Source organism: Dasypus novemcinctus, chromosome 6 (assembly GCF_030445035.2).
Source record: "Dasypus novemcinctus isolate mDasNov1 chromosome 6, mDasNov1.1.hap2, whole genome shotgun sequence".
Taxonomy (NCBI): Eukaryota; Metazoa; Chordata; class Mammalia; order Cingulata; family Dasypodidae; genus Dasypus; species Dasypus novemcinctus.
This window is the reverse complement of record NC_080678.1, coordinates 18,064,620-18,323,269: the sequence shown is the minus strand read 5'-3', so window position 1 is coordinate 18,323,269 and position 258,650 is coordinate 18,064,620. Positions and strand designations below refer to the sequence as shown.

Genomic DNA, 258,650 nt, shown 5'->3' with positions numbered 1-258,650 from the left:
TTTAAGGGCAGTGGTTGAGAGTTGGCTCTGGAGACAAATAGGCTGGCTTCCAGTCCCAGCTTCCTCACTCACTGTGTGGCCTTAGGTTGGTTCTTAACCTCTTCGAGCCCCGGTTTCCACCTTAGTTAAATGACAATAATAAGAATATTAACTTTAAAGGAAGTAACACATTTAAACCATGAGGACAACTGGCCCAAGAGAGTCAACAACTGGGAGCATTGTCCCCACCCCTGTCCCGTCACAGGCCCTCAGTGACAAGGACGGAGGGTTCGGAAGTGGTCCAGGGGGTTGGTCCTTCTGCTCTCCAAGCTCCAGGTGGTATCTGGGCAGAGACCAGGGCAGGGCCACCAGACACCTCTCTAGTTTCTCCTCTCCCTGCCTTCCCTGTCCATCTCTTCAACCTCCCTGCTCAAGTCTGGAAGATCTTTTTCCCAGTGTTCCAGGCAGGGATTTGGTGGTTAGGAGTGTCTGGGAACAGAGACCCACTTAAAGAACCTCAGACAATGGGGTTCATTGTTAAGATCCAGGAAACACCAGACCAGGCCTCGGGAGAAGCAGCTGAAGGGAGCAAGGAGCCATGGGGGCCCCAGAGCTGCCAATGCATCCCAAATTTGCCCCTCCCCCAGTCTCCACCAATGATTAGGACACAACAATCAGGACTATGAGGCCCCCAGGGAAGCCCTGAGAGGGAGAATGGCTGGCACCTGCTCTTGGTAAACACTAAGGAGTGTGGAAATGGGGGCTGACATTTAATGCCCCTGGCAGCTGGTACCTAACCAGGGCAGTCACCCTGCGTGGCCCTCTGATATTATGTCTGTGGAAGAGTAATGGCTGGGGGACCCAGCCCAATTCCCAAACTAAGACACAAAACAGACGGGTGTATTTGTTTCTAAATAAAATGGAAGCAAAGTCAGTCCTGGTGGTGGGTGTTGGGCTAGATCAAGCAGAAGTTAAGACCAATTCCCAGAGCCTTACAAGGTTATGTGCTCAGCCTCACAAAACCCCTAATTGCCCATGTGCCTTCCTCCCCTTCTCAGCTGGTACAGAAAGGGTATAACAGAGTATCATGGTAGCCGTGCCTGAACAAACTTGTGGTAGAAAGGGCTAGTTCAGAAAGCAGACATGTGGAAACTCACAGCAGACAAGTGCCAGGAATGTCTGTTGATGTGGCTGTTTATGAGCTACCGATTGCTAGAACTGCTTAGCTCCAAATGACCACTGTGGTATGGGAATAAAGTGAAGAGACAAGTTAACTCTCAAGTCAGAAGGCTGTTGGGGCTGATTTCTTACATTATAGAAGACAAAAATGGCCTTCAGCCGGCTCACGGCTGTGGTAGGCAGAGTCCTAGAAGTTTGTAGAAGAGTCTTCAGAGATGGTGGCACCTGCACTGGTGACTGTGAAAACACAGCCTTAAAAGAACTTGGATGGAACGTGGGAGAGTGTGGGCTATGATGTGGATCATTGACTATGGGGTGCAGTGATGCTCAGAGATGTTCTTACCAGGTGCAATGGATGTGTCATGATGATGGGAGCAAGTGTTGCTGTGGGGGGAGTGGGGGGTGGGGGCGGTGGGGTTAAATGGGACCTCATATTTTTTTAATGTAATTTTAAAAAATAAATAAATAATTTTAAAAAAAACTTCTCAATATGCATCTCCTTTTTTTTTTTTTTAAGATTTATTTATTTAATTTCCCCCCCTCCCCTGGTTGTCTGTTCTTGGTGTCTATTTGCTGCATCTTGTTTCTTTGTCCGCTTCTGTTGTCGTCAGCGGCACGGGAAGTGTGGGCGGCGCCATTCCTGGGCAGGCTGCTCTTTCTTTTCACGCTGGGCGGCTTTCCTCACGGGTGCACTCCTTGTGCGTGGGGCTCCCCCACGCGGGGGACACCCTTGCGTGGCACGGCACTCCTTGCGCGCATCAGCACTGCGCATGGCCAGCTCCACACGGGTCAAGGAGGTCCAGGGTTTGAACCGCGGACCTCCCATATGGTAGACGGACGCCCTAACCACTGGGCCAAAGTCCGTTTCCCCATCTCCTTCTTTAATCCCTCCCTAGACATACAGCTTCTATATACTCACGACTTGGGTTTCTACAGGTCTGCCTTGGCCACTCTGCTTTCTCTTTATAGCTGAACCTTTCAGTTTCCTCTCCCACTGTTCACTGCTTCATACTCTACATACCTTTAAAAAAATTTTTAGCAAATGATTTATTGAGATATAATTCACATACCATAGAATTAATCAATTTAAAGCCTATGATCCAGCGTTTTTAGTATATTCACAGGGTTGTGCAGCTATCACCACAATCAATTTTAGAACACTTTCATCACCCCAAAAAGAAACCCCATACGTGTTAACGTCACTTCCCATTCCCTCCAACCCTCTCAACTCATTGCCACTACTTCTACTTTCAGTCTCTGCAGGTTTGCCTCTTCTGGACTGGCTTCTCTTACTTAGCATGTTTTCATGGTTCATCCTTGTTGTAACATGGATCAGTATTTCATTCCTTTTTATTGCTGAATAATGCTAAAAATATAGATATACTGTATTTTATTTATTCATCAATTGATGGTCACTGGGGTTGTTTCTATTTATTATTATGAATAATACTAAATCTGAACATTTGTGCACAAGTTTTTCTGTGGACATGTTTTCATTTCTGCTGGTTATATACCTAGAAGTGGAATTGCTGGATCATATGGAAAGTCTATGTTTAACATTTCAAGGAACTGCCACACTGTTTTCCAAAGCATCGTGCCATTTTACATTCCCACCAGTTATGGAGAGGGTTCCAATTTTTCCACGTCTCATTCTCAACATATCTTAGTTTAAATGTTTAAGAGCATGGATTTAACTGACAGCTCATCTCTTGGCAGCAGGGCTTAGCATAGTTCACTGGCTGGCTTCCAGATTGGCTGCCTTGGGTCAGGCGCTCACCCCTGCTCCAGTTAGCTAGGGCCAGAATGACGAAGCAAAGTAACATGGTACAAGGCATGGCTGCCAGAAGGGCAGATGGGGAGGAGAAGAGGTCTGAACAGCCCTGATTCCCTGAAGGCATGATCTCGGGGTCACGGTGCCCAAAGAAGACAGCTAGCCAAAGAAGAAAATGCAGTTGTTTTTCTTGGGGCAAATTAAGAGACCATGTAGCTAGTTTCCAGGTAACTTAGTTGCTATCCAAGGCAAATTAGGAGACCATGTAACTAATTTGATCTGCTTGAAACAACACCTTGTGGGGAGCTGGTGTAGCTCAGTGATTTGAGTGCCTGTTTCCCATGTTTGAGGTACTGTGTCCAATCCCTGGTACCTCCTTAAAAAAAAGAAAGAAACAACATATTGGGGTCCAGGTATGGACTGCCATGTACATAAGTCTCTACTTGTTCCAGTTGAATCCTGGAGCACCTACATGCCCATATTAGCAAGATTTTCAGTGTCTCCATCCCAAAGCCTCTCCCTTCCTTCCTGAATTGTCCAAGAACTGCAGGGCTTGCTCCCTCAGTCAGTGGGAGTCAATCCTGCTTCAGGAGCCAGGCAGAGAGAGAGAGAACAGGAAGGTCTGATTTGTTTACCAGCCAGTGCTTTTTTTTTTGGAGCTACCCACAGCCTTGCCATTGAAAGCTGGCGCTTCCTTGTTGGATGGACACTTGTGCCTTTTGCAGAGACACTACTGCTGGCCGGACCCCTAGAGTCACCACTTGAGGCCCCCATTTAGCCTCTGAGTTCACAGCTCTCTTGGATCACACTCATATTTTTCATCAGCGATACCCTGGGCTGGAACGAGAATGCCTTCTCCACGAAGACTTGAGGCCTGGGAGTGATGGCCATGGACATTTCCATTTCCCTGGATTGCAGGCTCTCACCTATTAGTGTGAGTAAGCAGCTTACTTAGCGTAATGAATATGGCTCTTGAGAGAGGTATTTTCTGCTAACAAAGGAGCCTGCAAATCTATAGTATTTGTCAAGTGGAAAAACCAGGAGGGTCCTTGAGAAGCTCTCCACCTTGACCTATGTTCCCTCCAAGAGGTGGTGCAAAGGAGGTGCTTGCTGATCCCCTAACAAGGCTTCTGTGAGCATCTTCACCTGAACAAGAGCTTTAACCAGCAGTTGTACGCAGTCACCTGATTTTTACCTGTGGATGTCCACTCTTAGCCACTGGGTATGTCCTCCCCTGAACCCCACTCGCCTCCCTACCACCTCCCTGCTGTCTCCCTCCCCCTCCACGCCTGGGCTCTAGGTCAGACTTCCATCTCTCAGAGTTTGCCTTGCAGCCTTTGGTGGTCTCATCAGTGATCCTTGATGTTCCCGTCTTAGACTCTCAGGAAAAAAAGGGCTGATATCTGGAGTTTTGGCCCCAAGGAGGCTCTTTGTTAGGCAAGATTATACCCTTCCTTCCTGGCACCCAGCTTTGCTCACCAACTGGATTATGGGAGGGACAGTCTGCATCAACCCTCAGAAAAGCTTTGTGTCTCTTTCTGCTTAGGCAGCAAGTGTCTGCTTGCCCTCCCTGTTCATAACTAAAAGAATCCCACAAAGACTGCCTGCACAAAGAACATTCTAAGGTGACTCTGTGTCCACTCTCTGATGTACAAACAGCTGGCATAATTTAAAATTTTCTCTCTTGGTGCCCCTTTATATTAAAATGTTTTTAAGGTAATTTTGACTAGTTATTGAGTCACAAAGTTCCTTCAGATATTAAAAAGACAAAAAGATCATTATCTCAAATAAGTATAGTTATTAAACCCTCAGGATTGAACAATATTAAAAATATGGAAACACTCCCATTTTGATTTTCTTTCATTATATTTCACCCTAATGATCAAGATACCAGAAAATATATAGTTTAAAAATAAAATAACATTCCACAATCATTTCATGAACAGGCTTATGAATAAAGTTCCATGTTAGAAGGAAGGAAGAAAGGGAGGGAGGGAGGAAGGAAGCACAGCAGATGGATCCCAAGAAAAATTATTGTTGACTTGTATTTGAAAACAAAAAAAAAATTTTTTTAAGTACAGGCTGAAATAGTAAATTTTGGATAAGTGTGACTTTTTTTTTTGGTCACCCATTGGAATGTGAAACTCAAAATCTGCCTTTAGAGTTAAGGCTTTATTGAAGCTATCTGTGGGCTTGAAACCTAAAGGGGAATTAAATTGTGATAGCAGATTAAGGCTGGTGGCAGCTGGCCTTGGGAGACTGGCTCTTAAATTAGGCCCTGAGGTCCTGAGAGCTTCATGCCAGCATCACCAGTAACGCGCTGTGTGTGTGAGCAAGCTGCCTCCCTCAGGACTCATGAAACTCTCCTTCAGCTCTGTGATTCTAAATAAAGAACTAAGCCCCATAAATTATTAAAATCTGAGGTAACCCGGAGGTGGGTGAGGATTGTGGTGAATAGTACAAATACAAGAATGTTCTTCTATGAACTGAAACAAATGTATCTCACTGTTACAAGGTGCTAAGAATATGGCGATGCATGGGAAAACACCGCGAATGTAACTTATGCGGAACCCACATGGCTCAGTGTTCTAGCAGAGGCTTCCCACATACAAGGTACCAGGTTCAATCTCTGGCCCCAGTACCTCAAAAAAATAAAAAAATAAAAATATAAGTTATGGGCTACAGTTAACAGCAATATTGAAAAACCCTTGCACCAATCTCAAGGAAGGTGGTGTATTAATAATAGGGGGTTATGGAAAAATATTCCAAATGTAGGCTATAGACCATAGTGGTAATAGTCTGATGATGTTCTCTCATAATCTATTACAAATGTTCCACACCAATGTAATGTATCGGTGGAGGGGGGTTGTATGGGAATTCTGCACATTGCGCATGATTTTTTTTTAAGTTCACAACTTCTCTCATTTAAAATACGTGTATTTTTCAAAAATCTGAGGCGAGGAATTTCACCTCGTTGACCAGTAGGGGGCGACTCATTTCTATGCTTTCTGTAAATCCTTTTCTGTTTCCTCTGGAAGTCAGTCCTGAGACTGTGGGTTTCATTTCCGAAGAATCACCTTTAGAATTACTTTTTATTATTCTTTACTTTTTTATAATACAAGTGATACACTAACAAAAACTATGGCCTTATTTAATGCAAGTCCAGATGTGGTCCTGGGCTATCAGTTATTTCTCTCAGCTGATTAGAACTCAGCCATGTGTTCACTGACTCTTTCATTCCATGGATGAATAAGACACCCCTATTAAAAAAAAATTTTTTTTGAGATTTGTGAATCATTAATCATCTAATCCACAATCTGACTGGAATTCCTTCTTAAAGGAGTTGACTGCATCCATCTGAGCTCTCAACCAACCACAGCTTATGTAGTTCCAGTAAACCAGGCTTTGGGGGAAAAGAAAAATTCTCTTAGTACTTTAATGCTAGGCTTATTCTTTCATAAGGAGAAGAGTCAATGTAATGTTCACAGCAAAAAAATAATTTCCTCAGATGAGACTGGATTATTTTACCCCATATGAGATGGGAAAAATTAATGAGACATGTTTGCTGCTTAAATAACTAGAGAGAAACCTCCACATTCCCACTGTTCCTGCTGGAGATGGGAATTCTCAGAAATCAGAGCACACTTCATCACTCCTCTTCTTGTGAGTAGAGCCATCCCTCTTCATGCAGAATGGGCAAGGTATGAGCAGAAAAGCAACTATTAACATCAGGGTAAAGGGAAGCGGATGTGGCTCAAGCAATTGAGCTCCCGCCTACCACATGGAAGGTCTGTGGTTTGGTTCCTGGTGCCTCCTAAAGAAGACAGCAAGCTGGCGTGATGGGCAGGTGCAGCAAGCTGACACAAGATGATGCAACACAGGCAGGCGTGGCAAGGTGACACAGAAGAAGCAACAAGAGACACAGGAGGAAGAACATAATGAGAGACACAACAAAGCAGGGAATGGAGGTGGCTTAAGTGATTAGGTGCCTCCCTTCCACATCAGAGGTCCTGGGTTCAGTTCCCAGGGCCTCCTAAAGAAACGAAGATGTACAGACACAGCCAAGGGCAAACAATGAGGAGGTAGGGAGAAATAAAATTATTTTTTTAAAAAATCAGGGTAAAATCTGAGGTTTTGCAAGAAACGAGAAAAGACAGCAGCAAGGGGTGGATCCAGTAATGGCTCACTGGCCAATCAACCCTCCTACAGAGAATAAGTAGAAAAGCTGAACAAAATATACAGGATATCTGTTTGAAGGCACTGACGAGCTACGGAGCCTGCGAGGATGTGCGCTATAGATCATAATCAACATCCTGGAGAAAAGGATTAGCAGAGAGGTTAGCTTTGAGGCAATTGCCCATTCTCAAAAGGCAGAGAAGGTTTCAAGAGTTTTATGCTAAGGGGCTAAAATGGAGTTCAGTGCCACCAAGGAGGAGGATCCCATGTAAATACATTAGGCTCTCAGCTGGGATTTTCAAAGGACTACACCCAATAAGCAGGGGTAAAAATAGAGCAACCTGCACAAAGGTTGAATAAGGCAGATTTTCTCAACCTCAGTCCTATTAACATTTCAGCAAGATAATTATCTGTATTGGGGGGGGGGGGAGGGAGAGCTGTCCTGCACATTATAGAATGTTTAGCAACATCCTAAGCCTCTACCCACTAGATACCAGTAGCATACACTCACCAGCTGTCACAACCAAAAATGTCTCCAGATATTGCCAGATGTCCCCTGGTAGGCAAAATCATCCCCTGTTAAAAACCACTGGAACTATCATATGATTCAGCAATCCTACTTCTACGTTGTTATTAGTCAGCCAAAGGGGTGCTGATGCAAAGTACCAGAAATCTGTTGGCTTTTATAAAGGGTTTTTATTTGGGGTAGATGCTTACAGTCACAAGGCCCTGAAGAGTCCACCTCGAGGTACCGTAAGAGGTACTTCCTCACCTGTCGGAGTCACGGACCCAAAGGGTATCGGGAATGAAAGACAAAGAGAGATTGGGATCAGGGGTTCTGAGAGCATTGATTTCTCAAGCTCATCAGAAAAGTTTATTAACATCAGGGGCTTCTTTATATACCCCAAGCAACCATGAGTACCAACAACTATTCTAGCTCACCATTCCTATAACTTCGTTAATGAAAACACAGTGCACAGTGGATAAGAGAGTAACTAAAGCCTAAGATGTTCTATTATATTATCGAAACAAGTATACTCATAAATCTTGTTGCCCAGATTACTTGAGATATCAAGTCTGGGTTCTGATGGAATGTTATGTTTCCCAGAGAGATTAGCCACCTGCACGTACATCTCCAGGGACGGCATGACCCAGTGGTCAGAAAGTAACTTGCTACCATGGAAACAGCATGCCTTTGTTTCCCACACTCACCCAGAGTCTGTTGCCACGTGTTGATGCAAAGATGGTGGGCAATGCCTGTGAGGGTTCAGTCTTCTTCCTTCTTCCAAGTATCCATGGTCCCAGCTTCTTGTAATCTCAGCCACAGCCTGGGACAAGTCTTGTCTCTCTCCTGGGGCTCGTTTCTCTCCGGGCTCAGCTGCTCAGCTCTCTCCACAAGGTCAGCTGTACACTGTCAGGCAAATAGCTCGTCTCTCTTCCCGGGGCCTCTGCAGTATTGAATGGAGTCTTCTCTCTTTCCTCACGTATCTCCTTCTCGGTGTGCTTGCTCCCCCAGCTCCAATATCAAAACTTCAACTCCAAAACTCAAAACTCTACTCTCTGCTTTCCTGTGTGGTTTTCTTTGTGAATCCTGCCCCCTTGGTGGGTGGGGACTCAACATCCTACCGAAGTGGCCCAATCAAAGCCCTAATCATAGTTTAATCAAGTAAAAGTGAAACCTCTGAATCCAGTACAATCTAATAGGCCCAGAGGAACAGACCAGTTTGCAAACATAATCCAATATCTATTTTTGGAATTCATAAATAATGCCAAACTGCTACATAAGTATATATCCCAAATAATTGAAAGCAGGCACTCAGACAGGTATTTGTATGACAATGCTCATAGCGGCATTATTCACAGGGGCTGGGGGGCGGAGGCAGCCCAAAGGCCCATCAGTAGACGGGTGGGTCCACAGAACGTGGTGTCTACATACAGAGGAACGCTGTTCAGCCCTGGAGAGGAGCGAGGTTCCGATGCACGCTGCTACCTGAATGAACCCTGGGGATAGCGTGCTGAGTGCAAAAGCCAGACACAGGGGCACAGAGCCTGTGTGAGTGCACTTGTATGAAGTAACAGGAGTATGCAAATTTATGGAGTCAGAAACAGTACAGGCTGCTGGGGTGGGGGACAAGGGAGAGGGGAGGTAATATATAATTGGTACGGGGCTTCTGTTTGGGATGATGGGAAAGTTCTGGTAATGGATGGTGATGAGGGTAACAGCATTGTAAGTGTGCCTAATCTCCCTGAATTATCTGTTTGGGAATGGTTGAGAAGGGAAAGCTCACGTTGTATTTTGTTTCCACAAAAGAGAGAGAGAGGGAGAGAGAGAGAAACCGAAGAGACAATAGCAACGAAATGCAAGGCATGAGCCTGGCCTGAATCTGGTAAGGAGGAGAAATGCCCTGAAGGACTTTCCTGGGACATATGAAAATATTGGCGTATAGACTGTAAGTCTTATATCAATGTTAAATTTCTTGAGCCTGATAACTGTATTTAAGGTGATTACATAAGTAAATATCCTTGATCTTAGGAAATGTATATTAAGTATATATTAAAAATGCAACTTACTATTAAATGTTTGGAAAATAGATAGATAAATGGATGGATAGAATGATATGGCAAATGTGGCAAAACACTGAAAGTTGAAACTGGGTGTCTGGGGGGTGCGTATGTTGGAGTTCTCTGTATGGGTTGTGAATTACTTCTGCAATCATCCTGCGTTTGAAGTTTTTAAAAAGTAAAAAGTTAATTAAAAAAGGAATATTCATTAAAAAAGAAGACAGAAATATGGGGTATATCATGCCTTAAATCTTAAGGTGAGGTATTTTGCCAAATTTGATTAGCAGTAGGGAACACTGAAATCCGTTGAGCAGGGGCAATGGCAGATTCCATCTAGAAATACATTATACGAGACTTTGTCATGTCCTTGGCTCCGGTCTTCACAGGGCTAAGTAGGCGGTCAGGCTGGAGTGGACAGCCACGAGAGTGTGGTTGCTGGGATGCATCTTGAGGCCTGAGCTTGCCGGCGATGGGTCCCTCGTTAGCATCCTGCCTTATGTTACCCCCACTGCCCCAGCAGGCCAGATGCCTGCGTCAGCAGCTGGCACTCTGCTTGGAGGGGAGCTCTGGACAATTTCTTGTTACACTTCAGATCCTTTCTTTCCAAATTCTTTTCCTTGGTCACTAGGGCTCTAATTTCAGTCTTTTCTTGGGGTGGGGTTAGGGGACAATAATCACTATAGAGACAATAACTTTTTTTTTTTTGAGGCTCAGGATGGAGCCCAGGACCTCGTATGTGGGAAACCAGTGCTCAACCACTGAGCCACATCATCTCCTCTGGGTTGTTTTTTTCATTTGTTTGCTTGTGTCCGCTTTTTGTTTGTTTGTTTGTTTTTAGGAGGCCCTGGGGCCTGAACCTGGGACCCCCCCGTGTGGGAAGCAGGTGCTCAACTGCCTGAGCCACATCTGTTCCCAACTTTTTTTTTTTTCTTTCCTTTTTTGACATGGAATCCCTATGGCTGGAATGGACTTTGGGGATATTTGGCCCAACCTTCTCATTTTCAGATGCGGACAGCAGTGTCCAGAGAGGTTAGGGGATTTCCCTCCAGGAAATGGCAGATCACAGGATAACTCTGGTCACCCTGTGGGCATCCAACACTGCTGCTGCCTGCCAGCTCCCCTCCCGCTACTAAAAAACCTCAGTTTTGCTTTGGAAACCCCTGATCCTCCGCTCTCCATCCACATGGACTCGGCTTGGGCTGAAATGTACCCCCCCCACCCCTCTCCCCGCCCCCGCCCCCGCCCCATCCCCACCCACCGTTTCTCAGACTTTGCCAATCAGAGCCCCAAATATCATTCCACGGCTTTTGCTGAAGTGCTGAGAATCTTTTTCTGAAGCTTCTCAGCTGGTAGAATGTAAGCCCAGCCCTTCCAAGAGCCACAATGTAGAGAGAGACTGTCCCAAAATGAAGACAACCAGAGGCAAATGAAACTGAGAGGTGAAGAGAGTGTGACCAACGTCTAATAATATGACTTGAACCCCTGGACCCAAATTTGCCTGACGGGTGTCTACTCCCAAACTTCTCAGGTATGCGAGCCAATGTTTTCTTATTTGTATGGTGTTGTGTTTCACTGGTAACTTTACGTGTCTGGACAAATACATTTCCTGGCTTACATTCCTTGGGCTTGTCGAGCAGGGTCCCCTTAGGCCTATGGCACAATTTTTCTTCCCATCCATCATTGCCTTCTGCTGTGGAGAGTCTCCAGGTAGGTGGCAGTGGCAACAAGACATGAGTAAGGCAGTTAGCCATGGAGCCAGCAACATGGGATGGAGGCTTGGATTCTAAAGACTTGGGCCTGAATTTCACCACAAAATTTAGTGGATTTCTGCAGTGACACCAAAGTTGATAAAAGCAGAAACAGCTTGTTCAAATGAAAAACTAGACAAGATATACATAATTCTTAATTTTTGCATCCTGTTTTTAAATATGTGTATGCATATGTAGTATGTGTGTATATATATATAATTTATGAATGCATGTGTGTGTTCTGATTTTTAAATAGTGTGCTGCCATTGCAGAAGATTGGGAAGAACAAAAAATATAAGGAAAACAAATCTTTCATAATGTTAACACTCAGGGATAATCATTTATAGCATTATGATATGTTTTCCTTTATTATTTTTGCTATGCACATATACTTTAAAAATTATCAGGGCATCTATTTTAATTTTAGGTATTGTTAAGTGAAAAAGCAAGCTGTGAAACAAAAAGTGAATGATACTTGTATATTTGTGTATATCATATGTCAGTACTTTAAGGTCTAGAAAATATATGTGAAATTAAAAATTGGGATTTTCTCTTGGAGTAAAATACAGAACACTCTTTGTCCTACATTTCTATATTTTTTAACTTTCTGGAGTAAGGATAGGTTTCTTTTGTCATCTGAATAAACAAAGATAAAAAGCAATTTTTTAGCATCAATTCCTCATTTCATGTTTTGTTTACTACTATTTATGTAGAAGAAAATTGCTATTTACTCTCCAATTAGTCTGTTAAAACTAGTGGTTATCATGTTTAAGTGAACTGTACCATAGAGCACAGATGTTGCATGATACAGCTAAAAACAGCCAGAACATAAGCAGCTCTAGCCTTGAACTCCTCCCTCCCCATCTCTGCTTCTCTCTGACCACCTCATGCATTCTCCCTTGTCTCCACTTCCTCATATAGCACCATCCCACAATGACCACTCCTGCTCGTCAACTTTTAGCTCAGCCCCCACTGGGAATGGACAGACGCCCAGGAGAGAGGCACTCTGATTGGCCCGGTAATTTCTCGAAGCGAGGTGACAGTCATAGGCCACTGGCTTCACACCTCAGATCATGGGTGCATGGGGCCATGTGTTCATGGCCAGGGCAGCCTCTCCTAGAAGCAGCGGTGGGAGGGAGGGAGGCCACAAGAAGCATCTTTGTATTCCTCCCATGCACTCCCCAGCCCAAGGCAATGTGGCTCATGTGCTCAGCAGCCTGGAAGCTTCTCTCCCTCACATCAAAAACAATTCCTTAGGAAGCGGACTTGGCTCAATGAATAGAGCATCCGCCTACCACGGGGGAGGTCCGCGGTTCAAACCCCGGGCCTCCTTGACCCATGTGGAGCTGGCCCATGCGCAGTGCTGATGCGTGCAAGGAGTGCCGTGCCACACAGGGGTGTCCCCCGCGTAGGAGAGCCCCACGCACAAGGAGTGTGCCCCATATGGAGAGTCGCCCAGCGCAAAAAAAGTGCAGTCTGCCCAGGAGTGGCGCTGCACACACGGAGAGCTGACACAGCAAGATGACGCAACAATAAGAGACACAGATTCCCGGTGCCACTGACAAGAATACAAGTGGACACAGAAGAACACACAGAGAATGGACAGAGAGCAGACAACTTGGGGGGGAGGGAAGGGAGGAAAAGGAGAGAGAAATAAAATAAAAAACAAATCTAAAAAAAGCCACAATTCCTTGTTGAATCCGATGGACGTGACTCAGTTCTTTCTGTATGTGGACGCTGAGTAGCTTTAAAACTGTTGACCCCTTTCCAGCTCCGCTTCTGGTCAAGTCCTTGGTTTTCCTCCTTCTTTTCTGGCTGCTTCTTTCCAGCCTGTTGTGTGGCTCCTTCCTCTGCCCCTCCTCTCAGTGCCGGCCTTCCTCTGGGCCTGGCTTTTCCTTTCTTCTCGCATAGTAATCCCGCTCGAGACCATCTTCCTTCCCCACATGCCCGCAGGTGCCTGCTCTATTACAAAGGGGTTCCAACTTGACGTAGCTGCCAGCGCCTCAGCAGCACTGATGGAACTACCCAGCTCCACCTGGGTGGCCCTAAGGCACCTCACACTTAGTGTGCATCAAGTGAACGCCTCCCTTCCCTCCTCAACCTTTTTCCTCCCTGATGTTTTCTACTTCAGCAGACGGCACCATCCACTTGCCCAACTGGGCAGCATGCTCAAATCTCTCTCCCTCACTCTCTGCATTCAACCAAACATAGAAGAATTGGTAATAATTCCTTAATATATCCAATAGCAGTGCTCTACGTTCTAAGTCTCCCTTAAATCTACCTTTCTCTCCTGTCACCACCGTTGCTCCTTGAGGCACCGAACCAGCCTCCTAACTGGGCTCCCCACCTTCAGGGTTATAACCCCCAACTCAGTCGGCCCACTGTGGCCAGAGTGTTCTCTTCCTTCCTTGTTCAAAACAAAGACGTAGCTCTAGTGCTTTCATATATGCGTAGAGACTCAAATGGCTGTTTTTTAAAATGGAGACAAGACTGCTTTAATAGCAAAACCTACTTTTGCTATTAAACTTTTTATTTTTTATTATTTATTGTGCAGAGGTTTGAACGCACATTAAAGGAAACAGAATATTACAATGTTTCCATGGTCCCACCCCTTGGCCCCAACAACTGCAGGCCTGCTCCATCTCTATCCCAATCTACTTCTCCCTATATAATATTTTAAGGCAAATTGATACATCTTATCATTCCATTCTGAAATATTTTTGTATGGATTTCTTAAAAAAATAATGATTAAAATATACTATTATCACACCTAAAAACAATTAATGATAACTCCTTAATATCATCAAATATCCAGGGGTCAGATTTCTTATCTCATAAATGTCATATATTTTTTAAAATTTAGAATCCAAATAAGATCCATACACTGTGATTGGTTGCTGTGTCTAAGTCTTTTAATCTGTAGTTTCTCCTTCTGTTTCTTTCAGCTTTTTCAGCTCTTTCTTTTCTTTGCAGTTTATTTACTGGAAGAAAAAATTGTCTGTCTTGTCAAGTTTCTCACAGTCTGGGTTTTGCTGATTGTATCCCTGTGATGTCACTTAATAAGATCCTCAGTCTTCTGTGTTTCCTATAAATTGGTAGTTTGACCTAGAGAATATATATTTTTTAATAATGTAACTTCCCCCCTCCTAGATGGTGCCCAACTGCTTGAGCCACATCTGCTCCCTGCTTATTTTTTGTTTTTCCTTACTGTCTACGTGTTGTTTTGCTTGTTGTCTTGCTCATTGTCTGCTCATTGCTTTTGCTCCTTGTCTGCTGATTTGCTAATTTCTTCTTAAGGAGGTACTGGGAACTGAATCCAGGACTTCCTATGTGGGAGGCAGGCACCCAACTGCTTGAACCATTGTTCAACCATTGTTCACTGTCTGCTCATTGTTTTTTTTCTTCTTGTTTTCTGCTCGTTTTTGCTCAATGTCAGCTCATTGTTTATTTGTCTTCTTTGGAGGGCATCAGGAACTGAATCCAGGATCTCCCATGTGGAAGGCAGGCATGCAACTGCTTGAACCACATCTGTTCCCTGCTCATTTTTTGTTTTTGCTTACTGTCTGCTCATTGTTTCGGTTGTTGTCTGCTCATTTTTGCTCGTTATCTGATTATTGTTTTTTTTCTTGTCTGCTCATTGTTTTTGCTTATCGTCTGCTCATTGTTTGTTTGTCTCCTTTAGGAGGCACTGGGAACTGAACTCAGGGCTTTCCATATGGGAGGTGGGTACCCAGCTGCCTGAGCCACATTCACTCTCGAGAATATCTATTTTATAAGGAGCATCATTGCAACAAGCACTTCATAAGACAAGCCTTAATGGTAGTTTTCTTTTAGCAGTTTAACTTTAGCAAGGAAGATCTACTATTTGACAAGCAGATCTTTCTAAAGTATAAACCTGATTTTGTCCTTCCCTACTTAAAACCCTTTAGCATTTCCTTTAGTCATGTGATCATTATCTGGACACTCAATTGGTCAAGGGGGGAGAATGTGACCAAGCAGGGCCAATCAGAGTCTTTGGCCAATTTTGTCAGCTGGAGCAGCTGGGAGTCTCTCTTGCTGTGAATATCTAAGGACTGACCCAAGGTGAGACTCAGTAGAACTCTTCCCCAAAGCCTCTTGTTTCCATGAGGGGTCTTCTGCTAGCACAGTAGTTACAACCCTGGCTGCACAACCAGAGAGATGTAAAAAAATATACAAGCGCATGAAAGAAGCCAGACACGAAATGCCATGTAATGTTTAATTCCATTTACATGAAAGGTCCAGAATAGGCAAATCCATAGACACAGAAAGGAGATTAGTGTTTGCTTAAGGCTGGGTGGGGGTGGGGGTGGGGAAATGGGAAATTACTATTGATGAATATGGGGTTTCTTTCTGAGGAGAAATAATTTGGAATTAGATAGTGGTGATAGTTGCACAACTTTATGAATATTCTAAAAACTACTGAATTGTATGCCTTAAAAAGGTGACTTGAATGGTATGTGATTATATCTCAATAAAAAGCAATACACATACCTAGCCTCACCCAATACGAGTTGTGGTAGTTTGAAATTGTTTATGAATCCCAGAAATAGATATTGGATTATGTTTGTGAACTGTTCTTTTCCTCTGGCCCTATTAGCTTATATTGAATGTAGAGGTTTCACTTTTAATTGATTAAATAATGATTAAGGCCTTGATTGGGCCATGTCAGTAGGACCCACACTTGGTGGGTGGGGACTCACTGAGAAATGGCACTGCAGAGAAGGGAGGTTGGAATTTTGAGCTGGATCCCTGGGAAGTAAACACACAGGAGAAGAACACAGAGGAATAGAGATGACTCTGTAGACAAAGCAGAGGCCCTGGGAAGAGAGATGAGCCTAATAGCCTATACCTGCAGCTGATCCCATAGAGAAACAAGCTCTGGAGGGAGAGATGAGCCTTATACCAGCCTATAGCTGAGATTGGACAGAGCTGGGACCACAGAGCTTTAAGAAGAAGAAGGAAGGCTGGACCCTTGTAGATATTGCCCACCATCTTGCTCCAGCACATGGCCAATGACTTTGGGTGAGAAATTACCTTTTATGGTACCTTGAGTTGAGCTCTTTAGGGCCTTGTGACTGCTACCCCAAATAAATACACTTTATAAAAGCCAACAGATTTATGGTATTTTGCATCAGTACCCCTTTGGCTGACTAATACACCAGTTAACTCAAAAATTGTGGGTGGGGTCCAGGTAGACATTTTTGGCAAATCTCTCCAGGTAATTCTATTGAAAAGCCAGACTTGAAATCCATTTTAGGAATAGATGCCTGCTCTCTCCTCCCCATTTGCTCTTCTCCATGAAGGAGGAAGAGGCAAGACTGTGGAGAGAGCTGTTAGCATACTTTAACTCTGCTCTCACTCTGTTTCTCCTCTCTCCCTTGCTTTTTCTATCTCTTCCCTCTCTCAGATCAGTTCAGTGGGGCAGGTATCAGAAAGCCCAGTTATGGCTATAGATCTAATCTTAGTCTATCTGTAATAGAGCTGATATTTGAGTTCCTCTGGTTCCTGAATTTAACTCTCATTTCCCCCCACGAGATGGGGGGAAGGGGCACAATTATTAACCAAAATCTGATCATTCATGCTTCCTATCCTCACGCCTGTCTTGTGGAGAGAAGTGTTTTCACAGTGTTAGAGGTCCTGGCTCTGGCTGACCCTAAGGCCATCCCTAAGCCAGCTCTGCTCAATTACACAAGCCAATACTTTTCCCCTCTTTGAGTGATAGACTTCAAGTTCAGTTTTGTTGCTTATACCTGTTTTGATTTGATCACTGCCAGTCCTTCAACTTTACCCTGCTTGCCCCTCCCATCTTCCCAGTCTGCTTTCAGCCCTTTCAGGATTACTCTCTATTCCTCAAATGTGCCATGCCCTCTCTTATTGCCAGGACTTTGTACTTCTTCCCTCTCCCTCCCTGTTGGTCCCTTCTCCAGCAGGCTCCTATTTATCCTTCAGGCCCCACTTGCTTCTTCTTTCTGCTCCTAGTGACTACATGTCTCTATTCACTGGAACAGATCTGGGCACATAGAAGAAGCTGCTCAGAGCCTATAAATGGGCACTAACTCAAGGAGAACACAGAAGAAGATACATGGGAATAGAGAGTGCTCCATAGACACAGCAGAGGAGAGAACTTGATCCTGGGGTCCTGGAGAGAGATGAGCCATTTCACCTGATAGCAGCTGAAGAGACCAGAACTTTGAGCAGTTAAGAAGGCCCAGAAAGAAACAAGCCCTCTAGCCTCCAACTGAGATCAGAAGAAGCTGGGCCCATGGAGCCTTAACAGGAAGAGGCAGGCTGAACCCTCACAGAGATTGGCAACCATCTTTCTCCAACACATGGCAATAGACTTTGGTGAGGAATTACCTCTAATGGTATCTTGTTTTGTTTTGTTTTGTTTTTGTTTTTTTGTTTTATCAACAGCACTGTGTTTCTTTTGGTTGCATCATCTTGTTGTGTCAGCTCTCCGTGTGTGTGACACCATTCTTGGGCAGGCTGCACTTTCTTTTGCAATGGGCGGCTCTCCTTATGGGGCGCACTCCTTGCGCGTGGGGCTCCCCTACGTGGGGGACACCCCTGTGTGGCACGGCACTCCTTGCATGCATCAGCACTGCATGTGGGCCAGCTCCACACAGGTCAAGGAGGCCCGGGGTTTGAACCACGGACCTCCCATGTGGTAGGCAGATGCCCTATCCATTGGGAAAGTCCGCTTCCCTCTAATGATATATTGAGTTGGACTCTTTAGGACCTTGTAACTGTAAGTTTCTACCCTAAATAAATACCCTTTATAAGAGCCAACAGATTTCTGATACTTTGCATCAGCACCTCTTTTGCTGACTAATACAGAACCCTAGCCTGGGTTAGGAGCTGCTCTCCTGTGCTGCCCCAACTCCTGTCCTTCAGTCCACACTGGCCATCTATTATGTAGCCAATCATCTTGCCCTATAGTAGCCTGTCTACTTTTTAGATACTTCATTAGACTCTAAGTTTCTTGAGGGTGGAGGCTGCATCTTGTTCACCCCTCTATCCTGAGCACAGCCTGGGATTGTGGGCCCCTACCAGCCCATCTGATATCTCCTGTGACTGAGAAAGAAGTGCCCCTTCTTCTGGGCAGATGAGCCCTGCTGCAGGGTGCTCAGCTAAGCGAGCACAGTTTGGGCTGGATTTCAGCTCCAGCTTGCCCCCTTGGCTGACACTCAGGCAGCACACCATCTAGAGCACAGGGGCTCTGCATCTGGTCATTCACAGTAAATATGAAATAATGGGTTGATCTAAATGAATGAAAGCTTTTCTTCCCTCTAAAAAAGTAGATTCCAGAAAAATGGGGCACAATGAGACAACACAGAAAACAGACATGAGGGCCCCACTGCAGAGAATTTGCGTTTTGCAAATTTGCATTTCTAATGGGTTCCCAGGTGATGCTGCTGCCTGCTGCTGGTCTAGGGCTTCACTCTGACAACCTTTGTAGGGACAGATAGTCAAGGCAAGGAAGACACACAGCACGTTGAGATGAATGAGAAAAAATTCCACACAGCAGAATAGGGACAAGGCTGGGGTCTCCCCAACTCACCCATCACAGCCCTTCCACTCTAGGATTTTGTACCCCCAGTTTATGAGAACGTGGTTCATCCAACCTGTAAAACTTGTGTGTGGGGGCAGAGGGAGCAGGAGAGGACTGGTTAAATACATTTTGGTTTATCCATCCAATGGAATACTACAAAACTCTGGGGGGGGGGGGGGATAATGAGGCAGCTCTATATAAAGGAACACGAAATAATTTCCCAAATAAGTTGTTAAGAAAACAGATCACTACTAAACAATATGTAAAGTGCTCCCACCTAGTGTGGGAAACAAAGGCATGCTGTTTCCATGGTAGCAAGTTACTTTCTGACCACTGGGTCATGCTGTCCCTGGAGATGTACGTGCAGGTGGCTAATCTCTCTGGGAAACATAACGTTCCAGCAGAACCCAGACTTGATATCTCAAGTAACCTGGGCAACAAGATTTATGAGTATCCTTGTTTCAGTAACATAATAGAACATCTTAGGCTTTAGTTACTCTCTTATCCACTGTGCACTGTGTTTTCATTAATGAAGTTATGGGAATAGTGAGCTAGAATATTTGCTGGTTCTCACGGTTGCTTGGGGTATATAAAGAAGCCCCTGATGTTAATAAACTTGTCTGATGAGCTTGAGAAATCAATGCTCTCAGAACCCCTGATCCCAATCTCTCTTTGTCTTTCATTCCCGATACCCTTCAGGTCCGTGACTCTGACATTTGGCACCCAACGTGGGGCCCGAAGTAGTGACTACAGCAGAGATTGTTCCACAACAGTATCGGGAACGTGGAACTGAAAACCTTCCTGAAAGGTTGAGGCGTCCATCAAAGGGTGACTCGAGTCTGACCACACACTGGTAAGAATTTTAATTAATCCTGTTTTCCGCTAGCATCAGGGTATGGGTAATCAACCAGGATAGCTGGAAGAATATTCACAGGTACTAAAAACTCTCTTAAATACTGTCGGAGTCTCAGTAAAAACTGCTAATTTACTTAAATTTTTCGCTCTAGTACAAAAACACTGTTATTGGTTTCAGCCACAAGGAAAAAATCTTTTAAATCTTAAACAGTGGAAACAAGTAATGAAGGCACCACGTAGAGCATACCAAAAAAGAAAAACTATACCCCTGTCGGTGTGGGCTTTAGGACAACAAACTGCAGCAGCCTTAGATCCTTTACAGTCTAAAGAAGGAGAGAAAGATTAAATTACTATATTTTCTAAGCCCATAAGTAAATTTGAAATGAAAGAAAGTAAATTGGAACAAGAACAGGAACTTGAGGCGAATGGGGAACCATCAGGTTTTTTCCCTCATCCTGATATTAACCGTTTCATCAATAAAAGCTCAGTGAAGTGTCCTAATGAAATATCTTCTGTGTATCCAGTACAACCCTCTGCACCTACTGAATTGCCTTCTGTTACTAAGACTAAATTAGAAATGTTTTCATATGTTGCCGATGCTTTGCCTTATGTTAAACAATTATTATCTGCTTTCCCCTTAACATTACATGCGATACCACCAGATACAAAGAATCTGCAAGGGGATGTTGAGTTTCATCCTGAGCCAATACCTTTTAAACTATTGAAAGATTTAAAACCGGCAAAGATACTAAACAAAGTCCTTGTTAGTGAAATCAGGCTTGTAAGAAAACTCTCTGTTAAAGTGTTAACTAAGATAGGGAAACTGTTCTGGCAGCAACTCTGCAAACCCCCTGCTGTCTACATGACAATGTAGCTGTGGGCTGGTGGGGGTTAATAGAGTTAAGCCATGTTTCCGTGCTAATTCTGATTGGGCTTATTTAACCAAGGTAATAAAATTAGTACAAAATTTTTATCAAGGTTTAAAAAGGAATTTTCAGTTTTAAATCAATACTCCTGAACTTCAAGTTTACTCCTGAACTTCAAGTCTCAGTATAGTCTTACAGAATAATAATCCAAAAATGTGTGTTAACGGTCTGTTTAAACTGCTAAATTAGAGTTTAACTACATTTATGCTGCTCAAGTTATCTTAACTGATTGCTGATAACTAATAAAAATGTTTCCAAGTACAAGCTTGCATGTTACAGGCAACATGGATTCCAGAAGAAATCTTAATAAGAACTTAAAAACAGCTATACCAAGAAAGTAAGAATTATGAGTTAATTGCAAACTGTATGTTTCTGTTAATGTGTTGTAATTGTTCTGTGTTTGTCTGTTCGTTCAATGTCAGTGTATAATTTGATACCTCCGGATGGTAATATAAATTAAAAAAAAAAAAAGCTCTATTCAAATGGCCAAAAATTAAATAAGTGCTTATATTAATACTTAAGTTTAAATGTTAATAAGATCTCTACAATGATAAAAATTGTAAGTCTTGATTAACAAAATTACTATAAGTCTTTTCATAAAACGTTGTTCTTGCCTAGATTGAAATGAATAGCTTATTTTTCTTCACAGGATAAAATGAAGGATGTAAAACTTAAATGAATATTAAAGATTAAAAGTTTGTGGAAATGCTGACTGAAATTTAATAAGTTTTTTCTAAAAAGTGTGTTTTCTCCTAAAGTAGGATGACTAATTTTCATAAACTCTTGGAACTTAAATGCATGTGGCAAGTTGTAGAAAGTATTGTGGTAACTTTAAGTAAAGAAATGTGTTCTGTGAAGGTAAAATTTGTCTTAAAATAATATAATTATAGTCTATATGGTTATAAATAATGATAAAAAGTCTTATGAAGCATTGTTTAAATTAAAGTGTTTAAGTGGCTAATTCCAAAAGGTCATTATTAAACAAACCTGAATTAATAATAATAATAAAAGGTAATTTTATAACAGGAAAGCTTGGCTGCAGCCAGCCTCCCTTGACAACTTGCTTCTAGGAAACTGTTTCTGATATTGCATGCTACTAAGTCTTTAAAATGAAGAAAAGTTTATTATTTTAACAAGCTTGTTTAGTGTTGATGGTATTATATGTTGTAAGAAGTTTGCCTGATAACTTAGTATGTGGGCTATATGGAATGTGTTTTTATTATTAAAGAAAGAGGAAATAATTTTGTCCTAAGATAAAATGATTAATTAATGGGAAAGAGTAGAGTGTGGACCAAAACCTAAATGAATACTAAAAATGTAGAAGGTTTGTAGAATAGAAATTTTTATGATTAAAGTTAAATAAAATTTGATGGGTCTATCTATAAAATTTTAAAAGGTTTAGTATCAAGTAGTATACTAATGCAAAGTTAAAATTTTGTTCTTTCTCAAAGCCTCTCAAATCGTTAATCTGTTTTGGTAAAAGTTTCCTGAATAATCAGTATACAAAGAAAGTCTGTTTTATCAAAATAGCTTCTTGTGCTTTAACTTCATCATTTCCTCGGTGTTCCAAGAAGGAAAAGTTTTATCTCTTTTAAAAGAACATAACGTTCAAACCTGCTTTCTCAAAACTAAATCCTGAAAAGTAGCCTTTTATTCCAAACTAATTACAAGAGATTTGTTATTTTACCTTGAAAGAAAAATTAAATAGTTAAGTTCATTTAATATAAGTTGAATAGAAGGTGTTTGAAAGTGTTATAAAATGAACAAGTTTTTTCTTTCCTTTAACCCTCTGTTAATTAAAGTTGTATGAGTAAAATGTTCCTATGAATGCTTAAGAGTGTATAAAGTTACCAATATTTCAGCATAATATTAAAGAGAAGTACAATGTGGTTAATTATGGTTTTAATTATTATAAAAGAGTATGTGTCACTGAAACAATCTCTTATCATAGATTAAAGTAACAACACTGTAGTATGCAGCAATCCCAAACACTGCTATTTTGTTTGGGAAGTCAATGTCCAGCTGTGTTGCTATCACTTTGTTTTGAAACTTGCTAAGAGTTTCTTTAGTGTCTTCTTAGACAAATCAAGCCAGCTGCATTCCTCTATCTGTAAAAAACCCAACAGTAAACTTTTGCAGTGCCTTTCAGGGCTACGTGCATAGCCCAGCCATCTTGTAGAGTATTTACTGATAGTAATAGTAATAAAAAAAAGTAGCATACGTTACTTCTCAAAAAGAACAGGTTTGGCCAACTCCTTATTCATCTGCTCAATGCACAGAGCTTCCAGCCATCATTAAGGTTTTACAAATGTTTTGAGAGCCCTTAAACATTGTCTCTGACTCTGAATATGTATGTCTTACTGTCAAGCATATCAAAACAGCTCATGTCTTTGCTACTGATGAGTTATCTCAACTTTTCGCTGACTTGCAACATCTTATTAGGTTAAAACAGCATCCTATTTACATTACTCATATACGCTCTCATACCTCTTTGCCTGGTCCTATGACAGCAAATAATGCAAGAGCTGATTTATTAGTAGGATGTTTGCAGGATGCCAATAAATATCATACATTAACTCATATTAATACTAAGGGACTTAGACATAAATTTCCTCAATTAACAAAACATCAAGCTCAAGAAATTATTTGTACCTGTCCCACCTGTGGACCCTTAACACAGTGCCTTTTCAGGCTGGAACTATTCCCAGAGGCCTGGCTCCTAATCAGCTGTGGCAGATGGATGTTACTCACATACCATCATTTGGTAAATTATAATATGTCCATGTTTGCATTAATACTTACTCTCATTTTTTGTGGGCTACTGCACAAAATGGTGAACGTTTTCATCATGTTCGCTCCCATTTATGGTCTGCTTTTGCTGTAATGGGATGCCCCTTGAAAATTAAAACTGATAATGGCCCTTCTTACACTAGTAAGTCTTTTACTTCTTTTTCTATGTATGCTGTTGAGCATATTACTGGTATTCCTTATAATCCTACAGGTCACGCCATAGTTGAACGCAGCCATCATACCCTAAAAACTATGCTTTTAAAACAAAAAGCAGGAGATGATAGTATTATAACACCAAAAGATCAATTGACAAAGCTTTATTTACTTTAAATTTTCTTAATGTTTATAATTCATTGACACCTGTGAAATGTCACTTTGGAAAATGTCGAACATCTACAGTGAACATTAGAAATAAAGACCAACCAATATTCTGGAAAGATATTTTAAGTAATGAATGGAAAAAGGGCAGGATTAAAGTATGGGGGGAGGCTATGCTCTTGCCATTTCAGAAAATGGAGAACAAATTTGGCTACCTGTGAAGAGAATTAAACCTTGGAATGAAGAGATGGGGTCTCCTGCAACTTCTGATGATGGTGATCGTAAGTAATGAGGAAGCTGCCGGTAATTACACTTATTGGGCCTATATACCTAACCCCCCATTACTTAGAGTGTTAACCTGGAAAGATCCATTCTTTCATATATATCTGAATAAGACCCATATATTCCCTGGACCAATTGATGATCGATTGCCAATTAAACCCTATGAGGAAGGACAAAGAATCTATAATCTCGTATTACCGTTTGATTATCGACCCTTATGCATTGGTAACCATCCTTCCTGTATGTATGTTAAAAATCAGGCCATAACTATCTTCAAAAATAATACTCAGTTTATTGTGACTTTGTTTCCCTCTTACTATTTAATCATGACCAAAATCCTTCTTATGATTGTCCACAAAAAGAAAGTAGGGATAAAGAAGGATGGCAAGAGTGCCATATGGGAAGAGGATCTGTCGTTTTTAATGATTCCTATGGAATAGTGTGGGAGAGTGCCCCAATGGGGAGTCCCTCTCCATATAATGACAGATTTATTTGGTATGGTCTAAATAGTAAAGGACAGCAAATTAGTAATATGCAATATCCATTTCATGAATCCTTAAATCATGATGAAAAAATAATCTTTACTAAAAATAATAGTGATTGGAAATATATAGGAAAATGGATACCTACTCCATGGCGTAATGTTATATCTATACATATTCAAAGGAACTTATGGAAAATTTTTCTAGAAATAGCTCCTACTATAGAATGGATTGGGAATAATAGTAAGTATGGTCAGCATTTGTATTTAAATTAAATTCATCATCTTCAAGCGTGTGTAAGAGATCCTTATGTGTTTGTGGTTGGAAAATTAACTGTAACCTGGAATGCTCTATTTTATAAAAGTGGGGCTTTGCATACTTATTTGTCTGAGAACATTTTACAGAATGGAGACTTCATTACAATGGCTCAAAGGTGGCAGGGAGTGTGGATTCCAGTGCGACTGAACCGAAGTTGGCAGTTGTCACCTGAGAGTCAACTGCTGTTCCATATGGCCCAAGAAATCCTGAAGCGCTCAAAGCGATTTGTGGGACTGATAATAGCTGGCATCTTAGGACTGATTGGTGTCATTGCAGCTACCGCTACAGCTACCGTGGCTTTGCATGAGACGGTGCAGACTCAACAATACGTGCATGAATGGCATAAGAATGCTAGTGACTTATGGCATAGTCAAGAATATATTGATGGAGAATTAAACAGTAGAGTTAATAATTTAGAATCAGCTGTTTTGCATATTGGAGATCAATTGTATAATTTAAACTTAAGGGGATTGAAATGTGATTGGAATGAAAGTAACTTTTGTATTACTCCACTTGCTTATAATAAGTCTATGTTTGATTGGGAAAAGATTAAAAATCATTTAATAGGTCATAAAGGTAATATGTCATTAGAAATAGAAGAATTACAAAAAAGAATATTAAAAATGTCTCATAATCAAATTGATGTAGCTGATGATAAAGATATCTTTATTTAATTTCTCATTTTAATAAGTTTAATCCAGTAGATTGGTGGAAGTCTCAACATTTTTTTTATCAACATTAGGAATAGGATTTTGTGTATTAATCTTGTTGCTCATTGTTGTTGCTTGCCTGGGATGAGAAGTATGCCAAAGACTGCACCATGTTGACACAATGGGACAAGCTAATAATTTGGTACTTGCTAAAACCCTGATATAATTCCCCATGGTCAGAGCACCTGGCTGGTAGTCAATGACGGGTAAGACTCTCAGAGGAGGGCAACCTAAGACAGGCACAGCCACCCTGACTAAAACAAAAAGGGGGAAATGTGGGAAACAAAGGCATGCTGTTTCCATGGTAGTAAGTTACTTTCTGACCACTGGGTCATGCTGTCCCTGGAGATGTATGTGCAGGTGGCTAATCTCTCTGGGAAAGATAACATTCTAGCAGAACCCAGACTTGATATCTCAAGTAACCTGGGCAACAAGATTTATGAGTACACTTGTTTCAATAACATAATAGAACATCTTAGGCTTTAGTTACTCTCTTATCCACTGTGCACTGTGTTTTCATTAATGAAGTTATGGGAATAGTGAGCTAGAATAGTTGTTGGTTCTCACGGTTGCTTGGGGTATATAAAGAAGCCCCTGATGTTAATAAATTTGTCTGATGAGCTTGAGAAATCAATGCTCTCAGAACTCCTGATCCCAATCTCTCTTTGTCTTTCATTCCCAATACCCTTCGGGTCCGTGACTCTGACAACCTAGGAAAAAGGAAAAGAATGTGTACACGTATGTGCTTGTATTTGCACAGAGTATCTCTGGAAAGATCCATAGAAACCATTAACAGTGGAAAGTCTGGAGAAACAACTGGAGAGCCAGGAAGGAGGAAGATCTAATTCTCAGTGTACAAACTTTTGTCCTATTTCAACTTTTTTTTTTGTCAAGTGCATAGATTACTTTCTCAAACCATAAGGAAAAGAATATATTGAGAAATGAAAACAAACTCTTTGGTTTCTCTTTCTCTTGCTTGCACATAAACACACACACCTGCAAAACATGTGAAATTAAAAGAAGTTTGGGTTTCAACCCACATGTGCTGGAGTAAAGGGTGAATTGAGAGCAGAGGTATAAGAAACATACATGGACCATAATGAAAATGCCAAGAGTAAGGAACTGAGTGCCAATTCTAGCCCGGATGTTAGCAGTGGGCAGCCTGTGGTATGTCTCTTGACTGTTCTTTCCTCATTCCAGGACTTCCTATGAGGCCGAATCAGAGTTTGCCAACCTGAGAGGGCCTGGCTTATTTGAGGAACAATTTAATTCACTGAGCCAAAGTAGTAAAGTCTTTTGTTTCTGGCAGTGCCCAGTGAGTGAGCATATAAATTCCATGAGCGTATACTGGCCAGCACAGCCATTGGTAGAGGAGGAAAAAGACAAGGGTGTTTTTATTTCTCTATTTCTTTTCATTTATGATGAGCATCAGCTGCAGGTATTCTAGCTTCCAAGAACTTGCTTTCTACTCTGCTTAATAGAACTAACAGACTGACTGTCCTTGAAATTTGTATCGATTCCAGCTGTCTGCCCAGCCAAACCTCCAGGCAAGAATTGTCCTTGGAGCACATTTCCCCCAGACACTGCAGGTAAGAGACACCCAGCTGGTCACTGGATACGATGTGGGGAAGGAAGACACTAAACGAAATGTTATTTTTATGTAGTTACCTCCAGTACTAAATAAATCCAGATCTGGCATAGGATTTCAGGTAAAGGAAAGCAATAACTGGTACATTATCTCATCTAATCCTCACATCAGCCCTCCAAGGCTGGCATGAATTCCTCCCCTTACCTCTGAGGCAGAGAGGTGCAGTCACTGGCGTGAGGTCACACAGCTGGTGAGAATGTGAATCCAGGGCTATCTGACCCTTAAGGGCTGGCTCCTTGCTCTAAGAAAAATAGGCTGCAGGGTGCCACGGTTGGCTCTCTGTTCACGTGGCCTGGAGCTAGTTCTGAGGTCTCTTCCCTGTGCTCCCTTCATCATGCCCTCACCTGGTGGAGAAGCTCCTACTTGCTACCCGTGCCACCTGGCCAGTCACCATATTGGCCAGGCCCAGCGGGAACAGGATCACACGGGTAAAATGGGTAAATGAGGAGAGTTTAGTAAAGGAAGTCTCTCTAGATCAAGGTGTGAGCAGGGCTAAGACAGACCAACATGGGCAGGTGAGGCAGCTGGGTTACCAATGGGGGCAGAACCATTGCCACCCTTTGGCCTAATCGGGCAAGTGCAGGGAGCAGTGTCCAGGGTCTGGACAGAAGCACTGTTCTGTATGGAAAGGCTACCAGCCAGGAGCTGAGGGGTCCTTGACAGATGGCATGGGTGTCTGTGGCCTGGCCAGGGAGCCCCAGGGAGCAGGGGGGACTGGGCAGGGTGGCGAGGACTAAGCCCACCTTCACTCCCCTCCTGCCTTCTGATCTTCTGCCAGTGACTCCCACTGGCCAAACCCAAATGGAGGCCAGGGGGCAAGAGACCCCACTGGTGCAGCACCTATAGTCAGCAAAGAGCTGGGTGGAAAAAGGGGAGATCCATCTAGTTGTGGTACTTAACCTTTTCCTCCTTCTATATAATGGAAATAAAAATAGTATCTTCCTTGGAGGATTCTTGGGAGGACTAAATGAAAGGGTGTTGAGAGAGGGGCAGTGGCTTCCCTTTAGGGGGCATTGCAGCTAGCCGGGAAACTGAGCCAAGGCCCAGAGGAACATAGACTGTGTGCTGGACAAGTGGCAAGAGCTTGGAACTCAGGGTTCCCGCAGAAAAGCCCTGGGAATGGAATGTGGCAGCATGGCTAGAGAGTTCAGACTTTATCTGATGGGAAACGGGTGACCGAGGGATTAGTCTGCACCCTGGAAACTGCAGAGCCCAGGTAGGGTGGACCCCTTCAACACTGCCTTATTCCTTCTTGAGCATCGCCACTAGTGGCATACCAAAGAGTTTTAAAGTGCCTTTTTTGGAATTGCCCTCAGCACCTGCAACACATTCTTTCAGCTATCCTTACAGAGGCAAGTCTTCGTCCTTTGGGAGTAGTTTTTAATTGTGAAAAAAGCCAGAAGTTATTTGAAACCCATTTGGTAGACAAGGTGGGTGATCAGAGGTAAAATCATGTTAGGTTAAAAGACTAAAGTGAATGGACACAGAGAGCAGACAGCAAGTGCAAACAATGGGGTGGAGTGGGTGATGGGAAATAAATAAAATAAATCTTAAAAACAAAACATTATGTTAAGTGAAAGAAACCACAGGAAGTGGATGTGGTTCACGCGACTGGGCTCCCATCTGCTATATGGCACATCTGGGGTTTGATTCCTGGGGCCTCCTGGTGAAGGCAAACTGGCCCACACAGAGCACTGACCCAGGCGACATGCTGGCCACGCAGGAGTGCTGACCCACATGGAGTGCTGGCCTACTTGGAGAGCTAGTGCAGCAAGATGATGCAACAAAAAGAGACAATAAGAGACGCAGCAGACCAGGGAGCTGAGGTGGCGCAAGAGTTTGAGTGCCTCTCTTCCACTCCAGAAGGTCTCAACATTGGTTCCCAGTGCAGCCTAAAGAGAAGACAAGCAGACACAGAAGAATACACAGTGCATGGACACAGAAAACAGACAGCGAGCACAAAAGCAACAAGGGGTGGTGGGGAGAAATAAATAAATCCTTAAAAAAGAAAAAAGAAAAACTGGACACAAAGTACTACATATGGTATGATTCCATTTATTTAAAAACTGTAAATATAAATAAATCTATAGAATAGAAATTGATTAGTGTTTATGTAGTGCTGGGGAAGGATAGAGGGGTTGAGAGGTAACTGTTAAGGGGTATGGAATTTTTCTTTTTGGAGTAATGAAAATGTTCTAAAATTGACTTATGTTGATGAATTTACAACTCTGTGAATATACTAAAAGTCATCGATTATAAACTTTGGATGGATAGTATGGTATGTGAAAATATCTCAATAAAACTTTTTTTTTTTAAAGTCTAAAGTGCTGGCAACCCAGTCTGAGGGTATTTACTTCACAGGCAGCATTCCAAACATGTCCTGAATGTGGTGGCTTCACAATACTCATTTAGGGCTCAGGATTAATCTAGGTTTGTTTCAAAAACAAACCAGCCTCGAAAAAATTCTCCCCTCAGAATTATCTAATAAAAGGACAAATCTGGAGGATGAGACTGGAGGAAGGACTTTATAAATACCAAATCAAAAAAAAGAAAAATAATCTCCAAGATCGGGTAGGAAATTTCCATCCAGACCTGCCAGTCTGGACCCCTCTTCCTCATTCAGTCCTGTGCAGCTTGGGAGTCCCTCCTGCTCCAGATACAGACTATAGAGCCACTCACAGCAGCAAGTTAGAACCCCATGCATATCCAGGCACAGAGACCCAAGTCCATAGAGACCCAGTGCACAACACAAGTCACTGAGTTATGCTGAATGCTGCATACAAAAAGGCTCCCCCCTCCATGGGGGAGGGAAGAGAGAGAGACTGCAGCAGAACTGTTGGCAAGAGATGTGTGCACTCAATCCAGTTCCTGTTGAATGGACCAACAAAATGCAAAACAGACTTCTCTGGATTAACCTACCTTTCTGGATTGACCCACCTGGCTCTGCAGGGTGGGATACCATAACAGGGAAGAAACCGGAGGCAGAAAAGCCTCACAGGAAAAGTAAAGGGGGAGGGGACTGAACTGCTGTAAGAGAACATGTCCTAGAACTGAAATGTGTAAGGAAAGAGGGCACTGAGTGAGGGAGAAAACTTGAGCAAATCATAGAACCTGGGGAGAATTTTCTGCACAAAAACAAACTGACCAGATCAAGAGTCCCAGAGAAGGAACAGAGGAAAGGAAGTTTTCTCCTGGAGGTGATACAATTTTACAAAAACTGCAATCTTAAAAGTTGTGCCACATATCCAAGACAAGAATTAGATGAAGAAGAGCTAAGAAAGTCTGTACTAAACATGGGCTACTCTAAAGGTCCAGAATAAGTTGGACCAAGAGTCAAAGAAGAACCTTAACACAAAGCTAATCAACAATAAAACCCTAGATAAGAGGGAGAAACTGACCTTCAGAAATAACTCATCAGGATAATCAAATGCCCAGATATCAAGAAAAAATTGCAACCCATACTAAGAAACAGGAAGATATGGTTCAGTCAAGGGAACAAATTAAAACTTCAGAGGAGGCACAGAATGTGGAACAACTAATCAAAGATTTTTAAAATATAGAAAGAAACATAACAAATTATGGGGATAATAGGCACAATAGTAGAGATTGAAAATAAGCTAGAGGCATAGAATTGAAATCATATAGTCAGAAGAACAAATGGAAAAAAGAATAGAAGAAATTGAGCAGTCTCTCAGAGATTTGAGTGACAGCATGAAGCACACAAACATATACCATATGGCTGTCTCGGAAGGACAAGAGAAAGGAAAAGGGGCAGAAAGACTATTTGAGGAAATAATGGCCCAAATTTTCCCAATTCTCATTTAAGACATAATAATACATGTCCAAGAAGCACAACAAATTCCAAACAGAATAAATCCTAAAAGACTTACTCCAAAGTATATACTAATCAGAATATCAGAATATCAAATGCCAAAGATAGAGAATTCTGAAAGCAGCAAGAGAAAAGTGATTTGTCACATATAAGGGATCCTCAGTAAGACTAAATGCCAATTTTTCAGAAGCCATGAGAGGTAAGAAGGCAATGGTAGTATATATTCAACATACTAAAAGAGAAAAACTGCCACCCAAAGATTCTTTACCTGGCAAATCTGGCCTATGAGGCCAACATCACCCTAATGCCAAAACCAGATAAAAATACCACAAGAAAGGAAAATTGCAGACCAATTTCTCTTATGAATATGGATATAAAAGTCCTCAATAAAATGCTTTCAAATTGAATCCAACAGCACATTAAAAGAATTATACACCATGATCAACTGGGTTTTATCCCAGGTATGCAGTTAATGTAACATACCACATTAAAAAATGAGGGGTAAAAAATCACATGATCATCTAAAATGCAGAACAAGCATCCCTTTCTGGATTAAAAAACCAAAAACTTAGAAAAATAGAAATAGAAGAAAACATCCTCAACTTGATGAAAGGCATATATGAAAAACCCACAGCTAATATCATACTCAATGGTGAAAGACTGAAAACATTCCCTCTAAGATCTAGAACACTACCAGGAGGCCCACTTTCAGTGCTGTTATTCAACATTGTGCTGGAAGTACTAGCCAGAAAAGTTAGGAAAGAAAAAGAAATAAAATGCATTCAAATTAGAAAGAAAGAAAGAAATAAAACTTACCCTATTTGCAGATGACATGATCCTACATATAAAAAGTCCTGATAAATCTGCAACAAAGCTACTAGAACCAATAAACGAATTCAGTAAAGTGGTGGGGTACATGCAAAAATCAGTAGTGTTTCTATATACTAGGAATGAGCAATCTGAGGAGGAAATCAAGAAAAAAATCCATTTACAATGTCAACTAAAAAAATCAGATATCTGGGAATAAATTTAACCAAGAATGTAAAGGACTTGTACACAGAAGACTACAAAACATTGCTAAAAGAGATCAAAGAAAACCTAAATAAGTGGAAGGACATTCTGTGCTCATAGATTGGAAGACTAAATATCATTAAGATGTCAATTCTACCCAAAATGATTTATAGATTCAATACAATCCCAATCAAAATTCCAACAGCCAAACAAACAAAAAAATTCCAATAGCCTACTTTGCAGAAATGGAAAAGCCAGGTATCAAATGTATTTGGAAGAGTAAGGGGCCCCAAGTAGCCAAAACATCTTGAAAAAGAAGAACGAAGTTGGAAGGCTTACACTTGCTTTTAGAGGTTATTACAAAGCTAGAGTGGTCAAAACAGCACAGTACTGACACAAGGATAGATATACAGACGAATGGAATCAAATTGAGAGTTTAGAAACAGACCCTACCATCTATAGCCAATTGATTGTTTAGGTCCTGCCAGGGATTAAACTAGGCACCTCATACATGGGAAGCAGGCACTCAAACCGCTGAGCTATACCCACTCCCCCAAATGATTTTTTTTTAGGTATCAGGGCAAGGGATTGAACCCAGAACCTTGTATGTGGGAAGCTGGTGCTCAGCCACTGAGCCACATTGGCTCCCTGAGTTGTTTTTTCATTTGTTTGCTTGTTGTTTGTTGTTTGTTTTGTTTTGTTTTTAGGAGGCACTGGGAACTGAACCCAGGACCTTCCATGTGAGAAGCAGGCACTCAACCACTTGAGCCACATCCACGATCCCCATCCCCAACTGTCTTTTGACAAGGCTGCCAAGTCTATTCAATGGGGAAAGAACAGTTTCTTCAACAAATAATGCTGGAAAAACTGGATACCCATATGCAGAAGAATGAAGGTGGACCCCTACCTAACAACGCATACAGAAATTAACACGAAAGGATGAAAGGCCTAAATACAATTCCCATAACTTCTAGAAGAAAACACAGTAGCATCTTCAGAACTTTGTGTTAGGCAATGGTTTCATAGACATTAAACAAAATGCATGACCAATAAAAGAAAAAGCTGGATAAATGTGTCTTCATCAAAATCAAAAACTTTTGAAGGTCAAAAGACTTCATAAAGACATCTTACAGAAGGGAAGAAAATATTTGGAAATCATATACCCGATATGGGTTTAATATCCAGAAAATATAAAGAAATTGGTGAATCTTGAAGACATCATCCTGAGTGAAATGAGCCAGACACATTTCATGATCTTCTTGATATGAAATAATTAGAAATAGCAAATGCACAGAGTTAGAATCTAAAATATACATTACCAGGAGCTGGGTTTGGGGTAGAGAATGAGGAGTTAATGCTTAATTTGTACAGAATTTCTCTTTAGGTTGGTTATAAAGTTTTGGAAATGGATGGTAAGGATGGTAGCATAATATTGTGGGTGTAATTAACAGCACAGAATTATATATGTGAATGTGGTTAAAGGGGGAAATTTTAGGTCATCTATACGTTACTAGAATAAAAATTCAAAGGAAAACCATAGGACTATACGACACAGTGAGCCCTAATATAAATGATAGACTATAGTTAATAGTACAGTGTTAATATTCTTTCATCAATTGTAACAAAAATACCACGCTAATGCAAAATGTCTAACAATAGGGGGCTATACAGGAACACTGTATTTTTACAGGATTTTTGCTTATTGCTCTCTTGGATTATTTCAATGACTTCCTAAAAGCCTACTGTTCCCAAAGTTATCTTTTTATAAAGCACAGATCTCATCGTATCAGTAGATCTTCTGTGAACTGACTCTTTGAATTTGCCAAGTTTTTTTTTTCCCTATGGTGTTTGATGTCTTCCCTTATTGATTTATAAGAGTTCATTGTAATTTAGAGATACTGGAGATATTCCTTGTTTGCTACCTACATTGCTAATATTTTCTCCCCAAACTGTCTTTTTGTTTGTCTGTTTGTTTTTACTTCATTTCCTTGTTTTCTTATTTAATTTCATTCCACACTATCTTTTCATTTTATCCATCATGTCATTGCTCACAGATACATTTTAATTTTTAAGTAGTCAATTCTGGGAACATTTTCCTTCTTGGCTTCTGGACTTTGCATCTTATCTAGAAAGCTATTTCTCAATTGAAGTTATAGAAGTATTCTTTCTGTCTATTTTATAGTATCTTATGTTTTGCATATTTAATCTATCTGAAATTTACTTCTGGTTTTGCATACACTGTAGATTTCTTTATCATTTTTCAAATAGTGAGTCAATTGTTCCAACATTTGTTGAATAAATCTTACCTCACCCTACATTTATTATTTTTTTATAAATTATATTATTTTGAAGATAAATACATCACAAAAAAAAGTTACACTAAAAAAATAAGAGGTTCCTGTATACTCTCCACCCCCCCACACTCACCCTACATTTAAATTTCCACCTCTATCAGAGTCTAAATTTTCTTATACTTGTAGCGTTTTTACTACACTCTACTGTTTCATTGTCCTATTTGTCATAAAGTGACTGTACCATATTGTTTAAATTAGTGTGGATAAGTTTTGATATCTGCAAGGGCAAATAATCACCTCTACATTAGTGTTCTTTTTTGAAAAAAGTCTTTGCAATTCTTAGGCATTTGTTTTTCAGCATAAATTTTAGAATCAATTTAAATTAAACAAAAATCTAACTGGGATTTTGATTTGAATTCTATTCATTATATAGATTTAATCAAGGGAGAACTGATATTTTTATAATTTAATGTCTTCTCTTCTAAGAGCATATGTCCCTTCTTTTTTTTTCAAGTCTTCTTTTGTGACCTTTAGCAAAGTTTTATCATTCTATTTAAATAAATCAAACACATTTCTCATTAAGGTAATTCCTAGGTATTTTACAGTTTTTCGTATAATTCATATTTTTCGTACATTTATAACTGGTCATTGTTGGCAGATTAAAAAAAAAGTATTGATTACATATATGTTTAGTTTGTATTGAGATGGCAATCTGAAATTTTAGTAGTTCTAACATACTTCCATTTATTTTCCTGGATCATATCATCTGCAGATACTGATAATTTTGTCTTATTCTTCCTGATTTGAATGCCTCTATTCTTTTTATTGTCCTATTGCTTTGCCTACAACTTTTAGGAAATTATTGGGTAATATCAGTGATAATAGACTTCCTTATCCTGGCAGACAGCTTTCTTCAAATTAATCAGTCCTGTCAAATCAACTCGTTCATGCCCGTCTCTCTAGATACTGTATTCTGTTGCTTTCCCTACAAGGTCGCTAAACTACAAACAAAATGTACTAGATACTTTTCTGGACATACCATCTTCTTTCCTGGCTCTGTGTCCTTCTACACCCCCTTCTTCACTCCAGGAATACCCTCCTTAACTTTCAAATATCTGGTAGCTTAAAGGGAGCCAAATGAAATTTTAGTTCCTCTTTAGAACCAAGCCAAAGGAAAGAAGATTCCTGTTCCTCCCCCCACTTGAGAGGGTATTGGAGGAATCACTCCCATCCTCCTCCTCTTCTTCAGTTGCTCTCTCCCAGGGGAGAAGTGGACGGTCTGATTGTACTACTCTCATCTGGTGGTGTCTCAAAGGCAAGATCCCAGGTTATATCCTTCCTTCGCTTCCTGACCTCAGATGTGGTGCTTCCACAGAGTTAGCACCCCTCTATTTGCAACTCAGTGGGTTCCTCCAGAAAGCCTTGACCTGCTGGGCAAGTTCACTGGAGAGGGAGGAGGATTAAAGCCATATTCAAATCCAGCTTTTACTGGAACTTTGCATTAGGGCTGGTTTTTGGTCTCCCATTTGGCTATGGACACTCGGGCATGCATTCTATTGAAATGAATCCTGGAACAGGGGTTGGTGAGTGTACCAGTTTGACATGGTTATGAATTCCAAAAATAGATATTGGATTATGTTTGTAATCTGGTCTATTACTGGATGTGACTGAGTTATGATTAGGGTTTTGACTGAGCCACGTTGTTATGGCATCGAGCCCCCACCCCTTGGTGGGTGGGGACTCACAGATAAAAGGCATGGCAAAGGACAGAGTTGGAGTTTTAGATGTGAGGGTTTTTTGATGGAGTTTTGATGTTGGAGTTTGATGCTAAAGTCTTAAGCTGGAGTCCTGGGAAGTAAGCAGAGGATACAGAAGCAAGCCCCAGAAAGAAAGGGACACTGAAGCCTGAACCCTGGCAGACATTGGCAGCCATCTTGCGCCAACGTGTGGAAATAGACTTTGGTGAGGGAAGTAACTTATGCTTGATGGCCTGGTATCTGTAAGCTCCTACCCGAAATAAATGCCTTTTATAAAAACCAACCAATTTCTGGTATTTTGCATCAGCACCCCTTTGGCTGACTAATACAGTGAGTGACTCCCAAAACTCTAAGGTGTTCTCATCAATTATTTTGCTGGATACGTCAGTGAACTGATTCTTTTGTCCCAGCCTTTGCCTCCTCTAATAACAGCTCCCCTTGCCTGAGTATCTTCCATGGGTCAGGCATTATTATATCATTGCATCCTCACAACAACCCTCTCAAATGAGTTTTATTATTTCCATTTTATAAAAGAGCAACGTCTACATAATGCTATTATATTAAATACCCTACAGGAAATCTCTGCTTTAAAAAAGTAGCAGCTCCCCATGCCTCACAAAATCTGGCCTGCGATCTCCCTGTCCGCCTCGTTTCCACAATGGCTGGCCCAGTCCTCAGCAGCTCAGAACCTGACGCGCCTTTGTCCTAGCTGCATAGAGCACTGATCTTGCTGAGCCATGCATTCTTTCTGCCTCGGTCCCTGCATTATTTCAACGACAAATATTTATTGAGTATCTACTGTGCACTAGATATGGAGTCAGATGCTGGGGATACAGTGGTGACCACTCTCCCTTTCCTCAGGGTACTTTCCCTTTCCTGGGAGTAAACAGATCTGAATAAGTACAGTAAGTGTGACAAAGAGAAATGAGGCAGAAGTGGGTGCATGTGACAGAGGGAAATATCCTGATTTGGGGGCTTTCTTGAAGAAGTTGATCAATTTGAGCAAAGGTCTCTGATGTTTACTCAGGAATGGGCTGGAACGCACTTCCTGCTGATTTTCTCTATGCCTTCCCCGCCCCCGCCCACCACCACCATTCAACATCTAGCGCAAGTGAAATCTCTGAAGTCTTTCCTTGATCTTTTAATTGAACTATAAAGTAAGTTGAGGTTAGGAAATGAAAAAAACTTTAAATCATTTCACCATAGGTGTAGAGACTGTTTGTTGTCCCCCAACATCATTGCTTTTCTTTCTTGGTAAGAAATTTTAGCTGGGCCCATGACCATCCAGAATAAAGACTGCATTTCCCAGCCTCTCTTGCAGCCTGACCTGACTGTAAGATATAAGTGGCATTGGTGGGTGCTATTTTCAAGATAAGGACCTAGCGGGAGGGGTGAGCTCCTTCTTCTCCCCTTCTCCATCCCAACGCTTGGTGGATGTGAGGACTGCAGATCTGTCTTGTACCATGAGGATGAGGACCACCTCGTAGGGATGATGGGAAGGCAGCTGAGAGATGCCTGGAGACCCATCTTACAAGTTCTAACACTGAAAAATAATGACTGTTCTGTCTTCTTAATGCCATTATTATTTTGTGCCTCTGGAACTGTACCCTAACCAATAGAGTCATTCTGCAGTGGATGTCTTGTGGGGCCTGCTAAGTACTGTGCTCAGGGGACGCCTGTCCCATAGCAGGGGGTAGGTGTGGCCAACCTCCCCACTGACCATATTATTAGATCTCATATCAGCTAAGCCAATAATATTCTCTTTTCAGGGGATTTAGAAGTGGAACTAAGAGATACCCAGGGTTAGGACTTGTCCCTTGAATGGTGGAAACTTATGAATTATGGGATAGTCACCTTCAGTTCATGTGAAAAGAGAAACGGAGTTAACTGGCCTATATATGGAGAAAATAAAACAGATGTTCAGAGAGAAGAAGAGATGCAAGTCTGAGAGAGAGCAGGCTGGTTCAACTGCTCTTGGTTCCAGGGTCATCAGAAGGCCTGGCTGCCTTTTTGCCTTTGGATTGAAGATAATACTTGTAACAAGTGCTTAGAATGGTCCAGAGACATTGCTCCAACGCTGTGCGTCCGTATCTGGTATATTGGTCAGGATAACAAACCTAGTTTCTGCAATGTCTCATTGGCTTAACCCAATGCACATTTTTTTCTTGCCTCACAAGAAGTCCTTTGTGATCAGGCAGCCTCCCTCTATCTAGGTCAACTGAAAAGGCGGCCTGCAGAGCTGCTGGAGCAGAGCAAGAGAGAGGAAGGAGGTACAGATGCTCTTGACTGCCTCAGCCCAGAAATGACAGATGTCACAGTCCATTGGCTAGATCTAGTCAGTGACCCCAGACGAACCACCAGGGAGACAGGGAAATATAGGGGGCTATATGGAATATTTGGTGAGCACTGGTTTTCATAAGACACTCATGTTATCAGATAAATTCCCACTTTTTGTTTAAGCTAGCTTGAGTTGCCTTTTGTTTCTTACAACCAAGTAATCCAAATCATACTCATTCTACATGAGTTTCAACATTTAGAAAGTAAAGGGAGTACAAAAATGGGATTCTATTACTGACTGAGAAAATTCTTGTTTTTCCTTTTCAAAATTAGAATTACAGAAGATGGCATTAAAAAAACCCTGAATCTAAAGACTGGTCGATCTTCTAATTTAACTTTCTGTAGAAAATGTTTCTATTTCCAGTCAGCATTTATTTGACAAAGTGCCTTGAGCATTTACAATGCACGAAGAACTGTGAGGACTTTGGGGACATAACACTGAATAAAATTTGTCCCATTCTAGTTAGTGGAAAACATTCTCTTTCCTCTTCTGATGATAATTGCTTGTTTGACATATGACCTAAAGGTTTTATTTTTAGATTGTCTTCATGAGGGAAATTTCTGAATATTCCATGAGTATACTTTTGAGTTGTATATTTTCACTTCCTTTTTCTTTCTCAGCACTTTTACTATTAGTAATATTGTATCAAAATTTCCCTTTTTTTCTCTTTTTGTTTTTCACTTTTTAGTAAAGTTTAATAATAAAGATGCCACATTTCACAAACTTTTATGAAATCTTCTGCCATCCATCCAGAAGAATAACTCCTCAAAACAGTATTTTCTTAGAGCCATTTTTTTAAATTAGAGAGGTTGTACACTTACAGAATGATTATGCAGAAAATAGAATTGCCCCATTTTTAACATTTTGCATTAGTATGTTACCTTTGTTAGCAATTGATGAGCAAATACAATTATAAATGTACTGTTAATGCCTCTAAAATTTTTTTAAACAAATCAATTTTTTTGGTACCTATTAATAAAGCATAATCATCTGAAGTGTAGAATGAGTGGTATTTGGTATAATCACATAGTTGTGCATTCATCCCTTTAATCATTATTAGAGCATTTTCATTATTTCAATAATAATAATAAACAAAAGTAGAAGGCAAACAAGAAAATTCTTCCCCTCTCAATCTCTCTGTGCTTCCCCTGCTGTACATAGCTGCTATTTTTGTCTATTCTTGCACACTTATTTACATATTTATTAAGCAGTTTTATTAAGATATATTCACATATCATACAATCTATCCAAAGTATCCATCTTTGTATACTTTTAGTATAATCACAATGTTGTGCATTCATCACCACAAAAAATTTTAGAACAATTTCATTACTCCATAAAGAAAAATTCCACACCTCTTAGCAGGCCTTCCCCAGTCCTATATAACCACTAATTTAATTTCATCTTTATATATTGATTTATATTTACATTTTATATAAATGGAATTGTACAATATATAGTACTTTGTATCTGGTTTCTTTCACTTAGCATAATGGGTTTTTTTTTTAGTCTAATATTAATGTCTTATAGTATTAACACACATTTGTTTATTTCAAAGAAAAATTATCTAACATAAGCTCTTTTACTCATATTCATAATTCAAAGGCAGTTTTACCATGCTGTAAGTCCCATGTTACATCTTTCAGCTTTCCTTTTAACAGTGTACATGACCTTAGACTTTCTCTTTAAACTACTTTTATACCCACATAATAATACTGCTAGTTATTAACATTATGTTGGGCTTTTACTTTTTCTTTTCATTTTCAAAGATTAACAGACATGCTTTTAGCCACTCTGTACAAGTTAACCCTGAACTTTCCATTATCTAACCTCATTCTATTTTCTGGTGACCCATGTTCAAGGTATTAACTCCATGAGATTACACAATATATTTAGTTTATAACAGCGCAGTCATACTGTATTTGTCCTTTTGTGTCTGGTTTGCTTCACCCAACATAATGTCTTCCAGTTCATCCATGTTGTCATATGCTTTACAACTTCATTTCTTCTTACCGCTACGTAATATTCCATTGTGTGAATGCACCATGGTTTGTTTATCCATTAGTTGATGGACACCTGGGTTGTTTGCAAATTTTAGCAATCATGAATAATGCCACTATGAACATCGGTGTGCAGATGTCTGTTTGTGTCACTGCTCTCAGTTCTTCTGGGTATATACCCTGTGGTGGTATTACAGGGTCATGTGGCAAATCTATATTCAACTTCTTTAGGAACTGCCACAGTGGTTGTACCATTCTACATTCTCACCAACAGTGAATAAGTGTTCCTATCTTTCCACATCCTCTCCAACACTTGTAATTCTCTGTCTTTTTAATAGTGGCCATTCTGATAGGTGTGAAATGATACCTCATTGTAGTTTTGATTGGCATTTCCCTAATCGCTAGTGATGTTGAACATTTTTTCATGTGTTTTTTTGCCATTTGTATTTCTTCTTTGGACAGATGTCTATTCAAGTCTGTTGCAGTTTGATATTTTTGATGAATTCCAAAAAGAAATATTGGATTATGTTTATAAACTAATTTTTTCCTCTGGGCATATTAGATTACATTGGATTCAGAAGGGCGTTGAGCCCCCACACTTGGTGGGTGGGGGCTCACAGATAAAAGGCATGGCCAAGGAAAGAGTTGGAGGGCTTTTAATGTTGGAGTTTTGATTTGGAGTTTGATGCTGAAGCTGGAGCCCCAGGGAGAGAGACAGAACCATTTGCCTGATAGTCTACAGCTGACCTTGTGGAGAAAACAGAGGAACTGAGCCCAGAGGAACCCAGGAAGCCTGAACTCTGGCAGACGTCAGGAGCTGTCTTGCTCTAACATGTGGAAATAGACTTTGGTGAGGGAAGTAGCTCATGCTTTATGGCCTGGTATCTGTAAGCTCCTACCCCAAATAAATAGCCTTTATAAAAAGAAACCAGTTTCTGTTATTTTTCATCAGCACCCTTTTGGCTGACTAATACAAAGTCTTTTGGTCATTTTTTAATTGGGTGATTTTTCTTTTTATTGTTGAGTTAAACCATCTCTTTATATATCAAGAATATTAAGCCTTTATCACATATGTGATTGCCAAATATCTTCTTCTACTGACTCAGTTGCCTTTTCACCCTTTTGACAAAATCTTTTGAGGTGCAATAGTGTTTAATTTTGAGGAGGTCCCATTTATCTATTCTTTTCCTTTGTTGCTTGTGCTTTGGGTGTAAGGTCCAAGAAAGCACCACCTACCACAAGGTCTTTAAGATGTTTCCCTACAACTTCTTCTAGTACTTTTATGGTCCTGGCTTTTATATTTAGATCTTTGATTGATTTTGAGTTGATTCTTGAATAAGGAGTGAGATAGGGGTCCTCTTTCATTCTTCTGGTTATAGATATCCAGTTCACCCAGTAACATTTGTTGAGAAAAATGTTTTTTTTAAACATGGTTTTAGTAAGTTTGTTGAAAATCAGTTGGATGGAGAGGTGAGGATTTATTTCTGGACTCTCAGTTCTATTCCACTGATGGATGTGTCTATCTTTATGCCAATGCCATACTGTTTTGTTTTTTTAAGATTTTTAAAAATGTATTTCTCCCTCCTTCCCCAACCCACCTCCTTGTTATTTGCTCTCTTGTGTACATTTTCTGTGTGTTCTTCTGTGTCCTCTTGCATTCTCAGCAGCACTGGGAATCTGTTTCTTTTTTTGTTGTGTCATCTTGCTGTGTCAGCTCTCTGTGTGTACAGCACCACTCCTGGACTGGCTGCGTTTTTCATACAGGGTGGCTCTCCTTGAGGGGCACATTCCTTGTGCATGGGGCTCCCCTACGTGGGGGACACCCCTGCATGGCATGGCACTCAGTGTGCACGGCAGCACTACACATGGGCCAACTCACCACATGGGCCAGGAGGCCCTGGGTTTGAACCCTGGACCTCCTATATGGTAGGCAGATGCTCTATCAGTTGAGCCACATCTGCTTCTACCATACTGTTTTGGCTGCTGTAGCTTTGTGATATATTTCAAGATCAGGCAGTGAGAGTCCTCCCACTTCACTCTTCTTTTTTAGAATGCTTTTAGCTACTCAGGTGTACTTTCATTTCCAAATTAATTTGGTAATTGCCTTTACTTTTTCTGTAAAGTAGGCTATTGGAGTTTTAATTGGTAGTGCATTGAATCTGTAAATCATTTTGGGTAGGATTGACATCTTCACAATATTTAGTCTTCCAATCCATGAACACAGAATGTCTTTCCATTTATTTAGGTCTTCATTGATTTCTTTTAGCTTTGTTTTATAGTTTTCTGCATATAGGTCCCATACTTCTTTGGTTAACTTGATTTCTAGATATTTGAGTTATTTTGTTGCTATGGTAAATGGAATATTCCCCCTGATTTCCTCCTCAGATTTTTCAATTTAGTGTACAGAAACATCACTGGTTTATGCGTGTTGATCTTGTATCAGGCCACTTCACTAAACTCTTTTATTAGGTCAAGTAGTTTTCTTGTAGACATTTCAGAATTTTCTAAATATAGGATCTCATTTGTGCATTTCTAGGAATTTGCCCATTTCATCTAGATTGCCTAGTTTTTTTGTCATATAGTTTCTCATAATATCCTTATATGATATTTTATTCTGTGAGATAACCCTTAACTTTGCCCCTTTCATTTCTGAATTTAGTTATTTGCATCTTCTCTCTTTTTTTCTTTGTTAGTCTAGCTTGGAGTTTGTCAATTTTATTAATCTCAAAGAAGCAGCTTTTGATTTTGTTGATTTTCTCTCTTTTTTTTTTTTTTTTGTTCTGTTTCATTTATTTCTGCTCTAATCTTTATATTTATTTCATTCTGCTTGCTTTGGGAATGGTTTGCTGTTCTTTTCTAGTTTCTCCAGTTGTATCTTTGATTTTAGCTCTGTCTTCTCTTTTAATATAGGAATGTACAGCTATAAATTTCCCTCTCAGTACTGCCTTTGCTGTATCCCATAAGTTTTGATAAGTTGCATCTTGTTTTCATTTGTCTCAATATATTTACTAATTTCACTTACAATTTCTTCTTTGTCCCACTGATTATTTAGGAGTGTGTTGTTTAGGCTCCACACATTTGCACATTTACCTCTTTCCCATCTATTATTCATTTCCTGTTTCATTCCATTATGATCTGAGGTGCTTTGTGTAATTTCAATTTTTTTTATATTTATCAAGACCCACCTTGTGCCCTAACATGTGGTCTATCTTGGAGAAAGATCCATGGGCACTTGAGAAGAATGTATAACCCACTGTGTTTGGGTGCAATGTTCTGTATATGACTATTAGGTCTAGCTTGTTTATCATAGTGTTCAAGTTCTCTGTTTCCTTGTTGCTCTTCTGTCTAGTTGTTCTATCTAATGATGTGAGTGGTGTGTTGAGGTCTCCAACAATTATTGTAGAGATATCTATTTCTCCCTTCAGTTTTGCCAGAGTTTGCCTCATGTATTTTGGGGCACCCTCATTAGGTGCATAGAAATTTATGACTGTTATTTCTTCCTGGTGGGTTATCTCTTTTAATAATATATAATGTCCTTCTGTATCTCCTATAACTTTTTTTGCATTTAAAGTCTGTTTTGTATGATAATAATGTAGTTACCCCTCCTCTTTTTTGGTTACCGTTTATGTAGAATATCTTTTTCCAACCTTTCACTTTCAGTTGATTTGTATCCCTGGTCCTAATGTAAGCAGCATATGAATGACTCATGTTTTTAAAATCCATTCTGCCAGCCTGTGTCTTTTGATTCGGGGAGTGTGGTAATCCATTCACATTCAATTATATTACTGTAAATGCCTTATTTACTTCCACCGTTTTATTCTTTGGTTTTCACATGTCATATCATATTTTCATCTGTCTTTTTACTCTTTTGGTTATCCTTTCTGCTATTCTTTCTTCTAGATTCTCCTCCAAACCTCTCACTCCTTTCAGGCTCTAAGGTTTCCTTTAATATTTCCTGAAAAGGTTTATCTTTTTACAAACTCTTAGTTTCTGTTTAAACTCTCCTTCATATTTGAAGGACAATTTTGCTGGATAAAGAATTCTTGGCTGGCAATTTTTCTCTTTCAGTATCCTAATTGCATAATACTACTGCCTTCTCACCTCCATGGTTTCTGATGATATCTACACTAAGTCTCACTGGGCGTCACTTGTTTGTAATGGTTTGCTTCTCCCTTGTTACTCTCAGAATTTTCTCTTTATCTTTGACTTTTGATGTTCTGAGTAATATGTGTCTTGGAATAGGCCTATTTGGATTTATTCTGATTGGGGTACACAGAACTTCTTGGACATATAATTTCATTTCTTTTGTGAGAGCTGGGAAATTTTCAGCTAATGTTTCCTCAAATACTCTTTCTGCCCTTTTTCCCTTCCCTTCACCTTCTGGAATTTCCATGACATGCATGTTATTGTATTTCATGTTACCATTCAAGTCCCTGAGCTCTTGCTCAAGTTTTTCCATTCTTTTCTGTTTTTTTCTCTCTTTAATTTCAGTTGTTCTGTCTTCTGTATCACTTATTCTTTCTTCTCTCATTTCAAGTCTGCCGTTAACATACCTTGAATGTTTTTATTTGTTTGTTTGTTTTTGTTTAGGTACTAGGGCCAGGGATTGAACCCAGGACCTCATATGTGGGAAGCCAGCACTCAACAACTGAGCCACATCGGCTCCCTGGAGTTGGCTCCTTCATTTGTTTGTTTGTAGTTTGTTTTGTGTTTTAAGGAGGCACTGGGGGCCAAACCTGGGACCTCCCATTTGGGAAAAAGGTGCTCAATCCTTTGAGCCGTATCTGGTCCCCTAATGTGTTTTTGATCCCACCTTTTGTATCTTTCATTCCCATGAGCTCTATTACATTTTAATTCAGGTTTTCAAATTCTTTTCTGTTCTCACAGTGTCTTCTTGATGTCCTTTATCTTTTTAGCCAATTGTCTTTCAACTCAATAATTTGATTTTGGAAATTTGCATACATCTCGTTGATTGGTTGTCTCAAGATCCTGTGTCTCTTTTGGAGTTTTGTGGTTTTTTTCTTTATTTTTTTAATGTTACACTCAAAAAATGGAGCTTTGATTTACTCCTTTCCTTGGGCCATTTCTTCCATTTTCTTAGTATGGCTTGTAATTTTTTTTTTGATGGTGAGTTTACTCTGATGCTCAATTTCTCTCTCTTTCATAGGGTTTTAGGTTTTAGGGTCTATGTGTCACTGTTGTTCCATGATTCCTGGTTCAATCTGTTCTGGGTCTTTAGGACTGTCCCTGTTATTTGCTCAAATCTGGGTCCTGGACTGAGTAATGGGTTGCAGACCTGCTTCCTAAGGCCCTGAGGAAGGAGGCTGTAAAGGATGGAAAAACCCTCTCTCATTTATTTTTAATTTCCTCATGTGCACTTCCTTGGTCTGCTAGCAGGGTGCACTTTGGCAGCCCTCTCACTTCATCTGGTATGTGTTTGCTGCATTTGGGGGGGGGGGCAGGGCAGAGCGAGGATCAATGTGATAGAGGATCCTTGCCTGGAGACTAAGAGTCTTGTCATTCAAACTTTCTCAGAGGCAGTTCTCCATCCTTTTCAGGCCCACCCCTCCCTTTTTCTGGGTAGGAAATAATTCTATCCCTTCTGCATCCTCAACAACTAGTCCCAGTCAGTAAAGAGGGAGAATGGGAGGGTCTGATCTCTTTAGTCCCTTGCAGGCTCCCAAGGCAAACAATGTGTAGCCCCATCCCACCTGAAGGCCCACGCTCATGGGACAGAAGAGACCAAATTTGTGGGTCAAACCTGAGTCAGCCTTAGGCTTTGTTCCTTTGTCTCCCCTTTCCTGGGGAGGTGGGGCTCTGGGGCCCCCTTTGTAGCCGCTGCTCCCTCTCCCCCTGAGGCCTGAGAATTGAAAAGTACCTATAGGGTGGGGGAGGATGCTGGCAGGTGCAGCTTTTAACCCACAGTTTTGCCATCGTGATTCTTTTCCTTTGCCCCTCTGTCTTCTGGGAATTGTTCTGCCTTCCCCTGGTGTCCTAAACCTAGGAGATTTTTTCCCCAGGACATTTCTGCCTGTCCTCTAGCTAGTTTTCTGGGAGAGAAGAGAGTCCCATGTTTTTCTAGTCCACCGTCTTCCCAGTATTCCCCACCTCAAAAATTGTAAGCACCAGAATACCATTTTTGAATCTGTATTTGATATCCACAGCCTAAGATTTGTCATTCTTGCATAGCATAATAGACCAACAAGCATAGCAGGGCTATGGAAATTTCTTATATGAATGTAAATTTAGGTACAAAGATGGAAGGAAGGTGTTGAAGTACATAAAACACCTGGGTTCTCATGCTGGGTCCTCCCGCAAATTAGCTATATCACTTTGGGCAAATCCTTTAAATTCTCTAAACCTTAGCTTATCATCTGTAAAATAATGCTGTTAAATTAGCTGGAAGTCTATTTTTTCTTTCAATTTCTATGCTTTTATGATTCTAGAGAGAACCATAAGGAAGAGAAAGTCCAACATCTGGGAACAGGTTAAAAATAGTTTGGAGAAAGAAAAAAAGAAAATTGGGAAAAAGGAAAATTCCAAGGACAAAGAAGTCAATAGAAAATAATTCAAAATAGCAGAAAGTGAAGGAGTAAAGTATAACAAGATAAAAAGGAGATTAAATGTTTTCTTGAAATTGCAGAGATAAATCCCATGAACTTTCATTTTCACACCTGAAGAGAAAGAAATCTGGTTATTTGTATTACTCTTTTATTAAGATGAAATCTTCAGGAGTTATTATGACTTTCTTCTCCAGGCTTTAGCATTTCTAACAACAAAAAGATAGTTGATATCTAGTAGGTACTTTGAGCTATAAATTTGTTATAAAAAGTGCATAGTGGTTAGGGGGTCCGTCTACCACATGGGAGGCCCGTGGTTCAAACGCCAGTCCTCCCTGACCTGTGTGGAGCTGGTCCATGCGCAGTGCTGATGAGCGCAAGGAGTGCCCTGCCACACAGGGGTGTCCCCCCCGTAGGACCACGCACAAGGAGTGTGCCCCCATAAAGAGAGCCACCTTGCGTGAAAGAAAGTGCAGCCTGCCCAGGAATGGTGCTGCACACACGGAGAGCTGACATAACAAGATGACACAACGAAAAGAAACACAGATTCCCCTGCCACTGACAACAACAGAAGCAGACAAAGAAGATGCAGCAAATAGACACAGAGAACAGACAACCGGGGTGAGGGGGGAGGGGGAGGAGGAAGGGGAGAGAAATAAATAAATAAAATGAATCTTAAAATAAAAAGCGCATAGTAGTTATGGTTTTAGATGGAAGGTGGAGAAAGAATATTGTAGGGCAAAATGAGACAATATGGAGTCGCTCAGGAATGAATCATTCAATTTTGTTGGTTTTCCTTCAGACTCAGAAAGAATGCTTACATTTCATGATTTCATCTAGTTGGGCAACAATGCACGGTACAGAACATTAGAATAATGCTGAGTTCACCACCTGACCTACATAACAATGGGTCCCTGTTGTAGGGTTTTGTGTGAGTGGCTTATTCTGATTCTGTTGGTCAGTCAGAAATTTGCGGAGGAGCCAGAGGAAACACTGCACAGATAGGAAGAGTACCTTCTAAACAATCTGCTCCTTGGTACGCGGGACAGAGGAAGCTTCTATTCTGGGCCTCTCCTACCCATCCTCTGCTCCTCTCACTCATCCAGTTCCCTCAGTTCCCTCACTCTTGGAGTCAGAATGGGGTGCAGTGGTCTTTACTTCATGCTTCCCCCTCACAGGGCCTGTGAACCTTGCTTGCCTCCCATTTTCTATGTCCCAAGGGGGAGCAATGATGGAAATGACTTTAAGTAGACAGGTGGTGCTGACCCACAGAGTCTCAAACTGAGTAGGAGCTCAAAAATGTTAATTACTCTTATTATATGGACATACTTCTCATTTCCTTCTAAAGAATGGTTGAGTTGTTTAGAACAGATCACCTCATATCAGAAGATAGGAAAAAGCCTGTTATCAGCTTTAGGGATGTGTATTAGTCAGCCAAAGGGGTGCTAATGCAAAATGCCAGAAATCTGTTGGCTTTTATAAAGAGTATTTATTTGGGATAGAAGTTTACAGTTACCAGGTCATAAAAGCATAAGTTATTTCACTCACCAAAGTAAGTTGCCACATGTTGGAGCACAATGGCTGCTGATGTCTGCAAGGGTTCAGGCAGGCTTCCTCTTTCTCTCAAGGCTCTGGGGTCTCAGCTTCTTTCAGTATCAGTTGTAGGCTGGGAAAAGTCTTGTCTCTCTCCCAGGGCTCATTTCTCTCCAGGTTCAGTTGCTCTGCTCTCTCCACAAAGCCAGCTGTAAACTCTCAGGTGAACCGCTTGTCTCTCTTCCTGGGGCCTCTGCCATGTCTAATGGCACCTTCTCTCTTTCCTCACGTATTTGCTTCTTTGAGTGCTTACTTCCCGGGCTCCTCTGCCATGTCGTTTTCTCTGTGAGTCCCCCGCTTGGTGGGCGGAGACTCAATGTCCTACTGACATGGCCCAATCAAAGCCTTAATCATAATTTAAGCAAGTAAAAGTGAAACCTCTGAATCCAATATAATCTAAAGGTATCACTAGCCCAGAGGAACAGACCAGTTTACAAACATAATCAGTATTTCTTTTTGGAATTCATCAATAATATCAAACTACCACAAGATAGGAGTGTAAAAAAGTTGTAATGGACAAGTCAAATCAGATTTTATAGATTCTGTTGGGACAATAAATTTCAAGTTGAATAATTATGATGCATAGAGATGGGAAGAACTCCTAAAGGGCTTATTCAGACAGAGATTCTGGGCTATTTCACTGGTAAATACAGTTCCCCCTCTTTTTCACCTAGAAAGTCATGGGCTTTGATGGTTTTGAATGTATTTACACTGAGGTAGGAATATCCTGCTCTTAAACTGACCAACTGACAACTTTTCTAACAATTCTTGTTTTAGTCTGTAGAACAGAACTAATCCCTGCGCTAGATAGCTTTGAGGTTTCTGATGGAAATTTTAATATACAAATTCATATGTAATTTCTATATTAAAATAATATATATTTAGATAGGAGAAATCTCCTGTTAATGAGTTGATAGGCTGCTAGAAAAAAGAGAGAAACTCATTCTCCTTTGCGGCTCTATCAGGAGGTAGGAGGAGAACTGAAGTACCACCTAAAAACTCGTGCTGCTTCCATGTCACCATCTGTAAATGCTGCTGATGTTTAGTTCCTGCTACCTCAGAATAAAAATGAGTATTTTGAGCTCTATGGAGGCTGCTATGGAAAATTAACTTTCACATCCTCAGAACTTGTTATTCACATCTTTTCCCTCAAGACCTCTTCTCCTTGGTACCTGACATAATTCTTATTCTGATGTCATTGGTGATTCCACACCTAAGCAAAGGTGTTATTTTCCATTCTACCAGGAACTCAGCTGTTTATTTCATTCCATTCACAGACTTGCAGCAGAGAGATTTGGGTTGAATATATTCCCTTATTTGTTAGGTTGTAAAGATGAGTGTAAATGGAGTGCATCTCTTGCGCTGCGGGTTGTTTTTTTTTGGTGTGAAATTGATGTAAATCCTGCTGACCTCATGCTTCTTTATACCTCCCACTACTATATGAGTCAGAAAGAATCTGGAACTGATCCTCGACTGAAGAGCTGAATTACCCCATCATTAATGATAAGCTTTCTGGTTTCATACTTTATAATTCCAAACAAGGTTCTATTTTCCATGCTGAAAATATTCCTTTGTCCTGGTGCTAGAGTTCATTTTATGAGCTTTATTTTCTGGTTTTGGCATTAACCTTTCTCTAAAGCATTATGAATACTTCTTTTTCCTCATGCCCTGAAGTAAAACACGGACAGCTATTGGGTTTTATTTTTCTATGCACACGACCCTTTGGCTCTCATTCTGTCTCTATAATTTAGGCTTTTTTGTTGACTGTTGTTCACTTTTTGTGTGTTTTAAGAGGAAGACACTTTAGCACATTAGAAGCTGGCTTTGATTGAGTTTTTTAATGATTAAAAAAAAACCCCATGATTATTCACAGTGAGCTTACTCATTTAGAAAGTTTTGATGCTATTTTTAGCATAGAGCAAGCCTGTTGTTTTAAATTAGGTTGATAACCATCTAGGTTGGTTTCTCAACTTTTTTTCCTCAATTTTTTTCAGTTAATAAAACAGTTTTAACATGTCTCTGAAATGATAATTGTTTAAATAGGTACTCTCATTTATCCAAGAACTTTACAGAGTATATCCATTGTGGGTCGACTCTTTCAAGTATCTGGTTTCCATGTGTCTAAATTATTTCATGTATTTTACATTGTGTTTTAAGAAAGGAGTCCACATTTTGTAGGATGATTGGATGGTCCCCAAGGACGGGTAGGGGGTGAGAGAGTAAGTGGGTTGATGGTGAAATCTTCGATTGGGTATTGGCCACATGTCCCTTCTCACCGTGAAGTTCAGTTTGTAGGGCAGTAGGAAGGGCAAAGAAGGACCAACAGCAGAGGTATCCATTTGGAGATCCCTTTGTTACAACTTTGAAAGCTCCACATATATTGTCATTTTCAGGTTGAATGGTAGATATAGGAGCCTTCTTAAAGGTAAGGACAGGGATAACCGAGTGTGTAATATTAAAACGTACGCAAGAAGGCTGGGGTGGGAGACAGCTGTGAATATACATACTTTGCTTGTTGTCATGCTCAGTTCCCCAATGGCTGATATCATACCTTTCCTTAAAAGTCAGTAAATTCATACTTTCTAGAAAAAGAAGGGAGCAAGGCAATTAATTTGTACAGGTTTCTCTTACTCTCTTATAGAACATTTGCTTTCTAAGTGACACAAGGAATTAGTGTATTAAAAAGGGCAGTAAAAAAACAAGCTATTCAAAGAAACCTGCAAATCTCTCTTGGCTGAGCAATCAGAACAAAGAGAAGCACAATGCTTGACAAGTGCTCATGGTTTCTGAGTGTTGTAGAGTAGCACAATCCAAACAAGAGAGCTTCAAACTTACTTTGAGGATTATAAGTCGTAAAGTGTCTAGCACAGACCCTGGGAAATAGTCCTCCCTTTTCCTTCAAATACATGGCATGTAAATGGAATCCATTGACTGAGGTCCCATGAGGGCATCTTTTGGGAGTATTCATTGTCTCACATAAACTAATACGTGCAGAGCTTTAGAAATGGAGGAAGTATCACAAACTATGAAGCGATTATTATACTTCCAGTGTGAAGAACCATCCATATTTTGAAATATCAGAGTATCTGCCTTGGAGTGTGTATTAGTCAGAGTTTTCTAGGGAAACAGAACCAACAGGAGATATCTGTAAATAGTATGAGATTTTATAAAAATTATCTTATGTGATTGTGGGAATGCACAAGCCCAAATTCTGCAGGCAGGCTACAAACCAGGGGCTCTGATGAAGATCCTTCATGAGTTCCCAGGAGACATTAACTGTCTGAAGTTGAGCTGGAAATTGTCTCTGAATGCTGAAATCACTTCCCCTTTTAAGGTATTCAACTGATTGGATAAAACATACTCATTGCTGAAGGCAAGGTCCTTGGTTGGTAAATGTAATCAACCATCTATACAATCTGTTTACTGATGATTTTTTTTTTCTTACTTTGGGAATTCCCATATACCCAACATCCTCCCCCCTTTCCCCTTTCCCCTATTAATAACATTTACATGTGGTCACTGATGATTAAATTCTATAAAATATCCTTGTATTACAATTAGCCCAGTTCTTGCTTAACCAAATAACTGGGCACCATTACTTGGCCGGGTTGACACATTAGCCTAACCATTACAGGGTGTAAAATCAGCTAACTTTTGAGACGTCTTTCTCTTTTTGAGAAGAATTATCATTTAGCAATGGGTACAGGAAGATGAATATTAGAGCTGCACTGTTTTTCTGAATCTTTCAAATGTAATCTTGAAGTATGAAGCACTGGCTTTAATATATAGAAGTATGCTGTCTTTTCTGCTAAAAGGGGTGGTGTGAGGATTAGTAAGGTATATATTTGCAACTGGTTGTAAATGAAATAGTATCTTTTCCAGGTAAGGAATTACCTGAGAGGCTGGTGTGTGAGGTGGGAATTGCACTGGATTAAGAAATCTGAGATTGGCTCCATGAGACCTGAGATTGACAATAATTTGCTGCCTGACCCTAGGCAAGTTGCTATGATTTGCTGACTCTTCATTAGACTGGATGATTGCTGGAGTTCTCCACCCTTCTGCTATTGAATGGGGAGGGAAGGGACATTGGCCCCCTAAAGTCAGAGGGCCCTGGCACCATAGGTCCTCTCTAGTAATAATACACAAGGGTGGGGGATATTGCCTCACCTCATCATTAGAAGTCAGTGTCGCCCATCTTTGCCAGACCAACTATGTATCTCATTCTGATAAGGGTTGTATTAGTTTCCTATAGCTGCTACGTCTCTATTATATAGTTAATATTTCCCCCTTACAACTAATAAGCAATCTTTGGGGAGATACTTTAAGTCTATGCAAATGATGTTCAAGAAACTTGACACCTTACACTTAGCACATTTTACTATGATGATTGCAAAAATGATGAGACAGGTTATTTGTTACTTCCAAGACACTCATGATTTTCTTAAGTCCAGCTTACAAAAATCTAGTACTCTTGGACAATTAAAGGACTGCAACAGATAAGTAAGTAAATAAATAAATAGTACAATAACTTTGTCCATTATTTATTAAGCCTACTGTGTGCCCAGTACTCTACTCTGCCAGGTGCTATAAAGGATATACAACCTCTGCCTGAGGATCCTAGATCTATAGATAGAATCACAGCTAAAGGAATGAAGCACTAAGAAGAAAGATATGAAGAAAGGTATGAAGCTTTAGAAGAGATACCAAATTCAGAGAAACTAATTTGGGTCAAATAATCTCAGAAAGAGCTTCTGAAAGAGGTGGTATTTGAGTTAGGCCTGGAAAGAGGGCTAGAACTGAAACCTGCTGAGATGTAAGAGAATGACCCAATCTAGATATAGGACACTCTCGAAAGGTAGAGGGAAATAGTAATTTCAAACCAGGGACAAGGCTGGGCACTACCAGAAATTCAAGTACATGGAGCACTAAGGGCCTGGACGAGATTAAAGCCAAAGAACAAAAGGGAGATATGGCCACACACACCCCAAGGAGTTCTCAAAGCCAGGCTACAAAGTTTACTCTTATATTCCTAGCAAGGGCCTTGGACAGAAGAATTACCAGAAGGTTGTAGGTCTGTGGTTGAAACTCCAATGGTGGGAATAATCTTTGGGTAAATATGGCAGGGAAGGGTCACTGGTACAGGGTGTTGGTGGGAGGATATGGGGAAAGGGTGCAACTAGGGCATACTTCTATGGAATATGAATGTTCATCTTGTCACAGGGTGTTATCTCAGTAGGTAGAGCCCCACACAATAAAAAGAAAATATTAAATTCCCATCCTGGGAAGTCCTACTATGTTCTTGGGGCAAGAATCTCTAGAGTACATAGGCAGTGCCTAATAAAAGAAAATAGACCAATATGTCAAGCCCTCAATATTAATGCATATAACTGTGAACCTTATTCTAGGAAAAGTGAGACTTAGTGTTACCATAGGTTCAAATAAAAGGGGGAAAAGAGCCATGTATAGGGAAATTATAAGTGAGTCTCTGTTATATTGAGGAACATATAACTTTCCAAGGTAAGGACCACTCAAAGGGTGCTAAATTCCTGAGATTGTCTACCCTGCCGATAGGGTCTGGACATCTGTAGAGCCCTCAGGAGCATTCCTGCTTGAGTCACTGTTTACTGTGGCAGTCAATGAGCACCTGCTAAGATACGCATAAGTGTAACCTCTGGAATGACCTCCCAACTCACTTTGAAATTGTTCAGTAATAAAAACTAATTTTTATTTAATATTTCTCTCTTTGGTCAAGGTGTTTTTCCAAATGCATTGCTAGTTGGTGCTCGGTAATATTCCCTCAGTGCCAGGGAGGCTCATCCCCAGGAATCATGTCCCACACGAGGGGGAAAGTAGTGAGTTTATATTCTGAGTTTGGCTTAGAGAGAGGCCATATTTGAGTAATAAGGAGGCTATCATAAGGCAGCTCTTAGGTAATAATATAATAATAAGCTAGATTTCAATATCACAAGAACAAGGTTCTTAAGTACAACCATCAGTATCAAGAGCCTGGTGTATTGGTCTGTCCACTTTCACTAGGCTCTGCTTCTATACTCTAGAGATTCTTGGCACTCTATTAGAGAATATAGCAGGACTTCCCAGGATGGGAATTCAATATTCTTTCAGTTATTGTGTGGCTCTAGTAATTGGATTTAGGGCTCACTGAGGTAAGCCCAGATAATTTCCCCATCTCAAGATCCTTAATTTAATTGCATCTGCAAAGATACTGTTCCCATATGACATTTATAGTTTCCAGGTTTTAGGACCTGATATTTTTGAGGACCATTATTCAATCTCCTACAAAGTTTGTACTGTACTTTTAATGTAAGGGCAGGTAAGCAGTTTAAAGCAGGCCAGTAATAGCACTGGAAGCTTTGACTTCATCTTATTTATTCATTTCTACAGCTGCTCAGGGAGATGGGCTGGAGGGAGGCTTCTCTGTTTAAGCCTTCAGAGAATGTTCTGATTAGACACTACCTGTTGCCTCAATTCTACCTCCCTGATTTTCGGTTGTTGATGTGCTCTCTTTTAAACCTCTCCCAGTCTGATGTTTCCCAAACCCTATCTTGGAAATTCCAATCATTTCTACATGGGAGACTTGCCCTCTACCTCCCTGTATACACTGTAATTGCTGCCACTTCAGCCTTCCTCAGTAAAGGATGTTCCCCTATTGGTTCTGGAGTTGGGCGTAGGGAGTGAACTTGGATTGGGGGGAGAACTGCGGCGCTTAATTCCTTCCAGGCAATGTCTTAGTAGGAATGGAATGGCTGTGGCCAGGTTCCTTCTGAATTATCCAAGGGCAACTACAACTTACTGTACTTAATATTATATTTCTCCCTAAAACAATCTAGTCTACTCTCACACAATGAAAACAGTTTCTTCCTATTAATAATACTTTTGAATCCACTCGCAGAAAATTTATAACCCTAGCATTATTGAATCAAAGGATTCTTCTCATGTCTATTTTCATTATGCGAGTTCCACATTAAATGGGATGAGCACTCTCTGAGTCTCTGGTGTGAATGGCACCATCCTTGAATGTACTATTTCTGATCTCTGAATTTATTCCTTGACTGGAGTGAATGTGTGTGTGTGTGTGTGTGTGTGTATGTTCAGTCAGTCACATAATTGTTAGTGGATTAGAGAATTGGAGGGACCAGAAAGTATATCTGAGTTTTTAAAAGGGGAGGGGCGAAAAATGAAACAAGATAATAATCAAAGAGGGAAGTTAGAGTGGACTTACTATATTCTACTATGGAATTTTGTGAATAGTAATGGAAGAAATTGTAGCATTGATGTGGAGAAAATGGCCATGGTAGCTGCTGAGGGTAGGGAGAGGGAAGAAGAAATATTATGTGGGGGCATTTTCAGGACTTAGAGTTGTCCTGGGTGGTACTGCAGGGACAGATGCTGGACATTGTATGTCTTGCCATGGCCCACTGGGTGTACTAGGACAGAGTGTAAACTACAATGTAAACCATTATCCATGTGGTGCAGCAGTGCTCCAAAATGTATTCACCAAATGCAATGAATGTCCCACAATGATGAAAGAGGTTGTTGATGTGGGAGGAGTGGGGTGAGAGGGCTGGGGGTATATGGGGACCTCTTATATTTTTTGAATATAACATTTTTAAAAATAAGGAGAGAAAAATATATACATACCATGCAAAAAAAAAAAAGAGAGAGAGAGAAGGACAAATCAGATATAGACAAAGAATAGGCACAAAAACTCTCCTAAGAATGGAGAAGCAAAGAAGATTCTTTTATACGAGTGCTGGGAGCAACGTTTTTGTGGCCTGAAGCTTTTAAAAAATGGAGGGTCCTCTTTAGGAATAAAAATACAAAATAATTATTATGGAATTAGGTACAGAGTTTTGGACAAAATTGAAAAGTCCTGAAGTTTAAGCTTCATTAAATTCAGGGCAAATCTGCCTCTGGCTGAGCATCAAGGCCAACATCCACTGTATAGTCATATGATTAATATTTTTCCTATTTCCCAATGACGTGATTTGAGCTGAAAATATTCAATTTAATATATGTAAATGTGCATACACCCACTATACAGATACACACACACATATTCACAGGAATATGTCAAGTAATGAATCTAAAATTTTAAGGGAAAACTTTCCACATAAAACAGTTGTAAATTTCCTTCTTCTAAAATAGCTTTTCTATAATGCTTTATAGTGGAGGATGCCCTTTCAAAAGATTTTGCTTCATTTAATACTGACAAGAACTTCATGAAGAAAATTTTCTATTTTACCTTCATTTTACATATAGGGAAACTGACCTTGAAGAGATGGGAGATTTGCTTAAGGACATATGGCTGGACAATAGGGGAAGTAGAACAGGACCCAGGGCTCAATACTTTCTAGAACTAACAGGGGACTAAACAAAATTGGGAAGCATGGCATGCTCAACATCATTATCTGTCGGGGAAACGCCAGTCAAAGGCACAATGAGACACCTATTAGAATGGGTGCTATTTAAAAAAAGGGGGGGAGGAGTGGATGCGGTGCAAGCAATTGGGCACCTGCCTCCCACACGGGAGGTTCTGGGTTCAGTTCCCAGTGCCTCCTAAAGAAGACAAGCAGGTGCCACAACCAGCAGATGCTGCAACTAGCAGATGCTGCAACCAGCAAACAATGCAAACCATCAGGGAGTGGATGTGACTCAAGCAGTTGGGCACTTGCCTCCCACATGGGAGGTCCCAAGTTTGGTTCCCAGTGCCCCCTAAAGAAGATGAGCAGACAGACAAGGGAGCCACCTCAGTGGGGGGGGGGGGGGCCAGGGGGGTAAATAAATAAATGACCTTGAGAAAATTCCCCATCCTTTAAAAAAAAGGGTGGGGAAATAACAAGTGTTAGAGATGATGCAGAGAAATTGAAATACTCATTCATTGCTGGTGGCAATGTAAAATGGTGCAGCTGCTTTGGAAGACAGTTTGGTGGTTCCTCAGACAACAAAGTATAGGACTACTATACGATCTGGCAACCCCACTACAAGGTATACACCCAAAAGAATTGAAAGCAGGGTCTTGAACAGATATTTGCACACCAATTATCATAGCAGCATTATTTACAATTTCCAAAAGATGGAAATAAAGTGTCTATCAGCTGATGAATGGACAAATGAAATGTGGTATGTATATGGAATATTATTCAGTCCTAAAAACGAATGAAGTCCTGATACATGTGACAGCATGGATGAATCTTGAAAACATCATGCTGAGTGAAATAAGAATGAAACAAATGGGCAAATATTGTATGATCACATTGATTTGAAACAATTAGAATAAGCAAACTCATAGAGTCAGAATCAAGAATATAAGTTACTAGAGGATGGGGTAGGGATAGGGAATAGGAAGTTAAAGCTTAAAATGTACAGGGTTCCTATTTGGAATGATGGACGTTTTTAGGTAATGGATAATGGTGGTGGTAGCACATAGTAGTGGACACAGTAGTGGACAATGAAATATATATATATGAATATGATTAAAAGGGGGAAATATTAGATTGTATATATGGTAACAGAACAAAATTTTTTTAAAAATCCATGAAACTATACAGCACAAACAGGGAACTCCATGTTAAACAACGTTCTTTAATTAATAGGACAATTATGAAAATTGCTATCATCAATTGTTCCACACTTAATGTCCCACACCAATGCAGGGTATTGGTGGTGTGGTGATATATGGGAATCCTGTATTTTATGCATGATTGTTTTGCAAACCTACAATTTCTCTAATAACAACAACAACAAAAAATAGGAAGCACTTCAGCATGTTAAGGCTGGGGGGTGGGGTGGGAATTCAAGAAAATTCATCTGAACTGTCTGCCTCTCACCACTGATCCTTCTTACCTGCCTCCCGCCACCCTCCTTGGATTTTTCAGCCCCAAGCCTTGCAGACAGAACAGTAAGTAATTTGCTCCAAATAGGCCAGGTCAGCAGAAAACAAGGGACTGGTGACACTTTGAGGATTTACTTCAGAGCTAGTGCTTGTCTATCTCTGCAGACTGACACCACCCTGGAAGCTTGCTCTCCATCTCTGCACTAGTGACATTCAAATTCCAATTATGAAATCACAGGGAAAGAAAAGCCCAGATACTAGCCTGCAGTCTTTGAATGTAAGGGCCCCAAAATAAAATTGTTTACAGGCCACATTTTTTCCCCATTCAAAATGAAAATAGTTTTATTGAATCCGGTGGGGAGGGGGTGAGACATGTTTATACCAAAGTGGTGGGATAGACCTTATTAATGTCTGACTGTTCCCAGCCTCTCTCCTTTTCCCCAAAACTAGAGAATTTTCTGGCTTAGTTTTGTGCTCTTCCTTTCTTTCTCCCACCCTCCAAATAGGGCCAGCCCTTGCCAGGGGAATAACAAGCTGTAAGTTGTTTGGTCAGATTTCACAACAAAGAGCTAAAAAAGAGAAAGGAGCTGGAGAGAGAAAACCTGGTGGAGTTTTGAGACAAGAGGCAGAAATGAGAGTAGCTATGGTATACGAGGACAATGGTCATAAGGAGAGAAATGAGGATTAAAAAAAAATACAAAGGGCATTGTAGTGTTTGAGGAATACACACAAAGGACTTGAGCTTTCTCAAATTATTTTTAAATGTTTGGAATGAATTTTTTTAAAACCTTAATGCTACCCTAGACTAACCTCTTGGGTTGTAGCTTTATAAGCATTATATCTAAAACTTAGAGTCCCTGCTTGATTAAATAAGAAAATGGCAATGAGAAATGACATAGTGCTTTGAGGCAACTTAAATGTTAGTGTCTTACTATATTTGAGAAGCAGAATCATGGGAATAGATCTCTAATCCTGAAATTAGATTGAGGTCCATATTTTGAAATGTATTGGCCAAATGTGACACTGGTTACTGGTTACCTATACTGGCCTAATTAAAAATGCCACCATGAAAATTTTGCAAATCACTATCCCACCTATGTACTTTGCTTCCCCAATCTGTGCAGTATCCCCAACCCCCTTTGCTCATCCAATCACTATATTTCCTTAGGTCTGTTGAAGAACTGCTTTAAAATTGAGGCAAAACAATGAAGCGGTATTAGAAAACCAAAATCCTCTATTCTCTTGCCATTGATTGCATCTCTTACTAAATAGCCGAAACATCATAGTATATTATTTTCTTTAACCAGAAGATACAATGGGTGCAAATTCAGTGGGCAGCCTTTCCAAATAAGTACCGAGTTTCTACAGCATTAATTTCCTCCCAGTGGTTTCTGGTACAGTGCAAAGCATGCTTTTGAAAAATCCCTAAGGTGATTATCTAATACAGAACATTTTTGACAATTGTTATTGATTTCTGACTGTACAGGCCCCACCAGGCCTTCAGCCTGAGAATTACGTTTGGCAGAAAGGAAGAACAAGCCACAGCTACTACTGCAGTTTCAAAAATGTGGTAAAGAAAAAAATCTTGTTCTTTATATTCCGTTTTTAAAGTACATGGTTTGGAAATGTGGTTTATATGCTTCATTTACTTTCTCTGACAGCATTTAAGGTATCAGGAAAGTTAATGGTGTCCTTGGGAGTAGCTGACATGGGAAAGTTTATGTTGTGTATATGTTTCCACAATTAGAAAAAAAAAGAGCAACTAAAGACTATGATAATTAAATGCAATAAGTAATCCTGAATGGGATCTAATAAAGGAGGAGAAAAGGCTCAAAAGGACAATATCAAACTGCTACAGTATCTTTGGGTCTAAGGTGTCTAAGGTTACATTATAGTTTTTTTTCTTCTTTATTTTCTTTTAAAAGTTACATTAAAAAAATATGAGGTCCCCATATAACCCCCATCCCACCGACCCCACACCTCCCACATCAACAACCTCTTCCATCATCATGGCACATCCACTGCACCTGGCGAATCCATTCTGGTGCACTGCGGCAGCACATGGACAGCGGTCCACATTGTAGTCCACACTCTCTCCCAGTCCACACAGTGGGCCACAGCAGGACACACAATGTCCAGCATCTGTCCCTGCAGCAACCCAGGACAACTCCAAATCGTGAAAATGCCCCCACACCATATCTCTTCTTCCGTGTCCCTAACATCAGCAACCAAAAAAAGATATTGGATTGTGTTTGTAAACTGGTCTGTTCCTCTGGACTTATTATATTGTACTGGATTCAAAAGTTTCACTTTACTTGAGTATATAATTGATGTGGGCTATGGGTGGAAGGCTCTTTGTCTCTTCAGAGATAACTTAAGCTGTTTGACTTGTGGGTGTGGAACGGTAAGAGGCTGCAGTCCTGCCCTTAGGGACAATGGCAACAGCTCCAGTCCCAGGAAACAGTTTAACAACGCAAGGGCTATAAACTTTAAGTATTTAGGGGAAATGCAAAAACCAAATATGCTAAAAGCTTATCTAGAATATCTGGAGTCCATGCTAAAAGATTACCTAAGATGTGGAAGATATAAATGCTAATTGAAGCCTATTGAGAACTGAAACAAAGGGACCATTTGGCCTTTCCTCTCTGTATAAAAGACGTTTGAAAATCTTGTTCAGGGCTCGGGATTCAAACAGAAAGCTCCCGAGTCCGGCTGGCTGTCAATAAACCATTTTTCCTTCTCAAAATCATTCCTGAGTCCTGGCCTCTCTATACTCAAATAATTGAACTTCTCTCAAATTCTACAACATAATGATTAAAGCTTTGACGAGGCCACATAAAACACACACACACACAAAATGGACTTTACTGAGACAAATGAAAACTGAAGTATAGAGTGTAAGCTTTGAATCAATGTTAAATTTCTTTTTCTTTTTTTTAAGATTTATTTTTATTTATTTCTCTCTCCTTCCTCCCCCCCCCCCCCCCCCCCGCCCACCCATTGCCTGCTCTCTGTGTCTATTTGCTGTGTGTTCTTCTGCACCTGCTTGCATTATCTGTCTCTTTTTTTGTTGTTGCATCGTCTTGCTGCATCACCTCTCCGTGTGTGTGGTGCCACTCCTGGGCAGGCTGCGCTTCTTTCACATGGGGCAGCTCTCCTTGCAGGGTGCACTCCTTGCGCATGGGGCACCCCTACACAGGGGCGCTGCTGCATGACATAGCACTCTTTGCGTGCAGCAGCCCTGCGCATGGGCCAGCTTACCCTATGGATCAGGAGGCCCTGGGGATCAAACCCTGGACCCTCCATATGGTAGACGGATGCTCTGTCATTTGAACCACATTCGCTTTCCTTTTTTTTTTCAATGTTAAATTTCTTGACCTTGATAATTGCATGTAAGGTCATTACCTAAGTGAATATTCTTGTTCTTAGGAAATATACATGGAAGCATTTTGTGTTCAAGGAGTATGATATATACAAACTACTCTCAAATGTTTAGAAGAGAGAGAAATGGCAAATGTGGCAAAATGTTAAAGTTGGTGGATCTGGGTATCTGGAAGGAAGGGTATGTTGGAATTCTTTGCATGGGTTTTGTATTATTTTTGCAACTTTCCTGTAAGCTTGGAGTTATTTCAAAATAAAAAATTTAAGACAAAAAAGCTATATCCTTGTACTCCTAACTTGCCAAGATAAAGGTTCTAGAGCCTTTAATCTAACTTTTTTCTTAAAGAGAAGGGAACTTTATAGATATACAGATATATACACAAACAAATGCATGCAAATATTAACTTTTTTTTTTCAAATTTAAAGCGCTAACAGCACATGGTTTTAAAAAATCAACCAGGAGTAGATGTGGCTCAAGCAGTTGGGCGTCCATCTCCCACATGGGAAGTCCTGGGTTCGATTTCCAGTGCCTCCTAAAGAAGACAAGCAAGACAGGGAGCTGACGTGACGGGCTGGTGCAGCAAGCTGACACAATGAGGAAACATAACAAGGAGACCCAACAAGAGATACAACAAGCAGGGAGCACATGTGGCTCAAGTGATTGGGTGCTTCCCTCCCACATGGGAAGTCTTGGGGTCAGTTCCTTGTGCCTTCTAAAAGAAGAGAGCAGACCCAGAGACCAGATAGTGAGCCTAAACAACAAAGGGGGTGGATATAAATAAATAAATAAATCTAAAAAAATAAACAAGCAAAAAATAAACCATATACAAGAGCACTAAGTGAAAAGGAAAAGTCTTTGCCCTACTTCCTGCATTCCTATTTCACCCCCCTAACCCCCACTTGGCTGTTCACACTCCATTTCTACTCCTTAGAGCTAACCACACTTTCTTGTCTTCTGTTCCAGAAATGTTTTGGGCTTATTAAAAAAAACAACAAAAAACTCTCTCCTCTCCCCACCTTTTAGCAACTCAAATAGGATACTATAAATTACTACTCTGCAACTTGGGCTTTTTCTGTTTAAGAGTATATCTTGGACATGTTTTCCAAATCAGCTACCTACATTTTTAAACTTTTTTTTTTTAAAGTAATGCATAACAGAAAGGAAGTGAGAGACAGCAGACTTTAGACAAATACGAAATTATCACTGTAAAAGAATTATCTTCCTTCTGCAAGGAAAGAAAAGAAAGAATAGATGAAAAAAACCTTTTTTTTTCCTTTCTCTCACACACACAAAAGTTATTATAGTTAGTTTAACAATAACCAGGGTTCTTGACAATTTTATCAGGCCATACAATTAAAAAGCCACTATTTATTTATTTTTAAGATTTATTTTTTATTTATTTCTCTCCCTGCCCCCCAGTTGTGTGCTCTCTGTTTCCATTTGCTGTGTGTTCTTCTGTGTCCACTTGTGTCAGCAGCATCTGGAATCTGTGTCTCTCTTTGTTGCGTCATCTTGCTGCTTTGGCTCTCCATGTATGCGGTGCCACTCCTGGGCAGGTTGCACTTTTTTCTTGCTGGGCTCTCCTTATGGGGTGCACTCCTTGCACATGGGGTTCCCTTACTCAGGTGACACCCCTGAGTGGCAACGCACTCCTTGCGCGCATCAGGACTGCACATGGGCCAGCTCATCACAGGGGTCAGGAGGCCCTGGGTTTGAACCATGGACCTCCCATATGGTAGGTGGATGCCCTATCCATTGGGTCAAATCTGCTTCCCAAAGCCATTACTTATTAATCCCCAAAGTATCGACATGTGAGAGAGATGGTCATCTACATTAAACAAAGTCATCTCAATCTTTAGAAATGACTCTAAAGATGGTCTCATCAGAGACTTTCCCCCTTTTCGTTCTGTAGAGCTTCTCGGATTAACAATTTCATTCATGTCAAAGTCCTTAAAAATGTCATTACAATTTCCAATTGTCCTTGATGAAGTTATGCCAGAAGATAGCACAAATTTATTAACAAATCTGTGAAAAATTGGCTAATTGATCATATGTACAAAAATGGCCTGAGTATCTTCAGCTCTTAACCCTAAATTAACCTGCCCTAATAGCTGACCTGAGAAATTAGTGACCTCCTAGCAGGCAGAATAGAAACACACATATACACTCATACACCCACATACATATATACATCTCAAAGCCAAATTCTTACACAGATATAAGACTGAGATAAGTTCTCATAAGATACAAGACTGGACAGAACGAAGACCGGAGATGATGCTAAAAGTTAAATTTTACCAGAGGATGCCAAAAAATCCCAGATAAAAATAATAATCCTGTCACTGAAGGGCCAAAGAGATAATCAGAACCCAGATAGAGTGCAAAATCCACACTATGTGGGAGAGGCCTCAAGAAGTGAGATTCAAAGGGCTCAGATGGTCACATTATTAAGGAGTCAAGAGTCCCAGCCAAACCTTGGTAGAACCTCCACAGAAAGTCAAGCTAGCCAATGTTTCACACACGGTGGACATTCTAAAATATGGCCACTTAAGCTGGTTGGGACATTTACCATCACTTTATATAGGTTTAATTATATGAACACATTTCCTCATATTCATTGATTTCAGGGCTGGATGAAAACTTAGTGAGCATTTCTTTTAAAAATAAAGAAGCAGGGGAGTGGATATGTTTCAAGCAGTTGAGAGCCCACCTCCCACATGGGAGGCCCTGGGTCCAGTTCCCAGTGCCTACTATAGAAAACAACCAACCAGCAAAACAATGAGCAAAATAATGAGCAAACAGATGAGGAAGCAACTCAGGGGAGCCATGTGGCTCAGTGGTTGAGTGCCAGCCTCCACATACAAGGTCCTGATTTCAATCTCTGGTCCTGGTACCTCAAAACAAAACAAAACAAAAAAGCAGACTAAGAAAGATTAAGTGATTTGATGGAGTTCCCACAGAGCTGGCTAGAACCTAACTCTCTAGTGAATGCACTTAATATAAAAGAGCATATATAATGTGTTTGTGGTCATCCATGCTTAAAAATAGAAGAGCATGACATGAACTTTCCAATAGAAGCTGGGTGACTCCAGGCCAGGACGGCCTTCAATTAGGTATCTGGGAGAGAGTGATGAAGGCTGGCAGGCAGCTCCAGGCCAAGAATGGATTAGCCAGCCAGGGAGTGGAGAAGCTCCTGGCAAGCAACCAGGGTCCAGGGTGCAGGAAATCCCCAGCAATAGCAAGGAAGACTGACATCTCACAGTGACAAAATATTTATTCCTTTCACTCATTCTGCCCAGTCAGGCCGAAAGCCGAGAATGTGTTCAGAGCCTGAGGGAAAGAGCGGTGTGTATTTGGGTCAAATAGGTCACAGGAGCATCTCCCCTCCAGGTTTTCTCTTTCCTAAGGTCTCTGCTTGTTAACTCGGCATTTACAGGCAACCAACGCCACACAATAGTATAATTGACTGTCTTCTGTTTTTTGTGCATCTGCTGGCAAGCAGGTTTAACTAATTAACTTCATTTAAAACAGCGGTTCTCAATCTTGACTGCACATTAGAATCATCTGGGGAGTTAGGGACAAAATACTGATGCCAGAGCCCCACCCCAGAGATTTTGGTTTAATTGGTCTGAGGTAAAACACTGGTATGTTTGAAAAACTCCTCAGGTGATTCTAATAGGTGGCCACAGTTGCGAATAATTGAATGAAAACATTTGGAAAAATTTCAATCAGCTAATCTCTGGTTGTAAAACAGTTACAAAAGCATTATTTTCTTCACATCGGCAATGTGATTCATTAAAAAATAATGAAATAATTCTCAGAACATACAGCCCATGTAGGAATTTCTCATCTATTCATTTTTTTGCTAAGGAAGCCAACATATGGCTTAATTCAACAATCTGAAACGAATGGTTTCACTGATCTTTTTTCTTAAATCACCTTGTCTCCATTAGCTTGCCTAAACTACATCACAAAGATTTGATATAGTAATCAAGCCTCTTGACCCTTGCGTTGAGTTGTCTGGGTAGTCCAGGAAGCACGGTATTAATCAGAGATTTCAAACATTTTTTCATCACGGGACTTTCTGTGCTACAGAAATTCAAAGGAGAAATCAGCGTGGGCTGGAATAATTAGTAATGTGGATCTCCTTCCTGCCTTTGGGCCCTCTCTCTTTTACCTGAAGGGAAGGTTAAAAATATTGCCTCCCTCCTTCCCTCCCTCCCTCTCTTCCTTCCCTCCTTGGCATTAGAGAAGGCAGTAAATAGGAATAAAAAGACTGATTTATAGTACTGAGACCAAGAGACCTTCCCAAGATCACAGGGCTACATAGACTGAGCTGGACCTGGAACCCTGAGGCCAAAATCACAAACCCGGTTCTATTCAAAATAGTGCCTGGCCTTTCAAGATAGAACTGGAAGATACTCTGGAGGGATTCCTCCTTCTACAAGAGGTTCTCCAACCACCTTATCTTTACCAAACCATATCCCTTCCTAGTCGCTGATTTATTGTCTTCTCAAATCCATCCTGCTTAATTTGGCGCACAATTCCTTCTGTACTTGCTCCCCGTTTTCCTATTTAGACCCCTGTGCTACTAATCCTTTCTTTAATTGTTACATGTTTCTCGTTTGTGTGCTTTTATTGAACACCTATTGTGAAGCGTCGCAAGGTTCTAATACTGGTTCTAATGCCAAAACAGAAGACGCCAGAGCTGGGCCGGTGGTGGACTCCCGCAACCAGCTCCTCGGGGCTCGGTCTGCAGGTAGCTCAGGCCCGCGGGCCAAGTGCTCCGCAGGGCCCGGGAGGACGTGTGGGGCTGGATTTAGGGACTCCTCCTGGCCTTCCTCACGGCTGGTGAAAGGAATGAATAACTCGCAGGCAGGGGCGGGGGAGGCCCGATAAATGAGTTTCTACACCAAAGGCGTCGCCTGCCGGGGAGTTGGGCCTGGCTCAGCCAAGCTACCAAGGCCTGGACGCGGGCCCGGCCCGTGAGAGGAGCGCGGAAGAAGAAGAAGGGGCTGGAGGAGCAGAGGGACGAGGAGGAAAAACCTGGGGGAAGGAGCCGGAAGGAAAAACCAGGGCGAAAAACCTAAGCGGCAGCTTTAGAGAAGCGGGGGGCGGAGCGAGGGGAGGAAGGAGGCGGGGCAGGAGCCAGGTAAGGGGAGGAGCCAGCGAAGGGGCGGGGCCGGGGTGGCGCCAGGAAAGGTCCCAGGGTGGGGGCGGAGCCAGGAAGGGGAGGAGCCAGCAGGAGGAGGGGAGGAGCCAGGAAGGGGTGGAGCCGAGGGAGGAGGCTTCTGGGGCCGCCGCCGCCGGCGCGCGTTCTCCTCGCTCGGGTCGGGCTGACTGGGTCCTCTCTCGGCCGCTGCTCCTCCGCGCTGTCCTGATCCGGCCGCTCCCTGAAGCTCCGGTTCTGGCGGCCCCGGCCAACGAGGACGCCCCGGGCGTCCCCCTCGGGCCGCTGCCTCCGGGGCCGGGGGAACGCGGGGACGCGAGCGCGCCCGGGCCGCCGCCTCCCTCGGCTCCCGGGGCCGGCATGGAGCTCTTCCAAGCCAAGGACCACTACATCCTGCAGCAGGGCGAGCGCGCGCTGTGGTGCAGCCGGCGGGACGGCGGCCTCCAGCTTCGACCCGGTGAGGCTGGGGGCGCGGGCCGGGGCCCGAGGGGGCGCGGCGGGGCCGCTCCGCGGGGAGGAGCCCGGCGGGCCGGCGGGCTGAGGGCGCGAGCTGTCACTATTTCCTGACGGGAGGGAGAGTGGCCTTTCCCTCACCGGGTCCCTCCCCCTCGGCGGGAGAAGAAAGGGCCGGCGACCCTCGTCGCTGCCGGGCGCACTTCCGCCTCCAGATCTTGGCGGCTTGATAGGAGGGCACACCCCGAAGCCAGCCGAGCGCCCGCCGCCCGAGGTCGGGGTCGGGCCCTCGCGGGCCGCTGCGTCGTGCCCACCGCGGCCCTTCGCGGCTGTCGGGCCGCCGGCCGGGCAGCCCGCTTCCCCCAGAAAGTTGGAGCGGGTGCTCTTGGTTGTGAAGGCCTCTTCCATTCGGGGTGACCGAGTAGGGACTTCTACATGCAGAGTGGAAGTTCTGGGTTCTAATTCTAGAGTCAGGCCAGAAGCGATTGCGCCTGTTCAGCCGAACGTTCTGCTGGAGAGTCGCTCTCTGACATCTCTGCCTGCGTGTCCCGTCCCTTATTATTAAAGGTGTGATTTCATTATGGCCACCCCACAGGCCCCCTGTTCAAAGCTCCTTAGCTTTGATTTTAATATTATAATTCAGCTGTATTATAATGTTAAAATTTTAATATTTTTGTGTAATCCGATATTATTCGATACAAAATGTGTTGTGGGCTGATGTTTGGATGTCAGGTTTGTTGTTATGAGATGCCTAAATCTACAACTGAGTTTGCCTTAGGAAAACTTGTTTACAGTCTTAAGACCACTCCCCTGCCCTCAGAGACCTGACAGTCCAGGGGGTTTCCTTTTTGAGGGGAATGGGTAGTAGCCCCCCTTTTTAGGTTGCCAATCCTTTCTCCAAATCACTTCAGAGATCTTTAGGAAAAGTGTGAGAATAAAGTTCTTTAAAGAAGTAGCCAGAGAATTTTAAATTCTTGTATGTAATATACACAAAAGAATTAAGTGGTGTTGAAAAATGTGAAAGGTCCGCATGAGCTTCTCATGTCACAGCAGTGACAATGAATAATTTCAAGGAATGGGCCCCTTAAGATATTATTCCCAATCCCCACAATAACCTTGCAGGGCAGGTGGTATTGCCCTCTTTTTTAGGTGAGGGAGAGGTGTGTGAAGTTATATGTACTTAGCCCAAGGTCAGTGGAGTTGGGACATGGATTTAGGGCAGTTTAACCACTCCCAGAACACTTTCTGGTAGGCCCATGCCTATCGACCTGCTGATGTGCCAGAGCAGTGAAGAACTTTTAAAAAATTATTATTTTTTAAGGCTCTGGCCTTAATTTGCTACATTCCATGATTTGGTTCCTGCACCCTTCTCTTCTCATTTTGCTATTACATTTTGTTTCCTCTAATTAGAATAGAGGAGAAATGACTGCACCCAGGTAAGGTTCTTAATGATCTTGAGACAGAAGTTATTGAAGATAGGATAATTTTGGCCAGTTTACTCCATCTTGTCTCATCTGTGTTTTTCCTCACTTGACTATTTGTCTGGTTTCTCCTCACCCTCCCTTATCAGAATTAGTTTGTAGCTTGAAGAAAAGTAGATTGAAAAATTGCCCAGGCAGTAAGAAAAGTCAACTCCTCAGATTCTAAGCACTTAGACTATTATAGCTTGATGGAATTTGTAATCATCTTCATCTCATCTGACCTATACACACTTTTCTGTACTTCAGTTTCCTCAATTATAAAATGAGGGTTGGGTTTTTTTTAGTCCTTTACATGTACATAATGAAAAAGTGTGTTTTAAAACGATCTATTTGCTAAGTGTTCAGTGTTTAGGGGACAAGAATTGATGTATTTTGTGAAAAACATTCAGGAAATCCTCAGATGGTCCGTCACCTGTGTATTTGGATAGTGAAATGAGGCATGTCCAGGTTTTTCTCTTAGCCTCTAAGATTGACAGACATGAACCAAGATGGTAGAATTACATGGTATTGGGGATGATCCCTGCAGTTCTTTGAGTAGAAGGGGTTTTAAGCAAATTACTTGTTGTTCTGTTTGGTTTGTTGTTTGTTTCTTGTACACAGGAGGGGCTCCAATCCTAATGGCTATTTGGGGGAGAAATTACTCCCCTCAAGTGAAGTAAGTCAACTCTTCTGGGATATGGGTTAGTGATTTACCTTTCAGTGACCCATACTTCTGAGTTAGAGAAACTCATGTAGAGCCATAGGCCCAAGCCTTTAAGGAATATTTATAGGAAACCTGGACCCAGATTTTCATTAAGCAATGTGGTTTGGATTACTGTTAGCCAAAGGCCATTATTGGAAAGCAAATTAAAAATTTTTTCCTGAATAAAATGGCTGTAGCTTTTGTAGTTCATTTTCTCAAGTAGATGTCACTTCCTTGGATGTATAGGCCTCATGCTGAAGTAGACCAATATCTAGAGGAGGGAAGAGGCCATTATGTTTCAGAAGTAATGTCCAGTTTTGATCTTTACATGTTCAAATATAAGCCAGTGAATAAAGAATCCCATGAAGGGAAACGGACTTTGGCCCAGTGGTTAGGGCGTCTGTCTACCATATGGGAGGTCCGCGGTTCAAACCCCGGGCCTCCTCGACCCGTGTGGAGCTGGCCATGCGCAGTGCTGATGCGCGCAAGGAGTGCTGTGCCACGCAAGGGTGTCCCCCGCGTGGGGGAGCCCCCACGCGGACGGAGTGCGCCCGTGAGGAAAGCCGCCCAGCGTGAAAAGAAAGTGCAGCCTGCCCAGGAATGGCGCCGCCCACACTTCCTGTGCCGCTGATGACAACAGAAGCGGACAAAGAAACAAAAGCAGACAAAGAAACAAGACGCAACAAATAGACACCAAGAACAGACAACCAGGGGAGGGGGGGAAATTAAATAAATAAATAAATCTTTAAAAAAAAAAAAAAAAAAAAAGAATCCCATGCACCTGACTGTACAACATAGTTTATCCTGTCCAGTGTTCAAGATCCATTCTCAATAATGGCTGTTTAATTATGGTGTTTAATCGAGTAAATGATTTTCATTTCAGATCTTTTTCTATATTTGGAATCATCTAATTATTGAACTTCTGTGATTTTATGGCTCATTTGCAATTGTTAGTGACAGCATTTAAAATCTTTCATTGTTTCTTATTGGCTTTTCAGCTGAATATAGATCACTGAATAAGTCCTTTTCTTTTCCAAAGGACAGTATTATAAGGCCAAAAAGAGCTTGCAGGAATTGTCGTTTTTACTCTGTGTGTGTGTGGCTGTTGAACAACCTGAAGCAGGGTTTTTTTTTCCCCTAGAAACTTCTGAAGAATCAATATTGATGATGCTGTTTAGGTTAAAATGATTGTTCCCTTAGCCTGAAAGGTTTGTTACTGTTAGTCCCTTTTTCCTGTCTAGATCATTTTGTAAGATACAGCTCAGGTGTATCTTACATTCCCACCTTTTATTCACCCTAGCCTTCATCCCTGGGACAGAATTATTGGCACCTTTATTGTGTTTCCAAGTACTTTATATGCTTATTATACACTTTGATGATAGCCTTTATTACATTGCATAATAATAATTTGCTTACTTCTTCCCCAGTGGACAGTGCATTCTCCAAGGGCAAGGATAGTACTTGTTATCTCTGGGCTTTTAGGAAACTTAAGACATAAAAGGCTTTTTTGATTGAGTTGAGCTGAATTAAATTTAAGTTCGAGTGTTCTCTCAGTAACAGCAATGCCCTAAAAATAGAATATTGTATTGTGTTTATTTTTTATTTTAGGCTTTGTTTTGAATATCTTTTAATTGGAGCAGAAAATCTCTGACAGCTTGGTAAGGAAATGTGAGGAATTGTATGTTATGAAACTAAAATTTATTTGGGGATTTTTGTCATCTGGCATTTACTTTGGAAAAAAAGATTTTGAAATTTACCTTTTTAAGTTTGCTAAAAATTCATGAATTTGGCATTTATAAGACAAAATATAGGATATTTTAATTTAAAAGTGAGTTCTTAAATATATTGTAAAAATCTTTCTAACCATTTTTATAGTTGAATAACCAAGTGTTTTTCCTAATACCTTTAGCCTTCCATTTCTTTAAAATTGCTTACTAATTTTATACTCTGAAGTACTTTTTACTCCATCTTTTATATTACTAACAGGTTAGCAGTTGGGTTGAACAGGTCTGTACGTGTATTTTTATGTATGTGTATGTTTATGCATGCCAGATAGAAAAGAATCATCTTTCCACACTCCCTCAACCCCTTTTTGGTTAAAAAACAAAACAAAACAAAATAACAGTATCTTTCTAAGGTAACTGGAAGCTTTTGTGCATAGTTTGTCCTACAAGGCAACTTAGTGATTAATAGTAGCTAATAATAATGGCTTTTGAGTACTTCTCTCCTCCAGACACTGTTCTAAGCACTTCTCATGTATTCTTTTGTCAGTCCTCACAATAACCTCAGGAGGAGGGTTCCATTATTCATTTTACAGGTAAGGAATCTGAGGCACAGAGAAAGAATTTGTCTAAGTTCACAGAGTAAGAGAGTCAGGCTTCTAACCCATTATGTTACTCCAAAACCAAATATTCCCTAATATTGACAAAAATGTTTTATAAATTTTTCTTACCTTCTTGACTACAAAGTTATAGAACTTGTATTTTTATGGGTAATATCTGAATACTTTCCTTGGTTATCATAATCATAACAGTGTAGGCTGTATAGAGAATAAAATAGCCTCTCAAATGTCAAAGCAGGTACATTGAGGGATGATCTATATAGAATGAAATTGCTGATAATGGGACTTCTAGTTTGTTTTTCGACCTTACACCTTCTCTGACTCTCTTTTGCAAAATTAGTTTATATAGTTACCAAGAACCTATTTATATAATAGATTGACTCGTTTCTCCAGCTACTGTCAGTTTATCAGATATCTCTTAAACTTTCAGAACATCTGCAGTTTGGGAAGGGAATAGATATAGGGTAGATCTTTGAGCAGAAACATTGATATATATTGGACAGAAATGATTTCTGCCAGTGATGAGCAACCTGAAGCCTTTCCCAGTCTAGCTTTGCAAGAGTCCTAGATCCAGTTTCATGGGCATCTTCTTAGAACCTCCAAAGCAGGAAGGAAATGAGGAGAAAATGCCTTTAGGGCAGCCACCTTCAAAGAGAGGAGTAACCACAGGAGACACATTGGCTTCTAGAATGTGTTTTGTGTTTGTGTTCTGGCTGGGCTATGGTCAGCAGAGGCCAAGACTTTCTAAAGGCTAACTTCAGAGGAGAGGCTATCTCAAAAGTCTTCTAGGCAGAGTATGTAGGTGCCAGAACTCAGGGTGTCCTGACATCTGGCTCTTTGGGAACCTGACCACATTGATGCTGCTTCAGGATACCCCACTTACATGGCTCCCCTTATCCCACTTACCCAACCTAATACAGCCAGAGCAAGGAGAGAGAGATGTAGATTCATCCCTGTATCTCTAGCAGCCTGCCCACAGTAAGAGGACCGTCAGTAAAAGGTGTATTGAATGATTTGAAATAATTCTAGTTCTTGGTGTACCCTATATGCCTTAAGTAACTCATTCTATCTCACTGGGTTTTGGTGTCCCTATGTATATAGCAGGGATGATAGTAATTCCTACCTTATAGTAGTCATTGAGAGGATTGAATGTGGAATATAAGAAAGAAAGACTGCCTCTTAGCACCCTAAAAATGCCTCCTAATTTCCCATTGTCATTTTATTCATAAAGAAAGTAATCTAATTTTGAAGAAAATCTAATTTTGAATAAATCTCTTCTCTCTTTGAATGAAAATAAATGGAATCCATAGACATTTTTTCTTTTAAAGATACTTAGATTATACAAATGGCACATGAAAATATTGGGGATTCTCACATGTCTTGCTCCCCACACCTCCCACATTTTCCCACATTAGCAACATCCTTCATTAGTGAGGTACAGTCATAGCTATTGATGAACACATTTTTAAGCATTGCTTCTAAGCATGAATTAAAGTTTACATTGTAGTGTACACTTGCTCCCACCCAGTTCTGTAGATTATGGCAAGATATATAATGGCCTGGATCTGCATAGACATTTTAATTTTTCCTAAACTGGCCTAAGGTAAAAGAGGTTGCTTGTTGCTGATTTTGGTGCTTGTGATTTATGATAGAATTGACAGATGTATTTACAGATAGATATTAAACTACTGGAAAATTTAGTTTGTGCAGATTTGGTGCAGTCTCAGAACCATAGTCTAACTTCCTTTTGGCATAGTTTAATAGGGATTTATATGTGTTAGATCTTTACAAGGTATATTGCTATCTCTCTATTTGTTAATTGTGCTATTCCTGTTTAAATATGTTTTAAAATATAACATTTTAAAGTCAGACATTGCAAATACAAGTTTAGGAAGTAAGCGTAATATTGTAGAGCCTCTTTACAAATATTCATTAGCTGATCTAACTCAATTCTTATATGTCCACTGACCACAATTAAGCTGAGAAGAACATTAGAATCAGAGTATATTTAAGTGCTCGCTTCGGGAGCACATATACTAAAATTGGAATGATACAGAGAAGATTAGCATGGCCCCTGTGCAAGGATGACACGCAGAGTATATTTAACAAAAAGGGAAAATAATACAGTTTTAACTGTTAATGACTATTGGCAACACATTAAGAAAAATGTATAAATAGTATTTTTTAAGTCAGGATAAACATCAAACATTTAGCATTGTAGTACTATCACAGCACATACTGGTAGTATCTTAATTAAATCCATGTTTTGTTAGGATGAATCATTTTGCAGTTGCTGAGAGACCCTTAAGGGAAGGCTTCCTTTCACAAAAAAGCATCCACTGAGGCTGCTTTCTTTGGTGAGGCTGTTGGAGTAAACTACAAGTTGATTTTTAGGTCACTATGCCTTCGTGTTCTTTAAGTTATTTCATTTTAATTTGAATTTCTTTCAGGTTTAACCATGCATTTCTTTAACTTGATAGTAGGATATTTAAAAGTATGTAGATATTCTTTATGAATCTCATTCTTTGAAACAGCTTTTCACTGTTACACTGAACTTCCATTTTTACTATATCTGCAATATCAATATGTACAATTTGAGATAATCATAACATCTAACGGAAATGTTAGGAAATTTAAACATGCAATAATGCTTGTCTTTTAGTAGTTTGCATGCATAATATTATTGATGTATGGCAGTATAATTATACATTGTTTTTATGCCAGATATAAACATTTTTCTCACTATTTCCAGCTAGCATCTCCTCTCCCCACTCTTTGCAGGCGACAGCTGTGGTTTGTAGATCAAAGAGCGAAACAGAGTAATAGTTTGCTCTTTTCCATTCTGAACAGCTGTGCTTCTGGACCTCCAGGATTCATCTCTAGTAGCTGTGTTTATTCCCCTTTGCACCTTTCATGTACTCCCTTTTCTCAAAGAAGCAGAACCCCCACCCCCCCTCCCCCCTCCCCTCCAATTGAATTGATTCTTTCAACAAACATTTATTGAAGACCTGTCTGCTAGGCATTGTGCCAAAGTTAAAAGATCAATAAACACTGTCCCTCCCCTAGTAGAGGTTGCAATTCAATGGGGGACACACACACATGATTCTAGATGCTGTGATAGAGCTATGAAGGGTTTGGTGGATGATTTGAACTGAGTCCTAAAGTTTGAGGTCTTGACTTTTTTCCCCAGGATTGTAAAAATCTATTTTTCCTTTCTAAAAACAAAGAAAATGGGAAGAAAGGTGCTTTTTGATTTGAATATATGATGTTTCTTTCAGATATAGTCTGTTATCTATCTATGAGAGTGGAAAAGTCTGGGAGACACTGGCTATATATGTACTAATAGGCTTTTTAGATGTTTCTTTTGTTTTACAAGAAATAACTCTTCATTATGATTCGAAGCCCCTCCCCCCTTCCCCCAAAAGACTGAGAGAATGAATAATGCTTAACTGCCAAACAGTTGGAATTGGCAAAAGTTTTTTCTTCCCACTATCTGATTCCTGTTTGATCTTGAAGCAGTTCTTCATTTGAGGCTTTTAAAATGAGGAAAGGAAAATACCAATTGTTAGGTCATCATCCATGCTTTGATTTAGTTCTCAGAATCATGTTTCTAAATATTAAAAGGGCAATTTGGGGGAAAGCAGGAGGTCATTATGATGCATTATGAATTTCTTATTTAAGAATTTATCTAATCCTCGTTTGAATTGGATGCATTTTCAGCTTTTTTAAAACAATTTTAATTTTTAAATTTTTTATTTTTTTTTCTTTTCAGCTTCTTAAGGTAATGAATGAATGTGAAAGTTTTAAGCCATGCTTTCATTTGTTTGTGAGCCATAATATAAGCTATACTTCATTTCATTTGTTCCTGAACCAAATTGTGTTTCTCCTATCCTGATATTAGGAATGTACTGGAAGTCCATGCATTTCATGATTATATACAATTTCCATTAGGACCTCACAGGTTGAAGTCCTAATACTTTTCATGAAAGTCTTTTATTTCTCTCTTTTTTTTTTCCTCTGTTCTTTGAATTGCATTGGGTCTTTCTTGAGATATGACAATTAAAACTTTATGTTCCAGATAGAAAATCAAGACAATTTCATATATTGTAGAATTTTAAAAAATGTTTCTAATATCCTTCGTGGTGATGATAAAAACTTTGTGGGCCTCTTGCTGCATTGTAAATTAGATCCCTATTTTAATAGAACTTTAGAAATTCTTAGACCCCTTTCCTAGAGATAACTAATAGATTTACAGTATCACTCAACTTTTAAGTATTTTGGGGATTATTTTTTGAAATGTTTCCTTATAATAGTTTGGTATAAGATGTCTTTTATGACAGCTCTCCATATCATGAGACCTTTATGTAGTTTTGGTGTTTTATTATATGATAGAGTTTATTACAAGATAAAGTTCTACACATTATAGGTACCATCTCTGAATCAGACTGATAGGATAAAAATAAGTTACTAATACATGTTCCACCCAGTGACCTATGATTTTAGACCAGAAATTCTCAACCTGGCTGTAAATTATACTCATCGGGGGAGATTAAAAAAATATATATCTGTGCCAAGGTCCCACTCTAATTGACTTAGCTTGGAGCCCAGGTATCAGTATTTTTTAAAGCTCCCAGATGATGATAATGAACAACCATGGTTGCGAAGCACTGAGTTTGATTTCACACTGGGAAATGGCCATCTGCTAGAACTTCTAAATTGGATTAGCTATTTAGCTTGTTGAATGTTGGAGAATAATTACCATTAGAAACTTCAAAGAACCATGTATCTAACTTTGTATTTAAAGGATGGCACCTGAATCAAATGATCTCTTATCCGTTTTTCCTGGTCTAGTTAAATTCTGAGAACTAAGGTATGGATGACCTAACAATTGAATTTTCATTTCCTCATTTGAGAACACTTCTCCTCATTGGTGTTGGTGATTGTCTTTTCAGGGCAATAATATCCTTTTTTTTAAGCAGGAAATGAAACTTGGATCTGATTATTTACGAATACCATGTCACCTTTTTTAAAAAAAATTTTAGATATAAGTGAAATTGTCTATGAACTCGAGCAATTATGCAGAACCCAGACTTGTTCTTGGACTGAAAATGCCTTCAGTCCAGGCTCTTGGAATGAATGACTCATGCTTTATGCAGACACACAATACTTAATCACTTGTTTTCCGTGTACCAGGAAGAGAAGGGTATATGAAAATAGAAATCATGTACTCCCAAATGGATCTGAAATAAGAGTGGAAATGTTGACATAATGGTCAAACAATTGAGTTTATGACAAAAACTTAGGTCTTTATTTTCGTTATTTCACTAATTACAATTTGGCATTATTTCTAAAATGCTCAACTTTTATAATTTATAAACAACTCTGTTCCTTAATAGATAATTTTGATAATCTTTATTTGATACTTTAAAATGTTTCTCTTTTGAATTTGTTTGCCATTGGAGTATGTCTTTTGTGGGGAGGGTTAGAAAACAATACATTTGTTGCAGCAATTCAGTTACACAGCTATTCTTTGTGGAAGGATGATATAAGCACCACTGACCATTTTTTCTTCCATCCCAATGCCTTCTGCCTTCAGAGTAGCTATTTAATATGGGTGACTGAGAGGGCCTACCACAAGTGTAGTGGCTGCATTTGCCCTGGCTAATAACCTCTATAGATGTCCTCTATACCAACAGACTCTGCTAGTGCTAACTTGTTTTATTTCCTTAGTGAAGAGTAACAGATTTTTAAAATAAATATTTACATATTTTGAAGTGTGTACTGTGTGCCAAACACTGTACTAGATGGCAAAGATAGCAATTAAACTAGACTGACAGGTAGCCTCTCTGGGCCAATTACATTGTCTGCTTCAGCTCCTTCTCTTTATGTCTTCTCTGTCTTATTTCTATATTGATATGAGAAGCCATGTGCACCTGATAGAGATTTTTAGATAATTTAAAATTGCCTTGAATTTTTAGGTATATTTTTTATTTGTAAGAGATCACGTAGTCATCATTTACTATATTTATTGAATGATAAATGTCTTTTATTACCAAAAGTACTAGTATAGCAAAGACTGATCTTTTGGGGCCTCCTTTAAAAACAAAATCTTAAGATGTTAGTCTAGTTACCAGTCAATGAAAGTAAGCAGTTGGTAGGCGAATTCCATTTTCCAATTGATTCTTTGATGTTTGTTTTCTTCATTTCTTCATTTGATTCAGTAACTACTAAGTGAGTGCCTGCTATGTGTCCGACACTGTGCTAGGCCACAGGTATATAAGAGTAAACAAAATAGGCAAAGAATTAAAGAAACTGATATAGATATTAAGGCTTAACAGTTTGCTTTTAATTGGTTAGTTGAAACTTTAAATTTATTATATATATACTAGAAGTTAGTTATGTTTTATTCATGCTTTCCACTTACATGCTTTTTTCTTTTTTTAAAATTTCCTGCCACCTTTTACTGACTTCTACTGGGTATCTCATTTTTGTCAGGTGTCTTTCTGTTGCTAATTAAAAGTTACATATTCTATTTAAATTATTCATGGTTTCCCAAACTTAGGTTCTAGCATTCATTTTCACCTAACATAATTGAAGTTTACCAATATCTATATCTTTTTCCCAAGCATATTTTTACCTCCTTTTAGATTCCACCTCTCCTAGATTCTCCCTTCCTCCCATGAAGAGGATTGGGGGAAGTGAGGATGCTGATGGTCATGCTTGATTTACCATTTGGACAGCAATTAGGTTCCGGAGACTGGATGCTCAGTTTTGAGCTGCATGTGAATTGTAGATCTGTTTCATATTCAGAAGAAATAGAATTCTGGGAGCAAGTCTAGACCTTAAGATATTTTTATAAAGCATTTATTACTTTGAGATGGCCCTACCATAATGTTTAAAAAACAAAAAACTTATTCAAATTGAGTTTTTAAAAAGTGCTTTCTTTTAAGCCATATCTGGATTCTTTAAAAATCTATGGAGAGGTAGGAATCTGGCATTTTAAGTGTATATTTGTCCCTTTTTTTAAGACTTATTTTTTATTTATTTCTCTTCCCTCCCTGCCCCGCCCCCCCCGCAGTTGTCTGCTTTCTGTGTCCTTTTGCTCTTTGATCTTCTGTGTCCTCTTGTATTCTTGTCAGCAGCACCCAGAATCTGTGTCTCGTTTTGTTGCGTCATCTTGCTGCGTCATTTCTCCGTGTGTGCGGCACCATTCCTGGGCAGGCTGCACTTTTTTTGTGCTGGGCAGCTCTCCTTACGGAGTACACTCCCTGCGTGGCACATCAGCACTGCGCGTGGGCCAGCTCATCACACAGGTCAGGAGGCCCTGGGTTTGAACCCTGGACCTCCCATGTGGTAGGCAGACACCCTATCCATTGGGCCAAATCTGCTTCCCATATATATGTTCCTTAACTTCAGCTAAAAGTTTCTGAACATTTTCTATGAGGCAGACATTGTGCTAGGTACATTCATATATTATCTTATTTAATCCTCATTAAAAACCTGTAAGTTAGATGGAATTTCCATTTGCAAATGAAGAAACGAGAGCTGAGAGGGGTTCAGAGACTTCCAGGGTCCTGTTGGGGAGCTAGGATTTTTCACCAGGGACTCCTGACAATAGATGTAAGCTGTTTCCATATCGCCTTTAGCCTTCGGACTCCAGATTCAATCCTGAACCACCCTTTACACAGCTATTCTAATATTCAATCTCAAACGCAAATCTTCCCTGTCTAGAGGAAAATTTGCTGTCTGTTTTTCTGATTTGGTCTTCTGTTTAGTTCTTCAGTTGTATTCTTTCAGCTCCCTACCTTATATCTCATGGTCCTGTAGTATCAAACTGCTTAGAATTCTCATTGCATTCAATACATATTTGAGTGCCTTTTATATGTTAAGCAGCTTGCTAGATACTGGGAATACAGCAGCTTTTTATTTTTTAATTAAGATTTATTTATTTATGTCTCTCCCCTTCTCCCCTCCCCCAGTTGTCTGCTCTCTGTGTCCATTCACTGTGTGTTCTTCTGTGTCCACTTGTATTCTTGTAATTGGCACTGGGAAACTGTGACTATTTTTTTTAAGATTTATTTTTATTTAATCTCCCCCCACCCCCGTTGTCTGCTCTCTTGTGTCCATTTACTGTGTGTTTTGTGTCTGCTGGCATTCTGGCAGCACTGGGAATCTGTGTCTCTTTTTTGTTGTTTCATTTTGCTGCATCAGCTCTCTGTGTGTGGCTCCACTCCTGGACAGGCTGCAGTTTTTTCACGCAGGGCGGCTCTCCTTATGGGGTGCACTCCTTGCGCATGGGGCTCCCTATGCAGGGGACACCCTTGCATTGCACAGCACTCCTTGCATGCATCAGTACTGTGCGTGGGCCAGCTCACTACATGGGCCAGGAGGCCCTGGTTTGAACCCTGGACCTCCCATGTGGTAGGCGGACACCCTGTCTGTTGAGCCAAATCTGCTTCCCAACAGCAGCTTTTTAAATGATCCATATGGGGAAGGTCTTGGCCCTGAACAAGGGTAGTAGCAGTGGGGATGGAGAGAAGTGAAAGATTTATTAGACACTGATGAAATAGAATCAGTAGGACATGGTGAGGAAGAAAGGCATTTTGGATATTGTCCAGGTTCTGGCTTGGGCAGCTGGAATCATGGTAGTGAGCTGAAAGCTCCATTTAATGTAAAATAAGAATATTATACTAGAGAGCATTTGATAGGGAAACTTATGGTGTTAAAAGTGTGTTGGAAATAGCCCTAGACTAAAAGTGGGGAATTGTGTTCTGATTTTAAAAAGCTGTGTAATATTAGGCAGTCACCTCTGCTAGCCTGGCGTCTTTATCTGAAATAGATCAGTTGACTTTAATTTTACCGTTTTAATTGTTCTATGAATGCTTCTAACTTGATTCATTGCAAATTGTTATCTGACTTCAACCTGCCTCTCTTTTTGGAGTCATTCAGCATTTTGGAGCCAGCTATGTACCATGCACCGGGGACATAATACATACTAAACAAGAGTAGGTCTCGATGAGCTTCTTGTTAAATCCAAGAGTCAGGAAAATCACCAATTAGGTACACTCAGCCAAAGTAAGGTTTCATAATGAAAATACGGCAGGGTTCAGAGCGGCTGCAAAAGGACTGGTCGATTTTACTGTGTGGGTGGAGTGGGGAATGTGTCATGGAAGACCAATGACCCTTGTTCTGAGTTTGGAATGAAGAGCAGGAAGAAGTGGGTGGGGAGCAGCATTCCAGCCTTGCTCACATTGAAGATTAGGATGCTGGGAATGGGAGGGTGGGGGGAGAGGCAGGAGGAAAGTGGACAGGACCTGTGCAGGGTCTTACAAACCTGTCCAAGGAATTTGGACTTTGTTCCCAAGGCTGTGGGGAGTAGAAGTATTGTGATTGGATTAGCCATGTTTGTATTTATCCCTTATTAATGCCTAATGTATTTCTTTCACAGTATATTTGTTAGACAAACCAGACTTTAAGACAAAGAACATTAGTTGAAGTAAAATCAGTTATTGCATCCTAATAAACAGAACTTTTCACCAGGAAGATATAATAATCCTGAATCTGTATCTGCCTGAAAACATCTCAAAAAATGTAAAGCCAAAATTAAAAAAGAAAAAATATACAAAAAGTAAGTTCTGTATGGGGGCGGTGATTTAAATAAGACTTCTCTCAAAAACTAATAGGTTTCAAGCAGTCAAAAAATTTAGCAAGTCTACAGAGGAGTTGAACAAAATAATGAACAAGTTTGATTAACAAGATTGAACCCTCACACCAAAGTTAAATAGCTTTTCAAATATTGAGACCTGTAGTAAGAAATACTTTTTACATCATGACATGGTGAACACCTACATATATATATGTACCAGAAAAAAGTTTCATGAATGACATTTACCCTCCAATGTGTAATTTTTCTGTTGTCTATACTTTTTCATCATAGTGCTGGTCTCATACAAAATACATTTCATGTTGCACTAATGGATTGACACCCTTTTTCTTTGTAAACATTGAGTTAAAAATGTATACAAGCTCTTCAAGAATTCATGAAACATTTACAAAGTGACTTTCTTGATTCCCCTTGCTACTGCCAGGTCTCTACCCCCTCTGTTTCTTTTCCATCTTTCCCCACTAAAGCATACTTCAAAGATGACTTTGACTCTTATTTTTACTGAGTCAAGGCCATCTAATATGCTCATCTTCTTTTTTTTTTTTACAGATTTATTTATTCTCCCCTCCCCCCCCCCTTGTCTGTTCTCTGTGTCTATTTGCTGCGTCATCTTCGTCCACTTCTGTTGTTGTCAGCGGCATGGGAATCTGTGTTTCTTTTTGTTGCATCATCTAGTTGTGTCAGTTCTCCATGTGTGCGATGCCATTCCTGGGCAGGCTGCACTTTCTTTCGCACTGGGCGGCTCTCCTTACGGGGCGCATTCCTTGCGCGAGGGGCTCCCCAATGTGGCGGACACCCCTGCGTGGCACGGCACTCCACGGCACTCCTTGCGTGCATCAGCACTGCACGTATGCCACACAGGTCAAGGAGGCCCGGGGTTTGAACCACGGACCTCCCTTGTAGTAGACGGTTGCACTAACCCCTGGGCCAAGTCCGCCGCCTCATCTGCTTCTTTACTCCATTTCTATGTTTAGCTTTTCGTCTTTTCTTCCAGACATAGGGAAAAAAATAAAGTCCTCCTACTTCCAAGGTTAAAATACCCCTGTATTTTTTTTTTTATCCCTGTACCCCGCCTCCTGTGCTCGCTGTCTGCTCTCTATGTTTATTCACTGTGCATTCTTCTGTCTGCTTGTCTTCTCTTTAGGAGGCACTGGGAGCCGATCCTGGGATTTCCATGGGAGAGAGGCATTCAATAGTTTGAGCCACCTTAGCTCCCTGGTTTGTTGTGTCTCTCATTGTCTTTCCTCTGTGTCTCATTTTTGTTTCGTCATGAGCTTGTGGTGCGGCTCAGCGCACCACAGCACGGGCCAGCTCACCTGCACACGGGCTAGCTCTCCACAGCGTGGGCCAGCTCTCCATGGCTCACCTTTACCAGAGGCCTTGGGAACCAAAGCTGGGATCCCCTATGTATTAGTCAGCCAAAGGGGTGTTGATGCAAAATACCAGAAATCAGTTGGTTCTTATAAAGGGTATTTAGTTGGGGTAGGAGCTTACAGATACCAGGTCATAAAGTATAAGTTCTTTCCCTTACCAAAGTCTATTTCTACATGTTGGAGCAAGATGGCTGCCGACGTCTGCCAGGGTTCAGGCTTTCAGGGTTTCTCTCTTCCTGGGGCTTGCTTCTCTTTCCTCTGTGTATTTACTTCCTGGGGCTCCAGCTTAAGATTTCAGCATCAAATTCCAACATTAAAAACTCTCCAACTCTGTTCTTTGCCGTGCCTTTTATCTGCGAGTCTCTACCCACCAAGGGATAGGGACTCAATGCCCTACTGACATGAGGTTTACTTGATTACTTAATCAAGTAATTTCATATGCCCAAAGGAAAAGACCAATTCACAAACATAATCCAATTTTTTTTTGGAATTCATCAATATTATCAAACTGTTGCACCCTATATGGTAGACGGGAGCTTAGTTGCTTGAGTCACATCTGCTTCCCTACCCCTGTATTTTTTTATTTCTTCTGCTTTCTTTTCTTTAATATCTTCTCTCATTCTTCTATTTACACATTTCTCCTTGACCATCCTACCATGAACTCAGTCTTAATGACTTTAACTGGTTCTCTGGTCCTCAGTGATTATCAATGACTATTATTTTAAACCATTAGACTACAAAATTCAGTTTTTAAAAAACTTATTGAAAACATTCTTGTAGTTTTCTTCCAAGTTAAATTTTTATTTTCTTGAATGGGTGATACATTCATATAGTTCAAAATCCTCTGAAGATAGATGTTTCAGTGTTATCTTTAATATATTCTCTTCCTGCCTCTGCATTATTTTTCTTGCTGCTTTCCTACACCTGAGGTTCTACTTCTTCTATGTAATTGTCCCTGACTATTGTATCTCTAACATTTTCTTCCTCCTCTAAACTTTACAGCTCATTTTGTCTTGAAGGGATAAGACTCTACAACTGTGGTCTATATATCTGACAGGCTGGGAGGGTTAGGGGTAGCCAGATCTTCTTTCCTTAACAGGGGTGTCAGTATTGGGTGTTGAGAGTTGACCTACCTGATACCGAGATCCTGGCTCACTATTTGGAAAGAAGTCAGGGTATTTTTAATTGTACACCAATATGAATTCCAGTGGAGTTAGTTAAATTTTTAAAAAGTAACAAAGACATAAAATTAGTAAATGCCTAATTGATATTGGGTAAGAAACAACTTTTTAAGCATAAAGATAATGAAAAAATGATAGATTTGTATAAAAATTAGGAACAGTGGAAATATTTACAAACATGTTCAAAGACCCGGTTTTGGATTGCAGCTCTGCCCCTTGTCTGTTACATAGCTTTGGCCATGTTACTTTCCTAAGCCTCCATTTCCTCATCTGTAAAATGGAACTAGTACTTTCCTCACAGATGTCAGGATTGGAAATTTTTGATAATGTTTGTAAGGGCCTTTTGCAACCTGGGTTCTGCTAGAGAATTAAGCCCTAGTGCCTTTAGGCATCGTGTGATGAATTAGCTTCATTTCTGTGCATCTGGAATGGTGCTAGTTATGTGCATTCCTTGGGAGAACTGAGAAAATGATCTCCCAAATCATGGTCTGTGTTCTGTGGATCAAATGAGGATCCCTGCTGCTATTGTTTTTGTCCTAGAAGTCACAGAAGAGAGCAGTGACTTTCTGGATTTCTTTGCTTGGTGTCAGCACCTTTGGAAAAAAGTTGTTTTGCAGTGTGTGATTGAGTAAGTGGACCTCTCTGGTGGTTTATTAGGCATTGCCTTTGGACCTGTGACTGCTTATGGCTGTAGGACTGTGGCAGCTCATCTTGTTCTGCCTTCTTGCAAAGTGCCAACATCTTTCCTACACTATAGGATACTATGTTACTGCCTCCTGTCTGGTTAGTGTTTCAGTATTTCATTTCTTTCCCCTAACTGTCCTTGTATCAGAATCCTTATTCAGACTTTGAATTTAATGCTTTTTTACATATTGCTTTATGGAAATAGATTCAATTCTGGATGTACATAACTGCTTTCTTGGGTCATTTTTTAATACACTAAAATATTGTAATATTTTTTCTGATGAACATTTTCTCATAAATGCTTCTTATTTTATTTTAGCTACTGATCTACTTCTTGCTTGGAATCCCATTTGTTTGGGGTTGGTAGAAGGTGTTATTGGGAAAATTCAACTTCATTCAGGTATGTTTCTTCCTAAGCTTGTCAAATTTATTGTGGTATTTTATAATGTTTTCCTCTTTGAGGATAAATGTAGATTCTGTTATAGTTTTGGTTTCTTTGCTCTTATTTTTTGTCTGCCTAAAGTGGATATATTTGTATATGTTTCATAAAAGAGAAGTACAGTTTTAGAGGAGACATAATACTACATTCTTTTCTTTTTATCAGTTTTATTGATACACATTAATAAAGCATGCAACCCACCAAAAGTGTACAATCAATGGTATTTGGTATAATCACATAGTTTTTCATTCATCACTTCAATCATTATTAGAACATTTTCATTATTCCATTAATATACAATCTTAAGAAAATACTTATCAAATGCTTATTGTGTGTCAGAAATTGTGCTAGGTGGTAGAACACAGTAATGAGCAAAAACTGACTTGCTCCACGTTCATAGAGCTTACAGTTTAGGAAGGAAGCAAACGTCAGTGAATAATCACTAAAATAAATACAAAAGTTATTTGATAATTGTGTTAGGATAGGTGCTATGAAGGAAAGATAAACCAAGTATGCTCACGTCAAGGGTGGGAGTAGCAGGAATAAGGCTGGAGGGGTAGGCAGGTAGCAGTATATGGATTGGCCAGCTTTGGGTCAGGTATCCATTCCTAACATAACAGTAACATAGCATAACATAACATAACATAGCAGTGGCCAGGAAGAGGGAAGGTCTCTTAGTATGCAGCATGGTTCTTTCCAAGAGCCCTTTCCAGGGTGGGCAAATTGATGGAAGGTTTAGGTCGTTCACCTTGCCCTAGCTTGGAAAGGTAGGTGCCTGTGCCCGGATTCAGAGGGGCTTTGATGGTAGTAAAATATAATGGCTGTTTTACAAGTACATCCCCAAGAGATATCTGAAAGGGGCTAAATTAAATATTTTTGAGCACTATATTTAAATATCTATTTTTCCCTTGGTATCAATTTTAATATGAGTTATGAACTATAGGAGGCTTTGCCATTATTGTTATGTAATTGGGAATATATCTCTGGGGGGTACTTTTATCATTCTTTTAAAATAAAATTTTGAGCCTTTGGGAGGCAGGTTGATTTTTGTGTAATATAAAACATATATTGCCAGAGATCTCATTTTCCTTTCCAGATATTTTGGTTTTTTAGATTATGTTTTTATTATGAAATATAGTATAGATACAAAAAAACTATATATCACAAATATGTGGTGTGAATTGTTTTAAAACAAACGTGAATCTACCACCCAGATTAAGAAGTGTCTTTGAAGTCTTCTGTGTACCTTTCTCCAAGTATATCCTGTTTCCTTCCCTTTAAGAGAACCTACTATTTTGAATTTGTGCTTATCATTTCCTTAATTTTCATTTTAGCTTTTATTACATATGTATCCCTAAATTACATTAAGGTTTGTATTTTGAGAACTTTGTATCAATGACATTAAATTGTCTGTTTTTTGCTTTTTTTCCTACTTAACTTTGTATTTTTGAGATGTAGCCATATTGAGGAATGAAACTTACACTTTATTTTCACTCTTATATAATATTTCAATGTATGATATGTAAAAAATTATCCTTTTTTTCTGTCCTTGGGTTGTTTTATTTGAGTTACTGGGGGCAGGAATTGAACCCAGAACCTTGGATGTGGGAAGGCAGCACTCAACCACTGAGCCACATCAGCTCCCCTGTTTCCTTTTGTTTGCTCTTTTTTTTTGTTTTTAGGAGGCACCAGGAACTGAATCTGGGATGTCCTGTGTGGGAGATGGGTGCTCAACTGCTTGAGCTACATCTGCTCTCCTGTCATTGGGTTTGGAGTTCCAATATTTTTCCCCTATTACAAGTAATACTGCTATGAGCGTTTTTGTACATTCTGTCTTTGGTAGGATTTTAATTCTTTCAAAAACAGGAAAAAAGCATTTAGACATTGTATAACCATGCTAAGTATTTTAGTAACACACTACCCATCCTCAATTACATGCTGACAAGATAATTTCACAGCTGGATGTTCTGAGCTAAAATATATTTTCTGTTATTTAAATGATATGTATAAAACTTTTGAGTTATTTTTCAATTTCAGTCACATTTTGGAGCAGTGAAGAGATCCCTAAAATCAGTCTTGATCTGGATTCAAATTCTATTTATTAGTTTCAAGATAGAGGGAAGTTACCTAATATCTGTTTCATTTATCTCTTGCTTTTGAACAAGCCTTCCAAAAGTTAATGGCTTAAAAAAAAAGTTAATGACTTAAAGCTACAACAATGTATAATACCTTGTGCTTCTGTGAGTTGAATAAGTAGGTCTTCTGCTCTGTGTATTACTGACTGAAATCAATTGCATTCAGTTGAGAGTTGGGTGGGCTACCTGTTTTCCTTCAAGAGGCCTCTCTCTCCATTGTCTCATCTCACAGGCCTCTCCTTGTGTCCACTCTTCTCTCTCTCCTGGGGAGCCTGGAAGTTCTTTCAAGGTGGTAGCTGGGTGCTAAAAGGATAAGCCCCAAGGTGCAAGTGCTTTTCAAGCCTCTGCTTGCATCACTGAGCTTGCCTCTATCCCATGGCCAAAGAAAGCCACACAGCCAGAGCCAATATGGGAGGGGAATTGGCAAAGGCATACATCCCAGAGGGCCAACAGCACAGTAGTTGACCACAATATCCCTGAGCTTCTCTATTTTAAGCTATAAAACAGGAGTAAAGGGGAGTGGGGAGTAGGGTATATGGGAACCTCTTATGTTTTTTAATGTAACCTTTTGTGTGATCTATTTATCTTTAAAAAAAAAAAAGACAGTAATAAAAATAAATGAGAAAACAGGAGTAAACACAACTGCCCTTTTTATTTCCTTAGGGCATTATGAGATATTATACTTGAAAAATGCATAATAAATCATACATCACTATTTTATCAAGACTCTTTTGTTTGCAAATACATACCTGGGAACTTACTAAATATATTTTTTATAAGGAACCAACACCAAGAAGTGGCCATTGTTCAAGATGTGAGATTGCTTTCTTAGGGCAGGTGGTCTCTGACCACCACTTCTTCCTATCCATCTCCTTCACTCTTCTCTCTTTTTTTGGCTTTCTCTATTTCTATGTATGCAAGACTGAATTTTTGCTCTAAATTGACATCCTTAGCCCTCAAATTGACAATCGATGTTCCCTATAACCAGTGGAAGCTGACCAAGAATCAAAAAGGATTGAGCAGCATGTCTAACTCAGACTCCTGGGAAAGATACTCTGATTGTCCAACTCAGGCCAGGTGCTTCCCTGGTCACATGGTTCAAACATGCTTCAAAGGCCCACTTATCTTGGTGCGAGGGGAGGGTTTCAACTTGGCTTGTCTCCTCCAAGCAATGTACAAATTTCAGTTGATTGATGAATTTATGGTGCAGTGAAAGTACGTTCATCTCCTGTGGTCAGCCCTGCTTATGTGTACTTTCCCTCTTTTGCATTGTGTGCCTTTCTTTGGACCAAAAACAAGTGGTTGATAGGCTGTGGGGGCACCCAGTGAATGGGATACTTTGGAAATGAGAGAGGTGGGAATAGAGTGGGTAGAGAAAGAAAGTATAAAAAAGGAAAGGAAGGGAAAAAAGAAAAAGAGAACAGGGAAAATAAAATTTTCAGTGTTCTAATCCTGTAATTTTATTTTTCCTTGTCATGTGAATTTTAATGTTTGGCTCTTAAGAAAGGGGTTTGGAAGGAAGCAAAGAAAATAGTTCCTGGGTGCCCTGCTGCACTTTTGCCCTCACCCAGGAAGAGACCAGCAACCCCATCCCCTCTGCCTCACTCTACCTCCTTGCTCTCCCTGTTCTACCTTTTTTTATGCTCTGTCCTTGGGGATGCCTCACCCCTCTTCTCCTTGGACCCCATTAATGCTCTTGTTCCACCCTTTGACTGTCTGGCTGGGAGGTACACTCCTGGTATATGTTAGAACTGAGTTAATCACTTCTGGGACTCTTTCCCATAAGAACATCTCAGGTGGTGGGAAGTGTATGCCTTTTTGGGATAGAAGATAAGGGGAATAAAATTCCCGTACTTAAAATCTTTCTCCTCGTGCCTATTCCCCTCCTACTTCTATACATATTAATTCACTAATTTTTATTCTTGCCTAGTGAGATGGGAACATAAATTTATTTGAATAGATGTCACTGACAGTCTAAAAATGGCGTGGGTGAGCTTTGCTACTGTTCTGTCACTGAACTCTGAGCTCTGTGGAATGTAGCAGGCTTCTGATACTTAAGAACCAAACTAAAATGCTTATTGCAAAGCACGTCAAAGAGAATCTCTGCTAGTTGCGATTTCCTTCTTCTTACCCTTAATTTCACTGTGAAATACATAGACCATTCTCCAAATATTGATTAGTCACCCACCCCGGAGACAGGTTAAACCTGAAAGATCACACAATCTTGGGTCAGATTACTTCACCTAAGCCTCAGTTGCCCATCTCTGAGACTAAGATGATAATTCATCCCAAATACAGTTATTGTGAAGATTTAACAAAATTTATGTAAAGTGCTTAGCATGGTTCTTGGTAATAGTAAGCATTCATTATATGCTGGCTATTATTTTGTCTTAGTTTTAAAGGTAGTTAAAGGTGTCACAAATTCTACTAGAGAACCACAGTTCTAGACATACAATTTTGAATGCTTTAAACTTGGCTTATTTTTCCAGTGATATTAATATTTGCTGAAACATAGTGAACGAACATATCAGTAAAAGACTACATGATGAGAATGTACATATATTAATGTTTTGTTTTCTAGGAAAATATTAGTGGCATTAGTGAAGGTTATATTTTATAATCCATTAGCCTACTTTTTAAAAATATAAAAAGCAAAAAAATTCATTAACAAAGATGTATGTCCCATGATATAATCAGAAATAATTTGAAGAGAAAATTGTCAGGGATCTTGATTAATTTGACAACAGAGACTCTTTGTTTTGTAATTAAATAAATTACTACTCATAGTATTGAACAAAATTCACTCAAATATTCATTAATAGTACTTGCCATCTGTTGTTCCTCTGCTTTTGATGTGGTGATGTCCCAATCATTGAAATGATAAAATGTATTATGCATAGAATTTAAGAAGTGTGTGATTTTTTTTTTAAAAGTGCCATCAATCTTTGGAGATTTTCTTGCTATGACACTAATGACATGAAATATTTTTTATATTTTAGTAATAAATGGTTTGAATGTTATTAGCATTATTTTAGTACCTTCCTAAAAATCCATGGTAAACCCCTCTCTTCAGGGGCATTGGAGAGAAACAAAAAGAAGCCTGGTGGGCCATGCAGAGCACTCCCTCTTATGTAGAGTTCTGGTTTTAGGTGTTCCTGGGGCAAATCTTTTAGATCTTGCTTCTGTTTAAATATGTTTGCTACATTGTGAGAGAAATTGGTTATTTTATTGTCTACTAAGAACTCAGATTATTAAAACATGTGAAGATTGTGATGGTACTTTAGAACTCTATAAATTTATAATAGTTATTGAGTTGTACACTTACAATGGGTGAACTTTATGATATGTAATTTATATCTCAAAGCTGTTAAACATTGAGACTGTAGCGTATCATCACTCTGATTTATCTTAATTAAAAAATTAAACACTGCCTTCCGATGGATGATTTTTTCACATACTAAAGTTTCTTGAGAATACTTTCTTCAAAGCAAAAGTGTATTTGTAAAGAAAAATTCTTTAACTGCAGTTTAGCTGACATATCTATTAATAGCTTTGGGTCTTAGATGCAGGCAACTAAGTGTGTGAGAGGATTTCCTTTTTTGGGATTCTCTCATCTCTCTCTCTTACATCCCTCCTCTTCTTTTTACAGTTTTCTCCAGGTATCCAGGTGCTCAGTGGTTTATGCCATTCTCTGCCCTCCCTACCTGTTCTATTACTTCATGCTTCAGAATTTCCAACCTTCTTTGCCCTGATCTGATCTCTAGTCCCCTTTGTATAGTTGGTTCAAATCTCTGGTAGGAGCAATCAACTGGGCTTGAACTAGTCACAAGAATGTAACCCATACTTATAATCTCTTCCAGAGGGTCATTAAACAAGCATACTTCTTATTTCTGAACAAATTTTTATATTTTCAGACAGATTAGAAGCAGGCCAGCTTGCCTCCTTCCTACACTTCTTTCTTATCATTCCTTTTTTTCTTCATTAAGCTCATTTGTTCTTTTTTTTTTTTTTAAAGATTTACTTTATTTATTTCTCCCTGCCTCCATGTTGTTTTGCACTTGCTGTGTGCTATGCCTTTAGGAGGCACCAGGAACTGAACCTGGGATCTCCAGTGTGGGAGGGAGGCACCCAATCGCTTGAGCCACCTCCATTCCCTGCTTTGTTGCATCTCTCATTATGTTTTTCCTTCTTGTACGTCTTGTGGTGTCATTTTGCTGCATCAGCTTGCCGCACCTGCCTGTCATGTCTGCTTGCTCTTTTGCTCATTTTCTTTAGGAGGCCCCAGGAACCTCTGCTCTCTTCTTTGTTGTGTCTCTCATTATGCTTTTCTTCTTCTGTCTCTTGTTACATCATCTTACCCTGTCAGCTTGCTGCGCCTGCCCATCACACCAGCTCGCTGTCTTTAGGATGCACTGGGAACTGAACCATGAACCTCCCATGTGGTGGGTGGGAGCTCAGTCACCTGGGCCACATCTGCTTCCCCACAAGCTCATTTGTTCTTTTTTTTTTTTTTTTTTAAGTTTTTTTAAACATTTAAAAAATTATTTATTCCCCCACCCCATTTTTTTGCACTCTTTGTCTGCTCTGTGTCCATTCACCGTGTGTTCTTCTGTGTCTGCTTGCTTCTCTTCTTGTCTTTCTCTTTAGGTGGCACCAGGAGCCGATCCTGGGTCCTACCTGAATGGGAGGGAGGCACTCAGTTGCTTGCACCACTTCAGCTCCCTGGTCTGCTGCATCTCTTATGTCTGTCTTCTTTGCCTCTTTTTGTTGCATCATCTTGTTGCACCAGCTCTCTGCGTGGGCCAGCACTCCTGTACAGGTCAGCACTCTGCATGGGCCAGTTCACTGCTCAGGCCCGCTCGCTGTATGGGCCAGCTTGCCTTCACCAGGAGGCCCCGGAAATAGAACCCCGGACCTCCCATATGTAGGCAGGAACCCAATCACTTGAGCCACATCCGCTTCCCCCCATTTGTTCTTAAACTCCAGTTGTTTTCTTTGTTGATTCTTTGTGATATTAGAAGGTTTGGTTTTTAACTTCTGAAAGACAATATATATATATATATTTTTATATTTCTCTCCCCTTCCCTGCCCACCCCTGCCCCCAGTTGTCTGCTCTCTGTGTCCATTCGCCATGTGCTCTTCTGTGTCCGCTTGTATTCTTGTCAGCGGCACCAGGAATCTGTCTCTTTTTGTTGCGTCATCTTGCTGCGTGAGCTCTCCGTGTGTGCAGTGCCACTCCTGGGCAGGCTGCGCTTTTTTACGCTGGACGGCTCTCCTTATGGGGCGCACGCCTTGTGCGTGGGGCTCCCCTACACAAGGGTACCCCTGTGTGGCACGGCACTCCTTGAGTGCATCAGCACTTCACGTGGGTCAGCTCATCATATGGGTCAGGAGGTCCTGGGTTTGAACCCTGGACGACGCAAAATCTTTTTTTTGTTTTAAAGATTTATTTGTTTCTCTCCCCTCCACACCCCATTGTCTGCTCTCAGTTGTCTATTTGTTGTTTTGTTCCTCTTTGACTGCTTGTATTCTCATTAGGTGGCCCCGGGAACCAATCCTGGGACATTCCAGAGTGGGAATGCACCACCTTAGTTCCCATGTGGTAGGCAGATGCTCTATCCATTGAGCCAAATCCACTTCCGGTGAAAGACAATATATATGGGCCATCTATTAAGGTGCTCTCTTGATTTATTCCCTCCTTTATTTTGTTTTTGAATTTATCTTACTTAACATTTTGAAATAATTACAATCAAATTATTAGGTATAGTAATGTTGTATTTAAGAAAGGAGATTCTTAATAAATTAATTAATAATTTACTTAGTCTTGACCAATATCTGTGGCCCAGAGGAAAAAACAAAGGTTATCAGCTCTGTTATAGTGGTTTGGGTCCCTTCATTTAGGGGCCAATTGCCTCCAACCTTGGAAGCATCCTTATGTCACCTCTCAAAGTAAAAACCCAAATTATATTTAGTATGTGGGGTTCGATAGGTATGAAACTATGTAATATATTTAAATAAGAATTATTTTAGCACTTGAGCACAGTTATTTGAAAAATGTACTTTTATATAGAATATATTTTACCCCAAAGTGCTTTATAAATGAGGTTTTGCTAGTTTTTTTGACTTTTCAATCTTTTATGGATACAAAAAAGATTACATTTTATAGAGTACTATAGATTATTTCATCTATGGAAGGTCTTTATTAGGAATTTAAGTTTAGTCCTAAGCTCAAAAGTTTTGCTGAATATACCTCAAATTGCATTATTTGATACTTTAGAGCCTATTAAAATTACCTCTTGCTGTAGATGCTTTCCCTATAAGTCATTGCTAATTTTCTATAAACTTAGACTTTGGAAACTTTAATAGGGCAGCAGAGCAACTAATTGAGAAACATTGAGTAACAACTATGTTTGGCAGATGAACAAATTAATAAGTGGCTTTTCAGTCACTGAGAACAGTAGAAGCCCAGTCTGGTGTACTTTTAGCTACTAGCTACCCGAGGTTGAAAAATGGCACTGGCATGGTGGGAATATTACCTATTATCCTGCTTACTCATTGTACAATGTTGCCTAAAATATATTAGAGATATATGGTGTTTCCTGGAATATGTCTGTTTCCACTGGGGGTGGGGGGGTGGGGAGGGAGAGCATTTCTCTTAATGTAGTTGAAAAATAGAATTGCCATTAAATATAAAACAAAAAAATTATATTATGCATGCCATGTATTCGTATCTTCAGTAGGAATTGAAATTCATGTGTAAGTTTAGTAGGATATTCAAATCATGTGTAGGTTTGCACGAAATCTACTTTATAGACCCATGCTCATTTTTATTTTTAAAAGTATTAAATGCTAAGGGGCCAATTAATAATTTATGTAGCATTTGTTTGTGAGGTAGGCTTATGTACGCTTAGGACTGAATTTGTATTCCTACCTAAGATTTGTAAAAGCAAAAAACAAAAAACAAAACCATGCAAAATCCTTTTTTTGTTTTAAAGATGTATTTATTTGTTTCTCTCCCCTCCCCCTCCTCCCATTATCTGCTCTCTCTGTCTGTTTGTTGTTATGTTCCTCTTTGACTGCTTGTATTCTCATTAGGTGGCCTGAGAACCGATCCTGGGACCTTCCAGAGTGGGAGAGAGGCAGTCATTCTCTTGCACCACCTCAGTTCCCAGTTCTGCTACATCTCTTATTGTCCCTCCTCTATGTCTCTTGTTACATCATCTTGCTGTGCCAACTCTCCATGTTGGCTGGCACTCCTGCATAGGGCAGCACTCCTGTGTGGGGTGGCATTCCCGTGTGGACCGGCACTCTCCGTGGGCCAGCTCGCTGTGCAGGCCAGCTTGCCTTCACCAGGAGACCCTGGGCATTGAACCCTGGACCTCCTATATGGTAAACAGGAGCCCAGCAGCTTGAGCTACATCTGCTTCCTGCAAAATCCTTTTAATTTGAACCTTATCTTGAGATAAATTGATTTTAGCCATCAAGATGTTACTCTAATTTTTAGAATCTCTTAGACTATGCGGTATGTTAAAATAATGAATATAATGGGTCATTTAAAGATATTTACACAGTAAAAAAAAATCAGGATAAACAAGTCAGGAGTTCTGTTTCTGACAGCAACAGACTAGCAATATTTGAAGAGATAATGGCCAAGAAATTTCCAAAGCCAGAGGGTCAAGAGTGCTTTGACGCTTATTACAACATGTTATAATAGGGTGGTATATGGGGAAAATTACACCTAATGCAAACTATGGTCTATAGTTAACAGTAATATTTTAATATTCTTCCATCAGTACACCAGTGCTCATTGTCCATAATAGGGGATAAGGAGTATGGGGGTTTTTTTGTTTTTTGTCTTTGGAGTGTGGAAAATGTTCTGAAATTGTGGTGATGAAAATACAACTCTGTGATCGTACTGAGAGCCATTGATTGTATACTTTAGACTGACTGCATGATGTATAAATAAAACTGCTTAAAAAAAGTGATGACCAAAAGAAAAAAAAGGGGGGGGCTTTGAACCCCAATGGAGAAAATATAAAGAAAACCATACTTAGTTACCTAATGATAAAAACCAAAGACAAAAAGCAAATCCTAAAAGCAGCCACAGAAAAAATATACTTTAAATGCAAAGATGCACAATAAGCCTGATAGCTGACTTCTTGGTAGAAACAGTGGAATACAGAAGACAGTGGAGTGATACCTTCATGTTACCCACCTAGAATTTTATCTTTAGAAATGAGGGAAAAATAAAGCTATTTTGAGAGCAACAAAAACTGAGAGAATTTGTCACCAGCAGACTATGTATTAGAAGAAATACTAAAAAGAGTTCTTTAAGCAAAAGGGAAATGGTTCCAGATGGGAGCATGAAGATGTAGGAAAGAATGAAGGGCAATGAAAGGGGCAAGTGTGTAAACACATAGAAATGAATTTGACTTCACATGGGGTTTAAAAATTAATACAGAATTAAAATATGCATTAATAATAACAATAGGCAATGAAAAGGGTTGCAATTCTAAAGTTGTTTTTACCACTTAGGAACTGGGAAAGAAATAATTTGCATTAGGCTTTTATAAATGAGGGTTCATGTTATCAGCCCCAAAGTAACTGCTAATAGAATAATAAAAGATTGTAAAAAAAAGTTCATTGAGGGGAGAAATGGAATAATCATGATAATTTAAAAACTTAATCCAGAAGTAGACAAGAAAAGAAAAAGAATATAGACTAGATGGGACAAATAATAAGATGATAGACTGATTCCTAAAAAATCAGTATTTACATTAAATATGAATTGGCTTAACATACCAATTAAAAAACAAAGATATTCATATCAAAGAGGAAGTATCACTCTGAGATAGACAAACATTTCAAAATAAAGTCACCAGAAGGATATAAAATTTTTTATTTGTAAGCATCTAAACATAACCTTGAGGGAAACAGATTTGGCTCAACTGATAGAGCGTCCGCCTACCACATAGGAGGTCCAGGGTTCAAACCCAGGGCCTCCTGGCCCATGTGGTAAGCTCACCCACATGCAGTGCTGATCCACGCAAGGAGTGCCATGCCACGCAGGGGTGTCCCCCATGTAGGGGAGCCCCACACACAAGGAGTGAGCACCTCAAGGAGAGCCGCCCCATGGGAAAAAAGTGCAGCCTGCCCAGGAGTGGCGCCACACACACGGAAAGCTGATGCAGCAAGAAGACACAACAAAAAAAAGACACAGATTCCCGGTGCCACTGACAAGAATGCAGGCAGACATAGAAGAACACACAGTGAATGGACACACAGAACAGATAACGGGGTGGAGAGAGGGGAGGAGAGAGAAATAAATAAAGAATCTTAAAAAAAAATAACTTGAAAGTATGAGACAATTTAAATTTTTTTAGTTTAAACTGTTAATTTGAAATGACAGTAACATGTAAGTATTCTTATAGGCAACTTGACATAGAAGAAAGTAACCAGACTATAATCCCTTTTCTCATTTTTATTTCTCTTCCTTTATCAACATATCTCTATGCTCTGTTCTATCTGATACAAATGTAGAGAATCCTCTGTGGCTCACTGAGTTTTAATCTGCGAAAGACCTTCAAGAATTAAAATTTTTGTATTTGAATATGATATTATAAAAGACTATATAGTATCTGCTTATGTCTTTGGGTATTATTGCACCGTTGACATAATTACTGTCATAATTGTGTCAGGGTTCACAAGAGCATGGCTATGTGGTGTTAAAGTAGCTGAGTGGTCTGTTACACCAGTTCCCTTCTTCTCACTTTGTGGATGCTCCAGGAGAAGTGGGCTTTCGGAGAGGTAAAGAGAGTGCTGTGTCCTCAGGAATGGGCTATGCCGTGTTGGGGCATGCTAAAGAAAGTATACATGTGAGAGTCATTAGCAAACATACCTTTTTTTTTTTTTTTTTAACTGGTGGTCGTAACATGAATGATTGATTCTAGAGAGATGCAGAGCAGTGAAAATAGAACCTACAAAATGAGTTAGTTATACAACTAGTTTTAGTGGTATGCTAGGAAAAAGGTCATTTTTAAGCTGTCAAGTAAAGGTAACATTTTTTTCCAAAGCTGAATGAAAATCTTTATCCCACAATTGCTCATCTCTTTTTAAATGAGTCACTTATTATACATTGCAAGTAATTTTTTTTTTTTAAGATTTTTATTTATTTATTTATTTAATTCCTCTCCCCTCCCCCGGTTGTCTGTTCTCTGTGTCTATTTGCTGCGTCTTGTTTCTTTGTCCGCTTCTGTTGTCATCAGCTGCACGGGAAGTGTGGGCGGCACTATTCCTGGACAGGCTGCACTTTCTTTCGCACTGGGCGGCTCTCCTTACGGGTGCACTCCGTGCGCGTGGGGCTCCCCTACGTGGGGGACACCCCTGCGTGGCGCTGCACTCCTTGCGTGCATCAGCACTGCCCATGGGCCAGCTCCACACGGGTCAAGGAGGCCCGGGGTTTGAAGCGCGGACCTCCCATGTGGTAGACGGATGCCTAACCACTGGGCCAAGTCCGTTTCCCCATTGCAAGTAATTGAATATTTTCCAGGACTTTTGTTTTAGCTTGCCTTTCTGTTCATTTTCAAGGTAATCATTTCCTAATTCATCTTCTTATCTTGTTGAGGAAGTGAAGTTTCCTTGTCTCTTTTCCAGGAGAAACCACTGTTAAAAACTTTATCTGATCTTGCAAGATGAAATGGCTTTTTAACTCTGTTATACTCTGTATCTAGTCTCAATGTGGCAACTTTAATTGAGCTGAGTTTCTTTTCCTGATGGATAATATAAATTAATACAATAGCTAACTTGGTCCTTTGATTTTTTTTACTTAAAAAATTACACCTGATGGATAGTGGGATTGCTAAGCAATAATGATAGTCTACTTTTAATTTGTCTTGTCATTAAACGCAAACTATAAAAAAATATTTAAATCATGTAACTCCACATGCACATCCTTAGGCTTTTGTGTGTGGTAGTGGTGGTGTGGTGGTAGTGTGTTTTCTTAAGGCTAAGTAATTACAGAACTAGTGAGTATCATTATTTCCCAAGAGGTTTTTTGTTGGTTTTGTTTTGCTTTTTAGAATGAATGATTTTCTCTGAAAGTATCTCAGTGTTCAATTCTTTTTTTTTTTTTTTAAGATTTATTTATTTTATTTATTTAATTCCCCTCCCCTCCCCCGGTTGTCTGTTTTCTGTGTCTTTTTGCTGCGTCTTGTTTCTTTGTCCGCTTCTGTTGTCGTCAGCGGCACGGGAAGTGTGGGCGGCGCCATTCCTCGGCAGGCTGCTCCCTCCTTCGCGCTGGGCGGCTCTCCTTATGGGTGCACTCCTTGCGCGTGGGGCTCCCCTACGCGGGGGACACCCCTGTGTGGCACGGCACTCCTTGCGCGCATCAGCACTGTGCATGGGCCAGCTCCACACGGGTCAAGGAGGCCGGGGGCTTGAACCGCGGACCTCCCATGTGGTAGACGGACGCCCTAACCACTGGGCCAAAGTCCGTTTCCTTGTTCAATTCTTAATTGTCCTTTTCTTTCCATTGTGATTTTGATTATTCCTTTGAACACTACTCTAAATATGTATTTTTTCATTAATTTTAAGTTTCAAGAAGTAATAGGTTGTCGAAGCTTAATCTGTCTTTGGCAGAAAATGCACTTTTTAATTTATGACTCTGTTCTAGTAGGTAATATACCTAACAAGTCCTTTCTTTCTTCAGAAGGAGATTTTTTTTAAAAATTGATGTGTAAGTCATATGCTATGAGATTCACCCTTTCAAAATGTAGAATTCAGTGGTTTTTAGTACATTCACAAGGTTGTGAAATCATCACCACAATCTAATTACAGAACATTTTTATCACCCCAAAAGAAACCATGTTTAGCAGTCACTCCTTGTTTCCCCTTCCCCCAACCCCTGGAATCCACTAATCTGTTTTCAGTCTCTATGGATTTGCTTATTCTGGACATTTCGTAGAAATGGAGTCATACAAAATCTCTTCTTTTGTAACTATGTGTATTCTTCTGTGTCTGCTTGTATTCTTATTAGGCGGCTCCAGGAACTGATCCTGGGACCTTCCAGAGTGGGAGAGAGGTGATTACTCTCTTGTGCCACCTCTGCTCCCCTATTCTGCTACATCATCTTATTTTCTGTCCTCTGTGTCTTTTGTTGCATCATCTTGCTGCGCCTGCTTTTTGTGTCAGCTGACTCGTCTCCATGGGGCAGCTTTTCCTGTGCAAGGTGGCATTCCCACTCAGGGCGGCTCTCCAGTGTGGGGCCGCATTCCCGCATGGGTCAGCACTCCACGTGGGCCTGCTCATTGCGTGGGCCAGCTTGCCCTCACCAGGAGGCCCTGGGCATCGAACCCTGGACCTCCTATATGGTAGATGGGAGCCCAATTGGTTGAGCCACATCCATTTCCCCATGTTTTTAAGATTCACTCATGTTGTAGCCTCTATCAGTACTTATTCCTTTTTATTGTTGAATAATATTCCATTGTATGGGTAATTCCACATTTTATTTACCCATTCATCTGTTGATGGGCATTTCGGTTGTTTCCACAGAAGGAGCCTTTTTAAATTTAAGTTTTTGAATAAGTAAATAATATACATGGCTTAACAATTTAAATAGTAATAAAAAGTATTTAGTAAAGGGTTTCCCTCACTCCACTGTTGTCATCTACCCAATTTCCACTATCCCATCCAACCCACCACCATTATTATTCTATATTTTCTACATAAAAGCCAGTTGTACTATACTGTAACTTATATTTTTTTCCTAAAAATATAACTCGAAGGTCTTTCCAAAACAGTGCATAGTCTCTCACTATTTTTTAAAGATAGCGTCATATTATTCCATTGTACAGAATTACCAAAATTTATTTAGCCTGTTTTCTGTTAGAATTTTAGATCTCTTCATTCTTACTCTATTATAAATAAGGCTGACATGAATAACTTTGTATGTACATAATTTTTCTCATTTGTCAGTTTATCTTTAGGTTTACCAGAAATGGAATTGGTCTGTCAAAGGATAGAAGCATTTGCAATTTTTTAAAAAAGTTAATTTATTTACTTAATTTTTTTTCTTTATTTATCTGCCCCCCCTCCCCCAGATGGTTCTCTTGTCTGTCTGCTCATTGTTTTCTCGCCTCCCCTCCCCCAGATGGTTCTCTTGTCTGTCTGCTCATTGTTTTCTCGCCTCCTCCAGTAGGCAACAGGAACCCAACCTGGCCTTCCCACATGAGAGGCAACATCTGCTCCCTATGGGCTGTGCATCTGCTGGCTTGTGTCCTTTGCTCATTGTGGCAAGGGTGGTGTCTAGCTCATTGTGGTGGGGGCGGCGTCTGCTCATTTTATTTTGGGAGGCACCAGGATCTAAACCTGGCACCTCCCATGTGGTAGATGGGCACCTGACTGGTTACACCACATCCACTTCCCACATTTGCAATTTTTAAAAAAATTATTTATTTTCTCCCTAGCCCCCACCCTGTTGTTTTAACCACTGTCTGTGTCTACTCGCTCTGTGATCTTCTGTATCTATTTCTCTTTTTGTCTTCTCTTCTTGTTTTGTTTTCTTTTTTTTTCCTTTCTCCTCTAGGATTCCCCGGGATTCGATCCTGGGGGCCTCTGAAGTGGAGAAAGGTTCCCTGTCACCTGCACCACCTCAGTTCCTGGTTTCTGCTGTGCTTCACATTGGCTTTCCCCTTTGTCTCTCTTTTGTTGTGTCATCATGTTGCTGCGTATAACTCACTTGCACAGACACTTGGCTCACCACACGGGCATTGGCTCACTGCATGGGCACCTACATGGGCACTTGGCTTGCTGCACAGGCACACTTTCTCTTTTTTCATTTTACCAGGAGGTCCCAGGAATGGAACCTGGGTCCTCCCATATGGTAGGCAGAAACCCTATCACTTGAGCCACATCTTCTTCCCCCACATTTGCAATTTTGATATGTATTCCCAAGTTGTCCTCCATAGGGATTGTACCAATTTACATTACCACCAACAATGTCTGTTTATCTGTGGTCATATGAAGTGTATGATAACATTTTAGTGTTTTCTGATATGATAGTGAACTGTGTCTCAGCATTTCACTTGTAATAAGTGAGGTTGAGCATCTTTTCATACCTTTACAGCTATTTGTGTTTACTTTTCTCTAAGCCATGTGTTTATATCTTTTGTTCATTTTCCTGTTGGATTATTGCCATTTTTTAAAAATTTTGCAACTCTATAAAATAGGGAGATTAGTTCTTTGGCTGCAGATATTTTTTCTTAGCCTGCCCTTGACTTTTTTTGGGGTGTGGTTTACCATGGTAAAGTTTTTTATTCTAGCATAATCAAATTTATCAGTTTTTTCTTTTATGCTTTCTTTACCAAGAAGTTTAAAGCAAAGTTGGGGGAAGTGGATTTGGCTCAATGGATAGAGTGTCCGCATACCATATGGGAGGTCCAGGGTTAAAATCCAGAGCCTTCTGACTCGTGTGGTAAGCTGGCCCATGCACAATGCTGATGTGCGCAAGGAGTGCTTTGCCACATGGGTGTCCCCTGCGTAGGGGAGCCCCACGCACAAGGAGTGCCCCCTGCAAGGAGAGCTGCCCTGTGCGATAAAAGTGCAGCCTGCCCAGGAATGGCACCGCACATGTGGAGAGCTGACGCAGCAAGCTGATGCAACAAAAAGAGACAGAGTCCCAGTGCTGCTGACAAGAATGCAAGCAGACAGACATAGAAGAACACACAGCAAATGAGCCCAGAGAGCAGACAACTGCGGGGGGGAGGGAGGGTTAGGGCAGGGGAGAGAAATAAATAAAAAACAAATCTATAAAAAATAAAGGAAAGTTGGGAGGGGGAAAAATTCCAACCCACTAATCAGCATAACATTTTCCAAAGAAGAAAGAAGTTAAGGTTAAATTACTTAATCACTCATAGATATCTATTTCCTTATCAATTTTACTTTAGTTTTTTCTCTTTGATCAGTGAGTGAGACTGAAACAATAAGGGAGGAAATATAATAATGAGCTCTTATTATGTGCTGGGTACTTTTCATTTGCTATGCCTTTCCTTCCACTTCATGGAAGAAGCATGGTCTTCAGAAGTAAAACAAAAGGTAAAAGAATAGGTATACATATTGTGAAGAAAAAAATCACAATTGTGGGAAGATGGGAACCAAACCTGAGACCTCCAATGTGGGAGGGAGGTGCCTAATTGCTTGCGCCACCTCCGCTCCCTGCTTTGTTGTGTCTTTCATTATGTTCTCATATCTCTTGTTGTGTCAGCTCACTGCACCTGCCCATTGTGTCAGCTTGCTGTCTTGCTCATCTGCTCTAGGAGGCACCTGGAGCTGAACATGGGACCTCCCATGTGGTAGTAGGCGGGAGCTCAATCACTTGAGCCATCTCCACTTTCTGATCACTTCTTTTGATTATCTACTTCAGGTTTCTGACAGCAGCCATTGGACAGCAATTGTTCCAACCCACCCTAGGCAAAAACTGTAGAGAAGACTTAAAGACCGTATTCTTCTCAGGACTATAGAAAACAGTCAAGGGGCTGCATTTACTGAGTAAATGCCAAATCAAGAAACCATAGCTTCAGAGAGCCATAGAAGAATCTCCTGGAACCCTTCCTGGCTACTTCCTCATTCTCTCCCCTGGGCAGTTTGGACCTGACTTGGCTGGCACTCAAGTTTTTGAGAGTCCCTGGCCTTCTTCCTACTGGGAAAGACTGACTTAGGAAACTCCTTTCCAGCAAGCTCTTCCCTCCCAGAATTTGCCCTTTAGGCAAATGCAGCTTAAGACAAGAAAGCATGTAAGAAACAATTGAGTCAGATGGGCTGGGGTAAAGATGTAGCTGCTTTAAGTGCCACTGTGTCCTTCTCTTAAGTGTCTTTAAGAGAGGGAGAAGGTTTGTTTCCTGGGGAGTTGAGGGGCACTCAAGTTCCTGTAAATGGGGAAACCTCTAAGGCCATTAGCTTACACAAACTCAAGAAGGACACAGGCCCAGAAAAGACTGGGAGAAACCTGCACTTTGTATTTGCCTTGGGCTAACCTACTTGATGGGAGAACCAAAATTTGAAAAACACCAGCCAGCACAAAAACAAAGTGTGGAAGACTGTGAAAGGTGTTTTTTCTATTGGTTTGTTTGCTTTTCTTGGCTCCAGGCACCCAAGACAATCTCTTATCACTAGCTGAATATAAACTCAAGAAACAAACAGCTCAGGGACTAAGTCCCAGAGTTAACATTTAAAAATATTATAGCTGAGTAGTATTCTATTGTATGTATATACCACATTTTGTTTATCCATTCATTTGCTGATGGACATTGGGTTGTAAACCAAAGTGGAACCATGTTTGATAACTATGTTTCAGTAGCTGTACATCAGCTACAGCAAATATAACATGAACATGTAAAAAGATCATTGCTGGGGAAGGGGAAAAAGGGTTTGATGTTGGATATATGGGAGTCCCCTATATTGTATATGTGACTTTACTGTGATCTAAAACTTTTTTGAAGACAAAATTAAAAATTAGGAGGAAAAACAAAAGAAAGGATATAGGCACTTGAGGAAGAAATGAAAGAAACTGCCTTGCCACTGTACATACAGGGCAACACCTATTACAGTGATGAAAGGCAAAACATCAAAAACAAAATTTTATGATATTTTTCATTTTTTAATATCCCAATTTATTTTTACTTTATTTTAGTTTTTCAAAATTAGTATGTATTCTATTTCTAATCTTTAAACCTATCACTACTATTTCATTTTCCTATTAATTGCATTTGACAATATATTAGGCTTCATTTTTTAAGAAGTTTTGAACCACAGAGGGCTTCAACTATGGCAGGGGAGGAAAACTGGTGTTGGGTGTTATTGATGGGGGACACATGGTTGGGAGGGAGTTCTCCAGGCATTTTTATAGGGTACATAAAAATGTTCAGATATATGTTGGGTATTTTTGTACTAGTTACAGTTACAAATGACAACTGAGGGAGTGCTGAGTTCCTAGCCAGGAAAGCTGTCACATTCCCCAGTGGAACAGCAACAATCCCCCAAGTGCAAGGGCAAAGACCAGTAAAGAAAGATGCTCCAATGATGAGCCCTTGATATTGATGACTATGCTTATGAGCCTGTGTGCCTGAAATTTGAACTAGGCCTAGCTAGAGCTGTAGGGTGCCTAAGAGTTACCTCCTGAGAGCCTCTGTGTTGCTCAAATGTGGCCACTGTCTAAGCCAAACTCAGCATGTAAACACATTACCTTCCCCCACCTTGGGACATAACTCCTGTGGATGAACCTTCCTTGTGCCAAGGGATTACTACTAATCACTAACTGGTGATGCAACTAGAAAAAGACCTTGAATAAAAGGGAGAGATGGTAAAGACAAATGAGTTTATATGGCTAAGAGTTTTCAAAAAAGAGTCAGGAGGTCATCAGAGGGGTTGTGCTTACGGATACCTCAGCAGGATCCCAAAGACAGCCCATGTACTGGTGCTCCCGAGGGCTATGGAGACCCACAGGTTCTATGGTCATGGCAGATGGCTCTGGAGTTCAGTGTCTTGTCAGTGGGCCCTACTTTGAAATTTGTGTTGCTGAGTGTGATGGAGTTGGACTCAGATGTGACCTTTCTACACATGCCTCTTCTGTCACTTTCACTGGACATGTGGTTGGTGCTGGGGTTGGTATATAACCAGGAGACTTCAATCTCTGGACTGGCCATGTGCCAGCTGGGCCATGAGCCTCAGCAGAATCACAACTCCTACTCTCTGGTTTGTTGGACTTATATAGGCCAGCTAACAGAGAGGTGAAGATAGTCAACCACCACACCAGGGAACCGAGAGTGCCTATAACGGCAAGCAGGAGAATCACATCCATCAACCATGTGGGATCTAAGCCCCCTCTCGATATAGAGGTGGAGTGGACATCACCAACCCAGGGTCCACAGGATGGAGGAATGAAATATGGATTAGAGTAAACTTACTGGTATTCTACTATAGAACTATTTTGACTAATAATGGAAGAAACTGTAGCATTGATCTGGAGAGAGTGGCTACAGTAGTTGCTGAGGGCAGGGAGAGGGAAGAAGAGATGAGATGTGGGGGCATTTTCGGGACTTGGAGTTTTCCTAAATGATATTATAGGGACAGATACTGGACATTATATGTCCTGCCATAACCCACTGAATGTACAGGGGGAGAGTGTAAACTGCAATGTAAACTATAATCCATGCGGTACAGCAGTGCTCCAAAATGTATTCACCAAATGTAATAAATGTGCTACACTAATTGAAGAGGTTGTTGATTTGGGAGGAGTGGGAGGGTGGGATGTGGGTGTGTGGAAACCTCTTAAATTTTTTAATGTAATATTTTTTGTAATCTATGTATCTTTAAAAAAGACAATTTAATAAAAATATTAAAATGTAGAGTGTACAACAAAATATTACAAGGGAAACAAAGAAATAGGAAATGATGGCCAATTCAAAAGAAGAGGATAAAAATCTGGAAAACATCAACGAAGAAGACCAGATTGTAGACATAGCAGAAAAAGACTTTTAAAAAATGGTTTAAGGGAAATGGATGTGGCTCAATCAATTGGGCTCCTTTCTACCATATAGGAGGTCCAGGGTTTGACGCCCAGGGCCTCCTGGTGAGGGCAAGCTGGCCTGTGTGGTGAGCTGGTCCATGCAGAGTGCTGCCCCATGCAGGAGTGCTGCCCTGCACAGGAGAGCTGATGCAGCAAGATGATGCAACAGAAAGACACATGGATGAGAGACAATAAGAGACTTAGCAAGAAAACCAGGGAGCTGAGGTGGTGCAAGAGAATGATCGCCTCTCTCCCACTCCGAAGGTCCCAGATCTGTTCCTGGAGCCGCCTAATGAGAATACAAACAGACATAGAAGAACACACAGCAAATGGACACAGAGAGCAGGGAATGGGGGAATGAAGTAGGGGGGGGGAGAAATTTTTTAAAATCTTAAAGTTTTAATATCCTCAAGGAGATGAAGGAAAATACAGAAAAGGAACTAAAGGAGATAAGGAAAACAATTAATGAACAACATATAAATCTAAACAGAGAAATTTTTAAAAAGAACCAGACAGAACTACTGAAGTTGAAGACCACAATAACTGAAATGAAGAATACCCAAAAGGTTTACAACAGCCAATTGGAGGGGGCAGAAGAAAGAGTCAGTGAATTTGAAGACAAGACAATTGAAATGAGTCAGGCTGAGGACCAGAAAGAAAAAATTATAGGAAGTAAAAATAGCCTAAGAGAACTGTAGAAACACCATCAAGCATACCGATATATACTTATGGGACTCCCAGAGGGAGAAGGAAAGAAAGGAGCATAAGGAGTATTCAAAGAAATAATGACAGAAAGCTTCCTAAACTTGGATGTAAATATGCACATCCAAGAAGCCTGTTGAACACCAAACAAGATAAACTTGAATAGAAATATGGCCAGGCATATGATGGTGAAACTGTTGGCTTCTCTGGTCAGCTGCAAATACTTTAAGTTGTTTGTTCAATATAAAATAGAAATTATTCCTATGAGGTTTAGAGCTCTATCCAAGTTTTTTTTGTGTGGTTTTTTTTTCAGAATTCAACAGAATTTATCGACATTGAGGAAACATTTAGGTACTGGGTAACCCTGATCTATATATCATGTGCTTCTTGGCACTTGGTAGGACCTCAGTAAATTATTAATGATATTGAATAATCATGGTCTGTAAAAGCCTTGCAACTTTGGAGCAAATTTCCTTCCCCAATTCATAAAGAATTATGAAACATTTCTAAACTTTTTCATTTATGAAATACTTTTTTTTTTTTTTTTTAAAGATTTATTTATTTAATTTCCCCCCCTCCCCTGGTTGTCTGTTCTTGGTGTCTATTTGCTGCGTCTTGTTTCTTTGTCTGCTTCTGTTGTCGTCAGCAGCACGGGAAGTGTGGGCGGCGCCATTCCTGGGCAGGCTGCTCTTTCTTTTCACGCTGGGCGGCTTTCCTCATGGGCGCACTCCTTGCACGTGGGGCTCCCCCACGCGGGGGACACCCTTGCGTGGCACGGCACTCCTTGCGTGCATCAGCACTGCGCATGGCCAGCTCCACACGGGTCAAGGAGGCCCGGGGTTTGAACCGCGGACCTCCCATATGGTAGTCGGACGCCCTAACCACTGGGCCAAAGTCCGTTTCCCATTTATGAAATACTTAAAGCACATCCTTAAACACACATTCAAAGTAACCCTAAACTGGGAAGCGGACTTGGCCCAGTGATTAGGGCATCCGTCTACCACGTGGGAGGTCCGCAGTCCAAACCCCGGGCCTCCTTGACCCGTGTAGAGCTGGCCCATGCACAGTGCTGATGTGCACAAGGAGTGCTGTGCCACGCAGGGGTGCCCCTGCGGAGGGGAGCCCCACGTGCAAGGAGTGCACCCCGTAAGGAGAGCCACCCAGCGCGAAAGAAAGTGCAGCCTGCCCAAGAATGGCGCTGCACACACAGAGCTGACACAACAAGATGACGCAACAAAAAGAAACACAGATTCCCATGCCGCAACAACAGAAGCAGGCAAAGAAGAACACACGGCAAATAGACACAGGAAACAGACAACTGGGGCAGGGGGGAAGGGGAGAGAAATAAATAAATAAATCTTTAAAAAAACAACAACAACACAGTAACCCTAAACAAAGCAACTTAAAATGTGAGTTGATGTATATTAGGAAAAATGAGGGAAATTGTAATACATTATATCTATTCCCCGTCCCAGATGGCTCCCAAATACTTTATATCTAGTCCCGCCCTTCCCCGCCATGGCTCCCTCGTTGCCTTTTGCTGATTGCCTTTTGTTCTTTGCCTGTTTTTTCTTTAGGAGGCATTGGAATCCAAACCTGGGACCTCCTTTGTGGGAGGTGGGCACTTAATTGCTTGAGTCACATCCACTCCCACTTAATATCTATATAAAAGTGTTTTTTTCATACATGAAATATATATCCATCATGTTAATTTTCCTTAACAAATCCCTGAACCACTCATTTCTGTTTTTGTGTTTCATGCTGATTAAAGAGTCTCCCCCCACCCCCAGCCACAGGTATAATCTAATAAAATTAAAAATTCCTTTTGTATATTATCTTGCATAGGCCATTTGTCATTTAATAAAAATCTTTTGTGAAAAGTAGAAATTGGGTTTGGAAAGATGACTATTGGGCCTTTGGATGCTTTGTTTCCTTCTTTCTCTCTTGTAGTTATTAAAGGTTTCTTTTGTTTGGTTTACCATCCCTCTCCATTCTTCTCAATGTATTTAGTTATTTGCACAAAATCCTAGTGTACATAAAAAGTAGTTTTGGAATTGCTAACCCATACTTTTCTAAAAAAAAAAAAAATTACTAGCCAGGGCACAATATTTATATATAGTTCTTTTGTCTTTAGTCTTACAAAATACTGTTTTCCAAAGTTATTTAGCTTTTTCCCCCCATCCCCTACAGTGTTGTTACAGTTTCCATTTGCAATAGAATTAAGTTACTGTTTGTATTTTATTTTGAGTTCCCCCCACATTCTGGCTGATTTTACAGTTATCTTTATTTTGGGCATATGTGAAAGAGTACCGTGACTCTAAGAGTCAGAACTACAGTATAAAAAAGAATATCTCAGAACTGTCATTTCTCAGTCATCTCATTTACCCCATTCCTGTTTCCCCTCTTCTTTCCACCTTATTTCTGACTACTTCCTGTAGGTAACCAGTCTCACTCATTTCTGGCTTATCCCTCCTATATTTCTCTTTTTTGCAGAAATGAGCAGATACTTTTATATTTTTTTATATTTTCTTCTTAGAGTAGTGCACTGTAGATACTCTTTTGTACTTTGTTTTCTTTACTTAATAATGTATCCAGGGGGAAGTGGTTGTGGCTCAACTGATAGAGCATCTGCCTACCACATGGAGGGTCCAAGGTTCGATACCCAGGGCCTCCTGGCCTTTGTGGTGAGCTGATCCACGCACAGTGCTGCTGCACGCAAGGAGTGCCGTGCCACGTAGGGGTGTCCCCCTCATAGGGGAGCCCTACGCGCAAGAAGCACACCCCACAAGGAGAGCCGCCCCACACTAAAAAAGCGAAGCCCACCCAGGAGTGGCGCTGCACACAGAGAGAGCTGACGCAGCAAGATGACGCAACAACAACAACAAAATGTGACAGTTTCCCAGTGCCGCGTGACAAGAATGCAAGCAGACACAGAAGAACACACAGCGAATGGGCATAGAGAGCAGACAGTGGGGGAGGAGGGGAGAAATAAATAAAAATAAATCTTAAAAAAAAAATAATGTATCCAGGAATCCCTCCTTATGTGTTCATAGAATGCTTCCTCTTTTTCTTTCTTTTTTTTTTACCAGCTGTGTAGTACTCCCTTATATGAATGTACCATAGTTTATTCAGTAATTCTCCTATGCCTGAGCATTTAAGGTGTTTCCAATATTTTGCAGTGACAAACTACTGTAATGAATAGGGTTGAGTGCATACAGGTATATATTTTTTCTTTATTAGATAATTCATGGGTTTATAGAACAATCATGCATAAAATACAGGATTCTGGGGGGGACTGGGGAGTGAGGTATATGGCAATCTCATTTTTTAATGTAATATTTTGTATGATCTATGTATCTTTAAAAGGCAATAAAAATATTTTTTAAAAAATACAGGATTCTAATACACCACTGTATTATTGATAGCTTACATTGGTGAGGAACATTTGTTACAGTTGACATTTTTATAATTGTACTATTAACTATAGTTCATTGTTTGACTTAGGGTTCACTGTGTAGTATAGTCCATGGATTTTGTTTTTTAACTTCTGTTCTGTTACTATATATACCACCTAACACTTCTCTTTTTAACCACATCCAGATATAAATTTCAGTGCTGTTAATTAACTTCACAGTGTAGTGCTACCATCACCACTACCCATTACCAAAACATTACCATCACTCCAAATAGGAACCCGGCACATTTTAAGTCATATCTTCCCATTCTCTGTCACCAACGCATCTCTGCTGAACTTTCTGAGGTACCGCCAAACTGTCTTCCGCAGCAGCTGCACCATTTTACGTTGTCACCAGTAATGAATGAGTGTTCTTCTCTGCGTACTCTCAAACACTTGTAATTTTTTTTTTTAATAGTAGCCATTCTATTGGGTGTGAAATGGTATCTCATTGTGGTTTTGCTTTGCATTTCCCTGATGGCTGATAATGTTGAGTATCTTGTCTTGTGCTTTCTGGTCATTGTATATCCTCTTTGGAGAAATGTCTATTCAAGTCTTTTGCTCATTTTTTAATTGGATTGTCTTTTTATTGCTGAGTTGAAGGATTTCTTCATATATTCTAGGTAATAAACCTTTATCAGATATGTGGTTTCCAAATATTTTCTCACAATGTGTAGGTTTTCATTTTACTTTCATGATGAAGTCCTTTGAGATACAAAAGGTTTAAATTTTGATGAGGTCCCATTTATCTATTTTTCCTTTTGTTGCTTGTGCTTTTGGTGTAAAATCTACGCAACCGTTGCCTAGCACAAGGCCCTGAAGATGCTTCCCTATGTTTTCTTCTAGGAGTTTGATAGTTCTGGCTGTTATATATATTTAGGTCTTTGATCCATTTTGAGTTGATTTTTGTATGAGATGTGAGGTAGAGGGTGTCTTCCTTTATTTCTTCCCTAGTAGGTACTGGGGATTGAATATGGGACCTTGTACATGAGAAGCAGGTGCTCAACCACTGAGCTATACCTGCTCCCCTCCAGTTTTTTGAGTGTACATATTTTTGTGTTAAGGTAAATTCCCAACAGTAGGATTGCTGGGTCAAAAGTACATGTGTTGTTTTGATAGGTATTGCTAAATTACCTTCCAGAAAAGCTGTACCAGTTTGTATTCCCAGTCAGCACTGTTTGAGAGTTTGTTTCCCCATAGCCTCACCAACAGAATGTGTTGTCATACTTGTTAATTTTCCCAAGTTGACAGTTGAATATTTTAATTTACATTTTTCTATGAGGTTGAACATCTTTTTGCATGTTCAAGGGCAATTTTTATATCTTTTTTTGTGTGTTTTACTTTAAAAGCTGATATCTATGCATGTTGTTGTTGTTAAGTTATTCACTTTTAGCTTCCCAGGACAGCAACACTTTATAAATATCAGACATTAACAAGACTTTTCTCTTTCAGATCTTCCTTGGTGGCTTATTCTAATTCGACAGAAAGCTTTGGTGGGCAAACTTCCAGGGGACCATGAGGTCTGTAAAGTTACCAAAATTGCTGTGCTTTCACTCTCTGAAATGGAACCTCAGGATCTTGAGCTAGAGGTAAGATGAAATCTTGGGAAATTTTATGAAAATTTTGATATAAATGTAATAACACATAGGATTTGGTTCAATGGACTAGAATCATAATTTTAGAGCTGGATAATGGTCTTTAAAGCAACTTAATGCCATGTGGTTTTCAAACCTCATTTTAGTAGTAGAACCTTCATTTCAAAATCTGTGAAATCCAGTATATAAGATACATAAAAGCAGAGCTGCTTTGGTTGTGGTGGTGATGGGGCTCCTTAGGGCTCTGCTCTCTTGACTTCTCCTGAAGACTTCCTCTGCTTCCAGGGAACCCTAGGGCTCTGCACAATATAGTTTGAAATCCCCCGATTTGGTGGGGGGTGAGTGGGTGGGTAGTCAAGAAGAGGAGATTTGGGAAGCGGATGTGGCTCAAGCAATTGGGCTCCCATCTACCATATAGGAGGTCCAGGGTTTGATGCCCAGGGCCTCCTGGTGATGGCATGCTGGCCCGTGTGGTGAGCTGGCCCGCAGGGAGTACTGGCCTGCACAGAGTACTGCCCTGCACAGAGAGCGGGCGCAGCAAGATAATGCAACAAAAAGAGACACACAAGGGAGACAATAAGAAACATGGCAGACCAGGGAGCTGAGGTGGCACGAGAGAATGATCGCCTCTCTCCCACTCTGGAAGATCCCGGGATGGGTTCCTGGAGCCGCCTAATAAGAATACAAGCAGACACAGACACAGAAGAACACACAGCAAATGGACACAGAGAGCAGACGGGGGTGGGGATAAATCAATCAGTCTTAAAAAAAAAAAGAAGAGATTTAACTTTTATTATCTCTTCTTTTAGTGTCTACTTCTTGAAAAATTTAAGCATATATTACTTTTGTAATAATTTTTAGAAGGTTTTTGGAAAGAGAGACAAGCACAGATCTATCTAAAGCAATATTTTTATTTTCCAGAGTAGAAACCAAGCCCTCATAGATAGACTTTAGGTCAAAATAATGACATTGCTTAGGGTCAGTTTTTTCCCACTACACTGTGCTGCATCCTGCTAGAAGAAACCCATGAAAAAAGCATTTGTGTCTTGTCTGCTTTCAGTGTGGGGATTTGGAGGCTAGGGATTGTCTTCATTCTGCTGTAGTCATAGCCTGTTTTGCTTGATATGTACCAGGCAGACCCTGTGGATTGACATGGGTTATCCTATAATCCTTAGGACCACCCTTTTGTAAGGTGGGCAGTGCTATGATCCATGTGATCTGTAGATCCTTATCTATCCAGATAAGGATAGAAGGCTTTGTGAGGGACAAGTCACACAGCCAGCACATGGAGGGGTCTGGACCTGGACTCTAGCAGTCTGAGTCTGCATTATTCTGCTGAGCTGCTTTCCTCTTAACCTGAACAGCATATAATATAGCAACCACTGCTTTACAACTCAATACATGTTTTTCCATGCTGAGTTCTTGGGGAGGAGTTTGGGGACAGGGTTAAGTTGTTTTAAAAATCAGTAAATTTATAGCTATTTTTAAGCTTCAGATTTCACTGGAAATTCTACACTCTAATTTTAAGAAACTAACATTAAAACAAATTTTAAGAGGGCCCTGATTTTAACTATTTCTCGTAGGAATCAAAAAAAAGATTAGGGTACTTTTTATTATCCTTTTCTTGGTACTAGTACTAGCACATTATTCACTATTGATCTAGAAACAAGTGGTGATTAGGCTTATTAAAGACAGATGTTTGGGTTTTTTTGTTTGCATTTTACTTTAGAGGGGAAGCTAAACAAGCAAATGTTGTTTCAGTTTACTAAACTAATAAATTTGTTATCAGTGTTTTTTGGATGGCTTTGTTGACAAATTGAAAGATTGGCAGCCCACTGAGCTAGCATTTAGTTTGCGCTTGAAGCCTGGGGACCCTGGCCGTTTCCATCTGCCAGTCATCAATTTGCATACTTGGCACTCCCAACTCTGGGGAAATTAAGTTATTCCTCATCCGGGGAGGGTTAGGGCCCCTGTTAGACATTTCAGGGAGTTTTTCTGATGCCCTTTATGGCCACCAATCTGTAACATTTTTGAGACTAGCAGCTCTCGATAGAGATGGAAAAAAAACACTTTTAGGAAATAACATTTCATGGACTTTTTAAGCACAAAAACTTGAAAGCTTTGAGGATATCTTTATTCTTCAATTCTTCAGACTTTTCCTTTACTTTCTCTCATTACTTTTAAATGAAAAATATTATCTTCAAATAAACATGTAAATGAGATTTCCCCCCATGTAACATAGTCGAATATGTTGGATTGTTTAAGCCACAGCATTTATCAAGGGTACTAGAGATTATGGTTCATGTTAAAAGAGTTGAAATATGTAATGATATTTGCTAATTAGGAGTAAAAGTGACTATAAAGTATTTTAGATTCTATTATAGTGAAAAATTTGGTATTCCTTTCTCTTAAGAAAATATAATTTAAAAAATTTGCATGTAAGCCTCGTCCCACCCCACCCCCTGCTTTTAATCCTATTATATGGTAAGGGAACTTTACAATAATAAGCTATAGGAGGAAGGGCAAAGAAAAACTGTGTTGAAAATCATGAATTGTTTGCTAATTTTCTAACATGTTAATTTAAGTCTTTGGTATCCTCATTTAACTCCATTTAAAAGGAGCTTTTAGATGCTTAATCATTTTTATGTATTTTCTGATTATATAGTGGATTTTAAAGAAGGAAGAAAAAAATCCCACCATTTAGAAATAATGATTGTCATTATTCTGTTGGATTTTAATGGTCATTTCCATGTGCCCAGAGCTCTTAGAGGAGCACTATTATTTTCAAATTTTTCATGATCGTTTTTATTTTGCATGTTTACATATTTTTAAATATTTAACTCTTATTATTTTTTGGGAACATAAATATCTCGTGCACATAAAGACTTTTTTCTTCTTACTCTGTCTTCTAATTTGGATGTCTGTGTATCATCACTGCTTTCATTTTTTCCCAGCAGGACCCTCAGGCTCTTAAGTATGGTCACTGTCCTAGAGCCTAGTCTGTCTTCTGTAATTAGAGGAGAGACAATTTTATCAGTCTGGTTTTAACAAAAATTTATAATTTTCTGCCTCAGTTGCCTTTTTATCTCCAGTATATGACTTGTTTGCCCTTTTAAAAAATAACCACTTTATTGAGATATAATTCACATACCATACAATTCCCCATTTAAAATGTATAATTCAGTGGTTTTTAGTATATTCACAGTTATGCGACTGACACCACAACCAATTTTAGAACATTTTCATCACCCCAAGAAGAAACACTGTACTAACTAGCAGTCACTCCCCATTTTGCTCCATTCCTTCCTGCCCCTACCCAGCCCTAGGCAACTGCTGATCTAGTTTTGTCTCTATGGATTGCCTTTTCTGGAAATTTCATATAAATGAAATGATATAAAATGAGTCTTTTGTGACTGAATTCTTCCACTTAATGTTTTCAAGGTTCATCATGTTGTGGCATGTATCAATACTTCATTCCTTTGTGTTGCTAAATATTATTGCATTGTATGGCTATACCACATTTTATTCATCCATTTGTCAATTGATGAGCATTTGTACTTTGGGGCTATTATAAATAATGCTACTATGAATATTTGTGAACAAGTTTTTATGTGGACATATGTTCTCATTTCTCTTGGGCTTATACCTAGGTATGGAATTGCTGGATCATAAGGTAACTGTATTTAACCTTTAGAGGAACTGCCACACTGTTTTCCAAAGTAGTGTGTCAGTCTTTTAAAATGATTGATACACAATGGTTGGAAGAATCTGTGGGGTTCAAATAAGTAAGAACATAGATAATCTTTCTTTTGTAAAAACATCCTTTAAAGTTTTATGAGCATATATTCCATGTCTGCCTATCTGATTTACTGTATCTCATTGCCTTAATAGATAACTGCATCATTTTCCATATTTGGTTTCCTATCAGACACCTGTTTAAAATTTTATCTCCAGATGGATATAGATAGATACAAACTTTTAAAGTGAAATTGTTTGCTTTTCTTTTCTTAAAGAGCAGCAGTTCTTGGTTGTGAATCTTGGTTGTGAAATATAATTTGCAATAACAATAGAAAAACTAGGGGAGCACTTCGTGGGGCTTGTGGTAGTAGTTTTCTTTCTGAGGTTGTATATATCAAAGTTGTGATAAGGGCCTAAGCACATGTTACACAGTATTGGCTGGGCCTCTGGAAAAGGGAATGTGATCCTATGGTCAATGCTATGGGTTGTAATACCAACAACTTTATTTAAAGAAAGCAACATAGAACCGGAAGGGATCCCTAAACTCTGTTTAGCAGGACTGAATTTAATTTTTTCAGAAAGAGAGTCTATACTTTCTTTCCTAAAGGCAACTATGTAGAAGATACTAAAATATTCATTGAAAATTTTTATGTTTAAAGGAATTTTAAGTTTCTATTTAGGAAGTTTTATTTTAAAGGACAGAGAAAAGACTTCTGGTTAAGTGAATATATACTTTGCTTATGCAGATTGACAAACCTTTATATGAAGCCTGAAGGATCTGAACAGACCATATTTATTTTATTTTATTTATTTATTATTATTTTTTAAAGATTTATTTACTTCTCTCCCCTTCCCCCCTGTTGTCTGCTCTCTGTGTCCATTCACTGTGTGTTCTTCTGCTTGCATTCTTGTCATGAAGCACTGGGAAACTGTGTTGCTTTTCTGTTGTTGTTGCATCACCTTGCTGCATCAGCTGTCTGTGTGTGCGGCGCCACACCTGGGCGGGCTGCGCTTTTTTTTGTGCAGGGAAACTCTCTTTGTGGGGCACCCCTACATGAGGTACACCCCTGCATGGCACGGTATTCCTTGCGTGCCGCAGCACTGTGCATGGGCCAGCTCACCATGTGGGTCAGGAGGCCCTGGGTACCAAACCCTGGACCTCCTATATGGTAGGTGACGCACTATCAGTTGAGTCACAACCGCTTCCCCATATTTATTTTAGAATTCAGTTTTTGCGAGGGAGTTTCAAAATGTTATTCCACATATTGTATATACCTTCAGTGAGACTGGAGCATAACCCCACAATTCAACACATCAGTATTTCTTTAAAAATCATATATTATTCATATATATAAAGGGGATGACTGTCAGTAGCCTCACATCAGTTCAGGGCACTTTTTGTCATTAAACGACTTTGTTGGGATTTTGGAATTAATGGATAAGGAAGTCAAGGATTAATGGACCTGTATCAATTCTGTTCCAACCACAATATGAGGATAGATAAAAAATAAAAATAGGAAAACAAAGAAGACTTGCCAGACTTAGAGGCTTTTCCATAGACCACAAATGCATAGATAAAATGGAACCATAGGGAAGTGGACTTGGCCCAGTAGAAAGGACATCTGTCTACCACATGGGAGGTCCGCGGTTCAGAGCCCGTGACTCCTTGACCCGTGTGGAGCTGGCCCACGTGCAGTGCTGATGCACACAAGGAGTGCCGCACCATGCAGGGGTGCCCCCCGCATGGGGAAACCCCATGTGCAAGGAGTGTGCCTCATAAGGAGAACTGCACACACGGAGAGCTGATGCAGCAAGATGATGCAACAAAAAGAAACACAGATTCCCATGCCGCTGACAACAGAAGCAGACAAAAAGAACATGCAACAAATGGACAGAGAAAACAGACAACCGGGGTGGGGGGAGGCAGGAAGGGGAGAGAAATAAAATAAATCTAAAAAAAAAAAATGAAACCATAGACCTCCTGGGTTCTGGATCCAGAAGCAGGCAGTGGCAGCAGGAAATTGGCCCCTACAGTGTAAAGAGGACTGACTAAAAGATCAAATGGGAGATGGGGACCTGGAGTCATGTTCAGTAGTTGGAGCCTGATGATAGGGTGAGCCTCCCTCAATCATAAAATCAGGTTGTTAAATTGTCTGCATTATGTGGGGTAATCCTGCATGAAAAATTCTCTACTAAGCCAGTCACACTTTCTTTGAGAAACACGGGGTTGGCAAAAGATAAGGGCCTGGATAAACAGTAGCAATGGGAATGAAGTGGTTGAGGTTGATAGGAGAGGTTTTAAGGTTAATGATAGGGATGCCTCCAAGGTTTCTTGCTTGAGTGGTCCAGTGGGCAATGAAGCTGTTATCTGATATAGGGAATACTAGAGAAGGAGCCATATTGGTTTTGGAAATACTGATTTTTAGGGACTAGTGTGTCAGCAAGGGAGAAATGTTGGCAATATAGGTCTTGAGATTCAGGTTAAAAGAATGCAGTTAGAAATATGGAGCCAACAAGCGTGATAGTAGTTGAAATGATGAGAGGAGATGAAATTTTCTAGACAGAGCATGAAGAATAAGAAAAGAGCTAAGGAAACACCAACGCTTTAGGGACAAAAATAGATATCAACATGGGAGATTGAGAAGGAATAGTCAGAGGTGAGAGAAGAGCCAGAGTAGTTGGTGTCATGAAGACCAGAGAAACAGCAGGAAGTGGTCATCAATGTCACATTCTATAAAAGAAAAAAATAAGGATTATTCTTTTCAGTGTTAAGGAGGTCATTGTAGGGAAGTGGATTTGGCTCAAAGGATAGAGCATCTGCCTTCCCCATGGGAGGTCCAAGGTTCACACCCAGAGCCTCCTGACCTGTGTGATGAGCTGGCCCATGCACAGTGCTGATGCATGCAAGGAATACCATGCCACGCAGGAGTGTCCCCTGTGTAGGGGAACCCCACGTGCAAGGAGTGCTCCCCATAAGGAGAACCGCCGAGTGCAAAAAAAGTGCAGCTTGCCCAGGGTGGCGCCGCACACATGGTGAGCTGACGCCGCAAGATGATGCAGTAAAACAAGACATAGATTGCCGGTGCTGCTGACAAGAATACAAGTGGACACAGAAGAACACACAGTGAATGGACACAGAGAGCAGACAACTGGTGTTGGGGGGGGTGGTGGGCAGGAAAGGGGAGAGAAATAAATGAAGAAATTAAAAAAAAAGGAGGTCATTGTTTCACTCTGCCCAAGCAATTTCATTGGAGCCTTCACCTTTTGACCTACCACAAAGTATTCACAATTCCAGTGATATGACACAGTACCCTGCTGGCTCATAGAGGGTTGAGGAATGGATTGAAGAAGGAAAAAAAAAAAGATTCTGACATATGTATAGGTGGCAGGAAAGGAGCTATAAAGGAGAGAGGTTGTATAAAGGAGAGAGAGAGAGTGGATAATGAGGCAAGGCCCTGATCCTATGGGAGGAAACACAATTAGGAAATTAGCCTTGGAGAGAAAAATGGACCTCCCTCCTTCTTAGAGGAAGAAAGTGTGGGTACAGATGAGGTGGTGATTAGAAATTACTTTAGAATGATTAGAGCTTTAGAATAATCTTCGATGTATTCCTGGGGGAAATTTTTGCTGATTTGAATGTTCTTAAGGAATAACTTGTGTCTGAAAGTGCATACTATCCTATTTGGAATATTAAAATTGCAACAATTTATAACTAGGTTTTAGGCATGTTTTCAGATGTTTTGAAAAAGAAGTGTTATTGAGAAGCGGTTGTGCCTCTAGCAATTGGGCTCTGTCTACCATATAGGAGGCCCAAAGTTTGATTCCCCAGGGCCTCCTGGTGAAGGCATACTGGCCTTCAGCAAGATGATGCAACAAAAAGAGACACAGAGGAGAGACAATAAGAGATGCAGCAGACCAGGGAACTGAGGTGGTGCAAGAAATTGAGCATCTCTCTCTCACTCCAGAAGGTCCCAGGATCAGTGCTGCCTAAAGTGAAGATAAGCAGACACAGAAAAACACACAGTGAATGGACACAGAAAGCAGATGGCGAGTGCAAAAACAAAGGGGGGAGTGTAGAAATAAATAAATAACATCTTTCTTTTTTTAAAGATTTATTAATATGACTGGATAATTATCAACATTCTACATTAAAAATGCTAACCATAAGCAAAAGTCATAGCAGAGGACTAAAGGGAGAACATCTTTTTAAGACAGCACTCTGCTGCCTCTATATTACTATACCAAGGAAGGTGAGGTGTGCATATGTTCACGAAAGAAGGGGAGTGATGATTTTCCCAGGACTAATTTCCTGCCCCTTGTGTGAATCTCAGAGTTAACATTTACATTTGTAGCAGCAGAGTCCTTTCCTTTATCAAGTATTTATTGAGACCCTCTGTGCCAGGCACTGCTCAGGCCTGGACAACATATGAGTCAACACAACTAAGATCCCTGTCCTCATGGAGTTTACATTCTAGTAGGGAGGAACAGACAGTAAGTAGGTACATAATGATTATGTGGTATGTTGGAAGGTAATAAATGCTATGGGGAAAAAAAATTTCAGCACATAAGAGGGGTGGGGGAGTGCCCAGGGAGAGAGATTGTGGTAAGATATCTCGGTAAGGAGTGCACCAGCAGAGGGAAGAGCTAGGACAAAGGCCCTGAGATGTTAGTGTTCCTCCAGTGTTGAGGAACAGCAAGTGCGGCGGCTTGCTCGGTCGGTAGAGGTGGGGTCTGGCTGCGGACGAGGGGTCGGTCCAGCTTTGGACGAGGGATCAGTCCCGCTTGGGACGAGGGGTCGGTCCGGCAGCAGACGAGGGGTCGGTCTCACAGGGGTTGCGCGGTTCGGCTGACGGGGTAGCCCGGCGAAGCCAGTGACGAAGGGGTCGCCCGGAGAAGCCGGCGACGAACTGGGGACAAGGGAGGCCAGGCCCTTGTCGGGGGCTCTCAGGACTGGAGGGCGCACAGCAGAAGAACTACCGCGGAGACAAGGTAAACACGCAAGTCCACTTTATTGAGGGAGAGGCAACAGTTTTATAGGGGCTGGGGAAGGCTGATTGGTCGAAGCCACACCCTGTTCTGATTGGTTGCCGGAGAAAGGTCAGTGGGCGGTACTGGACGGGGGAGGGGTGGTGATTAGGGATTGGCTGTCGCTGTTGCTGGGGGAAGTGGCAGGGCTTAGTGATTGGTGGCTGCTGTTGCTGGGGTAAGGGCAGACTGGAGTTTCCCGCCCACGCCTGGCTGTTGCTGCTGTCGGGGGAGGGAAAAAGGCAGACTGGATTTTTCGCCCACGCCTGGCTGTTGCTGCTGTCGGGGGGAGGGAAAAAGGCAGACTGGAATTTTCCGCCCTGCACCTGCGCAGGGAGAAAGAAGAAGAAGGGTGCCGCCCCACAGGCATCGTGTGGCGCCATCTGGGAGGAGGGGCGACCGCGGAAGCATGGCTGCCGAGAAGGGGAGACCCGAGGGCACTCTGCGCCCATGCCGAGCTTCCTTCAGGGGTGGTGGTGGGCCCGACCAACCACCCTATTATGGGGGCAGCGGAATTAGGCCTACCGCGGCCGCTCCCCCGCCGGGCCAGCAAACCACACTTCAGCCCAAGGGGTGACCGCAAGCAAGGAGGCCAATGTAGATGGAGTGGAGTAAGCAAGGGTAGAGAGTAGTAGGAGATGAAGGCACTGGAGGGTCTTGTTTAAGTTCCAATGCCTAGTGGAAATCCAAGTGGAGATGTTGAGATATGTGAGGCTAGAGTTCTGGAGAGAGAAATGTATCTTTGAGAGAGAGGAGTTGGCATGTAGATGAAATTTGAAGCTATGAGCCTGGAAGAGATCCCTGAGGGATTGAATGCAGATAGAAAACAGGCTCAGGAACTGAACTTCGGGGTGCCCAGACATTAAGAGGCCAATTGGAAAAGCAGGAAAAGCCAAGAGAAGACAGTATTATCAAAGAGGAGGAGACAGTGATGAACAATGTCAAATGCTATTGAGAAGCAAAGATAAAGACCAAGAATCTACCTCAGTCATACTGAAGATTGCCTTTTAAGTAGTGTGGTGGGGGCCAAATTTTGCAGTGGGTGGAGGAGACAATGGGAGGAGAGGGATCAGATTGTTAGTGAGCAGTACAAAAAAACAGGACAGAAGGTGAGAAGAAGGATCATACAAAGGTGTTATGATTTGTTTTGTTCAAAGGAAAGAAATACCAGTATTTCTAGGAATGATCCAGCAGAGAGAAGGGAGAATGACCGGAGCAGTGCTCATGCACTTAGTTCTGTCTTTCCCCAGCAACTCAAGATCTTGTTAATTTTACATATTTGAAGGATAATTGAGTTTTGACAGTAGGGCTTTAGGTCTTTTTCACATGATCTTCTGTTCCCTTTTCCTTGATGCTGGGACAAGAGCAACGTGAAGTTGTATTCTTGTTGTGAAACTCATGTGAATAAGAGGTTGGTTTTCTGTTTGTTTTAGGAGGTACTGGGTATTGAACCCAGGACTTTGGAAAGCAGGTGCTCAACCACTTGAGCTACATATCAGCTTCCCTGAATAGAGTTTTTTTGGTTTTTGTTTATTTGTTTTGTTTTTGAGGTACCAGGGCTGAGAATTGAACCAGGGACCTTGTATGTGGGAAGCTCAACCACTGAGCCATATTGGCTCCCTTGAGTTGGTTTTTTGTTTGTTTGCTTGTTTGTTTGTTTTTTCCTTATCCCCCCTGCCTCCGCTCCATTGTCTGCTCTTTGGGTCCACTCACTGTGTGTTCTTCTGTGTCTGTTGTATTCTCATTAGATAGCTCCAGGAACACATCCTGGGGCCTTTTGGATCACCTTCTGGAGAGAGGTGATCATTCTCTTGCTCCATCTCAGCTCCCTAGTTTGCAGCGTGTCATATTGTCTCTTCTCTGTGTCTCTTTTCTGTTGCGTCATCTTGCAGCATCAGCTCTCCATACCACTCCTGGGCGGGCTGCTTTTCCTGCACAGGGCTGCACTCCATTGCATGGGGGGCATCCCTGTGCAGAGCGATACTCCCTGCACGTGGTAGCACTCCATGTTGGCCAGCTCTCCACACGGGCCAGGAGACCCTGGGTATCGAACCCAGGACCTCCTATATGGTAGGTGGAAGCTCTGTCTGTTGAGCCATATCCGCTTCGCTGCTTGTTTTTGTTTTTAGGATGCACCCGAAAAGGAACCTGGGACGTCTCGTGGGAAGCAGGTGCTCATTGTTCCCTGAATAAAGTTTTTGTTTTTGTTTTTAAAGATTTATTTATTTATTTCTCTCCCCTTCCCGCCCCCTCCCCAGTTGTCTGTTTTCTGTGTCTATTTTCTGCATGTTCTTCTTTGTCTGCTTCTGTTGTTGTCAGTGGCAGGGGAATCTGTGTTTCTTTTTGTTGCATCTTGTTGTGTCAGCTGTCCCTGTGGGACAGCTCTCTGTGTGGGCAGCGCCATTCTTAGGCAGGCTGCACTTTCTTTTGCACTGGGCGGCTCTCCTTATGGGGCGCACTCCTTGAGCGTGGGGCTCCCCTGCACGGGGACACCCCTGTGTGGCACGGCACTCCTTGTGCGCATCAGCACTGCACCTGGACCAGCTCCACACGGGTCGAGGAGGCCCGGGGTTTGAACCGTGGACCTCCCATGTGGTAGGTGGATGCCCTAACCACTGGGCCAAGTCAGCTTCCCTGAATAGAGTTTTTGATAGTCACAATTTTGAAAAGGCGTATAATCAGTTGGAGGTTCTAAAGCATCTGAAAAGTTATCCAATTATTAGTTGCCACTTATAATTTAATAAAACAGGGATGGTCTCTTTTTTTTCCAGGATTTATTTTATTTGTTCTCTCCCCCTGCCCTTTTGTTTGCAGTCACTGTCTGCTCTGTGTCCATTTGCTTTGTGCTCTCTGTGTCTGCTTATCTTCATTTTAGGAGGCACTTCGAATTAAACCTGGGACCTCCCATGTGGAAGAGAGGCGCTTAGTCACTTGAGCCACCCTAGCTCCTGGTTTGTTGTATCTGTCACTGTCTTTCCTCTTTGTGTCTCTTATTGCATCATCTTGTTGCAGCAGCTTGCCGCACCTGCCTGTTGCACCAGCTTGCCTTTTCCAGGAGGCACTGGAAACTGAACCTGGGACCCTTCATGTGGTAGGCAGAAGCCCAATCACTTGAGCCACATCCACTTCCCAGGGATGATCCTTTTTTATCATTTGTAATCAAAGCTTGAATTAGCTTTATTCTCCTCACCAAGTTTTTGTTTGTTTTTCATCCTATTTGGCATCTGGTGATAGTTATTCTGTGAGTAAGACACTAATAATAACAAGCATTTTAGTGACTGTTAACTGTTGTTATTAGGACTCTGTCTCGTAGGGTAGCAGTAAACCTAGTGTATTGAAAAAATGGAATTGGTCTTCATACAGTTAATAGAATTCTTGTGTACTTTTCAAAATATTTGTTTATGTGTGGAGCCACATTAAATTATATGTACAACTCCCGGCTTTAACCAAGAAGCCTTCTTTAGAACCTTTTGTGTCCTTCTCTTAACGCGCAATGTTCATGTTCCTATCCTCTTTTTCACCTCAGTTGGACTGCACATTTCCTGAGCCTGTAATTGCTGCTGCTTCAAATTTAACTGTGCTCAGGACCCAGAGATATGTTATGCTTATTTTATTTGGTGTGTGTGAGAGCAAGAGAAGAGGGAGTGGTTGAAATGTCCAGCTTTTAAGGCTTCCAGTAGAGCACTCTTGAGATGACTTCTTAACCAAAACAATTAACTAGCATTAATGTATTTTTAGCATAGATGGCTGTATAAAGACCCTAAAGCATAGCAAATATGTATTTTGCAATATATTTGCCTTTAGATTCCAATTTTCAAAGCACTGATAACCTCAATCAGAACATTTTATTCTTCAGTTATATTTGATAAGTTAGGATATAGTTATGATCCACCCTGAATTTTCTACCTCTATATCCTAACTATATCCTGATCTGTAGTCTTATCCTCTACTGTAGTTTTCTTTTCTTTTTATAAAGAGTTTTGTTTTATTTTATTTTTAGGAGATACTGGGGATTGAACCCAGGACCTCATACATGGGAAGCAGATGCTCACCACTGAGCTACATCCATTCCCCTTCTGTAGCTTTCTAATAACTGAAACCACAGCTGGGTTTTTCTAATATCAGTTTGACTGCTTGTACATTTTATTGACTCTTGAAATTTACTTTTAACCAAAATGCATGAGCAGTAGTAGCATTCACTTCTTCACTCTTAAAACTTGATCATTCAACAAGCAAACAATAATAATGAATCCTCTTTCTCTCTCTAATTATTTAGCTCTGTAAGAAGCATCATTTTGGAATTAACAAACCAGAGAAGATTATCCCATCTCCTGATGACTCAAAATTTCTACTGAAGACCTTTACACATATTAAATCCAATGTGTCTGTTCCTAATAAAAAGAAAGTAAGAGTTTAATTGATGTGGGCTTTGAATGCATTTTTATTAGTTTTAAATTTAAATTGAGGAGTAATTTTTCCTTCCAGTAAATTGTTTTTGAAACCATTTTTTCATAGTAAAACACTGTCTCTGCATGTCCTTGGGATTATTTTCACTTCTTTTCTAGGAAGCTATATATTATCCATATTATACTTTATATTTAATTCCTGCAGTAATAGTAGATGCTATTTCTTATAGGTTAAAGAGAGTAAAGAAAAGGAAAAGTTGGAGAGGAGATTACTTGAGGAGTTGCTGAAGATGTTCATGGACTCAGAATCTTTCTATTATAGCCTGACTTATGACCTGACCAATTCAGTGCAGAGACAGAGCACTGGGCAGAAGGATGGCCACCCTCTCTGGCAGAAGGTACTGCTCACATCTCAGGGTACTTGGACCAGTTGGCTTTTATAGGAAAACTGAAATAACATGTATTTTTGAACTTTTTATTCTTTTCTTTTTCCAGGTTGATGATAGATTTTTTTGGAATAAATACATGATACAAGATCTTACTGAACTTGGTGTGAGTAGTTGTTTTGTTTTGCGAATCACTGGCTTGCTTTTAATTTAGTTGGTATTTTCGGTTTTATTTTGTTTTGTTTTTAAAGCTTTAAACTCTTTAAAGCTTTTAAATGGAATCAACTGGAAGACAAGGTATAGGGGAAATAATTTCCTAACACTTCTCATGTAAATTCAAGTTTGGAAATTCCTTTTTGGAAGTAAAAGAAGACTCTTCCTTGTTTACAAGATTATTTCTGAATTGCAAAATACCACCCCACCCCACCCCACTCCCATGTTTTCAGTACTTCTTGTATTCCCCCCATTCAGTCTTGGCTGTCACAATCTAGAAAGCATGAGAAGCTTATTTTTTGCAACTGTGTAGTAGAAACTTTAGAAGTAGACATTAGCTACTCCAGGTCTGACAGATAGATGCATGAGTAGTGTTTTTTAAAAATATCCCAAATTGTTAAGCATATGTTTTTTAAAACCTGTATTAAGATTTTTAAAAAATTTCACTATAATGTGTTCTACAAATTGGGGATGATTAGGTTTGGAATTCCAAGGCATTATTTTTAAGGGCAGTTCACATCTTATTGAATAGCCATGGCCTATCTTTATAGTAGATATCCATAGGATACTGGTAATTTAAGGCTGTGGAACTAATATCCACAGAATTCCTGTAAAAGATGTATTTTGTACCTCCTGAAACAACGAAGCCCATTCTTTCTTTAATGATACCAGTTACTTTACTTTCCTGGCCCTCTGTTTACTCATTTTTAAAATAGGGAGTTGGAGTAGACAAATATCTAAGGCTAATACTGTATTGCCACTTGTTGATTAAAGGAAGACAAGAAATATGAGATTGGGTTCTTCCCAGTTTGATGATTACTCCCCTTAATCTCTCACACTTATTGGAGAATTATGACTGTGAAAGGAATACTAAGTCATTTATTCATTCAATCAACAAAAATTTATTGAAGGCCTGCTCTATGCCAGTTACTTTTCTAGGCACTGAACCAAGCTAGCAGGTACCTGAATAGGGTTGTATATTATCTTTTCTTTTTTAACCTTTCAGAAATTTCAAACCTTTTTCCTTCTTTCTATTTCTCTCCCTTAGTGGTAATTAATATAAAAGATCTTGACTTTATCTAGCGGTGTCTACCCAGTGTATCAAAAATGAAACATGAAATTGTTCTTATTGTTGTTTATGATGCTGATTAAACTATGACTGCCAAAGCCCAGTGGTAGAAGAGTAAAATGATGAGGGCATCTATAATGAGTTATTTGTCCTATTGGCTGGCATCTACAGTACTGAGTACTAATGTTTTTCAGTTGTTTCTGTTGAAATATTCAGTGCTCCATTCCTGTCTAGAGTTTTGAATTTGTCGCTATAACAGAAATACAAATAATGGTAATTGTTGTAAGAATAATAAATGCAGGTAGTCTTTTTTCCTCACTTACTGTTTTCTGCCACCTGCCTGTGATTCTATCTGCCAACCCCATAAAACTGTGAGATAGGATATGGAGTCTATGATGGAAGAAGAGATGGATTTGTAATGGATATTGAGATTAAGATACAGTTATGGAGATAGAATGAGAGAAGGTGAGACTAAGAACAACTCTCTGGAGCACTTTTTCTCTTTTTACTGTCTCTACGGTAAGTTGAGAAATCTGAATATTCTTAGTTTGAAAGACCAGAAGAAGAAATCTCTTAACTTTAATACTCTTCTAATTACATTGGATTTGTTTTTTAAATAAAATATTTAAGGAAAGGCACTTTTTTTCTTCATTTACTGCTTGGATTTTAGTGCAGCAAAGCAATTTTTTTTTTCTAAATTAGAAAATAGTGTAGACCTAATGTGTTTCTTAATAAAATGTTCAGAGTTCGTTATATTTTATTAAAGGCTTAATTTAATTGGGAATTGAAAATCAACCCTTAAGCTTTATTTTTCTAAACCAACAGGAATAATTATAATAGCTACATCTATTAAACACTTTATATGCATTACTCATTTAATCTTTACAACAACGTTTTGAGGTTGTAGTTATTCCTATTTCACAGAGAAGGAAATCAAGGCACAATGAGGTTAAATGATTCAGCTCATTGAATTAATGAAGGAGCTTGAATTTCTAACCAGGCAGCCTGGCTCCTTGCTATGTTTCTCTCAGTCAGCTCTTTTTGAATGTATCACCATAAAGAAAAGGAAAGGCCTTCCCTTTCTTTCCTTCCCATCTTCCTTCCCATCTTCCATCCTTCCTTCCTCCCTCCCTCCCTCCCTCCCTCCCTCTTTCCTCATTCCTTTTCTTCCTTTCTCTTTTCCTTCCTTTCTGTTCTCCTTTTAAGTTGAAAATATGGTTAAAGAATGGAAGATTTCTCCTTCTAATATTCTGACAAATATGTGCTAACTACTGTTCGGGTTTAAGAAAGTGGCCGTCCTGTACACAATAGAAGCAACGTGATGTTCATATTGTTTTCAGATACCAGAGGTGGACTTTTGGATTATCCCTATCATCCAAGGTTTTGTGCAGATTGAGGAACTTGTGGTTAATTATAATGAATCATCTGATGATGAGAAAAGCAGCCCAGAGACACCACCTCAGGAGTCCACTTGTGTAGATGACATTCACCCACGATTTCTAGTGGCTCTCATTTCACGCCGGAGTAGGCACAGAGCAGGTGAGCAGATGGGGGCTGTATTAGACCATAAATCAAATCTATCTGGAAAATCTGCAGATATGATAAAATGCTAATGACAAAGGATTTGGAAGCACAGCTGGCCTCAAAGTGCTCTGTGACTTTAAATATCGGGGCATAATTGGGGACTAATTTTTAGAAAGGAGTAAATAAGGGAGAGTTAGGAAAAGGAGATAGAGAGGGTCTATAGAGAGAAGAAGAAAGTCAGTTGGGATGTGCTTCTTAATACTAGTGTTCCAACTGGTGGCCTATATTATCGTGATAAATCTAGTACCTGTGAGTACTAGTACCTATTGGAAAATTTTCTCTTTCAGTTCATATGAACTATCTTGGCTTCAATTTTCTAAAACAAGTATGTATACAATTATGATTTTGAGCAAGCTGATACTGTTCTGCCTGACACTGGATCTCCAAGGGTATCCTGAAAGATATAGTTTTGGTTAGGAAACATACCCTACTCATACTAAATAATTTATTAAAATATTGTTGATTTCTACTTATATTCTTTTAGGAATGCGCTATAAACGAAGAGGAGTTGATAAAAATGGAAATGTTGCAAATTATGTGGAGACTGAGCAGTTAATTCATGTTCATAATCATACCCTATCGTTTATTCAAACACGAGGTTCTGTGCCTGTGTTTTGGAGTCAGGTTGGGTATCGATATAATCCAAGACCTCGGCTGGACAAAAGTAAGCATGTCAATTATTTGATTTTAAAAAGATACTTGATAGGTTTGCTTGATTTGCCTTTCCAGATCTTCATTCAAAATAATAATAACTCATAATGCCAAATTTTATTAGTAATAGGGATAATGATAATTGTTGACTCTTTAAAATCATTTAACTATAAAAGGTTCCCCAACACTAGAACAAAACTTAGCTTATTTCACAGATTTTTAATTACTGTTGCTTTGAAAAATACTTCCTTGAATGCCTCATTTTGGAAAAAGGTATGTGTAGCCAATATTTGTAGGAGCAGGACATATCTTAAGATGGCAGCTATCAAAAATAGTATAAGATGCATTTACTCAAATGTGTCTCTGTGAAAGTTTTTAGTTTGGTTTTGTTTATAATAATAAAGATTTAATTTCTTCTAGTATTTTAAGTTTCACCCTGGAATGACTAAGTTATTTAAATCTGATGGAATGAGTTTGATTTTTAAAATAGTTTATAGAATTTTTTTTTTCAAAGCCTAATTTTTTTTCCGGTATAACTCCAGCTTTAAAAACTACTTGTTTTAACAAAGTGGGTTTAGGTCAGTGGTTGAGCACCTGCCTTGCACGTACTAGACCCTGGGTTGAATCTCTGGTATCTTTAAAAAAAAAAAAAAAAAACCCAAAACAACAACTTGTTTTGGAGGAATTTCTATTCTTTTATGATACCCTACATGACATCTTTCTGGAAAAGTAGACTGAATAATAAAATAACACATTTTATAATTTCACAGTTTACACTTTAAGGTATGTTTCAATTTAGTCTAATTGGGGGGGAAATCAGAGATCTTTGGCTTAGCATTTAATTTTAAAATACTGGTTTTAGACAATCATACTTACATTTGGGCTGTCAATAAATTATTTAAATGTAAAGGTAAAGGTGAATAGACACAAATTTCTGTCTTAAACATGGGAAGGAAAAATAGATTTTGTATCACTTCTTTGTAGGTGAAAAGGAAACTGTTGCCTATTTCTGTGCCCATTTCGAAGAACAACTGAAAATTTACAAAAAACAGGTGGGCTTTGATCTGTAGTAGTAAAATGTTTCTTCATACTTAGAATGATATTGTTTCTATTTTTAAAAATTTCTTGACAATAACAATGTACTGTTCATAATTAAGCAAAGCATTTTTATGGCATTAAAAATACATGTATAAGCTAAGAATATTCTTAATATTCTTTAAGAGTAATCATTGAGTCAGCCATTTTAGACTGTACTTGGATATCATAAAGAGATTAAACTGCTATCAATTGATTTTTATAATCCAAGTAGTATCTAGATTAAAAAATGAAAGTCATCTTTCAATACCACCCATAGTTTCACTTCTTAGAGATAACAATTTGGTATGCATCTTTCAAGTTCTTTTTCTCTGCCCACCTTTCATATGTATTCAAACACATGTAGGAATGGGATTTTATACACTGAAATCATTTGAAAACTTATATGGAATACGAGTTCAGTAAAAAGACCATATTTTAGATACAAAATTAGTAGATAATCAGTAACCCTTCTATCCTTTAGTAATGACCAATCTGAATGTGTAAAGCTATAGAAAGAATGCTTTTTTCCTAGCAGCAACAAAGATAAAATATGAAGAAATTACCTAAAATCTAAGAAACATAAAAAAAGATACCATATATATGGGATGGGGGTGGAGGATTACTAAAGAACACAAAAGAATACCTGAATAAATGGAGAAAAAAATATCATGTACTTGGAAAGGAAGATTAAATATGAACAGATTCAGTTTTTCCCAAATTAATATAAATTAAGTTTGGTGTAATCCCAAACCAAGTCCCAACAGGGAAATAAAAAGTAAACCCTCAAATTGGAAAAAAAAAGTTTGATAATAAGAGAAAAAAATGATATTTGGGGAACTGAGAATTCTCACATTGATAGCAAGAGCACGAGTTGATACAGCCATTTTGAATGGTACTAGCAATTAAAATACACTTATTATTTGACCCAGTAACTGTATTTTTTTATATCTATATAATATATAAAAATCAATTCCAGATAGATTAAGGATCTAAATGTGAAAGGAAAATAAAGCTTTTAGAGGAAAACAACATCTTTGTGACCTCAGATCTTAAATAGGACTTAAAAACACTGTATTGGAAAATATTGATAAATTCAGCTTTATTTAAAATAAAGGACTTCTGTTTATCAAAAGATATTCAGAAAATGAAAAGGCAGTTCACAGAGTGGGAAAAGTTACTTTGAATACATATATGAGAAATAATTCATTTCTGGAGTACATATAAAAAGCTTCTGTAAATCCGTAAGAAAAAGATGGACAACCCCCCAAAAAAATGAACAAAAGACTTGAGTAGACTCTTCTCAATAAGAATATTTAAAAGGCCAATAAACATATTAAAAAGTCTCTCACTTCACACACCAGAATGGCTAAAATTTAAAAAATGGGATATACAAAATGAGGGCAAAGATGTTAAGCAACTGGAACTCTAATACACAAAGTGGCTTTCAGGAGTATAAGTTATGCAATGCTAACTTTTTTTTTTTTTTTAAAGATTTATTTATTTATTTAATTCCCCCCCCCCCCCCCCCCCCTGGTTGTCTGTTCTTGGTGTCTGTTTGCTGCGTCTTGGTTCTTTGTCCGCTTCTGTTGTCGTCAGCGGCACGGGAAGTGTGGGCGGCGCCATTCCTGGGCAGGCTGCTCTTTCTTTTCACGCTGGGCAGCTCTCCTCTTGGGTGCACTCCTTGCGCGTGGGGCTCCCCCACGCGGGGGACACCCCTGAGTGGCAGGGCACTCCTGCGCGCATCAGCACTGCGCATGGCCAGCTCCACACAGGTCAAGGAGGCCCGGGGCTTGAACCGCGGACCTCCCATGTGGTAGACGGACGCCCTAACCACTGGGCCAAAGTCCATCTCCCTGCAATGCTAACTTATGACCAGCAATTCCACTTCTACATATCCACTTAACAGAATGCATATGTATATTCACTGAAAGGCTTGTACAAACTTATTTATAGCAGCACTATTCATAGTATTAAAAATATGGAACCCTCTTGATTGTTCATTAACAGTAAAACAGATAAATAAAGAGTGGTATATTTACACAATGGAGTATTTTGCGAGCAGAACCATTTACAACTACATGCAACCAAACATTTAGCAAAAGAAGCCAGCCACAAGAGTACATAAGTATATTATTCAATTTCTGTAATACAAGAACAGGCAAGGGGAATAGATGTAGCTCAGTGGTTGAGCACTTCCCATGTATGAGGTCCTGCATTCAATCCCTGATACCTCCTTAGAAACAAAAACAAAACCAAAAAAAACAGGCAAAACTAATCTCTATAGGTAGAAATCAGCGTACGGAAGCAGATGTAGCTCAACTGATTGGGCTTCTGCCTGCCAAGACATGGGAAATCCCAGGTTCAGTTCCCAGCGTCTCCTGAAGAAGGCAAGCTGACGCAGTGGACAGGCATGGCCAGCTGATGCAACAAAAGAGACACGAAGAGGAAAGACAGTGAGAGAGACAGCAAGCCAGGAAACTGAGGTGGCTCAAGTGATTGAGTGCCTCTCCTCCAAATGGGAGGTCCAGGTTCAGTTCATGGTTCCTTCGAAAGAGAAGATGAGCAGACACAGAATACACAACAAATGGACACAGAGAGCAGACAGTGGCCTCAAACAATGAGGGCAGGGATGGGAACAAATAAATAAATTTATAAAAATAAAGTAGACGAAGGGGAGAGGGAGGCTGTAGTGACTTGAGGGGAGTTAGTATACCCTAGAGAAGCACACGTTCACTCAAGGTGTGTACAAGACACTCATTGCAGCAAAACAACAATCTTAAGTGTACATCACTAGGACAAGGAGTAAATAATGAAGTATGGCCCATCTAAAGTATTGAATATAATCTTGCTTAAAAAAAATGAGGTAGATCTGTGTATACTAACATGGAGCTATCTTAAAGTTACATCGTTGATTAAGAAACTCACACTAAAAATTCCCACAAATGAAATTGTCATTTATATGTGTATGGTTCTCTTCTATGTGTGTGTGTGTGTGTGTGTGTGTACATAAAAAACCATACTTAATATATTCATTCTCTTCCATGTATGTATATCACATATATATTCATATCTGTGTTTATACACATGTATACACTTATGCATGCACATTTGTATAGATATTCATGTATGTGTGCTGGTAGGGTATACATACCAAATTGATAATAGGAATTACCTCCAGGGAGGGGAACAGGATTGTGGTCAGGAAAAATTTTTTCTTTATGCATGTTTGAAATTTTTACAATGTGAGTAAATTCATACATTAGCAACATGTATAATTATAAATAACATTACAAAGAATAAACCACAATTTCAGTGCAAGATATAATCATTGTAAAAATTCAGACAATTGAAATAACACCCTCTTCACCATATACTTCCCTGCACCCTGTTGACTTTCAAGATCTTTTCATACATATCTATTTTTAAGTGTGTGTACACTGAGCAGATACTTCCTCATTTCTAACAACACCCCAGTGCTGCTTGTTCATCCATCCTCTTCCCTCTTACTTTCCAGGTCGGGCTAACTCAGTTGTGATGATACCATTCTTCTTGCCAGTGATTGGTTTGGGTGTAGGCCTGTGTATGTTCACTGACAGTTGGCCAGTGAGATATGATGTGAGGGAGGGAGGTCTGCTGGAGGCATCTGAGAAAGGTTTCCTGCTCTAATGTAAAGAAATACAGAAAGCAACATTCCCTTGGTGTTGGATGTGTCTGAATGTGATGTAGAAGTGCTAATAGTTATCTGAGAAAGGTTTCCTGCTCTAATGTAAAGAAATACAGAAAGCAACATTTCCTTGATGTTGGATGTGTCTGAATGTGATGTAGAAGTGCTAATAGTTATCTCAAGGGCATGCATGAGCTGGCCTGGGGATTAGCCAACATGCTGAAGATGTAAGATTAAAAAAATAGAAAGAACCTGGGGTCCTTGATTGTATCAGGAACCAATGAATTAAGCGATTGTGGAACCATACTGCCTCAATACTTTTTATTCTGAGGTATGAGCCATTGATTTGTCATTTGCAGCAAAAAACATATTGACACATGCATATATGTACATTTAAAACTCTTCCTAATTCAAACTAGGGCTGTATCATATATTGTCCTGCAGTTGTTTTCAATAAATATTTCATGGCCCTAATTTAACTTTTTCTCTGTTGGTAGACCTTTAGAATATAGTAGGGCTTTTTGCTATTATAAAAATATTCCAGAAAACATCTTTTATATATTTTGGGGCACTTGTGTATTTTATAGAATAAATTTCTAGAAGTGAAATTGCCAGATCAAACAGTATATATATTTAAAATTGATATCTAAGCTCTCTTGCACAACCCCAAAAGATCACATCAGTTTACACTCCTGGCAAATGTCCATCAATGTTCCCTGTATTTAGTATTTGCAAATTTTACCTCTGTGATAGGTGAAAAATAGTTTTCTATTTTAAAATTTGCTTTTCTTTGATTACTAACAAAGTTGCCATCTCATGTTTATTTGGCTGTTAATGTATTTTCTCTTGTGAATATCCTTTGTATCCTTTACCTATTTTTTTTTTCTTACTGGATTTGTAGAACTCTACGTATTATTGGTATTTATTTATGTTGCAGGTATATTCTTCAAGGAAGTCCTTTGTTTCTTATTTTGCTTATACTGCCATGCCCTCTGTTATTTATGTTATGTTTAGAAAGTCATTGTCCCCAAATTAGAATTATAGAGGTATTACCCTAAATTTTCTTCTAGCTTTTTTATGACTTGAAGAAAGAATATTTAGATCATTAATGCAGCTTAAATTTATGTTGTGTAAAACGAGAGCTGGGGAACTAACATAAGCTTCCCCCCATGCACATTTACACAGCAAATAATTTTTAAAATGATTTATTTATTTACCCCCCCCCCCGTTGTCTGTTCTCTGTGTCTATTTGCTGCGTCTTCTTTGTCTGCTTCTGTTGTTGTCAGTGGCATGGGAATCTGTTTCTTTTTGTTGCTTCATCTTGTTGTATCAGCTCTCGGTGTATGCGGGGCCATTCCTGGGCAGGCTGCACTTCCTTTTGCGCTGGGTGGCTCTCCTTATGGGGCGCACTCTTTGCAAGTGGGGCTCCCCTACACAGGGGACACCCCTGTGTGGCACAGCATTCCTTGTGTGCATCAGCACTGCGCATGGGACAGCTCCACATGGGTCAAGGAGGCCCGGGGTTTGAACCACAGACCTCCCATGTGGTAGACAGATGCCCTAACCACTGGGCCAAGTCTGCTTCCCTACATAGCAAATAATTGAATACCATTTATAGAATAGATCATATTTCCCCCTGAGTGATATTGTTAGAATATTTTAGATTCCCCAATATAATACAGGTCTGTCTGCCCTGTTCCATTGAGTCATTTGTTTCTACACTAGTACCACAGTTAAATTAAAATTGCTATAAATTTAGAGTATATTTTACTCTCCAGTGGGGCACATTCACCTTTATTAGTAGTAGTAGTTTTTAGGTTTTTTCCACATATTTACTCTTCCAGATGAACATTAGAGTTAACTTGTCAAGTCCATAAAAAGATCCTTATCCAAATTATATAGATTAATTTAGAGCGTTGACACCTTAATGGTGTTGAATCTTCCCATCTAGAAGCATATAAGTCTCTCCATTTATTTAGCATTTCTTTTATGTATTTCAGAAAAATTTTATAGGATGCACCATGTAAGTCTTGTACATTTTTAAGAAATTATTCCCGAAAGTTTAAGTATTTGCTATTAGAAAGGATCTATAATTGATTATTGCTAATGTACAGAAAAGCTATTGAGCCGTTGATATAACAAATCTTATAAACCTAAATGTAACAAATGAAAGTCTAATTTTATGGGGAAAAATTCTTAGATTATTAATTTCTAAGCACAACTATAAAGTATTTCTAAAACATAATTCCAAATAGATCATTATGATTCTAACATTTGATTATATTTAATTTTTCTTTTCTTTTTTTCTCTCACAGGTTATTATTAACTTAGTAGACCAGGCAGGAAGAGAGAAAATTATTGGAGATGCTTACCTAAAGCAAGTGTTACTTTTTAACAACTCACACCTTACTTATGTATCTTTTGACTTCCATGAGCACTGGTAAGATAGATGGCTTCCTGAGATGAGTTTTGATCAGTCTCAAATGTCTATGGTAGATACTACTATGGGGTCCTGGGTTTTTCTCCTCTTTATTGGGAGAAAAAAATTCTTCATTATTAGAAAGGGAAAGAGTATCATTTATTAGTTTTAATTTTCATATGGGCTTAATTTTAGCCAGAAATTTAAGTTTATTGTTCCTGAAATATATCTAATCTGTCCCAAAATGACTTGTACTTCTAATTTTTAAAATCTTATCACTAGAGCTTTTCTTTTCTGCTTGGTTCTGAGCCTGGCAGAAGTAATAGAATCTTCATACTTAAAAATCGACTGGCTGGCTTGTCTTCATACTCTATTAGTACTTTGCCTTTGTATAAACTCCACCAGAGTTTGTGCTGAAAAATCAACAATTACTGAATCGTTTCTTTGTTCCTTTAACTTGTGTATGTTCTGAAAGCAAGGTTCTTTGGTCATACTCCTGGCCCTAACTTTGTTTAATTTATCTAGGTATCAGGAATTTGGTGAGGAAAGAACCTTCTGATATTTGTGATAATGTTTCAGTGTTTTTATTTCACAATGCAGATTATAGCTATGAACATTTATATAATTTCCTATATATTTTCTAATAGTGGTAACCTTATATACTTATAGTGATAATTCTTTAACATTTTCTAAGGGGCCTTAAATACTGTATCTTAAATAAATTTTTAAAAATTAAAAAATTTTTTTTTAAATTTTAAAAAATTTAAAAAAAACACATATTAAAGGTGTTTTTTTTCTTTCTTTTGACATGCATTTTAGCCGAGGAATGAAGTTTGAGAATGTTCAAACACTAACAGATGCCATTTATGACATTATTCTTGATATGAAATGGTGCTGGTATGTATTTCATCAGAAGTTAAAACTCTTGGTTTACAAAATCATATGTATTTGTTTAGCTCTCACTAAGCATTAAAATAATAGTATGCTGAGAAAACTTTTTCCTTTTAAGTTCCTATTTTCTAGGTAGTGTTAATCATTAGGCAGTGTAAGCTTTGAACAGGGAGAAGGTGACAGAAAATTGGGCTAAATGGAATGAAATCCTTGCTGACTATTCTTTGAAGATATGTCTGTTCTTTCTAGTGCTCTATGGTCCACATTTCCTTTTTTCTTTTTTCACTGTCCCTAATATGGGAAGAAAGGCTTAGTGCAGTTTTCAGTTTTCAGGCTTATCAGAATTGTGAGAGAAGGAAGATGATTCAGACTATATGAGGGAGATGTAGGAAGAATAAATTGGCTTAAATGATAGGAAGGAACATTAGACTAGACTTTAAAATTATACAAGTGGCCAGAGAAATTAGGTGATGCTGCATGACTCCTCACTGGGCAGTAAAATTAGTCTGCTTCAGAAAGTTTAGATGCATTTCTATTTGGAGTCAAAAGAGAGAAACAAGATGGTGTTTAAAGTCCTCTCTGCTTTTAAAGTGTATAGAAAAGTGTAACCTGGAGTTGTCTCAGCTGTGCTTCTTAGTAATTATATGACTTGGTGCAAGTCACTAACTTTTTCTCCATTTCATTTTTTTTTTTTAAATGGATGTAATATCTTGCCAAGTGATTGTGTGAATTCACAACAGCGTCTATAAAGGCCTTTGTAATGCCTGGCATTTAATAATTATATTCCAAGCAATTGATAGCTAATGCTGCTGCTGTTGTTGTTACACTTTGAAGAACAGTAGCTATTGAAAAGCTTATTCAAGTATTTCTTATTGTAAAATCCTGTCTCTTTTTGAAAAGGGTTGATCAAGCTGGGGTAATATGTAAACAAGAAGGAATCTTTCGGGTTAATTGCATGGACTGCCTGGATCGCACCAATGTGGTTCAAGCCGCCATTGCACGTGTGGTCATGGAACAGCAGGTAATTTGGAGTCCATTGGGATTGTAAATCTTCATTTTTAACATTTATTTTAATTTTTTTGGTTTTGCTTTTAAATCATCATTTTTAAATGAATTTTTTTCATGTGTAAGAGGATAACTAAAATTGTAGAATATATACAGTGTACAAACATTCTTGTTATATTAAAAGCTAGATAGTACAAACTTCACTAGAACTAAGTTAACATTTTCTTAAGTACTCATTGCAAGAACATGAGGTCTAACATTTTGAAACTGGATGACACCGTGTGACCATTTTCCTTTCTCCTCTTAGCTTCAAACCCACCCTTCTATATTCCATTTTGGATGCTGGGCTCCAGTCTACACACTACATTTCTGCTGGACCATCCAGCTCTGTGACAGGCTTTGCAAAAAAGGGGCATAAGGAGAGACCATGAGGCAAAGGAAAAATAAGGAATAAGCTCCTTCACCTGTGTTATTCCTTGCAGCAGTGCTCTCAGTGGGGCTCCTGGTTCCTTTGGCACAACAGAACCAGCCTCTTCCTTTGTGCCCTGACCCTAAGGGTGGCAGCTGCTTGCTGCAGTCATTATCTGTTACCTTAGTGTTCCCTTTTAGATATTTCAGCCCTCTAACACCTGGGTAATGAATTCCTAGTATTAAATTTCCAAGGTGGAAATACCTTTTTGTTTTGTTTTGTTTTGTTTCCTGATAGGACCCTGAATGATATAGGGAGTTTAATGTAGCACTTCAGCAGCCTGGCTTAACAGCCAACCAGTTAGTTAACAGGGGTGGCCACTGGAGTTCCAACCCTTGCTCTGCCACATTCAGGTGTTGGCCCCCAGCAAATAACTGAATCTCTCCAAACCTCAGTCTTCTCTTTAAAATAGAAGCAATAAGAGTATCAACGACATAGAGCTGTTATCCGAGGAGTAAATGAGATAATTTCTATAATAGCACAATTTAGGTAAAAAGCACTTAGAGCCTTCTGACTCGCATAGAGGGAACATTTCTTGGGCACTATACTGACTATTATTATTGTTTTTTCTGTGTTCTTTTAAAAAGTGTGAAAACACCATTTTAAAAATTAAGGCTAAATTGTATATGAGTATGTGTCCTTTCCTACTTTTTGCTATGGTTTCCTGACTTTATGCAGTGATTCCATCAGTATGTTCATTTTAGTTGAAGAAATTAGGTGTGATGCCCCCGGAGCAGCCACTGCCAATGAAATGCAATCGGATCTACCAGATAATGTGGGCCAACAACGGTGACTCCATTAGTAGACAATATGCCGGGACGGCTGCTCTGAAGGTAAATACAGGCAGCAAGCTTTTGTGGATCATTCTGTGTGACACAGATAAGACTGTGATTCAAAACCAACCTTGGTTTTGATAGAGTGGTGTGTGGGCTACAGGTGGTGGGTCTGTGTAGTTCACTCCTTTCTAAAATGTTTTACTAAGGCAAGGGTCACACATTGAAATTCCTGCAAGAGTCAGGTAATGTGATTCAAGCAGGCTGCCCATTAGGTCAAATAGAAAGGTAGGGCTGTTGGACCTGAGGAGCACACACTGTCTCTGGAGAGAGCCCTTCTGTTGTTGCCTTATGGGTGTGGTGGCTCAATGTTGACAAATCTACCAGTTTTTCAAGGGGGTCTGCAGATCTGGAATTTTATGTGAGATGGTTGGTTTTAAAAACTGTATAGAGGGAAGCGGACTTGGCCCAGTGGATAGGGCATCCATCTACCACATGGGAGGTCCACAGTTCAAACCCCGGGCCTCCTTGACCTGTGTGGAGCTGGCCCACATGCAGTGCTGATGAGCGCAAGGAGTGCCGTGCCACGCAGAGGTGTCCCCATGTAGGGGAGCCCCACACACAAGGAGTGCCCCCCGTAAGGAGAGCCACCCAGCGGGAAAAAAAGTGCAGCCTGCCCAAGAATCACGCCGCAGACACAGAGAGCTGACACAACAAGATGACGCAACAAAAAGAAACACAGATGGGCGGCGGACTTGGCTCACTGGTTACAGCATCCGTCTACCACATGGGAGGCCTGCAGTTCACACCCCGGGCCTCCTTGACCCATGTGGAGCTGACCCATGCGCAGTGCTGATGCGTGCAATGAATGCCCTGCCATGCAGGGTGTCTCCTGTGTAGGGGAGCCCCATGCACAAGGAGTGCACCCCGTAAGGAGAGCCGCCCAGCGTGAAAGAAAGTGCAGCCTGCCCAGGAATGGTGCCACACACACAGAGAGCTGACACAACAAGATGACGCAACAAAAAGAAACACAGATTCCTGTGCTGCTGACAACAACAGAAGCGGACAAAGAAGAAGACGCAGCAAATAGACACAGAAAACAGACAACTGGTGGGGGGAAGGGGAGAGAAATAAATAAATACATAAATCTTTAAAAAAAAACACAGATTGCCACGCCGCTGACAATGACAGAAGCAGACAAAGAAGAACACACAGCAAATAGACACAGAGAACAGATAACTGGGGCTGGGGGAGCAGAATAAAAAAAAAATCTTTAAAAAAACAACAACAACAAAAAACTGTATAGACAAAACAAAATGAGTCTATAGGTGGGGTTCCCTTCTCCTCTTCCCCCTCCACCTCCCCATCTGATAGCTTGCCTCCTCTCAATTAAAATCACAACACTGCCTCTTACTAGCTCTGCTACCTTAGGCAAGTTACTTAACCTCTCTGTGCCTGTCTCTTCATCTGAGTTAATGCATGTGAGAGCTTTAGAACATTCCCTGGTACATAGTAAATACTTGAGATATTTTATCAACTTTTGTAATTGTTATTAATAAAGACTTTCTAGGAGTCTACAGAGCTAATCTTCACAGAATTTTAAGTTAAGTGTCAAAAAGTTCCTAAGTAGTCCCTCTGTGTGAAATAGGAAGTGGTTGTATTAGTTTAAATTAGCTTTCTATTAATTTTCTATCAAGATAATAATTCATCTAAGGATATTTCTCATATGGCAAATTGTACCCTCAAGGGTTCAATAGACGTCAGATATTCCATCTTTTGGTTGAGTAATAGCAAAAAGCTTTTCATTAATTAAGAGAAACAAACTTTAAAAGTTCTTATATAAATTATAGTTTAAAAGGAAATACTTCTTTTTTTTCCTTTTAAACTTCTTTAGACTCAGCCTTCATACCCCTCTCTTCTTTAACAGATATTTTTTTGCTATACTAACATTTCCTGTGAATGATCTACCTAATTGGTAGCATGGTCTTCCTAAATTGTCAATTTTAAGACAAGTCCCATTTCTAAGATTGCCATGGATAGAAATGGGTCAGAATGGGGGAAATAAGAAACAATAGGGAAGCAGATATGGTTCAAGTGATAAGGCCTCTGCCTACCATATGGGAGGTCCTGGGTTTGATCCCTGTGGCCTCCTGGTGAAGAAGAAGAGAAAAGCGAGCCTGTGTGGCAAGCCAGTGCCTGTGTGGCGAGCTGAGTGCCTGTGCAGTGAGCCAAGTGCCCACGAGGTGAGCTGAGTGCCTACGTGGTGAGTGGAGTGCCTGTGTGAGTGCCTGCGTGGCAAGCATAGTGCCCACCTGGCGAGCCAGTGTCCACGTGGCAAGCCCAGTGCCCACCCAGCAAGCTGAGTGCCTGTGCAGTGAGCCAGTACCCGCACAAGTGAGTCACACAGCAAGATGACGCAATAAAAGAGAGATGAAGGGGAGAGTCAAGGTGAAATGCAGCAGAGACCAGGAACTGCGGTGGCGCAATTGACAGGGAACCTCTCTCTACATCAGAGGTCCCCAGGATCAAATACTGGTGAATCTAGAGGGGAAAGACAAGAAGAGAAGACAAAAAGAGAAACAGATACAGAAGATCACACAGTGAATGGACACAGACAGCAAAAACAGCAGGGCAGGGGAGGGTATGAAGGGGGAAAATAATAATTAAAAAAAAAAAAACACAACAATACCTTCCTTGCCTTAAGTTTAAGTCACTCTCTCTTTAGAGACTAGCTCTGATACCTTTGTTTTGAAAAGCAAGGGAAACAAGATAATTGAAATCTTTACTGGATTGTTCTACAGGTAATTGTAATGAAGAGTGAAGTATAGCAACCTCTGTTCTCTCTCTACATGCACATCCACTCACACAGGTTAAATTCCCCTTGCAATAAACTCTAGGGGACTGTCTACTTTTTCCTGCATCAAAAATATGTGGGTTTTGAATACTATACCAATTTAAGACTTGAAAAATCTTTTTGTTGTTTTGGTGTCTGTTATATAATAGGTTTTCAACTATAAACTGTAGAAACTCTACAAATTACCAAGAATGTCTTAACCCTAAAAGACTATGTAGCTGTGGAGCCTTGATGCCAGAAATAGCATGTTTAATTATTTGATATGCTTGGGCCAAAGACAAATACTAGTAGATATTTTCATTTAACTATGATATTTGAAAGTGTAAACTTTCACAGTAGCCTATAGAAATTTCAGTCCTGAACCGAAAGGCCACAATTGATTTTAGGAGAGTTCTTGTATTTGAATAAATTGTCAAAATGACTTTTCCTTTAACAGGGTGACTTTACAAGGACAGGAGAAAGGAAGTTAGCAGGAGTAATGAAAGATGGAGTTAACTCAGCAAATAGGTATTATCTGAATCGATTTAAGGATGCTTATAGGCAAGCTGTTATAGGTAAGAAATGGAAATGCTTTCCTTAAAATTTGTTATTCCTTCTGTGACTAACATTTTGTGGAAATCAACTTCATTAACGTTGCTTATTTTTTGTAATATACTTGTGTTTTTATACCAATCATCTTACTAAGTCAAACTTGAATTTTTACAAGAGTAGAGTTTGGTAAGTATTTTAGGCTGGAGCAACAGAAGAAACCACCTATTTCCATACGGATTTGTTAGTTTACCATGTAACAGCAAGTTTCAGGCTCCTATAAATGGAATACAATATCCTAAAACACCATCAACTGAAAATTTCATAGTTTATGTGTTTTGCTATTATGCAAGGCTAAGAGATGTAATGAGATTATTTTCTTTCCCCACGCATTTATTTGTCTTATGGTCTTGCTGTGGACAAATACACCATCCTTTTGTACAAGCATCATTTAACAGAATATTAGGGTACCAGAGTTACAGAGTATCCTAACCAACTTTACCCTTTTTTTAGAAGAGGAAATAAAAGGTAGATTGCCCAGTAAAATTCATGATTTTCTAAAAATAGATTTTATTTATTTATTTATTCCTCTACCCCTGCTACTTGCACTTGCTGTCTGCTCTCTGTATCCATTTGCTGTGCATTCTTCTGTGTCTGCCTGTCTTCTCTTCAGGAGGCACTGGGAACCAATTCTGGGACCTTCTGATGTGGGGGAGAGGCACTCAATCGCTTGAGCCACCTCAGCTCCCTGGTTGGTTGTGTCTCTCACTGTCTCTTCTCTGTGTTTCTTTTTGTTGTGTCATCTTGTTGAGCCAGCTTTCTGAACCACACAGGCCAGCCAGCTCTCTGCACTGCGCAGGCCAGCTTGCTTTTCACCAGGAGGCCCTGGGAATTGAACCCAGTACAATCCATATGGTGGGTGGGAGCCCAATCACTTGAGCCACATCCATTTCCCCCTTGGCATGTTTTTAATTTAGTTTTCACAAATGTGTTAACTTGTTAGGATTAGAGCAAATGTAAAATGTTCTACAAATATATTTGACTTATGGTCCCTGAAATTCTTTTTAAAATCCTATTTTTGACCTGATTATTTAGCACATACATGGCTAGTATGACCTAGCCACAGGTCAGTTAGGAATTTGAGAAATCTGGTGTAGATAAGAAAACTTGGTTCATTTGCTATGGATAGGGTACCGACCATGACTGAAAAATTGGATTTGAGCAGTTTATTTAAGGAAAACTAAGATATCTTGCTTCTTTTGGTTGATTTAGCTACTCGGTTATATCCCTGAAGATGCAGGTTCTGTCTATTTATTTGGCCATCCATAGTGTCAGCTTCATCCTGTTCCTGAAGCTGGCTGTCTTCACGGTTTTGCCTTATGTAATACAATATTCAATAGCCAGAAGCAATCAGGGCTTACTGCTTCCCCATGTAGGCCCAGTGGTTGGGAAATCTTCTTTTCCAGAAGCTCCCTCCAGTTTCATTGGCTCAAATAACTTCATAGGGAATGGGATTTTGATGATTTATTAAGGCTAACCAAATGTCCCACCAAGAGGGAGTTACCTTTTCTTTTCAGATTACTTGCCCATTTTTTAAAAACACATCGATTGTATTGATACATATTAATAAAGCATACAATTCATCTGAGGTATACAATCTATGGTATTTGATGTAATCACATAGTTGTTCATTTATCACTTCAATCGTTATTAGATCATTTTCATTATATCAATAAAATAATAATAAAAAACAGACAAAAAAGAAAATTCTTCACCTCTCAATCTCTCTATTCTTCCCCCTGCTGTACATAGCTGCTATTTCTGGCTATTCTTGCCAATTATTTATTAAGCAGTTTCACTGAGATATATTCACATACCATACAACCTATCAAAAGTATATAATCAGTGGCTTTTAGAATAATCACAATATTGGCATTCATCACCACAGAAAATTTTAGAACAATTTCATTACAATTCCAAAAAGAAAAACTGCCCATTTTTAAATTGGATAACTTGTCTTTTCATTATTGAATTGCAGGTGTTCTCTATATATTCTGGATACAAGTCCCTTGTCTGTTGCTTTGTAAATATTTTCTCCTGTTTTGTAGTTTGTCTTTTCACTTTCTTGAATGGAGTCCTTTGAAACACAAAAATTTGGAATTTTGATGTTCAATTAATTTTTTTCTTTGGTTGTTTGTGATTTTGGTGTCATCTCTAAGAAATTAATGATTGACACCTATGTTTTAAGAGTTTTATAGTTTTAGGTCTTCTTTTTCTAAAAATGTATTAGTAAACTAAGATAATGGTAGATATTAACACTTCCACTCTAGATTTGATGCAAGGCATTCCTGTGACAGAAGACCTTTATTCCATATTTACCAAGGAGAAAGAGCATGAAGCTTTGCATAAGGAAAATCAGAGAAGCCATCAGGAACTAATTAGCCAGCTTTTACAGAGTTACATGAAGTTACTGCTACCTGATGATGAAAAGTTCCATGGCGGCTGGGCCCTCATTGATTGTGATCCCAGGTGAGTTGGAAGTGGAGTCCTGGTGATTAACTTGCTTAACCTTTGGATGTTTATTGGTAAATTGTCATAATTAACACCAGCAGTCCATATATTTGGGCATGGATGCGTGGTGCATGGCAATTTTCAATATTGAAAATTTACTAAGGCAAAATTAAGGGAGTGATAAAAAACTAAGTAGTTGAGATAAAGAATATTTCAATGCAATATTCAATTTAAAAAGATCACATTGGCAAACCATGGCCTGTGGCTGGCTCATGTTTTATTCTCCCCCTTCCTCACCAAATCTAAATTTATTGTATAAATGCATAAAAAACTAAGTACAGTAGAAGTGCAACAGTGGTGGTTACTTTCACTGGTTATAAAGTTATCGTGGCCTTTCATAAAATAAGCCAACTCAGGCTTAACTTTTTTTTTTATTTTAAAGAAAATCATGCAGTTTCAAGAGGTCCTTCAAAATAACAATGAATAGCAGGATCTCAATTTATCTACCAGATTAAATGTTTGCTTTGACTGAGTTCTAAAAGTACAGTCTTCAATATTATGAATCAGAAATATTTCAGAAAATTCTAGATCAAATTCTGAGAATAAAACACTCTATTTAGACCTTATCTTACTACGCATTTCATGTGTTTTATTTTTATTTTTTTTATTTCTCTTCCTTTCCACCCCCCTCCGCCCCCCAGTTGTCTGCTCTCTCTGTCCATTTGCTGTATGTTCTTCTGTGACCATTTCTATTCTTATCAGCAGCACCGGGAATTTGTGTTTCTTTTTGTTGTGTCATCTTGTTGTGTCAGCTCTCCGTGTGTGTGTACAGCGCCATTCTTGGGCAGGCTGCACTCTCTTTCGCGCTGGGCGGCTCTCCTTACGGGGCACACTCCTTGCGCGTGGGGCTCCCCTACATGGGGGACACCCCTGCGTGGCAGGGCACTCCTTGCACACATAAGCGCTGCCCATGGGCCAGCTCCACATGGGTCATGGAGGCCCGGGGTTTGAACCTCAGACCTCCCATGTAGTAGGCGGATGCCCTAACCACTGGGCCAAGTCCGCTTCCCATCATGTGTTTTAAATAAGGGGCATAATACATGCTTGAAAGAATAATTAAATGCAATGTAGGTACATAAGTTAAAATGAATAAAGAATTAGAATTTACATATTATAAATATTTGGGAACAGAAGTCATAATGCTTTCTCTAGAAAATATCAAGTAAGACAATAGAGGATGCAGTAGTATAAAAAAAGATCATTTATGTTTCCAAATAGTCTTGCATTTCATGATGAATGATGAAACCTTTGTGTCCTTCCATTTCCGTGCTTTTAAATTCATTTATTCTTTCCTTATTGTTGCCTTGTCTGCAGGTGTTACCTGGCCCAGGGCTTGCTTGTCAAGTGGTAATAGGGGAATCAGTGACCTCTACATACTCCCTAAACCCCAGTATGCTTTGCTGTTCTGCTAGTGTGGGTCTCAGGTTGAGATTTCTGTTGAGTTTACTTTTTATTCCTATTTTTGCTTCTTTGTTCTTTTATTTTAGAATATTTCTTTGCCCTGATTCTTCAATTGCAAGCCTCTGTTTAAGACTCCTGACTAATTTCCAATTTGTTGTCAAATTCCCTGCCACTGTTCCTCAGATGTATGCTCTAAGATGTTTTTGTCCTCTAATTCTTTTTTTTAAAGTATATTTTTACCATAGAAGGTGTCAACTTAAAAACAGTCATGCCCATGTGTATAATCCCCATACAACAACCCTTCACCAACACACTACACCATTATTACAGATTTTGAGATAATATCATCAGACTATTACCACTAACTATGCTCCACAGCATACATTTGGCATATTTTTTCCATACTCCCCTATTATTAACACAATACATCTTTGACATTGATGTAAGAATATTATAGTATTGCTGTTAACTATACTCCATAGGTAAATTAATTGTATTTTTCCCATGCTTCTCCACATTCCCACCACTCTGCAATAGTGATGTACATCTGTTCTAGTTCTCGGGACATTCTTGCATCTGTACCATCAACCATAATTCTCATCCTCCTCTGGGTTCAGTCCCTAGATTATTCTCTAGCTTTCTTTCAACTGCCATTTATATCCCTAGATTACCCTTTTTAGCAACAATCGCATTTATAAACCAGCTGCTGCTCACTACAATCTGCTACCATCAACTCTATCCATTTCCACACACTTCCAGTCAGGTTAGTAAAAATTTTTACATACATTAAGCATCAATATTCCTTCACAGCCATCCTCTTATCTCCTAATAACCTATACTCTAGATTTTAACTTTATGAATTTATTCTTCATGTTTAATTCATATTAGTGAGACCATACAACATTTGTCCTTTTGTGTCTGGCATACTTCACTTAGTGTCTTCAAGATTCATCCATGTTATCATGTGTTTCCCAATTTCATTTTTTCTTACTGCAGCATAATATTCCACTGTATGTATATACCACATTTTTATCCATTCATTGGTTGATCAACACTTGGGTCATACAGCAGCTCTATATTTAGTTTCCTGAGGAACCACCACGCTGTCTTCCACAGAGGCTGCACCATTCTACTTTCCCACCAGCAGTGAAGTAGTGTTCCTATTTCTCCACATTCTCTCCAACATTTATAGCTTTCTGTTTTGTTGATAGTGGCTATTCTAATAGGTGTGAAATGATATCTCACTGTAGTTTTGATTTGCATTTCCCCAGTAGCTAGTGATCTTGAACACTTTTTCATGTGCTTTTTTGCCATTTGTATTTCCTCTTTGGAGAAATGTCTATTTAAGTCTTTTGCCCATTTTTAAATTGGATTACTTGCTCTTTTACTGTTGAGTTGTATGATCTCTTTATATAGAATGGAAATCAAACCCTTATTCCCAATATTTTCTCCTATTGAATGGACTGCCTTTTCATCTTCTTAATGAAGTCCTTTGAATCATGAAAGTATCCATGTTTTTTTTCAATGCTCGTGCTTTTGATGTAAGATTTAAGAATGTACCACCTACTGCCAGGTCTTGAACATGTTTTCCTATGTTTTCTTCTGGGAACTCTATGGTTTTAGCTTTTATATTTAGGTCTTTGATCCATTTCAAGTTAATTTTTGTATTAAGTGTGGGATAGGGGTCCTCTTTCTTTCTTTTGTCTATGGATATCAAGTACTCCCGGTACCATTTGTTGAATAGACTGTTCTTACCGAGCTGGTAGGGTTTGACAGGCTTGTCAAAAATCACTTGACCATAGATGTGAGGGTCTGTTTCTGAATGATCAGCTTCCATTGGTCTGTGCCAGTACAATACTTGTTTTACCACTGTAGCTAGGTAATATGATTGAAGGTCCAGAAGTGAAAGTCTTCCAACTTTGCTTTTCCTTTTTAATATATTTCTGGCTTTTCAGGGCCTCTTACCCTTCCAAATAAAGATAACTGTGTTTTTCATTTGTTTAAAAAATACTAGTGGAATTTTTATCAGGATTGCATTGAATCTATATATCAATTTGGGTAGAATTGACATCTTAATGATAGTTAATCTTCCAATCCATTAGCATGGAATATTCTCCCAATTAGTTAGGTCTTTTTAAATTTCTTTAGTAAAGCATTGTATTTTCTAAATACCATTGCTTTACATACTTGGTTAAGGTTATTTCTAAATATTCTTTTAGTCACTATTGTAAATGGAATTTTTTTTCCTGACTTCTTCCTCTGATTGCACGTTACTAGTGTAAAGAAATACCATTGATTTTTGTGTATTGATCTTGTATCTTGATGCTCTCCTGAAATCATTTTTCATGACTTTCTAGGTATAGGGTCATATCTTCAAATAGTGAAAGTTGTACTTCTTTCTTTCCAGTTTGAATGCCTTTTATATCTTTTTCTTGCCTGATTGCTCTCACTAGAACCTCTAGCACTATATTGAACAACAGTGGTGACAGTGGACATCCTTGTCTTGCCCCTGATCTCAACTGGAAAGCTTTCAGTCTTTCACCATTGAGTACAATGTTAGTTGTGGGTTTTCTATATGACCTTTATCATGTTGAGAAAGTTTCCTTCCAATTCCTATCTTTTGTAGTATTTTTATGAAGAAAGGATGCTGTATCTTGAAAAATGCTTTTCTGCATCAATCGATAAGATCATGTCATTTTTCTTCCTTGATTCATTAATGTGTTGTATTATGCCGATTGATTTTTTTTTATTATCCCCTCCTTTGTGGCTTTTTGTGTGCTGTCTGCTCTTTGTGTCCATTCACTGGGCATTCTTCTGTGTCTGTATTTATTTATTTCCCCTCCCCCCTTGTGGCTTGCTTGCTGTCTGCTCTCTGGGTCCATTTGCTGCACACTCCTCTGTGTTTTTGCTTGTCTCCCTTTTTTTTGTTGCGTCACCTTGCTGAGTCAGCTCTCTGCAGTGCTTGCAAGCTTTGCAACACTCTGCAGCATCTGCGGGCTGGGAGGCACTCCGCTGCATGGAGGCAAACCTGCCTTCACAAGGAGGCCCCAGGATGTGAACCCAGGCCTCCCATATGGTAGATGGGAGCCCAACTAATTGAACCACATCCTCTTCCCCTGATTGATTTTTTGTTGAACCACCCTTGCATGCCTGGCATAAATCCCACTTGATCATGATGAATAATTCTTTTAATGTGTTGTTGATTCATTAGCCAGTATTTTGTTGAGGATTTTTGTATCCATAGTCATTAGGGAAATGGGTCTGTAATTTTCTTTTTTCATAATATCATTACCCAACTTGGTATTAAGGTGATATTGGCTTCATATCATGAGTTTGGTAACATTCCTTCTTGTTCAGTTTTTCCAAAAAGCTTGAGTAAAACTGGTATTAAATCTTCTTTGAATGCTTGATAGAACTCACCTGTGAAATATCTGGTCCTGAGCTTTTCATTTTGGGGCGTTGTTTCAATCTCCTTGTGATTGGTTTGTTGACGTCTTCTAATTCTTCTAGGGCAGTATAAGTTGTTCCTGCCTTCCTAGAAATTTTTCCATTTCATCTATATTGTCTAGTTTGTTGACATACTCGTTCATAGTATCCTCTTAGGATCTCTTTTGTTTCTTTTATTTCTTTCCCCTCCCCCCCCCAGTTGTCTGTTCTCTGTGTCTATTTGCTGCGTGTTCTTCTTTGTCTGCTTCTGTTGTCAGCAGCATGGGAATCTGTGTTTCTTTTTGTTGCGTAATCTTGTGTCAGCTCTCTCCATGTGTGCAGCACCATTCTTGGGCAGGCTGCACTTTCTTTCGCGCTGGGCGGCTCTCCTTTTGGGGTGCACCCCTTGCGTGTGGGGCTCCCCTATGCACGGACACCCCTGCATGGCACAGCACTCCTTGCGTGCATCAGCACTGCACATGGGCCAGCTCCACATGGGTCAAGGAGGCCCGGGGTTTGAACCACGGACCTCCCATGTAGTAGACAGACACCCTAACCGCTGGGCCAAGTCCGCTTCCCTCTTTTATTTCTGTGAGGCCAGTAATTATGTTCCCATTTTCATTTTTTATTTTACTTATTTGCATTTTCACTCTTTTTTTCTTTGTAAGTCTAGCTAAGGGTTTGTCAACTTTATTAATCTTGAAGAACCAATTTTTGGTTTTCTTAATTCTCTCTTTTTTTTTTTCAATTTCTTTTATGCCTGCTTTGATATTTGTTATTTCATTCCTTCTGCTTGCTTTGGGATAGTTTGCTGTTCTTTTTGTATTTCCTCCAGCTGTGTAGTTAGGTCATTGATTTTAGCTCTTTCTTCTGTTTTAATGTAAACATTGAGGGCCATAAATTTCCCTTCTAGCTCTGCCTTCGCTGCATCCCATAGGTTCTGATATGTTGTGTTCTCATTTTCATTTGTCTTGAGATAATTATTGATTTTTCTAGCAATTTCTTCTTTGACCCACTGATTATTTGTTAGTTGTTTACTCTCCATATATTTGTGAATTTTCCCTTTTTCTGCCTTTTGTTGATTTCCAACTTTATTCCATTATGATCAGAGAAAGTGCTTTGTATAATTTCAATCATCTTGAATTTATTGAGATCTGCTTTGTGACCTAACATATCTATCCTGGAGAAGGATCAATGAGCACTTGGAAGACTATATATCCTGCTGTTTTGGGGTATGGTGTTCTATATGTTATTAGGTTTAGTTCATTTATCTTATTATTCAAGCTCTGTTTCTTTTTTTCTTTTAAAGATTTATTTATTTATTTCTCTCTCCCCCCGTTGTCTGCTCTCTGTGTCCATTTGCTGCATGTTCTTCTGTGTCTGCCCTTACTCTCATCAGGTGGCTTCGGGAACTGATCTCGTGACCCTCTGGAGTGGGAGAAAGGCAATCATTCTCTTGCACTACCCCAGCTCCCTGTTCTGCTACGTCTCTTATTGTCTCTCCTCTTGTCGCTTGTTGCATCATCTTGCTCTGCTAGCTTTCTGCACCAGCCAGCATTCCTGCATAGGGCGGCACTCCTAGGAGGGGGCCAGCTTGCCTTCATCAGGCCAGCTTACCTTCACCAGGAGGCCCTGGGCATCAAACCCCAGATTTCCTGTATGGTAAACGGGAGCCCAACTGCTTGAGACACATCCATTTCCCTCTCTCTCTTTCTTTATTGACCCTCTGCCCAGATGTTCTATCCACTCTCAGGAGTGGTGTATTTAAGTCTCCAACTATTATTGTAGAGATATCTATTTCTCCCAAAAGTTTTGCCAGTGTTTGTCTCATGTATCTTGGGCATCCTGCTTAGGTTCCTATACATTTATGATTGTTTTTTCTTCCTGGTAAATTGCCCCTTTTATTCAATATATAATGTCCTTCCTTGTCTCTAATAACAGTTTTAAAGTCTATTTCACCTAATATAAGTATAGCTACTCTAGCTTTTTTTAAATTATTATTACTGCATGCATGGAATATCTTTTTCCAGCCTTTCACTTTCAATCTATTGGTATCCTTGGGTCTAGGGCGAGTCTCTTGTAGATAGTATATAGATGGCTCATATTTCTTATCCATTCTACCACCTTGGGTCTTTTGATTGGAGAGTTTAATCCATTTAACACTCAATGTTATTTCTGTAAAGGCAGTTCTTATTTCACCCATTTTGACCTTTGGATTTTAGCTGTTATATTTTATTTTCCCATCTGCCCTTTAGGGCATGGGCATAGAACCACAGGTACCTAACAGTTCAGTCCATGCAGGCTGAGTGTGCCTGCCGTTGCCTGAGAAGGCTGAGGAAACACCAGCCCCCTACTATCCTATTTGGGGTTGGGGGTGGATCCACAGGTATTCACCATTCTAGTCTGTGCATGCAGAAAGTGCCTGCCATTGCCTAGAAAGGCTGAGGAAACACAGTTCCCCTCCTATCAATTGGGGGCAGGGATGCAGCTATAGGTGTCCAACTAGTCAGTCTGTGTGGGCCTACAGCATCTGCAGTTACCTAGAGAGTCTGGGGAAAATCACCATCCCCCTCTTGTCCTATCAGATGTGGGTGTGAAGCCACAGGCACCCAACAGTCAAGTTCATGCAGGTTAAAAGCACCTGCAATTGACCAGATAGGCTAAGGAAACACCATCCCCCTCCTATCCTATGGGAGGTAGGGCAGGGGTTGAGATGGAATCAGAGGTGCTCAACAGGAAGCGTACTTGGCCCAATGGATAGGGTGTCTGCCTACCACATGGGAGGTTCACGGTTCAAACCCTGGGCCTCCTTGACCATGTGGAGCTGGCCCATGTGCAATGCTGATGCATGCAAGGAGTGCCCTGCCATGCAGGGGTGTCCCCCTCATAGGGGAGCCCCACATGCAAGGAGTGCACCCCGTAAGGAGAGCCACCCAGCACGAAAAAGTGCAACCTGCCCACGAGTGGCGCTGCACATGCAGAGAGCTGACACAGCAAGATGATGCGACAAATAGAAACACAGATTTCTGGTGCCGCTGATAAGGATAGAAGTGGTCACAGAAGAACACACAGCTAATGGACACAGAGCAGACAACTGGGGGTAGGGAAGAGAAATAAATTAAAAAACAAAAAACAAAAAGGTGCTCAACAAACCAGTTTGTATGGACCAAAAGCCACCTGCAGTTGCCCAGAGAGGCTGAGGAAACACCAGCCCCCTCCTATCCATGGGAGATAGTGCAGGGGTGGAGATGGAATCAGAGGTGCTCAAACAAACCAGTTTGTGTGGACTGAAAGCACCTGCAGTTGCCCAGAGAAGCTGAAAAAACCCAGCTCCTCTCCTATCGGAGTATGAGGATGGAGCAGGTGTCTGACTATTCAGTCTGTGCCAGCCAAAAGCGCCTGCAGTTACCCAGAGAGGCTAATGCAGGTCCTGCCAGCTTCCTCCCTGCCGGAAGTGGTGCTGGAGCTTAGGGTAGGGCTGCCATCCTGTCTGGGTGGAAAGAAGCTGGTCCCTACCATCTTGTGATTTTCAATTAGCCCTACTTCCCCTCATGCCAGAGACAGAGTTAAAATGGTGGCTACCGGCCTCTTTCTGACTCGGACAGGTTCAAACTTTACCTGTTCTTAGAATGATATTTAAGCCAGCAGAATTTACTAATCAGTAGCTGAAGCCAGTGGCCAACCATCTCTTCCTCCCGTTTTTGGGACATGGCGCTTCCAACTCCAGCCAGAGAATAGCTCCTGCAGCAGCTTGTGCCACCAGTGGAGGATGGGCACTGGCTCACACAACTTAACTGCAGATGGGCAGTCTCCTCCTTCCATTCTTTCAAGGATGTTGCAGGATGCTCTTCTGGTCTCCTGAAACCCCCAAACAGGTGCTTTAGATAGCTCTGAGTGATTGCTAACTACCCTGTAAGATGAGCTGACTATTGATGCTCCATATTCATCCACCATCTTGCCCCTCCCTCCTCTCTAATTCTTTCTTAGTCTGTTGCCAAGTTTGTGAGAGTATCCCTTCCACCTAAATTACTTGCCAAAACACATTCTCTACTGTCATTTTCATCCCCTTCTTCGTGGTTATCAGAGTAATAAATAGGCCATCAGAGTCAGAGTCCTAGTAATTCCCTTTGACTTTTGTCTTCTGGAACACTGCAGGATTCTGAAGATTGTCCTACCAGCCCAGGAATCATTAGTGAGGTGTTGCCTTCCCTGACTTTTCAGTGGTTGTGAGAATTTTTGCATTTTCTCTGTTAATACTTAAGCCATTGCCTAAGTAGAGAATGGCTTTTCGGTCCAGAGAACTTGCCTTCTTGGGCCTCAGACAGAGATAGGCAGGTGGGTTCCATTACTAACCAGGACAACAGAAGTGTCTAAGAGAATAATGCCTTGCTTTTTAAGAGGAGGAAGTGAGCAGTGGAGTTGAGGGGGAAAGAGCATTCACCTACTTGAGGGGTTTGTCTGTGGCATGCTCCTTAGCTACATGAACTGTCTACTTGGGTTTGAGCCTCACCACTCTGGTTTTGGATCTCCTGAAAGGTTAAACATACTTAAAATTTGTGTGTGAAGGTGGTTGAAGCATTGGCTGCTTGATAGCTTTTGCCTTGCTCTTTATGGATCCCACTGTTGTTTTGTTAGAAACTGCCTCCCTTGAAGCTTTGGAATGGGATTAAGTGGATGGAGTCAATAGTAACATTGATGCTTTGGAGCCAGTGGCCTCTCAGGTCATGTTTTGGCTTTTTGGCTTGGATGGAAGGACAGGATCTGCATTCCAGGTGTCTTTTTTTTTTTTTTTTTTAATGGAAGACATTTCATCACCCTTGTGGTTGGCCCCTGCATTGGCCCCTTTTGGAGGCATAGGTAGTTTCTGGGTTTAGTTTTGATCTTGGAATTTAGAGGAGGTAGAGGAGCTACGAGCATTCAGAGCAGTTTTCCATGTTCTCTTTCTTCTGCCTTTTCTTCCAGAGCTGGTGCTTTGGATTCCTCTCCAATGGATATCATGTGGCCATTTTAATTTTCAAATTAACCTTGTCTCCATGTTAATTAGGCAATTCTTTAAGAATACGTCTTCTTTTTTTTTTTTTTTTTTTTAAAGATTTATTTATTTATTTAATTTCCCCCCCTCCCCTGGTTGTCTGTTCTTGGTGTCTATTTGCTGCGTCTTGTTTCTTTGTCCGCTTCTGTTGTCGTCAGCGGCATGGGAAGTGTGGGTGGCGCCATTTCTGGGCAGGCTGCTCTTTCTTTTTCACGCTGGGCGGCTCTCCTCACGGGCGCACTCCTTGCGCGTGGGGGCCACGCGGGGGACACCCTTGCGTGGCACGGCACTCCTTGCGCGCATCAGCGCTGCGCCTGGCCAGCTCCACACGGGTCAAGGAGGCCCGGGGTTTGAACCGCGGACCTCCCATATGGTAGACGGACGCCCTAACCACTGGGCCAAAGTCCGTTTCCCAAGAATACGTCTTCTTATTAGCTCCTCTCTACTTTCTAATACTGCTGAGATTTCTCTAAATTTGTCACTCGTCTTTTCCTTCCATTTCTAAGGCTTAAGCATTTTCCTGATTGTGAATAGTTCCCCCTTTCTCTTGCAGGGAGATATTTTGGGAACCTGCTCTTGGGCTATCTGAGTTTGTTATAGTAGCTTTGTCCAGTCAATCTGCTGATCCTGAGATTTAAACCTGGAATGGGTGGACCCTGACTGAGGACAAGGAGAGATAGCTCTAGGAGTGGCTTCTAGGACTTAGAGTGCTAAAGGCAGGGTCCTGTGTTAGGCTCAGTCCCTCAGCCTCAGGGGCTTCAACAGTTGCCACTTGTTCACCTCGGCTGTCTGTTCCTGGGCTCCATGGCTTTTTTTTTTTTAACTGCTTTATTCAGATATAATTTTTACACCATAAAATTCACCCATTTAAAGTATACAGTTCTGTGCTTTCTTAGTATATTCACAGATATGTGCAACCACTACCAGTTTTAGAACATTTTCATTATCTTAGAGAGAAACCTCATAGCCTTTAGCTATCATCACTCATTCCCCCATATCTCTCAGCCCTAAGCAACCAGTAATCTACATTCTGTCTCTATAGATTTGTCTGTTCTGGAAATGAAATCATATAAAAAGATTCCAGTCTTTATGGTTGGCTTCTTCCAGGTTTGTTTTTGAGGAACTACCAGACTTTTTCCACAGTGGCTTCACCTTTTATATTCCCACCTATAGTATATATCCTCCCCAACATTTGTTCTTTTATTTATTTGTTTTAATATTATGGCAACCATGCTAGTGGGTATGAAATGGTATCATTGTGGTTTGGGTTTATATTTCTTTAATGGTAAATATATTGAGCATCATTTCTTGGGCTTGTTAGCATTTTTATATATCTTCTTCAGAAAAATGTTTATTCAAGTCCTTTGCCCATTTTTAAATTGGGCTGTTTGTCTTTCTGATGTTGAATTGGTCATATTTTTTTGTAAGTAAAGTTTTCTGGGACCAGGGCCAGGGTCAGTGTGAAGCCATTGAGGCAAGGGTTGATTGGGCATGTGCAAGGTCAGATCCTATTTCTCTTTTCAATTCTGAGGTTCTGTTCATCATGGACTTTTTTTTTTCCCCATTTTAAAAAAATTGTATTAAAAGTTATTTATCTCGACTAAGTTTTTTGGTGCCCCCTTAAATTTTGCACCAGTGCCCCCTCAGCTGACTGCTGTCATGGCCCTATTTAAATATTTGGTAGAAAAAGCATTGCAAGCAGTTTACCAATACTCGTGGCTACCAGAAGCAGGAATGGCGATCATTCCCTTTACTTATACTTCCACCAGTCCAGATGGAGCTGTCCAGCACAGAAAGACCGGCAGAGCCGCCATTTCTGTGGTTGCTAAGTTTTTTCTCTGGTTTTGTGCATACTCAGTGCCCACTCTTTGCCAGGGGCCTTTTTCTTTTCAAACACTGAGTAGTTCATCGTCTCCCCCCATCCCCGACATCTCTGGCTTTTTTTTTAGGATGTACTAGAAATTGAACCCAGAACCTCATACATGGGAAGCGGGCGCTCAACTATGAGCTATACCCTCTCCCCTCTCTGGTCTTTTTATGTCCTTCCTGTCCTCAATCCATCACCTCCAGCCCTCATGTATTGTAGGCAGGTCTGACTTTAATAATTTGTAAGGAAATCAGGTGTTCCTTAAAAGTGTTCTTCAGAATCTCCACAAATCCAACTCAATATTTCATCCAGTGTAATTTAACTCGCTTTTTCATACACTGAAAGTAAATAACCACTTCCTTTTTCACCTATTTTAGGCCAGAAGTTAGGTTTGCGGCAATCCTGCTCTCTTAGCCCTGTGTGTCAGTGCAGGGGGCGGAGTGCCGCCATGATGCCCGCGTTCCTCGGAGCCCCAGGACGGTTCTTTACAAAGGTGCTTGCGAGCTCTCGCGGGAACAGGGCGGGGCGCCCAGGTTCTGGCATCCACCTCTGCACCCCTCTCTCCGGGGCTGGGGTCTGCGCCATCCTTAGAGTGCGCTGGATGCGACTAAGGGGCTACGCATGCGCACTGGCCTTGAGCCGTGGCCGGAAGTGAGCGACCGGAAGTGAGACGTGTCCCCTGGGCGTGACTTGGCGCTGCCGCGTCGCAGTTGCCGCATTCGCCGCATTTGCTGCAGGCGTGAGGCCGGGTGCGGACGACTGCTTGACTGAGCTTCGACGCATCGACGGGCGGACAGACTGACTGACTGACGAGATGCCGCGCTCCCACAGGCCTCCGCCTGTCGCTCAGCGGCCCGCTCCAGAGCCCAAGTCTGATGGCGTTCTGGCAATGACTTTCAAGATTTTTCTCCTTTTCGCAGGACTTATGGTCAAAGTTCCTGTGGGGTTATATTTTTCCTGTAAATTACTCCTTTTCCAAAGTCTCATGTTAATGTCCCCTGAAGATAGCGCCTTTTATGCGACCATCGTCGCAGTGGTTGGGCTTCATGTGGTGCTGGCAATTTTTGTCTTCATAGTATGGAAGGAGGGCTTGCCCCAGTGGCGGGAAAACAAAAACGATTAGAGCAGCTTTTCCTTTGGAGCTGCAAACTAGGGGGTGGGGAAGTACTTAAAAGTGTTTTTCTTCTTCTTCGTATTAAACTTTTTTTTTTTAAGGGGAGGGTGGATAGGGGAATTCAGTATTTACTGTATCTGAGACTTCAGTAAAAAAGGGGATGGGGTGGGGAGGGTGGGCTGACTTTTTTTGACCGCCTGTTATGTGCCAAGTGTTTTTCCATAGGGACATAATGTTTTTGGCTGAGAATCATGTTTGATGTAAATATTAATGCCAAAATTGGAATTTAGGATGAAAGTAACACTTATTAGCAGTTTGAATATAATTATTTCCTACTAAAAGATGTGTTGTGACGTAATTTTTATGGCTTGGCTCGAGCAACAATATTCAGAGTGCAGGTAAGTATCAACGCACAACACTAAATTACCTTTTTACAGTGATATTCTGTATTGTTATCAGTAAAGCTGCCAGGATTACTGAATTTATGGTTGTCTTTTTTCCCAGTGATTGGTTAGTGTCCCAGAATTGGTTGGTGTTAACAGGTTCTGGCATTTTATCTCACTCTTTATATTTCTCAGTATATTTCAAATGAAAATTGAGGTGAATTCATTTCAGATTAAGACTCAAAAGTTTTACTACAACAAGGTGCTGCTGGTGTAGAAAACTCTTGTGTAAGATGTTGGTAAATCCCTGCAGCATCCTTTAAGCAATGACCTCATTCTTAACGCAGATTAAGTATGGGCCCTAAATTCCATTTTCAAATGATTTTTTCTGTATTGTCTTTGATTTGTTTCTCAGTAGCATTGTGATAAGACCTAGCAAATAGGTACGGCATTCTGAAGCAGAAATGTACACACTTACAGTGGAACTTTGAGAGTTATATACAAATGCAGATTAATTTCCACCTTTTAGTAGAAAGGCTGTTATTAATGTTATACTAATATTAGATTGTTTCATTTGAGTTCAAATTCTACATTCTTAGCAGTTCATTATTTCTAGATTTTCAACTTTTTAACTGTTTGGTTTAATGTTCATGAATGGTTCATAAACACCCGGTTTCTAACCATTATTCTGATGTTTGATTTTAGAATGGATATAAAAGAGACATAGAATAAGGAAATATTTTTTGGTATTTTTGTTCCTCGAAAGCTAATTAATCTACAGTGAGAAAATTGCAGGCAGCTTGGGCTTGTTCCATTTTTGCACAATAAATGTTTTATTTATATAAAATTCTTTCAAAAGATGGATTCTATATGTGTGCAAATAAGCTATTTTTGAAGTTTAGATAATGTGAGATAATCTTCTGGATGATTTCTTCCTTCTCCACCTTACTTTTTCCCTTCTTCCCAATACCAGCCTTTCTCCCATTCTCAGATTCCTTCCCGCCTCTCCCTCCTGCCCCGCCATTATTCCTTTTCTCCTGAGGCCTCTCTCCTCCTTGGCCATCTTCCAATGGGGAATGATCCCCCCTTGACTCCCTTCTACCCCTACTCTTACCAAGTCGTCTTTTTTTAAAATTTTCTAAATGAATAGGTTGTATTACATTTAACTTTAATGGTAGAACTTATTATTAGATTTTCTTTTTTTCCCCTGACCAGTCTTTTGTTGTAAGTGCCTTTGCTGTAGAAGTATGTTTGGCAAAAAATGCAGATGAAGGTGAAAATATTTAATTCTCTATGTCATGTTTGTTTAGCCTCATTGATGCTACTCACAGAGATGTGGATGTGCTGTTACTGCTTTCTAATTCTGCCTACTACATGGCCTAGTAAGTTGCTTATTGATTTAAAGCTTTTTTAAAAAATCGACTAAGTTTCCTTTTTAGAAGACATAACCAAAAAAAAAAAAAGGTAAGGATCTGATTTTATTATCTTGTGAAACTTCACTGAATCCTTTTACCTTACATAACTTACATCACTGATCTTTTACCTTTCTCAGTTAGAAAATGTGATTTTAGAATTAGTGTTCCATGCAACATTGTGTTATTTTAATATTTCCTGCATTTCTCTCAGGTTTTGATATACTCTACATTTTTATTGTTAATGGCCATATATCATTGTGTTGTTATGCCATAGTTACCTGTTTCCCAACTGTTGGCATTGCATTATTCCCAGTTTTTTGTTATTACTAATGATACAGCTATCTTTGTGTAGACAAATTGTGTGTGTGTGTTTATGCACTTCTCTTTGGGGTTACAAGGGTATGACTTTTGTAATTTGTCAGATTGCTCTTTTAGAAAGATTACCTATCTTTTGAAGGCAATTAAATAAAATAATTGAAGGTGGTCTAATTATTTAAGCATCCAGCATTGTTTTATTGTAGCCTCACCAGAAATAAAATTATTTTTTTAAGTAAATATTCACCTTTTTTTATCTTGTGTGAGTTGTCATTTTTTAGTTATTGGCCTAGGTGCTTATTGGCATTGATCATGGAGATTTTTCATACTTGATTTTGGATTCAGATTTATCTACTATATTATTCACAAATAGTTTCATTATATGTATGAGTATTTTGCCTTCCTTTTAGGTTTTCATTTTATGAAAGTTTTTGTAAAACTGAAGTTATTTTACCTTGTAATTGATTTCTTCTTTTACTTACTTTAAGATCTGTAAATTGGTTTTCCTTTAGCTGTTGAACTATTACTTGTTTAATCCAGTTTTTAAACTGTTTCTTAAATGTTTAACTCTTTACCCCAAAATGTATTGTGCTGTGGAGATTTTAACTTCGTAGTAGTTTGCTTACAGTTATACTTCAGTTGACAACCCAAACATGTTTTTTATTTTAATCCTCTTTTTTTCTTTTCCCTTTAGTTATGATGATGAAGTTGATAAAGTAAACCAGTATCAACGACTAAGTCTGGAAGACTTGGAAAAAATAGAAATAGGTAAACATACGTTACTAGATTGATATACTAATAAACCAAGTCATAGAAAATAAATGCAGTTTCTTCTAAGAGGTGGTAAAATTATTTAAGCAACCAGTGTTAACATCTTATTAGAACCAGAAAGGGATAGTCCGAGCAATTTGTTTTTTTAGGACATCCTTTCTATTCTTTAGAGATTATAGTGACAGATTGTGAAGATTAACCCAGGGATCAAGAAAGTTTAAATAGTTGAGACTGAGGGGGAGAGTTTTTATTTTATCTGTAGCCTCATCAAACCAAATGGTCACAATAGGCAAGTGTTTTGGTTCTTTATGTAGAAGAAAGAGTGAATAGTCTGTGAAAGATATAACTTCACATATATTTATTTGGGTGTTTAGGTCCTGAACCCACTCTTTTTGGTAAGCCAAAGTTCTCCTGCATGCGATTGCACTACAAGCATAAAGAAGCAAGTGGCTATTTCCACACACTGAGAGCTGTGGTGCGTAATCCAGAAGAGGATGGAAAAGGTATGTGAAGGAGGATGAGGTTAAAATGTTCACTGATAGTTTTATGTCTGCTCTAATAAACCCAGAAGGAATTTGGGACATTAACAAACCATTATCAGCTGGATGAGAACTTATTGGGGGTGGGGGTTGGGGTGCTGTGCATTAATTTTGTTATTTAAAATAGCATCTTTGGTCCCAGCAATTTGGGGTTATACAAACTGTAATGTAGAACTGATAATGTAGTTTGCAGCAAGGGGACCCCTACTGGAAATTCCGTGACCTTATATGAAAGCTTTATGGATGCCCAGCCCCCCTGCCCCATGGTCCTTTTGTGGATAGTAGTCAGGGCTTGTGTCTTATTCACCACTACTGCCTGGGTACCTTGCACAAAATAGAATTAAAATTCATTGTAATCAATTTGGGTTTTTTGCCCTCTTGTGTTTTTGTTTTGGAAGATTTTTTATTAGTAGCAGGTGGAGTAGTGAACAAGTAGCAGTTTTCTGTAAATTGTAGCAAATAAATTTGTATTCTTGTATAACCCCAATCACTTCTCAGCCTTTTGGCTAAGATCAAGTGTAACTGTATGACCCCAAATTTCATTTAGAGTTCTGTTAGTTAGAACTGGCTGTTCTTTAGTGTGTTTTGAAGAGACGGGCAAACAGTTAAATTTGGATTTCAGATACCCTTCAGTGCATTGCAGAGATGCTGCAGATTACCAAACAAGCCATGGGATTGGATGTACCTATAATTGAGAAAAAACTTGAGAGGTGAGCATACTACTTTGGTTTTTCCCAAGAACAAAGACATCATTACTCAGAGTCTTATTTCTTTAGAAATATTTGCGGGGGGGGGGGGCACATTATGGCAATATGTTGGGTTTTTAGAGAGGGAAGAATCAAATTGCTATAGATCAAAAAAGTAATACTTTGTGTGTGTGTGTGTAATTTTCAGGTAAATTTTAGATTTACAGAAGAGCTGCAAAAATAGTTTCTAGTATACCTTTTTTCTCAGTTTCCCTTTGTTACCATCTTAAATAATCATAGAATATTTATCAAAACTAAGAAATTAACCTAGTACAATACGTAATCCAAGTACAGAATTTGTTTTTTGGATTTCACTAGTTTTCTCACTAATATCCTTTTTCTATTTGGGACTAATCTAGGAATCCCACACTGCATCTAGTTGTGTCCATGGTTTCCTCTTAATTTGGGACAGTTCCTCAATCATCTTTCCTTGTCTTTCATAACCTTGACACTTCTTAAGAGTCATTTATTTTGTTGTTTTCCCCCAGTTTGAGTTTGTCCCGTATTTTTTCATGATGAAGCCGAAGTTTCACATTATTGGAAAGGATACCATGGAAGTGATGTGCACTTCTCAGTGCAGAATGTAGGGGCGGGTACGTGGTGACCATGCTGGTGGTGGTGTTGATAAACTTCAGTTACTTGACTAAGGTTGTGTCTGCCAGGATTTTCCACTGTAAAGTTACTGCTTGCCCCTTTGTATTAGTAAGTATTTTGGAGGCAATCCTTTGAGATTATGCAAGTATCTATTTTATTGTTCAAATCGTTCCACCTTTGGTCAATAGAAGCCTTTCAAGTTGGCTCCTGTGTTTTTGTTTTGTTTTGCTTTAGCAAAAATTTTCATTTGTCCTCATTTTCAAGAGCAATTCTAAACTCCCAAATTTTCCTTTTTTTGAGTGACTGCATTTAAAATATGTATAGATGTCTAGGTTTGTTTAAAGTTTTTTTCCGCAAATTGATTTATAGATACATAGTAATCATAGAATTCATCCAAAGAGTACAATCAAAATGGTATTTGGTATAATCACATGGTGTGCATTAACCACGTCAATCATTACTGCATTTTCATTCAATACTACTACTACTACTACTACTACTACTACTACTACTAAAGAAAAAAAAAACGACCAAACTTCTTCATCCCTCACTCTGCTTCTCCTGCTGTACATATGCTATTTCTGGCTATTCTTATAGTTGTTTGTTTATTAAGCACTTGTTTTTAAGTTTCAATATACAGAGTAACTCTGACCCTCTCCACCAGTTCTTAGCTAAGTGGTATTTTGCTAAGAATCAAACTCTTAAATACACTGGAGCATTCACATTTAAATTCTTTGAGGAGAAAATTGCTAATATGCTTTAAACATGTAGGTTTTTGCATTTAGGAAAAGAATGGATATTAGCAGATTATTTTTACATTTAAAATTTGTGGGGTTTTTCATCCTAAAATGAGCACTGACCACAATTTCATTAGGGAAGACAGCAATGTGGTCATCTACAGAAAAATTGTTCTTGAAATTTTTCTGCAAAATTCTCTTGAATAATGATCCTGGACAACTAACCAGACTTATTCTCCCCCAATGTATAAAATGTACTGAGGCAGTTGTAGTAAATAGCACTTAGATTTTTTTCTCATTTATAGATGTAATGAAAGATGCCAAAGGAGTAGAAAGCAACTACGATTAGTTATGTTAAATGTCCCAAATCTTTCTAAATTCAGGTACCCAATAAGAAACAAAGTAATGTTAGAAAACAGAATTCTTACCACACACACACACACACACATACCCCACCCCACCCCTGTGCCTGAATTCATCTCAACTAGAATAAGAAACTCTAGTGAAGGTGCTGCAGATTTCCACTTAGTGCCAGTAGTTTACAGGTGCTAGATGTGCTAGACATTGGCTGCCCAGAACAGTAGCCACTCACCACATGTGGCTGTGGAGCCCTTTAAATGTGATTAGGACAAATTATGTAATACAGTACACTAGTCCTAAGACTTATGAAACAATATAAAATAATATCTTAATCATTTTTTAATTTTGATTACCTTTAAGATATTTTTGCATATGTTAAGTAAAATTATTAAAATTTTCAACTGTTTCTTTTTAATATAGCTCACATAATTCTGTTGGATGGTGCTATGTTCTAGAATCAACTGACGGGTCATTTGAGCTTATTAGGTCAACTCTTCTCAAGAAATCAAAATTGAATCAAGAATTCACTGATTTTAAGACATTGAGACCAACTTAAATAAGCAAAGAGTTTTCACTTACATTACTAATTGCAACTAGCATATTGAATTCTAGAGAGAATTGACTTTTTTCTCTTATTTTACAGGAAGAGCAGTAAAGCTCATGAAGACATCATTGGTATTAGATCTCAAAACCAAGGATCTTTGGCCCAAGGGAAGAATTTTTTAATGAGTAAATTTTCATCTTTAAATCAAAAAGTAAAACAGACCAAATCAAACGTAAACATTGGCAATCTACGAAAGCTAGGAAATTTTACAAAACCTGAAATGAAAGTTAACTTTCTAAAACCAAACTTAAAAGTAAATCTTTGGAAGTCAGATAGTAGTCTTGAAACCATGGAAAATACAGGTGTGATGGATAGCAAGGACCTGGCAGAGTCTGAAGGGGAAATATCTTCAGATGATGACTCATACCACTCTGATGAAGACAGGCAGCTAGCTAATTCTTTAGAGAATGTAGGACCAATAGACTATGTTCTTCCTAGTTGTGGTATTATTGCTTCAGCACCTCGATTAGGCAGTCGATCCCAGTCCATAAGCAGCACTGACGTTAGCATTCACATTCCTTCTGAGATTACTATCGATCATGGAAGTGGGTTTGGAAAAGGCCATGAGTCTCCTTTGAAGAAAAGTCCATCTGCCGACAACATACACATATTGACTGCCTTTGCCAAGCCTGTGGATATTTACTGCCACAGATTTGTGCAAGATGCACAAAGCAAAATCCAGACTTCAGAGACCAGGTCTGTTTTTCAGCAGGCTAAGGAAGGAAATCAAATGACCAATCAAGTTTCTAATGAAGAAACCCAATCTGAAACAGGACAGACACCTTCTCGACCATCTCAGTTAGATGTGTCTTTTTCTGTGACAGGGCCACAGTTTTTGTCAGTTGAACCAGTGCATTCAGTTGTTTCTCAAAAGAGCCCAGGCTCTGGATCTAGTGTGCTTGAACTTGACATGGGGCTTCATGTAACTCCTTCTCCTTCAGAAAGCAGTAGCAGCAGAGCAGTTTCTCCTTTTGCAAAGATTCGAAGTTCCATGGTCCAGGTTGCTAATATTACCCAAGCTGGATTAACCCATGGAATCAACTTTGCAGTGGCAAAAGTTCAAAAGAGTCCTGCAGAACCTGAAGTGGTTAATGAAGGCCAGCAAAATGAACTTAAAAACATGTTTACACAATGCCAGACCCGAATAATTCAGATTTAGTTTTTAGCCACAAAGACTGTGTGTGGCTTTTATTTAATCCAAAGGAGGTTTCCTGTATTAGCCTCTTGTAACTTGTACTGTCTTTGACCTAGAGATTCACAAATACTAATTATGTTTATTGGAAAAGGTTTTAAAGGGATATGAATCTGAGCAGGTTTCCAAATTTGAGAGCCAAGACCACAGAAGTTTATCATCCTAGAGTGTAGACTTAGTAGCCGATGTACGTCAAAGCAATTGAAAAGAAATCAGGAATAAGACACTTTGGACTATTACCTGAACCTTTCTGGAGTGAGGTGGGTGAGCAGAGTATATGAAGTAGACGCATAAACGGCATGGACACATGTAGGGGATTAGTGATTTCCACAGTTTTTGTTCCTTTTTGTGAAGAATGCCTCTACAAGGTAAAAATAATCAGTTTTTAGTGACTTTAAAGTGTATTTAGTATGGTTTAGTTTTGGTGGCTTAACCATTCCCTATGAAGTTGAAGATTATTGACAGTACAGTCAAAAAATGTGTGTCCATTTGATCCTAATCTTACCTTTGCAACTTTCAACAAATTTAAAATATTCTGCCATCTTGTATACCCCACAGTCTGGAAGCATTAAGACTTGTCAGTCGTAAAGCAAACCTGAGTACATCGGATGTGTATACCGGCACCTATTAAATTTTAATCCTGCTGTTTTCAGGAAGGTAAGAATATATGTATATTGACGACTAGTAATTACAAGAGAAAATCTTCAAATTTTAATTTTCTTCCAGGAGGGCATTAGACATCTTATGTAGATTATCACAGCTATGGAAGATTTAGTCTGAAGGACTATTGTGCTAAACTGGTTTTATGGCTGTAACCCTGACCACAAAGAACCAGTCCCTATTCTGTGAAACCCATACAGTACATTGTATTCCAAATAAGTATTGGTTTGTTTGCTATCTTTAGAGCCTTACTTTGCTGATGTGATTCTCAGCTGAACATTATGTCTGTTGTAACTTTGATAAGCATTTCTACTTTTGTTATTTATTAGTGGTATCTTTTTTTTTGAAGTGTCAAATCTTGTGACTTTAAAATAAAAGACCATTGCAATTTAAAATGTCAACGTGTATGAGAATTTTTTTTTAAAGTTTAAGTTTACTGTAACTGAACTCTTAGTCCCAGCCTTTCCTACTTTTTTTTTTAAGTGTTTTCATGAATTTAAAAATGGTCACAAACCCAAGCATTTGAAACTTTTTATTCTGCTTTCACCAACTTTTCTTCTGGGTCTAGAAAATATCCTTAAATGAAGTGTTCCACAACTTTGAGAAAGTATGCAGCAAGATCATGTGATAAAATACTAAACTCCATAGAAATTAGTTCCAAAGAGGTTTCTGGAATCTAAAATTATCCTAAGGTGGCAATGTTTAGTTACGATCAGGGTAATATCAATGTCTTTTCAATTTCCTTTTCATTCCAATGTAATTAACAACTTGCTTTAAATCAGATCAATACATTTTAATGTCCATATGTGTTAGGTAATGGAGAAAATAGCTTTTCAAGCCCCACGAATTCCCATCTTCTCCTGGGTGGACATCAGTTAAGTGTACTTCCCACACTTGGGTTTCTTTCTGGTAATGGTTTTCCACTAAGAGGACAAACTACATACAGAAAATTATGTGGGAATGTGGAGTATGGTAATTTGTAAAAAAATAGCTCAACAGCTCAAAGTACTTTTAATTTGGGAAGTTTTATTTATTTAAAAGAGTGTTCTTTTAAAGGAACTTTTCTGCAAGACCAAACAAAATTATATACTTCTCTTTGGTAAATTACAATTCACATTGGCACAATAAACACATGGTAACTAATCTACATTGTTCTAGGGCAATTATAGAAAATGAATTTTATTCTCACAAATCCAGTTGAGCATTTTATTTCTAAAAGCTTAAGGTCTAGACTACCAGTTATAAAAATGAATACCAGTTAGGACTCTAAATATAAACAGATTATTTACATTAGTTTATAAAAATAGATTTCAGCTTAGGAAAAGTTAACAATATTGTTTAAACAACTAGTAATTTTCACTTCAGTTCATTAGGCATAATGAATTCCTTGATTTTCAAGGTTGACCCTGTTTGGGTTAGCAATGTCAAGCTAGGCCTTTCTAGGAAAAAATTTTAAGGAATCAGTCTGTTTCCAACTAGGTTAAGTTAGTAACTAAAAGAAATTAATTTTTATATGCACAACTGACTAATATTTTCTAACCTTTTCAAAGATTCTTGTTGCCATAATTATACTACTACAGTATCATTAGTTTGCTTTTCTAACAAAATTAGAAAACTTTTGGACATTACTTGACTAACAGGTAAATATCACTTGATCTAAGACATCTGAAACTCATTGATAAACAAAAACTTCAAAATCTGAAATAACAAATGACATTTATGAGTAAAATAACTGAAAACTTTTTTTTTTTTTTAATGTGAGGGTTATTTTGCTCTCCATATTTGGGCAAACCAAATACGGTTCCATTAAACAGTGGTTCCCATATGCACTGGGATAAAATTAGAAAGATAAGGCCAAAAAAATTTTTTTTAAGCTATATTTATTCCACTTAAAGGACTTTTATTCTGAGGTGGTACTTTTATGAAAAAGGTATGTTAATAATACACTGATTTTATTTCAGGTAACTTGGCAACACTGTACCAAAATTTTAAAAAATACATTACTGGTTCGTGAAACACAAGTCTGGGAACCACTGCTGTATGAAAGATAAGTGTTTTGCAGGTTAATAACTGTTAAATGGAAAAAAGCTTCTGTGGTCATTTGGGAAATGATAAAACAGAATTTTCATGGTCTTTAAAGTGGTCATGTGAATTAATGACAAGTATGCTACATTTCCCAAACTTTGACCACTAACACACCCAGACTCACTGTTAATTGGAAAGACATAGAAATTTGAAGAATTACTCTGCCTTTGATATCACAATTTTCTTCAGATGACATTAATAGCATTTCAAAAGAGTCTGCCTATGACTTCGCTGAATCCAAGGAAATGGTATAATTAGCAACATTATCAATATTAAACTTTGAATATCAAACAAATTTTTTATATGTTGGTACTAATTTATATAATTATAAAACAAACTTCAAAAGCTCCATAAAATCATTAAGGTAAAAGCCCTTACTGAACATTATATAAACTTCAGGTGTTACCAGGCTTGATTTCAAGAAAAGTCATTGGTTTCTAATACAAATTATCTACAAAATGATGTGGTATAAATGGTATTTGAATTTTACAGTAATGTGACTGCAATTTGCACATTGTATTTCATGGTCAGATCTTTAAAGTTCATTTCCATTCACACATTTCTGCTGTTGAAGCCTGGTTCTTCTTAAAGACTCCAGCTGCTTTGCTCTTAGCCATCGTTCTCTTGACAGTGTTGTCTGACCAGCACTGAGAGACAGAAACCTGGTTTGAAATACATAAACAAATTTAAGTCTAGACCTAGGACAATACATAAATATATACATACATACACATAGACATATATTTTTTTTTCTCTCCCTATTCAAAGCCCAAGACCTTTTAAAAAAACAGGCAATATTGGTAATTGCACACCAGTTAAGCCAAATTAGACTTCTACAAAGCAATCATTAAGAGTCAGATTCAGACAGTGGCTCACTCTTTAAACCTTAGAGAACAAGAAGCATGCCTGTTTCATTGGAGTGATCATCAACCAAACTCAATTCTCCCTCAATGAGTCCTTTCACAATGTGTTTTTTTTTTTTTAAGATTTATTTATTTCATCCCCCTCCCTCCACTGTCTGCGCTCTCCATGTCGACCCCCTGCATACTCCTCTGTGTCTGCCTGTATTCTCATTAGGCAGCTCCAAGAACCAATCCTGGGACCCTCTGGAGTGGGGGAGGTGATTATTCTCTTGTGCCACCTCAGCTCCCCAGTCTGCCACGCCTCCCATTCTCTCTCCTCTGTTGCTCCCTCCATTGCATCACCTTGCTGCGCCAGGTCTCTGTGTGGGCCAGCACTCCACATGGGCCAAGCTCATCATACAGGCTAGCTTGACTCCACCAGGAGGCCCTGGGCGTTGAAACCTGGACCCCCCACATGGCTGATGGTAGCCCAATTGCTTGAGCCACATCCACTTCCCTCACAAGGTGTTTTTAAAAGTCTAACTCGGTGGCGGACTTGGCCTGGTGGTCAGGGAATCCGTCCACCACATGGGAGGTCCGCGGATCAAACCCCGGGCCTCCTTGACCGTGTGGAGCTGGCCCATGCGCATTGCTGATGTGCACAAGGAGTGCCGTGCCATGCAGGGGTGCCCCCGTGTAGGGGAGCCCCATGCGCAAGGAGTGCACCCGTAAGGAGAGCCACCTAGCATGAAAGAAAGTGCAGCCTGTCCAAGAATGGCACCGCCCACACGGAGAGCCGACACAAGATGACTGCAACAAAAAGAGACACAGATTCCCGTACTGCTGACAACAACAGAAGTGGACAAAGAAGATGCAGCAAACAGACACAGAGAACAGACAACCGGGGTCGGCGGGGGGGGGGGGGGGAAGGGGAGAGAAATAAATACATCTTTTAAAAAAAAAGTCTAACTCAGTTAATTCCTAAGTAATTATAATTACACATACCTTGCTGAATAAGCAATTATGTACATGTAAATCTTACCGAGCCACAACAAGCAACTGGTGAAGATCATCAGCAGTGATGCTCTGGGGATCATTCTTGCGCATTTCCACAAAGTCATCTTCAACAGCCTTTAATCAAAAGAGTACATGTACTTTAAAACAACTCTATATGAAGAAATGATATTTGCCTTTTTGTAAGGAAAAGAAAAGCTACATGTGACATCCTTTTACTGGTATAAAAAAGGATATCCAGTCCAGCCTCTTAAAAGAAATAAGATAATATGGGTGAAAAGAATGAGAGCCAAAAGTTTACACATACATAAATGCTACTGATGAAAGTACAAAATAATAAAACTGAGATTCACTTAAGGCCAAGCAAGCATGATACCTTTAAACAGGGAGGAGTGAAAGTAGAAATATCAAGAGTAAGAACCTCTGAAAATTGTCTCTTCCATAAAAATAAGACTTTGGCAAAAATTGTCAGAATCAATGTTTCCAAAACTCTGGAAATTAACCAGAATCTCTGAAAACTGTCTCTTCCATAAAAATAAGACTTTGGCAAAAACCGTCAGAATCAATGTTTCCAAAACTCTGGAAGTTAACCAGAAGCTTTTAACAATTCAGAGAGTGTTTATTCAAGAAAAACAGTTAAATTTAATAAGAAAGGCGAATTCTGTGGCTTTTTAAAAAAGGAGGTACCAGGGATTGAACCTGGGGCATTGGAAATGGGAAGCAAGCACCCAGACCACTAAGCTATACCTGCTCCCCTCTGTGGCATGTAAACTCATCATATTCCAATCCTTGCAGTAGCTCTGAACCACAGCCATGGAATCACAGTGAAAACCAGCATCCCCTGGAGGGGTCAGATTGAGGTAGGAACTCCTTCCAATCCCATTCCCACAAACTTGTCATCATTTGATCTTTCTGGTGGGTCCCTGAAAGACCCCACTTGCAAGACTACTTTTTCTTTAACTGACTCATCTGCCCAGTGTGAAAAGACTTTTCCTACTGGGAAGTGTGTCAAAAAGAGTTGTTTATATACAAAAATTAACTACAAACAAGCACTAAAACCAAAACTTTTACCTTGAATTTGACAATGATTTCTTAGCTATGATACTAAAAGCATGAGCAACACAAGAAAAATAGATTGACTTTATTAAAACTTTTGTGCATCAAGGACTTCATCAAGAAAGTGAAAAGATAAAATACAGAATAGGAGAATACATTTGGAAGCCATATATCTAACAAAGGTTCGATAATCAAAATACATTATGAACTCCAACTCAGCAACAAAAAGACAATCTATTTCTAAAAATGGGCAAAGATTTGAATATTTCTTCAAAGAAGATATACAAATGACCAATAAAACCAAGAAAAGATGAAATAACAAAAAAAAACAAGCATTGGCATGGATGCTAGAAATAGGAACCCTCATACACTGGTAGAAATGTAAAAATGGTAATGCTACTATGGAAAACAGTCTGGCTTTTCCTCAAAATGTTACACACAGAATTACCCTATGACCTGGCAATATCCAAATGGACTGAAAACTGACCTGAACAGATACTTGTCACTAGAATCATAGGAGCATTATTCACAATAGCCAGAAAATGGGGAGAAAACAAACAAGTGTCCAACAGATGAATGACTAAATAAAATGTGGTAGATACAATGGAATATTATTCAGCTATAAAAAGGAATGAAATTCTGATGCATGTGAACCCTTGAAACTATACTGAGCGAGAAAAGCCAGGTACAAAAGGACATGTATGATTTCACTTATATGAAATACCCAGAATAAGCAAATTCATAGAGACAAAGTAGATTAGACATTACCAGGGGCAAAGGGTAGAGGGAAATAGGGAATTAGTGCTTAATGAGTACCAAGATTCTATTTGGAGTGACGAAAAAGTTTTGGTAATGATAGCACAAGATTGTAAGTGAAAATGATGGCACTACATTATACCTTTAAAAATGATTAAAATAGGAAATTTGTTATATATGTTATCAAAATAAAAAATTTAAAAACAAACTGTCAGGGCGGTGGACTTGGCCCAGTGGTTAGGGCGTCCGTCTACCACATGGGAGGTCCGCAGTTCAAACCCCGGACCTCCTTGACCCATGTGGAGCTGGCCCATGCGCAGTGCTGATGTGCGCAAGGAGTGCCCTGCCATGCAGGGGTGGCCCCCGCATAAGGGAGCCCCATGCACAAGGAGTGCGCCCCGTAAGGAGAACCGCCTAGCGTGAAAGAAAGTGCAGCCTGCCCAGGAATGGCGCCGCACACATGGAGAGCCAACACAACAAGATGACGCGACAAAAGAAACAGATTCCTGTGCCGCTGACAACAACAGAAGTGAACAAAGACGACGCAGCAAATAGACACAGAGAACAGACAACCAAGGGCGGGGAGGGGAGAGAAATAAATAAATAAATCTTTAAAAAAAAAAACAAAACTGTCAGAAGCAGCTATCTTGCCTGTAGCATTGGATAACAATTGGTACAAACAATACGTTAACCAAAACTCTTAAAAAGTGGGAGAATAACACGTCCATAGGAGGCTGGGGATGTAGGCCAGTCATACACAAGGCTGTGTGTATGCTCAGAAGAGACCTGAGATGGCCTTAAGTGCTCAACCTCTGGGTAATCTTAAGGCTCTGTCCAAGCAGACAGTGAAGGCTAAGGCAGCGTTGTAAGCTGTCAGGCTCAGTGTTGACCTGCCCCAACATGTATATGGAGTACCTTGCCATAGACTAGGAGACTTATTGCTTCCAGGCATCTAAGGAAATGCCTATTCTATCATTAACTGACTACTAAGCTAAATGAGCAGAAACTTCACTGGCCACACACAACAAAGAATTCAGAAAAGTCACTAAAAACAGCAACAGCAAGAAAGCCTAGGGGGTAAAATCTCATTTCCTAGCAAAAATGTCAGAGTATATTATTATTATTTTTTAGGAGTTATGGGTGATTGAACGCAGGACCTCATACATGGGAAGCAGGAACTCAACTACTGAGCTACACCCGCTCCCCATTCTATATTAATTTTAAACGTCCAATTTTTAACCAAAACATAGAGACATGCCAAGAAAAATATTGCTCACACTAGAAAAAAAAGCCAATCAACAGAAACTTAACTCAGGAAACCCAAACTGTTGGATTCACTATAAAAGACTTTAAGTCAGCTATTTTATATTCAAAGAATAAAGGAAACCATGTATAAAACACTAATGCAAACTGTTAATAGGGAAAACTGTCTGCATGATGTTTCTAAAATCTCAAAACTTTTCTAATAAATAACAATTGTAATTAAATTGGTACACTAGAAAATATGTATTTAAAACAAGGAAGGCAATAGTGGAGAACACAAGGAACAAAAGAGATCTAAGAGACATACAGGGAAAAAATAGTGAACTTACATGATCAGTAATTACAGTGACGTAAATGAATCAAAAATTGGAAAATCCTTTACTTTAACCCAAATGTACCTTGGTTATTTCATCGGATATGCTGTAATCCAGGAATCTCAAAAGGGTTAGATAAATGCGAAATTTATTCAGTACAGAAGGCAGTATTGCTGAGAGAAGACTGTTCATGTACTCCTCCATGTTTGGTGGAATTATCTGTGGTTGCAAGTGAATCTGGCAGTCTGCCTGGAAGGAGAAATAGTACACAGTATTTTCCAAGTTCCTAAATTAATCTAAATATTCAGGATGAAGCATCATCTTTATCAGTACCACCAGGGAATTAGAAATATCATTTTTATTGGGGGGAGGGAGACGAATTTTTAATATTGGTATATATGCAGTGTAACTACCTCAGCAATAATGATAAAAGTTAGCTTTTTCTTGGTCACTTACAATGTTTTCTCAACAAAATAAAAAAGCATACAAAATATAAGGTAGCCAGACTCTTGAAAGCAGCTCATTAAAATGTTTTCAGTTCTTCCTTAATTATGGAATAAGTACTTCTTCCTGAACTGCATTTCTAGAAATCACATAAAGCAAATCACTTTCTCACAGAAAACTTAACAATGAGACATTTTATTAACCAGGCTGTGTTTCTCATAAATTATAGGTGAATGCTATTATACAGATAAACTAAGCACCTTTTACTAACTGGGATTTTTCTCATTATCATACTCAGAATGTCTCTGTTAGGGCCACTCTGACGACTACCAGAAAACTTCACCATGAAGCATAAAAATTCTTATGTGATTAGGGACATTTTAAAAAAGAACTCTAAAATATTTCTCACAAAATTTAAGACTGTCAGAAAACAGTGGGACAAAGGCAGCAAGAACAGGGGTGTGGGTGTTAGAGGTAACTACAGGGGAGCGGATGTAGCTCAAGTGGTTGAGCACCTGCTTCCCATGTACAAGGTCCCAGGTTCAATCTCCTGTACCCCCTAAAAACAAATTAAAAAAAAAAAACAACTCTTATTGGGGAGCAGATATAGCTCAGTGGTTGAGCACCTGCTTCCCATGTATGAGGTCCTGTAAAAAAAAAAAGTAATTTATAGATTATTATACACACTTCCTATTTACTATGCTTAGATTTGGGAGTTTCTGATGTCAATGGCTTTGCATGTCTTGTGATTTGCTGATATTTGGTTCTTGGTCAGGTTTTCATTCCAAGGCAGGAACAATTCAATTGATTCCCTTATTAATAATCAGTTGCCACAAGTTTTAAACAAATGTAACTTAACAAACAGAACCAAGAAACAAAACAAAAATGTAGGTACAGTATCTTTCCCAGGTAGCCTCCCTCCATTTTATCATACCGGGAGGAGTGATCTCCCCTCTGAAGTAATAAAAACATTAATATTGCAGGGGAATTCCATCTGGTGGTAACTGAAGTCATAATCCACTTTCTGCCAAGTTATCAGGTTGCTCAGGGCAGTCACATTATGAACACCTAGAAAAGTAAGAATAATTTTTTGGTCATTTGGTTTAAATCACCTAAACAAATTAGTTTTGCTGACATTGACTATAAGATATGAAGTATCTACTGCTTTAATAAAGGATATGAGGCACTATCCAATTTACTCCCCTATCACTAAACAATGTTTATTAGGTAATAGACAATATTGGTCAAGTTAGAACTTTCGGGGGCCAAAAATCCCCAACCCCAAAATCTAATAAAGCATTGAGGGTGTGTAGGCATAAAATAAGTTGCCAACAGTATGATTATTTTCAAGGTGGTAATTCACAGGGATAAAATATTTTGTAAAACTGATCATTTTATATACATAGATAAGGTTATTGAGTTTTACTGGTTTTATACTTACCTTTGCCTTAAATTTACCCAGTCTACGTTATTTTTAATTTCTATCTATTTCTTGAACTTACCAGCAAAATTCTTTAATTCTCTCCATTTCAGCACAGATAAAGCAATCTGCTTTCTTATAATTTTTATATGTTCCACAACTGAGGCTAATTCAGATCATCCACTCTCCTAGATACTTTTCTCAGATACTCTGAACTTTTTTTTTTTTAACTTCACAATGGGGGATAAAAAACATTTAAAAACTCCTTCTACACTTCTTTGAGATAATACATAAAAGCACAACTTCCTCTCCTTTTCAGCCTTCAAGTCTACATGCTGCTTACTTGTAATCTATTGTACTATTTTCATAAAATACTACAACAAAACATGGTTGGTGTACACAAGTTAATTTATAAAACATGCTTTAATCAAATTCATTTACCTATAATCTATTCCTATATCTTAAATATTAGTTGAATGTGAGAATTTGTCTGTCTACAGATATTCTATTAAAAAGGCATTATTAGGAAGTGGATGTGGCTCAACTGATAAAGCGACCGCCTACCATATGGGGGGTCCAGGGTTTGATCCCCAGGGCCTCTTAACCGGTGTGGTGAGCAGGCCCATGCACAGTGTTATGGCGCACAAAGGGGTGTCCCTGCGTAGGGGAGCTTCGTGTGCAGGGAGAGCCACCCCATATGAAAAAAGCGCAGCCCGCCCAGGGGTGGCGCCATACACGGAGAGGTGACACAGCAAGATGACACAACAAAAAAGAGACGCAATCTCCCAGTGCCGTAGGATAATGCAAGCGGACGTAGAAGAACACACAGTGAATGTACACAGAGAGCGACAACAGGGGGGAAGGGGAGAGAAATTGAAAAAAAAAAAGTCATTATTAGATTTGGCTTTAACTGGAGGCTAGGAATGGAGGGGAGGAAAATGGAGGGAAACATCCACATACGCACCTGCAGTGTCAAGCTGCCCTTGCTCCAGAAGAGTTTCATCAATTACAAGAGAAGTACTACTGGGCAATTGGAGGAGTCCACTAACCAAGCGATTGGCTGTATAGTCTTTATGGGGAATAAATTTCAAATGGTTCATGTTCTCTATAGTCATCTGCAGACGAAAAGACTGCAAAGAGAAATTTTTTTTTTAAATAAACAAGGAATGAATACCTTTCTCTGTTTCAAGGCAATTTATATTTCAGGTTAAATACTGTTGTTGTTTTTTTTAATATAAAGAATGATCAATAAGTTTCCACCTGAGTAGAGCTGCAGGGTTCCTTGAGCTCTTAGAAGCAAACTATCTATAACCTAAATAAGAATTTCACTGATTCTATGAATTGATTTATTTGCGAGTATTTTTGAAGAATTTTTACTTTACACATAAAACAAATGAAAGGCAACTGAGATATTTATATAAATTAAATATCCAGTTGTGCCACTTCTTTAACCTCTAGCCTAATCTGAACAAAATATTTTATCCATCAAGAAAGGAGGAGAACATGGCCCACTGGGTGGACTGTGGGAGAGTGTGGGCTATGATGTGGACCATTGACCATGAGGTGCAGCGGTGCTCAGAGATGTATTCACCAAGTGCAATGAATGTCTCATGATGATGGAGGAGGCTGTTGTTATGGGGGGAGGAAGGAGGTGGGGGGTATATGGGGACCTCATATTTTTTTAATGTAACATTAAAAAAACAAGGACAAAAAAGGGGGGGTGGGGAGAAGAGGTTCGGTTTACTTTTCCTTTATGTTAAGTTGAAATTATATCCATTCATCAATAGCTACCATAAATTTAGGCCATCAAGACTGAATGCTGACTTCTCCAGTATTAACAGAGTAAGATACCTGCTAAACCATCTGCACCTCCCTGAGCCCACCATTCAAATACCCTCTTCAATTTGTTTTATGTGCCAGTCCACTCTTTCTGCCACTCTAGCCTGAAGAGAAGTATGTATGGTAGGAGTGCAAATGGAAATTGGGAGAAGCTTGTAGACAAAGAGGTTAAGATACACTGCCAAACCCAGAGGAATTGTCTATTTTGGCTCAGTGATTCAAAGAAAAAAGGGTTAAGTGGGTGGGTTTGGGGAGAACACTGTAGGTACAAATGAACCACCTCTGTCAAAAAGAAACAGGAGAAATGGCTGTGACTCAATCAACTGGCCTCCCATCTACCATACGGGAGGTCTAGGTTTGCGTCCCGGGGCCTCCGTGTGAAAGCAGCTGGCCCACCCCATGGAGAGCTGATGGCCTGTGCCCACAGAGCACTGGTGCAGCAAGACGACACAACAAACGGGGAGTCAAGCAGACACAGAAGAACGAGCAGCGAATGGATAGAGAGAGCAGACAGCAAGTAAGCCACAAGGGGAGGGTGGGATAAATTTAAAAAATAAAAATAAATCTTAAAAAAAAAAGCAGGGCCTGCCAAATCAAAATGTGGCTCAGATCCCCCATTCAGTGAGATGCTTCAAGGCTCCGGTTCCCCAAAGAAATTTAGAACAACCAGTAAAAACTGACATAAACATCTTTCTCAAAGCTCCAGAAAACAAAGGACTACAATAACAGGGCAAGTGCCAAATCAAGAAGAAGGCTACTTAAGAGCAGTAGGATCTCATGGAGCTCTGGAGGAAGCAGAGTAACCCTGAGTTACTACTAGGTGGATACAAGCTTAAGAAACAGACACCAGAGTCTAAATTCCAGCAATACCACATTAAAACATCAAAATGTCCAGGTTTCAACAAAAGATTAAAAAACAAAGAAGCAGAAAATGATATCCCAGGCAAAAGAGAAGATTAAAGCATTAGAACCATCAATGAGGAGGACCAAAGACTTATAAAAAATGATCCTAACTATGCTCGAAGAACTAATGGAAAACATGGACAAAGAACTACAGGAAACCAGATGAATGACAGATGAACACAAAAGAAGAGTATCAGTAGGGAGATGGAGATTATGAAAAGGAACCAGAGCTGAAAACCGAGTAACAGAAATTTAAAATTATCTATAGAGATTCAACAGCACATAAGAGGTAGCAGAAGAAACAGCGAATTTTAAGACAAATGAAATCATCCAATCTAAGAAGAAAAAAGAATGGAGAAAGTGAACAGAGTCGAGGAAAGCTGTGGGATGCCACAAAGCATATCAATATACTTGTGGAAGTCCAAGAAGGAGAAGAGAAAGAATATTCAAGACGTAACAGCTGAAAACTTCCCAAATTTAACAAAAGACATAAACATCTATATCTAAGACACTCAACAAACTCCAAACAGGATCAAATAGACCCAACTCATGTCATGTTTTAAACTTTCAAATGCCAAAAATAAAGAGAATTTGAAAGGCAAAAGAAAAGTAATGTGTCATATACGAGGAGGGCTCAATAAGATTAAGTGCCAGCTTCTCATGGGAAACTTGGAAGGCAAGAAGGCAGTGGGAAGAAATATTTAAAGTGCTGAAAGCAATAAACTGCCAACCACGAATTCTGTATCTAGTGAAAGTCTCTTTTAAAAATGAGGGAGTGGGAAACGGACTTTGGCCCAGTGGTTAGGGCGTCCGTCTACCACATGGGAGGCCCGCGGTTCAAGCCCCGGGCCTCCTTGACCCGTGTGGAGCTGGCCCATGCGCAGTGCTGATGCGCGCAAGGAGTGTCGTGCCACACAGGGGTGTCCCCCGCGTAGGGGAGCCCCACGTGCAAGGAGTGCACCCATAAGGAGAGCCGCCCAGCGCGAAGGAGGGAGCAGCCTGCCAAGGAATGGCGCCGCCCACACTTCCCGTGCCGCTGACGACAACAGAAGCGGACAAAGAAACAAGAAACAAGACGCAGCAAAAAGACGCAGAAAACAGACAACCGGGGGAGGGGAGGGGAATTAAATAAATAAAAATAAATCTTTAAAAAAAAATAAAAAAAATAAAAAAAAAATAAAAATGAGGGAGAGGGAAGCAAATGTGGCTCAAGCGATTAAGCTCCTGCCTACCACACGAGAGGTCCTTGGGTTCAGTTCCTGGTGCCTGCTGAAGAAGACAAAGCAAGACAGTGAGCTGGCACAACAGGTAGACGCAGTGAGCTGATGCAACAAGGAGACACAGAGGAAAAACAATGAGAGAACAAAGCAGGAAGCTGAGCTGGCTCAAGTGATGTGGCCCAGGTTTGGTTCCTGGTGCCTCCTAAAGAGAAGATGATCACACAGTAAATGGACACAGTGAGCGCAAATAAGGATCGTGGGCAGGGGGGATAAATAAATAAAATATAAATCTTAAAAAAAAAGAGGGAGAGATTAAGACATTCCAAGACAAACGAAAGTTGAGGCAGTTCATCACCATCAGACAGGCCCTCTAAGAGATGCTAAAGAGAATTCTGCAGGTTGAAAGAAAAAGACAATAGACAATAGATCAAAGTCACAGGAAAACATACACATCTCTAGAAAGGATGATGGGTAAATATAAAATTACAGCAGTACTGTAATTTTAATGTGTAACAACACCTTTTACTTCCTGGAGGATCTAAAAGGCAATGCGTAAAATGTAATGAGAAATCTTTGGTTTTGGACTCAATGTATAAACTTGTACATTGTGGCAAGATCTAAATAAAGGTGGGGGATTTGAGGGGTATAGGAACATAGTTTGTGTATGCTATTCAAATGAAGTTGGTATCAAAGTAAAAACTTGTTACAGATTTAGTAGGATGTTAAATTTAAATCCTAATAGGATGTTAAATTTAAGCCCTAAGGCAACTACAAAGAAAGTAAAGGAGAATATGCAAACTCACAGAGACAGAAATTAGAGTACAGTTTGTTAGGGAAGAGGGGAATGGGGAGTTAATGCAAAATGGGTGTAGCATTTGTTTGCAGAAATGGGAAATTTTTAATAATGGAATGTAGTGAAAGTACATAGTGAATGTGATTAATCCCACTGAATGGTGTGCTTGGGAGCTGAGATGGGCAAGTTTATGTTTAATATATGTGCCACCAAAAAAAAAAAAAAAAAAAAACAACTAAGGAGACAATGACAATCAATAACAATGCATGATGCTGGATGGGATCTAAAATGAGCACAGAAGGCTCAAAATAACATTGTTGGGGGAAAAAGAAAGAACATTGTTGGGGCATATGAAATAAAATATAAGTAGGCTTTATATCATCAATGTTATATTTCTTGAATTTTAAAACTGCACTTAAGGTGGTTAGAAATTAGTGACTATCATTGTTCTTAGGAAATGTACATGGGAATATCAGAGTTCAGTGAGCATGATGTACACAACCTACACTCAGGCGTTCAGAAAAATGGACTGACAGATGGATAGACTAATGTAAAGACAGATGAAATGATAACGCAAACGTGGCAAAATGTTAAAATTGTGGTTCTGGTTGTCTGCAATGACAGGGAGTTCTCCGTATGGGATTTGTACTGTTTTTATAACTGTCCTGTAAATCTGAAAGTATTTCAAAATAAAAATTAAAAACAAAAAGAAAAGGTGGCCATGAGCAGGATCGAGCCTCAGCTCTGCCATATAAACATAAGCAAGTCACTCCTATCTCTCACTAATCTGCTGTGGAAACTAAATGAGACTTGAAAGAGACAAGTGTTTAGAAGTCACAGTGCTAGCTAAACATAAACACAAGAGTCATAAAGGAATGGGCTATGTTAAAAATAGAAAGAAAAGCCAGTACAAAGTTATACATAAAAAAAGAACAAAAAGGAAATACCTTACCCTGCTATAACCTTTAAGAGCATTCTCACATAACTTTCACAGTTAAAAATATATTCATATCTCAAGTATGTTCTACTTAAATCTTGGTCTCACAAGCTCTGAGTGGTCCTTGGCTGCATCTCTGGTCTCACCTCATACCAATCCCCCCAATGCTCATCCCACACCCAACACACTGGCTTCTCTGCTTTTTGTTCAAGCACATTGCAGCCTCGGAGTCTTGTCACTTGTTTTCTCTACAAAGGATGGACACTCTGACCAAGGTAAACATTTGATGTGCTCTGGCACTTCCATCAGGCCTCTCCTTGATGACCACCCTTCTCAGCAAGGCCTTCCCTGGCCACACTGTATGCATCAGCAACCCCAACCTGGCCTGCTGCCCAACCTTGTAATGGTACTGAACATGACTTAACATGTATTTAGTTGTTAGTTGTCCATCTTCTACCACAAAAATGTCCATTCCATGAGGGCAAAGGATTTGATTAATTCAGCAATGTCAAAACGTGGTCCAGGGAACCCCAGAAACTGACCAAGACCCTCTTAAGGTCCAAGAGGTCAAACTCATGCACGGCAAAAAATTCAATGCATAAGACAGACCAATGGATTTCAATATAGCAGAATATGAAAAGTTGGTTGCTATGATTTCAGATTTCACACTTCAGGAAACTGCCATGTGGACAGTTGTGATACAGGATCAGAGAATAATATCCAATTATCTGAAAAGGCTATTAAAACACTCCTACTTTTGCCAACTACTTTTCCAACATGTGAGGCCAGCTCACCTTCATGTACTTCTATCAAATTATCACACTGCAACAGACTGAATGCAGAAACAGATATGAAAATCCAGCAGTCTTTTATTAGGCCAGATGTTAAAGAGATTTGCAAAAATGTAAAGTAATGCCACTTTATCAGTAGTATATTTGTTTAGGAAGTTAGTTGTTTTTCATCAAAAACACTGTTCATAAGTAATTGGTTTATTACTTTTAATTGATGAATTAATGTTTTAATATATTTCAATGTTAATTTCTTATGGTCAATTAATGATAAAAATAACCCATATAAACAACAGCTCAAATAATTTTTAAGAGTGATAGTGAGTCCTAAGAATAAGAGAACTGATGGTCTATTTGGTCCATTGCTGTTTCCTGAGGGTCTAGAATAATGCCAAGCACTTAATAGGCACTCCATAAATATTGGTCAAATGAATAATCATTTCCAATCTCTTAAGTCTCTAAATAAGAGCTGATCAGCATTTCAAGTCATATGACCAATTAGAATCAATCTCCCTGGTTCCCAAGATCTTGCTACCACACAAATAGATTTTACCAATAGATGGTATAATTTTAAGGGAATTACTACAATCATGCTAATTACTAGATTACAGAAATTTGTGCTCAGACAATAAAAGAAAAGTGAAATAATTAGGGAAAAGTACATTTTAAATTATGTAACCTAAAAGGCTTTGTTTCCCCTTAAATACAATTTATTCAAATCTCACAGTTAAATGTTTGGGTTGAATGAAAACAATTAGATAGGTTTTTAAAGTGTGCTCAGGTTTATAATATATATTTATATTGCTCTTACTGCTGGAACAAGATGTTGAATGATTCGGTATAAGTGTTCTGTAAAGATGCTATTCCGTGGGCAACCACTCAAGTTAACTGTAAACTTTCCTAGGGGAAGAACATCTCTTCTTGTATATCTGGAAAAAAATAAATAAATCAATAAGATACCAAATGATTCCCACCAAGAAGCAAATAAACAAAACTTAGCTTAACACTGTCATTAAAAATAAGGCAGTTAATATTCTGACCAGGTATTTATCAGAATGACAGCAATAAAAATAATAGCCAACACTTATATGTAAGTGCTGTCCATAAGCCAAGGACTGCTCTGCGTGCTTAAATGCTTCGTCATTTAATTTCCAAAACTCTTGAGGTAGGTACGATTATCTCTGTTTTAAAGATGAAAAAATCAGAGGTACAAAAATGTAAGGAATATGCTTGTCACAGAGCCAGGAAGTGGCAGAGCTAGGATTTGACCCTGGTAATTTGGTTCTAGCCTGTATTCTCAATCCTTATATACTATTGTTTCAGGTCCTAGCCTAGGAAAGATAAGATTTATGGTATAGAGATGTTTATTGCATTTATTAATAATAGAGAGAAGCTAGGAAATCCTACCATTTCAGGAAATGGCTCAAGTATGGTACAACTGTCTATAATGAAATACTGTGTAGTCATTAAAACGTTTGTAAAGAACTATGATGAATGTTTAATATATATCAAATGATAAAAGCAAAATACAGACCTGGGTTTTGAGTATAACTGAGATGTACATAGAAATGTTCAATGTAAAAAAAAAAGGATGATATGACCATGTAACAAAATGTTAACTGAGCTATCTCGAAAAGATGAGATTAAGGGGATTTCTTCTTTATGCTCTTAGAACTTATTGAAGGAGCATACTTCTGAAATCAGAAAAAAAAAATTGATGAGTCACAGGGTGAAGTGCTAAAGTCAGCTTATAAGATCAATGTGCACACAATGTACCTCCACTTGGGATGTAAGGAAAGAGAATCTAGAATGCAAGGATTTAGAGAAGCTCATTTTCTTGCCATTTTGGCTCTAGAATTTAAGAGGGCATAATCAAAATGCTAAATGTGAAGTTGTGAGAGAAGCTGAAAAAAAGGAATTTGCAATTAGTTATAATACTTGTTATAATAAACAAAAGAAAACCACTTGAAGATGAAGCCTGATAAACACATGAACTGCCTCAGAAATATTCCTACTGTTTTCCACTTTCTACAAAACACCAAACTCCCTTAATTCTCACCAGGAACACAACACTTACACTGTAGAGATGAGATGCAATATAAGGTATTCCGCAGCCAAGCCATCTCCCAAAAGGGCATGAGTGAGGAACCCAAGTAGTTCTGCTCTGACTGGAGATAATTCAGACATGAAACTGGAAATAACTGGAGAAGGAAGATCTAATTCAGAATACACATACAGTTCCTCTCTGCAAATGTTTTATGGTAAGAAATATAACTCTATGGAATAAAGCATACCATTTAATAAAAGACTAATATAGGCTTAAAATACTGGTTAATTAATGATGTTAACCTTAAAAATAAGTTTTCTAACACCCCTTCATTTCAATGAAGAGGACTAAGGTAAGAGAAAAAGTGAGGCAAAGAAATGGAGATTCCTAGAGCAACTTGCTCTGACAAATAAGGCCCTGACCCTTTCCATCCCACTATGAGCTCATGCTCCAGGGAGCTCCGGCACATGTTCAGGACAGTCTATGGCGGCCTTGGCTTTAAGACTTGTACTTACAGGCTTTGCTCTCCTCTTTGTTAAGGCAAGCAGGCAGTAATGGATTGATATGCTGTAATTTCTGAGCTAAAACCACATGAATTCTTGGCACTAGTGAAGCAGGAGGACTGTGCACTCTCTGTTCCTCAGCTGTGTCTGTGCATTCCATTGGATCTAGCAGGGAAGAGGCATCCCTATAGAGGGATGACAAAGATTCAGTTTGCAGATAGAGAAATTGTATAGATACAAAAAAAAATGCATTTTTCGAGATAAAAAATCAGAATCCAAACCAAGAACACTTCCACTTGTACAAACTAAAAACCGCTCCTTATTCTAAAATATTATACCACACAGATTTCACACTAGATATATAACATGATATAACGTATTTATTCTATTCTTCAAGAACAATAAGATTTTACTCAGTGGGCTAGAAATGCAAGAAATGGGATTTAGTATGTCACTCAAAAGGCTTAGTTGTTTCAAAACACAGATGTTCTGTCTTGAGCGCTCAGCTGGGACATGAAATCCTTCAGAGGACATCTCCAAAGCTGGGTCTTTTTCTCAAAATCCATCTGTTCAGTGCTTAGTGTGTGCAGAACGCATCACCTCTATAATGCTGTTTGTCCTAAATTTTATTCTTACATGATACCTCCCATGAATAATGTGTGCACAAGCAATGAAAGTAAATTGGAATTTTTCAGGTTTACTAAATTAGTAAGTGGTAGGTTTACTGAGAGATTGAAACAAGTGAATTAAATGTTTTTAATCTCCAGACTTTATACCCTGATTCTACAGATTAATAAATTGGCATTACTGTTTTCATTTAATATAAGAATGAAGATAACCTTTTACATGGCGTTTCCCAAGTGCTGGACAGTGTTCTACACTTTACACACAAAAGTTCATTCAACCTTCACAACTGCCCTCATTTTACAATTAGGAAACCAGGCCAAAGTAAAAGTAAATTGCTGAGGGCAGCAAGAGGAAAGAAGAGATGTGATGTGGGGGTATTTTTGGAACTTTGAGTTGTCCTAAATGATATTGCAGGGTCAGATGCTAGACTTTATATATCCTGCCATAACCCACTGAATGTACTGGGGGAGAGTGTGAACTACAGGGTAAACTATTATCCATGTGGTGCAGCAGTGCTCCAAAATGTGTTCACCGAGTGCGATGAGTATGCCATAATGATGGCGGAGGTTGTTGGTGTGGGTGGAGTGGGGCAGGGGAGTGGGGGATATATGGGAACCTCCTGTATTTTTTAATAAAACTTTTTTTTGTCATGTATATATCTTCAAGAAAATACAATTTACAAAAGCAATGGGGTGAGGGGGTGGGGGAGTGGGGTATATGGGAACCTCTTATGTCTTTTTAATGTTTTTTAATCTAACGTTCTTTTGTGATCTATTAACTTTAATGAAAGTGTAAAAAAAAAAAAAAGCAAGCCCAAAGTCCCACGGCTAGTAAGTGGCCAAACCAGTATTCCAACCTAGGCCATCTGGCTCCAATCTACGCACTTAACCCAGACACTCAAGTGTCTCTCTAATGAAGCAAATGAAGTAGGAAACCATTACAACCAGAAAAGGCCAAGATAAGCAATTCTGTATACTGTTAACAAGAAAGTATTACTTAAGTTTATTTAAAGTTGTTTAAAATTTTTATTCTGCACCCTAATGAGAAAAAAATAAGTTCTTCCTATAGAGAAGCCAAGATGAATACCCAATATTCAAAAAGAGTACTCCCTTAAAGGTGAATATGATACCTTTCTTTTGGCAACTTCAAAACAAAACACAAAAATACAATGAGGAAGAACTCTCTGAAGTTACATGGATTCCAAGTGGAAAACAAAAAACGCTAAGTGAAAGAGTACATACACTAGTGTGATGGCATGGAGTTCTGTACCCAGGAAAACAAGACCTTAAATGTAATCTTTTCCTGTGAGTGTGAGCCCTTGGAAACAGGACCTGTAGATGAGGATGCTTCAATTAAGGTGTGGCCCAACTCAATCAGGATGGTCTTAATCCTATTACTAGAAGCCTTTTGGAGAAGGCCACAGAGAAAGAGAAAGCCAGAAGCTGGAAGCCAAGGCAACAGTGAAGCCAGAAGAGGCCACCCGGTGAATGGCCAAGTGACAGAAAAGCCAAGAACCAAGAACACCAGTGTTAGGGAAAAAGCACTGCCTTGCTGACGCCTTGATTTTGAACTTCTCCTAGCCTCAGAACGATGAGCCAGTAAGTTCCTGTTGTTTAAGCTAACTCAATGTATTTGCTTTAGCACTGGAAACTAAAATAACTATGCTTCCTTCTATATAAGAAAAAATGGAGCATACAATATACATGTACATGATTATGTTACTTAGAAGTGGCACAGGAAAGATAAATCAGAAGCTGAGGGTGATCCCCCTATACATGATGGGCAGGGAAGAAGGGATGAGGATAGCAGGGAATGACACTTTAGTTTATCTTTTTGTAAAGTTTGGACTTTAGCAACAATGTCAATGTTTTAATACTAAAAAAAAAGGAAAAATTAAACCATAAGGGTGGAGGAAAAAATCTCTAAAGTGAAATACAATCAGAACCTAACTATGTATCAAATATGTTATGAATAACAAGTCCACACCATAGGGGGAAAAAAGAACTCACCCAAGTAACTTTCAACGTAATAGCACTAATTATATAATCTCATTCTAAAGTAAAAAAGAACCATAAACAAATATTGAATTTGAGTTACCACGTCTGCCTTCTGCAGTGATACAGTTTATCAATTCTGAAATTACCTTAAATGTGCTATAGAAATGAACAAGTAAGTCTGGTGAGGATAATGGAAGCCAAGTTTCTTTCTGCTAGGAAAGGGAGTTCCAAATGTGGAAAGGAGGGAGATTAGAATGAAACCAGTGGTGCTGATGCAGACTTGGAAATACAGTATCAATTCATGACGTTTAATGCACATCTAACTTTTCCTGTTTCTAAGCCCACATATGTGTTTGTACATGTGTGAATGTAAAAGTGCTTACATGTATACACGAGCATCCCCAGGTGTGTGTGCGTGTATTTGCTGGCTAAGATGTGGAAAGGACCTCGGAGCAACGTTACCCCAGAAACACCCAAGCACATCTGGTCCTCAAATCCTGACTTTTTAAATACAGCTCCTCCCTAAATGAACCTGGTGTTCTTGAAAAATGGCTGGTATCATGGCTGTAGCATGGGAAGTACAAGATGAAGCTGAAAACAGCCTGTGCCATACAGTAAGTGCTCAAAAATAACAAGGTCAAGTCAAAAAGAACCAAGAGGCTTCCAAGAATCAAATCTGGGGAAATTCACACCTCAAAATAAATCATAGTAATAATGAATAAAATAAGAATCCACCAGTCCATACTGATATAAATTACTTTAAAAACCACAATAATAATCAGGTCAAACAAGAATCACCAGTTGATGCTAAAATAAGTAGATGAAAGTTTATTAAGAAATTGTATAGTTACAATTCTCAAAGTATTTCCCTCCAAATTATTTAATTATGAAATAAAAAGGAGTAACTTTACAGGTTAGAAACCTGGTAGACATCATCTTGACCAAGTGGCCAAAATCAACATTGGCAGTGATGGGACACACTGACATCGCGTGCCCCTGACGCTATGCATTAAGGATGCATTTTTTTCTGTGGCATTCCTGCATAATTTGAATCTAACCATGAGAAAATATCATACAAACCTGAACTAAGAAACATTCTACAAAATAACTGACAAGATGGTATTCTTCTCAAAAGTACCAAGGTCATGAAATACAAAGAAAGGCTCAGGAATTGTTCTACGTTACTGTAATGAGTGTCCTATTTGATGCTGAACCAGGAAAAAAAATTGCTAGAAAAGATTTAACTGAGTGAAATTTGAATATGGACTATGGGTTAGTGTATTGTGTATTCATGTTAAATTTCCTGATTTTGATATCTGTACTCTTGATTACAGAAGAGAAAGTCATTCTTCTTAGGAAATACTTAGAGGAACATATTTTGGAGTAAAAAGGCATGATGTCTGCAAGTTACTCTCAAGTGTTTCCGAAAAAAATGTATATATAGAGAGAGAACAAGTGAATGATAGAGCAAATGAGGCATAATATTAACCACTGGTGAATATGAGTAAAGGATAAAAGGGAGTTCTTTATAACCATTCCTATAATTTTTTCAGAAAGTTTGAGATTAGATAAAAATTTGTTACCCAAAAAAGAACAAATATACTCACCTTTCATCATTATTCAGTATACTTAGCACGGGATCCACAGAGAGTATGCCATATAACTCAAGAACATCGTTTACTTTGAAACGATCCCAATCTTCATAGACCTAACAAGAGACCACACAAAATCAAGCTGTTAGGACTAAATGATGCCCCAAAATTAAGGTTTCATCTGGAGAGAAAGTGAAAATTAAAATATCTTAGCATTTTACATCAGGAAGTGAAACTTAAGGATATCTAAAGCAACTCCTGTCTCATGAATTGAGACCAAAAGAGATATAATACTTGCCCCAAGTCACTCTGCAAGTTAGCAAGAAAGTTAAACACTAAAAAGCATAGGACTCCTGACTCCCAGGCCATACCCAGGTGGTATGATTGTTGGCAACGTACCACACTACCTTAAAGAAAAAAACTTTTCCCAAAGAAGGCCTGAAGTAAGTCTAGAAACATGTATTATCTCAAAATCTATTAACCACAACAAAAGAAGGGGGAGGGGAGAAACAAACAGGATTCTTAATTTAGGGCTTATTCATAAACTCTGCAACATTAGTAGATCCAACACAAAACCCAGGGTGACCGTGAACTTTTTCACAATAGAAAACAAACTTTCAAAGTTGTCTATCACAATGGACTTTAGTAACTACCAAAGTCTGAATTGGTATGATTTGATCTGACAGAAGAATGGCAGGAAAGAGTGTTAATTCCAGCCCTCGTGCCATATAACTGAAGTTCCATTTAAGTTACAACCATAAAATAAGAATGAAAATTCTCAATTGTCATTCTGAAACTTAACATTACTTGTTTACCTACCAATGTAAAAAAAAAACCCAAAAAACAGAAAAAGCAAAATAGAACAAAAGTATCAGGAGCTTTTTTTCCCCTTCTATTTTATTTACAAACAAGTGAAATTTGGATTCTGAAAGATAAAGAATGGTGAAAATGAAGACATTAGGAAGATAAATGAAGAAGAAAGTAGACATGAACCAAAAAGCTGTTCCAGCTTGCGCCCTACTCCTTTGTTTGAAATATTCTTGGGAGTCTTAAATGCTGTGGTAGGCAGAATAATGGCCTCCCAAAGATGTCCAAGTCCTAATCCCTGGAACCTGTGAATCTGTTATCTTACATGCCAAAGGGACTTTGTAGATGTGATTAAGTTAAGGACCTTGAGATGGGAAGATTATCCTGGATTATCTCATTGAGCTCAATATAATCACACCTGTCCTTGAAACTGGAGACCCTTTCCTGGCTGTCAGAGGGAAATGTGACCTTGGAAACATGGTCAGACTTGCTGGCTTTGGGAGATGTAGAAACACAGTCAGGAGCTAAGGAATGAAGGTGGTCTCATGAAGTGTGGGAAAAGGCAAAGAAACAAATCTTCCCCTACAGCTTTCAAATAGGAATGTGGCCTCGCTGACACCTTGCTTTTACCCCAATGAGACTCCAATCAAGATTCTAGCCCACAGAGATATAAAATAATACATTTATGTTGTTTTAAGTCACTAAGTTTTTGGTTATTTATTTCAGTAGTAATAAAACACTAATAAAAATGATGAGCTCTCTATTTTCATTTCTGAGACACACAACACATCTGTCAAGGTCAGGTGAATGAACAGTTTTATTACCTTTACAAGGCATGCAGGACCTTTCTCTCCTGGCAGGGGAAAGTTCAAATCAAAAGGATAAGAGAGGTTCAGGGAGCTCAGTTGTTGTCCAGTGCAAGCTTCAGTTTCTAAACGTTTTGGCTCTCCTGACCATTGAAGACTTCCAATACTTCCTAAAATAAAGAATACCATTTCATTTAGTAATTTCTAAGGCTTCCTGGAGAAAAATAATATCCCTCAAGTGCCTTTCAAGTTCGATATAAATGAGGCTTCTGAATTCACAAAGTTCCAAGTTGTTACCGTTTTAAAGGAAATAACATACTAACAAAGCCCTCTGTTTTACATAAAAGAGAACAAAGATAAACACAAAGATCTGAAAAATTTAAATGATCTTTCCTCCAGTAAATGGCCAAAAATTCCCCCATTAATTTTGTGTCAGTACTTCTAAAAATTAATATTCAATATAGTTACTTCGACATCTTTGATCTAAGCAGAATAGGGAAGCGGCTATGGCTCAAGCAACTGAGCTCCTGTTTACCACACAGAGACCTGGAGTTCGATCCCCGGGACCTCCTGGTAAAAAAAAAAAAAAAAAAGAATAAAAGCGCCCCTGACCTGCACGGTGCGGAGAGGCACAGGCCTTCACACCACAAAGCAATACACCAAAAAGACAATGACGCAAACAGACAGGGAAAAAAAACGACAAAAAAACAATACAGTGACAAATTCATCTGCAATCTTTATTAACACCCATGTACCAGGAGTCAGACTACTGCTGGGGACACAGAGATGAAGAGATAGCATATCTCTTGAAGCAGTTAAAATTTAGGGCTGATAACTAATCAGAATTAAAATACCGCCTGCCATACTACTCTGCAATAAAAAGGAATAAAGGATAGATACAAACAATAACTTGAATGGATCTCAAGGGAATTAAGCCGAGTGAAAAAAGTCATGAGGTATGTATGGTTCCATTTATATAACATTCTTGAAATGACAAAAATCATAGACATGGAAAACAGATCAGTGGTTGCCAGAGGGTTAGGAACTTGGGGAGGTGGTCATAAAAGGGCCCCCCATGGGGACCCTGGCTGTGAGAACCTGCCCTATACTGGCCTATGGTGTTCATACGAATCCACATGTAATAAACTACACAGAACTAAACACACACATACAAACGGGTGCATGTATTAATAGTGACATCGACTTAAAGGCAGTAGACTGTACTGAAGCCAATTTCCTAGTTACAATAATCTACTGTAATTAGGCGAGATGCTGCTATGGCAGGAAACTGGGTGAAGGGTACAGAAGATCTCTCTGTATTATTTCTTACAAAGGCATGTTAATCTCTACTTATCTCAAAATTAAAAAGTTAAAAAATATATATATCCTGAAAGATTACCTAGGAAAGAGCAAACACGTTAAACTTTACATAAAGGATGCACTCAAATGTATAGAAAGCCCAACAGCATGACTTTCAAACGAAAGGGAAAAAATCAGAAAGGAGCATCAACTGCCTACATGATAAAAAAAGAGAATTACTATACTTCCTGGATTCTAAGATGTCACTTATATTAAGATATATCATTAATTTTAATAACCATATGGAGGTAGCAGAGAAAAAGAAAGTATACTACCACATTTGTATGCATTGTAAACATTCCAATTTTTAAAACCTTAAAATATGCCTTAGCACTGAGGAAACAAAGTAATATGGGGTTATAAAGTAGAAGAATATATGGCTACAAGACATTCATTAGTGAATCTGTTTACCACTGATCATTAAATTTGCCCTTTCTACTCAATCTTAAAAAATACCAATTATCAAGACTGATTTGTTTTACCCCTTCTCCTTGTAACCTGACCTCTGATTAAAGGTGTTAATGAGAAAGTGACTGGCATATAAAGGAGAAATAAAAACAAAGAATCTATCTATCATAATAAAGAAATTGCTCATAAAGCTATGACTGGTGAAATCAATAATGACATATGCTGTTTCTGAAAATTTCTCATGTTTTTACAAAATATCAACCTTTGGTCTCCTGGCATTAATCAGAATGAGTTGTATTTTAAGCATGTTTTAGAAAATAAACCACTACAAATTGATATAAATACAACAAACAGAACTGTGAATTTCTAAGGGATATCTGCTTTTAAAGTTTAGAAATAAATCATAGAGTGTACCACTAGTTCATGTTTGTCCTCTGATAGTTTTAGTCTTTTTAACGATTGCAAAAAGAAAATTAAAAAAAAAAAAGTTTCCAGAGAAAAATAAAGTAATTTTTAGGGGAGAGTACGCTACACTTTTATTTGGCTTAAGAGCTGGGATAAAAATAAATATGAAGAAAGACAGAGGTCTTTTCCAGTTCACCATTTGAGAATCTTAAAAACTTTCAGCACAGCAGCCACTTCTCAAGAAATGACAACTGACAGTTTAGTTCTCAAGTACAGTCTGAGCAAAAAGTACTGTAAAAACTCTCAGAACTGTTTCTAAGTCTGATAAACTTAAAGGCAAGGTTGCCACATTACTGCTTTTTCCTAAATCTAGAGCAGAGGTTCTTAGTAAGGGTCTGTGAGCTTGAATTGAAATGCAAAAAAACATTATTCTTGTGGAGATGTGCTGCCGCGGGTGTGATCTATTTATTAAATAATACAGTGTAGTGTGGACTGAGTAAGGGGTTTGTAGTTTTCACGTGACTGGCAAATGGGGCCATGAAACAAAAATATTAGGAGCCCTGATCTAAAGCTGTGTTTGAAAACAATGAATTGTGGAAACAAATCTCCTGCAAGAGAGCAGTCTGGAGGAAAGCTGCTGGCACACACTACCTGCTGGTCTGGCACCTGCATGCTGCTCTTTCTGCTTGCTGGGCTGAAGATCCGTGTCTTCGTCATCTTCATAACTCCTCTTGTGGCGGCTGGGAGTGTAGGAGGTTGAGGGACTGACTCGAGCTTGGTTTGCATTAACATAGGCGTGAAATGAAAGGTTAAGAAAAGACGACATGAACTGAGGAATATCCTAAACTATGTTAATTATATGACTAATAAAAGATTACCTGTTTGGCAATTTGGTTAAAATGAAAATGTATTTTTAAAAGGAGACTAGACTTCCAGTTTTGGTCATGAAGGTAACAGGCATCATCTGTTCACTTCTCCACCCCCACTGTAAACAACTAGGAAACTGGACACAATACATGAAGCAACTGTTCAGGCCTTGGAAAACAGAAAGCATAACGTCACGATCCTTGAATGAGGAGAAGCACACCCGGCGAATTCCACGTTCTCCCTAGCTCTCTTTTGGGGGCATTGAAGAAAAGTGAAGGCCCTGCTCTTGCTGAGTGGAGACAGTTCAGGATAGCTGAAGCACCTTAACAGGAAGGAGTTGAAGATAGAAAGAGACCCAGGAATCTGTGCAGGTGGGTTACCTTGGCTGACAGTTAAGCTTTGGATGTACCAGCCAAAATTCCTTGGGGCCTAGCAAATAACAGCTGCTAAGAAGCTGGGAGCTTAAGTAGAGACTCTGGAGGTTATTCAGCAATTAAATTGGACCTTGCTGAACGACTTGGGTATTTAGGTGCAAACAAGAAATGGCACATCGCATGAGTAAAGGGAAGCGGATGTGGCTCAATGGATAGGGTGTCCGCCTACCACATGGGAGGTCCGCGGTTCAAACCCTGGGGTTCCTTGACCCGTGTGGAGCTGGCCCACGCGCAGTGCTGATGCGCGCAAGGAGTGCCGTGCCACGCAGTGGTGTCCCCCACATAGGGGAGCCCCACGCGCAAGGAGTGCGCCCCATAAGGAGAGCCGCCCAGCGTGAAAGAAAGTGCAGGCTGCCCAGGAATGGTGCTGCATACACAGAGAGCTGACGCAGCAAGACCACGCAACAACAAAGAGACACAGATTCCTGGTGCCGCTGATAAGGATAGAAGCAGTCACAGAAGAACACACAGCAAATGGACACAGAGAGCAGATAAGGGAGGGGGAAGGGGAGAGAAGTAAATAAAAAATAAACCTTAAAAGAGGGACGACATCCTACACAGTAAGGGTTACGCTACTCTCACTGTAACAAAATCCAAAACCATGTCTTGACAAGATAAAAGCGCTCTGCCAACAAATTACCTGCCTGCCAGAATAAAATGCAACATTCTTGACAAAAATCTAACCTCTTTACAATATATCAACACACAATGAAGTATAAGATATGTGAAGAAGCAGGAATGTGTGACCCATAATAAGAATTAAAAACAGGCAACAAAACAAACCGAGAGATGACCTAGTATTGGAATTAGTAGGAAAGGACATTAAAACAGCAATTATAAAATTCGCAATTTAAAAGAAAACATGGATATAATGAGTGGACAGATAAGGAATATCAGCAGAGAAATGGAATCCATGAAAGAAAACCAAAGGAAAATCTAAATTTGAAAAAACAAAATACCTGAAATTAAAACAAAATCATCACTGAAAGGGCTTAAAAGCAGATTGTGAGTGAAAGAAGAAAAATCAGTGAACTTGAGAACAGGTCAATATTAACTATTTAAACTGAAGCAAAAGCAGAAAAATATATTAAGAAATAAGAGAGAGAGAACAGAGCCTCATTCACCTGGAGAAGATGAAAGAGAGAATGGGACAGAATAATTATTTGGGGAAATAGTGGCTGAATATATTCCAAATTTCTTGAAAAAGATCAACCCAATAATCCAAAAAGCTCAACAAAATCCAAGCAAGATAAACACAAAGACAACTACACATAGGCACATCAGTCAAACTGCTGAAAACCAAAACAAAGAATCTCAGAAGCAGCCAGATGGGAAAAAAAGACACATTACATACAGAAGACTAATGATGATTCGCTTTTTATCAAAAACAATGGAAGTCAGATTGTACACTTTGGATAGATTATACGGTATGAGAATATACCTCAATAAAACTGCTTTAAAAAGCAAAATAAGCAATGGAAGCCAGAAGACAGTGGAACAGTATCATTAAAGAAACAGACTGTTCAGAGCAAAAGTAATAGTGTATCTTGGGCTCTATAATGTCTATTAATATAAGTACAAGTGAAATGACAATAGCACAAACAATGGAAAGTGGATAAATGGAAATATACTGTTGTAAGTTTCCTTTATTTTATGTTAAGTCTTATAATATTAATTTAAGGAAGGCTGGGATAAGTTCAGGGCATATTATAATCACTACAGCAATCACTAAATAAAGAGATTTGGCTAAAAAGCCAGAGGAGATAAAATGGAATACTAAAAAAATCTGATTAACCCAAGGGACTGCAGAAAAGAAAAAAAGGGAAAAAAAAGAATAAAAAATAGCAAGATGGTAGAAATAAAGCTGACTATATCAATAGTTATATTAAATGTAATTGGACCAAGAATTCCAAATAAATGGCAGGGATAGATTCTCTTTACAAAATAACATGCTATAATATACAGATTAATTGACAGTATAAGTAAGAGCAAAGATACATGTAAATGTTAACTTAAGAAATAACCATATTAATAACAGAGTAGACTTCAAGTCAAGGTGTATTACCAGAGACAACAACATTATTGTAATAGTAAAAGTGTTCATTCTTCAAGAAAACAAAACAGTCTCAAATATTACGTACCTAATAAGAGAGTTCTGAATTGCATGAAGCAGTACTAAAAGGGGAAAGAAATAAATCCACAACCATAGTTGGATATTTTAACACCCCTTTCTCAGTAACTGATAAATTAGAAAATATTTTGAACTGAATGATAGTTAAAACATAACAAATAATAATATGTGTGATACTACTAAAGTAATGATTAGAAAGAAATTTATAACTTAAAATTCTATTAAGGGAAGCGGATTTGGCCCAACAGATAGGGAGTCTGCCTACCACATGGGAGGTCCAAGGTTCAAACCCAGGGCCTCCTGACCCGTGTGATAAGCTGGCCCATGCACTGTGCTGATGTGTGTAAGGAGAGCCCTGCCACACGGGGCTGTCCCCCACATGGGGGAGACCCACGTGCAAGGATTGCATCCTGTAAGGAGAGCCACCCAGCGCGAAGTGTAGCCTGCCCAGAAATGGCGCTGCACATACGGAGAGATGACGCGGCAAGATGACGCAACAAAAAAACGAGACACAGATTTCAGGTGCTGGTGATAAAAATATAAGCAGACACAGAAAAACACACAGCGAATGGACACAGAGAGCAGACAACTGGAGGGGGCAGGGAAGGGGAGAGAAATAAATAAAAAATAAATCTTTACAAAAAAAATTCTATTAGGGAAAAAGGAAGACTTGAAATCACTGATCTGTGCTTCTACCTTAAGGAGCTAGAAAAAGAAAAAATTAAAACCCAACTAGCTCTCTCTACCTAGAAGAGCTAGCACTAAATCTTGGTGTGTATTTCTATCTTTCACTCCCATTTCTCAAGGAGCTCTGTTCTCCCATTTCTCAAAATAAATTCTTTTTACTGGCCTAACTGAAAAAAAAAAAAAAAACAGAAAAACAAAGAAACAAAAGCAACTAAAAAGAAAGGTAAAAATAAAAGCAAAAGTCATTGAAATAAAAAACAGCCAGAGTAAATTAAAATCAAAAGCTGGTTCTTTGAAAAACTTTCTAGCAACACAGATTAATTAAAAAAAGAGAAAAGCTAAAGTTATTGGGACTGAAAGAAAAGATCATTGCTAGATATCCCACAGATAGCAAAAGAAAATTTTATGAAAAACTCTGTATATAAATAAACTCAACATCTGAGATTAAATGATTTTGAGGCACTCCTTGGAAGATATGACTCATCATGATTAACACAAGAAAATACACCTGTTAAAAATATTGAATTAAGATGATGTAACAAAAAGAAGCACAGATTTCTGGTGCCACTGATAAAGATAGAAGCAGTCACAGAAGAACACACAGCGAATGGACAGAGAGAGCAGACAAATGGGGGCGGGGGAGAGGGGAGAGAAATAAAAAATAAATCTTAAAAAAATTAAATTTAATTTAAAAAATATTGAATTAGTAAATAAAAACCTTCTCACAGAGATAATGCCAGGCCCAGAAGGCTTCACTGGTGAATCGATCAAACATTTAAGGAAGAAATAATACCAAACTTATATACACTCTTTCACAGAAAACAGAGGCAGGATCACTTCACAACTCATTTTCTGAGGCCAAACAGTGAAAACTAAAACCAGCTAAGAATATAAGAAAATTGCTGACCAATAACCCTTGTTAAAGTAGAAACAAAACCGTTCACCGAAGTATTGACTACCTCCAGTAATATCCAGAAAGGATACTACATCTTGATCGAGTGAGTTTTATCCCAGAATTGCAAGGTTGGTTTTAAAACTGGAAAATCAATCAGTTCACCAAATAAAGGAGAAAAGCTATATGATTATTTTAACAGAAGTAGAAGAAGCATTTGACAAAATTCAACATCCATTCATGAAAAGACTTCCAGACAACTAGGCATAGAAAGAAATTCCTCAAACTGATAGAAGACTGCTATGAAATCAGACAGCTAACATCAGTGGAAAGACCAGAGTGCAGATCTCATTTATATGGAAAACTGATTTTTGACAAATGTGACAGCATTTCTGTAGGGAAAAAATTCTTTGCAAAATATGGTCCTGAAACAACTGTCTATCAGATGGAAAGCAGTGAATCTCTTCCCCCCTCCCCTCCTCCCATACTATAATGCAAGTTAATTCAAGATAGACACAGGCCTAAGTGTAAAGGAAAACACATGGGGAAAACCTTCACAGCTTGCAGGCAGGCAAAGATTCTTAGGACAAAAAGAGCACTATTCATAAAATTGTAAAAATAAATTGGACTTTCAACATTAAAAATGTTTGCTCATCAAAGAAACCATAACGAGAACTAAATATACAACTCAAACAATGGGAAAAAAATATTTCCAAGAATCCAGTATAAAAAATTATTGCAATTTGATAATAAAAAGTCCAGAAACTCAATAAAAATTGGCAAAAGACAGATATTTCACAAAAGAAGATAAATGCAGAGTCAATAAGCACATTAAAATATTTTTAACATTAGTCATTGAGAAAATGGAAATTAAAACCATGAGTTACTGCTTCACACTCACTAGAAGAGCTATAATTAAAAAGACTGACTATACCAAGTGTTGGTGAAGAAGTAGAGCAACTGGTGGGAGTACAAAATCACACAACCACTTTGCAAAAGTGGTAGCTTCTCATAAAGTTAAATATATATTTTTCACATGATCCAGCAATTCTATGCCTAGGAGTTGACCCATGAAATGTGAAAACATGTAATAACAAAAGACTTACACTTGAATATTCATAAAAACTTTATTCAGAATAGCAAAAAATTGGAAACAATCCAAATGTACATCAATTAGAGATTAAACAAATAAATACCACTCAGCAATAAAAAGAAATGAACTACTAAGACATATAACACGAATGAATCTCAAACACATTATGTTGAACAAAAGAAGTCAAATTCAAAAGACTACATGCAGGAAGTGGATGTGGCTCAAGCAGCTGAGCACTGGCCTACCATTTGGAGGTCCGGGGTTCAGTTCCCAGTACCTCCTAAAAAGGAAGACAGAAAGCAAACAGCAAGTGCAAAACAATAAAGAGGGGGAGGGGGAAATAAATAAAATAAATCTTAAAAAAAAAAAGACTATATGCAATGATTCTATTCATATGACATTCAAGAATAGTTAAAACTAAGCTATGATGAAAGAAATCAGAATAGTAGGTGCAGGGGAGGGGAGTGGTAAATGGAAAAAAGACAGAGGGGAACTTTCTGGGGTAACAGAGATGTTATTTACCTTGACCGGGTGTAAATTTTATGGGTTTATGTATTTAATGTAAATTGCTGACCTGAACCCTTCAAATATGTGCACTGGAGTATATGTGAACTATACCTGCAAAAATTACTAACCAAAAGAAATAAATAAAATGAGATCGATGTTTCATAGAAACTCCTCTCAGAAGAACTAACATGTTATATTCCTTTAAGAGCATTTGTGAATTCTAATTTGAGATTTTTAAAAATCTTGATATTTTTTAATCTATCTCAATTTTTTTACCAGTTTCACATAGGACTGTATGATAATTGTCATTTCTCAATGATGCTTAGTTAGAGTGATTATAGGTTTTCCTATTAGCACAAATGAACACATTTTATTAAAATCAAGTCAATCTTTGTAAATGAAGGGAAAAAAATGTTTTTTCCATCTAAGTTTTTCGAAACTTGCAATTTCAGTTGGTCTTTACAGTTAAAAAAATAATCAGGAACCATTCAACACATAAGAAATTTCAGATAAAGGATATTTCTTTTACCCATGTTGATTCCCCAGGTACTGGAACACAATAGAAAGTCTGTCTTTCCAAGGTGGTAGTTCGTGGAGAGTTTAAATCAACTTCCTGTTGAGGCTGTAATGCACACAAAAACTGTAAGGATTACTAAGAAATTTTTTAGAAGTTAAGCAACCAAAATTTCCCCTTTTTTATACAACCACAGTATTTCACCTTAAGGGTTAACTAAATTAACAAGCAATTACTAATTCCAAGCTATCATTTTTTAAAAAGAAAACTGGCATGTCATTTCAAATGCAATAATCAAAATACTACCCTCTCTCTCAAATCCATAAAACAGTACACTAGGTTAGAAAATTATTTTAATCTATTTTCTCAATATTATTTTCAAAGAAAAGGCATATAGTAATCCCACTGTCTTTTTCATAGAAAAAAAAATGGAATGGGCCTATAAAATAGGAATTTAATGAAATTCAATAACTAGGTAGGTCTGAGATGGGATTTAAAAGTCAGATGTTACTCCCTAGAAATATTTCAAGTATACTGAGAAAAGCCTAAGAGGTAGAAAAGACCCAAGAAACATCAAGTGCAAGCCTGAGATAACATGTATAGGCTGGTTTTTTGTTTGTTTCTTTCCAGTCCCCTTTTCCTAAATGGTGCTTTTATGTATGATTCATTAACAGCATACACAGTCTCTGGTAGTGCTATAGATGGAGAGTCTCATCTATTTTATTAGCCTCTTTCCAGATACTGAGATTACTGTGTCAGTGACACATTTTCAAGTACTAGAAGAAATTACGTATTAATATATTACCATAACCTGAGTTATGGCTCCTTAAGCAAGGGATGCAATAAGCATTTATGAGGTGATCTGTTAGACTTGGCAGTTTTTACCTTAGCGAGCCATTCCAAGAATCAATTCTTTGGGAGAAAGGTCTTTTAGGAGACTTGAAGGGCATCATGTGTATAATATAAATCAAGTCCACCTTTCACATGAGTCTACTACTCTAAACAAATGCAGAATGTTACAGTTTTAATATAATCTTTGAGGCAACCTTTCAAATTGGGCTGTTCTGTCCAGATCTGCCCTCTGAACTAGACTACTTGATTCAATTGGGAACTTCTACTGTGAATTAACAGACTGCTATTAGGCATTATAAATCAATCTCTTAAGGTTTGGGAAAACAGAAGTCAGTATCCCAAAATGTAAAAAGCCACAGGTAACCTAATCAAATTAAGATTCTGGATCTGCAAAGCAGAGAACTAGATACATAACACAGAAGGGTCCACCAAGGTCCCACCTTTCTGAGGCCCTGCCAAAGCACCTGGTCAACCCCACAGTGATTTTCTTTTCTTTCCAATACTTGACATTTATAGCCTGTGTTTTTAATAGAATCCCTAGGAAAAAAAATATAGAGGGGAGGAAGCGGACTTGGTCCAGTGGATATAGGGCGTCCGTCTACCACATGGGAGGTCCGCGCTTCAAACCCCCAACCTCCTGGACCTATGTGGAACTGGCCCATGCACAGTGCTGATGTGTGCAAGGAGTGCTGATGTGTGCAAGGAGTGCTGATGCACGCAAGGAGTATGGAGCCACGCAGGGGTGTCCCCTGCATAGGGGAGTTCCATGCACAAGGAGTCCGCTCCATAAGGAGAGCGGCCCAGGCGCGGAAGAAAATTTAGCCTGCCCAGGAATGGCACCACCCACACGGAGAGCTGACACAACAAGATGACGCAACAAAAAGAAACATAGATTCCCGAGCCGCTGACGACAACGAAGAACACGCAGCGAATGGACACAGAGAGCAGACAACGGCGGGGTGTTGGGGGGAAAGGGAGAGTAAAAAAATATATAGGGGGCATTTTTTGTAAATATTTCTTTTGATATGCTGATAATAATTTTTGCTACTGAACTAGAAATACATTTTAAATTTCCCAGGGAAACGGACTTGGGCCAGTGGTTAGGGTGGGGGAGGTCCGCGCTTCAAACCCCGGGCCTCCTTGACCCGTGTGCAGCTGGCCCATGCGCAGTGCTGATGTGCGCAAGGAGTGCCGTGCCATGCAGGGGTGTCCCCCGCATAGGGGAGCCCCACGCCCAAGGAGTCCACCCGTAAGGAGAGCCGCCCAGCGCGAAAGTGCAGCCTGCCCAGGAATGCCGCCGCCCACACTTCCGGTCTGCGGCAACAGAAGCGGACAAAGAAACAAGACGCAGCAAATCGACACAGTGAACAGACAACTGGGGGAGGGGGGGAATTAAATAAATAAATAAATCTTTAAAAAATAATAATAATAAATAAATTAATTTCCCCTGCTTCCAACATGTTGAACAGGTACTGGATAGGAATTAAATTTAATTCTGCATGCTGTTCCCATTTTCTGAAAAGCAATGCAAAAGATAAAAAAATGTATTCTGATTCCTCTATAATGGCTTTTCTAGTAAGTTTGTACCTCAAGACTTCCCTTTCACAGTTATATACATCCAATGCTGTGTGTTCTTCCCTCTCCTATTATTGATATGTGAGAATTTCTACTACTTCCTTTTATCAAAGAAAGTTTATTTAAAGTATGTTTTTTCCCCTCTCATGAAAAAAGGGCAGCATTTAATTAAATTTAATTAAGTAAGTACTAAGCCCTAACTTAATCAGCCACCTTCATTTGAAAAGATTTTAGTATCACCTATTTTTTTATTTTTTATTTATTTCTCTCCCTTCTCCCCCCGGCCCCCGACCCCACCCCCATCTGCTCTCTGTGTCCATTTCCTATGTGTTCTTCTGTGACCACTTCTATCCTTATCAGAGGCACCGGAAATCTGTGTCCCTTTTCTTTGTTGCGTCATCTTGCTGCATCAGTTCTCCATGTGTGCGGCACCATTCCTGGGCAGGCTGCACTTTCTTTCGTGCTGGGCGGCTCTCCTTATAGGGTGCACTCCTTGCACGTGGGGCTCCCCTACACAGGGGACTCCCCTGTGTGGTACGGCACTCCTTGAGCACATCAGCACTGCGCATGGGCCAGCTCCACACGGGTCAAGGAGGCCCGGGGTTTGAAGCGTGGACCTCCCATGTGGTAGAGGGATGCCCTAACCACTGGGCCAAGTCCGCTTCCCTCACCTATAATGTTTTAAGTCATATAGATTGATATTCAGAAAGGAAGAGAATTAATTTTGACATTTACAATATTCCACCTTCTAAAAGATCTTTTGAAGATCAAAAAATTATAACAGAAAAGCTCTTATATAATAGAGAAATAAAGAAAACAGGGTAATTTCTTTGAAATTATCGGTATTTAAGATAAATAAGTTTAATTTTTACAAAAGAAAAAAAATTAATTCCCTGGTTAGAAATCAAAGCCAGAATGAGATACCATTTCACACAATTTCACACCAATTAGAATGGCTGCTATAAAAACAAAAGCAGCAATTAACAAGTACAGGAAAGGATGTGGGGTAATAGGAACACCCATTCATTGCTGATGGCAATGTAAAATGGTACATCCACAGTGAAAGACAATTTGGCGGTTCTTTATAACGTTAAGTATAGAATAACCATATGACCTGGCAACCGCACTTCTAGGAATATACCCAAAAGAATTGAAAGCAGGGGCTCAAGCAGATATTTGCTCACCAATGTCTATAGTGCCATTATTCACAATTGCAAAAAAATTGAAGAAACCCAGGTGACCATAAGTGATACCTGTTAAGTGGATTAATAAAATGTGGTATATATGGGAAGCAGACTTGGCTCAACAGTTAGAGCGTCCGCCTACCACACGGGAGGTCCACAGTTTAAATCCAGGACCTCCTTGACCCGTGTGGAGCTGGCCCATGCGCAGTGCTGATGCGCGCAAGGAGTGCCATGCCACGCAGGGGTGTCCCCCCCACATAGGGGAGGCTCCACGGGCAAGGAGTGCGCCCTGCAAGGAGAGCTGCCCAGCGCGAAAGAAAGTTCAGCCTGCCCAGGAATGGCGCTGTACACACAGAGAGCTGATGCAGCAAGATGACACAACAAAGAGAGACGCAGATTCCCAGTGCCGCCGACAAGAATAGAAGCGGACACAGAAGAACATACAGTGAATGGACACAGAGAACAGACAACTGGGGCGGGGGGTGGGGGTGGGGAAGGGGCAAGAAATAAAAATAAATCTTAAAAAAAAAAAAAGTGGTATATACATAAAATGAAATATTATTCCACTATTAAAAGAACTGAAGCTCTTATCATGTGACAGTATGGATGAACCTTGATGACATCATGTTGAGTGAAATAAGCCAGGTACAAAAGGACAAATTAGAAAACGCAAACTGAAAGATCAGAATCTGGGATACATGTTACAAGGGGACAGAGTAGGGACAGTAAAAGGGAAGTTAAGACTTAAAATGTGCAGGGGTCCTGTATTTGGAATGATGGTAATGTTTTGGTAATGGATGCTGATGATGGTGCCACAACATTGTGAACATAACTGCCAGCAAAGATATATATATATGATTGTGATAAAAGGGATTTAAGAGGACTTTCAGGAAGATGGCAGACTATCAAGACACAGACTCTCTTCTTACCAAGAAAATTAGCTAGAGGACAGGAGAGGAAAAAGGGTTCTAGGGTTTAGGACACTGGGGAAGGCTAGACACCACCCAAGAGAGGGGCAAAGGGAAACGGCAAAACTACAAGTGAGAGAGCTGCAGCTGGAGCTGCCGGTGCTCCCCCTCATACTCCTTCACTCTACAAACAATTGAACATACAAGAACGTATATGTCATGGAGTTCCAGAAGGAGAAGAAAGGGTCAGAAACAATATTTGAGGAAATAATTGCTGAAAATTTCCCAATTCTCAAATGAAGAGGGCAAAGTTAAGACTGAACCACAGAAATAAAAAAGATCATAAAAGGATATTCTGAGAAAGTATATGCCAACAAACTAGAAAACCTGGATGAAATGGACAAATTCTTAGAAATAAACAGCCTACACTGATGTTACAAGAACTACAAGAACTTAACAAACCAATCACTTAAAGACATTGAATCAGTTATCAATAATATCTCAACAAAGAAAAGTCCAGGGCCAAACAGCTTCACAGGTGAATTCTACCAAACATTTTGAGAGGAATTAACATCAATCCTGTTTAAACTCTTCCAAAATTAGGAGAGAAAATTACTCAACAGATTTTATGAAGCCAACATAACCCTAATACCAAAACCAAATAAAGACACCACCAAGAAAAGAAAATGATACATCAGTCTAATGAACATGGATGCAAAAACTGCCACCCAAAATACTTGCAAATAAAATCCAACAGCATTATCAAAAGAACCACATTTTAACAAATCGAAGGGAAAAAAACACATATCATCTCGATCAATGCAGAAAAGGCATTTGACAAACCAGCATCCTTTATTGATAAAAACACTTCGAAAGATAGGAATAGGAAAATTCCTCAATATGATAAAGGGCATATATGAAAAACACACAGACACCATCATACTCAATGGGGAAAGGCTGAAAGTTCTCCCTCTAAGATTGGAACAAGGATGCCCAATGTCATCACTGTTACTCAATATTGTGTTAAAAGTTCTAGTTAGAGGTACAGGACCTATATTCAGAAAACTAAAAAGAAATGCTCAAGGAAATCAATGAAAACCTAAATAATTTCGAAATGCCATGTTCATGGATTGGAAGACTAAATATTGTGATGATGTCACAATATTTGTGTCATACCCAAAATGATTTCTAGATTTAATGCAGTACCAATCAAAATTCCAACAGCCTACTTCGCAGAAATAGAAAAGGCAATTACAAATTCATTTGGAAGGGAAAGGGCACCTAGATAGTCAAAAGCATTCTAAAAAGCAATATGGGAGGACTTACATTGCCTGATCTTGACACGTATTACAAAGCCACAGTGGTCAAAACAGCATGGTATTGGCATAAAGACAGACACATAGATCAGTGGAAAAAACTTAAGAGTCCAGAAATAAACCCTCACCTCTAGAGCCAATGGGTTTTAGAGAAACCTACCAAGTTCATGTTAATGGGCCAAAAAAATCTCCTCAACAAATGGTGCTGGGAGAACTGAATATCTGTAACTAAAATAATGAAAGAGGATCCCTATCTTGCTCCCTACACAAGAATTAAACTCAAAAAGGATCAAAGACATAAATATAAAAGCTGGGACGATAAATTCCTAAAAGAAAATGTAGGGAAATATCTTTAAGATCTTATGGTAAGGAAGTGGACTTGGCCCAATGGAGAGGGCATCCGCCTACCACACGGGAGGTCTGCAGTTCAAACCCCAGGCCTCCTTGACCCGTGTGGAGCTGGCCCATGCGTAGTGCTGATGCGCGCAGAGTGCCGCGCCATGCAGGGGTGTCCCCCGCATAGGGGTGTCCCCCGCATAGGGGAGCCCTATGCGCAAGGAGTGCGCCTCGTAAGGAGAGCTGCCCAGCATGAAATAAAGTGCAGCCTGTCCGAGAATGGCGCCATACACATGGAGAGCTGATACAGCAAGATGAGGCAACAAAAAGAAACACAGATTTCCGGTGCCACTGATAAGGACAGAAGCAGTCACAGAAGAACACACAGCTAATGGACATAGAGAGCAGACAACGCGGGGGGGGAGTTGGGGGGTGAGGGAGAAAGAAATAAAAAATAAATAAATCTTTAAAAAAAAGATCTTATGGTAGATATTTCTTGGATCTTAAACTCAAAGCATGAGCAACAAAAGAAAAAATAGATAAATATCAAAATTAAACACTTCTGCACCTCAAAGAACTCTGTCAAAAAGGTGAAAAGGCAAGCAACTCGATGGGAGAAAAGATTTGGAAATCGCTTATCTGATAAAAGTTTAATATTCATGTTACATAAAGAAACCTAGAATGCAACAATAAATACAACCTAACATTTTTAAAAATGAGCAAGACTTTAATATATATTTGTCCAGAGAAGAAACAGAAATGGCAATAACAAAAAAAAAAAAACCCACAGGAAAAAAATATTCAATATCAGTAGCAATTAGGGAAGTGTATATCAAAGGTACAATGAGATATCATTTCACATCTGTCAGAATGGCCACTATTAAAAAGAAAGAGAACTACAAGTGTTGGAAAAGAAGCGGAGAGATAAGAACACTTATTCACTTTTGGTGGGAATGTAGAATGAATGGTACAGCCACTGTACAGGACTGTTTGGCAGTTCCTAAAGAAGTTGAAAATAGATTTGCCACGTGACCCTGAAATACCACTACTGGGTGTACACCCAGAACTAAGAGTAGGGACACAAAGAGACATCTGCACACTGATGTTCAGAGCAGCATTATTCATGACTGCCAAAAGCTGGAAACAACCCAGGTGACCATCAACTGATGAATGGATAAACTATGGTGTATACATACAATGGGATATTATGCAACTATAAAAAGAAATGGAGCCCTGAAGCATATGACAACATGTATGATCCTGGAGGACGTTATGCTGAATGAAGCAAGCCAGACACAAAAGGACAAACATTATGATTGAATTACTATGAACTAAATATATTGTGTAATCTCATGGAATTAGTAACTTGAATATGGGTTACCAGAAAAAAGACTTAGGTGAAGAGAATGGAAAGTTGAGGGTTAACTTGTGCAGTACTGGTAAAAAGGGTGTGTTAAAATTTGGAAAAGAATAGAAAATGTGAAAGTACAACATAATGTTTATATCTAGGAGTACTATTATGTGGGTATGAAAGGGGTTTATATTGAAAGCGTAAGATCATGTAATTTACTAAATGCAAAGCTAGAAAATGTAATATGGGAATAGTAATACCGCATGTGAAATATGAATATATGTACAACTGCCTACATAAGACTGTTTTTCTTTGAAACTGAACTAATATATATTAATACAAGATATTAATATTAGAGAAAAAAAACCATTATGCTAAGTAAAAGAAACCAGACACAAAGTAGTACAAAGTAGTACATATTGTATGATTCCATTTATATAAAATGTAAATATAAATCAATTTATAAAGGTGAAATTAGATTAGTGGTTATGTAGGGCTGGGGAAGGATAAAGGGATTGAGAGGTGACTGCTAAGGGGTGTGGAGTTTTTCTTTTTTGGTGTAATGAAATTGTTCTAAAATTTTTTGTGGTGGTGAATGTGCATCATCGTGATTACACTAAAAGACGATGATACATTTTGCATAGATTGTACAGTATATGAATATATCTCAATAAAAGTGCTTTAAAAAAAGGAATATATTAATACTACTGATACATGCAACAAGGTCAATAAATCTCAAAATAGTTATGCTAAGTAATAAGTTGGTTTATATGTCAAAGCTTACCAAATTATATACTTTAAATACGAAAAAAAGGGATGTATATATGATAACGATAAAATTTTTTAGAAAAATTAATGGAAGTACACTACACAGTGAATACAAAGTTAAACCACGGACTATAGTTAATATAAAAATAAAAATGTGCTATCATCAGTTGTAACAAATATTCCATACCAGTACAAGTAATTAATAACAGGGTGATATGTGGGAATCCTTAATTTATGCATGATCATGCTATAAACCTACAACTTCTCTAATAAAAAAGCTACAAAAGAAAAGGCATAATACCAGTCTAAAAGTATTGAAAGAGTACTGTCTGTTGGCTTTTGTAAATTGCTATTAACAAATTCAGTTATTTATGAACTATTTTGATTAGTAATAGAAGAAAATGTGGCATTGGTGTGGAGAAAGTGGCCATGGTGGCTGCTGGGTGTGGGGAATGGGAGGAAGAGATGTGATGTGGGGGCATTTTCAGGACTTGGAGTTGTCCTGGGTGGTGCTGCAGGGACAGTTACTGGTCGTTGTATGTCCTCCCATGGCCCACTGGGTGGACTGTGGGAGAGTGTGTGCTATGATGTGGACCATTGACCATGAGGTGAAGCAGTGCTCAGAGATGAATTCACCAAATGCAATGAATGTCTCATGATGATGGAGGAGATTGTTGCTATGGGGGGAGGAATGGGGTGAGGGGGTGGAGGGTATATGGGGACCTCATATTTTTTGAATGGAATATTAAAAAAAAAAAGACCAAAAAAAAAAAAAAAGCCAAACAAATTCAGTGAACCCTATTTGATACCCCATGTTTGAACATGTAGGTTCATTTCAGTCCCCATTAGCATCACTTAATCTCAGGGTTGAGACACTCTTTTTGTGTTCAAATGACATCTGAATGATGGCTATTTGGAGCTAGAAAAGTTTTCTTTAACATTATCTTGGGGCAGAAAAAAAGTCTATTCTAATAAATACTGTAGTTCAAAAATTTCAGACAAAAAAAAATTCCCTGCTTAGGAAAAAATTCTTTTTAAGTGTTTTAAGGATACATACCCCACATTCTGCTACATCTCTATATTTTCCAAAATGAAGAACCTATGATCCAGAACAAAGGAAAAATCAGTATATCCAAATCAAAACTACCATAAATAACACAAGGACAAAATTAATACAACAAATTATAAGCAAAAAGTTTCATGGAAACAAAACAATAATACATACACGTGCTTTTGTAGCTTGGTTAACTGTTTCATAAACTCCCATGTAAAACTCAGGGTCAAACATATCCTGAATCATGCAACGAAATTTCACAAAACTATTAGGCTTCAAATAATGAAGGGGAACTTCATTCAATGACGGTACCTTAAAGGAAAACAATCAAGTCAACAAAACATCCTGTTCACAAAACAGTAAGTATATATACATGGACTTTATACCTAGACCCAAATTGCCATAAAAAAAAAAAAAATCAAGCCCCATCAGCATAACATAATGGCTGGACAAAATAACTTTTCCATTTCTTACAAGCTTGTATAATGATGCTTGACTATTATGAAAATCAGGATGCTTTCACCTACAGAAAACTTTCCAAATGACAGAAAGGCATTTGTTTTGTTCAACTCTCCTCTTAAAAACAAATAGATGCCAATTCTTTATGTGTATGTATTTTTTTTAGAAGGAAGTGGGTTTTGAACCCAGGATTTTGTACATTGGAAGCCTGTGCTCAATCACTGAGCTATATCCGCTCCCGCCAATTCTTTTAAATAAAAGTAATAAAATAAACAAAAGTTCTCCCTACAACTAATTTTTTCCTAGAAGTAAAATTGTCAGTTACTGCCACCTAGAGGTACCAATAGAAAAACATAATTGTTTGAATTACAGCTATAAACTAGACCAAAAATTTTTAATACATATGCATACCAAGCACAAGGCAGTACAGACTGATTTATATAATATTTTTAAATTACATGTGAATTACTACTCTACTGAGAAAAATTACAAGTCTGCCCAACCCTCTCCCCTCACAAAATAGCAATAAGCTTACCCATTTAGGAGCATTATTTTCCTTCAGCTTTTCCTTAAAATATTCAATAGCCTTCTTCTCCCAGTCAGGATTAACTCCATTTTGGGCTGAAAGAGAAATGTGTTTTTCAAAGCTAAAGGTACAATATATAATAACAGACTGTGTTCAGTTGAGTCCCAAATTAGCTTAGTTAGTTAAAAGTGAAATAAAATTTGCTACCAATGATAAAGACATACTTCAGTGCACATGATGCATCGCATCAGACACTCAAGCTGCCCTACTCGGGGTGGGACATTCCAGTCAGGAGGATAGATACTGAGCTCCTGCAGACTCCCAAGGTGCTCCCATCCAAGCTACAAGCACCCAAAGAGCCAGATCCAAGGGCTACGCAGACAAAGTGGAATTCGAACCACCATTTGTAAAATGCTCTGCTCTTTCAAAAACATTTTTATGTTAATTTCTTTTTTTATTTTTACAACTATCCTGAAATGCAGAGCAGAGGGAGTATTCTTTATTTTTATTTTTTACTTGGCAATAACTTAAAACTTTTTAGAAAAGCTACATTAGTAGTACAGAGCATGCCTGAATTCCTGCTTGGATTCATCTGTCATTAACAATTTGCCCCATTTGCTTTATCATTTGCTCTCCTTCATATTTATATTTCTGACTCATTTGAGATTAAGTTGCAAATTATCTTGTATCTTTTTTTATTATTTTATTTAAAGAGGTACTGGGTATTGAATCAAGGATCTCATACACGGGGAGCAGGCACTCTTGAGCTACACCCACTCCCCTACCTTGTATCTCTTACTTTACATCAGTGAGTGTTTCCAAAGAAAAAGTTTATTTTACAAAACCACAGTGCTGTTATCAATGTCAGGAAATTCAAATGTGATACAATTCTTCTTATCAAACCTACCAACAAAATTCCAATTTGTCATTTGACTCAATACCATCCTTTATAATAAAGCACCTTTTCCTCCAAAGTAAACCCAGTATCCAGTGTAGGATCACATTTATTACATTTAATTACCATCTCTCTTTAATCTCCTTTAGTCTGGAACAGTTCCTTAACCTTTATCTTTTATAATACTGAGACTCAAGAATGCAGGTTCTTTAAAAAAAAAAAAACAGAAAAACCAAGAGTGGGTGTAGCTTAGTACTTGAGCACCTGCTTTCCATATAAGATGTCCCGGGGATTCAATCCCTAGTACCTCCTAAAAACAAAAAACAAAAAAAACAAAGAACTCTCCTGATTTGAGGTTTGTTGATGTATCCTTGTGAATAGATTGACATTATGCATTCCAGGATACCATTACTGAGTGATGTGTCCTTGTCAGGGTATGACATCTGGAGGGACAGGATGTCTACCTTCCCCTCACTGGCTGTGTTAATTTTGACCACCCAGTCAAGGTGACAGTCAATTTCTCCATTATATAGTTAATACTTTCCCCTTAAAAATAATATGCAATCTCTGGGGAGATACTTTAACGCTATATAAATGATTTTTATGAAACTTGCCTCCATACATTTAACACAATTTACTATAACTACTGCAAAAACGATGAGACAGGTATTTGTTACTTCCAAGTCTCTTATGATTTTCTTAAGCCCAGCTTACATATATCCAGTACTACTAGACAATTGAAAGGACTGCAACAGATAACTTAAAAAAACAAAACAAGGGAAGCGGACTTGGCCCAATGGATAGGGCACCCACCTACGGCATGGGAGGTTCACAGTTCAAATCCCAGGCCTCCTTGACCCGTGAGGAGCTGGCCCACGCGCAGCACTGATGCGCACAAGGAGTGCCGTACCACGCAGGGGTATCCCCGCGTTGGGGAGCCCCATGCACAAGGAGTGTGCCCAGTAAGGAGAGCCGCCCAGCACGAAAGAAAGCACAGCCTTCCCAGGAATGGCACCACACACACAGAGAGCTGACACAGCAAGATGACGTTAACAAAAAAAAAAAACAGATTTCTGGTGCCACTGATAAGGATAGAAGCGGTCACAGAAGTACACACAGCGAACAGACAGAGAGAGCAGGCAACTGGGTGGGGGGGAAGGGAGAGAAAACAACAACAACAAAACAAGATGCAATAACTTTGCCCATTGTTTATTAGGACTACTACATGCCCAGCACTCTACTTTGCCAGGTGCGACAAAGATATATGACCCCTGCCTGAAAGGATCCTGGAGTGATGGACAGAATCACAGCTGAAGTATAGCACTAAGTGATTTAGAAGAGATACCAAATTCAGAGAAACTAATTTGGATCAAATAATCTCAGAAAGAGCTTCTGAAAGAGGTGGTATTTGACCTAGGCCTGGAAAGAGGGTGTACTAGTCAGCCAAAGGGGTAGAATGCAAAATACCAGAAATTGGTTGGGTTTTTTTTTTTTAAAAGATTTATTATTTATTTATTCCCCCTGCCCTTGTGGCTTGCTTGCTGTCTGTGTCCATTCACTGCGTGTTCTTCTGTGTCTGCTTGTCTCCCTTTGTTGCATCACCTTGCTGCGCCAGCTCTCCATGGGTGCGGGCCAGCTTGCCTTCACAAAAGGCCCTGCGATATGAACCCAGGGCCTCCAATGTGATAGACGGGAGCCCAATCGATTAAGCCAACAGCCATTTCCCTTGGTTGGTTTTTATAAAGTGAAGGGGGTAGGAGCTTACAGATACCAGTTGTAAGAAAAAGTTACTTCCCGCACCGAAGTCTATTTTCATGTGTTGGAGCAAGATGGCTGCCAAAGTCCGCAAGTTCAGGCTTTCTGGTTCCTCCTTTTAAGGGTCTTGTTTCTCTCTGGGCTCAGGGTTCCTCTCTTCCTAGGGCTTGCTTCTTCCTGGGCTCAGGGTTCCTCTCTTCCTGGGGCTTGCTTCTCTTTCCTCTGTGAGTTTACTTCCTGGGGCTCCAGCTTAAGGCTTCAGCATCAAACACCCTCTCCTCTGCTCTTTGCCATGCCTTTTACCTGTGAGTTCCCACACACCAAGGGATGGGGACTCAACACCCTAATGACTTGGCCCAATCAACGCCCTAATCATAACTTAATCATGCCCAGGTACAGATCAGACTGCAAACATAATCCAATCTATTTTTGGAATTCATAGCCATATCAAACTGCTACACTCCACTCTGAATTCCAAAAAGACATTACAATATTTGAAAAAACCTTAAATTAGTAACAATACAAGTACTAAATCACAGGGAAGCGGACTTGGTCCAATAGATAGGGCATCTGCTTACCACATGGGAGGTCCGCAGTTCAAACCCCGGGCCTCCTTGACCCGTGTGGCGCTGGCCCATGTGCAGTGCTGATGCGCGCAAGGAGTGCCATGCCATGCAGGGGTGTCCCCCGCAAAGGGGAGTACCACGTGCAAGGAGTACGCCCCTATAAGGAGAGCCACCCAGTGCGAAGGAAAGTGCAGCCTGCCCAAGAATGGCACCGCACACACGGAGAACTGACACAACAAGATGATGCAACAGAAGAAACACAGGTTCCTGTGTCACTGATAAGGATAGAAGTGGTCACAGGAGAACACACAGTGAATAGACACATAGAGCTGACAACTAGGGGGGTGGTGGCCAGGGGGGATAAATAAATAAACCTTTAAAAATAAATAAATAAATCATATCACAATCAATTTAAAGAAATACAGTTTGTCTTGGGGCAGAGTCCTGTCTGCTACAGACCTCTGAAACTTACAAAACAATTTATGTTTTGAATACACAAATATTGACAAAGGATATGACAAAAAATATGACAAAGGATAAACATTTTCATTACAATAAGGAGAAATTGAGAGGTAAACATGAGTCACAGTCCTCTACAGTTCAGTAAACCTGTAGGGTGTCCTCCACTCAATTTCAGTCTGGCAGTCATTCTTTAAGATGATGGTTTCTTCTCCTTGGGACCTTATGGGCCCACATGCTTGCCCAACGGCCATTTTCTTGGTTCCACCCTCATCAAACATCTGGGTGTCCACCAAGCTCCAGATCTCATCCTCCAAGAGTGTTGGGGTGATTGCCAAACCTTACCCAATCTTTGCGTTAGTCTTAACCCCCCCTAGTATAGTGACGTGAAGACAGCATTCCCCCTAATCTTTGGCAAACAGGCTCAACCCACTCAGAGCAACAAGTTGACCACCTAGTCTTCCCTAATCCATGGAGGACAGGTCCACCCCTCTCAAACCTGTGGGGTGCTGACCTTAACTGCCATAATCCTTGAGGAATGTGCTCCACCTTTCCTGTACCCTGGGGTAGCAAAACTCCCCCGGAACCCTGGGTGAGACCATCAACCCTCTTCGACTGCCGGTGCAAACTCACCCTCTCTGTACACATGGGTGGGGTTCCTCTCTTGGCCCAAGGTGATGTCTTAATTCCAGATCTTAGCTTCCATGGCTTTCCTCTTAAAGCTGTTTCTCCTTCAATCTCTCCTTTCCATGTTCCTTTTAGTTCAAGCTGACAGTGGTTTTGTTCATACAGTTCTCTCAAAAATCTTGTTGGTTTTAGTATGCAAGAAGCAGGGTCCAAGCCATCAGACAGTAAGCCTTTCCACAAGTCTTTCCAAGGTAACTGCATCTTAAATCCTAATTTACAAGTTCCAAGTTAAGTCCTCCAATGGGATACTTTCTTCTGGGAGCTTGATTTCCAGAGGCTTAGAATTTCCAGAATTAGTTTCTGGTTTTTTTGTGCCTGACAGTTCAGTCCTCAGTATCTCTCTCTCATCTAGCATTTTGCTATAAGCTACAAGTAGAAGCCAAGCTGCATTCTCTGGGTTTACTTTGGAAATTTCTTCAGCTAAATGCTCAGGCTCGCCATTTTCAAATTTTACCTTTCATAAAACACCAGGAGTTAATCTTGCTAAATTCTAAGGCATCATAAAAAGTCTCTTTAGCATCCATATCGCTATCAACAGTCTCTTCAAAGCAATCAAGGCCTTTTCCATCAAGCATCTCACAAGTCTTCCAAAAAATACCCCTTACCCATTTATAAAACCATTCCAGTATTTCGGTAATTGCAAAAGTACTTCCCCACTCCTCGGTACCAAATTCTGTATCAGTCAGCCAAAGGGGTGCTGATACAAAATACCAGAAACAGTTTGGTTTTTACAAAGGGTATTTATTTGGGGTAGGAGTTTACAGATACCAGGCCATAAAGCATAAGCTACTTCTCTCACCAAAGTTACTTCCCTCACCAAAGTCTATTTTCACTTGTTGGAGCAAGATGGCTGCCCTTGTCTGTGAGGGTTCAGGCTTCCTGGTTCCTGCCTTCCAGGGTCTTGTTTCTCTCTGGGTTCAGGGTTTCTCTCTTCTCAGGGCTTGCTTCTTCCTGGGACTTGCTTCTCTTTCCTTGTGAGCTTACTTCCTGGGGCTCCAGCTTAAGGCTCCAGCATCAAACTCCAGCATTAAAAGCCCTCAACTCTGTCCTTTGCCATGCCATGACCCTAATGACATGGCCCAATTAAAGCCCTAATCATAACTTAATCACACCCAGGTACAGACCAGATTACAAACATAATTGAATATCTATTTTTGGAATTCATAACCAAATCAAACTGCTACAGAGGGCTAGAACTGAAACCTGCTGAGAATGACCCAATCTAGATACAGGGCACCCTCAGAGGGTGAGGGAGAATAGTAATAGTAAACCAGAGACAAGGCTGGGCACTACCAGAAATTCAAGTACATGGAGCACTAAGTGCCTGGATGAGAATAAAGCCAAAGAACAAAAGGGAGATATGGCCACATACACCCCAAGGAGTTCTCAAAGCCAGGCTACAGAGTTTACTTTATATTCCTAGCAAGGGCCTTGGACAGAAGAGCTACTGGAGGGTGGTAGGCCTGTGGTTGAAACTCCAATGGTGGGAATAATCTTTCAACAAATACGGCAGGGAAGGGTCACTGGTGCAGGGTGTTGGTGCAGAGAGATGGGGAAAGGGTTTACCTGGGGCATGCTTCTATAGAATATGAATGTTCATCTTGTCATAGGGTATTACCTCAGTGGGTAGAGACTCACATAATAAAGAAGAAAATATCAAACTCCTATCCTGGGAAGTCCTGCTACTCTCTCAAACAGAGGGGCAAGAATCTCTTAAGTACACAGGCAGTGCCTAATAAAAGAAAACAGACCAATATGTCAAGCCTTCAATATTAATGCGTGTAACTATGAACCTTATTCTAGAAAAACTGAAACCTAATGGTTACCATAGGTTCTAAGGGGAGGGGGAGGGAAGAATAGGTGGTCACGGAACATTTTTAGGGTGCTGGAATGGTTCTGCATGATTTTGCAATGACAGAGGCCATTATACATTTTGTCAAAACCTATAAAGTTGTGCAGTACAAAGTGCAAACCATAATGTAAACTACAGACCATGGTTAGTAGCAATGCTTCAATATTTATCAATTGTAACAAATGTACCACATTAACAAAAAATGTTATTAATAGGGAAAAATATGAGTAGGGTATATGGGAATCCCCTATATTTTCAGTGTAACTTTTATGTAATCTAAAACTTCTTTTAAAATAAAGAAGAAAAATAAACCCAATGGATCGACCTTTTCTTTTTATGGTTACTGATTTGAAGGTCATGAAAATATTTTCCTTTTTGTAGTTGTAGTTCTCAACGTTTAGGTCTGTAATCCACACCAAATTAATGATTTTTTTTATAGGTTAACATAGAGGGTCAACACTCTTCCAGCCCCCAAACAGTAATCTACTTATTCCAGTGCTACTTAATGAAAAGAATTTCCCTTCTGCCACTGTATTGCTTCAGGATTTTTGTCAAAAATCAACTGACTCTATCTGTGTTAGTCTTTTCCAGGTTCTCCATTAAGTTCCACTGCTCTATTTGTCTATCCTTATACCAATACCACACTGCCTTTATCACTCAAGGAAGAATGCCATGTGACAACTGAGGCAGAGAATGCCGTGGATTGCCAGAAGCTACGGCCATAAACCAGGAGTGGGGCATGGAATACTCTTACCTGGCAACATGAGAGGGTGTGTACACCTGCTGACACTTTTAGACTTCTGGCCTCCAAAACTATGAGACAATAAATTTTGCTTTAAGTCATTTAGTTCGAAGCACTTTGTTAGGGCAGCCCTAGGAAACCAAAACAATCTCTAAGGTCTTATTTTGGGCAGAAATATCACACACATATTACTACATTTTCATTACTGAGGACAGAATGCACTTGGTGTGACCCTGCATGGTGAAAAGCAAAACAAAGCCTGCCCGAGGATCCGTCCAGACTCCACCTTTCCCCCTTATGATCTGGCTGTGTATGCTGTGTCACTGTAATAAATCTTAGCCAGGTATACACCTATATACAGTGTTGTGAGTCCCTATAATCTCTAAACAGTAGTGATGGTCTTAGATCGTCAATACATGCATGTATCAATAGCTTATTCCTTTTTATTGCTGAGTAGTATTCCACTGTGTAGCTGGACTACAATTTGTTTATTCATTCAACATTGAAACACACTTAAGAGTATCTCCAGTTTAGGGCAATTATAAACAAAACAGCTATTGGACGACAGTTTTTTGTGTGAACAGTTTTTATTTCTCTAGGGAAAGTATCTAGGAATGGGACAGCTGGGTATATGGTAATTGTATGTTTAGCTTTATAAGATTCCCCCCTTTTACCAGAGCCACCGCACCATTTTGCATCCTCACCAGCAACATATTAGAGATGCAACTGTTTTCATTCTCACCAACACTTAGTATTGGCACTTTTAAAATTTTAACTTTTCTAATACGTGTATAATATCTCCTCATGGTTTTAACTTGCATTTTCCTAATGGCTAATGATGCTGAACATTTTTTTGTGTGCATATCTGCCATTCTTATATCCTCTTCGGCAAAGTACAGGCAATGCTTGTTTTACTGAGCTTCACAGGAATTTTTTTTTTTTTTTTAACAAACGGAAGGTTTGTGGCAACCTGGTGTACAGCAAGTCTATAGGTGCCATTTTCCAACAGCATGTGTTCACTTCATGTCTCTATGTCAAATCTGGTAATTCTTGCAATATTTCAAACTTTTTCATTATTATTACTATTTCTGTTATGGTGATCTGTGATTTTTGATGTTACTCTATAATTGTTTTGGGGCACCACAAACACATCCATATAAGACTGCAAACTTTATCAGTAAATGTTGTGAATCTTCTAATTTCTCTACCCACCAGTCATTCATTCCCATTTCTCTCCCTCTGCTCATGCCTCTCTATTCTCTGAGATACAAAACATTAAAAGTAGGCCAGGGGAGTGGATGTGGCTCAGGTGGTTGAGTACCTGGCTTCATTCATGGGAGGTCCCTAGTGCCTCCAAAAAAACAAAAACAAGCAAACAAACGAAAAAGCCAACTCAGGGAGCCAGTGTGGTCCAGTGGTTGAATGCCAGCTTCCTACATATGAGGTCCTGGGTTCAATCCCCAGCCCTAGTATGTCCAAAAAAAGGTCAAATAATCAAAACAGGCCTCCCCGTTGGTCCTGGATAACTCCAAACAAAGGGCCTCATCATCGGTCCCCTAAGAGCTGATTCTAGGTGGTGATTCTAGGGCAACCAACCAGAACAGCAAACAGCTGGGGCTCCTCCTCAACATTAGGAAAGGGGTGGAGGAAAGGCCTTAAAAAGGCTGAACCTGGGGCCCCACGCACACCTCTCACTCTGTAGCACACCCACACCTGTGTCTGGGGTTGTGTCCTTTTTTTCCTTTTCTCTCCTTTCTCAATAAACTTTTCACTCACAGAACAAACAAACAAAAAACAGTAGGCCAATTACAATGGCTTCTAAGTGTTCAAGTGAAAGGAAGAGCAGCATGTATCTCATTTTAAGTCAAAAGCTAGAAAGAAAATTTTTTTAAAGATTTATTTATTTCTCTCCCCTTCCCTCCCCACCCCAGTTGTCTATTTTCTGTGTCTATTTGCTGTATCTTGTTTCTTTGTCCACTTCTGTTGTTGTCAGCGACACAGGAATCTGTGTTTCTTTTTGTTGCATCATCTCGCTGTGTCAGCTCTCTGAGTGGGCGGCGCCATTCCTGGGCAGGCTGCACTTTCTTTTGCACTGGGCGGTTCTCCTTATGGGGCGCACTCCTTGCGCGTGGGGCTCCCCTGCGTGGCAGGGCACTCCTTGCGCGCATCAGCACTGCGCATGGGTCAGCTGCATACGGGTCAGGGAGGCCCAGGGTTTGAACCGGACCTCCCATGTGGTAAGTGGATTCCCTAACCACTGGGCCAAGTCTGCCGCCGCTAGAAAGAAATTATTATGCTTAGTAAGGAAGGCAAGTAAAAAGGTCAAAAGCTAGGCCCAGTTTACTCACAGTGTAAATGCAAAGGGAAAATTCTTTTTTTTTTTTTCCAAGAGGTACTGGAGATTGAACCCAGGATCTTGTACACAGGAAGCAGGCACTCAACCACTGAGTCACACCTGCTCCTTGAAAAATTCTTTAAGGAAATTTTTTTTCTTTTAAAGATTTATTTTATTTCTTTCTCCCCCACCCCCTGTTGTCTGCTGTCTGTGTCCATTTGCTGTGTGCTCTTCTGTGTCTGCTTGTATTCTCATTAGGCAGCTCCAGGGACTGATTCTGGGACCTTCTGGAATGGGAGAGAGGCATTTACTCTCTCATACCACCTCAACTCCCTGTTCTGCTATGTCTTATTTTCTCTCCTCTGTGTCTCTTGTTGCATCATCTTGCTGCGCCAGCTCTCTGCGTCGGCTGGCACTCCTGCATGGGGCAGCTTTCCCTCGCTGGCTGGCATTCCCATGCAGGGCGGCACTCCTGTGTGGGGCAACATTCCTGTATGGGCTGGCATTCCATGTGGGCCAGTTTGCCCTCACCAGGAGACCCTGGGCATTGAACTCTGGCCCTCCTATATGGCAGATGGGAGCCCAATTGGCTGAGTCATATCCATTTCCCTAAGGAAATTAAAAGCGCTACTCCAGGGAGTGTATGTGGCTCAAGCAGTTGAGCTATTGCCTCCCACACAGGAGGTCCCAGGTTCGGTTCCCCATGCCTCTTGGAAAAAAAAAAACAAAAAACAAAGCAAAATGAACAAAAAAACTGATTCAGGGGGGTCGATGTGGCTCAGTGATTGAGTGCCAGCTTCCCACATATGAGGTCCTAAATTCAATTCCCAGCCTCTGGTATTTCAAAAAAAAAAAAAAAGCTACTCCAGTGAACACACGAATGATAAAAAAAAACAAAACAGATTTATTGTTGATATGGACAAAGTTTTAGTGATCTTGACAGAAAATCAAACTAGCCACAGTATTTCTTTAAGTCAAAGCCTAAAGTGGGGCAGCCATAGAAACATGAAACACCACCAACATAGTGGAACTCAACAAAGAAATTTAAGAGACACACACGCACAAAGGCAGCAAATGAAAAAAAGTCTATTTTGAAATATGTATTACCTTTAGCATTGAATATAGCTTCATTTCATGATTACTGAAAATAATTCTAGTATAGAGAAAGGAGTATTAAAAAATTACCCACTTAGGCCATTAAGTACCCTAGGTATGCCCCTAAAGCTAAGCAGTCTAGCTCTAGAGTCTGTAATCTTAACTATTCTATCATCAAAAGAACAAAAAGTATTACAGACAGAATACAATCCTTATCAAAATTCTAAATGCTTTTCTTCCTTTGCACAAATGAATAGACTGATCTTAAAAGTCATATAGAAACATAAAAGACCCTGAGCAGGCAAAATAATCTTGAAAAAGAACAAAGTTGGAGGATTCACACTTCCTGATTTTAAAAGCTATTATTATTACTACACTAATAAAGACAATATGGTACCAAAACAAGGAAAGAGATATAGATCAATGGAATAGAATTGAGAGTCCAAAAATAAATCCTTATCTTTATGGTCAACTGATTTTCAAGGAGGGTGTCAAGACCATTCAACAGGGAAAAACAGTTTTTTTTTAACAAATGGTGCTGGAACTGAATATCCACATTCAAAAGAATTAATTTGGATCGCTACCTCACACCATCTACAAAAACTAACTCCAAATGAATTAAAGACGTAAATGTAAGCATTAATACTATAAATCTCTCAGAAGGAAATATAAGTATAAATTTCGGTGACCTTGGATTAGCCAATGATTTCTTTAACTATGACATCAGAAACACAAGCAAGAAAAAGAAATATATCACAGCGCATCAAAATTAAAAGCTTTTGTGCATATAAGGGAGTGAAAAGATTACTTACAGAATGGGAGAAAATATTTGCAAATCATGTATCTGGTAAAAGTGTAGTAACTACAATACAAAAATCTCTTATGGGAAGCAGACATGCCTCAAATGACAGAGCGTCTGCCTAACATATAGAAGGTTCAGGGTTTGCTACCCAGGGCCTCCTGGCCCATGCACAGTGCTGCTGTGTGCAACAAGTGCCATGCCATGCAGGGGTGCCCCCGGCATAGGGGCTCCCTATATACAAGGAGTGCACCCCGTAAGGAGAGCCGCCCCACACAAAAAAACGCAGCCTGCTCAGGAGTAGCACTGCACACACAGAGAGCTGACACAGCAAGATGACACAACAAAGAGACACAGATTCCCATGCCTGACAAGAATGCAAGCGGACACAAAAGAACACACAGCGAATGGACACAGAAAGCAGATGGGGGGGAGAAATAATTCTTTAGAAAAAATCTTAAAAAAAAAACAAAAAACAACTCATAACTCTACAACAAAGACAAATTGGCCAATTTAAAAATTTGCAAAGCACCAAACATTTTGCCAAAGATATACAAATGACCAATAAGCACATGAAAAGCCAGTTTGACATCATTAGTTATTAGAAAATGCAAATAAAGACCAGCATGAAATATCACTTTACACACACTAGGACGGTTATAGCAATTTTTTTTTTTTAAACAGCAAGTCTTGGAGAGGATGTAGAGAAATCTGAACTTTTATACACTGCTGGTGGAAATGTAAAATGGTGCAGCCAAGAAGAAAACAGTTTGGCACTTCCTCAAAAAGCTAAACATAAAATTACCATATGACCCAGCAATTTCACTCCTAGGTATATATATGAGACAACTAAAAACACAGGTTCACACAAAAAAACTTGTACACAAATACTCACAGGACAATTAACAAGAGCCAAGAAAGTAGAAACAACCCAATATCCATCAACTGATGAACAGATAAACAAAATGTAGTATATCTAACAATGGAGTAATATTCAAACATATAAAAAATAGTGATACATACTAAAATATGAATGAATCTTGAAAATATTATGCTACATTAAAGAAACCAGATAGAAGTTCATATGTTATATGATTTCACTTACATGAAATGTCCAGACTAGGCAAATCCTAGACCAATGTAGATTAATGATTATTGCCAGGGGATGGGGGAATGGGGAATTGAGAACAAATGCTAATTGATATAAGGTTTCTTTTCAGGAATTAGATAGTGATAGTGGCTGTACAACAATATTAATATACTGAAAATCACCGAATTGTACCTTTAAGATGGTGAATTTTAAGTCATGTGAATTATACCACAAAAATGTGAACTGAAAAGAAACAGTTAAAAGAAGTTACTGGGAAGTGGATGTGGCTCAAGCAGGTAGTTGGGTATCTGCCTACCACCTGAGAGGTCTCAGGTTTGGTTCCCAGTGCCTCCTAAAGAAGACAAGAGGGCAAGCTGATGCAACAAAATGAGGCAATGAGGAGACACAATGACGAAACACAATAAGAGACACAACAAGCAGGGAGCCAATGTGGCTCAAGTGATTGGGCATCTCCCTCCCACATGGGAGGCCCCACATTAGGTTCCCGGTGCCCCCTAAAAAAGAAAGTAAGCAGACACAGAGAGCACATAATGAGACAGCGAGTGCAAACAGCAAGGTGGGAGAAATTGAAAAAATAGATCTTAAAAAAAGGTAGTTACCTTAGTGAAGATAGAACACGCTTTTACTCTTTATTCAATACCAACATGTTGTCTTTTTTTTAGCCATGTGAGAATACTTATATTTTATAATTAAAACATGTATACAGGGAAGCAGATGTGGCTCGAGCTGTTGGGTGCCTGCCTGCCTACTGCGTGGGAGGTCCCAAGCTGATGCGATGGGCTGGCTCAGTGAGCTGACGCAACAAGATGATGCAACAAGGAGACAGCAAGGAAACACAATGAGAGACACAAGTAGGGAATACAGGTGGCTCAAGTGATTAGGTGCCTCCCTCCCACACAGGAGGTCCCAGTTTGGTTCCAGGTGCTTTCTAAAAAGAAGGCAAACAGCAAAGGCAAACAATGGGGGGGTGGGGATAAATAGATCTTAAAATATATATATACATTTTTACATATTTCTTTTTTAAGTTGAGATGTGGGCCTCAATGATCACGATTGCCCTACATAACCCTGTGCCCTGGCAATAGCTGACTGGTCCATGAGTGGACGCTTGACTTCATGCTGGGTAAATCAGATTCGCTGTCCCTGTAATCTAGAATTGAGATAAAGATGCCAGATAGTATGTGTTAAAACTGAGAACAAGTAAATTTGGGAGCTGTGGAGCAAAATGTTAGTGTGCTGAGATGAATACAGCCTAAGCTGTATTCTGAGAATAGGTGCTTGGATTCCCACTATTCCTACTATTTCAGTTCTGGATTCCACTCAGTCTCTTGGGATACCCAGCTACCTTCCTGCCTTTGGGTTCCACAGCCTTATAATAAAAGAGATGTTTTCAGTGGCCTACAAAGAGCAGGGCAGTGGGAGAGGGCCAAGGTGGATGCAGACAATATGGGTTGCACTGCCTATTTTAGATAAATGTGGATTTAAAAAAAGTAGAGTGACTTGTAGTTGATTTTATTGCTTTAAGTTCCCTAAAATGCTGGTGATAAAATACTCCTCCCTACCCTCCTCTACATAGCACAGTATGAGTTAGGCTAGTTTTGTCAGATACAAAAAATATCTTGAATGTGATCTTGGTCCTACTAATAACAACCTAAGGAGAAAAACAGTGAAAGAAATCATATGATAAAGAATTTCCATTTCTTCTGAAATTAATAGCAGTTATTAATTCAAGGAAAGAAAATTTCCTTTTTTAAAAAAGAAAAGAAAAGAAAAACTAGAGTTTTTTATAGAACTTTTTTTTAAATTTTAGGCTCTTGACTTTGAAATAATTTAAGATGGGTCACTAAATGACCAATCACTATAGGGACTACAGAATTAGCTTTTTACACAAAATAAAGCCCAAAAAGGATTTGCTGCATAAAGTATTCCTAAATCTTAATTCTTTGGACCTCAGTGTCCTGTCTGAGATTATTTAGAAACTGGAAAACATTGAAGGTATTTTATAAAGACCTAAAGGGAAAATTTTACATATGAACAATTCTAATATGGCAGATACAAATTCAAAATAGACTGGTTCACAAAGATGAATTATGATTCAGATGGTTATGCTTGGCCACCCCCAGAATTTCCAAGTTTCTTTTCTGAACGAAGAATTAGGATTGCATGAGAAAGTAACTCATGTCTGTGCCTGGTATGATCACATTCTCTGAAATGTGTCCATCAGGACTATCTTAAGTTGAAATTTGTGATTTCAGTAACCATCCCAATTTAAACTATTTCTGATGAATCAGTCTTTTCTCTGCCACTGTTCAACAAATGTTTACTAAGCACTTTCAAAGTACAAGGCATATTCTAGGCAATGAGGACATGACAGCGAACTAGGCAACTACAGACCCTGAATACCCAATGCTCACAATCTAGCAAAGGAACACATGAAACAAGTTCAACAACGGGTTAATTTTCAGAGATGCATAGGTTATCGTAATAACATGGAGCATGGGGTACCTGGTATAGGTATCCAAAGGAATAGCAAGATTTAGTCAGGAAAGAGGAGGTGGGATGGAAAATGGGGACCAGGCAAAGAAAAAAGGCAGATGCAGAAGGTAGGATATGAGAAGAATGTTATGTAGTGATGAGGTTTGAGAGATGTCAGGGGTGGAGTCAAGAAGAGCCACATGAAAAAGTCTGGATCAGATCTCAGGACCAAGAGGAAGGCACTGAAGGGTTTGGTTCCAGCGTGCGTAACAAACTGGAAAGAAACAAGACTGGAAGCAAGAGACAGGTTAAAAGGCTGTTTTAGTTATCCAGGCAAGAGACTATGAAGGTCTGAACTATGAGTAACATTGGGGATGAAGACCTCTGGACAGATTTAAGAGACATTTAAGAACAAAAACTGACAATTCATAGTGAAAGAATTCAGACCCAAAAAGGAGGTAATTAAAAAAAACCTAACATCCCATACTAAAAAGGGGAGTGCTTTTATCAGTGCTGTACAAGAAAGCTTTGAGATGAGAAAAACAGTCTACATCAGTCTTGCCTAGTACAGTAACCCTCTCCACTTACTACTGAGCATTTGCAACGTGGTTAGTGAGACTGAGAGACTGACCTTGAATTTTTAATTTACATTTAAATAGCCACCAGAGGCTGGTGGCCACTGCACTGGACAGCACAACTGTAAATTAATGAGACTACTAACCTAAAATACACGACAGGGTTAATAAGTTTATGTGACAGTAAATGACAGGACAGAATAAGAATTCCCTCAGACTCAGCTGGACAGATGTCCAAGACATATTAAATTAAGAAAAGTATACTTCAGAATAACATGCACAGCAAGATTCCACTTCTCAGTTTTAAAAAACTAAGTCTAAATATATGCAAAGAAAATAAACTGGACAATAAACCAGACAACTATCAACCAACCCAGTGATTAACTCTGAGGATGAAGGATTATACAGATCATTCATAGTCTGTGTTATGTCACTGCCTTTTTTTTCCCCCTCTATTTGGGGGCAAAAAACATTTAAAACATATCCTTAAAAATTTGTTTTTCCTACTAAACCAAAAAGATTCTACAATTTAACACCTCACTTCTCACAAAAGTATAACTATACTACCATTCAATATAGTCACAGGGATAGGAAAATATAGCAAAAATATCTATATTTCAAAACTTCTACCAAAAAAATCGTATCTATAAAATTGTATCAGTTTCTTCTAAGGAAACACACCAAGACCCAGAACCCCCACAACAAACCACAAAATTTACAAAATACTATATCAAACCAACATTTTATACCCAAACTATACCCTTTCTGAATTATGAGATGTGTCCCTTAGGATCACAGACTTAAAAGACAAAAATATCAACCAAATACATTCAATTCTACACCAAATATAAAATCATCTTTTACCGAGCAAGACTACAGTATGGGTTATTTCACATAAACGAATTTTCTAAATATGAGTAACTGGAAAAAGTTCCAGTTACCCTTTAGGCACCAAACTTTTTATTTTGGAAGGATTTTTCCTAAAAAACAATGCAATTTAATCATTACTTGACATTTTGGGGCCATTATTTTGAACATCAATTACTGGTTAGTATTCATTATTATGAACACCAATTACCAGGGTTTAGTGGAGAGATACATGCTTCTTCCTCAAATCACCTCTGACTGCTATATATAGTTGTGATTTTTTTTTTCCTGTATTTGTTTTTAATATATGTGCATATCGTTTTTTAATCAGGTTGTCAATGTTCACCAGCTACTATGTGGTCCCCTTCTACTTTGCTGCCTCTAGTTTCAGCCTGGGAAACCCGATAATTAAACGACTTTGCTTTATAGGTAAAAGGAATAAAGATTTGCTGAGTAAGCATTAAAGAAAACCTCCTACAAGGAGTACATATATTTTATGCCATCGGCTGCTGAGGCCTATTTAGCTTCTTACCAGCTTTTCTCACTATCTCACGATGTTTTAAATGATCTGGGGCATTTTACAACTCTGTTTACCACTGGACAAGGCAAAGGTTACTATGTGTGATTTCTGGTTGGATCTGACTCCACCACTCTAATATGCAAAAAGACTTTGGGAAGAAGGGTGTCAAAATGGCCAGTTCGGTGGCAAACAAACCAAAACTTTTCTTCACTTACCCGTGGCAGAAAAGTAGCACTAACAAAATAACAATTGCAACTGCAATTTGCTAAGCTTGCCCGCAGTTTGAGTTCAACGTTTCTTGCTAGCCATGACACGAGAGATAGACAGATATCAGACAGGTTTTTAAATCTGAAGAAATTCTAGCAGAAAAATTAAGCTAGAGCATTCAATCCTGTCTCTACAGGAGAAGATGTGTGTACTATAGTACTTAGAGCCAACTTCTGCTTCAACAGAGCGAGCACTCGCCCGACACACCGGAAGTTTTGAAATATCCTGTAGGCTTCCCATAGGCAAAGCGTCTTTCCTTAACCACAGCTCTACCGACCCTCGGGAAAGTTCAAGCACCTCTCCGAGTTTTGCCGTACCCGGACCTGAGCCCCGGCCCGTGACTGTGCCACAAAAGGGGTGGGAGGCCGCCAGTCCCGGCCCGACCACGGCTCCTCCAGACCTAACCTTGGCCGCTCGCGAATCGCGAATTGGGCAGGTGGGAGGCACCTGCGGCCGCAACCCGGGGAAGCCGCGAGGGGAAAGCCGGGGACGCCGGCTGGGAAGCGTCCCAGCCTCGAGCTGGGCAGCCCCAACCGGCGAAGGCCCCGCGTGGCCGCCTCGGGCCGCGCGAGCCCTCGAGGTCGCCCCGTGTGGGGGGCCGCGCGGCCGGGCCCCGAGACTCGGCAAACTCGGCGGCCCGCCCCGGCGCCGCCACTCACCGAAGAAGCCCTGCACGATCCCGAGCGGCTGGCTGAGCCAATCCTCCCCGCAGGGCATCTCGGCGAGGCGTCGGGGCCGGCGCGGCGCGGACGGCTGCGACCCGCGGGCCAAGCGCGGCCAGCCGCCCCGGCTCCGGCTCTGGGGCTCGGCCGCTCCTCGCCCGCGCCCTCCCACGCAGCGCCAGCCGCGGCGCGCGGGCCGCCCGGCCTGCTCGTGCCTCAGGGGGCAGCAGCTGCAGCGGCTGCCGCCGACGAGCTGCTGGCGACCGGGAGGCGCGACGCGCGCGGGCCCCCAGCCTCCGCTTCGCACAATGGCGGGAAACAGCAGCCCCGACCGCGCTGCCTGCGACCTGGGTGGAGCTCAAGCAGGGAGGGGCGGCGGGAGCGCGCTGCGCGACCGCGCGCGGCCGGGAAGAGGGGCGGGCGGCTCTCCAGGGGGCGGGGGCGGGGCCGCGGAAGGGCGCGGCCGCCATTTTGGAGACGGGCAAAAGGAAGGGCACCGGCGGCGGTGGGGGTTGTCGGGCGCAGAACCGTGGGAACGAGGGTGGCGCGCGGCTTGGTGCTGTCTGTCACCTTGTCCAAGCGTGAAGGGAGAAATTCCCGCAGACCGGTTTATTAATTCCTAGTGCGAGTCTTGGCAGAGCTTGGAAGCCGCAACTTCTCCAAAGCACAAACAGACCTCAGAGTCCGCTGCAGGCAAAACTAGTGAGTAAAGCAGCTTTAGGTACCCGCCCACCTCCTTTTTTTTTTTTTTTTTTTTGCTGTGACAGCTCTTTTCTTTGGCGCACTGCCGAATCCCTGTGCAGTGACTTTTCCTCAGCTGCATAAGTTCTTACCCCGCTGAGGGAGGTCCACAATTCAGTTAAGCAGGACTTTTAAAGACCCCAACTCCCTTACTGGTATCCTAGGCCTTGTGGTAAAGAGGCAGGTTCCCAACTGAGAGGCTAGTTCTCAGAAACTCAGCCTGGCCCAGCCCTTTGCCTCTGGCTTTGAAAGCCTACCCTGCAGTGGGTCTGCCCAGAGTCTGGAAGCGGACAAGGAGCTATGGCGAGCCACCCCCAGAAACGTGTATCAGGATGTTCTCAGAGAATGAAGATGGTAGGTGTCAACACACTCACAAAAGATCAGATTTACAACCCAGCCGCCTTGGGCTTTGGCGAGGAAATCTGGAAAGTCAAGTTCAGGATGAAAGAATGTTTCTTGTGAGTGCAGAATGTACCTAAGAAAACCCCAGGGAGTGAATGTAGCTCAATGGTTGAGCACCTGCCTCCAATGTAAGAGTTCCCGGGTTCAATCCCTGGTACTTCCAAAGAAAAAAGAAAAAAAGAAAGGGAGAAAGGAAGAGCATGTTAATGGAAGGAGAATGACCTGAATGGAATCTGAAAGTGGGGAGCTGAAGTACAAGAACTGAACCCCAATATCAAGTCCTCCTGGGAAGCAGACTTGGCCCAGTGGTTAGGGCATCCGCCTACCACATGGGAGGTCGGCGGTTCAAAGCCTGGGCCTCCTTGACCAGTGTGGAGCTGGCCCATGCGCAGTGCTGATGCACGCAAGGAGTGCCCTGCTACGCAGGGATGTCCCCTGCATAGGGGAGCCCCACGCGCAAGGAGTGTGCCCCGCAAGGAGTGTGCCCCGTAAGGAGAGCCGCCCAGCGTGAAAGAAAGTGCAGCCTGCCCGGGAATGGCGCCACACACACACACACAGAACTGATGCAGCAAAATGACCCAACAAAAAGAAACACAGATTCCTGTGCCGCTGACAAAGAAGACAGCGCAGCAAAATGGACACAGAGAACAGACAGGGGGGGTAGAAATTTTTTTTAAAAGTCCTCCTTAGGGCAAAAGGGGATAATTTGTAGTTCTCATTGTAAACTACTTAAATGGCATATTGGGCTGTACATCTGGCTCTTGTGAATTTGGATGGGCTAGGGAAAAAAGTGTTTCTGATCCATGGCTACCTAACCAGGGCAGTACCACCGCTCATTCACTCATTTGGCTCAAAAGGTTGTCAAGTACCTGGTTTTGGATGGGGGAAATCGCATATTTTCACTTTGTGGATAGTAACATGCAATTCAATGTATGACAAAAATCTCTGCTTCCAATCATAATTTCAGATTTGCTTTGTCTGAACTGCCAGTTGGTATCAATTCAGCAATGCTAGGAACACTCAGTATTTTGTGGTTTTTCCCACTATGGAGAATTTAAGGATTCATTAACAAGCAATTGCTCAGGTTTGACTTAAAGGGACAATGTTCCTTCTGAAATAGGTAATTATTTTATAATGTGAATAATTTCAAGCTCTCATTTTTCTGTGATAAGACATTTTGCTATTACTACTATTTATGAATAAAGAAAGAACCAGGTGAGGGTCTTTAGCAGTTTGATACACTTTATAAATTCCAAAAGTAGATACTGGATTATGTTTGTAAACTGGTCTGTACCTGGGCGTGATTCAGTTATGATTAGGACTTTGATTGGGCTACATCAGTAAGTTGTAGAGTCCCCGCCCCCTTGGTGGGCGGGAACTCAGATAAAACTATAGGCAGGCAAGCAGTTGTGGCTCAACTAGTTGGACTCCCATCTACCATATAGGAGGCCCTGGGTTCTGTCCCAGGGCCTCCTGGTGAAGGTAAGCTGGCCCGTGTGGTAAGCTGGCCCATGTGGCAAGCTGGCTCACACTGGCACAGTACTGCCCTGTGCAGGAGTGCTGCCCCATGTGAAGAACTGGTGCAGCAAGATGACGCAATGAAAAGAGACACAGAAGAGAGATAATAAGAGACACAGCAGGGAAACGGACTTTGGCCCAGTGGTTAGGGCGTCCGTCTACCATATGGGAGGTCCGCGGTTCAAACCCCGGGCCTCCTTGACCCGTGTGGAGCTGGCCATGCGCAGTGCTGATGCGCGCAAGGAGTGCCGTGCCACGCAAGGGTGTCCCCCGCGTGGGGGAGCCCCACGCGCAAGGAGTGCGCCCGTGAGGAAAGCCGCCCAGTGTGAAAAGAAAGAGCAGCCTGCCCAGGAATGGCGCCGCCCACACTTCCCGTGCCGCTGACGACAACAGAAGCGGACAAAGAAACAAGACGCAGCAAATAGACACCAAGAACAGACAACCAGGGGAGGGGGGGAAATTAAATAAAAATAAAATAAATCTTTAAAAAAAAAAAAAAAATGAGACACAGCAGATCAGGGAGCTGAGGTGATACAGGAGAATGATCGCCTCTCTCCCACTCCCAAAGGTTCCAGGATTGATTTCCAGAACCTCCTAATAAGAATACAACTAGACATAGAGAACACACAGTGAATGGACACAGAGAGCAGACAATGGAGGGAGGGGGGACAAATAAATAAATGAAAACTTCTTTAAAAAAGATCACTATGGCTAGGCTAGAGCAATGCTTCTCAACTATTTTTCCTATCAGGTTATCCATAGAAAATTATGATAATTATCAAGTATATTGGAGACTGGTATGTATATGGGATCTAGACTGGGGCAATATAAAACGTGCTTTTAATCCATTGGTGATCTTTTTTAGGAGAAACCAGAGATTGAACCTGGGACCTCGTACATGGCAAGCAGGCACTCAACCACTGAGCTACATATGCTTTCCCTTTATAAAATTTATTTATGTATTTCATTTATTTGAATGTTCTTTTTCTGACTTTAAATACATAAATTGGAGGGAAGCAGGTATAGCTCAGTGGTTGAGTGCCTGCTTCCCATGTACAAGGTCCTGGGTTCAATCCCTGGTACCTCCTAAAAAACAGTAAAATATAAATACATAAATTAGAAATATTCAGGACACTCAGAGTTTTTTTTTCTTTCCATGTTTTATATAATACTACAGTATCTGTGGAAATTATACAGTATAGTGGTCGTCACATATAAAAATATTAGCCAGAACTAAAGTAAGTATATCTTAGTTATCATTGTGTCCCAAATTATCCCAAAATTTAGTGCTTTAAACGCAAATTTTGATGATCTTACCATTTCTGTGGGTCAGGAGTCTGGGTGCCTCTGGCTCACAGTCTTTCACGGGAATGCAGTCAAGCATTGGTTGGAGCTGTGGTCTTTTCTAAGACCCAGCTGGGGCAACAGGGTCTGCTTCCAGGGTCATTCATGTGGCTGTTGGCAAACTTCAGCCCCGTGATGCCACAAGGGCGCTTGACAGAACTCTCTCATGGCATTACACCTGGCTTGTGCCAGAGCAACCCAAAAGAGAATGAGAGAGCGTTCCCAAACATTCCATCACTGCTGCCATATTCTATTTTGTTGGAAACAAGTCAATAAATCCAGTCCACACTCGAGGGCATGCATACTAGGAGGGCATTGCTGGGCGCCACCTTGGAGGCTGCCCATCATGAAGAGCATGATGGGCTCAGAATCCTCAGAATTTGGGACAGATCAGAAAATGCTGGCATCTACAATAAAGACTATAAGAATGATCATAAAATGGATGTAGTTAGCCATCTGCAGAAATTACCTGCACTGAAATACAGTTCTATAAATATTTCTGATGAGATTAGGATCATGTCAGAGAGATTAGGGCTTCTCAAATTCATTCAAGCATATTGGTACAATTTCAGGGAAATAAGACAGGACTGTAATTGATATTAGCAACTTGTTTTGTACCACTGAACCATCCACAAGGCAGACTGCTCAGACTCTGGAAGATGAATGTGGCTAAGGAGTTAATAATGTCCCTAGAATGGAGGAGGAAAATGCAAAAGTTGATGAAAATTCCTTGTGAACATGTAACACTCTTTGTTCTAATTTTAGACTGACTGAGTGTGGCAGTTGGAAGTCCTTTTATGAATCCTAGAAAGAAAAATGTTATGTTTTTTAACTAATCCATTCTTGTGGGGTATGGGGACTTTTTTTTTTTTTAAGGTACCAGGGGCTGGGGATTGAACCCAGGACCTCGAATGTAGGAAGCCAGCTCTCACCCACTAAACCACATCAGCTCCCCTGAATTGGTTTTATCATTTGTTTTTGCTTCTTGTTTGTTTTTTGTTTTTAGGTGGCACTGGGAACCCAACCCGAGACCTTCCGTGTGGGAAGCAGGCACTCAACCCTATGAGCCACATCCATTCCCAGGTATGGGGCCATTTGATTGAATTATGCCAGCTTGAGTCTCTGCCCTCTCGCTAGTTCTGACATAAATGGAGGCATAGAGAAAGACGCAGAAAGAAAGGAAGCTGCCATTTTTTGATGCTGCACTGTGAAAGAGGAGAGGACTCAAGGAAGGCTAGCAGCCAAAACTTAAGCACAAAGCTCCAAAAAGCTGGGCCCACAGAGCAGGTTAAGGTTGAGGAGATGAACCCAGGCTGAAGAGATGAGCCATATGCTTGATAGCTCACTGGTGAACTCAGGAAGAAAGCAGAGCAGCCGAGACACAGAGGAGGCCTGGTGAGAGACAAGCCTGGGGTCTGGTTGCCACAGTTGAGCTCTGGGAAATGGTAGCTTCTGGAGGGGAAGGCAGGGACCTCAGCAGCGATCTATGGCCATCCTGATCACGTGGCAGGATCCCAGGATCACCGTTAGCTGACTGGTGCCAAAGTATCTCTGCTGATGCCTTGATTTAGACATTTCACAGCTTCAAAACTGTATGCCTTTGCCCCTAATACATTTCTCAGTATAAAAGCCGAGCCATTTCTGGTACTTTGCATCGGCAGCCCTGTGGCAAACTAAGACACTGAGCAATTGACTGACACATACCTCCATCACTTGTGTGGACTTACTCACCTGAAAGGATAATCTTAAAAATAAAACGAGGGAAGTTCAAGTGATTGGGCTTCTCCCTACCACATAGGAGGTCCTGGGTTTGGTTCCTGGTGCCTCCTAAAAAAAAAAAAAAGACACAGAGAGCAGACAGCAAGCACAAACAATGGAGGTGGGAGATAAATAAATAAATCTTTAAAACAACAACAGACGGGGGTGGTAAATATACACAAGGGTGGGCTTAATCTAGAGTAGGGGGTTCTTAACCAGGGGTCCATAGACCCCTGGGGGGTCTGTGGAAAGATTTCAGGAGGTCCATGAGCTTGAACTGAAAAAAAATCAACTTATTTCCTTTATTTTCTCTGATCTTCAATGTTGAGTATCATAAAACTATCTGCTACTGCATTCTGAGAAGGGGTCCATGGTTTTCACCTGACTGGCAAAGGGATCTGTGGAACAAGAAAGGTTAAGACCCCTGATCTAGAATTATCATCACAATAGTAAGCATACACAAGGGTGAGGCTAAATCCAGAGTGACTGGGGAGTGGGGTGGGGCCACCTTAGCTGGCTTCAGTAATTTCAGGTATTAACCTTTTGCAATTTTACAATATAAAGGAATCTACATAATGATTTCACAATCATTATTTGTTAATTCTTAACCCTCAGTTACAGAAATACGTGGATTTGGGAGAAAAAGGCCTGTGAAATCCCAACCCTGCCATTTTGTCCCTTATGAAGTCACTTTCCTAAATTCTCAGTGTTCTCATTTGTAAAATGAGAATAATAATAATATTGACTACATCAGGTTATTATGAGAATTTTTAAAAATCTATTTGTAAAGTGTTTTATAAACTTGAAGTCAATATTCAAATATGTGCAAAATAGTATTTGTACAAAAATATTAGCCACCTGGTTTGTTTCTACATAATATTTCAAATTTTGTCATGTCTTCATTTATGGATTGATCCAAGGGAGCTGATTTTGTAACCTACTCTTTAAAAAATAAAGATTTATTTATTCACTTTATTTTTCCTTTATTTATCCCTCTTCTCCCCCAGATGGTTCTCTTGTCTGTCAGCTTATTGTTTGCTCGCCTTCTCCAGGAGGCGCCCCCGGGAACCAAACTCGGGACCTCCCATATGAGAGGCGAGTACCCAACGGCCTGAGCCACATCCACTCCCCATGGGCTGTGGCATCTGCTGGCTTGTGGAGTCTAGCTCGTTGCCTTGGGAGAAGGCATCTGCTCATCTTCCCATGTGATAGGCAGGCACCCAACTGGTTCAGCCACATCTGCTACCCTATAGCTTATTCTTTTTGTCATTTTGTCTTTTTCTTCCACTTACTTTTTATCTAAGTTCTATATGTGTTTAAACAGTCGAATAGATCTACAAGATTTGTTTTAAAAAATGGCCCTATACTTCCTTCATCATGACCCTGGAGGCAATCACTTCCAACTCTTTCAGGTGATTTGTTCAATATTTGTGTCTATATTTCTAAGTTAGTGTTATTGTACTTCTATCTCTGATTTCACCTTTTCTTCTTGCATTGTCTGTTCACTGCCTCCTGTGAAAGGTGATGATCTTGTTCTTTTTTATCATCATTAACCCTATCACATTTGTGATCCCTTCCTTTAGAGTGAGTTGCTACGTGGTGCACCATGGAAACGCAGGCTTATTAGGCACAACAGAAATTTTAAGCAAATGACCAGCTTATTACTTATATAGTACTAAGGGTCCAAAAGAACAGGGGAGGAGATCCCATTGTGGCTGGTCTCCTGGGTAGGCCTACTGACTGGGTCATGACCTGTGGGTGGCAGCTCTTTAGGCAAAGGACTCTGTGTGCTAAGGGTGGACTATTTATATCCCCAGCGGAGGAGCCCTGCCACTGAGAGTTCCTGATCTAATAAGCATCTGGGGCAGCTTGTTCCCAGTTCCCAGGTTCAAGGTATGGTCAGACGTTTTCATTAGACCTCACATCTCCCTGGTACTATGGAATGGAAACAGACTGAAACATCTGAGCACAATAGAAAAGGAGCTGGGGAGTAGGCAAGGGGTGGGAGATGGCCACTGAGTCTGTGTCTGTGGATTTCCCAGCACTTCCCATCTCCCTAATGTCCCAATATAGTTAAATTATAATGTTGGCTAGGTCAATATTCAATTTTTAACATTATTGTGGCTATGTAACCACTATTCACAGCCAAACCATGTAGTAAATTGTGATTGTTTTCATTTTTCTATACACGTTTTTGTTTTCCCTAGAATTAAAATATTTTCTTAGTTTTCTGTGTACTTATCACTCATTCAATCCTAACTGCACAGAATTTCTACTGGATTGTGAGATCCTTGAAGCATTAATTTTGTTATTTTTATGTTGTTTTGTTCCCCTGCACCTAGAGCAGTGCCTGTCATATAATAGGTGCATGATAAATAATTGCAAAATGAATAAATGCACATTCTCCTCCATCAGTTGCCTAAATCTCTTTAGATATTTACACATTTCAGGAATTCTATCTACTTTATTTTCTTGGAGACATCATTCTCAGAGCCTTTTGACTTATTACAATATGGACTTGTTGCCATCTACTTCTGGCGCAAAACTGTCTTCCTACAATTATTACCCTTAAGATTTTCTTTTCCTTTTTCTTCTTTACATTGAGATTATAAACTGTCCTTCAAAATTTGTTTCCCTCTTCTTCCAATATATAGACAGGTAGTCCAGCAAATGACTGCATTTCCCAGATATAGATGTAGCTGAGATTGGTTGCACAGGTAAGGACTATATTTCCCAGCCTTCCTTGAAGGTAGGTAGGGCTGTGTAATTAGTTCTCACCAGTGAAATGTGAGTGAATAAGGAGTGTGCAACTTCTACCTCAATTTCTTAGGAGAAAAGACTTGGCCTTGGATATGTTCTTTCCTCTTTCCTGATGGTAGGATGGTAATGAGTAGAATTAAAAAAAATTTTTTTTATATCCTAAAATTTTAAAAGAACATCGCATTTGGGGGTCAAAGAGCTATTAGCATTACTCTAAATATTCAGAAATTGGCATCAGAAGTGGGGTGCTATTGTAACAGAAAGTAGTAGGATAGTAGGTGGTGTTTTGTGAAAGACAAAATGCCCTCAGGAAACGGACTTGGCTCAGTGGTTAGGGCGTCCGTCTACCACACGGGAGGTCCCCGGTTCAAACCCTGGGCCTCCTTGACCTGTGTGGAGCTGGCCCATGTGCAGTGCTGATGTGCACAAGGAATGCCCTGCCATGCAGGGATGTCCCCTGCGTAGGGAAGCCCCACGTGCAAGGAGTGTGCCCCGTAAGGAGAGCCGTCCAGCGTGAAAGAAAGTGCAGCCTGCCCAGGAATGGCGCCGCCCATACTTCCCGTGCCACTGACAACAGAAGCGGACAAAGAAACAAGACGCAGCAAATAGACACAGAGAACAGACAACCAGGGGAGGGGGGAGGAATTAAATAAATAAATAAATCTTTAAAAAAAAAAAAGCCCTGGACAGGGGGAGTGGATGAGGCTCAAGCAGTTGGGCACCTGCCTCCCACATGGGAGGTCCCAGGTTTGGTTCCCAGTGCCTCCTAAAAAAGATGAGCAGACACCACAATGAGCAGGCACTGCAACGAGCAGATGCCACAATGAGCAGATGCCACGACCACCCCAACAAGCAGACACTGCAACCAGCAGATACTGCAACTGCTGCAACTGCTGCAACCAGCAGACAATGCAGCCAGCGGGGAGTGGATGTGGCTCACGCAGCCTCTATGTGGGAGGTCCTGGGTTTAGTTCCCTGAACAGGCAGATGAGGGAGCCATCTTGGGGGAGGGGCGATAAATACATCTTTAAAAAAAAAGCCCTAGACAATTAAGATGATTTTATTCAGGCTATTGAAATTGGGAGAATGGTAATTAATTAGGGAATGGCTCAAAGAAGAAGGAGACTTGGGGTTTTATAAAACAAGGAGTCACTGAAGAAGGGTAGAGGTGAGTCTGCTAGTTGAATATGGGAGAGCAGAATTGTCCTTTGCAATTAAGTCTTTCTTCGTATGCAAAATGGTGGGGGTTTTTCTTAACTTAGTCTGTTTCCCGGGAACAGAGAGCTCAGGTAAATTTCAACATTCTCAGAGGAAACAAAAGCGGCAGGCCTGCTGGGGACTGCACTTCCTGGCTGCCTTTCAAATGAAAAGTAGAATTTGACTAAGTTCTCACTAATGGTATGTGAGCAAAATTGTCATGTGCAGGCTGAAATGCTCATTGTATTATGGTATCATATTTTTTTGTAAAACTGTTGCCTGTGATGATTTGGAAGGCAGAACAAGTGCAACTCTAAGGAGTGGCTGGAAAGTGCTAGAATGTTAGTGTGTGTTGACTACTTCTTGCAGCTTTTAGCAAGTTTCCCTCTCCTCAAGGTAAACTCAGCCTGCAACACAAAGCTGCCTTCATGCCCCAGGACACAAGTTAAAAAGTAACAGACCTCCCCACAGGAAAACAAAGTGCGGACCTTGTTGTAAACTGTAATCTTCTCAAAACTATACACTCCCTTCCTGTGATAACATCGCTGGACCCCTTCTGTGGGTTTCATGTGACCCTAACAGAAGCTCTGCTCCCATACGCTATGGAATATCTTTGTCTTGAAACCCATTGTATTGCCCCTCATTTTCCTGCCTCTCTGTGAAGTGCTACTTTCATTCTCTGAACCGTGCTGCCTTTGAAGAACCTCTTTTGTCTGATTCAGTGCCAAGTGTGTTCTTTGGTCTTATGGCTGCCCCAAGCCCTGTTCTCTAGGAGTCGGGTTGGAACAATTGGCAAGCCAGGGAGGAGGCAGAAGGACCACTGGCAGTGACAGGCCTGAGCTCCGGGAAGGGAGAATCCATGGGGGAAATCCTGGGTTGGTCTATAACATCCATGTGGGGAGGGGTAACTCCCGTCTTAGATGAGTGGGGACCACCGAAAGCATATGGGGACACCCTAAAAGCTCTGGCAGGTACACTGGCTGTGCTAGAGCTGGTAGGAGAGCAGCTGCAATTAAATACAAAGAAGGGAGACCACCAACAGCGGCAGCTATATAGAACGGCCCTTATTAGGACCCTTGTTCTACCAAGGCAGAACAAATGGCAAAGGCTTCTGTATGTCACCTGGAAGAGGAATTAAAGCCCGAAAGAGATACCCACTTGGCACAGGAAGAAATGAAAGATTGGGGGAAGCGGACTTGACCCAGTGGTTAGAGCATCCGTCTACCACATGGGAGGTCCGCGGTTCAAACCCCGGGCCTCCTTGACCCTTGTGGAGCTGGCCTATGCACAGTGCTGATGCGCACAAGGAGTGCCCTGCCACGCAGGGGTGTCCCCCGCGTAGGGGAGCCCCACATGCAAGGAGTGCGCCCTGTAAGGAGAGCCGCCCAGCATGAAAGAAGGTGCAGCCTGCCCAGGAAAGGCACCGCACACACAGAGAGCTGAAACAACAAGATGACGCAACAAAAAGAAACACAGATTCCCGTGCCGCTGACAACAACAGGAGCGGACAAAGAAGATGCAGCAAATAGACACAGAGAACAGACAACCAGAGCTTGCGGGAGGAAGGGGAGAGAAATAAATAAATAAATCTTAAAAAAAAAAAAAGCAATGAAAGTTGTCTGTGCCCTGCATGAAGTAGACAACCAGTTAGAAATCCTGGCTTGTAGGTATGCTCGGGTTAGGGGCCATAGCTTCCCCAAGTCCAGGTCTGAAAAATATTTACCCCTCCAGAGTGGGACCCTAAAGCATGGGACCCTATGGATTCCTGGTAGGAGAGGAGGAGGAACCCACATGACTTCCACAGCAAAAGTGGAGGTCCTCACAAGATCAGCCTCCTGGGGTCCAGCATCTCTGTCCGCCTTAGCAAAAGTTACATGAAACTATGAGGGACCCTACTGATGCCCTTTGGGAGATTTAGGGCAAAGATACAGGCAGAAATCTAGAAAGTCACTGCCTAACTGGCTTCTAACGTCATGGGACTCTGGAGCAGGAGTTGCATTTATCTGGGGTAGAAATGAGTAAATTAACATCTAATCCCACCCACCCTTCTTTGTGCCAGTGTTTATAGACCAATCTGGCGAAACAAGAACAGTGTCACTATTAGTATGGTTAGTTGCTGGATACAAAACTGCCTGGCCTAAGGAAGGGATATGCCACCCCTCATTGGCAATCTATGGAAGAGTTACAGGATGTTTTGCAGGGGTTGGGGATCAAACATGCCATTTATGCTGCCAACTTTGCAGGGCCTGATGCCAAAGCTTTTACTGCAGGAGTGAAAGATACCATGTTACACACTGCCCCACATCATTATTATAGGCCTTTGGTGTCAGTCTTAAACCCCCTAGTTGGGCAAGCTCTGTCATGAGCTGCACAGGCGATAGCAGATTTAGGGGAATCAGAAAGGCTGGGGGGGTGGTTTGGGGAGGAGAACGGCAGGAGTTAGTTTGGCAGAAAAGGTGTCCTGAGGGCATGACGGCCCTAATCCTGTGTTGTGCAAGCAAATGTGGGCAGATCTTATCACTGCAGGCACTGAGCTAGAAACAGTAGACAGCCAGGTGCTGTTCTAGTGAAGCTGTGGAGCAAGCTACCTAAAGAAAAAGGGTTGGGGAGCCAATGTGACTGGAGCAGTTGAGTGCCTACTTTTCACATGGGAGGTCCCGGCTTCAATCCCCTGCCCCAGTACCTCACAAACAAACAAACAAACAAAGATTTACAAAACTGCCCCCTCAGAGTATGCGGGTTAAGGAAAACTGAATAGAGAATTGCCGCTCTAAATCCAGAAGCCTTCTGCTCTGCCAGCAGAAACTTGGCAGGCAACCTTCCCCTATCACAAGGGAGAGGTCAAGATCCCCAGGGAAGAACAATAGCCGACCCGGGAGTGGAGGCCACATGTGGAATTAACCATTTATTGGTCCCTTACCAATCAAAAAACGGTGCTTTCCTTAGTAGACACAGGAGCTGAATGTGCTTTAATTCATGACAAAGTAGTGGGAGTCCATGGGCAAGTACTGCCCATCACCAGCTATGGGGGGAAAACAGTTTATGCTGAAAAACAAATTTTAGTTTTACAAATTGGATATTTACCTCCCCAAAAAACATTCAGTGTATACTTTCCCTATATCTGAATTTATTTTCAGAATTGACATTCTCCAAAACATCACTTTACAAACTACCATAGTGGAACTCTGCCTTCGATGCAGAGGAATAAAGGCAGTGCTAAAAGGAAAAACTAAGTGGTCCCTAGAGAAAGTTCCTTCACCCTGAAGAATTGTAGCAACCAAATAGTACAAGCTCCCTTGAGGGCACCAAGAAATTATGGCTACAATCAAAGAATTGGAAGGTGGGAATAATAATAACTACCCATAGCCCTTTTGCTAGTCCTGTAATGGCCCGTACGGAAGTCTGATGGAACATGGCATGTGACAGTAGATTACCGTGAATTAAGTAAAGTAACATCACCACTGTATGTAGTGGTCCTAAATTGCTGGTTTATTACAAGAAATTAGTTCCCAGTTATGTCAATATCATTTTGTTCTGGATCTTGCTAGGACTTTCTTTAGACAAGCCAGCCTGCATTGGTCTTCACATGTGAAGGTCAGCAATGGACTTTTACAGTGCTTGCCCAAATCTATGTGTATAGCCTGCCCATCTGTCATGGCCTGAGGCAAAGGACTTGGCCCTGCTGTAGAAGAAACCTGAGGCTGTAACTTAATTTCATTATATTGATGATATTATGTTAATTTAGTAATTCTTTTCCAGAATTAAAAGCATCAGAGACTATTTTTTTTAAAGATTTATTTATTATTTATTTCCCCTCCTCCCCTACCCCCGTTTTCTGTTCTCTGTGTCCATTTGCTGCATCTTCTTTGTCCCCTTCTGTTGTTGTCAGCGGCATGGGAATCTGTGTTTCTTTTTGTTGCGTCATCTTGTTGTGTCAGCTCTCCGTGTGTGTGTGTGTGTGTGTGTGTGTGTGGCGCCATTCCTGGGCAGGCTGCACTTTCTTTCGTGCTGGGTGTCTCTCCTTATGGGGCGCACTCCTTGCGCGTGGGGCTCCCCTGCGCGGGGACACCCCTGCGTGGCAGGGACCTCCTTGCGCACATCAGCACTGCGCATGGGCCAGCTGCACACGGGTCAAGGAGGCCCAGGGTTTGAACCGTGGACCTCCCATGTGGTAGACGGACGCCCTAACCATTGGGCCAAGTCCGCTGCCCATCAGAGATTATTGTGTGTCTCATCTTGTGTGACTATGTGGACTCTTCTTATGCCTAAATTATTTGTTGATGTCATGGTAGAAAACTCAGAAAATTTGGAGAGGGAAAAGATATGGTATTGGAAGCCCCCCTTCCCCATAACCCTCCTACCTGGTATTTTGCTCTCTACTAATGGAAATATTGCTTATATATTGTTAGACCAGCCTGATTTGCCCCTTATTGTTGCCTGTAAACATCTTTCTTTTTGCCCATAGCGTTCTTGTCAATACTTTTCTGCAGTGGGCTTCAGCGGTAACCGGGCTCACAGTTGGACCCAATGTTGCACTAATCTACCATCCGTGGGTGCTACTGGCCTTTCCTGTACGGTCACTCTTGCAAATTGGCCAGCATGAACACCTTGCTGGTATGGCAGAGTACAACCTATCAACAAGTTTGGGATGAGAACTTCACCTTTAAGACTGAAATCCAACTGCCATCTTACAATAAGACTCATAAATAGATATTTTCCCTTGTAAGAGAATATATGAAAAAATTCAAACCTCTTAGAATATGCTGTATATGATGGTTTAGGTTAACTGCTCAATCTCTCACCTTGGATTGTATTGCCCCTATCTGTATGGAAGGCCAAGAGGGAATCTGTAATGTGGGGTGGTTACCTCGTGAATTGTGTAACTTCACTGGTAAACTAAAAAATGAGAGTTTTTCCAAAGGCATAACCCCCAGTTAAACATCGGGGATTAGCTGTCCCCTAAGGGATAGCTATGGGCTTGTGGGCAAAACGGATGGCCGTACTTGCCCTACAACTGAACTAGACAATGCACATGGGGACAGCCATGTCCCCATCACTTTATATGACTCTGCCCCAAATTCCCAGAAATGGTCAAAGCTAGATATAAAGTAAAGTGCACCCCCTAGTGGTATTATCTATTAGCTATCATTGCACCAGGTGATGCTGCAATTGTTACTGAAAAACAGGTAGTTGCTTTAGCGAACCACACCGTTCAAGCTCTTAATGATTCTTTTTAAAAAAGATTTATTTATTTATTTCCCCCACCCTGTCTGCTCTCTGTGTCCATTCACTGTGTGTTCTTCTGTGTCTGCTTGTATTCTCATTAGGTGGCTCCAGGAACTGATCCTGGGACCTTCTGGAGTGGGAGACAGGCGCTCATTCTCTTGCACTACCTCAGCTCCCTGGTCTTCTATGTCTCCTATCGTCTCTCCTCTGTGTCTCTTTTTGTTGCATCATCTTTTTTTTTTTTAATTGATTTTGTAAAAATGTTACATTAAAAAAATATATATATATATATGAGGTCCCATTCAGCCCCACCACCCCCACCCCACCACTCCCCCCCTCAGCAACACTCACTCCCCTCATCATGACACATCCATTGCACCCGGCAAGTACATCTCTGGGCATCTCTGCACCTCATGGTCAATGGTCCACATCATGGCCCATACTCTCCCACATTCCATCCAGTGGGCCCTGGGAGGATTTACAATGTCGATGATTGCCCCTGAAGCACCATCCAGGGCAACTCCAAGTCCCAAAGGCACCTCCACATCTCATCTCTTCCTGCCACTTCCCATATCCATCAGCCACCATGTCCACTTTTCCCACTCCAATGCCACCTTTTCTCTGTGGGCCTTGGATTGGTTGTGTCCGTTGCACCTCTATGTCAGGAGGAGGCTCAGATTCCACATGGATACTGGATGCAATCCTGCTTTCAGTTGTAGGCACTCTAGGCTCCATGGTGTGGTGGTTGTCCTTCTTCAACTCCATCTTAGCTGAGTGAGGTGAGTCCAATAAATCAGATTGTAGGAGCTGGAGTCTGTTGACGCTCAGGGCCTGGCTATCATATTGTCAGTCCAGAGATTCAAATCCCCTAAATATATCTTAAACCCCAACACCAACTACAATTCCAGTAAAGTAGGATGAAAGTCTTATGAAAAGAGATCCCATCTGAGTCCAGTTCCATCATGCAGAAACACCAGCTCCAAAGAAGGGCCATCTGATATGGCAGTGAACCCCGTCTGCCATGACCATAGAACCCGTGGGTCTCTTTAGCCCTCAAAGGAACCAATACCTGGGGATTGTATCTACTTTATCTGTCTCTTAGACTCTGCTCAGTTGTGCATAAGGGCAATCCTTCTGACAGCCTCCAGACTCTTTTTTAGAGACTCGTAGCCATATAAACTCATTTCTCCTTTCCATTTCCCCCTTACATTAGGTCAAACAGCATTTTAAAGTCATGTTATTATATGTAGACAGGGATATTCTGCTGATCCGCATTGAACCTTTAATTCAAGGTCGTTTTCTAGTTCCATCTTCAGCTGGTATTTGGTAGTGATCCCTCGGTGCCAGGGAGGCTCATCCCTGGGTGTCATGTCCCACGCTGGGGGGAATGCACTGCATCTACATGCTGAGTTTGGCTTCGAGACTGTCCACATTTGAATAACATGAAGGCTGTCAGGAGGAAATTCCCAGGCACAGTGCTGCTCTAGGCCTTGTTCTTATTTCAGGCATATAGGCTCACAAGCATAGTCATTAGTATCATGCTCTCACTGTTGGAACCTCATTCCTTCCTGGTCCTTACCGTTACACCTGGGGGACTGCTGCTGTTCCCCTAGGGACCACGACGGAGCACTCCCGGCCAGGAACTCAGTACCCCTCCAGCTGTAGTTTTTAATTGTTGCCACTATGAGTATATCCAAACATTACCATGCACCCTGGGCATATGCCCTGTACAGCTCGCTGTCAGCCATATATCACCTGTCAATAGTATCCTATACCAGTATTCCTCCGCTGCCATTGTTGAACTACTTTGTGATCCAAAACTTCCTGAAAATTGAAGTCCAGTGTAATGTCAGGGTCCCTTACTAGTAAAATGGCATATAGCGATGGGTTTAAAGGTTAGATATAGAATACGTGTTGACTTGGAAAAATTCTACATCCTATCTTTATTTTATTTTTTCCCTATGTATTGAACTTCTCTTCACAAGAGCCCTAGACCACAGTAATTCATATATACAATATACAGTACTCCCCCACATCTACCATTAAACCTTTTCCCTTCCACAGCGATATTCTTATAACTTATTCATATCATTTACTTAAAGTGATGTACAGACTCTGAGACAATAGCTTTCAAACAAGGTGACATCTGTGCTTACATTGTGTTCCATACTTTAGGATATACAGTTTTCTAAATATTTAGTTATCCTATGTTTTACATTATGGTTTACTTTATTAGTCTGTCATCCCCTATATGTTTATGGTATAATATTACATGTTTTATATCCATCCTTGTGTACTCTCGTGAAAGTCCTCTCTTACCCCACATTTACTTTGGTTCCACACATTTAACATCCATTTTCCTATCCCCTTGGTGCCCACAGTGACAGCCAGCCTCCGTTTCCCGAGGAGCCCCGTCCAGAGACACTTGCAACATTGTTCAGGGCCTAACTTGCTCAATTACCCCAATGACCTGGGAGCCACCCTTTCTCTCGAGAGATACAGTTCCCTCTATCTGATGGCATTAGTCTTCCCCAGGATGTGGGTCCACCCCCACTCTCATTACTTGTGTCTCTACCCAATGGTACCACCCACTCTGGCAAAATGAGCATTCAGACATTCCCCAGGAGCCTGTCCCGCATCCGACCATCCCCTCCGAGCATCCTAAACAGGTAACCCTCTTAATTATATTTTGATATGATTTTCTCAGCATTTTACGCTCGACCAACACCTGACACTCTCCTATGTTCGTATGCTACCCTTCCCTCCCCCCACTTTTTGGGCAATATTACCCATCCGCCCATCCCCAGCCCCCCTCAAACCTGCAAACCCCCATCCAAAGGCAACCTCTTACCCCCATTTTATCTCTTCTTTGTGTTCATACTTACCGCCAGCTCATCATAAATTCCATCCCTGCAGACGTCGGCTCACATCCTTCCTCCACTCCCCGATTTCCTGTAAGCCTATCGTTCAGTCTCTAGCTCTCTGAGGCAGCTTTCTTATTTCATATCATTGAGTTCATGTAGTATTTGTCCTTCAATGCCTGGGTTGCTTCACTCAACATAAGGTTCTCAAGATTAATCCATGTTATCACGTGTGTTTGTAGTGTATTTATTCTTACAGTCGAGTAGTATTCCATTGTGTGTATATATACCACATTTTATTGATCCACTCATCTGTTGATGGGCATTTGGGTTGATTCCAACTTTTGGCGATAGTGAACAATGCTGCTATGAACATTGGTGTACATATATCGGTTTGTGTCCTTGTTTTCAGTTCTGCTGGGTATATACCCAGCAGTGGTATTGCTGGGTCATATGGCAAATCTATGGTTAGTTTTTTGAGAAACCGCCAAACTGTCCTCCAGAATGGTTGGATCCTTCTGCATTCCCACCAGCAGTGGATGAGTGTGCCCCTTTCTTCACATCCTTTCCAGCATTTGTATTCTTCTGTTTTTTTCATAGCTGTCAATCTTATGGGAGTAAGATGGTATCTCATTGTAGTTTTGATTTGCATTTCCCTGATAGCTAGAGATTTGGAGCATTTTTTTCATGTGCTTTTTAGCCATTTGTATTTCTTCTTTGGAGAAGTGTCTGTTTAAATCTTTTTCCCATTTTTTAAATGGGTTGCTTATCTTTTTATTTTCAAGATATAGGAGTTCTTTATATATGCAAGTTATAAGTTTCTTATCAGATATATGGTTGCCAAATATTTTCTCCCCCTGTGTTGGCTCCCTTTTTACTTTCTTGACGAACTCCTTTGAGGTGCAGAAGGATTTAATTTTGAGGAAGTCCCATTTATCTATTAGTTCTTTTGCTGCTCGTGCTTTTGGTGTGATATTCATGAATCCATTTCCTATTACAAGGTCCTGTAGATGTTTCCCTACACTGCTTTCCAAGGTTTTTATGGTCTTGGCTCTTATATTTAGGTCTTTGATCCATCTTGAGTTGATCTTTGTATAAGGTGTGAGATGGTAATCCTCTTTCATTCTTCTACATATGGCTATCCAGTTCTCCAGGCACCATTTGTTGAATAGGCCACTCTCTACCAGTTGAGAGGGTTTGATGGCTTTATCGAATATTATATGGCTATATATGTGAGGTTCTATATCTGAGCTTTCAATTCGATTCCATTGGTCTGTGTGTCTCTCCTTATGCCAATACCATGCTGTTTTCACTACTGTAGCTTTATAGTATGTTTTGAAGTCAGGTAGTGTGATTCCTCCAATTTCATTTTTCTTTTTCAGTATGTCTTTGGCTATTCGGGGTCTCTTTCCTTTCCAAATAAATTTCATAGTTAGTTTTTCTAGTTCCTTAAAGAAGGCTGTGTTGATTTTTATTGGGATTGCATTGAATGTGTAGATCAGTTTTGGTAGGATAGACATCTTAATAATATTCAGTCTTCCTATCCATGAACAAGGAATATTCTTCCATTTATTTAGGTCTTCTTTGATTTCCTTGAACAGTCTTGTATAGTTCTCAGTGTATAAGTTTTTTACCTCTTTAGTTAAATTTATTCCTAAGTATTTGATTTTTTTATTTACTATTGTGAATGGTATTTGTTTCTTGATTTCCTCCTGATCTTGCTCATTATTGGTGTACAGAAATGCTACTGATTTTTGCACATTGATCTTATAACCTGCGACTTTACTAAACTCATTTATGAGTCCTAGAAGCTTTCTTGTAGATCTCTCAGGGTTTTCTATGTATAGGATCATGTCATCTGCAAATAGTGAAATTTTGGCTTCTTCCTTTCCGATTTGAATGCCTTTTATATCTGGTTCTTGCCTCAGTGCTCGAGCAAGTACTTCTAAGACAATGTTAAATAGGAGCGGAGACAATGGGCATCCTTGTCTTGTTCCTGAGTTTAGAGGGAAGGATTTTAGGATTTCTCCATTGTAAACAATGTTGGCTTTAGGTTTTTTTTTTTTTTTTTTAAAGATTTATTTATTTATTTAATTTCCCCCCTTCCCCTGGTTGTCTGTTGTTGGTGTCTATTTGCTGCGTCTTGTTTCTTTGTCCGCTTCTGTTGTCGTCAGCGGCACGGAAAGTGTGGGCGGCGCCTTTCCTGGGCAGGCTGCTCTTTCTTTTCACGCTGGGCGGCTTTTCCTCACGGGCGCACTCCTTGCACGTGGGGCTCCCCCACGCGGGGGACACCCTTGCGTGGCACGGCACTCCTTGCGCGCATCAGCACTGCGCATGGCCAGCTCCACACCGGTCAAGGAGGCCCGGGGTTTGAACCGCGGACCTCCCATATGGTAGACGGACGCCCTAACCACTGGGCCAAAGTCCGTTTCCCTTAGGTTTTTTGTATATACTCTTTATCATGTTCAAAAAATTTCCTTGTATTCCAATCTTTTGGAATGTTTTTATCAAGAAAGGTGCTGTATTTTGTCAAATGCTTTTTCTGCATCTATAGATATAATCATGTGATTTTTTTCCTTCAATCTGTTTATATGGTGTGTTACATTGATTGATTTTCTTATGTTGAACCATCCTTGCATACGTGGAATAAATCCCACTTGGTCGTGGTGTATAATTCGTTTAATGTGTTGTTGAATACGATTAGCAAGTATTTTGTTAAGTATTTTTGCGTCTAGGTTCACTAGAGAAATTGGTCTGTAATTTTCCTTTCTTGTGGTGTCTTTGTTTGGCTTTGGTATTAGGGTAATGTTGGCGTCATAGAAGGAGTTCAGCAATGTTCCTTCTGTTTTGATTTTTTGGAATAGTTTCAGCAGGATTGGTGTTAGTTCTTTCCAGAATGTTTTGTAGAATTCACCTGTGAAGCCGTCTGGCCCTGGGCTCTTCTTAGTTGGGAGATTTTTAATGACTGATTCTATCTCTCTGCTTGTGATTGGTTTGTTAAGATCATCAATTTCTTCTTTCGTCAATATGGGTTGCTTATGTGTTTCTAGGAATTTGTCCATTTCCTCTAAATTGTCATTTTTGTTGGAATATAGTTTTTCAAAGTATCCTCTTATGATAGTCTTTATTTCTGTGGGGTCAATGGTGATATCGCCTTTCTCATTTCTTATTTTGTGTATTTGCATCTTCTCTCTTTTTTTCTTTGTTAGTCTCGTTAAAGGTTTGTCAATTTTGTTGATCTTCTCAAAAAACCAGCTCTTGGTCTTGTTTATCTTTTCAAGTGCTTTCTTATTTTCTATTTCATTTAGTTCTGCTCTTATCTTCGTTATTTCCTTCTTTCTTCTTGCAGTTGGGTTACTTTGTTGTTGTTTTTCTAATTCCTTCAAATGTGCAGTTAGTTCTTCAATTTTTGCTCTTTCTTCTTTTTTGATATATGAATTTATGGCTATAAATTTCCCTCTCAGTACTGTTTTTGCTGCATCCCATAAATTTTGGTATGTTGTGTTATCATTATCATTTGTTTCAAGGTAGTCCTTGATTTCTTTTGAGATTTCCTCTTTGACCCACTGTTTTTCTAAGATTGTGCTGTTTAATTTCCACATCTTGGTGTGAAACCTGGGCCTCTGTCCCTTGCAAATTTCCAGCTTGACTCCACTGTGGTCAGAGATATTGTTTTGTATGATTTCAATCTTTCTGAATTCATTAAGCTTTTCTTTGTGGCCTAGCATATGGTCTATCTTGGAGAATGATCCATGTGCACTTGAGAAAAATGTATATCCTGCTGTGTTTGGGTGTAATGATTTATATATGTCTATTAGATCCAGCTCCTCTAATATACTGTTCAAATGTTTTGTTTCTTTAGTGATTCTCTTTTGTGATGTTCTGTCCAAGGTAGATAGTGGTATATTAAAATCCCCCACTATAATTGTAGATGCATCTATTGTTTCACTTAGTTTTTCCAGCATTTGCCTCATGTATTTAGAGGCACCCTTGTTAGGAGCATAAATATTTATGATTGTTCGATCTTCTTGACAGATTTTCCCTTTCACTAAAATGTAGTGTCCTTCTTTGTCTCTCACAATTGTTTCACATTTAAAGTCTATTTTGTCTGATATTAATATAGCTACTCCTGCCTTTTTTTGGTTACTGTTTGCTTGTATGATTGTTTTCCAGCCATTCACTTTCAATCTCCATGCGTCTCTGGGTCTAAGATGTGTCTCTTGTAGACAGCATACGTATGGGTCATATTTCCTTATCCAATGACCCAGTCTGAATCTTTTGATAGGTGAGTTTAATCCATTGACATTCAGTGTTATTACTTTCAAGGAATTATTTGTGTTAGCCATATTTTGATTGGATTTGTGTTTGTCATATTTTGTTTGTATTTTTTTTTCTTCTATTTTTGTCTTTTTTTGTTGCTCTTATACTCTCCTCCAACTCTGCCTGTCCTGTTTTTTCCTTTCTTCCTGCAGGACTCCCTTTAGAATTTCTTGAAGGGGAGGTTTCTTGTTGGTATACTCTTTCAGTTTCTGTTTATCTGTGAATATTTTGAACTCTCCATCATGTTTGAATGCTAGTTTAGCTGGATAGAGTATTCTTGGTTGGAAATTTTTTTCCTTTAGTACTTTGATTATATCATACCACTGCCTTCTTGCCTCCATGGTTTCAGATGAGAAATCAGCACTTAATCTTACAGAGCTTCCCTTGTATGTGATGGTTTTCTTTTCCCTTGCTGCTTTTAGGATTTTCTCTTTGTCTTGAGCATTGGATAATTTGACAAGTATGTGTCTTGGGGTGGGCCTGTTGGGGTTTATGACTAGTGGAGTGCGCTGTGCTTCTTGGATATGTACATCTGTCTCTTTCAGTAGATTTGGGAAGTTTTCAGCCATCATTTCCTGCAACACTCCTTCTGACCCCTTTCCCTTCTCTTCTCCTTCTGGAATGCCTATAATATGTATGTTTGAGCGTTTTGCATTGTCATTCAGGTCCCTAAGTCCTAGCTGGATTTTTTCTATCTTTTTACCGACCCCTTCTACTATCTGTTTGATTTCTGATGTACTGTCTTCCACATCACTAATTCTCTGCTCTGCCTCTTCTAGTCTGCTGATATTTGCTGCAAGTGTATTTTTGATTTCTTGAACTGTGGTGTTCATTCCCATCATATCTGTTATCTTTTTGCATATGTCTGCAATTTCCCCTCCGAGTGTTGTCTTCATGTTGTTAACCTCTTTCATTACTTCATCAAATTTGTCGGTGATAAATGTTCTGAAATCTTTCATTGCTTGAGCGAAGTTCTGCTCCCCTTCCTGATTTTTAGTTTGTTGATTGGATTCAGCCATGTTTTCCTGATTGCTGGTTTGGTTTGTAGGTTTTTGTTGCTATCTGGTCATCATTTTATCTTGACGGGTTTAATCAGTTCCTTAGCTTCTTTGTCTACTCTTGGAGATTAATTAGCTGTTGTTTTTCTGTAAGTGTTATATCTTCTCTTTGTCACTTTGTTCTTCTTATTCTAATTTCTTGTTCCTGGTTAAGTTCACTTTAAAGGAAAGTATTAGTGCCGGGGAAAGGTAATTGTGTAAGCAAGGAAAAAGTGTAAAGTAGTATTGGTGATATATGTTAACAAAGCAAGAATATGAGACCTGGGAGGATGGAGGTTAGATTCATGTAAAATTGTGTAGAGTTATAGCAGTAGGTAGAGTACCTATTATGAGGTAGCTGACTGAATATGGAGGAATATGGTATGAGCTAAAAAGCTATTGCTTTCATGAGAGAGGGAAAGAGAAAAGAAAGGTAATAGTTTCAAGAGTGGATAACAGACAGAAAACAAAGCAAGGGTATTAGGAATTAAGAGTTAGATACTTTGTGGATCAAAGAAAGGGAGATGGGAGGTGGAATATAGGAGAGATAGTAGATGATGGCGGATATCAAGATGTAGGGGAAAGGGGATAGTGTAGGTAGCCTAAATCAGTTCACATAGAAATGAGGCAGTGGAGGATGAGAAAACCCAGCAAGTGTGAGGTGTTCCCTGCAGCACCTATTGTATAATTGAGTTAAAATAAAATAAGTAGAAAATGAGGGACAAGAGAGAGAGCGAAAACAGAAAAAGGAAAAACAAAAAATGAAGGGAAAAAAAAAAAGAAAGAAGAGAAGAAAGGAAGAAAGAAAAAGGGGGGTGGGCAAAGGGTGGGGAACAGGTAGAGGAAAGAAAAAAACAGATATACATGAACCATAATTGCAACACCAACTACAACAACAACAACAAAAAAAACCCTAAAAAACTGAACAAAAAAAAAAGACTGGGGAATACGCTGGGAGAAAAGACTAGGGGATAATGCAATATTAGCACTCAGGACATTAAAAAAGTAAAAAATAAGATAAAATGAAAATAGAAACAAAACAAAATGAAACGGTTAAGAAAAAATGCAAACGTTGGAGGCTAGGGCATTCAAGGACCTCAGATGGACCTCAGGGCGTGATGGATTCAGGGGTGGAAAGTCTGAGGTATTGAAGACTCAAGAGGTGTGAGTCTCTGGGGTGTGGGCCACCAGAGTTTAGGGGATTCAGACCTGGCAACCTCAAATCTGGTCAACAGGAAGCCTAGGAACCCCGCAGTGTAGCACAGCCCTCAGGGATCCATCCCTGCAGCTGGGTGCCAGCCCTACGGGGGAAGTCAGATCTGCAGACTCTATAATATGTCTGAACCCTGTAATTCACTTACTCACTAGGGTTTATTTATGTGGATATTTCGTCAATTCAGCTATCTAATTCTGTTGCAGATTGGCAGCCGGGCCTGTGGGGGCAGGGCTCCAGGTGGAAGTGCTATTATTTGTGTCCGCAATCAAAAATTCCCCCGCTTCACAACAAAACACCATCTGTCTCCCCAAATCGATCCGCAAAGGCGGCCCGTCCCCTCAACCCCACAACAGCCCGCCCAGGACTCTTGAATTCCCCTGCACCGCAGAGCCACCAAAAAGCGCTGCCGAGGTGCGGGTTCCGTGGCTCCGCCCATCCCCAAGGAGGGAGCAGCCCATGTGCAGGTCTCACCTCTGGGCAATAGAACCCAAATTATATCTTATAGACCAATCCTCTCCGTTACCTTCCCACCAAATCGATGTCCAGACACTTCCTGCCCTGCAAAAATCCTGAAAAAGCCTGGTCCTGGAGAACCTCCAGCGGTGCCCAGCTGCCTCTTCCCAGGAGAGACGGCAAGGCAAGCTCACTCAGCCACCATCTTGCCGGAAGTCCTGTTGCATCATCTTGCTGCACCAGCTCTCCACGTGGGCCAGCACTCCTGCACGGGGCAGTACTCTGCTCAGGCCAGCTTGCCAGGTGGGCCAACCTGCCTTCACCAGGAGGTCCTGGATATTGAACCCTGAACCTCCTATATGGTAGGTAGGAGCCCAATCACTTGAGCCACATCCACTTCCCTCTTAATGATTCTAAAATAGCAATTTCTTTACTTAATGAAGAAACCCACCCACCTGCATAAAGTAGTCCTGCAAAATAGAATGGCTTTGGAAATTCTTTGGCACTGGGTGGAACCTGTGCCCTCATTAATGTTCATTGTTGTGTATAGATTCCTGATCACTCTCATAATGTCTCACAAGTTTCAAATCATATGCAAAAGCACATAAATTATATTGATAAATTAGCTATTGACCCCCTCTCCAACTGGTTTAACTCCTTCTCTTGGCCTTGGAGTCATGTCTTTGCAGGTTTAATAGCTTTTGGTGGAGGACTCTTAGTATTCTGTTGTATGCGATACTGTGGTGGATTGTGGATGCAGTGTGTGCCCTATTGGGCAATGCAAGCCGCTGCAAGGGGGTGGATTGTGGGGGAATCCAGTGGGTCTCCCGCCCTGGCTCCCCCTCCCTGAGGGAAACTCAGCCTGCAACACATACCTGCCTACATGCCCCAGGACACAAGTTAAAAATTTAACAGACCTCCCTACATGTGCACATGTGTTGTAAATTGTAATCTTCTCAAAACTACACACTCCCTTCCTGTGATAACATTGCTAGACCCCTTCTGTGGATTTCATGTGACCCTAATAGAAACTCTGCTCTCATACTTTTTGTCTTAAACCCCTTATATTGGCCCTCAATTTTTCTGCCTTCTTGAGGAGTGCTACTTTCATTCTCTGAACTGCAGCCTTCAGAGTATCTCTTCTGTTTGTAAGTCCCAATAAAGCTCATGTCTGATTCAGTGCCAAGTGCATTCTTTGGTCCTGTGACTGCCCTGACTTGTGTTCTCCAGGATGGGTTGGAACAGAAGGAATAAAATAGTCTAGAACTATCTATTGCTGTTCAATAGAAATGTGAAAACAAAGACCACCAAAATAAAATCAAACAGAGGCTACTTGTTCCAAGCTTGCTAGAGCCATGAAGTTATCTTCTGCCATGTCTTGTGCTTGCTAGAGACTCAAAGATAAGCAGGGGAGTAGGAAAATTTTATGAAAATGAAAAAGGAAGGGAGGGCTTCAGGTGAGCTCTGAGTGAGGTTGTTGACATGGGGAAGTTGAAGACGGGCTAACTAGAAATGGGGCATCTTACGTGATTGCTCCTGAATTTGCAGGAGGCGCTAGAAAGAGGGAAGCTGGCAGTCATTGACCGAGTCCTGACCTGAGCATTCTGAGTGATTGCTGCAGAGGCTGTGGTTTGGCTTCCTGGGCTGGTTGCTCTAGAGGCTGTTCGTCAGAGTTCTATTGTTATATATATTTGCTTAGGCCATTGTCCATTTGTATTTTCAGTCTTTCAGACATGTAATAACAAACCACATAGGTAAAAAATTTAAGTCATCACATTAAAACAGCCAAAAGAAACAGTAATAGCCTCTACCCTGCTCCACAGCAAGGCCTGAGGAGTGGGGGGGCAAGCCAAGGTGGTGTTAACTCAGCAGCACCTGCGGAGCTGCCTGCACCCACTCCACGCTGTCACCACTGCTCTTGTGGCCGCTGCCCAGTCTAGGGGACAAGATGCTGGTGGCCGATGGTGTGAGTGATATTTGATGTGTCCCCTGCTGTAGAGATGGAGGGAACTTTGTCTGTGTTTGGGGACTGCAGCACTGGGGATGTGATCCTCTATCAGAACGTTATGGCTGCCACTTCTATTGCCAATCCTGTAAAAAGTTCTCTCAGTCCAGTTGGCTTGGATAAAATGTTGGTGGATGATATTGGGGATGTAACCATTACTAACAGTGGGGAACTGTGACAGTTTGATATTACTTTATGAGCCTCCAAAATGAGAAAGATTATGTTTGTAAACTTGTCTGTTCCTCTGGGTGTGATACCCTTTGAATGCATTAGATTCAGTTGACATGTCTTGATTCAATTACCTGTTAAGATTGGGGCTTTGATTTGACCATGTCAGTAGGGCATGACTCAGGATTGAGTCCCCGCCCCCTCGGTGGGCTGATATAAACAGATACTCACAGAAGAAGACATGGAAGAGGAAAGAACTTGGTCATTTTGGTCCTGCCACGTGACAGAAAGGAGAAGCCCCAGGAAGAGAGCCGAGCCATTTGCCTGACAGTTTGCAGCTGAGCAACTGAGCAGCAGCCCAGAAAGAAACAAGCTCTATGCCAGCCTGATATAAGAAGCCCCCAGAGATGAGCCCTATGCCAGCCTACAGCTGAGATCAGAAGACGCTGGGCCCATGGAGCCTTAAGAGGAAGAAGGCATGCAGAGATCGCCTACCATCTTGCTTCAACATGTAGCAACTGACTTTGGTGAGAAAGTTCCTCTTATATTACCTTCTGTTGGACTCTTAGGCCTTGTAACTGTAAGCTTTTACCCCAAATAAATACCCTTTATAAAAGCCAACAGACTTCTTGTACTTGCGTCAGCACCCCTTTTGGCTGCCTCATGCAGCAACCATCCTGAAGTTATTAGAGGTAGAACATTTTGCTGCTAAAGTTCTTTGTGAGCTGGCTGATCTGCAAGACAAAGAAGTGGAGATGGAACTACTTCAGTGGTTGTTATTGCACTAAATTATTTTCTAAAAAATGCAGATGTACTAGTCAAACAGAAAATTCACCCCACATTAGTGGCTCCTGACTTGCTTGCAAGGAAGCAGTGTGTTATATTAGTGAAAACCTAATTATTCACACAGATGAACTTGGAAGAGATTGCCTGATTAATGCTGCTAAGACATCTATGTCTTCCACAATCATTGGAATTGATGGTGATTTCTTTGCTATTACGGCAGTAGATGTGAGGCAGGTTAGTACAGGGAAAGGAAAGACTTGGGTCACAGCTGAAGACCCGGCAGACAACATGGTCGGCAGACAACATGGCTGGCAGACCACATGGCCGTGAGACCCTGCCGGGAAACCTCCCGAGGGGAAGTCTGCCAGGAAGATCCCACAAGACCCTGGCCACCAGATCCCATTTGGAACTCTGGGGTCAAGGTGAAGCCCCAGATAACCCCTGAGAGCTAACAGGAAGGTGATCTTAAGGCAACCAATCAAAAGATCAAACAGTTGGGGCCCCTCTCCAACATTATGAAGGGGGAGGAGTAGAAGTCCCAAAAGGCCTAGCCTGGGGTCCCCTCATGTATGACTTATCCTGCAACATGCCCGCAATCCATGTCTTGGATTGTGCAGTCTTTTCTTGTTTCTTAATAAACTCTTGACTCCCTTGACTTCCCAATGGCATGTCCTTAAATTCTTTTATGTAACATAAACCAAGAACCTAAAAGCCCAGAATACAGAGCCTTCCGCTAACAGATGGAGTACTTGCCTTTAAGTACACATATACAAGAGGTCAGCCTCGCTATCCAGTTAATTCTGTTAATGTCCTGAAAGCCCAGGGGAGAAGCCAGATGGAGAGTGTGCAGATCAATGGCTATGCACTCAGCTGTGTGGTAGGATCACAGGGGATGCCCAAGAGAATAGTTAATAGACAAATGCAAAAATTGCTTGCCTTCACTTCAGCCTGCAGAAAACCAAAATGAAGCTTAGTGTAAGGCAGTTAGTACAGACCCTGAAAAACTGGACCAAATTGGACAGAGGGAATCAGATATCACCAAGGAGAGAATTCAGAAGATCCTGGCAACTGGTCCCAATGTTATTCTAACCACTGGTGGAACTGATGATATGTGTCTGAAGTATTTTTTGTGGAGGCTGGTGCAATGGCAGTTAGAAGAGTTTTTATTTTTTATTTATTTCTGCCCCCACCCCTGTCCCCTCCTCTGTTCCCGCCTCCGCCTCCCACAGTTGTCTGCTCTCTGTGTCCATTCGCTGTGTTCTTTTTTTTTAAATTTATTTTTCCCCCCTCCCTCCGCCCAGTTATCTGTTTTCTGTGTCCATTTGCTGCATGTTCTTCTTTTTGTCCACTTCTGTTGTCATCAGTGGCACGGGTATCTGTGTCTCTTTTTGTTGCATCATCTTGCTGTGTCAGCTCTGTGTGTATGTGCCATTCTTGGGCAGGCTGCACTTTCTTCGCGCAGGGCGGCTCTCCTTACGGGGTGCACTCCTTGCATGTGGGGTTCCCCTACATGGGGACACCCCTGCATGGCATGGCACTCCTTGCGTGCATCAGCACTGTGCATGGGCCAGCTCCACACAGGTCAAGGAGGCCTGGGGTTTGAACCGCAGACCTCCCATGTGGTAGGCTGATGCCCTATCCATTGGGCCAAGTCCACTTCCCTAGAAGGGTTTTAAAAAGCGACCTTAAACACATTGCTAAAGCTTCTGGAGTGACTATTCTTTCAACCCTGGCCAATTCGGAAGGTGAAGAAACTTTTGAACCTGCAATTCTGGGACAAGCAGAAGAGGTGGTATGGGAGAGGAATAGCGATAATGAACTGATTTTAATCAAAAGCACTAAGGCTCATACAGCTGCATCAGCTATCTTACACGGGGCAAATGATTTCATGTGTGACGAGATGGAGTGCTCTTTAAATGATGCTTTTTGTGTGGTGAAGAGAGTGTGGAATCAAAGTCTGCAGTTCCAGGTGGGGGTGCTGTTGAGGCAGCCCTTTCCATATACCTTGAAAGCTACGCCACCAGCATGGGGTCTCGAGAACTGCTTGCTAGTGCAGACTTTGCAAGATCTTTTCTTGTTACTCCTAATATGTGAGCAGCTAATGCTGCTCAAGACTTCACAGACCTGGTTGCAAAGGTAAGAACTTTTCACAATGAAGCTCAAGCTAACTCAGAACATAAAAATCGACTTTGATTTGGTCAGCGGTAAACCTCAGGATAACAAAAAAGCAGGGGTGTTTGAAGTTACCATAGTTAAAGTAAAGAGTTTGAAGTATGCAATGGAAACTGCATTTACTGTTTTTCAAATTGATAATCTTATTAAATTACACCCCAAAAGTAAAGATGATAAACATGGAAGTTACGAAGGTGCTGTTCATTCAGGAACACTTAATGACTGATGTGATTTTTCCCTTATATTTATAACACTGTTAAATGGAGTACACTAAGCTGTAAAAAACCCAAACTGTAATATTAATTTAAATTACATATTTAGGGAAGCAGCCTTGGCCCAGTGGATAGGGCATCTGCCTACCACATGGGAGGTCCGTGGTTCAAACCCCGGGCCTCCTTGACCCGTGTGGAGCTGGCCCATGAGCAGTGCTGATGTGTGCAAGGAGTGCTGTGCCACGCATATGTGCCCCCCGCGTAGGGGAGCCCCACGTGCAAGGAGTGCGCCCCATTAGGAGAGCCGCCCAGTATGAAAGAAAGTGCAGCCTGCCAGGCATGGCGCCACACACATGGAGTGTTGATGCAGCAAGATGATGCAACAAAAAGAAACACAGATTCCCATGCCTCTGACAAATAAAATAAGTCTTTAAAAATAAATAAATAAGTAATATATTTAACCCAACTTATCCAAAACATTATCTGAATAAATAGTCAATATAAAAATTATCAGTGGGATATTTTACTTTTTTTTCAAAATTCACTGTGTATTTTATCCTTTCAGTACATCTTAATTCAGACTGGTCACATTTCTAGTGCTCAGTAACCATGTGAGGCTAGTGATTATCTGATTGGACAGCACTGAACCACCCAATTCAGTATTCAAACCACAGCAGGTAAGATTTCTCTTTCAAAACCTTTTCCAAAGTTCCATTATCTAGGTAAAAAGAAGCATCCAGTGCTGTAATAAAAAAAGTCAGATTAAGGATGTAGCTGTCCTACTAAAACCAATTGTTTCTGTTGT

General features: G+C 40.1%; 2 protein-coding genes, 1 long non-coding RNA gene and 2 pseudogenes across 4 annotated transcripts; 4 read left to right on the top strand and 1 right to left on the bottom strand.

Annotated features, from left to right (window-relative positions):
- Positions 1–17,444: 17,444 nt before the first annotated feature.
- Positions 17,445–23,996, top strand: LOC131278671 (uncharacterized). The gene is made up of 2 exons (XR_009186054.2): positions 17,445–17,781; positions 19,688–23,996. It is a non-coding gene; the product is annotated as an uncharacterized lncRNA (long non-coding RNA).
- Positions 23,997–67,222: 43,226 nt separating this feature from the next.
- INPP5F (inositol polyphosphate-5-phosphatase F) lies at positions 67,223–166,724 on the top strand. Its single transcript, XM_058298283.2, has 20 exons — positions 67,223–67,564; positions 85,286–85,366; positions 111,708–111,844; positions 124,890–125,018; positions 125,250–125,417; positions 125,515–125,571; positions 128,028–128,226; positions 128,756–128,935; positions 129,907–129,974; positions 135,979–136,103; positions 136,902–136,979; positions 137,874–137,994; positions 139,152–139,280; positions 142,511–142,628; positions 144,933–145,131; positions 159,707–159,778; positions 160,821–160,894; positions 161,272–161,400; positions 162,059–162,146; positions 164,517–166,724. The coding sequence occupies exons 1-20, from the start codon at positions 67,468–67,470 to the stop codon at positions 165,634–165,636; spliced, it is 3,369 nt and encodes a 1,122-aa protein (XP_058154266.1). The 5' UTR covers positions 67,223–67,467; the 3' UTR covers positions 165,637–166,724.
- Positions 74,077–74,195, top strand: LOC111764756 (U6 spliceosomal RNA; annotated as a pseudogene).
- A 611-nt stretch (positions 166,725–167,335) lies between the features above and the next one.
- MCMBP (minichromosome maintenance complex binding protein) lies at positions 167,336–228,382 on the bottom strand. Of its 2 annotated transcripts, none has more exons than XM_012528855.4 (16): positions 228,240–228,382; positions 210,018–210,103; positions 209,195–209,335; positions 209,027–209,068; positions 199,686–199,787; positions 193,206–193,350; positions 190,401–190,552; positions 188,785–188,885; positions 184,566–184,738; positions 184,081–184,204; positions 182,815–182,932; positions 176,488–176,653; positions 175,038–175,171; positions 173,744–173,908; positions 170,299–170,387; positions 167,336–169,076 (listed from the first exon to the last, which is right to left on the bottom strand). In XM_012528855.4, exons 3-16 carry the CDS (start codon positions 209,267–209,269, stop codon positions 168,950–168,952), a joined length of 1,713 nt encoding a protein of 570 aa, XP_012384309.2. In that variant the 5' UTR covers positions 209,270–209,335; positions 210,018–210,103; positions 228,240–228,382; the 3' UTR covers positions 167,336–168,949. The 2 variants fall into 2 exon arrangements, with proteins under 2 accessions (XP_012384309.2, XP_058154267.1); XM_058298284.1 differs by lacking the exon at positions 228,240–228,382 and adding an exon at positions 227,667–228,013.
- A 26,120-nt stretch (positions 228,383–254,502) lies between these two features.
- Positions 254,503–257,859, top strand: LOC101447053 (T-complex protein 1 subunit alpha-like; annotated as a pseudogene).
- Positions 257,860–258,650: the final 791 nt, after the last annotated feature.

Bases quoted from the DNA above. Each gene is read 5' to 3' on its own strand.
- MCMBP (XM_058298284.1), bottom strand. From the start codon at position 227,724: ATGCCCTGCGGGGAGGATTGGCTCAGCCAGCCGCTCGGGATCGTGCAG. The intron at 199,788-209,026 runs GTATGTATCCTT...TGTGCATTACAG, and splicing joins GAGATGTAGCAGAATGTGGG to CCTCAACAGGAAGTTGATTT. The intron at 193,351-199,685 runs ATATCCTTTATC...CTTTCATTTCAC, and splicing joins AATCAACATGGGTAAAAGAA to GCCTATGTTAATGCAAACCA.
- INPP5F (XM_058298283.2), top strand. From the start codon at position 67,468: ATGGAGCTCTTCCAAGCCAAGGACCACTACATCCTGCAGCAGGGCGAG. The intron at 85,367-111,707 runs GTATGTTTCTTC...TTTCTCTTTCAG, and splicing joins GAAAATTCAACTTCATTCAG to ATCTTCCTTGGTGGCTTATT. The intron at 125,572-128,027 runs GTGAGTAGTTGT...TATTGTTTTCAG, and splicing joins AAGATCTTACTGAACTTGGT to ATACCAGAGGTGGACTTTTG.